This window comes from Hemibagrus wyckioides, linkage group LG19 (assembly GCF_019097595.1).
Source record: "Hemibagrus wyckioides isolate EC202008001 linkage group LG19, SWU_Hwy_1.0, whole genome shotgun sequence".
Lineage (NCBI taxonomy): Eukaryota > Metazoa > Chordata > Actinopteri > Siluriformes > Bagridae > Hemibagrus > Hemibagrus wyckioides.
Genome location: NC_080728.1, coordinates 9414437 through 9702794, shown reverse-complemented (window position 1 = coordinate 9702794; position 288358 = coordinate 9414437). Strand labels below are relative to the sequence as shown.

At 37.7% G+C, this 288358-nt stretch overlaps 1 protein-coding gene and 1 long non-coding RNA gene across 4 annotated transcripts; one reads left to right on the top strand and one right to left on the bottom strand.

Annotated features, from left to right (window-relative positions):
• Positions 1–12796: 12796 nt before the first annotated feature.
• On the top strand, positions 12797–32265 carry LOC131369716 (uncharacterized). Its single transcript, XR_009207323.1, has 3 exons — positions 12797–13017; positions 31357–31447; positions 31569–32265. It is a non-coding gene; the product is annotated as an uncharacterized LOC131369716 (long non-coding RNA).
• Positions 32266–81913: 49648 nt separating this feature from the next.
• Positions 81914–216999, bottom strand: tafa5a (TAFA chemokine like family member 5a). 3 transcript variants are annotated; one of them, XM_058417543.1, is made up of 5 exons: positions 216543–216999; positions 216293–216427; positions 136019–136168; positions 109037–109164; positions 81914–94925 (listed from the first exon to the last, which is right to left on the bottom strand). In XM_058417543.1, exons 2-5 carry the CDS (start codon positions 216402–216404, stop codon positions 94917–94919), a joined length of 399 nt encoding a protein of 132 aa, XP_058273526.1. In that variant the 5' UTR covers positions 216405–216427; positions 216543–216999; the 3' UTR covers positions 81914–94916. The 3 variants fall into 3 exon arrangements, with proteins under 3 accessions (XP_058273526.1, XP_058273525.1, XP_058273527.1); XM_058417542.1 differs by having other exon boundaries at positions 216293–216998; XM_058417544.1 differs by lacking the exons at positions 216293–216427; positions 216543–216999 and adding an exon at positions 167474–168364 and having other exon boundaries at positions 81916–94925.
• Positions 217000–288358: the final 71359 nt, after the last annotated feature.

Below are 288358 nucleotides of genomic sequence, written 5' to 3'. Positions count from 1 at the left end.
GGAATCTGCTTTTACAGCTTTCACATGGAAGTGTTTTCTCTTGCCTTAGTATGAGAACATATTTGGTTTAGTGTTGTCATTTAAGTAAATGGTGATATTTTTCTTCTATTGTTCAACTCACCACCATGAGATGTTTCTATGGAAGACAACAGGCAATAGACTTTTTTATAAAGTTAAATTTTCAAGTGCTAGAGAAACCATAATAATATTATAATAAAATAAATAAAAACAAAAAATATATATGGAAAATGTAGAAGAAAAAATAATATTGAGAAAATTGACAGAAAAGATAAAGAAATATTTATGCACTAGTCCATCTGTCCATAACCAAATCAAAAGCAAATCAATTTCACAGCAAAACAGGAAAAAAAAATTGTTAAAAAAGAGAAAACAGAAAAGCAGCGTGGAAAATTCTACAATGTAAAAGATATAGAGAAGCAAAAATTGCAAAGCACTGGATAAAGCAGAAGATCTGGCATAAATGTGTAGGTTGAAAAGCCATAACTATTGGAGTATTGATGTGTTCTTCAAGTAGGTGGAGATTATCAGGTTGATAAAGCTTAGCAAACTCTACTGGGGTTTTTTGTTTCATTCTCACCATTTTGCTAATATACCAAATATTATACAGCTGCCCAGTGGAGTTAAGACCTTTTGTTGATGTTTTTTTCATAATTGATTTCTTATTAAAAAACCAAGCAGCTAAGACAAATACACTGTACAACAAGATAGCCTGGTTATATGAACCAGTATCTTTTACTACCAGTTATGTATATTGAACTCAAGTTCATAGGTTTTAAAAAATGGAAATTAACCAGTTGTCTTGACTTTGAATGTATTGAAACAAAGCTGAGTTCCAAGTTGAGTTTACTCAAGTTTTTAAGGCAGCAGGTGAACTTTTGATTCTGGGTTTAAGCATATTGAAATGTTTTACAGTGTAATGTCCAAATATAGCTTTTTTAGTTTTGCACTGGGGCTAATTTAGGAAAAAAATAGTTAACAAGTTACGGAAGGTTATAATCAACAGTTCGCATCTCTGGAAAACTTTATGTATAAGTGATCATAGAGCTATATTATCTTCTTCATAAGACCTTTCAATAACAACTGACACGATTATACAACCAAAAATAATGACCACTTTTGTCACTGTGGATGTGGACATAAGAGTATTGATTTCTCTTGATATAAGCTTGTCATTCTATCTGACTACACAACTTCACAAACAAACTGACTGTTTAGTTTAGTGTCAGAGCACATATACAGGGTTTCCCATCAGTTATGTATCATAGGTGAATAATAAAAGAGTGGTGAAACAAAAGCATTTATTTATCAAGCTTGTTACACAATGTCTCTCAAAACACAAAGCAAATTTTGTAGAATTATTTGAATTTGTTCTTCCTTAGGTCAAATACACAATACTCTGTAAAAATTAACAACATAACTTAATCCTGTGGACTTGTGGGACACCCAATACACAGACTACATCAAATCATTTAAAGTGTCATGGCACGGTGATTGACATTCATAAAAATCTTATAAATATTAAAATCAATCTAGCTTTACTTAGTGTCCAGAAAATAAAATAAGAAATAAGAAAATACAATTTTAGAAAATAGAAGTTAGTCACTATGGTTTCATGACCTTCTCATAAGTATTCATTAAATGCTGATAAGCAGAAATGAGAAACTTCATTATACACTTAAGCGTTATAGTGTTAGTGTAATAATGGTCACTCTGTGGTTCTAAATGAGTTCTTTTAGAAAGAGACATGGAAACAGCATCAAACTTTTAGCTTACTAATGAACAATTACATCATTAGCACCTTTTGTCCATAGCTGAGTTTATGGCCCTGAGTTTATTGCTCTATTCTGCTCTCTAATGGAATAATTGAGACTAGCTCATTTTTTTTTTTCAATCTTTTAATTCAATTATGGTCAGCAAGATGATTTTAAGTTTGAATTCATAAACATGTTGTCCATACATCTGACATCCCTGGTTTAAAGCTTCACTGTCATCGAACAGGTTTCCATTAAGTCTTTGTAGACACCACAGACATTCTTACCTTTATTCAGTTTTCCCCAATAAGCCCTATTTGGCAAGTTATGTCGCATCATTAGGATTGATAAGAAACTCAGCTGTCATGACATGTCATAAAAAGGTCACTTCACACAATAAATAGACATAAAAATCGGCAAGAAGGAGTATTTTGTAAGGTGATGCCTATTTAAAGCTCTATAAATGTTAGTATAGATTCTGGCTCTACAAACTCTATATGTTCTCGCACTGTGTCATACAAACTGCATACTTAATCATTTCAAACCATGTTGTAAAATAATCTTGAGTAATATAGATTTATTGGGTAAGATATCTAAAAAAAAATGTCAGTGTCATCAATAGTGTAATGTTATGGATAAGATTTATGGTCTGAATCCTGTTTGTAACATTTCCAGAAATCGCTGGCTCACCCTAGGCAATTGAATTGTAATCAGATATTTTTGCTCAGACCATGTACTTTGAAATGCCACAGTGCTGAAGGTGCAAGTCTCAATTACCACATGTGAGGAATAAATAGCAAACATCAGACAAGATTAAGCCTTAAAAAAAGAGAAATGGATTTCTTAGAATCTGTTCTCTAAAGAATACAACTGCATTAAATCTCAATATTTGAACAGGGCTGGTAGGGAGGAAGACTGATTAAAATGAGAAGCATGGTGGTGTGTCTCAGGAAATATATAAAGAGGTGCACAGATGAACAGACAGACTTGTGTATATGGGGAAATCTTTAACAGCATATCTAGATATACATAACACAAAAACTCTACACACTGTGTTTTCATCTAACAGGCAGATACAACCGTATTTAACTTACCTACATATAACCTTATTAAACCATGTGAAATTGATAGTAACATGATATTTGCAGGATATGGACTCATTTGAAATGTGTAGTCTTTATTTCTATCTCTGATTTAGTCTGATATTTTTTTCCCCCTCAGAGTCTCTGTGCCTGTCTCTGATCGTTTTCTTTCACTCTAAATCTCTGCCACATTTTCCTCAGCTCGCTATGATAGCTCTCTGTCTCGATCGTAACTCATTTCTTCTGTCTTTTGTTGTCTTTCTTATTCTCTATCTCTGTCTCTTCTCTCTCCCTCTGTTTCGCTCTGCTTTGTTGGAACGCGCTCCCCTTCATGCCTAAGGGCCGGCTGTGTCCTCATCTAGCACAAGGACAATAACTTCCTCAGGCTGTGATTAATACTCACCAGCTGACTCTAATCACCACGTAATTAATAGTTGATATGGTGGCTTACAAAAACACCAGTGCCATTAACCTGAGCAGTATTGCTTGTGATTCCTTCCACATCTCACCAAATGTTTCTGGGGATGTGGCCAAAACGCTGGGAAATTAACACACCCTCCAGCATTGAGACTCTGTTTTGGTTTGGTTGGTAAGTTCTGACTGTAGGATTAAGGGTTTGTATTGGTGAAAAGTTCAGATCACTGATCCTATGTGTTAAGAAGAAGTACGAAGAGAAACAGTAAATAATACGGTGGTTTTTACTATTGAAATATGCCTGTGCTGAGGAAAATGCATGTAGTGAGAAATTAATACAGAATTATACACATTGGTATCTATGGGTTTAAATTTGCCAGAGGAGTTTCTGTTTCTTACCTTGAGCATAAACCTGATCTTCTTATGACATGTTAAATACAGTCATGTTAAATATATGTGAAAATACATCCCATTGAAATTCAAGTTCTGGGCTTTAAATACATTCAAATAATTATGGAATGCCACTTGAAGCCATTTAAAGTCATTTAATATATGCATATGACCCAATTAATGAATTAATCGTCTGTTTAAAGTTCAGAAAATGAGCTGTAATCATAACAGATTAATGTTTGCTCAGTTTATTCCCCAGATTGTGTGCATGTGAAGCAGTGATTACAAGACAGTTCCAGTTAGGACTATCCATGTAGCAATATATTGATATTACCTAAACTTTTATTATCTGGAATAAGGGCCAAAATTCCAAATGCCATGAAAATGTAAATATTTATTTCAATGCTTGCCATTTTCTCAAACAAATACAACCATATTTGGATTTGTAATGATTTTTTTTTTATTTTTTACCTGCATCCTCAGAACTCTTACCTGTTTCCTGCTTCCTCACATCATTTCCTTTCCCAAATTATTTCAGGTTTAAAAGTAAATGCCTGCGTTCAACAATGCTATAGACAAAAAAACCCATTTCAGACAGATCTAACTCAGGAACAATCTGGCAACCTCAGAATTACATGTAGATCGTTTGCATATTCTGATGCGGCACAGGGCCAGAAAATCAACTGCATACCCCGTCTCTGAATATAAGTAACTTTCCCATGGTAAACACTCGCATAACTTTTTGCCATCTCTGAATACAGCCTAAAGTGAAGTACTGAAGATCCAAAGCACCACTGGTGTAGAGTGTTACACCTCTGCACATTGAGACCAGACAGTATTTATGAAGAAGCAGTAAAAATAAAAGCATTGTTATTCCAGACACATGTGTACAGTAGGTGTCTGCCAGGGAGTTATGAATATTTCACATTATTTGAAAAAGCTCAATTTTCTTTTCCACATTGAGGTTATGGTTAACAGAGCATGAGATACAGAACCAAACAGAACTTAGGGAGTTTTTTTTCCTTCCTTCCTGTCAAAAACCCAAAAATGCTTGACCAAAAATGAAAAAAAAAAACAAAAACCCTTGAATTTGATGGAGTTGATTTGATATGCTTGGGCAGCATATATTGAAATAACATGTTTGCAGTCATGCTGCTCCAGACCCTATTTTGAGGAAAACAAAACATATTGATGTATTGTTTACAAAAAAGCTCATACAATACAGTATATATATATTATTGCTTTAGGTCACTTAAGAAGTTTTTTGTAATGCAAGTGGACATAAAAAATAGGATATAAAATATACATAGTTCTCTGCATATTATGGGATTCTGTATCATTTCCATTTTCTCATAGACCATATAGACGTTCATCTCTAAATTAAATGATGCATTGCTCACTGGCACGTTAACATTTAGTGTACAATAGCATCGATCAGTGAAATAAGCTCCATTTCTTAATCTGCTGTTTTGTTCTATCATTAATCATTTTCTCCCCATGCCTTCATCTTACCCCTTACATCTAAATTAGGTTGTGCAGAAAGAGGATTTTCTCTTGATGTTCTCATCACGACATATGGAAAAAAAAAAAAAAAAAGAACAACAGCGTGCCACAGTTAACTGAAGTGCACAGAATTAAGCCTGATACAAACACTGGAAAATTGAATCAATTTGTCTCCTCTAAATGGATCTGATATGTCACCCAAATGCTCAGATGAATGCTCCAGCCTCTTATCTCCAGCTTAATGATGTTTTCTGGAGTCTTTTTTTTACACTTAAAATAAGTTCCAGAAGAATAGGCAGGGAAGGCAATAAGCAAAGAAGACGTTGAATTAGGAGTGGAGATGAGATGGTTATACGTTCAGATGCTGGAATGAACTCGCAACAGGAGCAAAGAGCTGTGTTAAACTGATAAGTGGTCATGCACAGTGACGGCAATGCCCTCTGAAGTACGCCCCTCGTTCCCCTTCTTGCTCAAGCTCGTAGTTATAGGAAACAGGAGCTCCCATATTTCAAGACGTGTAATGCGATTGCGTGCGAGCAAGATCTCTGAAGTTTTGCAGCTTTGTAAGGAGCTTTAATCCATAATGCGTCTAAATTAGAGCCAGTCGACACTCTTCCACATACTGCTGGCTGTTAAATATATGAATCAAACTTTGAATTAATATCCACATGGCTTGTCCAGACTGGTTTGCAGTGCAATCCATCTTCTGTGGGCATGATTCGGTTATGTAAGCAAATTGACGCATAATCCATCGCTGTCGTCCTTGTCGTCACCTCTAAGGCCTTGTTTGATTGTCAGAGTGAGCAAATGGCCATGGTAAAGACTTGCACTGAAACAGAGACAAGGGAAAACAGCCTACTAAACGTATCAACTAGAATGATCTCCAATGTGCATGACAACCTGCTTAAGCCCGTGACTGCGTGTTAACTCATGTTTGCAATATTAGAAAAGGGGCGGAAAACCGAAATGAGATTTAGAACGTGGGTTAAGGGTCAAATAAAGTTATTAAAACAAGGCAGCATAAAAGCCTAGTGAATTCATAAAGTGAAACTGACTCGTAATTGATTGTCAATGGCACTCATACAGCTCATTTTTAGCTGTCCATGAGCACTTGACCTTTTGTGAAAGTATCTCTGCATGTTTTCTTCCTTCCTGCCTCTTTTTTTTCTTTTGACAGCTTGAACCCAGCATTACATCCAAGAGAAATCACATAAATTTTCTTACTCAGGAACTTGCACCCTTGCTGCCATGAGATGCTAAAATGAACACAATAGTTGTTTTGTAGATGTGTATGTATACTGTGTATATATATATATATATATATATATATATATATATATATATATATATATATATATATATATATATATATATATATATATATATATATATATATATATATATATATATATATTACACAGTATACATACACATCTACCAATTAATCTACTCGAAAAATGCTTTTTATGTATGTATACTGTGTATATATATATATATATATATATATATATATATATATATATATATATATATACACATACACACACACACACACACACACACACACCACAAATGCACACATTCATTTATTCATTCATTCACCTCTTTATCCTGCTAACAGATGTAGTGGAATCATGGAAACACTGGAGATTATAACATGAATGGAATTCCTATTCACAACAGGGCATCAACATAAAGTATAGAATATTTTAATATATCATTAAAGTAAAATTAAAATCTAGCACCACACACAGGTAGAACAGAGTTGTCATTTGAAGGAACCCTCTCACCTTGATGAGGTGTTGTGGATCCACTGATGGGGTTGTGCTCCTGTCATATGCTAAAGTGTGATGAATGAGCTATCTCCATATGTATACGAAACATGTCCTCCCCCCATGGCTCAGCCCTTGGCGTTGTCATGTTAACAGCTAGCTGTCAGTTTAGCATCGAGTTATGATTAAAGTGGAGCTGTAGAGAATGTTCGTCCGTGACTTCTTACAGTTAATAGATCAACCATCCAGATTGTAGATGTACACATTAATATTAATCTCCTGGTTTAATGCTGATGTGATCTGTACAGGTACGTATGATTTTAAAGCCCTAGGGATGTTTAAGCTTGGAGATACAAAACTAAATAAAGGTTAAATAAGGTATTAAACCCATCCATGTCAGGAATAAACAAATTTTAATTGTACTCAAACCTAAAAAACTATAAGAATCCAGGTTATGTTTATTCTACTTCATCCTATAATATTTGAACATCTTTCTAAATAAAATCGGAACACTTGTTCAAATTCAGGTGGGTTTCTCATGAGATCAAGCTGCAAGGTTACAGTATGTGGTGTATGGGGGTATGATGGACGTATCAGAACACAGCACAGGCGGCAAAAGGACTTGAATGAGTTGAATGAATACATTTTAAATATCTTTATATCACAGTGCTGTAGAATGTTCAATTCAGACTTGTCAGAATGTGTTGATTAATTTTCCTGTCAACTTACCACAGGCCTGCTCTGACCATAGTGCTGGCTGTAATTCAAATCACAGGCTTATATTAATGCTTTCATTCCAATACCTTATCATTTTTTATAGTAGCACGTTATACAGGGAGTTGTACAGTGGACATTCCACAGAAGACGTGTAATTCGTGATTCTGGGGACATGTTTATTTGGCATTTTTGGTTTCCAGCAACTGTGGCAGTCAGAGATGGCACTGTGTACTGATGGCTCAATAAAGTAACAATAAGTGAATTGTGATAATTAATGATTACTCATTGATACTATATCTTTGTAGTAAAAAAAAAGAAGTGCCATTTGTATTATTGTTGCCTTTGTGGGTGTTTACTCATGTGTGAGCCAAAGAGCTTATATCAACAAATTCTTCTTCTTCTTCTTCTTTATATTCTTAATAAGTGTGGAGAAATATTTCTAAAATATTTCTAAAAGCATTTATTGTTCTACTTTGTACTTATATGCAGAAGCGGAGTGACATAAATACTGAGTTTCTCCGAAACAGTTTGTAGGCATGTTAAATGAAGGCAAGAAAATTGTGTTTTGGTCTTACATCTGAGCTAACAACTGAATTAGTTTACACCAAACCAATTAGTTAAGCTTGTGCCTGTAGACATATACAGCCTTAATTCATTGGTGCTCTAGTCCTATAAGGACCAAGCCATGCTCTCTGCTGCACAAAATTAAAGAATTAAAGATAAGCATGGTGTGTGTTTAGTTTGGGGTGGCAGCATCTTCCTTATCTAGTATCTTTACATAACATATTAAGTTGTGAATCCACTAGCAAGAATTAGATTTTTTATTTTCTTAAATCATTTAACTCAAAGAAGACAAAACCGCAACTATTTTCTTTATTGCCTGAAAGCTGTAGGGACAATAATGCATAGCACATAATAAATACTAATTTAGAGTGGATTAGGTGCTGGAGATGAGCAGTGGCACCTGAGCTGCATTATTCAAGCCCCTTGTCTTCACTTTGCCTGCATCTTGCTCTATTTACTCTTGTTTCTCAATTATTCTCCCTGTCTTGTTATTACTCTCACTTTGTATGTGACTCTCACGCTACGTGTCTGTTTCTGTCTATGTCAGTTTACACAGTTCTGTCTCTTGTCCATTTGTACAAGCCTGTGCTTAGTACTAAATCATAATCATGCTTTCTTTCTTTCTTTCTTTCTTTCTTTCTTTCTCATCACCTTGCCTTTTCCTTCGCTCAACAATTTATCTTGCCTCATTATCTTAACTATCACGTGTCTCGCCTTTCATGCATCAAATATTCAATCACTAATTCAGGGACTATTAGTTACACTTAAGATTCCCGCTTAACTGATAGAAGATGGATGTTATTTTTTTTAAACACCGGTTTATTTCACTGCAAGTGATGAATACTTAAAGGTAACAGATGGGCTATTTTGTCTCAGGGAATCTGGAGAGGCTCCGCTTTAAGTTATTTCTATGTCTCTGGGGAAACATGAGCACTTTAAGGTGCAATCACTATTTTGCTGAATCCAGTTTATGTGGTAGCTGTTAGCTTTAGGGGTTTTAGTACAAGTAATGAATAGTTATGAAAATTTAAAGGAGCAGTTTGTAATTTAGAGCCCTCTGCTGTATGTGAAGAGAACTGTACTTGCAATGACAACACAGATGAGACTTTATTAGAATATCATATATAAATATACAGTATATTATGGATGTAATGTAATGCCACTATCAGTATCTGTGTCTGTATCTGAATATCACTATTTGTATCTCTATTCAAAGTTTAAAACTCAAAGTGAGTGTGGTTTATACAAAAAACTTTTTTTTTTTGTTAAAATTAAAGATGAACTGTACCACTGTGCCCCAAGAAACACTCGAAGACAATGGGTAGGTAGAAAGGCCTGCAATATTAAAATGGCCTCTAAATACCAGCTCAATTCATTCATTCATAACTGATCCCAAATAAAGGTGTTTTTAAAAATCCTGTTAAGACAGTTATTATTGATTGTACCATCATTTTCTAATGAGTTTCATTGGTTCTGTATCCCCAAATAAAAATACAACTAAAAAAAAAACCCATGCTAGTTGCCCTAATTTAAATCACCGTGACCCTGACCAGGCACTTACTAAGGATGAATAAATGAATACTGAATAAATCTAAATGTTTCGCTTAACTTTGTCCCATGAGCTTCATATTTGTCCTCTTTTTTTCCTGATTGCAAAAAAATGTCCTGAAGCACACATTTCTAGTGTCAACTAGATGCACTGCAAACCGCTCTGGCAAACAAACAAAAATGGATATTGCGCCACCTGTTTGTATTGATTCCAGATAATATATTCAATTATTTCCCTAATATACATAGAGTGTGCACTATATACACTGCGTTTAATGTTTGGAAAAAAAATCTCTCTAGATTATTTTATTCTTGCAACATGAATTTTGTTAATGTATGCACAATGTTCATACCTCAGTTTCCCAATTCCACAGAAAAACCAATGACCTTATAACCCTCTTGTGTTTGTTCTAGGTGTAGAGCTAGTTTGTGTAAAGACAAAAAGATTCCATGTGGAGTAATATTTTTCTAATATACAGTATAATTGAAAATCAGGTCTGGAAGCATTTAAACATTACAAATGCCACATTTATATTTGTACACAACTTCGACAGAGCCACAGCAGTGTGTTAGGATTGAGTAGTGACTCTCATGCAGTACTGCCACCTGTTACCTGTGTATGTTGCACTGATCTCTGACCCTCACCAGCCTGCCAGCGTGGCTGTAACGGCTCACTGTGCGTCTGATTAGTTAGTCTCCTCTTGTGTGTGGCTCACTCGGGGACGGGACATCTGCTTAATTCGGGCTATTGATGATGCCGGTGCTGCACGGCTGGGCCTTATTAATCACCCGTGGCTGAGCACTGACCTTTCGCTGTGAGCTCCTGGCTGTGGCCCCAAGGCCTCCTGGGATGCACACTGACATCCCTCGCCTTACGTTTGCTAATGCCAGCCTGTGCTGCAGCTCAGGATTCAGGACCCCAGCCTGGCCAACAGGGTAGAAAGCTCACACTGTGACATGACCATTGATCATCCGCTTGCCTATATGCGTGCGTGTGTGTGTGTCTTTCTGAAAGAGATTAGAGTCTTAGATCTTTTTGATTTGATTTTGTTAAGCCCTTCTTAGCTATATGTTTAGCTATAGTGTGTGGGGGTGAATATAAATGTGTGCACGGCTGCATGCGTGTATGCTATTAATTCCTTACACAGCTTTCTGACACTGCTTCTTTAGCAAAAAATGTGAACGCATTTGACTTTCAGAGCTTGGGGTCGATTAAATATTTTTCTGATTAACCCTGGTAACACTTTTTTTCATGAAATGTTATAAAATAGTATTCCAATACTAATCCAATACTTACTGTCCTGGTAAATAGGAATGTCTGTAGATCTTTGACTATTTTTGTTTCTTGGTTAACAAATTTTCTCTAAAAAAACAAAAACAACAACAAACAAAAAACAAGTACAAATGAAGACAGAGACATCAAAGTGTGTGCTGATTACTAAAGAGCTCAGAGCAGTACGGTGGCCCAGGCTTTATTTACATTTTTCAAGGATGAAAGAATAATAGGTTGTTAATCAGCTTTGGTATTTCCAGAGATTTTATTGTAGTTAGAGATCTTATAATAAACTATTGTTGTTGATCATAGTGTCATATAAAATAAATACTTTGCAACTGTAACTTGTTAAGATACAAGCATGAAATAGCTAATTACACTACACAACCTTAATTTTTATTTTTTAGTGTTTTTTTAAACCATAGTTTATTTGTCCGCTGGAGGAAAACCAATTGAGACATTTTTTAAGTATAAAAACAAAAGTTTGCTCTTTTTTGGTAAACCTTTCTTAAGTAAGAATTGTTAACATTACTTAACTGCAAAATGAGATCGTTAGTAAGCTCTGTTCAAGAAACACAGGCATCTCGATTCGATGTATTTCACTTGGCTCTGGTTGGGTAAAGTAGTGAATTGAACTGATTATGTGAAAAAGAAAAATGTAGTTGCGTTGTGTGACAAAATTTGTGAAAAAGTAGCTTTTAATTAGAAAAGCTACATTATTTTGAAAATACAGCTCCTATATAAGCTACTATATGTAGCTAAATAAGCTACTGCTACAATACTCAAAATTTAATTAAGCTAGATACAAGCAATACTTGTAGCTTGTAACTAATCCCCAACATTGCATATGACCTTCAACTAGGAATATGGTTGTGATATTAGTTGTAGTAATTTATTATTATTATTAGTAGTAGTAGTAGTAGTAATAGTAGTAGTAGTAGTAATAGTAGTAGTCGTAGTAGTAGTAGTAGTAGTAGTAGTAGTAGTAGTGAAGTAGTTGTATTATCATATTCATTAATTTACTGTTATTAGTAAAGGTTTGGATCATGGTTCAGTCTGGATCATGACACCCGTCTGAATATTTCTGACATTTTTGTCAGGCTGCACTCAATTTTTTATTCATTTATTTTCAATCAGCACTTAATCCTGCTCAGGGTCACTGTAGATCCAGAGCTTATCCCAGAAAAAAGTGTGCATAATAGAAGGGATACACCCTGGATGGAAGGCCAGTCCATCACACACTTATTCAAGTAATCGATCTGCCTACTTATGAGAGGAAACTGGAGAACCCAGAGGAAACCCATACTGACTCAAAGAGAATAGGTGAAGACACTAACCTGAGCTTAGGATCGAGTGAGGGGTTTGTGAAGCTGCACAGTTACCCACTACACAATAATATTCCTAATATGTTAACTGCACGTTCTCAGCTATTCCATAGCGAAAAAAATGTTTTTATCTTTAGAAATCCTAGCAACATTACTAACAAGTCTCTGGATAATTCTTTTCCTTGAAAGCTTTTATAACAAAGCAATGCTGAGGGAACTTCACATAGGTCAAATATTTCCCAAACCCGTGTGTAGCTTCTGGCTGCCATTTCCGGAACAGATTGCGTGGGGATTTTTGACAGGACACTGGCACGGAAGTGCGGGTTTGGCAATTAACCTTGATGTCACTGTAATTACTAAGTCACTTTAGTCAAATGAATTAATTTCCCAAAAGGATATCACAACAAAATTATCTCTTCTCCTTGTACAGCGAGCCAATATGGATGCCTGTAATTATCAAGACGGAAGAAAAAAGGAAGAGCAGCTTCCATATTCCTGTCCTTACTGAGAGGCTTTTCAGTAATCTGGCCCTGAGGGTGTTGAGCACAATGTGGAAATCTGCAGAGGATCAATGCGGAGGATTCTGGGTTTCCTCAGGTGTTCTATAAATCTCCTGTATTGTCACAATCCAGCTGACATTGCTCTTTTAAATGAGAGGTAAGACATTATTCTGCATTTTAGATGTCTTATTTGGAAACAGCATGCTGACTGTATAGTTACTTTGAGCCCTAAAACATTAACACGCTGAAGTCTCAGATCTGCTCTTACTCAGATATTACAGTGCGCTGCAATCCGTAGAACGAGGCTCATTCATGTTAGGGTGAGATATAAGAAATGAAACGTTCCCTGACAGCATGCAGGTTGAGTGCTGCAGTTAGTGCACAGGGAATAGGCACTACAGCTGTGGATTGGGATGCTGACGCTAGTTCCCTTCTCATGTTTTTATTTCTCAGCATCCCACTGAGGAGAGAGCTCTCAAGTCTCTTAATTACATGCTGCTTCAATTAGTATGCAAATTTCTAACTGTTATAATTATTATTTATTTTTTTTTTTACATTTCTCTTGTGGCATCACCATTAAGCAAAGTTATTCTATACTACATGCTAAACACAATAATGGATACATAAGGAGTCAAGGCTTGTGCAATATTAATTAAAATCAAGCCTTTTTCTCAACGTGTAAATCCCAGCCACCTCTAGCAGTCGTTAACAGCATACAGTGTCAAAAGTGAAAGGTGCAACACTAATGAGACACTGCAGGTTCTTCCGGGCGACTTAATACAAATCCGTACTTGCTGCAAAGTACAGACATGTGACCTCGCGCATCCTGGTAATGCTCTCTTTATTTCTGCCGAAATATGGCAGTCATGATCAACAAGCAAGATCACTTCATCAGAACATCAATTTATTCTGACGCACCCTAAATGGAATTAATGCACAGAGAGGGTAAAATATTATTATATTAGCTTTATTAAAAAAACTGACAGTGATGATGAAGAATAGCCTGCAATGCCATGTAGCATCAGTGACACTACCAAGATGCCAGGTCAGTGTGAAATTTGTTAATGCAGTGTAAAAAAGAATGCCATCATGGACACTAGGAATATCCACAGGCGTGTGCAGTGCACGAAATTTTTTAAATAAATAATAAAAGAAAATCATAATAATAATAATAATTAAAAGGAGTAATTACAACATTTAGTGTCTGTGCATGAACACCATTCATTCTTTTAAAAGAAGCACATGTCTCTGAATACATGACTCCGTATCCTTTAATGTCTATCCATTTAAAGCTGGGCTCACCAAATGGTGGCCTGCAGGCTGGATCTGATTTTTTTTTTCTCTCTCAACCCATTATCCAACACATTTTCCCAGTTACACTGAAATTATGTAGAAGACTCTTTAGAAGTCTGGAACTGATCTACCATCATAACTGAAATGAAACTTAATATTACACCATATGATCTTGTATGACAGAATTTGACCTAACTGATGAAGAGTTGATGCTTTTTATCTACTTTAATTAATAATTAGATTTTATCCTTTTTTACAATCTAGTGCTTGTTGAAAGATCAGACACTAGTATTAAAGCCCGGTTAGTTTTCGGGCATTTAAGAAATGCCCTAAATTCTCATGTAGAACGTATAAAATATGTACTGCAAGATTTCATAAGGGTTATTTAAATCTGGTGCAATGGCAGGGGCAATGCCGAGAAATGGCTGCAAGCTGTGAACTGCTTTACAGATGCAATACACACTGTAGCTATGCAGAAGTCACATTTGTTTTGCAAAAAGGCCTAGCTGAGGATGTTGTTTGTGTAGAGTGCTATCACACTAACTGCTAATTAGCTGATTAGCTAGCTGATTATATGCATGCTACTGAATGAAATGTTTTCCTCGGTCTTTCTTCTGATGCAATACATCTTTTCATTGTCCCAAATGACACATTCTTCAGTGTTATCAAATGAAAATTTTATCAGATGCTTGAGCTACAGTGTAGAGAGTTTGTCTGTTCATCCCACTCCACAGATTAACAGTGTCCTTAAACAGAAATAGCAACACAATGAAAGTGATAGAGATAGTTTAATGGCATCATGTGTGGCACACAATCCATATGTGACAGTGGCATTGCCTGCGGAGATACTGCACATCTCTCCATCAGTAATGCAGTGATAATCTCTTGGGATATTCGAGCATTAAGGTTCATCACATTGCTCAGAGTTGAGGAAGAGAGGAGTATGAGATGTGAGCTGGACTAAAAGTGTCAGACTTCATTACTGCTACAGTAGATGATATAATGGAAAGCATTGCATGGAAAATATCTAACAGATTCAGTGATGTGTTTCACATCGCAATGCCTCTAGTGGAACATTTAACCCTCAAATAATACATTAATTGAATGTGGTATGCATTTTCCTGGGAGTTTGACCTTTCCAGTTTGGTGTACACCAAACCAGAGGCTTAGGATGACTTAATTATCTTATCTTAAGATAATGCATATGTAGAGAACAGGATTTCATATGCCACATTGATTATTACAATTAAATTGGGAATTCCACCAACCTCAAGTGAGGTGTAACCATAGCAGATGTCCGCTTGGTAAACATATCCATTAAATCATGGGCGTGTTTTCTTTGGAGAATGCCAGTTATTAACATAAATATCTGTACCCAAAATTAATAAAAGAAATAAAAGAATAACTGTTTTCAAGGCTGGTTCAGTCACTTCTGTGTTTTCATTCATGCTACTATGTTGTATAATTGTAGCATGAATTGTATAACCATGTATGTATAAATTTCTAACACATTATAAAAACAAATCTGCTATATGAAGTGTTTTATAGTCTGTCAACTAATAAAATAGTTTGTGGTACACATACTTAAATTGAGAAATTCTCAGTAATTTGTGAAATACATGATCACTTTCTACATCCTGCTCTGTCTTAATATTTTTGGAATATTTTAGAGAAGTACTATACGATTTGAATAATTATTAGAATATTATTTGAATCATTGCCTGCACAATATATGTAAATTACTGTATATTTTTTGTAAAAAAAAAAAAAAAAAAAAAAATATATATATATATATATAATAATAATTTTATATAATTCATTTTCATGTTGCAAGTGACAGTAAGTCCATATATTCTATCCCCTAAATTTTTGGGGCTACTCTTTAAATGCAGAGGGCTAGATACAAGTAAAAAATAAAAAGTCAGTTTTGAATCTTCACATAAATACGTCATATAAAAGCTTAAAATCTTAAAAATTTAGTCTATGGAACCTTTAGTTCCTTCTCTGAATATGGCCCTGACTCAATAATCCAACAGATTTTGGTCTTATTGGCTAAAAGCAGTATGTCATTATCATGAAATTCATGTACTGTATATCCTCCTGTACTCACAAACACAGGAGAACATCATGGCTAATTTTGCATCACAAACATGCAGAATAATGTTGGTAAGGTTGAGTCAATTAAAGACAAATGCACGTGGATGTTTTGCAGAGGAAAAAAGGACAAGCAGTAACAGACACCAGCTACAGATAGCTGGATCATTAGGATGCTGTGCTGCTTGTTTTTGTAGTTGTTATTTTTTTCTCACCCCTTTTCTCTGAAGTGCATGACCCTCGCTCCATAGCGACACTAATTGCTGGTTAAATTGGCTAGAGATGAGCGAGATGTTCAGTTTGTTTATGCAGTTTGAAGCTGCTCTGCTGTTTCTCTTCCTGTTCAGTCTGATGGGCTGTGAAAGAGCCACGTCTGTTTGGGGTACAAACCATGGTGGTGTTTGTATGAAAGGTTCAGCTCTGTTTGAAGGGTTTTGGTGTTGACATTTTCACTCCTGGTTTTGATGTGTTGACTTTCCATCAATTATGATGGAACATTTGCACTTTCACACAATCAGTGCTTGCATTTGTGTCAGAAGACGGGTACAAACAACTCTCTGTATTTAAATCCCACCCCACAAATGGAGTTGAGTTTAACGCATGCACTGAGGATTTTCAGACCTGAGAACTGTGTGACTTATAGTGCTATGCAGACATGCAGACAGACCTGACTTACGCACCTGGGATCGAGTTACTATTTCCTTAGTTAAGTATGATTCCGACCTTGGACTAAATCGCATTTTACTGTACATGATATTGGCTTATTCTGAATATAACTTTCCTCACATAATTATTGAAGTAATGTTTCAGTAACCTGTGTCAACTGTGTGAGATTCAACACATACATCTATAACTCCTCCCACACTATAAATGTTTACATTTTGTATATGCATACTTAAACAATTGCTGCTACTGCTATTTTTGCACACTTCAGTCTGTCACCTACTGCTGCTTTATGTATATGTTTACAAACATATATGTTATAAGAAACCACTGGTTTACAGTTCCTCTAGTTTGCACATTTTTTTGTTTGCACATTTTTTTGCAGCTGTGTGTCCTGTACTGTTTTGTGTTGTTTTTGTATATTTTTGTCTTGTCTTGCACTGTTTGTACCTGGTTACACATGTTGCACCTTATGTAGCTAGGACAAACTTTCTGTCCTTAGCTCTGTTTTGTTGTATTTGTTTTGCAGCTATATGTTATGTTGTCTTCTGTATCATCAGGGTCCTGGAGAAACATTGTCTCTTTTCACTATGCACTGTGTTAGCTATATGTGGTTGAAATGACAATAAAAGCTTCTTGACTTGACTTTACTTGACTAATTTGCCAGCTCCACCTGTGCGAGTCAGTATGGTCTGTAGTTGTGTGTGTAATTTTGTGGGTCTGTATGTAGCATTCCTTTAGACAGGGCTACAATGGCCATGTTCAGACATGAGTCAACCCTTAAAAAATCCCAGCTGGTTTGTCCGTGTTAGAAAGCTTAAATGCTGGTTTGTATTTTCGTAATGAATCTCCATTCTCAGGGTTTTATGGGTAAGCGTAGTAGAGTCTTAATGTCAAACTAAAGTGCAGTTCTCCAAAATCTTGCAAATAAACAATGCTGTGCATCAAAAAAACCAGCAGAGCGCTGTTTGTTCGAGTTGCATACCCGCTTAAAACATTGTGTTAGTTTCCACTTTACTGCTATTTTATCTCATCATTCTACAGCAAGACTTACATTAGTTTCTTTTTATGCTATGTTCTTTTTATGTGCAAATATGAAGGCTAACCTCTCACACACAATGTCAATGCTAATGTGCAGACATGGACATATAAACCAGGCCTTAGGTTGCTCACTTGTTTGACTGTGTAAAGCTTTTCCTTGTGAGTAGGCTCTTGGTAGCTGTGTGTTTTATGTATTTCAGTTAGGTCCCTTTCAGTTTGGTTGTTTGGATGAGCTTCTCTCTTTTTTATAGTCAAAAACATTTTTGTCCTTACCTTCACAAGTTACATGATGCACTGCTTAATGCTCTGTAAGTACTACTTTGAGTCAGGAAGGAATTAGGACAATGGAGTTCCTTTTTTTCTGTTTTTGTAGCTTTGAGGTAGAATGTTTTTGGGACCATTCATAGTCCTTAAGGAACTGTTTTGTCCCAACCTCTTCATGTTAACAACCTGAACCATATTAGTCATATGTTTTGTGAACAGCTACATCCATACCATTATCAGTTTCTTAGAAGTCTACTCTTTCCCTTTGCTTGTTTGTAGGGGTGGGCTGTCAATTTCCTTTGGCCAGTAATTTTTATCCATTTTGGTAAGGAAGGATGAAAATTGGTGGAGTTTCCATTAGTAATACCAACTTAATGCCAACTCAGTTCCTCATTAAAATGTACAAGAGTAATCAACAAATTATACAGTTTCTACAGACTCTAATTATGGCAGTTAATTAGAGTAGTGATGGGATGTTGCTGACATTAATATTCAAACCAAGACGCTTTTTATTCATTTAGGTAGGATTAAAATATGTGGAGTTTTCACTAGCAGCTTGGTTTATGTAATTATTTATTTAGGGGGTTTGTTTATTGCTTTGGCTTAGGCTTGATCTGAAACCTACGCCCCTTAGTTCCAACGCCCCTCAACCCTCCCCACAACTCAATAACTGTGTTGTAAAAAATCCATGTACATCATGTGAACATCTCCACACTGGAAATAAAGTGTTGCTTTGGGCTACAAGATAAATATATGTTCTAGCCTTTATTAAATAAAGTTTATTGTTTTCTTGAAGCGAAGCAAATGCCCCAACACGTCTGAGTCAGTATGGGAAGTTGATGAGGGGGTGTTGAAAACAGTATTTAAATGCAGAATTGCTCTAGGATAAAAATATCTCTGTTTTCTAAGCCAGTGTTTCTTTTAGTTCAGCTGAGTGCAACAGTGTGGTGTAGAAGGTGTTGTTGGTTCCTCATGGCTTGTTGGTGCCAAAACGGTAGGTGTGCTAGCTACAATAAATTGCCCCTAGGTGTGAATGACTATACTGGAGTGCAATGGCTCCATGCATGTTAGATTTCTGCCCAGTGTTCCCTGAATAGGCTCTGAATCCTAGGCAAGCCTTACCACCAGGTCATGGCATAATAATAAGAAGAGTAAGAATAGAAGAAATATGGTTATTAATATTATTTTTAAATAGTCAAATGAAATGAATAAGCACAAATAATGTGCATTAAGCCACAATGATCATTCAGAGCATTCGGAATGAGCATGCAGTAAAATGTTTGGGCTTTTCAGCTCATCAGCATGCTGCAGATTTGTTGTTGGTGGCAGCTATTTTCTTTAGTTGCTTCTGAGGGTCATCAGCTGTCACTTCTCTTGATATAGGTGGATGGCAATTTACACACATGTGAGTTACAGATCCCATTCATCCTTAAGTCAAATGTTCTTAGAAAAGTTTATTCGAGGACAGGAACAGCCAGAATCAGTTAATCATTTCTTCAGATGCTATTCTTCTTCTTCTTCCTCCTCCTCTTCTTCTTCTTCTTCTTCTTCTTATTATTATTATTTAGTATGGATCGTAAATAATTCCTCATTTAAAATGTACCAGAGTAATTAAGAAATGATACCGTTTCTGCATATTTTAATTATGGCAGTTAATTAGAGTAGTGATGGGAGGTTGAATATATTTATATTGAAAAACATGCTTTTTTTTGTTTTGTTTTCTTATGCTAAAAAGGAAATGCTGACCAAGGAGCCAATGACACAAAGCAGTAAATATTTTTAAGGACTGGTTATTTTATCTGTCTTTATTAGGTAAAAAATATGTGAGCTTTGAATAAGTAGTAGAATAAATAAAATTATTTAGTGCATTTTTACATATAATTAGAATTAAATTATGAATACATCTGTTTACTCGTGTGCCTTTGAACATCAGAGTAGGACCTGCTATATTTCCAAATATTTTATAGTGCCACATAGTCTCTAGTCTGCCCTCTCTATTTTCTCACAGTTTAGTCAATGGCTATTTCAGTAGTCATTGTGAGAGATACCAAATTCCTTAACCAATGTCAGTCACTAATAACTGCACTGTTCTGTACATGAGCTCAAATATGGGAATAATTGGTTAGTGTCATCCTGATTAACAGAAAAGAGAGAAAGTCCATACATCCCAAAAAGAGAGTAAGGCCAGTTGCTCTGTCTTGGACTTAAATTCACAATCTTACAGTGATAGAGTGAATGCTTTATTTTGGACTACTCTGGAAACTCCTAGTCATGATTAACAGACATGCAGCCATGTTCAATAATAGTAAACCATACTGAGAGATTATCCTTATTTGTGACAAAAGGAATCAAACCAAACCAAAGACTTGTGCATTTAAAGTGTTAAGCAGCTGTCTTGGGAATTGAAATGTGCAATTCTTAGATTTAAAGGGCTGTGTTATAATATCTCTAACAATACCACCATAGGAAATCAATGCTACAAGTCTTCATAAACACACAAAAGAAAGGCTAATGAGACAGAATAAAATAGATTTTCAGCTGTACAACTGTTTTAAGTCTTTTGTTGCCCAAAATACAGCTAAAATCAGTTTTAAAATTGAATCACATAATTTTTGTAGTTCAGTAAGAAGCAGGTTTATTGTCATGTGCATAAAACAGCATTTTAAACATCTATATGCAAAGACACTCTTATGCAACAGTTACTCCTACCCAGACATGCAAAAAAGATGTAAACAATGTGTGAAGTCATGAAAGTGGCATAGTGTGAGATATTGCACCTGTTCAGTGCTATAAATTGTTAGCATAATATGGAAGGTAATGCACATACAGTACAAGGACACTCAGAGACAGAGTCTGATACCAGTATAGTACGTGATGATAAGTGATCATGATAAAGTACATTTCAAATCAAATTATATGAGGCGTGGTAAAATAAAAAAAAAATTAAAACAGCACCATCCTGAATACCACAGGAAAATCAAGAGTAAGAAAGCCAACTATACAAATTGTCTGATTAAAATGTCTAACTATATAGATTTTTTAAATTTATTTATTTATTTATTTATTTATTATACATATCCTGTTTTTGCTAATATAATTAAAGTTTTAAACTTTTTTTTTAATCTATTTTCATACATAACAAGGATTTTCCAGGCAGGGAACTGACCCAGCCACTAAGGGGTTAACTCTCAAACCCGGAGAGTCCCAAACCCGGATAAAATGAGAGGGTTGCATCAGCAAGGGTAAAAACCTGTGCCAAAAGCGAAATGTGTGGATTGGATGACCCGCTGTGGCAACCCTGAACAAGGAGCAGCCGAAGGACACCAACAACAACATATAAACAGGATTACAAATAATGGACATGGAAAATATAAGAAAAAAAGGATCAAATATTCCTTTATTATATCCATTTATTATATTCCTTTATAATATCCATTATTATAATAGTACAGCTATGTAGATATAAAGTAGCTATAATATATAGTGTATGAATCTATAAGTCTTTTTAATTGCTGTATAATCTGCCAATAGCATAAATATTTTCCCAGAATGACTACAGACTACAGTATAAAACTGCAAAACACATTTAAAATATCATTCTGATTTGAACATTACTTTTTATGATGGGCCAATACAGTATCTACTCTTCCAAGTCCTTCAGTGAATCTTGTAATCCTAGCTGTTCAGCAAAAATGCCTTCGCTGTAATGATGCAAAAATCTCTGCGCCTGCTTGTAGACTCGAGTTCCAGCCTGACACCTGTTTCATCCTGCAGCAAGTGTGCAGCTGGAGGAGAGAAGAGGACAAGAGGGAAAGCAGTTGACGTGTGATGGATATAATGCATGTTCACTACACAAGGGCAAAGTAACTTCTGCTTTACAGCTTCAGATGTCCTCTGTGCCATGTAAAATTGGACTCAGTGGGAGCTTCAGAACTGTCATGGCAGCAATGTCAACTGCAAATCCCAACAGCAAACTCCATTCTGCAAACTATAGCCATGTTGGTGAGGAGTACCCAGACCAGCAAAGGACCAGCCACAACAGTGGAGGGAATACAACCAGACATGTTTAAGCCGTTACATCACCAGTGTCACCAGACTCCACCCAAATACCAGCTCAGTAATGTAATGAAGTGCATGAAGTGCAGTAATGTAATGAAGTCTGTACAGTATATGAGAGAATGTCCAATGTACAGCTAACATCAGGACATACAGTACAGCTAATATTGGGACATACAGTACAGATATAGAGACACCAGCTGGTGTCTCTATATCTGTACTGTATGTCCCGATACTCCAGAACCATCTGGCAAAAGGTAGAACAATTCTGTCTGACTGCACTGGTGAGTAACTTGAGTAACTGCACAGTTCTTGACTGTAAGAATATCACAATTTCCCCAGCGCATCAGTGGAGGTGAGCTTCCCTCCCTCCAGTTTCTCAAACAACAACTTGTTCTACCTTTTGCCAGATGGTTCTGGGGTATCGGGACATACAGTACAGATATAGAGACACCAGCACTATCTGGCAAAAGGTAGAACATGTTGTTGTTTGAGAAACTGGAGGGAGGGAAGCTCACCTCCACTGATGCGCTGGGGAATTTGATATTCATACAGTCAAGAACTGTGCAGTTACTCAAGTTACTCAACAATGCAGTCTCAGGTTCAGACAGAATCTCCCAATGCTCTGAAGTTGTAGCAAAGGCATAGCTATTGGACACACAAAACAAGCAATTCCATAGATCCCTGACTACTGAGAAGCCCTGACACCTGACAATAAGTCCATTAACATGTCACATTTCAGACCGAGGCAGAACAGCCCCAAAACCTCCAATGGATAATGCACAATGCTTATACACCTGGAAGCCCCCTATAGAAGGCACCAACTTCCTAGCATGTGCAACTTGCACACGCTTATTATGAATGGGCTCACTGTAGGCTTCTACGTTCTTCATATTACTGCTCCTGCTTTTTGGTTCCTTCACTACATTCCCAGTGGGATTTATTTATTAAACTTTTAGTAAACTTAGTAAACTATTTATTTAGTAAACTATTTATTAAACTTTTAGTAAATGATTGTGTAAACCAAACAAAAAATTTCTGCTGGATTTGCAAATATTTCGTAAAGACTGACTTTCTTCACACTTCTTTAGGTTGCTCTGAATAAGGGTGTCTGCTACATGATAAAATGTAATATACATTTTTAAATACATGTAATAAAACGTAATAATAATAATAATAATAATAATAATAATAATAATAATAATAACCTCCGCAGTTTAATTTGTATAAAAAGGTGCAGTGATCAGTAAGTTGATCAAGCTGAGGTTCACATTAATAAGTAACACACACTCAATGGCTTTACAATCCATAGAATTTTACAGTCAAAGCTGAGTGTCAATGATGTTTGTCAAATAAAAGTGTATTTATTTGCAAAGTTCCTTCTAGCAAACTGAAGAAGGGCTAGTCTTGATAATTTTGTCTTTTAATATATCTCACCTCCAGCACTTTCCTCTCCAGGCCAAAGACATGTGTTGTAGGCTGACTGGCATCTGTGAATTGTCTGTAGTGTGTGAATGGTGTGTGAGATTGTACTATGTGATAGACTGGCATACTGTCCAGGGTGAACCCTGCCTTGTGCCCCAAGTCTGCTGGGATAAGGTCTGTGCAACCAAGTGTAGAGAATGAATAGATAGGTGGATGTCTTGTTGTTGTGCCTTGTATAATCACTAACTATGTAATTATTAAAACCATATTCATTACTTTAATTGCTACATCAATTGGAATTGAGTAACATCAATTCCAAAACCTTTAAAGCATCTTTCAGCAACAGAAAATAAAGTAATTTCTATAATTCTACTCCTATTGATAATTGTATTTTAAGTGATTATAAGTGATTTTTGTTATAAGACATGCTCTCTAAAATGTCATTTTGACAGTATATTTTCTATTACTTCTTATATACTCCTGCATTTTTATCATAGCAACACAATCACCTGTCCATGAGGAAGAGGAAACACTAACACTCTGCATTAACGTTAACACTACCATCTTCCTCAGGTGATGACATGGATACATCACACACTGCCTTTAGAAACACCATCACCACATTAAAATGTAGACACCACTCATAGCTGAATAACAAGGCAATGTGTGTCTCATCCAGCAGTCACAGTCTTAACCTTCTGTTCAAAAGTCCAAAGCTTCTGTGATGACCATCTCCCTCCATTTCCCTCAGCAGAGATTGTTCAGTGTTTTCAGTGCTGGACAGTACCAAAGCCATTCATTGTCAAATCTTCATCTGTGACAAGATGAGAGGCTATGATTGATAGCATGAAAGCAGTCCATTATCAACTGCCATAGATTGTGCCAGTACTGTCTGCCCTCCAAATGTGGAGAAGAAGGACTGAGAGATAATGTCTACAGAAACACACATACAGGAAGAGCTAATGACCTGGTGCATTGTGCTATATATTGTATGTATTGTAATTTGTTACAAGGTCTTGTATCAGATCAACCTTGTCAGCAAGATTCTCAAGCCTCAATGTAACTCAGTTTAATTTTATTGTATAGCAGTTTTAACAATGGACATTGTCTCAGAGCAGCTTTAGAGAAATATATAAATTCAGGAAAAAAATTTTCAACTGATCTCTAATGAGTAAGCCAGAGGCAAAGGAGGAAAAGGTCTCTGAAATTATATTAGGAAGAAATTTTGAGAGGACCCAGACTCAAAGAGGAAGAAATCCTCATGTAGGTGACACAGTGTGGTGTGACTATAAATAAACTCTCTTATATAACTGTGGACTATATGGGCAACATGTTTAATTGTGTAACCAGGAATTCATTCTTTTTTTTTAATATGACGTGATGAAGATTTCAATTGTTCACTGATGGAGACAACTGCAGTTATAATGCAAGTCCTAGCCTTGGTAATTCTGAGTCATTGGTAGCAAAACTGTTCATATCAATTGCAGTCCAAAGCCATCTTCATAGTTTCTAAGTGGTACTATCCATAACGATTCCATGTATCTTTAGGTTGTAATTGTGACAGCAACAAGAGATGAGAACTCCAAACAGAGGTAGGGCTAGGGGTAATATTTCACTTGAAACACTTTACATTCATCTCAAATTTTCTGTAATGGTTGTGGCCAAAAATGCTTGATTGGTTATGATGATGGCACATGACATGTCTTGGACCAACTCTGCAGAAAATCTGAGGCAGTTTTGAAAAATTGCAAGTTCATCCAAATACCAGAGTTTGTTTAATTTTGTGTTAATTTCTTTCATTTTAATTTCACTTTAGATAATGTGATCTCACTGAGAGCAAGTAGTCAAACTGATACCAAATAGATTGCACAAAATTTCCTTAAAAAAGAAGATAGAAGACATCCAGGCAGTACCTGTATGAGAATAACACGACATCAGAGAAGTCCTTTAGCAGCATTTATTGTGAGGGAGGTGTTTTTTGTTTTTTTTTTGTTTTTTTTTAATGTTTGCTGTAGTCCAAGAGCAGTTTATTTGTCTTGTCAATATTTAAGGAGAGGTCATTTTCTTTAAATTTTTCAATGTGTTACCTATATGCTATAGCAGTGCTTAGATATATTTATCACAAAGGGCAATCACTACAAAGATCAAAGTAACATCTTCAGTTTAATACAGAGCTTTCCTGCTGTGAAACGTCAAAAGATCTAGCTAGTCTAGCTTATTCAACTAGCTAATGGCTTACCTGTGCTCGTTTCCACAATATGGGTGTTGAGCTGCAAAATGTTATATTCACAGATTTTGCTTGCGTGAATTGCAGATCATTATCATGCTGTTTTCTTTGAAGCATTAAAAACTGAAGATACCTGGTAAATTAAGCCAGCAATGCTCATCTGTTTCCACTGTCACTAAGTATTTGGTGCCTGAAGAGTAGACTTGGCACATTGTTTTATTTTTTTTTTGGCTCAAAATTATATTTTGATGTAAAAAAACAAAAACAAAAAAATATTGAATTATAAGAAGTATATTAAAGAACTCTAAATAGATTGCATATAGTTTATTCATTTCCACTCTTGCAAGGTTTAATACATTGTGCAATATTTACATCTCTCTCTCTCTCTCTCTCTCTCTCTCTCTCTCTCTCTCTCTGTATATATATATATATATATATATATATATATATATATATATATATATATATTTATATATATATATATAAAACCTTTAACCATACTTCCCCATATCAGTCAAATCTTCTTGTTTATAATTTTATGGTCCCCAAGTCTCATGTTTTATCTAACTTCTGTTTTTGACCTTGCCTGTCTGTTGGGCTAAGCTTTGGATTTGCATATGTTCTAGCACTAATGATAGCAAATGCCTAAATAAAAAGACTTTGCAATTATGTCCAATCACCTCCAGCTCTCATGTGTCTTAAAGCCCATTAAAGTCCTTCCAGAAGAACAGTCTGAGCCCATTTGTTAGTCACATTTCCATTGTGTGATTGTTTTTCACTATGAAATATGGCAATGTGCCCAGGGCAGCATGTTCTCTTTGTAAAATATTCAAATTTGACTCCTGGATAAAATTAGGAGAAGGGTTTTATATATTTTCAGTTTTGGAATTATCAGTTTTTTTGCCGTCTGTTTAACGTTTCTGTTTACTGGAAACATGATTAGTGGATTAGGCCCAGCGCAATGAGTCTGTGCTGAGTCAAATGTTGCAAACTCCTTAGCATCCTCCTTATGCTAAAGGAAATAGCTTGGCACTGCTGTATAATCAGAAATTAATTTCACAAAGTGACTCACAGAAAGCCGCGAACCAATCTGCATATTTCACTAATGTACATTTCATTGATTCATCAATTCATTAATGATCAATTCTCTCTTGCTCTTGCCATATATATATATATATATATATATACAGCTCTGGAAAAAAGAGGAAGAGGAAGGAAGATGGATGGTCACAAACCATCAAGCAAAGCTGAGCTTTTTGCAAAAAGAGTGGTATAAAGTTCCCCAACAGCAATGTGAAAAACTGGTGGAAAGCATGGAGCCAAAACACATGCAAATCAGGGTTATTCCACCAAATACTGATTTCTTAATGCTATAAATAACAATAGTTATATTTTGAATTTAGGAGAAATATTGTCAGCAGTTCACAAAAAATGAAACAAAACTGTTCATCTCACCAGTACATGCAACTGTAAAAAAACAAACATAAGAAATCATGCAAATACAGGTCAAGAGTTTTATTTAATATTCACATCAAATATCAGAACAGTGGAAAAATCAGTGGCTTTGGCCATGGCAGGATTGCTGTTGCTAGATGGTCTGGTTTGAGTATTTCAAAATAACTCCTGAGACACAGCTGACTCTAGAGTGGGTCAGAGACTCTTGCTGTTACTAGAGACTCTAGAGTAGCTTTGACCATGACATGGTTGCTGTTACTACAGACTCTAGAGTGACACAGCTGACTCTACAGTGGGTCAGAGACTCTTGCTGTTACTAGAGACTCTAGAGTAGCTTTGACCATGACATGGTTGCTGTTACTACAGACTCTAGAGTGACACAGCTGACTCTAGAGTGGGTCAGAGACTCTTGCTGTTACTAGAGACTCTAGAGTAGCTTTGACCATGACATGGTTGCTGTTACTACAGACTCTAGAGTGACACAGCTGACTCTACAGTGGGTCAGAGACTCTTGCTGTTACTAGAGACTCTAGAGTAGCTTTGACCATGACATGGTTGCTGTTACTACAGACTCTAGAGTGACACAGCTGACTCTACAGTGGGTCAGAGACTCTTGCTGTTACTAGAGACTCTAGAGTAGCTTTGACCATGACATGGTTGCTGTTACTACAGACTCTAGAGTGACACAGCTGACTCTAGAGTGGGTCAGAGACTCTTGCTGTTACTAGAGACTCTAGAGTAGCTTTGACCATGACATGGTTGCTGTTACTACAGACTCTAGAGTGACACAGATGACTCTACAGTGGGTCAGAGATGCTTGCTGTTACTAGAGACTCTAGAGTAGCTTTGACCATGACATCGTTGCTGTTACTACAGACTCTAGAGTGACACAGCTGACTCTACAGTGGGTCAGAGACGCTTGCTGTTACTAGAGACTCTAAAGTAGCTTTGACCATGACAGGATTGCCGTTACTAGATGGTCTGGGTTGAGTATTTCAAAGTATCTCCCACGCCACAGCTGACTTACAGTGTAGAGAAAAATATCCAGTGAGGGGTAGTTCTGTGGGCTGAAATGCCTTGTTGTTGAGACAGATCAGGTGAGATTGGCCAAACAGGTTCAATCTGACAGGTGGTCTAAACTCAACTAACCACACACATCTCCAACATCTCTGTGATGCACAGAAAACCCAGACAGTTGAAGTTTGGAAAAACATTGCCAAGTCCAATGTTTAGCTGTCCAGTTTCTGTGACTTAAGGTCAAGTGCTTGTCTTTACAAAGAATGTAGTTCTACACCTGCCATTGTCTTTGTCATTAACAGGATAAAGTTTATTATTCCATCAGTTATCATATTATTAATGAAAATTCAGTGCAGTGACAAACAGTGTAAGGACCACCAACACACCAACACTGTGTTTATCTCTTCAGGTATGAAGCGAGTGAAATTACCAGGGTGAACACATTTGTCTGAGACAAATTGTTAATTAAGTGTAAACTCATTAGAGGGAATGGTTGTGCATGTGTGTGTGTGTGTGTGTGTGGAATAGTGAAGGTGTGTGGGGGGAAAAGGAAGGGTCATTTTCAGAAACACACCAGTTTGGAAGCTACTAATTATCTGTGCAGTGCCTTGTCCATTCCTGAGATTTCTGTCATGATTAAGGTGCTAGGCTAATCAAGCAAATAACTGTGATTATAGCCTTCAGGTCTCAGATTTCAGGGACATGCATGAAATATTAAGCACTGACTTTTTTTGTTTGTTTTCTTTTTTTTTTTTTTTAGAAAAGTTGTTGATTTATCTCATTTTTTTTTAGTTTGAAAGAATCCAAACCCTTTTTGTTTGTCATTATCCAAGAGCCATTTGGTCCAATTTGTTGCCATTTGTAGTGTTGAGATTTATTTGTTTGTTGATCAGGTAAATTATTTCCTATGCATAAGGATTACATGTAGAGCATTGTAAACTTAGTGATCTACTGATTATCTAACATTATGTATTCAAACAAGCACTAGTCAAACATCTATCCATCAGCTTTTATGGGATCTATTAATTATTGATGCACAGATATAAAAGATACACACAATAAATTACACACACAGTATAAATTTTCAAATTTACATAAAAAGTGCAAGAACATATGTCTTTAATTACGTACTGATTTTAGTTACTGATGGTAAATTAGTGTCCTTTTCACAAATGAACCAACAAACGCAGGAAAACATTAGTTGCATTTAAACCAACATCCTTTTCCCCTAATCTCTTAAACGTTAGTCAGCATGCTAATAAGGCAAATAATGCAAACTAGCTGAATGCTAATAGTGAGCTGTGACAGTAGAAACTGCCTTGATCAATATAAACTGTACATAACAACATGGAAGATTGGTATAGAATGTATAACATCATTGATGAACTATTTCATGCATCACCTCATGATGTTATAAATATATTATAGAGAAATGTAGTGTTTGAAAATGTACTGAGGAGCAAAATTAAGTTAGGTCAAAAGTTTTAGGTTAAAAAAAACAACTAAGACAGACAACTAAAACAAGTAAAGCTAAGTACTATTAATAAATGTCTCTGTTCGACACCAACTTTTTAATCGACCTCAAACACTCATCAAAGTTTAACTTAAATTTCTGCATTCAAATATTCTTCATTGCAAGTTCAACCTTTACTTAAAAAACACATGGGTTAGAAACTCCACATATGATTGAAGCAGTTGGATTTTCTCTTCATTAACACAGATTTGTGACCTAAAGAAAAGGTGAATGGTTTCTTAAACAGAGTGCAGGCTGTACGACTGAAAGTTGAACTTGATGCTGAGCTGTAAACTCTATTATATCACTGTATTTATTTGCACAGTGGCTTTATTTATTTGCACAGGTTACCACTGCAGTTAGTTATTTGCCCACTGGACCCTTTAGCCTTCCTTCAAGATTTCTGCATTTGTTGAATGTGGAACGCCAGAATGAAAAGAACGACGGAACACATTTATAGGATGATATCGCTGTCTTTAGTGTGATTTTAAACTAGAGATGAGTGAAAATCGTTCTTCTAAGAGTTGCTGTTATGTCACTTCCATATGGCCACTGCCGCCCACCACTCCATCACACCTCACACTCGGTCTGCTCGAGGCCAATTCACACTGAAACCGTTTCTTACAGGAGGGTCTCGTGTGTGTCTCGCAGAGCAGATACGTTTCTATTTTAATCAACATTTCAGTCCACAAGCTGGTCTGCTGAGCATGTTAGAAGGCATCTCTTACTGTATGTTGAACACCGAGAAGGATAATTAAAATCATAATCTACAACAGTGTCATAATTGTGCTGCTTGTAGCTGCAAAGTAAAGAGTTCGTACCATATTGCTTGTATATTTGCTTGTATAACACTGGAAAACAGAGTAAACACAAATATGCTGTTTGCTGTTGTAACATTCTCATGTAAGATGTTTAAATGAACGTAACTGAAATTACAGCTAGCCAAATTTGAACTTTCCCTAACTTTTGATTTTATTGACAATATTGTATTGAGCATAACTTCCTGATAAAAGCAGAGCATGCAGTGGCATGTAATGATTGCATTAGGAAGACATCTAGTGTCCTGTGTGACTTCTAGCTAAAACATCTGTGTCAGAATCAGTTAGGATGACAATCAATACTAATAGATATATTGATTCTCTACTTTGTATATAGGCTCAACATGTTTAACTGTGTCGAGTCACAGGTCAAAAGCATGTTCTGCAAGCCACATTGCAGAATAAGTACTCTGAAATATATGTTGATTTCTGTGTATCCTGTTTTCATCAATGAGATTCCAACTTTTTTTGTTGCAGGTCTATTGGTAGCAGGAGTGCATACCTGATTTTACCTGAAATTCAACCACCATCATTTCCTCCTATTAGTTACTACTATTAATTCACAATCTATGAAGACCATTAGACAAAACCAAGAGATTGATTTAGAGTTTGTTTCTGCCTTTGTGCTAGGTATCTAACTAATGAAGAGTATATTCAAGTTGTCACGGCACTGATTGTGAAATACCCTTTCCTGGGATATAAGGAAGGATAAGAATGCTATGTAAGTTGCATTGTTTTTAAACTATTGATTTATCTCTAGCTACTTTAATTGCACAAGATATTGTTACTTAATCTTTACTTGGTGGAAAATACCAAATAATCAAATGTGTGTTTTTTACTAGCACACCTGGAACATGTCCCTAAAGCAGCTGGAGTAAGTATAGTGGAAAGAAAACCTGAATGTTACAGGGAAATTGTGAAATTGATGACATCAATTGCTGTCACTAAAAAAAAAAAAATGGTAACACCTTACAATAAGGTTACATTGGGTAATGTTAGTTTTAACTAACATAAACAAACAATAAACAATACATTACAGTATTTATTCATCTTTGTTAATGTTACTTGCAGTGCAAACATTATTAACATCTTTAACATGTAAATTCTGGCAAATGACCATGGCATAAGCGGGATAATCCACGGCTAGCTGTGCATTAAACAATTTAAATGCGCTGCACATCGGGTGGTTCTTTCTCCATGTTGTGCATGCAAATCGTTTAATACACAGCTAGCTGTGTGTATAACATACAGCCCTCATACAGCTGTATGTATAACATACAGCCCTCTGTATGTATTTGCTTTCAACATTGCATATCCACCACACCTGAAAAACACACTGACTTTCCTTCAGAGGCGCATTGTTGACATCGTGAAAGAGGGAGACAAATGGATGGACTCTGGATGATTAACCTTTTATATTAGATCCTCATGCCTCAACTGTACCATTGCCCAAAGTGCAATTTTGATTTTATACATGTATATAAGAATTATATATGAAATTTGATTTTATAAAGAATATCCAGTATATTAGCTAAAATGAGTTGCTAATGTTCTGTATTTTATACTCCTAGAAGTGGTATTTGTTTTTATAAACACTTGTTAAACACTGCCTATGCGTTTTGCATTGTAAACTGACTAATTACTGTTATTGGGCATGATGCTCCTAGTTCAGAAGGAATTGAAACATTCTACATGTTAATTGAATTTCGTTGTTGAGTGCAGAATATCCAGTGTATGAGTTTTGAGAATTGAGAATGCGCTGTCATTTTATACTCAGAATTTCATGTTTATGATTAAATTGTGAAACATGCACTGACTCTGTGGTTTGTATTTAAAACTGGTTAATGAAATGCTAACAAAAACTAATGCTTCTAAAGGAATTAAATAGCACTATGCAAGTGCACTTTTTATTATGCTTTTTAGAAATCAGTTCAGCAGCGAAATCAGTGAAATGCTATGGAAATATATTAGGATGTATTTTTAAATTAACCAGGAAATAAAGGTACAATTTTTATCACTAGAGGTGCATAAATGTTCTTTCAGAGGTACAAACAAGAAGGTATGAAAATGTACCAGTGTTCAGAGGTACATTGGTGTACCCTGCTAGGGTACAGCTGGAGCGACAAAGCATTTGTACTCTTTAAGGTACAGTCCTGTACTTTGATTTTTCTGTGTGTACAGAGGAAAGTTTCTTGATTTGCGTTTCAAATAAAGCCTCAACCAGAAGGTAATTTTATTTCCTTTCAAAAATTTAACTAATTTAACAAATTATTAATTTAAGAACTCATATAAACCAGTAATTAAAAAAATCTATAGAATTTAAGTTCAATTCTCTTAAATACTTTAGATTCTTTAAAGTAATCCACCATCACTAGCCCTGCATCTTCCCATAGAGACATTGGCCCTTTTGGTTTGTGAGCAATAGATCATATCTGATTGGAACACAGAGTCAAGGGGCAGGTTTTTATCTTAGCTCAGCTTACTTGCTCTCTAAGGGAAAACATTGTGAGGAATTCCTTCAAAAATGAGGGGTGCCACTCCAGCAGTGATGCGGTGTGAAATCACACGGCAATGCTATCTCACCAACAACATGGCCATACAAAGAAAGTATGAAATGTTTATGAGCAATCAGTTAGGGAGAGATGGAGCAGCTGGGGTTATAGGAATTAGTGAAAAGTAGAAAGGTTTGGCTGGTCATTGTAATTTATTTATGGTTAAAATAAATTACATTTTCAAATTACACTGTAAAATATCATAAATGTTAAAATGCTGTACTTATATGAAATATAATTGGATTTCCTGGATTGAGTATTATTTTAGAAAAATTGATTCACATTATATCATATTATCATATTTATTGTGGTCAGAATCCAGAGACTTCATAGTGCAACATATTGGCAACATACCAGCTGCTTATTAGATGTTCATTTGTATAACAACCTTGGACAGATCTGCTTAAGAAACATCTGGTACCTTGGAGGCATGAAACCTGTACGCATAATTGCAATAATGACTTTTGAACAAGTTGTGCTTGTTCAAAAATGCTTGCAATGCCTTGTGTAAGTATTTACAAATACATCATCCATACATACATCTTAAATAAGATGTTTTCGAGCTGGCATATAAACCAGTTAGTAGCAGCCAATGAGTCTATAAGACAGCCATGCCCTGCAAACAAAGAATAGACTATTAATCTAAGAAACAAGTTTATTATTTAATTTCTTCTCTTACTAGCTAATTAAAAAATGACTATAAAAATGCATAATCTTTGTTATGCCTACGGCAACTTAAGAAAAACTCAAAAAACAAACACTCACAAATATTTATACTATTTTGGCTTTGGAAGTTGATGAATGAATCATTCTGAACAATAATTAATCAAACTGAACAGTATATAAACAAAATTGGAACCAAGCAGAACATATAATACTGTTTTTCCCAGCTGATTCGCTTAAACATTATATATATTTATATGTGACTGGCACCTAATATGGAGAACTTGATATGGATCATGCTTGCTGCATTACAGGCAGCAGGACAAATTCAATAAATATCCCCATTCTTCAATGTAGAACAAATTGTATAAGCATACACATTTTGTATTAGTGGCTGAGAAACAGAATATCACTACAATCTAAGATATGAGGCAACAGTGACACCATGGTGGAGATAGGGTTCTGATCTCTGCTAAGGAGCATAAAAGCTGTTGTGAATGTGATGAATGTGTGTTTTGCAATCTCTCCCATACAATATTTTGCAGAAGAGCTTGAGCAATGTGGCCAAGAAGAATGGGACTATCAGGATTCAGATGTGCTTAGCAGATAGAGACATATTCCGGAGGACCTGCAGCTGTAATTGCAGCCCCAATTGGTTCTACCAAGTATTAAAATGATATTCAAATGATATATTGGCATATTGCATATTGAAATTAAACAGAGAAAATCCCAATTAAGTCCATTTCAGTTGGAGGTTGTAACACACTGTAATATGGAAAATATTTTTACAATATGATTTATTCTCCTACAGCAATATATTCTTCAAGACACATGTAGACGTCTTTAAAATATGGTTATATTTTAGATTAAATATCTGTTATCACATAAAAGGACAGAAGTATCTATATATACAGATACACTCCATTGTAAACCTCAGCTATGGCTTGTGTAAGTCCGCATGTACACATCTTGACAGTTGGATCAGGATATTATCTCTCAGGTGTAACAGGGTGAGGGTAATTGTATTTGTATGAGCTGCTGGTTTTCCAATAAGGTTTACTTTTTGATCATGACACAAAATGTCAGTCAGAACAGGCATGCCAACACAAGTGCGGGTTTGGTTTTTATTGAAATAGTCCACAGTAAACAATAAAGGGGAGTAAGGAAAAAGTTACTTTTTATTTGAACATGACAAATAGACAGAATGATAGAAAATCATAAAACAGGCATGAACTGAGACAAGCAAAACTGGTCATTTAAAACTATGAGGGAAAATACTGGAATATAAAAAGCTTAGCAAAATTAAAAGCTGGAATGAGGCTTGTAATGAGTGTGTGAATTAGGCTTGTTAGGGTGTCAGAGTTTAGTCATTCTGTATGATCTGAAGGTTATTCCAGATTTGACTCCACTCCCCAAAGATTTCTCCCCCGCCTCTCGTTCCCTCTCTCTATTGAATCATACTCCAACTTCTTCTGCACTGAACATCCTTTGCCCATGTAATCCAGTACTGTTCTAAACACCTTACATCACTACCTATGCTGAAGCTGCTAGCATGTTGGTACTGTCTCATACACAACAGCTATCGAACATGGCACTGCTGAGGAGAACTAAATGAAAACAACTACCTGTTTTTTTTTTTGGCTGTGAAGTGCTGCACTCCTGCTGAAATTGACTGTTGTTTGTTTTGTGCAGAAACTCTCTCTTTCAGCTTCTAATGATGATGAAATAAATACTGACTACTGAATGAACTAAATATTGTGAAAAAAGTCATTCCCAAAAGTATGTTCCTAAGAACAACTAGAGAATTTCATACAAGGATATGCAAAGAGACTTTTGTAAAAATTTCATAATACATTTTTTATCCTTTCATTTTCCTCACAGGCTTGTATGCTTGTATGCTGTTATACCGTGATATTATTAGGCAAGTTTATCATATCATTTCATTTGTTATATCACTTCTTGTAGCACCCCTTCATGTGAAATCCCAAGTTATTTAAATGACTGGGTGTGTCTGTGTTCCAATGTGTTTAATTAGAAAGCCAGAGATTGGTCCTGTTTAAGTCGTGTGTTGTGGAAACTGAGCATGGTCATTAGAGTCTGTTGGAGTAATAAGCTCAGAAGTAACACTTATCTAATTAAATTTGTATGAAAAACTGTTTTTGTGAAAGCAATAACTAATGAGTGTACTATGGACTGTTCTAGTTACTCGCAAAATTAGGTGTGTATTAATTGTGTATTTGTGTACAACACAAATATGGTAAAGGAACATATGCTTTAAATGTACTTGTATTTACATAAGATACACTTCTGTACAAAAGCAATAACAGCGCAACATCCTCAGCAGTTATAGTTACATGTTTAGTTTATGTGTAATGATAATTATTAAAGAGATATTATAGAGGCCCAAACGTTTAACAAATGTGTTTACTTTTAACACATATATTTAAGCTGCTTCTATCCAAAGTGACTTAAACCTGGAGATAGGAAATAATTGAGTATTTGTGAGTTAAGAGGCTAGCTCAAGGACCCAGCAGTTGCTACACAGTGCAACCAAGACTTGAACTCTCAAAATTTCATTTACAAAGCCCCCACTGCCATCTTTTAAACAAAAATGCATACAAACACACGTGTGGCATCCTTTATGTTTCCGACTCCCATTGAGCACCAGAGCTGCGGGTGTTTATACACTATGATGAAGAGTAATTGTGCTGGCAAACACACCCAGTGGGTAATGTTGTGTTGATTGCTGGGAGATAACCAGTGGATTGTGAAGGGCATGAAGTGTCCAGGCACCAGCTGCTTGCTTTTCTTTAATGCTGAAGAGTTGGAATAATGAGGGCAGGCACAAGGAAAGAGTAATTTACTACACTAGAAAAATAAAATAAGCATTTCTTTAAGAACACTTGAATGGGTAGAAATTGACAGTGTTTGTGGCAATTCTTCTGTTCAGGTAAACTGCATAGCCAATTCTTTGTGTGTGTGTGTGTGTGTGTGTGTACTTGTTTTGTTTTGTGTACCCTAGATCTCCCAATCACATGACAGCTACAAACTGGTAATGAAGAATGTGCTTCCTCTGCCAAAAGTGATGGAGAACATGTTTCTTCTGCCAAAAGTGACTGTATGCTAAATGCCACATTAAACTGTAACTGAACACACACTCAGAGAAAAGCTCTAATGTCCCTCTTTAACATACATTGGCTCCAACATTTGATTGTGTTCTCTTGGATATTGTTGGGATTGGAACATTTTTTTCCATGACAGCAAGACCATTTTCTGTTGCAACACCCAAAAGAGCATCATACTTCTAAAGATACTTCTAAAAATGTCTGCTGAACATATTAAGTGCTGTTAAAATGATATATCACACACCAACACACATGTTCACAAGTTTCTTTTTGGTAATAATTGAATCAGAATACTTTCGCATCTAAGGAAGTTTTTTTTTTTTTTTTTGTCATTTCTATCATTGTTAGTATTAAGGTTTTGATATCAGTATTTTTTTTATATTATGTTGATTTATATAATGCCTTTTTAAATAATTATTGAATGAACAAAATACACTAGCCTTGACCAAAGTTTATTAAATGTTAGTATATATAAATGAACAAAAATATTATTAAAACACATTCCTAAATGTTGGTAACATACTCTGGCCTCCATATATAAAAATGGAGCTTGCTATAGCCTCAATTCATTTGATTCATCAAATTGTTGAGTCATATAGATTATCGTAAGCTCAATTTTACCTAAAAATGAGATAAACGTATTACTTAGCTTATTTCTTTAATTATTTAAAAAAAAATTATATTCTCCAGTGTTCTCCAAAAGGTTTCTAGAATAGAAGAAAAACACATTCACCAATACAGGAGAGCAGATAGTAATCTATTGGCAGCTCTGGAAGAACTTTAACTGTACTATTAACAGTAGTATTTGTAGTCATAAGCTGATAGCTCTTCATGGTGTACATGTGCTCCCACATGTGTATGATGTGCAAAGAAAGCCAGAGGTGGCTGTATGATGGTAGAATCTATTGCAAATAAAGTACGATACATCACTTTGAGACTATGTTGGAAGATATTATGCATGAACATGACCAGAAGTAGCTACTGAGGTGATTCTCACAGACTCTGACAGTTCGAAGGGTAAAATAGAATGTTTGATGATCTTTATGCCAATTCAGCACCCTGTTGCAGCGAAGAAAAGAAAGCGAAACTGATGAGCCGACAGGAAAGTGAGCAGTACATTAAATATGGATTCACTTTTCCTGTTTTCTGTGCAAAGAAACTGTCCATCCATGCCATGGTTCCCAGTAAACTTATACATCACCTCATGACAAAACGTTCCTTGTTCAAAAGAACTCAACCTATGTTATACACTTGAAACAAGCAGGCAAATCCGGGAAGAAAAAGTGCCAAGGTGTCTGAACAAGCTCACTGAACTAGCTATTGACCTGCTGTACACTGTGTTGAGATGCTGAATTAGAAATGACATGAGTCTCTCTTTTATTCAGTACAGTTGTTAGATATATCAATGATCTATCTTTACAAACTGAGTGTTATTCTGAGAAGAAAGCAAACTAGTGGCAGAGTTGTACTGCAGCTTAATAAAAATGTTTATGAAAAAGCATAGTAAATAGCATGCTTAGACTGAAAAAAATATGTGATATGATTAATGATTCTGGTGCTAATTTGTTGTATGATGCTGTACTTTTGTTATTTCTGTGACATTACTTGCTGTTACAATAGCATTTAACACAAGAAAACATTTCAACGATCAAATATAAGTAAACGTTATCAACTATAATGTATATAGGAAACAGCAAAAGTTTTTCACATTGGTTTTCTTCTTTTCTCTTGTTCAGGGTCATATTAATGAGAAATCTAGCAACAGAACAGCCTGGCTAGTTAGTGATCTATGTGATTAAGCACCATGCTACTGCTTTGCTCTGTTTAGGTAGATATAAATCAATGGTTAAATCTACTGCACCCCAATCAACAGGTTATCAAATGGCATTGTGGGTAATGTAGAAAACGGTTAAACAAAGTGACACGTCAAAGAAAGAATTAGAATGTAAACTTCTTGTAGTTTAAACTAAAACTTTCTGATACGCTGGAAAACGTTTTGTGCATTGTTAACTTTGTGAAGGAAAGACTGTTAGAGATGCCACGCTGAGTGAGGAGTGGGGATGCTGCATACAGGGATCTCAGATGGAAATCTTGTTGTGTCTTTATAAACTGAGGGAAGAAAGGAACAGTTTTCTAAATGTAGAGATATGGCAATGCAGAGCTGCTCACAGATGAGGAACATTTTCTTACTAGCACAGGCAAGCTGCAGATCCTAGTAATTGCTTTATAATGAGACAAAAAATAATAAAAAGGATAAACTAAATAAGTAAAAGACTGAATTTAGACTTAATTGATATTTGACAAGTTTCTTTTTATTTCATGTTTGCAGAGTAGTTCTGTGATTTGTCCAATTATCTATCATTGTTAAGCAATAAAATGTCATTGTTCCTGAGTTTTATGAGTAAATTAAGTCAAATAAATCATTAAGTCAAATTATGAGTCAAATAAACCATTGGAAGAGAATAACGTCTTGCATTTTAAAAGGATTGCTCATCTGCTTATATTGTTCACCCACATATCATTTATTTTAAAGGCTAGAAATTTTTTTAAAAAATGGCAAAACACAGATGTTGATCTATTTTGAGAAGGCACTGTAATTGCTTAATGGTTTATAAGAGAATGCTTCTTGATCTCATTTCGAGGCTTAATTAACCTTGAAGTTAGAGATTTCCCTCGGCTGGAAAGGGACAAGGCTACCTGAAATATAGGTTACCTTTTGACAATGCACACTTCCACTTTTCTCTCTCACACATGTCAAATGGACTGTCTGCCCTTTTTTTTTAATGCCCTTCTCCTTTTGGTCCATCCATTCAAAGCTTACCTCTCCTCCTCCTCTCTACCTCTCTGTTTTGGCCTCTTGCTTGGCTGCCATGGGAGTCATGGATGATTGATGACCCAGCCATCTAGCTTAAGTTAGCCAGCTGAACGATTGAGACAGTTTTGATAGAAGAGTCCAGCTGAGCTGGCAACCGAGACACTCTCTAATGACACTTGTTCTCTGAATGTGTGTATTTGTGTGTGTGTGTGTGTGTGTGTGGTTATGTGTCAGTACAGACTAAAGTATTTATAAATAGAAACACTGTAGCCAGAGTCCAAATTGAAGGGTAAGGACATCTGGATTACCTTGTGATCACTCTCTCTCTCTCACTCTAGCGCTCTCACTTATTCTCTCTCTCTCTCTCTCTCTCTCTTTCTCTGGAGAACTAGCGAACGTGTGAAGCCATTTTTGGCTGGTTCTTGGTCCCTGCTTCCTTCAGGGATCATGACATGAGGCAGACTCTCATCTCAGGCTGCCAGGCCAGGTGAGCATCTTCTCGCTCTCTCTCTCTCTCTCTCTCTCTCTCTCTCTCTCTCTCTCTCTCACTTGCTTTCCTTTTATAGCCTTCATTTCGCTCGCCAAAGCCATGCCATATGGACAGGCGTTTGTGCTGATCTCAACTCACAGACCCGTTTAAAATCAAAACCACAGGGTCACACCATGTGTGTAAGTTTGCGTGTGTGTGTGTATGACATAAGGGATAGAGGGAGAACGAAGACTCCGCTGAGCTCTAGTTTTGCAGGTGAGAAGGCTGTGTATGAGATGGCTGGAAAAGCAGAACAGGTCCTGTGGCTCTCAACCGCAAAGGATCTGCTGTCACATTCTGGGTTTGCTGTTAGATTGCTTCTAAAAAATAGGTTTGGGCTTTGTGCAAATGCACCCTGTCTCTTACCAATTCCTGCATTTGACTTGCACCCTCGGGCGCTGCAGGTTCTGCCGGTAAGTTGGTCACAGGTGAATAAAAAAATACATCATACTGGCAGAGTTGGGTTAAATAATGTCCAGAAGGAGAATTGTGCATATTAGGCAATATTTATAATGCAAGTTTGAATCAGGTTTGGGCCTTTTCATTTTATTTTTTATTTTTTTTTACAAATGCATAATTTTTTCCACATAATTATCAGATATCTTAAAAACAAAGATATAAGACTACGGCGGTATTTCTGACATGATGTAGTTATCCGTTTATTAGATTAATCACTCCTCCAGCTCACCATGCTGACTTTTCCTCATGAGTCTGAGATCTCCTGCTTCTCTGATGGAAGAGAATTCAGCCTAGAAGTATCGTAAAGACTGTAACCCTTGCCAAAGTGCTTGTTAATATTCCCATCTGGAGATCCTTTTAACGCATGATGAATGAATCTGAAACACGTGGCTGACGGTGTACATTAGCTAACATTCATCAGGGTCCCAAGCAGTCCTGCACTGGGGTAAAAAGATGAACTCCAAGGTAGTTAAACTCACCACACATACTAAATCCACTTTTTATTAACATATATACTTTATTCAAAAGAGGCTTTAAAAAAGACGTCAAATGACTCCAGAGTGTTTTCATTTGCGAAGCTTAAGACATTTTAACTTTGATTGATGGATATGAAGCCTGGTCATATTATTGCAGATTTATGAGAAGTCACACAAAAACTTTAAAGCTATGATCATTATGAGTGTATAATACAGTATGCATTTAACAGAATTAGCCTTTGGATGACTTCATTACTGTAATGGAATGAAATCCAATACAATTTGCTCTTACTCATTATATATAATAACACGTGCAATCAATGCCATTTTCATCTTAAACATATTGAAACATATTCAGAGCTCAGTTAGGCTGCTCTTACACTAGGCTTTTTCTTTATATACAGGAAACAAGCTGGCCTGAGAGCCTTCTGTGCAGACATGGAAAAAAAAAAGGCTCGCACGTACAGAGTGCCAATGCTTTTTCTGTCAAATAAAATGCCTATTGTGTAAGCATGCTACCACAGACAAGGCTCTGGCTGGAGTGCCTCCTGTGCTGATATGAAGCTGCTTTCACACCAAGCATTTTTTTCCTACAGAAATAGCACTGGTCAGACTGTATGTGGACATGAAAAAGTGGAAGAGTGTAACCATAACAACGCTAGTTCTAACTAGTATGAGCTCACTAGCCAGTATTAATTTTAAAAAGAAAAATAAAGATATGTATTATTATTATTATTTATTTATTTATTTATTTATTTATTTATTTATTTATTTATTTATTTATTTATTTACTTTATTTACTTTTTTATTTATCTGTTGATTGATTGGTTGGTGTTTGTTTGTTTATTATTTATTATTACATATTATTATTATTTTTGTTTGGTTATTATTTTTAAAATAGGGCGAAGGAAGCAGTTTACTGGAAAGCTTGTGCTTTATGCAGCTAAAGTGGGATTGTTCCATGAACCCTCCCAAAACTGGCAAATGTGTTACTTTTATTGCAACAATACAATAGATTTCTACTTTCCAAAGAATTGCATGCAGAATTATGCAGTTATAAATACAATTCAGAAGTTGATAAAATTATGTACTAGAATTAAAGACAGTTGAAAGTTGGGCATGAGCACCTGGTCAGTTTGTCCTTCAAACTATTGGCTTGTTTTTTTTTTGTTTATTTATCAACAACTCCAAATAGTAAATTAAAAGCTTGATAAAACAGCCTATGCATATTATGATATTATGAGCACAGTTAAGTGTCTCATGGCCAAATTATACTATGAGCACAATTATCTGTGTCAGTGAACAATACAAAACATTCATAAATACTCATTTTTCATGAGGTGTCTAGTCACTTGCTGCAACTGTAGCTGTAGCATTGTTTCCCCTGCTGAAGCTTCATGCTTTCTGCCACTTTACAACTAGTTCATCAGACAAAGAAATAATTAGTAATAGTAAAATAGTAATAAAATTATTTAACTCATGAATAATTCGCATCAGAATAAAATAATGGAGCACAATTTAGATATTTGGGATGAAGGTAAAGCAGAGATAGCTTACGGAACAGCTTCTTTTACTAAGTTCTACATCATAGCCAAACAATGAACACAATAAAGGTGGCCAGAGACTGGACAAAATATTTGTCACCATGGACAACACAGACACTTAACCATTTTCAGAAAAACATTTTAGCTTTGTGATAATGTTAAATTGTCTGTATTGTTAATATTATCCCTGTACTTGGCTGTCTTTTTCCTCATGTCCTTTTTCCTCTAAATTACATTTCCTCATTGTGTTGCATGTCTGGTTCTTGACAGAAGAAAGCCTCCTTTAGTGCACGCTTGGAGTGACTAGCTGATGAGCTAACAAGTCAAGAGAAGCCAGAGTTTTTAGAAATTGTTCTCTCTGCTTCACTGAAATGACTTAATCAGGGAAAGTCGTTTTGCTTGTTAACGTGCCAGCGTTTCAGGTGAGAACAGAGAAGCAAGAGTAAAAAGTCATTGCTGTCATGTTGTTTTGTGTGAGGAACAGCAGATTGCATGCAGGAAAAAAAAAATCACTGCACACTTCTAGTTTACCTGCACTGAAGTCCTTCTTACAGCTGCCTTTGGCATGAGCACAAAAGCACATTACTGTAATTAGTGCAGCAGCAGGTCTGTAAGATACAGTAAGACTTTAGCTACTTTACAAAGCAGTCACATGAACATGAATTAAGTTTGCCTGGCTAATAATAAAATCAGTGGCTGATAGACTAGGAATAAAATAGGAAAGAGCAAGGTAAGGTGAAAATATAATTCACTATTAGGACAATTAGCAGTCAATTTCTTGTTCATCTAGTGAATATTAATTCCAAGTATGTATGTAGTATGTACACTCAACTAGGAGTTGCACAACATGTCACTTTTGTCAGTAGTCTTTTTTTTGTAATTCAAGCTGATTCAAGCTAATTCATTCTGTTTTAATTAGTAGTCATGAAGCTGCACTTCTATAGACAGGATAGAAATTCCATTTCTAGCATCAATGCTAATAAAAGTAGTGCACAAAATGTACAAAAAATAAAATCAACATTTCCTGTATATCATGTTATAGTATTGGGGCATGGAGGCTTAGTGGTTAGCATACCTGTGGGGATGGAAGGTTGAAATGACATTTGATCCCACCTCCACCCTGCATGCATGAAGTTTTCATGTTCACCTCTAGGTATTTCATGTTCCTCCCTAGTCCAAAGACATTGGCATCTCTAAAAAGTTTGTTCTGTGCCCTGCTTTGCGCACAGAGTCCCCTGGGTTAAGCTCCAGACTCCCCACGATGGATTACAGTACTCATGTGGTTGACCTAGTGGATTTGGATCAGCTGAAATCAATGGTTTTGAAAGTGAGCACGCACAGCATGGAAACTCATGTCCACGAAAAGAGCTCACAATCCATGATTAGATAGAGGTTGTGATGTCTACAGCAGAATCATTGAGTTTTTTTTTTTTTTTTTAAGGTGACATTAAACTGCCATGTTCAGCTCAAGTCTGGATGTGAGCTGATATACACAACTGGTAGACTTTAGAGTGGCCTGAGTGCAAGTGGAGAGTGATGTTCAACTCAAGACATGCGCAGAAGTTGCTCTTTTGTGTAGCACATTGTACAAGGTTTCACTTTAATATTGTTTAGTTTTAAACACAGAAATATAGTCAAAGGTGTGTGTGTGTGTGTGTTTGGTTGGAATTCTATTGGGAATGAGATTTAAAAAAAATAAAAAATAAGGGAAAAAAACAGTCCAACGCACACTTCTTTACTTATTAATTATTAAAAAAAATAAATAAAAACACTAATTCCCAGGACAGTCTTACACAATGTGTAATTGACTATACAGTTGGCTTCATCTATTCTGAATTATTAGGAGACTAACAAAATAAATTTAGCCTGCTTTTTAACAGCACACCATCTGCCTGCATTTCTGTACTGGTTGCCTCTGTTTTATTTATTTTATTTATTTTTTCATCACCCCAATTAACTGACAACTCCCTACAACTAGTAAATGTATTAATGCAACCTCTACAATAAAATACAAGTTTTACTCAAGCAAAGAAAATAATTCTAACTGATTGCATGGCTGTTGCATAAGAGAGAGTTTTACAGCTTTGTTTACTATATTCTTTTAAATGGCTCAACGACTTAATGCTTTTATTATCTTTCCATTTAAGAGACCCTTCTGATTAATTATTTATAAGATAATTTAGCATTATGTGCTGTGCAGTCAGCATTTTCCACATAAACGTTTCAAACGTATCTTATTATGAAGTGCGGCTAGCTTTGTTCTCCTTCCATATTGCACTCTCTGGAGTTATAAACTTTCACTACCTTCATTCTCTGCCAGAAAAAAAAAAACACTTTGCAGCCTTCTTCTCATCCATGTAACGATCTTCAGATTGTACTTCATCATTAATGGCCTGGTGGATGTAAAGGATTGCCCTTATTTCTCCTCCAAAATACTGAACTACCAGAGCAACTCCGCAGCATTGTTTGGGCTGATGTAACTACAAAGCCACGCTGGTGGCTGTTAGATTAATCCTCTTTGTCAGGGCAGTGTCTCAGCGAGGGGCATAATGCCCTTCTAAGGCTGGGTTTTCTGTGTAGCTGCTGCTCTTCTTGCTGTGAGTGCCTGCCTGTGTTTATGCAGTGAAATGCCATCCGTCGACCATACAAGCCCACCGACTGCTCGCAGATGCCAAGCGATGATGTCTCAGAAAGAGCTGTACAAGCTAAGTCACTTATCTGCTTAATAATTGATCTAAAAAAAGCTTGTAACTCATGCAGAAATGACAGTAGCACCCAGCTTAGACTCAGTGAAAGTAGAAGCACTAAGTAATAGATCAGGGGTGGACTGGGCACATTTATATAGCAATTCTTTGAGTGAGAATTGATTGTGTTTATGTGTATTCAGGAAATGTCCTTGCAAAATTATATATATTTGGTATACCGCTTTCTCATATTTTTGCTCCACACGGTTGACATGTGCATTTTAGACAATTTCTTTCCACTTTTTTTCTTCTAATTCTTTTTCAATGTAAGTAGTATTCTTCTTGTACAGTATACATCAATTTAAGCACATGGAAATCTGTGCAGTTTTCTGCTTCAAATATATTCACATGGCTTCTGCATGCTCCTTCTGTTTGCAAGATTTTGAAAACGCATAGAGGTGACAGTGCAGTTCATAATCATACAGAATCATGGCAAGGGCAGCAAAAGGTGACATCACTGAGACAGAAAAGACATGAACTCTAAATCTTGCTCACATGATAATAAATTGCATCCAAATGCATGATGCTCTTCATCTGTAGAAATATGAGTGTACTATTCTAACCATAAAGCCTACCATACCATAGTAACCATGGTTACTATATATATAGTATAAAGAAAAAAATATCATAACAAAGGAAACAAACAAAAATGTCAAGGATATAACATCTTTAGAAGCTCTGCATCATCAATCAATTACAATGCATCTTCAAATGTGTAATTGCTTCATGCTTCTCTGCATGTGTGTAACGGACAGCCAGTGAAATCCAGGCGGTTAATCAAAAGCCAAATCTTTCTTTAATTACTTAATATTTTCCAAGTATATTACAGGGTAATGAATGTATGACAGCGTAGCATTGATTTTCCTGTTGTTATTTTAAATGTCATTTTTTTGTTTTGTTTTGTTTATTATTTATTTTTACTGGTGTTACAGTGTCACAATGTTGCAATACAATACAATATTATAGTTGTGTTTCTTTGCCGGTGCAGTATCACATGACTCCTCCAGGTTTGGGTGAAATTTTATAGCACCCACTGATGATATTAGTACACTATATGAAGTTGAAGAAGCAAATGAATGCATGATATTCTATGGGAAGTATATACCTGATATTTGAACTATAGTTGCAGAACTTAACCTTAAGCAAAAATGTGTTACAATTAATTGTACCATTTGTCCTTTATATTAGAAGTAAACATAAGAATACAAAGCAAATAGTGGACATTTAGACATGTTAGTATATCAATTGCAAGCCAAAGTTTGCTTGAGAATAAAATTGTCTCTTTAAATTTTTTTGTATATTTAAAAATATAAAAATTGTATGTTTAATTTATATATAACTAAAGCCTATTTATTAAACTAACTACATATATTAAACTAAAATATACTTGGTATTTACTGTACTTCTCTTCAAGAATATGTAGACATGCCAATATATAGAAAGTTAACATGAGCATACTTAATATCTTCTATTTCAGTATGCTTAGACATCCTAATACATTAAAAATCAATTTAAATATACTCAACATTTAGTATACTTCTCTTCAAGTATACTTAGACACGCTGGGGTATTTCAAGTACACTTTACACTTCCAAATGCTGATATATCGAAAGGAAATTTGAATATACTTGATAATGAACGACTCATAAAGTGTACTTGACAAGAAAATTGCGATAAGCTGCAGCGTGATGCACTTTGAGTGCAGTTAGTAAAAGCATTATTAAATAACTAAATATGATGAACTAATCCTTACTTCTTTAGTATATAGCAATTAAATGTTATATTATATATACACTACCAGTTAGTTTGGACACATCTTCTAATTCCATGGTCTTTCCTGATGTTTATTTCTTTCTACATTGTAAAACAATGCTGAAGGCGGCCGAAATACACAATAATGTCCTTTGAACAGTTGATATTGAGATATGTCTGCTACTGATGCTCTGTAAAGCCTTCATAACAGCTCTAATCTGAGGTGCTGTTAATTGGTGATTTCTGAGGCTGGTAACTCTAAATGAACTTCTCCTCTGCAGCAGAGGTAAGTTTTGGTCTTGCTTTACTGGGATGGTCTTCATGTGAGCCAGTTTCATCATGGTGCTTGATGGGTTTTGCAAATGCACTTGACAATATTGTTCTTGCAAGAACTATTCCAGAACACCTGACCTTCGTGTCTTAAAATAACAACTGACTGTTTTTTGTTGTCATTACATATGGATCACTTAAGTCCATGTGTGTTATTTCATAGTTTTGAAATCTCCAGTATTGTTCTAGAATGTAGAAAATGAATCCCTAAACAAAAAACATTGAATTAAAAGGTGTGTCCAAACTTTTGACTGGTAGTTTATATGTTTTAAATATAAGTTCTCAAGACAAATCATTAAATAATAAAGTTGTGAAATGATTGAGTTCCTAGCCCTCACACTGAAGCCAAAAACTCTCTCTACAGTGATCTAGATTAAAATAATTGTATAATCTATGCAGATTCATCTTGTTCTTTTCAAAGCTGTGTGACACACACTTTTAGTAGAGGTACTGTGAGGGTGGTTACATCAATACTCAAGTGTCCCAATGGTAGAAACATGCACAAAAAGAATTTCTATTGCATGGGTATGAAAAGTCTGGAGCCCTGGTACCGTCTTTCCTGAGGGACAAAACAGAAACAAAAAGAGTATTATCACCTTCCATTGGAAGCACAAAAATCCAAAGAATTATTTACCCTCACTGGCCAGGCCCCAGGATAGAAAGATTTGCAGTGCAATGCTGATTGTGTGTCCTGAAAGCCTTTGGGGAATCACATGGGTAATGGGAGAAGGGGAAATAAAATAAAGGAGGGCGGAAAATGAAATTGTAGGTAGGATGAGGTGCATACTCTTAGGTGCACACAAATGTGCTCTTGCTCGTTCCCTCTCACACACACATACACACTTTCAGGAAATCCCTTTGTATCATCAATCTCACCCTTCAGAGCAGGACCCCCATGAGTCTCTTCTGCTTCTGTTTCTGGCTCTCTTTTTCTCTCTGTACCTAGACAAGGTCTCCAGACACCTCCCTCCAACCAGGCCACTGAACCGGCCTGCATTAAAACAGCACACACTCCGATTATATATTGCCGCATAAAGCCTGTAATGCAGAACGCAAGGAGTTACAGAAGTAATTGAAATCACACTCTCTGATTCAGGATAAGCCAATAAAGTGAGGATGAGCAGAACATGTAGAACAGCCCCTGAGGAGTGCTAGGCTGCATTTTATCTCTGTTTCCTGTCGGAACGTTTTTGATGTTATGATGCAAGTTTACAATGGGACACGACGCTTCATGCTGAGTTCTTATTGATTACTGGTTTTATCTCCCTCAAAGCCACCTGACACAGAAACACTCATTCCACGGCCCGTTCTCAGCCCACATCAAAAAAGCTACTGCACCGCCTTTTGTCTGTTACATCAAAGACGAACAAATTACAACTGACTTTTATTGGAGAAAGATCCAAACATCTTGAGAGTTGGTCTCAAGCTTCTCAATGTGTGCTGGAAAATGCTAGCTGATGCTGGAGAACTCATTACAAAATCACTACATGTTAGTGGACCAATCACATAAAGCTGTATGAAACAATGTCATGGTCAGAGGGCTTGAGGAATATAAAATGAGATGCAAAGGTCCAACAACTAATATAACCTAATAAAGAATTTCATATGTTTTTTATTTATTTATTTATTGTTTTATTTTTATTCAAGAAGAGAACATTATTTACTGGCACTACAAATAAGAATTTCAAAATTATTATTATTTTTTTATTCGTTGCCATGCTATATGATGTCTATTTATTTATTTATTTATTTATTTTTAAACATAAAATATCAGTTATCTATTGGCAAAGCATTTACTTATACCTATTGTTAAAAAGTCTTTTAAATATGCATACATTTGCATTTAACAAAACGAAATATCTACTCCTTTTTATGGTGTTAGAATAAATATTAATTTTGCAGTGGAAGACATATAACCACAGGCTTTTATGTATACAGGAATAGAAAAGAATATGTAAAATTTTATCTAGCAAACATAGATTGTTGTCATATGTCACAGTTTTGAAAATACAAAGCGGTATCATGTCTTCATGTGTAACCAGGTTAATAACAGATAATAGGTTTATAATAGAAATTGACACTTATAACGATATCTACATTGAAAACCACTCTATATTGAAAACAAGCTTTTCACAGATATACTACATTACATGACTGTGAGAAATGGGTGGAGTTTAAAGCCTTTTTCACATTTTACTTCAATTTGCATTAGATTTAAAAAAGAAATGAAATTGTTTCAGCTATTGAGGGTTGGATGAAACCATTTAATTCAATTGACCAGTTAAACTGATTAATAAGGATGAGATCAATAAAACATCTTCAATATCAGTGATTAATATAATCTTGGTGGATTGTAATAAAAAATCAAAGCTTCATAATCCTGGACTAGCTTTAAAGGGGTCCTGAAAATCATTTTGGTCCATAATTAATTAAGCCTTATTTTTTGCACAATCAATTGAAGCATTTTCCAGCAAAAAATAACATTCTTTAAGAAAAGTTCTCTCTTGCAACATCAATTATGTTTAAAGATCCATCATTCAAAGGTCCAGAGGAAATAAGAACAAAATTACTGTTTAATGGCATTAGTTGAAAATCTTCAGTTTTTGTGTTTCCCTGCACCTGTTATTTTTAGGAATCTAGTGCACGTATTAATACTTTGCATTTGAGGGCTTTAAATAATCTTCTGACATGTTTACCATCGTCCCATTATGTTCTGCCCTCCTCTCTTCCACCGCAGAGAAAATGGAGTGATAAGCCAAACATTTCTCCATCGACAGAGCACTGCACCGTGTCAGCACAGTCAATATTTACACATGCAGAATTCTCCGCTTACATGTAGTGGGATGCTCAGTTATGCCTGACATTTTCAGCCTGCGAGCTTAGAGGAGATAGTGGCAGGTGTGTTTCCTGTTCCTCCCCTTCTCTGCTTTCCTCCCTATCCCCCTCCACTTCATTTCTTTCTTCTTTCTGCAGCAGAATCGTAAGTGTGTCCTGAGATCCGCAGGCCTGCCCAGAACGTTCTCTCGGTTTGGTATGATTTGTGAGACTCAGTGGGGAAGAGAACAGAACTCCTATAGGTTAAAATCTGCAAACAATGAGTCTTGTGAGCGTGATGGATGAGCTACATCCTCAGCCATTTGTCTGTGCTTTATCTTCCGTCGCTTTATCAATTGTTATCCCAGCTTTGCTTAACACGCATTCCCCGAATGTAGTTCGAGAGAGCGATATAAAGGGAGAGAGAACGCGAGCGAGAAAGAGGAAGATCAACGCAGGCTTGAAGTAGAAGTTGAAGTACGAGGACTCCTCAAAGACTTTCAGGTCCTAATTAAGAGCAGGACTGCTATCTCGTCCTGTGACATTTAACTGGACATTCTTGATAAATGTCACATCCATGGTTGTGCACAGAGCAAATGAATGCTCCACCAAGTACTTAATAACCTTTATAAATATTCTCACCAGGAATTCAGATTCTCTGGTATGTTCGCGCTCGAATATATAAAATGCACACCTCATCAAAGTGTGTGCATCTGTACATGTGTGTATATGTGTGTGTGCAAGCCTGGACCAAATAAAGATTGCTGATGTGGGGAAGATTTTTACACATCTATCGTACTAATAGAAACCATTGCTTCTTTGTGTGGGAAGTATTGCACGATCCATTATATTATGCACCTACATATTAAATGAATACTTAAGTATATTTTCCATTTTCAATGTCTCCTATGCAAAATAATGACGGTTGTCTTCTCATTTATCCCTTTCTTGCTTAGTGTCCACATTTATGAAAGCTGTTTTAGGAGTATATAAGATGTAAATCACCTCTAAATCACTTAAAATGTTTACAGTATTTTAACTGAAATCATTATCCTGATTTATGTTGCTCTTTATACTATTTGGTATTGTCAGTGATTCATGTATATAGCTTTATAAATCTTTTACACAAAATCCCAAATCTTTTTTTTTGTGCCAGACAACACTGAAAAAAAAAAGAATTAACATAGAATGAATGAAGATTTTTTACCTTGCAAATTTGAACTGTATAAATTTTACATTTTCATGTCAAGAATATTGCTGCATTATGTTCAAAATAATTTACTACTTTGTTGTATTCCTACACATACATGGACCTTTATTTTTAATATTAGAATATTAGAAAAAGTCCAAATTAATAAGAGATTATTTATTTATTTATTTTTTTCCCAGGAAGCTGGTTAGGCAATATACTGGAGGTAGGTGATGTCCAATAAGCCCATATGTGCATTGAAGTCAAATAAGAAATAGAGAACTGAGAAACAATGCTCAGAACTGCACACTTGGGACCCTGTGATGCAGCATGAGCAGCAGTTCATAAAGATTAGGTCGGCTGGCTTCATATATCTCTAAGGAAGCACATATTTGCCTTCACCGCCCCTTGTATGTGATAGGGGGAGGACTGGCAAGTGGGTGGGAGCTGGCAGTTGATTATATTGTGGAAAACCTTTGTGGAGAAAAAAAAATGGGAATAGAACAAAAATAAATAATAAGCGCACATTTAATGGGAAAACTTAAATAGATTTGAAATGAGGAAGTTGTTGTGTACAGTGCAGTCCAAACGTCTGAGAGTACTAGTAAAACAACAATTTTATTACAAATTATATTACCGTCAACAACATGAGTGAAAAGTAGAATTTTTTTTAAATATATAAATTTTGTAGTGTTTCATATGGACTCCACAGTTCTATGTAAAACCTTATGATCCATTTTATAACAAATCGTATCGTCTGAACACATGCTTCAGTAGAAGAAATGAGAAAATGCCTGAGAAAATTCTGACCATTTGCACAAAACACTTAGCACAGTCAATATCACAGTTGCTTACATTTAAATAGGAATGGAGAAGATCTTGAATAATAAATAAACGTATTTGCATTTTTGTTTTAAATATTTCTATTCTATTATGTTCTATTTTTTTTCCAATTTGAAATAAACAAAATTACACATTTTCATTGTGATCTTAGACTTATCGAGCCCACTATGATATGTATCTCAGTATTGTGTGGCGGTTTCTGGATCAGCAGTGAATCCAGACTTTAGAGCCGGTGTCAGATGTGACAATTAGCAGTATATGTACTCATTTCCCTATTACCACCATGACTTTAATCTCTTATCTACAGTACCTAACATTTTAAATACACATTTTATTTCTGCTAATATCTGTATTTGATTTTTTTTTTAAACCTCTGAGAGTAATAGGAAGTGTTTAGATACTGGACTATAATTAGATAGTCAGATATTTCACCATTCATCCAACTCATCTATGACTAGCGGTGTGAGGAAGGCGTGTGCTTAATTAGCCTGTACTTGCTGCAGTGATGTCGGTGTTATAGTAGGCAGATTAAAGTGAGGATATTAAAGCTCATTTCAAAACACATTTAAAATTCCTTCAACACTTACAACACAGCTGGAGATGTCATCCAGTGTCAGTGTGTGTAGCTTTTTACACAGGTAAATGCATTAAAGCTCAAAAGCAAATTATAATAGTACTTTTGTTTCCACTTGCTGTGGATTCCATCTCTTTAAAAACACACACACACATACGCTCACACACACACACACACACACACACACACTCTGGTTACATTTTAGATTTGTGGCTTAAAAACAAAAGCATATTCTTGATTTTCCTTTTTTTTTTTTTTCACCAGACACATTTAACTACAACTTTAGTATAATTATGTTGCTATATTTGTTAACTTTGTTGTTTAGATGTCTGCTCTTTATACATAGCCATTTCCTACTCTGTTGAGAAACAAGTGTGTTCTGTTTGTTTAGAAATGTGCCCTGCATTTTATTCATTATATACACTCTTTGAGGCATCATTTATTGGCTTCCCCAAAGCTGATTTTTTCAACACAAAAGACTCGTTAGGTGTGATTAGTTGTGACAACTTTAGCAGGTTCTGTGAAATCCGATCAGCTCTCTGCGTTTGTACACGGCCATAACCACTACTGACTCAAATGGAAGCAGCGTGACATATTTAGCACAAGACTAAAATGTGAGATGATACCAGCTAATAACAGATGTTGTGCGATGATAACTCATTTGAAACCTCGCACTTTTACAAGTACTACTACAAGTTACAAGTTTTCATGCACCGTTCTCTTCTGCCTCACCTCATATTATTATATTTATGTATATTGTCTTTAGCAGGAAAAGCCTTTGATATGCAGAGATCTGGGATATGCATTTTAGATTTATGCGGTTTTCTAACAAAGATGTTTATCTGATTAAACTAAGAATCTAAAAATACACTTGTGGGTTTTGAGGCTCTTTTATCTCACACTGTGCACTGCTCTCACTGGACCTGGCTCCTGAGTAATTACTCTGCATGCGTCTATGTGTGTTAGAGCATGTTTCAAGTCGCCTTGTCCTGTACTGCTGCACGGTGGCTAATTGCCTCTCCTGAGGAATAATTATGTGACAAAAGTGAATGTAATGGTGCTTTAGCTATGCACACGATCACCACAAGATGTGTATTTCATCTTACACTGGGTCTGCAATGAACTATTGTACTGAAATGGAAGTCTATCTGCATGTGTATATAGTGTGTATAATAGTATGTCTGAGAGCCAGGGAAAACTCTTCACATGGTAAATTGTTGATCATTCCTATTATATCGTACTGAAATGTGTCTCTTGTATGCATGTGTCTCAATCACAAGTACATATATAGCATTTTGACTTCTGGTAATCGGCAAAGCTTGAAAGGGACAAAACTGCATTTGAAGATTTCATTTAAATTCCTTCTAGACTTGATTGCTTTCATTTGCATTTAATTAAAAATGTATTGAATGTTGTTTAAATAGTTAATATTTAGTTAATAGCTACAATAAACTATGCTATTATTCTTATTATAATAATAGTCAATTATTAAATGTATAAGAATTTATAATATTTATTTTGAACATTTTATCAAAAAATAATAATGACAGGAAATATGTGTGATTATTTTGATCCATCTTTTTTTATTTCTATCACATAATTTAGTTTAGTGTTATAATAAAGTACCCTCAGTAAGAGTCTACCAGATTAGCACATTCTGATTGGCTGATTTTATTCCACTCTTCCCTACAAAAATGCTCCAGATCTATTGAATTGTGAAGGAATCTCCTGTGCGCAGTCCTTTCTGAGGCTTTCCACAGGTTTTCAATAGGATTTAGCTCTGGGTTCTGACCGGTCCAATCCTAAACATTGATCTTCCTCTTCTTAAAGCCATTTCTTTGTTGACTTGGATTTATGATTTGGATCTTTGTCATGCTGAAAGGTGAATTTTTTCTTCATTTTCAGCTGTCTAATAGAGACCTGCAGATTTTGTGCTAAAATAAATTGGTATTTGGAGCGATCCATGATTCCCTTTATCTATTTATAGTGCAGCTGAAGAGAAACAGCCCCATAGCATTATGCTGCCACCACCATGCTTCATCATCTTCATGGTGCTCTTTGGATTCAATATTCAAGAAGCTTTTATTGTCATTTCAACCACATATATCTGACGTAGTACACAGTGAAATGAAACAACGTTTCTCCTGGTGCTACATAAACATACAACATAAAGTTCAAACACAAAAACACAACACAGAGCTATGACATAAGTTTATCTTAGCCACATAAAGTGCAAAGTGTGCAACTAGGTGCAACCAGATAATAAGCTGATTTGTTTTTTAGCCAAACATATCTTTTAGAATTATGCCCACACAGTACTATTTACTATGTTCTTATCAGACCATAACACATTTTGCCACATGCTTTGGCAGATTTTAGGCAGGATTGGATGATTTTGGTGAGAAAGGGCTTCTGTCTAGTCACACTACCCCGTAGCCCAGAAATATGAAGAACACAGGAGATTATTGACACATGCAGAGGTGACCAGTACTTTCCAGATATTCTAACAGCGCCTTTAATGTAGCTGTTGGTCTCTTGGCAGCCTCCATGATAAATTTGATCTTGTCTTTTCATATCAATTTCAGAGGAGTGCCCTGTTCTTGGTAATGTCCCTGTGGTACAGCATTTTCTCCACTTGTTGAAGATGACCTTCACAGTGTTCTGTGGTACAGCTAACGTATTAGAAATTCTTTTGTTTCCCTATTGTGATTGATACCTTTTCATAATGAGATCCCATACCTTCTTTGTAAGCTCTTTGTGGACCATGTCTTTAATAGTCAGACGAAACCAAGAAGATTTATCATTATAATCCTACAGAAACAGCTGATCTTTGTTTGGGGTTAATCAGAATTGCTTCACTGATGAAAGCTGTTCATTTCCATTCATTTTTCTTTGCATTTTGTTCAGTTACTATATCACATTCATGGCGAAAAACTAACTGAGATGATTTCCCTGGCTGTTTTATACACCACAAAAAACCTGCAATTATGTACATAGCCTTTTTATATTCACTGTATATATTATACAACATACAAGAAAAAGGGTATGTGCAACTGACAAGATTCATTATGGCTAATTAAACATATTTGTATATTCAAAATGTTGCATATATAATTAATTCAGCCACCACTAAGATTATTAAAGGTCCTCTATCCAATTAATAAGCCTTTTTTGCAGCCTTGACATTGTTACTAAGGAAAAAAAGACACTGCCTCAGGTTCCTAATCCTCTCTACTAATGACATCACGGAGGAGCTACAACCACTGCAGGGTTGCACAAATGGTCAAGTGAATCCAAGTGAAAAATGAAGGCTTCAGCAAATCAAATATATTATTAGGACTGTCTTTTTTTTTTTTCCTGGAGGCTGTCACATGCATGGTGGCACAGACAGGCCCAGGATGAGTTTTGTCTCCCCATACTCACATTTGATAGCACTCATTTTCGCCCACATATGTGTAGAGGAATATGACACCCTCAAATCGAACGAGAATAGAAAAGACAAGACTACCTGCAGGATTTGGTATGAGGGTAAAATAGTGACTGGTCATGAAAGGCAGCCCTTCCAGTACATTGGAAATATGTGTTGGGAGCACATCGCACCCTCAATGACACTTGTAGATAGGTGTATATTTATAAGTTGAATCTTGTTTTAAAATCTCATTTTTTATCTTCTTCATCTGTAGCCTATTCCTACTATAGCAGTTTTCTTTTGTGTGGCAAGTTGGGATGGCAGTAAACAGAGGGATAGAATTTTCAAATGCACATGCAGCTGACCACTGTGTTGTGGGTGAATAAACAAAGCTGTAGAATTTTGAGCTGAAAGTGGAACACTAAGCCACAGAATTTAACAGTCTTTTTCTTGCAGCCAAGCTTAAATCTGATGGAGAGGCCCTAGTGACATTAGGATTATTCAGTCAATTTTGCAAAATGGACACAAAGTATTTTCACTGCATGGAATATTTATTGTTCACATGTGGTTTATTTATTTATTTTTTTGCCTCAGAATATGTAAATATGAAGAACATTTGTACAGTATTTCAACAGTGAAATTCATTCTCCAGTTTTTAATTTTATCTGTCACATAACACTCACCTTCTTCTTCTTCTTCTTCTTCTTCTTCTTCTTCTTCTTCTTCTTCTTCCCATTAGTATTACTTTAAAAAGTCTCTTGCGCCTGTGACAATTCCATCTCCATCTTAATCTGTGTTTAACTATACCTTGGTTTACATTTACTTATTTAGTCTTGTATAATTTATGCCTTTTTTGCTGATAGCCTGCCCTTTAAGCTACCTCATGTTTCAAATTTTGCCTAGTCTTTTTGTTTGTCTGCTACATTGGGTTTAACGAAACCAGAAATCCTGCACACTCATCCATTTGTCTGCTTCATGGCACACTAAATGTTAGAGGAACAGTCTGTCTTGTCAGTGCTATGACAGTGAGTGTGATGAATTATCATATGTGTAATGATGTTCTATGAAACAAATAGGTACACCCTGTACTTGCTCATAACGTAACACCAGTATTTTCTCTTGACTCCTTTTGTATTTATTTAAATATTTATTTATTGTGTTTATTTAAATCTATTTGATTTGTTTCTTGCTCACATTCAGTGCTTGCTTTTGCTCGCTTGATTCGAACACCAAGGAGGCCAAACACAAAAGCAGTTACACACCGCTTTCACATAGAACAAGAACGTCCTCGGCTCACCCGCAGCATCGAGCCACCGTCCCTAGGGGGGAGGATGTGCGGCCTTGGGATCTAGTGCTTCCCATTGCCCTCCATGATGGATGTGTAGTATGAGGAATGGGCCTGTCCCCGGGGCCCCTCTTACGTCTTTTTCTGGGTTAAACAGCATCCTACATCACACCCTTCTATACATTCCTGAGCAAGAGCGTGTTTACCAGGCTGTGAAAGCACTGCAATCCATTTCCTGTCAACATCTCAGGAGATGATGAAAGAAAACTTTAGACAGCACTTTGCAGGTAGCTTTAAAGAACATCACAACACTTCTATTGCATAGATTTGTGTTTGTGTGTTGGTTTGAATGGCAGTGATTTTAATTTATTTTATTTATGTTTTCACAGCCACAATGGCAACACTGCTTTTCAAAATTTGACAATGCCTCTTCTAGGACCAGTGTAATAAAGGAAGAACAATATGAAGGATTTCTCATGCTATGAAATCTAAGTCTTGACTACTACAACACAGAAGAAATTGCCTGGACTTAATACGACATGAAGCCTTGGATGGGTTGAGAATGCTCTGTAGGGAGGTGCCATATAGTCCTATAGTGTAGATGTATTCCAAAAACATTACAGGGACATTATTCAAAACAATGGTCAAAACACTGGCTGTCAAAACCAATACATATAGGACTCAGATGTACAGTAGGACTGTATTAACAAGAGAAAACAGGGATCTATATGTGTAGCAGTTCGGGAAAACCCATCAGATGTCACTCTGCTGTGGATAAAGTCATTACACATTTCTTATTGTTAAAAATAATTATTTGAAAAATTATCACAAACGTCATTTATTAAATAAAAAAAAAAATTCTATAGTGTGTGAGCTCAGGACAATATTAACTCTTTTACTAGAAGCCAAGAAATCAAATTTGCCCCTGTTTTCGGGGTGCTGGTGCTTAACAATGAATTTATTTATGATCTCACACTACACAGTAGAGATTGCTGGCAGTTTACTCTCACGTCTTTAACAATTTGTAGTTTTTTTTCTAAGTATTTATTTCCTTACCTAGCCTACTAGATTTAAACTCTTAAATGTATCTCTATACTGATGTTACTGTGAAAGGATGAGCATTATTTGCCCTCCCATTTCCAATCGCTCATGATACTCTATACACAGAAACCCAACTGTATCCTGAGTAATCTTATAACAGACTTATGGCCATAAAATAATTCATTTGTTTGTACTGATTGAAAATTTCCAATAAGTCAAACAGCAATATTGAACAGCGGTGTACTATGAGAAAAAGTTAAAACAGGTTCAAAAAATTATTTTGAATAATAAATAAATGTTGCTCATTTCCTATAATATTGGCTTTATTTAAATTTTACTTGATTTGTCCATAAAGACAAGGTTTACCAAGGCTGGTGTGAAGACGTTGTGTGGCCTGCACTGAGCTCTGACCTAAACCATTGACACTCACTATACACCAGAAATCTAGTGGAAAGCTTTCTCAGAACAGTGGAGGTTATTATAAGCAACTAAATCTGGAATGGGATGTTCAACAAGCACATATAGGTGCCAAATGTCCATACACCTTTGGCCATACATTGTATTTATAAAGATCTAAAATGAAACAAAATAACAGCATGTTGCTTTGATGCAAAGGATAATACTGTCTATTTTTTTTATTTTTTAAATATTATTACTTCATGAATTTGTATTGCTGTAAAATTAAATTTGTGTTTTAAAGCCAGGCTAAATAACATATGGGTTAAAGGGTATTCCCATTAGACCCCAATTATTAAAACCTACAAGAGCTAGTTTGAAACAACATTGTACATATCAGTTTAATGAACAATAGCCTAAAGCCAAATACTTCGAATAGCAACCAATAGATTTCCCTCTCAATTCAATCACTGCACAAAATAGGCATCCAGTGAGATTTTGCCCCTGGCACAATAGTATCCTGTTAGTATCCTGCACCTCACTACAGAATATACTTTATCTACACACTCTATCATATATATATATATATATATATATATATATATATACTGTATATATATATATATATATATATACTAACATCCTGCTCTTTCATATGTGCATTCACTGTTAAGTAGGCTGCTTGAGGCAGAGTTTCTATTTTCTTCTGGAGAAAATGTAATAAAAATCAGTCACTTGAACAGTTTCTAAACTGAGATTTTATTCCCATGCTGATAATACTCCAACCTTGGTTATAATACCCCAAATCTGCAAACCTGTCACATTCCTCAGAGCTCATTCGCAGCAGTGATGTATGCCTCCATAAGATTGTTCTTTCACACTGTTAAGATTAAATAGAAACTTGCAGGCGGTGACACCGGAATCACTCTCTGTGCCTCCATTTATGCATTACCACTCCTGTTGCTTAATTAGCTGCTATTAATTATGGAGATGGTGTGAGTCCAGATTATGCAGAATCAACATGACCGTTGACTGTGTCTAGATCATTCTGTAGTGCCGGCTGATAGGGGATACAGTGCTGGCATTTGTAGTGTTCATCATCTGTTTCTCGATGGCATAAAAGCTCCCACGAGTGCTGTTTCATATGAGGAGATATAATGTTCCCGTCTCAGCCCTCTACTTTGTACCATCCTGTTATCAAAGACAGACAGCGCTATCTGCACGTATGTTCTGGACAACTTTCACATCTGTGTTATTACACCTCTGCCAGATAGTACAAGAGAAAGAGCAGAAGGAATTTGAAACTTTGGATGACGATTTGGGCTGCGATGATAAGATTTATCAATTTACTTATTACATATAAATAGACAAAATGAACAGAAATTAAGTCAAAATGCCTGAGCTCAACATGACCAGTGAACAAAATGGAACTTTGCTGTTTGAGACTATACAAAATTTTTATTGTGCAGACCCCGGTTGAATCTAGGCCTGGGAAATTGCCCAAGGTATTCTTATCCTTCCCAGTAGGACATCTTGCTGTGCTTCACCCTCCCGCCCCCACCCAAAAAATAAAATTCTTATGGTGCATATTTAAATCTTCATTTTCTCCTAGCTCAACTGATTGAATCAAACATTCTTGCGGACTGATTAAACATTCATGACTGGCTCTTTTCCCCCTCGTCCCCGGTTGTCTTAGGGGAGAAAGGTTATGGTGCTGCCCCACATATTCGATGAGATTAAGAGAGAGGGGGAGTGAGAAAAAGAGGTGCAGCGAAGGTGTCACCCGAGCTGCAGGCAACATTAAGAGGCAATTAGGGGCTCGGTGTGGTCAGCAGCAGCCGTGTGCTCTGTCTAAATCATGGGAGGATGGGGGGTCCTAATGAAATGCTAATACAGGCCAGGCAGTGTCAGGAGTTTGTAATTGGAGCACAGCTGCTGCTGGGACTGTGGAGTGGCGAGGAGGCAGCAGGCAGGTCAGAGCCATCCGCTCCTGTTTGTCGCTTCTAGAGCCGAGCTCTATTAATGCAGGAACAACCCGTTCCGGGTTTACTTTTATAGACCAGGTAGAGCATGCTGCAACTTCACAGTAAACTAATGAACTGACATTGAAAGCACCATTTAAAGGCCAAATGACATTTGTTCATTTCTGTGAATCTTTTATAATAAACTACAAATGAATGGGTGTAAAGAATTACTTTATAATAACCTTTATAATTTTTTATAAAATCTAAGCTGAATCTAAGCATTTTATTAAAGGCTAGCATTGAATGAAACTAAATAACACCTGTAATAAACTTCCTGGAAAAATGTCTTAGTAACTTACATGCACCTTTTCTAAAGCCTTGTTTCAGTTTTGATGTCGAGATGACATAATATCTGAGTGAAATGACAGATTTTTGTTGATACGAGGTTGTCTTGCTCTGACACTAAATTGCATGGCACCTTTCAGAACAACTGTTATTTTCAAAGCCTTAAAAAATCATTTACCAAATCTAAAGCATTAATAAAACCATTGGAGATGTTTTAAAAGTAAATACGATCCACACGACTATGCTAACGGAAACACTAGAAAACACTGGGGGGAAATCCCCAGATAAGTCGTATGAACACTCGAGTTCATAATTTGTCTTAAATAAAACATGTATTATCTCTTTAATCCTGCATACACACACACACACACACTTATTTGTGTACTTGTCTGCAATGTTTTCTAATTCTATGTATTTCCCAAAATATAAAGAAACCAGTAGTCTTCTTTATGCAACCTGATCCTGATACTTTCACCTGAAAGTCAAAAACTCCAGCTTTTGTTATTTTTTCTTTTGTGCCCTAAAGGCTCTAAATCCCAGTGCACACAAACTGGATAATTCAGGATACACATCTGCATTATCTCTTCATCTGAAATAATAAGTATTTGTTTTCTATTACCCCTAAAAAAAAAGATATTTCTGTTATAAAGTTTATATAAATCACTGATATTATGACAGCTTGGCTATTAATAAATGAAGTCTTTATGGCTGATTATGTCTGTAGCAGTAAGAAATATATATTTGTCATTTAACCCTTTTATCCCTTGAGTAGTGCAATTTTGTTTTTGCATATTCTTGTCAGTGTTATAAAAATATTAAAATAATATTACGCAATATTAATGATACCGTGCAACTTGAATATATTGATCATTTTGTGTCATTAATATCATATACAGATCAAAACTTTAAACTTTACACATTAAACACACAATCATTAGAAACATTGCATTTTTTAGTACTTCTTTTCAACCTGCTGCTAACTTCGGTAGAAGAAAGTATCATTTATCAATTTCTAAAAAAAAAAAAAGAAAAAAAGAAAGAAAAGGTTGAAATATCCTCTCAAAATAGTCCACAGTACTACAGAAACAGTAATGAAAATGAATGCATAACAGGCACCTTGCCAAAATCACAGTGATGAACGTGTCCTCTTTTTCGCTGTCCATAAGGAACAATTGTTTGCAAAGAGCTTATTCAACACTCCTGAAGAGTTTCCTTGACTACATGAATAATTTGTACTTATATTACAGTTTGGATAAAAGCTAGTGAGTCTGTATTACATTCTCAGAAACATTCCTGGGGTGGATGCATTGTGGATTCAGATGTTGTTAGAGGAACATTCATTCCTAAGGCGTTTTCTGTGTCGGACCTCATCTGCATCTGTCCGTGCTGTTTTATTTATTCTGATAGTATTCATATGCAATATGACATGATATGACATGGCATCACTTCAAATTACCATATGCTCTGCTGAGAGGAAAACATATTTTAGCTCTTAATGTGGGACAGTGACACCAGCTTACATTAGGAGAACCTTCCTTGCCATCATGCTCCTTCAGGGAAATTGTGTGTGTGTGTGTGTGTAGGAGACTTACACTTCAGATATGCGCCCTAAAATAAGCTTGACCTCAAATTGCAGCTGTTTTTCTTTTTGTCCTTCTAAAGGAACAATCCTTTAGTGACCTACGGAGGAACATTTAAACAGCCGTCACAGGTCCAGACTCAAACACAGTGTGTTGGTTGTTCTGCTGAGGTTAAACTAGCCATTTTGCCGCATGTGAGTTAAGCTTAGAAATGATCCACGCCATAATGCTCCTTATATACACTATTTTGACTCTTCTAATTTCCTAATCCGAATCTTCTGAACATCACACATACCCTGTCTATATTTACAATTCTCCTGTTCTTTGTGGAAATATTTCACTTCCTCCTGATTAGAGTGATGTTGGTGTTTATGGAGTATTTTAAAAATCGCAACTCTGACAACCCTATTAACTCTCCTGTCCTCTGCTCCTGCTCCAGGCCTGGGGAAGTGTGATTCCTGCCCCACTGGATCTCTGTCTCTATTGGTGCTTGTTGTAGTGTACATTTTTGACCATTAGGTGTAATAGTAAATCCACTGCACATCATGAAACATAGAAAAGTGAGCAAATCACTAGAACATTTGTCAAACAGCACCATTTTTTAAAAATTGTTTTTCACAAAAAGGTAATTAGTATTACAATGCAATTTAAAATGTCTTGAGTTGTGAATGAGGACTTTATGAAGATTAACATTTGTTGAATGGCTGCTCTTAAGAACAAGCCAGCACTGGCTCAGGATATAATTAATTATACTAACCTCAGTACAATGAAACAGTTTTAATGGCTGCTCGAAAACACATGGTATACAAGATTGAACCATAGTAATGCTGTAACTTGTAGATATTTGCATCTGTATTGGGTAAATCATCTAGGAATTACAGGCACTTTCAAAAACATAGTCCTTCTACTTCAGTGGACCAAAAGAAATTGGATATATTAACCTAATTTGGCTCTGTTTTTTTCCTTTTCTTGTCTCCACTGAAAACTAATATTTGTACAAAAATACAAAAATATTACTCCATTTCAGAGCACTGAGTAGATGTAGCAGTGGGGTCATGCCGGTTCAGCTGACACCATGCTGCTTTATTCATTTTCTCAGTACACAGGACTTAATAGACTTTTGTTTTAATCCCCATACACAAAGTGCCATTTATCAACCAGGCATTTATTTACAACCCCTGCAGGTCTGGGTAATATTCTAGGACTTAAATTCAGTAGTTGATATGCTTTATGTTTTTTAGTCAATATTTTTCAGAGAAATGTGAACTGTTCTGTTTTAGTAAAACAGTCACAATGGAGTGCAATTTGTCCCGCTTTGCTGTCCGCTTAATGACAAGGCTCATTAGAGCAGGCCTAAAGCTTTCAACAGAACCAAAGCACATTTTCAGGTTTCTTTTATGAGTACAAGAAGGTGGAGAACATTGCTATTTTTTTCTTTTCTTTTTCTTTTTTTTTTTTAAAGGTGAGATGGCAGCATATTCTAATTTTCTGATATAGTGCAGTAAATGAGGGAAAGAAGAAAAGGAAAAGCCTCCTAGGTATAGAACATTTGCATATAGCCTCTGAGGTATAGGAATCGTGCACTTTTGGTGCTAGATACGACTTGATTTAGGGCCATTGCACAACAGGGCTGTAAGCTGGAACAATAGAACACCTTATTTATGAGGCAAAGAAAAAAAAGTTTTATTAAGTAAATTTCATACTAAAATGTTGAAGACATTAGGGTGCACTCCGTATGAACCCCGTCTGTGTGTGTGTTTCCTCCAAGTTTTTCCACTTCCCTAAAGCATGCTGGTAAGTCGATTCACTGGTCTAAATTGCCTCTTTGTCTTATGATGTTCTGCCATATCAGCTAGAGTGTTTCCTTGCCTCACACCCAGTGTACCCAGGATCTATCACTACCTTGACTAGGATGAAGTGCTTACTGAATCATTTCCATTTACTTCCATATACATGTCCTGGTGCAACATATCTAGAAATTAAGGCTGTTAATGTAAAGTAGCATGTAAAACCCAAAGGCTAAATGTGTTTTAAATGCAGTAAATAAAAGACAATAGATCTTGGTGATCCCAGAATTCAAAAACACGCAAATACACATCTGCAGTCGGCTTCTCACCATATACTCTCTTCCCTGTCTTATAAACAGACCGTAAAATAATAACCTTTCTATTTGCCTCTTGAGAACCTGCTCTGAGAAAGTTATTCTTCTATTCTCTCAGAAATAGGCCACCTCTGACCCTGACGCCACGTATTCTCTCACTCTTCTCCCGAAATGGAATCACTTCTCTTTAGATGTAGATCACCCCCCCTTTCTCTCTCTCTCTCTTTCTCTATCTTGATTTCTCCCTCTTTCTCTCTCCCAGTGAGCCCCGTGTGCTGCAGGCTGTCGCTTTGTTCAGGGAAATTGCTGTCGTTTTCCATTCGCACTCTGTTTGCGCTGGTTTGATGTCGCTACCTGCCAAGTGCGATGGCTTATTACACAGGCTTGTGTGTTGTATGGGCAGCACATTCTTATTCTCAGTCATAAAAATAAAGGATGCAGACAAATAATATGATGTTGTGTATGAAATTTAATCTGCAAAGACAGATGTACAATCCTCTTTCTATTCAAAATCAGCTTGCACAATTTGTATGCATTGTTATTGCCTTTGTACTGTTGATGCAAAAGTACCATTTTCTTTTTTAACACCATAGACTAAGACTGTGCTTACAGAATTATACAGTATTATTAGAATTTTATGAATGCTTTTTTTTTTTTTAGAAATTAAATGTACACATATTTTATTTTGAATTTGTACCAATTCAATGGCACTGACTTAAGCAATTTTAGATTTTAGTTTGCTCTTTAGCAAATTCAAATTTCTATTTTATTTATTTTTTTAAATGATAACAATTTCAGATGCTATTATACAAATTAATTCAAAATTATAACATCCAAATTCTTGCATTTAAGTTTGAAAAAAAAAAACTTCTTGTTGTGTTCATTTTTATTTCAGAGTGAAATTTACAAACAATTCAAATATACTCTATGTTCGAAAGAATTATTTTCCTTTTCTTGCTTTTCATCATTTCATTTCAACATATTCATTTTTGAGGCTAAAATCTTGACCAAATTTTGTATCAGCAATAACTGAGTACAAAGATGAATAGATAAAGGAATCCCATTAGTCTGATGTAATGTTAATGTCACTTATACTGTTTTATTTTATTTTATTTAATAACATGGAGGTAAATTTAAAGAATGATGACTGTTCCTGCAATATTTATTTTCTATTTGAATTCATGAGTATTGATTTCTAGACTTTGTGTTGAGAAAAAAAAAGTTGAAACAATTAAAATGTTGTCAGTCTTTTACTTTATCAAAATAATTATATGGAAAAATGTTGAAACAAAAAGTGAAAAAAAAAAAAAGTTGATTTCCCATTTCACAAAAAGATGAATGAACGCAACCTACACACACCCTAACTGCATATGTGGTGCCCATTTTTGTCATTTGAAAAACTTGTAGTCTGTGTAATGCTTTGACACGTCGCTTCTTGTCACCTATAGAAGCCTGGTCAGACCCATCAGAACCACTTTTGGCTCTCGGGTGTCATTAAACACCCTTTTCAAATGTCCAACACACTGACAGCTTAAGGAACTGAATCTTACAAGCATGGGTTAGAGGTGCATGACTGGTGCCTCTGGTGGATGCTGTCTTCCCTTTGTGCTTTGCAGAAAAATGCTGTGGTGCACATCAGTCATGCTTGGCTGAAGATAACAGACGAGGAGAGCTGTGAGAGGGTTCGAGCATGTAGTCAAGCTTCAGAAGAAAGTAGAAGCCTCTGAAGAGTAATTCCATCCATTGTGAGTTTATGGTAATGCTGACACAGGTTCAAGAGATGAACAAGATGAAACTGATGAAGGTTTTGGGCGTAGATGCATGCCAGGTTTATTCAGCAAGGCGAGGGAGGATTTATCAGACAGGTGGCAAAGGAGAGACCAGGACCTTTTATGATACAAACGTGAAAACAAACCAACCAACAAGCAGACACCATCAACTCAATCTCCAGCAATTTATAAGCAAAGTAACACAAATGTTTAGGGCAGAAAAGGGCTATGTACTGTACAGTATACCCACAGCTAGACAAAAAATACCCGAGATGACTAATGAAAAGGCAGATCAGAAGTCAGGGCACTGATCAGGGTGACAGCCATTTTAAGGGCTCTCTCACTCACAAAATCCTTCCAATGCATTTGAATGTTTACTCACTAAACTAATCCCTCAGAGCAGCAAACACAGCTAACTTTGCCTACAAATTTAAGTAGCTTGTTATTGTTGTTCTAACAACAGTCTGTTTATGATTCAAAAGAATCCACTGGCTAGAAATGTTGGATATGTACATTACAATTAAAGTATTTTTCAGGATGTAATTTAAACAACATAAAAAATAATGTGAGAAAGATATTGTTCCTGTGGTTACTGTGTACAATGCTGATAACCCCCGATACTGAGTCATTAATGTCTCAATGTGTAGTGAGCCACTGTCCTTACCAGTGCCCATATCTCATGTATATACGATATACTGATTCACAATCTAGGGAGCTAGGAAGCTGACTGAGAAGCACCCAAAGGCTGGAGATGGAGTGTGAACCAAAACAGAAAGTGACCTTGACAATTTTTGACCAACCATAATGGCTAGTTTTGCAGCTGTAATTGTTGTCTGCTGTTTGTGGATATTGATCGAAGCTGTGGGCTTGATTCTAAATGAATTTTGTGCTTTGAAGATCTTCAGGTGACTGATACAGTTAATGCAATACTACCAATCTGTTCTTTTCTGTTTTTACACTTTTGAGTGACATTGGAATAAAAAAAACCCTCCTAACTGAAGATTTATTGAGAACAAAAATCTGAGGCAGCACCGTACATGACATTGTACAGCACCGCATCCCATCTCATCTCATCTGTTGTACAGGTGGAGGGTCAAAATAGAAGACTTGAAGCATACTGGGGCTATATGTTGGGTTTATGCTGTCACTTGTTGGTTTCAGGCGGAACAAAATGGGGCAGGAAAATAGGGAGATGAAAATGGCCACCGGCTACATCATGCAGATGTTCTTTTGAAGCAATTGGGCCATGACCATAGAGAAGGAACAAGAGTAAATTAAAAAATAATCTAATAAACAATGCTTAAAAAGAACAACAATAGAAGTGGATACTCTACAGAGTAAAATTAAATGCACTAAAAGTCCGTCATGACATTCAGGGTTTTTTTTTCCTTTTAAATTTTTACAGCATCAGTGCCATTTTTTTTTTTTCTCTCTTACATTTCCTCTCACTGCACCTACATAAATACCCAGTGAAGCTTAAATCGATAACGCAAGGCTATATGTATGACATATATTTCAGATCTTTTTTACAACATTTTTTCCACAAATTTATCTTTTGTCAGTCTCCACCCACTAGCTAGCTCTCATCACATGCTAGCAAATGCTTCCTCTGAGACATGCGAAACCAGTCACCAGATCTTTCCGAACTGCTGCTCATGTTCCATCACAGTGCAGCTGAACGCTCTCAGAGGAAAGCTCTATGTGCCCTCCTCTGCATACAGAAGATCACAGATGCCTCTAATTGGTTAGAGTCACAGTAATTGACAGGGGAGAGAGTAATGCCATCCCTTCTATGCAGAGAGCACAGCCAATTTTACTCACTTGGACATTCCTGCCACGGATGGTTGTGGCATCTTTAGGAATTGAACTTTCACTTTCCTAATAATGGGAAGAACAGTTCACTGTTGCATTGTTTGGGAAACCCATTTCCCTTTTCCCTAATAAATCATACATGTTTGAGGTAGTGGGAATTATCTGTATAGATTTTGGGAAACAGTTTGACTTAATTTCATTTGAATTTTCCAGACTCCAGTGAAATAGCTTTCATTTCAGATGAGATTTTGACTTTAAATGAAAACTGCCAATAGTGATACAGTTAAAGTGTAATAATATGATGTTGGTATTCGCTAACATCAATATCAATTAGCTGTAATGTTCTAGTCATCGATATAGTGGCATAATATGTGTAAAAATGTAGAACAAGTCAAGGTGTGAATGTTACAGGCTTACAGCACATATATACAGTATTACTAGTAGTATTACTCATCAGGTTGAGACATACTGGCAATGATGAGATACTGAATTAACCTCATGGCAATAATAACATGTTTTTATTGGAATTTTATCGCTAGCACTTTCTTGAGGATTAGATAGCTAATGAAAGAAGACTTCATTCATTTATTCATTCATCTAAAGTAACTGCTTCACCTTGGTCAGGACTGCAAAGGATTCTGAGCATGTTTAGGTAACACTAGGTGTGAGGTGAGAATACACTCTGAATGGAATGCTAGTCCATTGCAAAGCGGCACAAATTACACATTCATTCACACCTCGGGGAAATTTAAAGTTACCATTCAACCTTCTGAAATTTTATGGGGGAGGTAGGAGGAATCTAAAGAATCCAGCAGAAACTAAAATGGACATATGAAGAACCTGCAGAACTCCATACAGACAGTTACTCAAACTCAGTATTGAAAACCCTGGAAGTGTGAGATTGCTGTATTACTTATTCTTGTGTTAAAATATCACACTATTGTTGTGAATCTTCTGTCCTTGTTCCGTTCTGGACTCTGTAAGACTCATTGCTCAGTGAGATACTCTGAGTCAAGCTGAGTCAAATAATTGAATAATATGCAATGTGATTAAAAAATAGATAAATAAATAAAAGGGGTTGAATGTCAGCAGAAATATGTGGAATGTTAATTTTCAATGTGCTAGTGCGATCACTCAACTTGAATTTAAATATATGTCAGATTTCTCAATTTCTTAGCTTTATAATTAATTTGCCCTGATGACTCGTATTGAATGCCACAGCATGTCTGTGTGCAAATGTGTGCAAATTTTTCTCCAAAATGCACACACCCCCTCCCCTCCACACATACACACACACACACTAGCATGTCAGCACTGCTGTGGTATATTACACTTATATGATTCTTTTTTTTTCTCACATTTTTATGCCAATAATGGTGAAGGTGAATGTTGGAAGTATGTGTGTGTGTTTGTGTGTGTAAGGGTGTGCAGTGAAAATTAAGAGTAAGCACTGTTGTCATGCCTGAAGAAAGTGTTTATGTTTTCACTTTGTCCTTTTGACCCTGAGCCCTTGGCAAGATGTTGTGTTGATTTTACTGCACAATCAATTCATTTTAATCACAATGCCCAGCAAGCAGGGGGAGGATGAGGAGGGACTTGGCTACTAATTGATTGGCAGGTATTTGCATATACAGTATGGGACAAAATGTCAGCCGGAGCCTTGGCACTGACCTGCAAGAGGCTGCTGGCAAAACAAACTGATGAGGGTAATTTATCATGCGGCAGTCTGTGGCATGGTCCGCTCACACTATTGTTAGCTGCGTCACTCACCTGTCATGCCACGGTGGATTTGGCCATGCAGCAGGAAGGGTTTGCCACAAACAAGGGAGCCTGTGGAAAATGTCAGCGTGGTGAGAGGTATTGCTGCCCACATCAACATCATGATCAATGGACGTCCAACCTCTGCGGTTTCAGCAGATTAAAAAGTCAAACAGGAGAATGGCGGCAGGATTTGCTGACGTGGTTAATGAAGTGTGGATGCCACAGTGAACTGCAAGCATTTAAAAATGTCAGCAAGGTGCTAGCCCACAAAGTACACAGCTAGATTCCTTGGCTGGGTTGTTTTCAAATTGTTTGTTAATGCTCAAAACCTCAAAATCAGAGATGTATCAATGAAAGCTGAGTCCAAATACTGAAACCAGAATGAGAATTCAACACTGGAAAAAAAGAAATATGTTGTCATTCAGAGTTAAGAAAAATATTATGTTTTTCAAAAATGTTGAGTGAGTGTGGTCAATTCACACAGTATTATAGGGCTGGGGAAGTTAACACGTTATTATCGCGTTAACTCATTAATTCATTAACGCCGACAATTATTCTATCGCGCATTAACGCAGTTTTTATAATTTTGTAAATAATTTAAAAAGTCTGCTGCTCACTGGCTCCGAATACACATACAGACAAACGACGGGTGACGGGAGGGGTGTGATCTCGTTTCGTATTGGCTTGGGATAAAAGTCATGACGTGTCTGAAGCAATGAGAGCATTTTGGATGAGCGTAAGTGTGCTGCGGCGCTCACAGGAACCGGCAAAGAAGTAGAACCGGCGGATAAACAAAGATGGAAAACAGGCAGGCAGGCAGGCAGAGAGAGAGAGAGAGAGAGAGAGTGTTAACTCGCGTTAACTCATGACAATCATGCGATTAATCGCGATTAAATATTTTAATCGACTGACAGCCCTACAGTATTAACATAAAAACAATGAAATCTTAGGAGGACATTTGCACTGATGGGATCTATAACTACAGTATTAAATTTAGGCATTAAATATAAGCATGGTAGTTTATTTCAGCAGCAACATATCAGTTACAAACACCAGCATTATGGATTCGAGTCTCAGCTCAAATATGAGCTCAGTTAATTAAGGAAATTCAGCGTGCTTTTTTTCATAGTACTTAGCAATAATCAAACTTAACACTCAACTTCTCAGTTGTGTAAAAAAAAATTACTTAAATGTAAGACACACTGGATAAGGGTGTCTGCCAAATGCCATAATGTAAAATGTAAATGTTTCATGGTTTACATAGTGGCCATAAAAAGCATAAAAACTGTTCATGCAGGAATGCTACTAGTTCTTTAATATGTAAGCGAGCAGAATGTAAGTTAAGTGTATTGGCTAGCTTCATGATTTACCTCGTATCGAATAGAGTTGTAGTGAAGGTGAACAGATTTGAATCCACTTCTGTTCAGCTAGAAATATTGTGTCCCTGTGTCCAATCAGGCATTGGCTAATTTCCTAGCAGAATTTTTAGAATTTGTTTTTTCAATTTCCTTTATATGATTAAAACTTTGCAATGTGCTGCTAATGTTGTTAGCCCTTTTGTTCTGTTTTTGTGTTGTAGGATGTGTCTCCTGTTATTTCTGTGTAACATGCCTATGCGAGTGGAGGGACTTAATAGTTAAATTAGAAGTAGTCGCTTTTAATTAAAAGCTTGCTGCTCTATTACTTTGGTATATGAGATTATAGAACCTCAGCCCATGATACTATGTTTTATTGTCTTCATTGCACTGGAATCTGTCATTGTCAGTGACTGATAGTAGATGAACATCAAGTCAAATATACTGATAAGAGAGGTTGTTTTCCCTGTTGGGTGTTTGTATAGGAGTATTTATGAGTATGAGTGTGAGCAAAACTGTATGAGAGAGTTCCTACAGGCGCTTGTTTCTGCTATGTGAAAATATGATGAAGATTTATCCCACAGTTGAAACTTGTTGTGTTGCAAGATAATATTAAATAATATCACATAATATAGTATCTTTATTGCACAATTGTGAGATGCAAGTTAACATCACACAATGACTGCTACTTTTTTCCTTGTGATTCTGAGTTAGTGCTTCTGTTTAATCAAACCTCAAAATCATATGCACTAAAGTAAGGAACATAATCTGAAGTTATCTAAAGTATTCTTTTCAGTAGGAACTGGCCACTCTGGGAGATAGTGGTGTCTGAAGTGTTAGTGTGGCTTGGTACAAGATAGGAGTTATGGAAACAAACTTAGTAAGTGTAAGCACAAACTCACAATTATGAGATAAATCTGTGTAATATTTTCTCGACATAGTAGAAAATATTACACAGATACCTGATACCATACCTAGTCTAAATAATGGCCTGCTGTAACACTGGACTATGGACTACTGGACTATAACACAGGACTATGTTTTACTACTGGTGAAAATGATAATGTACTGTAATATCTCTGAGTGATCAGTGAATCTTTTTTGTATTTTAAATTGATTACAAACAAAAGTTGTGCCAACCCACAACCACAAGATTCTTCTCTAAAATCATCCACACTCTTCAGTTCACACCAAAACGCATATAATTCTGAGGATAGATTTGTTATATTTTGAGCATTTAGCTGCCTGAAGAGTCCATGGCCCATGGAGGGTTTCCCGCTGGGGCTTTTTATTCTGGGCATGCTGCATTAGAAGACAGGGCTGTAGCTGAACCAAATGAGAGGAAAAGTCATCACAGCCATTAATGCCTTGATAATGTTGTTTTCCAAAGAGCAGTCTTAGCAGGAGCTTGGCAGTGACTCTCTGCACACTGTTTCTCTCTATCACCAACATGTTGTATAACATTGGTTATGATTTTTAGACATGTTGAATGTTTTTTATTTTTATAAATCAAAAAACAAAAACAACAAATGAATCATATGGCAAAGCTCTAATACATTTTTATGTTGAAAGCTTCTGGAAATGGAGTGACTGCTGCGGTCTACCTGGGCAGCTGTGTGAGTAAGTGGTTTGTGTTTACAGCACACTCAAATCGATTGTTAACCTGTGCCATGTGTGTGTGACCTCCTCACGTCTAGCTTTGCATTGGGTAAACAAGAGGAAATTAACTGCTGCTGGTGGTTTGTTTCTTTTCCTTGCACATGAACTTGAGAGATGAATGACTCAGGTTGACTCCTGATTGAACTCCTACAGACCCATGTAAGACAACTGCTGAGTCTCAACCGGAGATTATGGGTCTCTTTAATAAGGCTGAATTTAATTTTCTCAACTGGTATCTTGAAATCCAATAAATGTGCTCTACATAAACCTGTGCATTTAATGTATATGTGAGTGACTCATGCTTAGATCTTATTCTCAAAGCTTGCTGCAGATTGTATTATTCATAAAAAAAAAAAGATCACTCTAACAATCTCAAATAATTTTTTCTGTTGCTTTGTTACTGTCACGACACACCGGGAGGTCGAATATCAAAGGGAGTCCTCTCCAGTATTTTAAAACCCGTGCTTCCGAAAAAAATGAGGCACGGACGCTTCACTTGGTGCGAAGTGAACATACCAAGCCTTTGTCTACTATAGTGTCGGATTATATGTGTTTGACCTTGACTTTCTGCTTCCTCGTTTTGTAATTTTTGTCTAGTGATTTGGATTTGTCTGCTGGTTTCTTGATTTTCTGGTTTTGACCTTTCGCTACATTTGTTGAGTACATTTTTGCCTGCTGTGTCAATAAATCTGCTTAAATAAAATAAAATAAATCTACTCCTTACTATACTTTGCCCCCTACGAATCCAGTGGATTTATGAGCTATCATCATCAGCCAAGAAGCAATTATCCGCACTTACCAAGAGCAAGTCACAGCGCTTCAGACCGCCAACCAGCAGCTCCAAGCCACACCTCCCACAGCTCCCGCGCCGACACCACGCGGAGAATCTCTCCGTATAGCTCTGCCCAAAAAAATTTGATGGCTCTGCCGACCGCTGCCGTGGCTTCCTCCGGCAGTGTGATAATTTCTTCGCACATCAACCCGAACTCTACGGAACTGATCTTACAAGGTGTGCCTTTATGCTATCATTACATACCGGTAAAGCACTTGACCGGGCCTCAGCCGTATGGGATAGTGATCCTCAAGTTAAAACCTGAGCTAATTATTTTGCTAACTTAATTTGGGAGTTATTTGAATACCCAGAGGGAGGAAAGGATGTGTCGGTACAGCTATTAGAATTACGTCAAGGCTCTAAATCAGCTGCTGAATACGCCATTAAGTTTTGTACTCTAGCTGCACAGTCCGGGTGAAATGAAACATCTCTGCTAGCTGTGTTTCGGGAGGGCCTCCACCCTGCTCTTCTCTCCCAGTTCATTTCTACAGCCATCCATTTGGACAATATGAGACGCCAACATCAACCCAACCCACACTCTCACAGCCATTCACGTTGCCATCTCGACCTCCCTACGGAGAGTAACTTCGAGCCCATGCAGCTCAGCTGTACCTGCGTATCTGAGGAGGAACGCCAGAGGCTTACCCAATAGCGGCTCTGTTTCTACTGCGGACAACCCGGCCTGTCTATCGATGTCCTGAATGCCCAGTCACGTCACAGGTGAGCAAGAATACCCTCATTTATAAAGTTACTCTACCGGCTATGTTACACCATGTTCCTGATACTATCCCTGTCTTAGCATTGATAGATTCCGGGGCGGCTGTCAATCTCATAGACCATGTACTCGTGGAGAAATTACACCTCCCCACTACTCCTTGTACTAGACCTCTACAAGTTATGGCTGTTAACGATCAACCCATCAGAGAAGGGTATCTCACACATTAAACTCAGCCCATGGAATTACAAATCGGACTATTTCACTTTGAGAAGCTTACGTTTTACCTCATTTCGTCTCCTGCCAACCCCATCATCTTGGGCCTCCCATGGCTCCAAAGTCATGATCCCCACATATCCTGGAGGGAAGAGGAACTTAAACACTAGTCTCCTCATTGAAAAATAAAGGGAAAGCAGATGCTCTTTCCAGGTAGCAGGAATCCAAGAACCTAGTCACTCACCCTGAACCCATCCTTCCATCATCCGTTATTCTGGCTCCACAATGGAACCTGGTGGAAGAAATCCAACAAGCCCATGCTTAAGACCCTCCTCTGGCGATGTGTCCACCTTCTAAACTCTATGTCCCGGTAACATTGCGCCACCATGTTATGCAGTGGACCCACAAATCTCCCAGCTCTGGTCACCCTGGCATTCACCAAACAGGCCAGCTCGTAAGATAAAGATTCTGGTGGCCATCATTAATCAACGATATAAAGGAATGTGTGGAGTCATGTGGTACGTGCGCCCAATCGCGCACCAGTCGCCAATTACCCGATTACCAATGGACAGGTGGAGCGATTAAATCAGGAAATTGAAAGATTCCATCATTCCTACTGCAGCAGAGAGCAGCATTGCTGGAGTGAGTTCTTTCCCTGGGCAGAATATGCACAAAACTCCCTGACACACTCATCCACAGGCCTCACTCCTTTTCTGTGCATTCTTGGATATCAACCACCCCTCTTCCCCTGGTCAGATGAATCATTGGATATCCCAGCAGTTGATAAATGGTCTAGAAGAAGTCAGGAGACCTGGGAGCGAGCACATGTGTGCCTTCAATGGGCCATAAGGAAACAGAGTAGCCAAGCCAACTGACACAGACGTCAATACCCCACCTACCAGGTAGGACAACGAGTCTGGCTCTAAACCAAGAACCTGAAACTACGTCTTCCTTGCCATAAACTCAGTCCAAGGTTCATAGGTCCCTTCAAGATCATTTGTCAGGTCAACCCAGTTGCCTACCATCTCCAGCTCCCCACTACCTACCGCATTTCTCCCACATTTCATGTTTCTCTAGTCAAACCTTTTCATGAAACCCGGTCTGACACTTCTTCATCGAACAAATCTCCTCCCCCATTGGATATTGATGGAGTCCCAGCATACCAGGTACATACACTTCTGAATTCCTATAGAATCAGGAACCACCTGCAATACCTGGTGGACTGGGAGGGGTATGGTCCAGAGAAATGTTCCTGGGTGAACGCCTCAGATATTCTGGACCCGCTCTTGACCGAAGACTTCTCCCACTCCCATCCTGATAAACCTGCTTCCTGTCCTAGGGACCGGCCACGTTGTTGAACGCTGGGAGGTGTTCCTAGAGGGGAGGGCTCTGTCACATCACCCATGGAGGTCAAACATCAGAGAGAGCCCTCTCCCAAATTTTGAAACCCGCGCTTCCAGGTTTCCCCACGGACATAAAAGAGGCTTTTATTTTTTGCACTTTACTTGGTGCGAAGTATCGTTTCCGCTTTGTCTACTATAGTGTTGGATTATATGTGTTTGACCTTGACTTTCTGCTTCCTTGTTTTGTGATTTTTGTCTAGTGATTTTGATTTGTCTGCTGGTTTCTTGATTTTCAGGTTTTGACCTTTTGCTAAGTTTTTTGACTATGTTTTTGCCTGCTGTGTTCATGTCAATAAATCTGCATGTCGATTCTCCTCCTTCTGCCTCTGGCGAGTCAATACAGTTACTATATTCATTGGCATGGTGGCTTAGTGGTTAGTACATTTGACTTGCACCTCAAGGTAAAGAATTTGATTCCCACTTCACTCTGTGGTTTGGTGATTTCCTCCAGGGACTCTGGCTTCCTCCCCCAGTCCAAAGGCTGAATGGTCTGAATATCTAAATTGTCCAGTGTGTGTCTGGCACCACTGTCCAGGTTTTCACCAGTTTTGTGACCTGAGTCCCCTGGGATAGGCTCCAGGATCCCTGCTAGGATAAGCAGTTTAGAAAATGGATGGATGTTCATAGAGTCATTGACTTTAGACTTTTATTTTCTGACATTGCTGTGCTCTTTTAACTATTATCACAGATTCATCTAGTGTCATCTTTGAGACTTCACTATTCAGTTTTAATAATCCACAGAAGTAGGCTTTGATTTGTATCCATGCATAAATATTCCTGTTTTAGGAAATTAGTAAAAGATGGTCAAACTGTTAAAGAAATCTATATAAAAATCTATCTATATACAAAGGAAAAACTATAGGATCAAAGTATAGTGTCAAATAAATACAAATACATACAAATAAATACAAATTTAAACAGTGATATTATGTTACAAAAAAATTTAAATTTATATAACATTTACATTTATATAACAGTATGAAACAACTGCAAATTAATAACTCATCACATTCATACATTTTAGATTTAAAATATCATAGGTATTCTCATAGGTCAGAGGCGAGCAACTTAATGAACAAATAAGAGCCAACACTTCGGCCAAACTAAGATAATTATCATGTTTTACTGCAGCACAAGACTATTAACAGAGTTTAATATACCATTACTCCAGTGCAGTAGAGTTTAGTTTTGTAGTGTTTAGTGTTTACTGTGTAGTTTGTTTAATGTATTGTCTGTAATAAAGTTTATAGTTTATTGTATAGTCTGTTGTCTATTGTATTTAATGACTGTTTGTCACTATGTTACTTGTCCTTTTATCCTCTATAGAAATGGCATCTTATCAAAGTAAAAATATAATAATTAAAGTTAAACATGTCTAGTAATTCCTTAAATTGATTATAGCATTACAGTTAACCAAATATAAGATTATTCATAATATTTCTAGATTTTTTTTAAATTCAAAATTTTTTTCACTCTGTTAACAGATAATTTAGCTTCTTTTTGAAAACATCGTTGTTGTTGTTGTCCTTCAGCTGCTCCCTGTTTGAGGATGCCACAGTGGATCATTCGATCTGCATATTTGATTTTGGTACGAGTTTTACGCCGGATGCCCTTCCTGATGCAACCCTCCTGTTTTATCTGGGGGTTTTATCAAGCGCATGTGGTAGCTTAGTGTTTAAGGTGTTGGACTACTGATCGGAAGATTGTGAGTTTGAATCCCAGATACACCAAGCTGCCATTGCTGGGCCCCTGAGCAAAACCCTCAGTTGTACAAAAAAATGAGATTAATTGTAAGTTGCTCTGGATAAGGGCATCTGGCAAATTCTAGAAATGTAAATGTAATTTAAATCTGGTCATTGAACCTGGAAAGTAGGACTAGTGCTTCTAGTGCTAGTTCAAAATTTGCAACATTATCTGCTGTTTTCTATTAAATTAAGACTTGGAAGGCTTGAAACCGGAAATTATATTTTTCATAACATTATATTTTTTTGTGTTAAGAGAAAAATGCAAAATGAGAGGAAGCACAGCTCTGTCTTTTGCAAGTATATATTTAAACTTCATTTCATTATGTAATCATCAAGCAATAGCCACTCTGTGTGAATGGACTATAATTTACCAGATTTATAACAGAATATTTCTAAAAGGCTAATCATCACCTCTTTCTGGCAAATGCCAAATCGTCACTACATTGTTCTTGTTGCTTCAATAGCCATACTAAGATTACTAAATTGTGCTGAAGCTGAACTGAAAAATCAAAGTCCATGATTATGTTTATAACCGTTCTTCTGTACAATCAGCTACCTTCCTGTGCACACAGCTTTGACAGTGCATAATGACTGCATTATAATTAGAGCTTCCTCTGTGCTAGATACTCCTGAACCTGCTAGCATCATGGTGTTGCCAGCATATCACACCTCTGATCCCTCTAAGGAGCTGATAAAATCTGACTCACTCCCAGCTTAGCCAAACCCATTGTTTTGGGGGATTAGAGGGGATTAAACATGGATGCCTATGAGTGAAAATTTGAGCCCTACAACCTCTAGACAAATCATTATAAGATGGATGTTTCACTATGGAGCATGAGGATAGAATTCAATTTTGTCTTTTTTAGGTAGGTGTGTTTGCTGATGTATATGGGTCGTGTTATCCTTAGATAGCATTCGAAGCTTAGACCCTAAGATCTGACCAGCTAACTAGATGCAGTGTGCCATTCTTTTGATATCCACAAAATAACTGCACAAAAACATAATGATGACATTAATACGACTCCAAGCAGAGAAAAGCTTAGTGCTTCTGTCCCAAATGCATGCGAGCCGATCTCTCAGCTTCCTCACTGCCTCATTGTTTTTGTAATTAATTCATTATGTAGGGATATCTCCCTCGTCGATAACACGGCAGATTAGAGAAGATGGAAAGAGATTAAACATGACTGCTGCTTAGCTCATTGTCCTGCCATGTCACAGGGGGCCTACCTCACTCAAAGGTTAGCTGGGCTTTGAGCCTAATGATCGGATTGTGTGTTAGTCAGTGGGGAAGAAGAGGAAGTTTGAACTAAGCTGCCGCTGTCTTGTCATTTTGCGTCCCTGGTGTCTCTGCAATATTTCTTAAAGTAATTGGAATCTGTCGTTTATATATATATATATATATATATATATATATATATATATATATATATATATATATATATAATATATATTATATATATATATACTGTATATATATAAATTATTTTTGTTTATGATAAGTGTAATGAAGTTAGACGTTAGTATTAGTAATATTAGATTCTATTTCTCAAAATATAACAAACCAAACTAGAAAGGTAGTATAAGCCACATTGACCCTGACCCTGATCAGTAGCCTCTGGTTAAAGATTGTTGAGTACAGAGTATGAGAGTAACCTGCTATCTATAACATTAGCATAAACACACAGATCAGAGAAGAAGACAGGTCTACATGTGTGCAAGCTTTGCAATGCTGCTAAACTGATTCCAATTATATAGCTAACATCCATGTTACAATTATTTGCCTTTTATTACTGTCATTGCAAAGTGAGTGCACTGATTCTGCAAAGTGTTTTGACTGTTTCTGGCATCTACATCTCATTTTTACTTGTTTACTAGCTGTAATGATTTGTATTTATAAATTTTCCTGTGTTTTTGCACTAGAAATTAAAAAAGGAAATGAACACATCTTAAAACTAGCATCAGCACTTCAGTAAAACGTTTAGACTTTAAGAGTAACTTCTTTTTGTGAAGGACATTTCTTCTTATAGGTCAGAGAACAATTCTTACCATGTCATGGTGATGTGTGGTGTGAATTGAGCCTGCTGGTCTCAGAGCCATGTTTTCACTGTGGTGGACACATTCTACCTCAGCCCGGTGAGAATTTCCCTGCATGCGATAACCTGTTAGTGTGATAATCACTTCAGCTCTCCTCTATTAACAAAGTGCAAGGAGCCTTGGGAATACCAGGATTGCTTCTCAACTGCTTCAGACTGCTTTAAAGAAGTCTGAAAAGATCTTGTGATCCCTGTGGATAACGCCCTCATCTATGTCAGACCAGCACCCTGTGGTGTAGCACTGGATTCCTTTTACTTCCTCTGGAATTTATCTTGCTAAGATGCAGTCTTTATATTATATCTTCCAGCATTATGTGTGGACTGTTTTTTTTATCTATTTTGAGATGAAATTAAGGTTCAGTCAAACAGTTGGCAAAAGCTGCAGAAGGACTCTTAAGGGGCAGTACAGCACCTAGTTCTCTATGCAGTATCTCTGAGGAATCCCGGAAATAGAGGCCTTTAAGGTTGGAACTGTGAAGCCCGGTGTCCTGCACTAGCTTGTGGGATGTGCCAGGCGACACTGTGGTCCTCACCAGAGGACCAGGACATGATTAATGACTGAACCAGGTGCTCTACCTGAAGGGCAGGTTACATAAACCCCATTCCAGCCCAGGAATCTGCTCCTCTGCATGGTAATGGAGACCCCACTCTTCTCACAGTGCCTTAATCAGAAATACCCTGAACGGCATACACGAATACAAAGCAAAAAAAAAAAAAAAAACGCTTTTGAGGATATAGCTTGTGTGGGTAATAGGAATAACCGGGGTGTATTAATAGAGTAATTGCCCCTTAAGGGGAAGTGCTGAAAAGAGTCTGTTTTAGTGAGGACCGTGCTATACAGCGAAATGAGAGATGACTCCCTTGACATGCTGAAAGCTCTTCTAGTCCTTGGTAAAATAGCATTGTGGGTGAGTGGGAGAACTGAAATTTATTCACCCTGTTCAGCTTGAGGCAGGACAGAGAAACACTGTCATTGTTATACTCATCTCAAATCTCAGGTCACATTAAAACAATCCACCAAAGTCTTTATAAAGAACATTCGTTTCTTGAGGCTTATTCTTTTCAACAATATCTCACAGAAAGTCTCAGAAGAAATGATAAAGTGTTATGCTTTGATTGCTGAACTTTCTATTTCTGAATTGTTTTAAAAAATGAACAAAAAACTAGAAAAAAATCACACGATAATATTCAGTATCAGGAAACTCCCACTAAAATCATCGCATAATAAGGGAAGTAATACAAAAGACATTTAATGTGTTAAATTAAAATTGCATATTAGTTGTGTTAAGCATGTTAAACAACACTCACTAGCCACATTAATAGGGACACTTTTACACATGCCTATTTATGCAATTATTCAGTCAGTGTCAGCAGCACAATTCATAAAATCATTCTGTCCTTTATTAGGATTCAGGTAAGTGGTTTAATTGCACGAATGGACCATGCGATGTTCATCTTGAGTGCAGTGTACATCTTGAGTGCACACTTCATTTCTTATTAGTAGTTTTTACATTTTCCACATGCTCTTTTCCACAGGCTCTGTCATATCTCACTGAAAGCTTCAGTCTATGAATCGTGGACCTTACACCCGTTTTCCATTGGTATTTTTCTAGAGCATTCAACATCTATATAAAAGTAAAATGTTTTCCTGCTTGGCTGAACATACTATTAAACAAAAATGTAGATAGTGCTGTCAGGAAGTGGCATTTTCACATAAGCTTAAAGCATTCTGCTTTTGAGATATATCCTCTATCTTAGTTTCACACTTCATATGTCAAACTTTTGAAAACGAGCTCCATTTGGTATATTTACTTCTGTATTTTTTTTTTTTTTTCATTTTTCTATTGTGCACGTGTCAAGGATAAACATGCTGTAAGACAGTTCAAACTGCTGCAGAGAGGTTGTTTTGAATAAATGAGCAAAGACAGTATGTATCTTATCAGAGCATTTAAATGTATGGAGAAGGTGCCACTCCCGGAGGAGTTGTGACTTCATCAAAAAGCTTCTCTCCCTCAGGGGATGCTAGACTATCCCACCCCACTGTGCCATGCGCATTGTTAGACTAATGAACAGACGTAACTTGATTAAAACGTTTGCAACATCATTTGGTCCCCGACGTGGCACAAAGAACCTCCCCTGCCGTGTGAACTTAACATGGTGGAGTCTCCAAGGTGAGCCTACAAATCACGGTAATGCCCCAAACACGTAACTCTCACAGGGAGGCTGCCCGATCACGATCACACTTATTAAAAATTCATTAGGCAATGTTTGTGTCACCTCCCGACAGATGTCACCCTGACACCTGAACAGAGAGGCACTGTAAAGTTCTCTATTGCCTCAGGCAGATCACCACAACTCATACAGATTGCACAGAGTTATACAAATAGAGTGTGTGTAGTACATAAGTACTAACAGAAGCAATTAGCTGTAATAGCAGTGAACGTATTTGCTGCAGAAGCTTTGCATGACTCTTTGCAGTTGTGGGCCAACCATTACTACCAGCCCTGTCAGTTTTAAACCTGAGGGCTGTTTACATCCCCAACAGCAGCCCTTAATTACTTACTCATAATTACTGTAGGAAAAGCAGCAGTTTACAATCAAAACATAGGTATTTAATTTAGATCTCTCATTAGCTTATTATTTGCAAGCATTTTTATCCACTCGGCATTGTACAGCAGCGAGGCAATTGTACGTCAGAGGAAACAGACATGGTAATTGGGCTTTACAAATCATGGCCCTGGAATTAAGGTGTAATGATTGTGTGGCTTTTAGACTCCCTGCAAGAACGTGTTATTTAAATAATGAATCACCTCATACTCTGCTAGTAACCATAACAGTAATGAAACATGTGGTTTAAACCATGTGATAATGGCTCACTGACAGGGGTTTTCTGTTGAGAATAGAGCTCTAGAGCCACTAACCTCTGGGAGTGCATTTTATCATAAATATTTTAGATTGTTACGATTTCATGAGAAGCAGCTTGAAAGTACTCATGTGGATTGAATTTTTCTTTCAATTTGCCCTTAATTTATTTGGCAACTGGCATTTAAAAAGAGTTTAAGTGGATTTACTGTGCACCATTCCCTCACGGTCTATCTCTGTATGTTTCACCTGCTTTACGTACTCTGTCCTAACTTTTCTTTATCACTCCTCATGATTATGCAAAAATCTTTCAGAGAATTTTTTCCAAGCTCAGCGTTTAGCACCTCTAATCCTGCTCTGACGCTCTTAGGGCTAGATAATTATATAAAAGTTTAAAAATGGGATTTTGGGCATTCCTGATTATCACCAACTGGCAATGAGGAAAAAAGCAACTGAGCAGAAGGAGGAAATAATGGAGGAGTGAAACGAGAATGAACCGGAGGGGAAAAAGAAAGTCTGATGCAAGGAGGCGGTCAGTTTGCAGGGTCGAGTTAAACAGAGGCCTGCATTCCGACCCGATTCTGTCCACTCTCATCGTCCGGCAGCATAATGAAACCTGACAGGATGTAAATGAGTTTTTAAGGGAGCTGGCACAGGCCAGCCATTTCTCTCATTTAGAGCTCAAATGGGCTGGCCATGATTCCAGCTGCCATGCTTTGTGTGGATTAGAGCAGCCTAAACTCAACACATCATGCCTTGATTACGAGCGTGAGTGGAGCCTCTTTTCTTTTCATTTCTCAGAGAAAAAGATATTGTGAAAGGGTGAGAACAGTGATGCTGAGGGAGGTGGACAAGCATAGCTTTAGAGATCTTCTCATTATGATTAAAAGCTCCTGGCAGTGTCATGCAGAAGATGTGTACACACTGTCTCCAGCTTGGCAGCAGATTAGATGCACTCCCAGTCATTGGCTGATGCACTGGCTGTACCACATGCTTAACAACAGATCATTAGAACCCCACATTTAGAGTTATGCCTTAATAATAGGTGATTTGTGGATCTATATTAGTCACATAGCAGATGATTCTGGACCAAACATGGCTCATTTTACAAACAAAATATTTTTTTATGCTGCAGCAATCAGCAGTATATGTTTATGGCCCACAGGAAAGCAGCCATATTTGATGTTTTTATAGCATTTAGATTCTAGGACAAAAATAACCCAAATGCCGCCTACCATGTCTAATGCTTGTGTGGCATTTCAATTTTGGGCCACTGAAAGTTTGTTGGTCCAATAAATGTTGAGTTGTTGTTGTATATGGTGGCCAAATACAGATGAGTTCATCACTGTCATTCCACGGCACTATGTGGGCCATATGAGGGAAGCAACTGTGGGTCAGCACTAAGCCATCAGTCACTGGATTCTTCTTTAAGTGCATTTGCAAGGCAAAGGCAAAATTTTCACCTCATACCCATTTTTCAAGATGCTTTTTCTGTGTTGTTTAGGCTGTATGTTTCTACATATATTACTCCGAGAATTTTCTGTATTTGAGAAGTTTTTATAGATCAGTGTCCTTTAGCTACAGTGAGACCTTGCTGCAGTTATTTAGATGCTTCCTGCTCAAATTCCCAAAAGAGTGAGTGAGAGCATAAATATGCAAACCGATATCAAGGAATTACAGATACTGTAATCCATGTTTAGAATCAAATGTAGGATCTACCCACTGAGCCACTGTTCATATACATGAATAGCTTCAAAACAATCAAATGTATAACACCCCAAAAATACAATTTTCTGTTATCTTTCATATGTTTTTCTCCTGATCTAACAGCTTCACAGGCAGTGTTTAGATTCTTTCTGTCTTAACCTTGACAGATTATTGGATGTGCTGAGTGAGAATAAGGAGACCCCAACAGTTTTATGGGTTGAAATTATTGGCAATAGTAGACATCCTCTGTGGGAAGCAGCTGCAAGAGCCATATTGCTTATTGATCTGTTGCTCACATTGTGATGGGTGCACTTAATTAGATTTATATTGTAAACAAAGACTTACAATATGAAATTTGGATTAGTAGGTAACTGTGATCCATCAAAATAAATGATATTTTGTGCTGGAAGTGGCAGTGTTGAGATTGCGGGGAATTTATCTCGGTTGTAAAATGGGATGATGGTGGGATGGGTTTATATGAGTATTACTGCTGACTTGAAGTCATAAACAGAAAGGTTTTGGCATCTCTCTCTCTCTCTCTCTCTCTCTCTCTCTGTCTCTCTCTCTCTGTCTCTCTCTCTATTTTACTCTACCTGTTTCCTCTTTCTTTCTCATTTTCTCTGCCACTGCTAGTCATCTCAAAGTCAACAAAACAGAAGTTCAGATTGATCAGCCAGCCAAAACTTGATCACACAAGAAGATTAAGTGGATTTAACATTAATCAGTTTGCTAGTGAACTTGGATACTTAATTTAATTAACACCTTCTGACCAATCAAACCTGAGTATTCTACAGTGCTGTGGTGTAATTTATACTGATATACTGATAAACCCTCTATGTTTTTATTTAAAGCATAATGTAAGTTTTGTGTAAGATATTTTGTGTAAATTACATTTGTATACATTTGCTTCTTCTCTCTCTCTCTCTCTCTCTCTCTCTCTCTCTTTCTCAATTTCTGTCTCTCTCGCAGGCTGTCTCTATCAGTTTTTAAAATCCAATATCATATTTTATCATATCACATTTTAAAGGCACTTAAAACACCCTAAATGTAAATTTAATGTCTTTAATCTGACGACTTAAAGATCCTAAGGACATCAAAAATTGGCAAATGTGCAAATGTTCTAGTTCTACAAATTGTTTAGAACAGGTGCTATACATATTTCCACATATGGACCTCCATAAGGACATATGGATTTCCACATCTAACCCTGATCAGAGCCTATGAAACCCCCAATCTCACCAAAAGGTGAACTAAAGGTTCTTATTTTGTCACAAAAGTGTTTCAGATCATTCAGTGTTAGTACACACGTCACGGTAATTCGCCTGACCTAGCATCTTGACAGAGTGTCTATCATCTGTAGGAGGCCATTAAAGTGAATGAAGCAAAATCGACACGTCCATCTGTTAAAGGCTGTCTGCCAGTTTACCTCAAAGACTTCATTATTTAAAAAACAAAAAACAAAAAAAAAAACAAAGAAAAACCTTTATTATCTTATTTGGCATGTAGCTTAGTCCTTACTTTTTTTATGGTCAAGAATGGATGAAGATAGATTTGACTGATATACATGTCACCATTGAGTTTCTAATATTAGATGTGCATGTGCAAGATCAAAGTTGAAGCTGCTTCCAGTGTCTGGCAAGCTGAACATGGATGACCCATTCTCCATGCCACCATGTCCCTGTCAGTAACAATAAGACTTCACAATCATGAGTCCAGACCTGCAAAATCTGTCACAGATGTACTGGCAGCAATTAGACATGTCTGGAACAAATGCGTGGTGCTGATGCTTTCCGATGTACAGCCCTGGTCCCAAGGTTACTGGATGACAGACTTGTTCCATTCAGAGGAATACAGTATAGTTTCCGCTACCCTTAAATAAAAAATATTTGACATTACATAGCATATTTACTGTTGATTTCAAATATGTGTTGGAAAAGAAAAACAGTTGTGAGTTGCCACAGACAGCAATTGTGAGGGAGTATATGGTGTCTTGTTCATATTATAAAGGATTACACTGTGAACAGTATAGAAGGGTAAAAATTTCATGCTTTCCTAAATAGCGCTTTCATTGACATCCTGTAATAGTCTTATCACAGAAAGCCTGTGTGCTAAATAAAAAATAGCTATTGCTTTTGTTACACTGGGACTCATGTATCAATATTTTCTGTAAAGTTGCATGTACACTGTGTGCTGTATAGCCTATCCAAACTAAAAATACCAGATTCTGAAAACCTACAGTTCTTCATATTCATATATGTATGTTAATAAATGTCAATCAACTGTAAATTACCAAGCCACAACCAATTTACATTAAGTGACAGCTGCAAAGCTCCATAAAAGGCAATAAAAAAAAAAACTCTCAGAGAGCTAATCATAACAAATGCTGACATGTGAAACTTGAAATTTAAATTACCCCCTAAACATGGGTGTATTAAATCTTCCAGTAATGCAGCTCAGCCACTGCAGTGCATGACATGTACACTACCAGTCAAAAGTTTGGACACACCTTCTAATTCAGTGTTTTTTTTTTTACAATACTGGAGATTTCAAAACTATGAAATAACACACATGGACTTAAGTAATATGTAAAAAAACACCAGGCAGTTGTTATTTTAAGACACGAAGGTCAGGTGTTCTGGAATAGTTCTTGCAAGAACAGTATTGTCAAGTGCATTTGCAAAACCCATCAAGCACCATGATGAAACTGGCTCACATGAAGACCAAAAAAAAGCAAGACCAAAACTTGTTGCAGAGGAGAAGTTCATTTAGAGCCTCAGAAATCACCAGTTAACAGCACCTCAGATTAGAGCCGTTATAAAGGGTTTACAGAGCATCAGTAGCAGACATATCTCAATATCAACTGTTCAAAGGACATTATTGTGTATTTCAGCCGCCTTCAGCATTGTTTTACAATGTAGAAAGAAATAAGCATCAGGAAAGACCATGGAATTAGAAGATGTGTCCAAACTTTTGACTGGTGGTGTACACACACTAACTCTTCCTTTATAATATATTTCAGCATTTCTTAATTATAGTAATTAGACATTGATACCAGAATGTCAGTGGGTCAAATATTTACATACAATAAGTTGACTGTCTCTTCAAACAGTCAAAATCATAATTATGAGGTAATTGTGAGTGCATCTGTTGCTATTTACAGCCTTTCATGCCATGGAAATTTCCATGCATCTCAGCCAAGCCAGAAATAGTGAGGAACTCCAAAATTTTGGAGCAATTTTTAAACAACTGAAGGTACCACAAGCATCTGTACAAACAATTGTATGCAAATGTACAAATCTTGGGAGCACAACGACATTGCATCATTCAGGTAAGAGGCATAAATTAACTCCCAGTGATGAATGAACTTTTGTCTAAAAGTTTCAGCTGAACCCCAAGATAACTACAAAGGAACTGATAGTATCAAGGGCAAAACTGCACTGGCTGTAATGGTAGGCCTATGTGCAGCTATATACACCGATCAGGCGTAACATTATGAGCAGCGACAGGTAAAGTGAATAACACTGATGATCTCCTCATCATGGCACCTGTTAGTGGGTGGGATATATTAGGCAGCAAGTGAACATATCATCCTCAAAGTTGATGTGTTAGAAGCAGGAAAAATGGTCAAGCGTAAGGATTTGAGCGAGTTTGACAAGGGACAAATTGTGAAGTCTAGACGACTGGATCAGAGCATCTCCAAAACTGCAGCTCTTGTGGGGTGTTCCCGGTCTGCAGTGGTCAGTATCTATCAAAAGTGGTCCAAGGAAGGAACAGTGGTGACCCAGTGACAGGGTCATGGGCGGTCAAGGCTCACTGCTGCACGTGGGGAGCGAAGACAAGCTACTGTTGCTCAAATTGCTGAAGAAGTTAATGCTGGTTCTGATAGAAAGGTATCAGAATACACAGAGCATGACGGGTCAGGGCTGTTTTGGCAGCAAAAGGAGGACCAACACAATATTAGGCAGGTGGTCATAATGTTATGCCTGGTCTGTGTATGTGCTCTCAGTTAACTCCTAATTATGACAAGCTTCTAAAAGCCATTAGATCAATTTTGTAATCTTGCAGACTTTTTAAAGAGACAGTCAAAGTGATGAATGTAAACTTCTGACCTATTGGAATTCTAATATAATGAATTAATCCTAAAATAAATCTGTCTCTCATTGATTATTTTAAAGTTGCCATTAAAAGCAAAAGTAGATAGCTTAATTGACCTGACAAAAGAAATGTACAGTCACAGGAAATGTGTGAAGCTGTAAAACTGAGAAAACCTTTCAGCCTTCCTTGTTGCACAAGCAAGAACACCCAGCTCAGGGCTGAGCCAGACATAATTATTTAGGTGACCATCAGCCTTTTGGACAAATAAAGAACTCCTTGGGCATAATGATCAGCATTAAGCATGAAAGTAAAAAAGGTGAAGCTTATAAACCAGAAAACAATCCCACCTGTGAAGCTTGGGGGGTGGCACCACCAGTGATGTGGGTGTGTTTTGCTGGAAAAGAATTCAAATTATCATTGGCATCATGAGGAGGAAGATTATCTAAAAATTCTGAAGTAATGCTTCAAGACATCAGACATAACGTTACAACTTGGTCATATCTGGATCTTACAACAGGACAATGATGCTAAGTGTACCTTCAAAGTTTGAACAAAATGGAAACAAAGTGAAAATATTGAAAAGGCAATCACAAAGCCCTGACCTGAATCCCATAGGCAATGTGTAAACTGAAAACACTTGTCTGAACAAGGAGGACAACAAACCAGACCGCCTGCAAAGCATTATGTGAATTCTTGAAAAGCTTGTGTAAAGAACAGCTTATGGAAGGATTCCCTATGCATTTTTTTCGAGGTCAGGCAATCGAAAGGAAATGCCACAGAATACTGTCTGATAGAATTAAGCTACAAATAAGAGCTGAAATACGTCTGTTCTTTAGCTATTTAGAATTGCAGAACTAAATTCATGGAAATAAAACAGATACAAATGAAATGCATGGTAGTGTGTGGAAATGTGTGGAGCTGTGAAAAATTTAATTTGAATGTAAAAATTAAATAGGTGTATGTAAACTTTTGGCTTCAACTATAATTAAAGTTAACCCAAGACTACATTTAGATACCAAAGCTAATTTTGGTAAAGGATTATACTGGCAAGTAAAGGTTCAGTCAGTAATTCTGTTGGAACTTAGTTGAACCTAGCTTTTTTGGGGGGAAAAAACAGCAATAAACAACAACAACAATTAATTAAAAAAGCTTCTCCCTTTAGTATTCTCTGAAATACATCTCCAAAGTATATCATGACATGTGGATGCACAACTGAATTTTTTCAATGCTGGCAGTCCAAATCTTTTGTCTTTTCTCCCTTTTTTTAATATATTTTATTGACATCTATTAGAGTTTGAAGGGAAATTAGTATTTCTTATGTTTAATTTATTTATTATTAATTATTACATATTTATACTGTATATTGCATATTGTATTTTGTTTATTGTATCTGTATTGTACATGTAAATATTAATCTATTCAGATTTTTCTGTTCATATGTTTGACACACTGCGTCATGACATGAATGATTAAAAAATGATCAATCCCCGGTGTAAAACCAGTACAGTGGTGATATTGTATGCTTGATTTTTGGGCTCATGGGCTGATTCAAATTTTCCTTAAATGTTGGATGCCTGCCACTGTTTTAGCCATTTTTTCTCTGCCCATTTTTTTTGTTGTCTTTCTCTATCTACTTCTCTCTCTCCTTCTGCCTCTCTATTTGCTCATTCTGTCTCTTTCCTTCTATCCCCCCTCTCTCAAGAGCACATCAAACACACGAAGCAGATCCTTCAGCACTGTTAGAAATGTCAAGCACTGAAGGAAATGAAGACAGCTGCTGTGTTCACAAATACAGGACCGCTACCCAAAATGCCCTGAGAGACAGCAAATGTGGGTGAAAAATAGACACACGCACACACACCCGCATACAATGTATCCTCGCTTGCCTGACTAGTACGCGCACAAAATATTACCCACACAAAATCATTAACATATGACCTACTTAGTTTTCCTGTTTTGTGCACACGTATGTGGTCCGCCTTGTATTTTTGGATACTTTGTCTCGTAAGAGACAACCAGACTGTATTGTGGTGTACACTGTACTGCTAATCAAATTAAAACAATGACGCTTGCCATTTAGTAAACCAGCAGCCCAAAGAGAAAGGGCAGATTGCTGGGATCCAATCAATCCACAATTTAATATTCAGGCCCTCTAGACAATGAGATTTGCCCAGAGTAACATCGCTTTCCTCTGAAGAGTTCATTTGCATCATCTCTGGAAACTCCACAATCAACAAAGCGTCATTAATTTCCAGTTGGTGTTGGCAAGAATATGAGAATTTGGTGGCCAAGTCGAAGCACAGCTTCATAAACAGGATAGACAGAGCTGGAGACAGGTCCAAGTAACACACACACACACACACACACACACACCAGAGGTGAAGATACCCCAACTGAACTAGAACGACAGTTACAAATTCTTATTTGTGGAAGGTGAACTTAACATAATATCATGTTTAATGCAGTTATTGCTCTACACTGATGTTTATAAACGGTCACTCAAGTTATCATTATGATTCCTTCATATTTCACTGCTCCACACATCACATAAATGCATCCCTCATTTAGTTTCATCAGATTTAATTGTCTAGCAGATGCTATGGTGAGAGAAACAAGATTAACCAACTGGAATCCTGCGTTTGTCCCATTTTAGTTCAAAACTGCAAACTTGCCTAGCTACACCCTGAGCAGCGAGATATTTTGAAGTGGTAGCCTGTGTAGTACTTGAGATTTATTCAGGAGGTGAGAAGAAAGGTGTATTTGGTTCTCTAAGATGTAATGTCATTTTCTTACAAGACTAGCATGCCAAAGCATTTTCAGTAGGACTGTAATAAAGTAATCATTTTTTCCCCCCTAAGCATACTATATTCACATTATTAATATAGCAAGACTGTTGATGGAATACTGTCATATAATTAAAATAATTGAAATAATTGAAATGACAGATTCTGAACACACTTCTACTACTGTCTTGCTGTCATCCAAATCACATATTCATTAGTTTAAATGTACAGACCATTATATTTTATTTTATTTAGGGTACTTCATCATCTCCACTGAAATTAATGTTATCCTGCCTTTAACCCCCCACCCCATCCTACCAACACTCACAGACCTTTGTCTTACTGTCCTTGCGAGAACCTTCTACTGACATGACCTTTACTGCAGCCAATTAATACTACGGCTACACCTAAATCTAAACCAAAACCTTAACCTCAATATCCAAAACGAAACCCTTTGCCTATTTTTAAAAATAAATAAATACAATAATTACCACCCCTGTTTTTCTACTGGGGACATGTCAAATGCCACCAAAATGTCCAATATCTAATTTCTAATTTGGACATATGGACTCACATTTTTAGAAGGTACACTTATATATAAAAACACACTTATAAATAAAAGCATGCTCCCACAGACAGACAGACACACAAATACACAAAGGAACACCCAGGAGACACTGCATTTCTCAGGTTCACTGCCATTCTCAGGTGTGTGTGTGTGTGCTCTGGGTCCACTCTGGCTGGAGGCATTAATCGCGGTCAGAGATTTTCAGCAGAATAGCATGTGTATCCCTCAGGCTTCATTCTTTGTCTGATTGTGTGAAGTGACCCCCAGAGTTATATAATGTAACATCATGTCCTGGTTCTATAGCTGCTGGTGATTAATCAGGGCAAAAAGTTACTGAGCTTCTCACTGTGTCTAACTTCTAACAGTGTAAATGTACTGAGCCGTGACTATGTGTGTATTCATGTGTTTGTGCAGCGATGTGTCTATAAATTAGGGCTGCCAGAGCAAATTTCACAGTTTTCATGTTCTATCCTTAGTTGCATAATGTGTAAGTGTATGAAAATGTGTTATTTTTGAATATATTAAAGCTGTCACTTGATGCAGGAAAATAGATGCCATTATGCATCACTTCTAAAAAAAATAAATAAATATAACATCATCCTATAAGGGCTCTTATGTTTAAAGAGTTTATGATTTTCAACATTTTCTTGTTGGGTATTTGGAGTACTGTGTGTAATTATTCCACGGTGATTCTGAAATCTATTAGTGAATGCTTGACCACAAGCTATGTTCATGAATTTTATGCTAGGTTCATAGACACCATTGCATATCAGCTCTTCATCCAAATGTGGACACCACTTTTTTTGTTGGTTTGTTTGTTTCAGGACAATAAACAAAATGTCAGCAGCCTCAAACATAACCTTTGCATATTCAAATTCTATTTTAGCAACTCGTTTCTTCTTTCACATATTTAATTTATTCTTAAAATATTTCAGAATAAAAAAGTATTTTCATGTAAATGATTCTAAGACTCTCTTAACTCTCTCTGTATGTGTCAGCACTCTGATGGTGGCACTGTGCAAACAAACACAAGCACAAAAATAAATTAGATAAAATCCATAGAGAAATGACTCAGGTTTTTTTTTTTTCTACACCTTTACAATACGATAGCAAATAGCGATTTTCATGACCCCGCATACTAAAGTGGGATATAAAGTTCAGTTCTCTGTGATCGATCATTTCTTTTTTTCCCCCTCTGTGTGCTGTCCTTTTTCCATTCATCTGTTTAGTATAGAAGAAGTGGTCATGTGTGTGAAATGGGTGTAAAAGGAGAGCTGCTACTGCTGCAGGTGAAAGAGCAGGCTGCTGCAGGTCGGCATGAAACACAGCTTATTATCCACATTCTATCACTGCCATTCCCACCACGTTATTCATGTTAAATAAGGTTCTCTACAAAGATACAACATAGAAAACTGTTAAATATATAACTGTAGGCCTTTCAAAATGACTTCTGGCTCCTCTTCTGGCAATTTGAAATGGTGGTATTTTTTTCATATTCACTTTTTTTTGTCCAATAATGATCAGCGCTTGTACTCTTTAACTGTGACCAACCATGCTTATTGCAAATTGTCCCAAAGTTTGCTACTGAAAAAATGCAAATCTCAATTTCTTTATACACATAATGTATGTATACAGTGCCTATATTTCCAGTTTCAAAATACAGTGGGTTCAGTTCAAGAAAAAAAATGTATGCAAAGTATTAAAGGTACTACTGGAATTTAGTTCATTTTGATCAGTTCATTTGCACAGATCAATTCTTCAATGCCAGTGCTTTAATTTAGTGGACATTGGTGTGATAACAGGGCTCAGTGTATTCATTTCTCCTCGCTCAGCCCTTCCTTTCTGAACTCCGTTTGTTAAGGTATTGTTTGTTAAGCTGTCTGTTTGTTACTTTTCCTCTTTGGTCAGTAAAAGTTGTTTGAGTGCCAAAGGTGGACTCCAGCAGAAGGCCTATTCACAGAGCGCACGGGTCAGAACCTCAGATCTGGCCTCGGAAAAGGGTATAGACATCCAGGGAGCCTTAAAGAACACAAGGCTCCTCACAAGCAGCAGTCTTGCAGGCTCTCGAGTGCTCTGTGTGAGGTGTTGTGTGGACGTATGTCCTCCGTGGCACTAGGGGGCGTTGCCCATTTACAAAGCGGAGCTACAGACAGGCAGTTGGAGGCGAATGTTGAGCCGATGACAGACAGCGAGTTATCTACAGCAGGCGGGCGGGAGCAAAGAGCTCGTCGGGCTTCTATACAGTCCATGTGAAGCTCTCCACACCGTTAGAACTTCGGCCAGTGTTAGGAGACCTGTAGACACACAAACACATGGAACACATTTGATGAATGCATCCAGGTATATCTACTTGGTAATGGATGTTCTGTGGAAAACGGTTTTATATTAATTTAAAAACTGTAACTGTAATCTTTTCAAAATGAAAAACCCTCCGTTCCTGGCAATCTGCAGTTAGGGCATATATTTACTGACATTTATATTTTCTGATTAGGATCAATTACAACCAAGTCCAACCAAACATGACTATGGTCCATGACAAAGTTGGATTTCTCCTATATGTACTATATTAGAAATATATATGCACAGTAGGTAGCATTGCCACCGCACAGCTCCAGGATTTTATAGCTTTTGTGTAATCCCACCACATGGTCTATGTGACATAACCGTCCTCAACAGGATGTGCAAAAGGTTGTGCAGGAAGATAAACGAACAATGGAATTCAAAATTGCTTGGGTATCTTATTGTTGACAACTATGTGCTATTAGATGGTACTGTAAATAACAGACAGGTTAACTTGAAAAACAACTAAAATCACTTTTGTTTCTGTGACCTCTTGCAGGCCACACTATGCTTTACCATGTGCCATGTTACCATGTGTATATCTATATATACTTCCAAAGTCAAGTCAATGCTTTAGATGTAAACTGACCAAAGCACACTTAAAACTAAGACTATTGTATGATTTTGTGTCAAGAATGAGGCTGATAAAATGTATTCATGTACATCTACATCAGTCTGAGCAGCTTAGCAAGTGAGGGTGGGTAAAACAGAATTTGAATACATTGTTTAATAGATTATTGCTGAGCAATACTGATTCTGCCTACCTGTGCCCTTGTGTATATAACTCAGTGACATAGCTAGCTGGGAATCATGCTCATTAGAATATTAAACCACACCCACAGATCTCAGATCAGTCTGATCAGCCATCCTGTTTATCTAACTGGCCCCTTTTCACTTTTACCGAACATTTTCAGGTGCAACTGCCTTGTAGTAAGATCAGTGTTGCAATAGATGCCAGAGGTCAAATGAAGCTCATGCCTTGCGTCAACTGTCGCTTACTACTTCAATGAACTGTCAAGTGATTTTGCTACCAGAGGGAATACTGAGAAATCTCTATACCATCTGGATGGTGCCTGGTCCTCTGCCAACAAGATAAGGCCACCAAATGCTTGCAAGATTGCACATGTCTTTAATAACAATGAACTCTTGACAACTGCATAGGGACCAAACTGGTATTGGGAAAGGCAGGTGTTAGTTTAAAAATGAACATGTCTAACTATAAAGCAGCAGGGATAAAGCAATCAAGATTCAGAATGAAGCCCAATTTAATAGGCAAATGACTCATGCTCAGGGAGAATGTAATTGAATGATTTCGGAGGACTGGAGCTAAAGACAAGGCCGCATTTCTAATACACCACTGTAAGTTTTAGGTAATTAAATCCACCATAAAAGCACTGTCACTACACAGGTGTACATTAATTCTATCCATGTGAATCCTGCTCATCCTTTGGTGATTTAAGATGAGTCATTTCCATATCTGTAAATTTTCATTAGCACAGAAGAGGAAGCTGATTTTTGAGGGCTTATGTGAATTAATGCTTCCTTAAAATTTTTAATTACAGCTGTTCTGTAATTGAATGAGGTTTTTTTTTTTTTTTTGCTTGAGTCCCATACTTGTGCAGCCCAAAATAATCTTCTTGAAGGCTGGAACATACATGGAGTTACAAATCAGAAGCTATTTCTAGGCTGCCCATTAAACAATGGAGTGTGGCAGTAAACAGCAAGCAGTAATAGATGGAAGTTTGTGTATGGTTGGTGTCTATTCCAACAAAGCTGGCCAGGAGCAGACATGCCAGTGGCACATCTGACCTTTATTTTTTTCAGCATGTATTTGGGTTTTGTTTCCTGCCTCTGAATTGATTTGTAGGGTGTTCTCCAAAAGGGGTGCTCTCATTGTACTGAAACCTGGCTGTGCTTAGAGAACAACGTAAAGTACGCTTACTCAGGACCTCCCATCACTAGGCAGGAACTTGAATACCAGGCACTTTTTGTCCTACAGAAACAGCAGCAAGAAACAAACACTAGAATAGGACAAGCAGAGGTGCTTATGAAAAGCCTTATAACCCATTCCTCTTCTCCAAATGAGCCCCTCACCCTGGCCAGGATGACTACCTGCCACAGGACACTGAGGCATACCTAAACATGTTTAAACTGAAGGCCTTAGGCACGTATCTGGCCCAGGGTCTAGTAGGCTTCCTTATTCAGGCTTTCATCACTGGTGATTCTAAGAGATTTCATTGGCATAAGTTCTTTATATTTGCCCAGTGGCATTTGACCTCTTAGGGTAGTGATGTTCCCCAGCAACATTCCAGTATGCATTTGAAAGATCAAGACCAAAGGTACCTTTGCCTTCTCAACCCAGACCATGCCCATGTCTCAGTCTGTGATACTACATGGACTGGCACACTTACTTCTGGGATGATGGATCACTGAGCAGGAACCAGTAGGTGGGCTGCCTGAGGGAGCAGTGATGGGACATGGCATACCACATCTCCGTCTGGTACGATATGTTATGTCCTTCTGATCACATTCCCCTGCAGTAGGTCCATAGCAGGATGGCAATGTGAAGACCACATTTACCATCACCTCATGCTGCTGAGCTTCACATCAGGCAGTGAGGGAATATAGCAAGTTGGATGTGTAGTTGAACATGGGTTTATATTGTCAGGGAAGGGTTTAAGGCAAACCAGCAGGGTAATGACTGATATGACACATCTGAAATTGATTTCCTGCATGTATTTATATTTCTTTCCTGTCTCCCTCTGTCTGACAGCAGAGCTGTGTGTTTGTGAGCGTGTGACAGAGGAGCAGAGCAGAGCAGCTGGAAAGCCGCTAGTTTGTTTTCATTTGTTTGTTTGTATTTGTTTGTCTGGTGTGCTGCTCCAGAAGCCAAGGGCCGAGTTGAGTGGGGTGCTTGTTAAGGGGCACTCTTTGACAGAGATGAGTTCTGTTTTCAGCAGGAGGAAGTGCCCTCTTAGACAGTAAATATAACACACTTGGTCATCTTTTACTACTTCTATATTGCACTCCATAAGAAAATTCTCTTAATTTAAATGCTCTAACTAACTGACAAGACATACCTAACTTATGATCTATATTTTGTAGCTTAGTTTAGGAAAATAAAATGGTTTAGCATTTTTAACATATTCCTTTCTACTTGTTTGGTAAAATGCTACCATCATAAGCTTTGACCTAGTAGGTACTGGAGATAAATGAATAGATTTCCCATTTGAAGATATGTCTAACAGTGAGTCTTGGACAAACTCCTCAAACACATTCATCTTGTCATAGCAGCAATGCTGAGGTTCCTGGGAACCCATACTCCCCCTTTATAAGTCTTACTACTGTGAATGAGGGTTGCGGCTTTGGACATTTTCATTTTGTAGATGGTCTGTCTGCAAACCATCTTTCTGACCTTCTGAAGACTTCAAAAGCCTGTTTGGAAAGGGGCATAAACTTTTACTCTCACTTCATGGAGAGATGAATGTATGAATATAAAATAGTTTTCAGTTCAGCTGCTGCATATACGGCTAGGAAATATTTTTCAGTTCACTAAGGCATACAGTAAATACCCACGGAACAATGTGTACAAGCATTTCTGAAAGTAAACCAGACTAAATACACACAGTCAGTATGTTAAAGTTCTATGTAACACTCAGATAGAGAATGTTTGTCCTTTTGTTTGCTTAAACGGTTAGACACTGGTAAGGCTTTAACAGCTTTGAAAAGCAAGCTAGACGAAAGAATAAGTGGTTTCCTGAAAGCACAATATCATGACAAGACGCAAATTCAGTTTATCCTAAATGCCACAGATGGTCCCACTGCTGGGGTGTTTTTGTGCACTAGGATCAATTGATCTTTTCTAAAGCGCATCCTCCCATGAGCCAAGAAAACATCCCACAGAAAAGAAGAGCTGCTAAATTTTGCATGGTGCACATGGGACATTCTGGAAGCAGACAACAGATTTGTGGGTGAAATGTGTGAGAAAGCAAAGATACATTTGCAACTGAAGCCAAAATGAGGAAGAGACTGTTATTCTCACCACATATGGGGGATTTTTTACCTGGGTGTTCCATACAGTAAACAAGCCCAGTGGAGCATATGGCCTCGAGCTGACATTTTACACTCTTATGACTTCACATCCTCAAATGTCAAAGCACTGTCTAAGCACACTAACCACTCGTTTGTTTTGAGTATCTTGTTAAAGGAATGAATTTTTCATTTTTTTCCTAACTGTGTCTGTTCCTGTATTTTGTATTTGCTATGTTACTTTAAGATACTAAAAATACAGGAAGAGACACAGTTAAAGAAGAGATGACATAAATGGTAAATAAAATCCAGCAGCTGGAAAGGATGATACAGTTGTTTAAATGAGTTTTAATCCTTGCGTTTGGATATGATCATCTTCACATGAGGAAATCTTTGGGTAACATGGACCGTGTTTCTTTAATCAATCTTTCCATGTTGCTATTTAAGGTTATGTTTCATGTTTATCCAATAAATATAAAAAGCAGTAACACACAGCATTAGAAAAACTGCTGATCCATAAATACATTTACGCATGATTTTGATTGGAAAATCTGTTCCTTGCCTCATCATCATTGCCCAGATTTGCCATGTCTTGCCATATTTTTCAGCTCTTCCACCATGATAAAATTCCAACTTACTGTTTTTCTAGAAGCTTTCTTCAGTCTCTCGTATACTTGTGTGTTGAGTGGTCTTGCTTTCAGGCTGCTTCATGCTGTATTCAGAAATTTTTGTGTGCGTATCCAAACATGAAATGACAGATGCTTTGAAAGGACGTCTCAAGAATGCAGCTAGTATGGGTCATTATCATTTCTGTCTCCACACTGTCTTCATTTTGAGTCCATTAGTAGGAAAAGGAAACAATTCATCTATAGAATGTAATGAAGCTGATGAAATGGGTATTTCATCCCATTATAGAAATCAAATAGATCTTACATTTCAGGTTCTTCAAAGTAGACATGATTACTACCTTGAAAACTGAGCTGCTTCTGATGTTTTTCCAACAGACATGATATATTCCAACATGCATTATATCATCAAAAGTATGTGGACATACAAGGTATGTGGACCTCACAGCCATGCATGATTTTTGAGCATCCCATTCCTGATTTTTTTTTTTTTTTGCTGTTATAATAACCTGCACTCTACAGGAAAGGCTTTCTACTAGATTTTGAAGACTGGCTATGGGAATTTGCCTATTCATACAAAAGGGCAATAGTGATGTTGGGTGCTGATGTCAGGAAAGAAGGTCTGGGTTGCAGTCAGTTTTCCAAATTCTCAGTGAGAACTACTCTAAATTATATATGTATGTTTCAAGAGTTAGGAATAAATGTCTTGACCCACTGGCAGGGCCTGGGAATTTAAAGGGATAAAATTATTGTACATATACACACATATATATGTACTCCAACATGTTATTAATCCCAGTTAGAAAGCTGGGGTCACAGCAACCACGCATGGTTCAATCATGCTGCTGCTTGCACTTGCACTCCCAGGGGGTAAAGACTTTTCTCAAGGGAAGGGCCCAACAAGAAAATTTTGGCAGAGCTGGTATTTAAACTTTTAACTCTCTGATCAATAGTCACATTCCCACTAAACTGCCCACTAAACCTTCAAGTATGTTTAGTAAGAAACATAGGATTTGTATTGGATGAAAAAATGTTAGCTTGTGAAAATATAGCTGTGTTTAATTATTTATCTATTTTTATTTCCTACATTTGGGTGAAGCTTAGTGAAGAGTATTTGCCAAAAGTATTTTTAATTCAGACTTTATAGAGAGAAAACAGAGTAAAAATTCTATTATTATTATTATTATTGTTGTTGTTCATTTCTAACACAAATTTATATATACTAAAGCTAAGAAATCTTGCATTCCATTATGGTTCCTAACAATGGAAATGTAGGACAGACAGTTTTATTTCCAGCACCTGTGTTACTAGGCCAGTTAGTGACAATATCACAAAGCTAAGTGTGTATCAAGCATCTTTATTGTTGTCACATTGTCAGCAATAATGATTCTGATGATACACTTTATGTTGCTCTAACATTCATGCTTGACCTTTTAGAACATTCAGGACATATTAGGAGAGGACACATGAGCATACCGCACATTACAGGTTCCAAAATCAATGGGCTGCCCTAATGCAGTTCACATGGATCTATTTTTTCCACTTTCTCCTGAAGTATACACCTGGGGCTCTAGCTCTAAGGACAAATAGGACATCTTTTATCATCACACAATCCATTATGGTACCACCTCACATTCTTAAATAGATCAGTTTGTCTTGGTACATTTGTCTTAATTAGAGCTTTAGAGCTGAAGAGGTGTGTACCTTGCTACGCTCACAAGACTGTATGCTTTGCCATGTTTTCTGAGAAATGAGCAAGAAAATTCCCACTGCATCATAGTTTCTCATATGACAATCATCAATGCTGACTGTCCCTGGAGCTCAGGAGCTCTTCGTGGTAAAGAGCTCTTCTGAAGCACAGATTGTTGTTTACCTGGGAAAGCATCACCTGATTTACTGTTGTTGTGGCAGTTCCAAAAACGGATAAATAAAATGCATCTCTTTCAACTCTGCTTCCTTTTATTGTTTTTCTTGGATGAAGCTCACTTGGTGGCAAAGAATGAGAGATGAGAAGCTGGCTGAGCAATCATGTACACCGCTTTCTCAAGCTAACACTGCACGGTGGTCAGGAATAAATGTGCAACAAAGAAAAGTGTGAAATTCAAAGAATCCATTTAGAAATACTCAACAAGCATCGTTTTATTGGTTTTTTTTTTCTAGAAATCTTTCTCAAAGTTGTACTGCCTTGATAATCATATCCGTTCGACTTTATTAAGCATGACCCAAAATGTCCTAAATATAACTTGGAGGAAGCCTTGCCTGAAATTAACTCTCCAGTGTATTCCCTATTTTCCAGCGAGACTCAAAATGGAGGCAGTGGGCCTGGACTGCTGACTTGGCGGATAAAAGCTGGCAGAGCAAGCTAATGGTCTGCAGCGGCCGAGAGAGCATTTGCATGGAAAAGCAGCTGTCGTCTCAACGGCTGTTCTGTTCAACCCAAGGTTTGGGATGTGTCCTGAGGTGCCATGCAGGCCCAATGGGATCAATTATGCAGGCCCCAGCATGCACCTCAGCTCTGCCGGGGCAGCTATCTTCTGCACTCCGATCTTCACTGGACTTCCAGCAGGCCTTTTTCTTGAATAATAAAAAAACCCACCCATTTTTAACACATACTAATAAACCGGTTGTATGAACACATCGACCAGCCCCTATTATTCATCAAATGCGTCTGGTAGATGTTAGATGAGGCTTAAAGAACAGCTTGTTTAGTCGCACACCAAAGAATAAAGACCATAGAACACCAGGCACAAGCAGCCTCATTCCAGTGTCAGCTGTAGGAAAATCGCTGATCACTATAATCATTAGCCCTCACTTTATGTTACATGCTTACAATTTATTTTCTGTGCTTAATCACAGACTTAAAGAAAGCCAAAAAACACAGAGAGCAACTTACATGCAATATGTTCATGTATACTGATCTGACGAGTTACTCTTTAAACGCATCTTTTCAGTTTTGTTAATGGGATTATTGAATATTAATAGTTATTGGTCAAAGATGAAAAAGTTTTGACTGACACAATATCTTTGAAAACCCTACTGGAGACAAGAATACACCTGGAAGGAATGCCAGTCAGGGGACCATGAACATAACTCTAACTGTTGGAACATCTTCAAAGTTGAAAGTACAGAATTGTCTAGAATGTCTTGGCATGCTGTAACTTTAACAGTTTTCCTTCATTGCAACTAATAGGCCCAAACCTGTTCCATCATGACAATGCCCCTGTGCACAAAGCAAGCTCCATGAAGACATGATCTGCCAAATTTGGAGTGGAAGAACTGACATCAACCCCACTGAACACCTTTAATGCCAACTGTGCACCCAGCCTCCTCACCCAACATCAGTGCTTGACATGTGGTAGCTTAGTGTTAAAGGCGTTGGACTACTGAGCAGAGGGTTGTGAGTTTAAATCCCAGGTCCACCAAGCTGCCACTGCTGGGCCCTTGAGCAACTCTCAATTGCTCAGTTGTATAAAATGTTATAAAAATATGTCGCTCTGGATAAGGGCATCTGCCAAATGCTGTAAATGTAAATAATTAATGCTCTGGGGCTAAACAAGAAGTCCTTAAAAACATCCTCCAAAAATCTATAAGCCTTCCCAGAAGAATGGAGCAAAGGAGGACCAACTTTAGAATGGAATGTTCAACAAACACATATGGGCATGACAGGATATGGTGTCCACATACTTTTGACCATATAGTGAAATATACCAAATTCTGACTGCATTCTTATGGTATTTTTAAACCATTTCCATCCAAAAGTATGAAGCCATAGTGAAAATCTACAATCTTTTTTTATTTATTCAAGATTCTGCATTGTTTCTAGGTTATTATTTAAAATGAAGCAATTCTGTAATATTGGCTCTGTTGATCAAAAGGTCAGATTTTCTCTGCGTGTTATCCCTTCCACTGAAACATTCACATTCTCACAAAATTCTTGTGTTTATTGCTAAAATATGTTTCATGTTGTTGCTGATAATATCATTTGTCATTAAAACAATATTTTAAATAAGAAACAAGTGCAAAATTGAAGCATTTGTACTAGTGGCCACAGACTTTTTGACTCACTGTATATTATTTATTTACAATCATTTCTCATTTTTGTAAGAAAATCTGTGGTGTTGTCAACCATCTAAGCTGTAACTGTGTCTGAAGTGTGTCTGAGATGATCCATTCTCAGCCTCAGCTCAAACCACGTGTTCTCTACACTTCCAGGTATTTGTTGCCCCTGCATGCTAACTCAAAGGACAGAAGAGTTGGGCTAAAGAAAATCCCACAGTGACCTTTTAAATGATATTAAACAATTTTTTAGGAATATTGGATCAAATGCTTTCTGAAGATGAAAAAGTGTCCCTAAACAATGAGAACTTGTATTTCATCTGCAAATGAAACTTTAGTTAATTACATATTTGCTCATACAGCTGTGATATGTCATAAAATCCAGACAAACTAAAGTATTGTAAACAAAAGAATAATAAAAAAGATTCTTACAAGACAGTGACATCCTGAACTTTGAGTGATGTGTGTGGTGTAATTATTCTTATCTGGTAAAATATATAATTTCCCATTAATTCATGCCTTAACCTCAGAGTTACACTTACAAAGATAATTATAATGCTATTCTCGCCTCAACTTTTTGAAAATTAAAATAATCCATTTAAACTATGCCAAAACCTCCAACCATGCCATTGTACGTCTCCATGAGCATGAGCTCTCTCAGTCATACCTTTTGCTGGCAGGCTGTCAAATGTGATAAAATTACCATTTCCAAAGATAACGCTGTGGAAAAATCAGAGCCTCTCACCATCATCTCTTCTCTGAAGCAGCATGGAGGAGAACAGGCGTTCCTGAAGTGCTCTGATTTGGAAATGACTTGAATAAGTTAAATGGACCTCATGCTAATAGAGGGTAATGCTCTCTCTCTCTCTCTCTCTCTCTCGCTCTCTCTCTCTCTCGCTCTCTCTCACATATACACACACACACAAACATACTCTTTATCATTCCACTCTTTATCTCTCCAATCTGTCAGTTTATTCATAAACCCTTTTCTGTCTCTAGCTCATGCTCCAGTTCGTTTGAATTGTTCTACACACTAAGCTGTACGTGGATGTTTTGAGACTTTGCTACGATCTAGTTACATAAGATCCTTCGATTACATACCAGATAAGTGACTAACTGAATGCCTGAATAGTGACAATAGTTACAGTTTCATGTTTAACCATTAGTTTATTATTATTTTATGACTATTAATAAGACAGTTCAAGGTGGTTATGTATTGTTACACAGTGGGACACCACTTTATCACTTTTTAATGTATTCTGTATTTGTTTTTGTCAAAACAAGCCACAACGTCAGATCACTAATTAGAACAGAGAGGGTAAATCTAATGAAAAGTCTATGATTGTTTGTTAAAACTTTTATCGCATCTCCCCCTGTTGCCACTCTCTGATCTGATGAACTTCAGCTAAATAATTTGAATAATTGCATAAGACTGGATAAACCACAATAGAAAATCTTTAACAGAAGCCAAGCTGGTTTCTGTTTAGATAATTTGAGATGCTGAACTACAGCCACTGTTTTTATTTATTTATTTTTTCTTTGATTGGCTTTGCTGTGGTATTTTTATCAGTGCTTGGTTCAGCCGGGAATGAAATGCTTTGCAGGGTCTGCATCTAGACCACAATCCACCAGTTTGATGATCCTTGCTGTAGGAGAAGGAGCCTTTAAAATGAAGGTAGCTGCAATCAGATTTTAGTTAATTTATTCTCCACAGAGAAGCAAATCACAAATAAGACAATTTTAATGAGTGTTTATTCTTATCTAGTATGGAGTTACACCGGGGTTTTTACTGAGTGATAATTTAGCTGAAAATAGCATCCACCCCATTCTCTCTCTCTCTCTCTCTCTCTCTCTCTCTCTCTCTCCCTGTATAGCAGAGATGATGTCTAGCAAAGTCTCCTAAAAACTTTTTCTCAGTAGCAGTCGCTTGAAATCTGAGCTATTAATCACACTCGTCTCTCTGGTCTGTGCATAATAACACCACTGAGTTCTTTGCTTTAGATCTGCTACATTATAAAACACTGTGTAATATCATGTAATTGAGCTCATTTTGAGAGAGTCCACTTGTTACTGCAGTATCCCTGAGTCTGTCCTACTCCAACCTGTCTATTAAAACTTGGCATGGATCAGGCAGTAATGTTCCTATCTGGCAGCTGCTTCCACTTTATCCCAAGCAATGGAAACAAGGGAATCTAGGATGGATCTGTGCCAAGAAACAGACACTGTGACAAACTATACATACACTTACACACTCTCTCTTTCTCTTTCGCTTACTCAGACACAAGCAGGCCAAGACTAGCGAATGAAAGCGTTAATTGCCTTATTCTCTACACATGAGCTCACAGATGCCCATGATTGCACACTGATATAATTTAATAATGGAGACAAAAATGTCAGTGTTTACATTTAATTAAATTCTCTTCGACTTCTATTCCTGGAGGGTTGTGACTAGGGTTTTATGGAAATGACCTGCTCTAAATACTTCTAAAATCTTAACGAAAGACTGTAGTACTACTCAGGATATAATATTGATTAGAATGATGGCATTAAATGCTTTAAAATATGGCCCCTTCAGGGACTGTCATCTTCATGATGAAGGAGCATGTGCATCATAGGGAATCATATACACCACATGTTTTAGAAGGTTTTAGAGTGTGCTGTGTGTGGGCAAAACAATATGAAAAATGAAATCCTAATATGGTTTTTGGCATGAGACTTCGCATCTCAGCATGCACAACACATCAAACCTTGAGGTGAATCAGCTACATCAGCAGAAGACCATATTAGGTTCCACTCCTGTCAGCCAAGAACATGAATCTGAGGCTATCACGGACACAGACTCACCCTAACTGAAGAGCTGAATTTTAGAAAAAGACTATTTCCAACTGTCCAGCTTGGGCAAGTCTGTGCACATTATAGCCTTAGATTCCTCTTCTAGGCATTTAGACTATCTAAAAGTTCAATGTGTTGTTTATGCTGAGATGCTTTTCTTCCTACATCTGTTGTAAAGAGTGATTGTCTGAGTTACTATATCCTTCCTGGATGCTGAAACCAATCTGGCCATTTTCCTTTGACCTCTCTTGTTTTTTTTTCTTTCCTTTCCCTCAACATTTTGTGTAAACTCTAGTAACTGTTGTGTGTGAAATTCCCAGGAGGCCAGCACCTAATAAAACACTTAAACCAGCTCTTCTTTTACTTGAATCCTAAAAGGTGTACTCTGTTCACCAAAATTAGAGAATCTTTGTATGAAAAAGCCATTAATATATTTTATTATTGGATATGACAGATTGTGACAGTTGAATGAATCTAATGATATATGTTAGCCCAGTTAAGATATTTGCATATTAGTATAGTGTATTATTAGCGGCAATATCTAGATCTGCAGTCCTTAGCCAGCTATACCACTATAGTGGTTTCTGTGGCAGCTCCCTCATTAACCAATCAGATGCGTTTATGTAAATTCTTTAGCTAAAGGCAGCTTATCAGACCAGAGGCTTGCTACAAGGCTAGAGACAAATAATTGATAGATTTTTCTGCACAGTGAATTGATAACATGGGTATGTAAGAAAGCAAAGTGTAAAGTCAATATCAAAAATAGAATGTTTGATCACAAACAGAGAATACACAGTTTATATAGTTGCTAGTTATTTTCCTTACGTCAAATTTAAAACAGACGTCTCTGATCTGTTCTTTTTTTGTGTTAGTCAAAAATGCCAATGTAAAGCAGACTATCTATGCAAGGAATTTTGTGTAACATACATGTTTATAATGTTTCGACAAAATACCCAAGTACAATGCTGGAAATTTTGCAGTATTTTAATATACTGTACCAAAATTATATAAATAAACCACCCAACAGTTCCTAATATGTCAAAACAACATCGAAATAAATTTCTATTTCCAGAGACAGACTGGACCTTTTTAATAATCTCACCATATTACTATTGCATTAGGTTTTTATATAAATACTTCATACTTCCTTATCATGATATACAGTCATGCTTTTATTCTGTCAGAACGTAATATCATATTAAATTTGCGTCCTTGTTTACATTTGCCTGTCCGCCTCTATCTCTACCTGCCTCCCTGTCCACCTCTTCTTTTCCTGTGCTATGAAAAGCTAATGGTAAACAAGTAGCCAACAGATGAATAAAAATGTGATGCCTATGCTCCTGAAGCCCTTAGTTTGGTAAAGTTCACTGCCTGACATTAAAAGACCGGCAAGATGCAAATGAGCAGTGCAGAACGAATGAGCACAAATTAAACTTTTTTAATTGCAGATGACAGTACAGACAGGAGCTGTAGTGCTTCACCTCTCTCTCTTCGCACACATACCAGCCGTGATCATCCATCTGCTCCCGTCATTAATGTTGAGTGATCTTATGCAATTACAACTAATTAGAAGAAAGTCCAAGCTCAGTGTTACTAAGCAAAGAAATTCTGTAAGTTCTGTACTTGATGAGAAGGAAAGGCCTATATTTCAATGTTAAAAATGTATCCAGAAACCATTCCAGGGGAGACAAAAAGGGATACTATTTGGGATAAGAACATTAATTTCCCTTTATTATTCTGTTTGGATTCATGTTGTTATATCACTTAATATCATTTTATTAATATTACTTATTACTTATTCAGCTCAGTTGACTATCCTTATAAAAGAAACCAATGTTTAATCTGTCATAAATGCTCTGTCTGAAATAACACTTTATAAAATTTTAGGCTTCATTTTTAATGTTAGTATTAAAGCAAAAACAAAACAAAACAAAACAAGAAGCATGATAATTGTGCTGCAGTTGTGTTTATAATCTTGCAAAATGTGCAATTAAAAACCTTCAACTGTGTTCTGAAAATATAATAATCTAGTGTCTTGATCTTATGTTCATATTTATGACGTTATCACGGTCCTTAAAAAAGAAAGAAGGAAAATAATTGATGATAAAAGTGTTTATCCTGTAAAAGATTTCAGAGACATAATTGTACACTTGAGTTTATAATCTTTAATAATATTTAATAATGTTAATATTAAATTATGTTAACAGTGTCCTTAAAAATGCTAGAGAGAAAAAAAAACAGATGTGCTAATTAGTGTTTAACATGTGACAGATGCCATAAAACTATAAATAGTATAAAAAAATGTTTATAATCTTGGAAAATTCTTTTAAATTATGTTATATTAATTCCTTTATATTGATTTGGATATTGCATTAGTCAATTAGCTGGTAGGAATTTTCCCACAGCAATTTAATGATGTTTTGGAAAAACATTATTTGCAAACTAGCTAGGCTTTTTATTATTGTTCCTCCAGTAAAAAAAAACTAACTACAGAGAGAAGCGGTGTGATGGAGGAGACTCACCGTGGTAGTTTTGACCCGGCCGCCGGGCTGTGTGCAAGTCCAGCCTGATCTATTTACCAAAAGGTCACAGCCTTCATCGTCCAGACATGGCACCATGTCACACCACTGCTTGGTCTTCACGATACGGGCTGTGGAGCAAGACAAGAGGGAGGTTATCAGCCATATAGACACACAAATCCACACACACACAGTGTAGTGAACCAGTCAAACTCATTTTGTCTGAAAGGAAGACTGCTCACACTAAACAGTCTGCAGTATGCTGAGTATGGCAGCAGGAACACACAGTATCGGCTGTTAACATTGATCACGTCTAGTGAACTGTAGTGTATCCACGTGACGAGGCTTGGCTGTGAGCCGTCTAATGCACCCCTGAATGTCACGTAGAAAGCACAATGACAACGAAGAAGACATTCCCAGTGAGCACAAAGACTTTTAAAGGACATGAAGAACATACTCATGTGATGTCGAGCTTTTACCCAGATTGAATGTTTTTTTTTCTTTTCTTTTTTTCTGAGGACACGGTAAAGACAATTGGTCTCAATTACAATGTCTTTTTATGGGCCAAGCCAAGCCACTACAACAATGGATATCCGTAAATGTCTTAATTTGGTGTGTGTTCACTGGGTTCACTTCATGCAATAAAACACACATTCATTTGATCTCATTTACACTTACACACTGCAATTTCACCAAACTAGTCAAAAATTCTCCAATCCCATCTCATTAAAGTGCCAATCAGGTGAGTTTACACAGTGTGACTCTCATCATATACAAATGGCAACATCTAAAATAAATAAATTGAATTAATATTAATATTAATGCATGGAACTCTTATTTCTTATTTCATGCTGTATGTTTTTTTAAGTATATAAGTAAATGTTGTTCGTTTTAATTCTGGTAAAATTGAGCATATTGTGCAGATATAATAGTTAACATGCATGCATCAGAGAACACTAATTTCTCCAGTCCTCAAGTACCCAGGCAACAGGCTGTACATTGGTGATTTCACTAATTAAAAATAAATAAGCAGTGCTTGAACTCGAAAACATTTTCTGGTAGCAGGCATTTGCCCTCCACTGATATTCTGCAAAAGCAATGTTCCCCTTTAGTAACATTTTACTTCGTTTGACTCTTTCTTCCCTTTTATTATAGGCAATAATATATTTAACCCCCTGGCGGTGCTGTTTTAAAGCTCCAGTAGGTGGATTAACTAAAGTAAATTGCCCCTAGGTGTAAATGTGTGTGCATGCTGGCCTGAACAGGGTTAGCAAAGCGGTTACAAAAGTTAAATAAATGAAAATGAAGAAAGGAAAGATTTTCAATACCCACTGTAGGCTATGGCGTAATATTATATTATATTATCTGTAGAATCAGGTCACTTTATTAGGAACACCTCTCGTCTGGTCATTCAGCAAATGATGTGCAGCATATTGCATAAAATCCTACAAATTCAGGCCAGGAGCTTTAGTTAATGTTGTCATTAAACATCAGAATGGGAAAAATATCTCTAGAGGTTACACATAATGTTCTTCAGAGGAGAACACCGCGCTGATGTGAGAGGTCAGGACAGGATAAAGTATCTCAAATAAGCACTATGTACATCCATAGTGAACAGAAGAGCATCCCATATGGAATTAGTTTAAAACTGAATGAACTGTGCAGATATAATCATTATCATGCATGTCCCAGAGAACACTAATTTTGCAAGTGCTGCATTACCCAGGCAACATGCATTGATGATTTCACTAATTAAAAATAAATGAGCAGCTCTTGAAGGCTACAGAACATTTACCGTACAGAATATTTCGCTTCCCATGCCTATTTTCCCCACTGATATTCTCCAAAACCAGCCTTTTTCTTTCTGTAATACTTTAGTTCTCTTTAATCTTTTTCTTTACCTGTTATAAAAGATAATATATTTAACAAAATTATTTCTCAGACACGGACAACTCTTGAAATACGAAGCAATTTTAATGCATTTTTTAAATCATCAGAGCTACCAGCTTAATCTCCTGACTCTTAAATCCAATATCTGTCAGCAGTTCTATAGCAAGGAAGTAAGAAGCCATTTTATTTTGAAATTCTTATTAGCCTCAATCAGTGAGTGCTTTAAAAGCTTCTCGGCAGAAAGCTGCAATTTGTGTCTATAAAAGGTGGTCATATTTTAAATGAGTGATGATTGCAATTTCATATCAGTTGATATTCATTCCATCTTTATTAATTTGCATTTTCTTAAGTCAAGGTTTTTAGGTGAAATCCACAGGACACAGTAAGATACTGTACATCACTGCTGATGAAGATTATCTGGTAAATTTCTGCTGACTCAAGATGACAAGCGGGCTTTTTGGGAAAGTAAGGTGTAACAATTGTGTCTGATATGAGTATTTTCAATAATCATCAGCAATCACAGTAATGCGCCTGGCATTGTAACAGCCTCACCTCTCTGCTCCTCCATTTACAAAATGACCACACAACAGAAACTGGGTCGGGGATGTAAACGCGAAAATATTATAGGATAATTTGCTCAGTGAGAATGCTGGGGATAAAAGAAGTCAAGTTTTCAAGAAATCTACAAACCTTGATTTCTTTCCTTTTTTTGCGTAAGGAGTTATTTTTTCTACAGTATATTGTGTTTGTTATTCAGAGTTAGCCTGTGTTGCAGTACTAAAGCTAACATTTTTAAACAGAATTTGTAAATTTCTTTATACGCAATTGTCCTTGAAATGTAGCCTCACGCCTCATCACCCTGCATATTTTTCTCAGATATAACTGCCCATGTGTCAGTGCCACTATTTATCAGATGGAATTAGAGGCTTTATCAGAGGACATGGAGTGTACTGGATTGTACTGTACCCTATTGTATCTGAAGAAAGCGCAGTCTGATCTGTTAATAGCTGGCTGGAATAGATGACTGTATGCAAAATCAAATTACAGATAAGAATTATAGCACACTGATTGCTGAAAATCATTAGTCTAGTTTGTAACTGATTACTGGATGTGCGGTTTCTCTGGATTTTTTTTTTTCACCAATGATAAGATTTCTAATATTGCAGGGTTTTCCATACTGAAATGTTTGCCAAGGAAGCACACTCTCAGGGTGGATGGAATGGCATACCCTCTCTCCCCTGTCAATCACGTTGAAGTTAACTGATCATGGACATCTGTAAGCTCCTGTGTTTCTTCTGACTGTGTTGTGCTGCTCTGGGATGCAGCAGGTCAAAATAAAAAAATTAAAAAAAACCCAATTAGCTGGCTTGTTTTTGGAGGTAATATGTGTTTTGTGTTTAAATGTCTCTTGGTCATATTATAGGATAGAGCAGGCTGGTGGGTGGGAATTGGTAAATGAACAAAATAGAGAGCAAAATAAAATTCTGCTTACGGATAACTTGTTTGCTGGTAAGTGAAACTTTTTGTGTCAAGATAAAACACTGAAATCATGCATAAATCTTGTATCATGTGGCGTCATTTAATCTTAAGCCTCCGTTACAACAAGCTAAAAAAACACCAGCAGGAAATGCACCATTATTAAAATGCCATATATATCATTCCCTGCAAAGATGCACTCTCTACAAATGTCTGTTTCCAACAGGAAATATGTACTCTTTGATTATTATAAAAAAAAATTATATGGGTAGAAGGAGTTTGCAATAATGTATTATTCTTAAAAATTATTATTTGTAGGCTTAACAGTTCAATATACACAATGCAATACAATTCAAATGCCTCAAGTTAAAATATAAGGTCTTGTAAGTTCATACAAGTTTGTGATATTTCAACAATTTATTTGGGGTATGTTATCATCAGTGGGATCCTTTATATTAGAAACAGCAAGTATGACGTAAACAAAGCAATATTTAATGACATTAGCATAGAAAATAGAAAATAAGTGTAGCAAATGGGAATTTCTCTTAGTGTAATTAGACAAATAATATGATATATTTGATGGGAAGCAACAGCACATTAAATGTAATTTCATGCTGAAGCTCATCTTGCAGATGCAGTTGATTGTATAGATAATAATCTTTTCACTGTAGATTTGTAGTCTCTATAGCTTATTCTGTCTGTTCTATTTTTATCACCTACTGTACATAATGTGGAAGGAAAAAGGAATGTGTGGCTGATGCAGGAAATGAAGCATATTGAAGCAATAGTGTAGCGTCTCAGTTTACAATATTTTAACACTAACTATTTTATAATGAACATCAAGTCAGAGGAAACGCAGCTAGTAATTCACAGCACACACACACACTGGGCTTGCATTGAAATCTTTCTCAATTCTGAACAAATTTCCACAAAGCTGAAAAATCAACGAATCAGTTACTGTAATGCAAAAATCCTGAAGATGAGCAGCTGTACAGTTTCAAGAGACTGCCAACAACAGAAGAAGTATGGATAGATATGACATTCGATATTTATTCCATCATTCGTTCATTTATTTTCAGATATCACTTTATCCCAGTCATGCTCATTGTAAGTTTAGTTAATTAAATCAAAAAATACGTTTCTCTACACAAAAGCAATCTTAGTGTTTCGTACGACCATGTTTATATTTTAGTGTACACTATATGTCCAAAAGTTACTGGACAACTGACCATCACACTTTGTGAACATTCCAGATTTATTCCCCTTTGTTATTATAATAACTTCTCTCTAGGGAGGCTTTCCACTAAATGGAGGCGTGTGTCTGTGGGGATTTGTGTTCATTCAGTCAAAAGAGCATTAGTGAGATCAGGCACTGATATTGGGTGAGGAGATGTGGGGTGCAGTCAGTGTTCCAGTTCATTCTATAGGTGTTCAGGGGGGTTGACGTCAGGGCTTTGTGCAGGACACTCCAGTTCTTCTACTCCAACCTCAACAAACCATGTCTTCATGGAGTTCACTTTGTGCACAGGGGCACTGCCATGCTGGAACTTTGCGTCCCTTAGGTCCAGTGAAGGGGAAGTGTTAAGCTACAGCACACAAATACATTCTATATTATTACATGGCACCAGTTTGGAGAAGAACCACATAAGATGGATAAGATTATGGTCAGGTTTTCACATTCATTTGGCCATTTAGTGTTTCCAGTGCTGAAAGACATGTGTTATGTCCCCTAGGTCTTCATTTATTTTTTAAAAAACCCTCTTTTTGCTACTCATGAGTAGCAAGACTGACTTTTATACAATATTTAAGCATTTTTTCCAGTTTCTATCTTTTCTATTCAAGCTTTTTTGTATTCACATTTTAAAAATTCCAATAAAAGAATAGAGGGAAACCCCCACGCAGTCTCTCTCTCATCTTCTGACACATCAAGTCCTCAAATAGTAGGACTGTGAATTGGCAATTGTGGATACAAATAGACATTCAATTTTGGCCTGCATGGGAGGACATTTGCTGCACCAACACCGCCAATTTTCTTCTGCTTCTGAAGCCTCCACTTCTCTCTCTGTCTCTCTCTTTCTTTGTCTCTCTCCATTCCTGATACATCTTGGAGATATTTAAGAAATTACAGAACTCATCAGTATCACCATACTCCCCTTTTTTAAATTACATATGCATGTTTAAAAAATAAAAAAGAGTAGGATAATAATTAGACTTTCTGTGTTGACCTGATGTACTCTCTAACCCTGTATCAACTCAGTGGTGTTTTTTTCCTTATAAATATTTGCCTTTCTTTTTCATCCTAGTGAGTTACGGCTAAACAAACTACATAACAAGCTCCACAACCTATGCACAACAACTGATCTTACAATGAATCAGATTGTTTTAATTTCTGGTAAATGTTTTGGTCATTTTAACTCCAAATCAATCACATATAAAAATAAAAATGAGCAATAATTGCATTAGAAATGCCTCCATGCATGTGTTCTAGCACCTACTGCTGTTAGAATGAGCTGCAAATAATGTTTACTCTTCATAACTGCCTTCTATTTTTGGCAAAAAAAAAAATAAAAATAAAAAAACACATTTGGGTATATTAAACACAGCAGCATAACAAGAATCAGGCTAGACTAGGAGCTGTGAGTAGGAATGAATATCTTGGACCAAAACATGTGAATAATGTTTCATAATAGGGCACAAAAACTGTGCCACCATCCCTCACTCCACTCCAATTTGCATAAAATTAAACTTTTATGTTGCTGACTTAACAACAAGGATGAAACATGGATGCAACCAGAGGATACAGCTTTATACAAAAAAAAGTCAGACAAAGCATTATTGTGAAACAGTGTTTACAGCATCAGAAAACGAGTAAGTGACTTTGTATAATTCTCAACCAGCAAATAATACAAAAATGTCCAAAATCTGTGAAATTCCCCTTAATTTTTCTCCTCACATTGAGAGATTCTTCCTTCCAAATTTGCACACACAAACAAACACACACACACACGTGCATACATACATATCCTTAATCACAAACCACAGCCAGATAAATCAATTTTACACAATTCCATGAATCCCAGGATAAACATTTTACATGACAGGACATAAAATCACGGTCACAATAAAATCAGGATAAAAAAAATAAAAATAAAAATAAAATAATAATAATAATAATAATAATAATAATAATAATAATAATAATAATAATAATAATAAATAAAAATCACATCATCCTGAAAATGTATTAGAAGTTGCTGCATTTTAATAATAGATGTGTTGTGTATGTACTCAAGCCAGGCTAAAACATCTACCACTTTTCATTCACTGTTTTCTGTTGATGAAGCCATCACTTCCTCATTTGTATGACTGCTGAATTACCACACAAAGAGGAGTGATAAAGAAACAAGGAGTGGTCCGTTTAATTAGATAATACGTCCTCCCCGAGTGTTTCTGTGTGTGAATTGGATTTTGATAGCCTGTTAGCCCCAATTATTAATCCAATTGACCATAAAACAAGTGCAGGGCACTTACATACTAGAAACTGAATTTTTTTCTGATGTATTATATCAACTGCATGCTAGTCTTGCCAGCTAATTTGATCCTTTGTGACATTTTAACCAATATTGTCATGATGAAGCTTATGAATGCAGCTGTTTAAGTATCCAGTCACGTCCAGGCTGCATGAGCTGTAAGGTCTGAAGCCACTGTGAAATAAAAACAAGCTGGGCATAATTCGTAGCTGGACAGGACTTGAGCACACAGTTCATCTGGCCATGATAAGACAAGGAATAACGTCATTACACTCTCTACGGGACACTATCTCATCGAAATGCTATATCTTGCTCATGTCAACAGCCTGTAAGGGTGAGTAATAAACCCTACCTAATGCAGTAGAAAGCACAAGGCCTGTCAGGATGCAGAGTGCATGAGCTCAGCTCTATAGGCCATATCTGATCACAGCTGTTTATCTAATAACGCATCTGATCTGTTAAACGGCTGCATTGGCATTCTGTTCGCATTTAAAATATTCCATCTCTGCTCTGGAGGTTCATTCGCTGGCACCACTCAGCAAAAAGCAAACACACTTTGTAAGGATGTTTTTTCTTTGGTATGTTTATTATCAGGATCATTTTATTAACGTCGAGTGCCACTCTAGCAACATGTTGTCGGAAAACGGAAGCTTTTAAAATGTCACCTTGCACTATTTCATAATTAAATTCTCATAAACGCATGAAATGTCTTATCTTCATATCCACATTTAGGAGGCGTTCCTTCCTTAAAGTCGAGTTGTAACAGGAGCATGCAGTGCCCAGTGTGTGGAAGCCACAGTAACCCCCGTCCCACTTTCACGCCATTAACATTCTCAGCGGCGCCTCCACCACCTAATGACAGCTCAAAGAGCCTTTTAAGAAAATTCTGTGTGTCTTAATTTCACACAGATCTTTTCCAACACGACCAGGCATTATCAGTGCCCTTCTGCCCCCAAACTACATTTTTTCTTTTTCACTTCCTTTTTGGCTGCCTTTTTTGTCCCGGTCCTTACGACTGCAACATAAAACACCCCTACACATATGCACACCTAACAAAAAGAAATAATCTGCTAAGGCTTTCACCACAGGCCCACAAAAAAAAAAAAAAAGGCAACCCTGTCGAACATCAGTCTCTTTCATGTTTCTGAAAGGACAGAATGCAGCCCAATTAGCTGTGTTCCTGAGATGGAGGGCAACATGTGAGTGAGACTCTCACCTGGTGAGACAATGAAGCCTCATGGGAACTAAAATAAATATCCTCTCCACCTCAGACTGCATAATTAGTCAGTCACCAGCATCCCAGGTCTTTACACTCCACTGCATGATTCTCATCTGATTATTCTGCTCATCTGGCCCATTGACAAAGATACGCTCCAAATCCTGTCTGCAACCTTTTCAAAGATTTGACTTCACAAAAAAAGCAAATTTCTTGTGACATAATCTAGCATTCCAAAGATGTTCCATGCAAAATAACACTTTGGTATTTACTATGCTGTTGCTCAGTGATTTCATCTGTTGTTTTGTCTCTCGTGTATGATACAACATTATTTGTGTAAAAACCAAACTAACCTTTACACTAATAAATCTACCCTAATTGCTGTCAATCACACCAAGTTTAATCATGGAAACCCCCTCCTGCTCTGAGGGATGGAGCATTTATCCTCGCAGCCTTTTGGTAAATGCCAGGCCGAGCCCTAATTGGCAGCAGCATTTGGCATGCCGGTGTTTGTTTGCGGAGACTCCGTCTGGCTGTGATGCTCTCGGTGGGGCCGTGAGTTCCCAGCAGGCCTTGTTGTGCTCGGCCCCAGCTCTGAGTGATATCGTGGACTCGCAGATGTGCACTGACATTTCTTACCTCTGCAGCCGGGAGACGCTGTAAACCAGTGGTGGAAATGTCAACTAGAACAGGAGCCACACTGACGGAGATCATTTAATAACCGGCGTCTGTGGGGGCAATAGAGCTGCACAGCTACCCTTGGACTTCTACTGGCAAACTGCTTACACTGCACACAGTGTATATGATAGGCTTATAGAACATTCTGGATCAATTACATACAGTATTACAACAGGCAGCATCCAGTATAAGGTATTAGAGCTTACTGAGTGTAAGGTAATAGGATACATATGTAAGGCACTGAAATGATAAAATCAGCTGTTTCTTCTTCTATTTATTATTCTGCTTACTTATTCTATTATTATTATTATTATTATTATTATTATTATTATTATTATTATTATTATTAGGGCTGTCAAACAATTAAAATACGTCCCACTCATTTACATTATTTAGTGTAGTGGTCCTGATTTGATGTTGTGCTCAGGTTTATTGTCATGTTCTATCTCTGTGGGTTTTTTTCCTAGCATCCCATCCAGGGTGTATTCCTACTTCATATGCACCCGATGCACCATGTCCAGGATAAGGCACTTACTGAAGAATGAATAAATTAATTTTGAGTAGTTCATTGTGACTAATCATTTTTAATCATAATAGCAGATCTTATCTTATAAGGAACCTCTGGAAGGCTTCCGGGTTAAGGATCTTCCTCTGCTACTCGTGCTGGCTATCTAAGATTGAAGCAAAGCAATTATATACTGTATATTACATAGTTCTAATGTAAGCTGTTGCCAGATGTTCCATATGGTATTGTTTTTCCTGGGTGAACATGGTGCGTAGGCAAACTCTTTCGTCTCTGCACACACATTTGCATGCTTAGGCCCTTGAGACATGACACACAGGTCTCATAACTTCTTCAGAAACAGCTGTGAATCAGCCAGTTTATTCCTTTATTAACTCCTGCTTTGTGATTCATCCTCAAACACTGTATGCAGAACATGGACATTATAAATAGTTTTTCTTGTTGAAATTCTTTGTTTAAAATCAGACAGTAAGCACCACATCCGTACCAAATTTCTGTGTAATGAAATGGAACCCAAGTGCAAATTAAACACACCTTGTAATCCATTGTACTTTGTAATAATAATGTTATTACTCATCTTAGCAAAGTAGAAAAGATTCTAATTATAATTTGATCAAGAGTATTGTGCAGAAAACTACTGTAGAGCTTTTTCTGTATTATTAAATATTTTCTCTTGGTTAAATTAACACTTTTAGATTAAATGACTTTTCTAGATTAAGTTCTGTCCAGTTTTTTTTTTTTTAATTCTGTTCAAGCATACTTCAATTGATGCATGTGATTATTCATTTATCTTTAGTTTCTGCTTTATCCTGGTCAGGATCATGGGGATCTGAAATCTTTGCCAAGAACACTGAGCACGAGGCAGGAATACATCCAGGATGGGATGCCAGTACACACATTCACACACTCATTGACCCCTAGGGGCAGTTTAGAGTAGCTAATCCACTACTGGCATGTTTTAAGAGTTAGCAAGGGACTGGAAAACCCATTGGGGACCCTGGCCTTGTGAGGTTGAAATGTTACCCATTACTGTATGTAATTATCTTTTTTGAACAAAACATGAACCATAATAACATTCTTTCCCTTGTATAAATTATTTTTATTTATTTGTACTGTTCACCTTCAAACTTAAACAAGTTCTGATGCATGCTAGAGATTCTCCTGCACTTTTCTCTCAGGTGTTAAACGATAGCACATAGCCAGCTGTGGCTGATGCTCTGAAGACAGAGAACAGGCAGAAGCGATCTTGCGGGCCCCTGCGGTCTTGACCCAGTTAAGACGTACTGTGACTGATGACCGTCGCAGAGACCTGCAGACAGGCTTTATTGAGACAATAAATGAACAGTGCACATGCCTGTGGCAGAAGAAGAGCGAGAAGGAGAGAGAGCATTATTTATGTATTTAGAGTAGAGCTTTGCTAAGCTCTTGTGCACTTTCAAACTCTCCTTCTCTGACACGTTCTGATTTTCAGTGCGATACGCCAGTGCTTCTGTTCACAATGCAGTCCAGAGAATGTGCTGATACCTAAGATCTAATCACTCTGACCTTATGTCTCCTTTTAGTAGGCCTTTTGTATTCAGCTGAGGAAAGCATTAATGCACAAGAGAAGAAAGAAACAGTAAATGTAAATTATGGAATAAAATAAACAGTCATGGCTCTTTGTAATACTAAAAATGATAACAGACAGGAGCATCAGCATGACGCATTAGAACACCTTGATTAATACATCTCAACCAAGGTAGGGTCACGGTGCACCATCAAATGCTAATAACATTAATTGGATAGGCCTGGCACACAATAATGACATTTCATAATTATCTGTGGCACCAAGGAATCTGCAGGGCTTAGTGTTAAGCAAGCCGGCTAATGTCTACTGATAACCATGTGACCTGGAGTTTGAACCTGACATTTAAGGGAATCAGCTTAAATCAATAGTAAAGGTTACCGCAACAGTGCCCTGAGCATGGCTGGCTGATACTGAGCCCTGAAAGCAGTCCGACTTGCTCTTTACCCTGCTGGCTTGCTGATCTGAAGGGCCCAGATTACGATCGATTAAAAATGGTGCCAGCAGGTCACATGGTAATAGTGCTCTCTCTGATGACGATCTCAATAATCAGACTGGGACAGATTAACACTGATCCAACCAAAAGAGCAACTCTTACCCATGGATTTATAGGTCTCTTCTACATACTCGGTTGATTTTCCTCTTCCTGCCATTTCAGAGTGCAGGGGTCAGGCACACTGCGCTTTCCACCCTAATTGTACAGCCACAGACCTTGATATTTAACCCTAACACACCACAGAGCACCTGTGGGACACACCATTATGAGCTCTATCATGCACTGTCAGGGCATTGTGCCCTCAGATTGTAAACAACTAATCGATAGCTCATCTGTCACTAGAGTCTGAGGAAACAAGTTTTCGGGGATCCACTTTTCCAGCCAAAATGAACCAATCAATTGCCGCTCCACCGAGGCCGTTCCTGGAGAGATGGAGGTGATGGACAATTTTTCTTTCTCCCGCTCTCTGCTTCCCAGGTTCTCTAGAGGCTGGATGTTGGAATGCATGCAAGAGAGTGGAATAAGGCTAGATGTTCTGCTCCAATGGCACTCTGTGTTTAAGTAGAGAGCAGTGTTCCTGTCAGAGGCAAATGGCAGGTGGATTATGGCCTCTCGCCACACTGTCCCTTGACAAATTCAAAGGCAACTCAACCGCTTGCTGTGCAACGGCTCCACGGGTCACCTGCATGCCTGTTTGTAATTTTTCTTTATTCTCCCTCTCTCTTTCTCTTCTCTTTATCCTTCCCTCTCTTTCTACCTTATTTGGCCTCCTCACTTTCTCCAACTTTCTCTCCAACTTTCTTTCTATCTATGTCACAAAAATAAATTCAGCTGCAGCACCTCACAGCCCTGATGCAGCTTGTCAAATTCTCAGCAGCTCAAAGTCAAAAGGCCAAAGTGCTCTCTCCATTGAAAAAAGAAAACTAAAATAGTCGTGTGCATGCCGTCTTACTTCTCTCCAACATGCGGGGTCTTGAGTTTCTTTCTCTACCACTATGCAACATGAGAGAGCCCAGGACTGATGCCAAGTCCTTCCTGCTTCAGATTCAAGCATAGAAACAAACACTGACTCATTGACTCAATGGAATCTTCTGCTTTGGCCTTAACATTGTTCTGTAAGAACCTAGTGAAAAAGGGGCCATCACATGGGTGACGCCCACAAGAAGAGCCTTGTGGAGAAATCTCAAGTGATTACGGGGCCTTTGCCCTGGCGCCCAATCGTGCATGCTTGCTCCTCAGTTGCCCTGACAACAGATTCACACCAACACATGGCATGAAAACCACAAAACACTATTAGAAATATAACTAGCATGTAATCGTCAAGACAGTGTTTAACGCTGTACTTCAGGAATTATTTTAACTGTGAGATACTCAGTGCTTGCTCACTTAGATATCAGACCAAATTCCATGACTATTAGCTGTAAACCAAGTCAAGCTATGCTCCTGCCATGTGAATTCCTGCAACATCCTGGTCTGTGCTTCCCAAAGGACAGAACGCCTTTTATTAAGCTGTGACAACAGGGCAATGCTTCAGCTTAACTGGGGATGTGTGGCTAATGCAATCAATATATAGATTTGTTTTAATCAGATATCCATACACTCTGCATCACCTCCTATTTTCTCTTCTTTGTCATTTACATTTACAGTAATTAGCAGGTCTTACTGGCCATCTCATAAAAGTGTTCCAATATTGCAGATGGCACTATCTAGGAGGACTAGGACTAAGTCTTCTACCTTGACATAACCTGGTGAAGATCCCTCCACTACTGGATGACAGTACAGAGAAGCTATGGTTGGTCAAGTTGGGCCTGAAGGCAACATAAGGTAGAGCAGGGTTTGATAACTACTGTGAGGTATGTCTGGGGTTGGACAGGGCTGGCCCTTTTTAGGCTTTGTAGGCAAGCACATCGAAATCTTGTTCTAAACTAGAAAGATCAGTGAATTATTGCTTTATCCCCCTCCCATATAATCCTATGACAGAGACAGAGCTGTGACAGGCTTGTGCCAGATGCAAAACACACCCCTCTTCTGCTTCATAGCTTAGATTGACTCTCACGCTTGTGCCTCCATCACCCATCCCTAACGCACTTCTGCCATGCAAACATACTCATTAATATTAATGAGGGATATAATTCCTCCACATGAACGGGAATGTTTATTGGTTTGCAGCTGGAGCCCTTAAGCAAGGCATCTCTCCACACATGGATGTGCTTGTCTCTCTCAGTGGCAGAGGCTCATCTCAGCTGTTTATTTTTAGGTGTGGGGCATATTTAGGATAGAGAGAGTGGCATGGCTACTGAACCAGGTCTAATTGCTCAGTGAACATGTGCAATTTTCTAAGAAGGGGCAGTGTGATGAATGAATCATAAAACAAGGAAATCAAAGCCATTTCCTGTTAAGCAGAATATTAGGCTATGACTCAACACCTGAGTGAGGCCTTTCCAGTTCCACTGACATGACATTTGACTCACATCTGAGTTCGCCCAAGGTCATAAGAAAGCATCATTTGTTCCATGAAATGTATATTTATAGCGACCAGATCCTGAGTGATGGATGAAGGTTAAGTGTTCTGGATAAGGGCTCCCATGGAGGGCAGGGGCTGGCATTTAAGAGAACAGGAGTGCTCTAAAGTCATTCGTCCTCTCCTCCAACCCCCTGCATCATCACCTCCATCCTTCACTCAGCATTACAGAAGGTCCTCCTGATCTGTCCCACCCAGCTGACACTGACTGAGTGTATGATTAACTTAGCAAGGGGAGCACTGAGTTTGTTATTATAATGGTTCTCACTTCAAGCCTCTCTAACTTAATGAGAGGAGCAGGAGCCTGTCTCCAATATTAATCCATACCTGATTTATGGCTCTCCCACCCTTCCTGAGCCATCATTTGTATTCATTTGCTTATGCTTTTTATCTGCATGCAGTCCTTTTTGTCACCACAGTGTTGTTATTACTTTTTGCCAGGGGATGCAATATGAAGCAACACCTTGATAGTGAGACTAGCCTGTATGATAAGAGGAAAGGCTGTTGCATTAAAATTGCATTTGGAGTTAAATTTCTTAAAATATTTAGTTTGTGAAAGCATTTTAATATGAATGACCCTATAAAAGTCATATTATATTCACACACATTAATGTTTTTGTTTTGAAATCTCTTAGGCTTACCTGGAAGGCACAAAGCCATAATTCAAATCTCTATCACAATTCTTTTAATCCAGAACCCCAGAGAACCACTTTTTACGTGAGGGTAGTCAGATCGACTAATCCCCTGTTACCTGGGATGCATGTAAAATGTCATCTTGTCATCTTCCTGTAAGAAATTTTTATAGCACTACCAACACATATGTAGGATGAATCCCTAACGGCTTTCCTTCCAACAATGCTCACTATACATGGAAAACTCCCCAGTGATGAATTTACCCTTTAAATATTATGTGTTCAGACAAAAACACTGTAAAGATCTAGTGCTGGTATTTAGTGTGCTATGTGCTTAGCAGTATGTTATTGTGGATTCAACCTCAGAAAAATAGCGAATCAAATAATCATTGTTTCAATTTGTTCTTAAATCGAATAGAATAATAAGTTTGACATTTTGTTAGCTTTAAAAAAAATCGATAAATAATTCAAAACAAGGTTTAACAAATGTATATTTTGAGCTTTGTGTATGGAAATTTCGGTATCTAATTTATTCTGCAAGTTTGCAAGTATGATGTGGCCTACAGTTAGTGTGTCATAGCAATGTCTGCTGTAACCTCACTGTAACTGAGAAGCATTTATTTATTTATTTATTTATTTATTAACTTCTATGCCATCATTGACATTCGGGGATTTTTACATTTATGTGTTTTTTTTACTTTCTCCTTTACCTCTCTCTCTCTCTCTCTCTCTCTCTCTCTCTCTTTCACATTCTCATGATTTCTCACTACTTTTGTGCCAGGCTCTCTCTCCTCTTCCTCCTCCACCCCACCTTCTGTTAAGTCCCACATGTACTTCTCAAAATGGAGAATCAATGGGGCAGTAGTTACAGTATCCTCTCCGCATTGCTCAAGCTTCCAATGCTGTATATTCAGTCCGCTGCACAGATCTGTGCTGAACAACTGCAGCAATTACAGATGTGGGGGGAAAAGTAGTGCATGAAATTTTAAATTGTCCATGTCCACCTCATTTTACATTTTATTATATATATATATATATATATATATATATATATATATATATATATATATATATATATATATATAGTAACTTGTGAGGCATGGGCAGGCAATTGAAAGCCAACACTGACTACCTAATTATGTGTTTTATCATTGCGGTCACAATAAAATGCCCAAGCAGTAGCCTAGGCACATGTACATGCATCTGTTCCCTTGTTCTTTTAATAAGGGACATAAAAGAATCAGCATGGCCCTGTTATTTTTATATCCGACAAAAGCCAATTAAGATTCACAAAACAACTTTGCATTGTAAGAGCAGATGGTAACAGTGTCCCTTTCTGGGGCCTTAGATCTGCTTTAAATGCATTAAAAGAGGAAAGCATGGAGGCTGACGTTTCTTATCACATTCACACACATGTCTAAGCAGGCTGGCAAAAAAAAAAGTACATAACCAGTTAAAGCCTTTCTTTTGCACTAGTTTGCACTACATGTATTCTGAACACAAGCATTAGTTTAACACCATGCTGCCAGTCCATCACGTGGACTGCACTTAAAGGGTCTTGTCCTACTCCTCCTTCTCACAGTACAGCGTACACGGCAATCAAAAGTGACTGGAAAAATAACCATGTACATCAGTACTTCAGAGCCAGAGCTGTGCAAAAGACAGTTCTTTTAATGGCAGATAGAAAACCAAGCTCAACCCAGGTGTCTAAATGTATAGTTATCTGGAAAGCAGGTTGAAAGGACCTCAGGTCGATTGGACCCGAGATGATTGCATCTTTGGCTAGAGTTACAATCACAGAAGTCCCTTGCAGTAAATAACACCGGGAGCCCAGGCTTGGAACAGCACTTTATATCATCAAGATGATCAGAGATGGTAGTCTGGGAACAGAATGCTTCCCACAAAGGGCTTTAATTTAACATCTGTCCAACCACCAAATGCAGGTAAAACCTGGCACTGACTGTATTAATTTATTAGCCAAAAGATCAACATGCTGCCATAAATTAATGCTTGAAAATGAAACCTTGACAAATATCAGAAGGTTTTTGTTGTTTGCTTGTTTTTACAATGTAAAAGGAATTCATAGGTAGATTTGTCAATAGCAGAACAATGGGCACTTTTGGCAAATCTATTGACACCCCCCCAACCACCACCACCACTAATATTTGGTGTAATCTCCTGTGAAGTGGAAACAAACAGCACTTGGACACCGGACTCTGTTCCACCAAATGTTTGTGTAGTTGTGTTTGTGTCAATGTCAAAAAGTACAGTGTTAAATGCCATAATAGCATTGCTTATGGATCAAATCATTTATCATTTTAAAAATCTGTTGTAAAAATGTGAAAATTATTTCTTGGGGGTGTCAGTGAATTTCCCATATATGTCTTGAAAGAAAACTATAAAAAAAAACACCTACTATTAGCAAAAAAAAAAAAAAAAAAAAAAAAAAAAAAAAATATATATATATATATATATATATATATATATATATATATATATATATAAATAAATCAGTAACTAGTGTCTCCAGGTGTTAAATTAAAATTAATTACAAATATATATATTAAATAATTATTTAATAAACTAATTTAATTTAATATTATACACAGTTTTTTGATGATGCCAATAATTCTGCAGTTAAATTTATATGTATGACGTGCTGTTCCCCTGCACATTTTTGTTATTGGTAACTATACATTCTGTAACACTTTGAGGGGCATTTGGGGAGAGCATCAGGCACTTAGGTGGAAAAAAAAATTGGAGCAAAGCATCCTAATTTCTACATAAAGTCTAGTTAAAGCTCAGACAACAAGATTTTGTTGGCTAAAACTGAGTGATGGGCAATTTTGTTTTTCAGCATGATCCCAGTGAGTAGCTATTTAGCCAGAAAAGAGCATCAATGTATCTGACTCACTCTCGTTAAAAAAGTAGACAACAAACTGTTGCTTAGAGACAACAAAAGGAAGCCTTTACGATGTTACTAGCTGCTCATTACATCCTCCTTTATCTTTGTAGAGATTTGCAAGATTCTTCTGTCAGTGTTGACCTTTTCAGGCAGCTTGTTCTTATGAGTGTTATGCTCCTTACATCAGACCAAGCTGGTGTCCATGTAAAAGTTACTGAATATGTATATGCTCATATGCATGTATGATGAAAGAAGTACAGAATATAATAAACACTAACACGTTATACACTGCCAACTGCATGTTTCCCCAATAAGAAAGTGTTGTGTGTGAAACACAGTGTCATTTCAACTCTTTCTCAAAGCCATTGTTCCATTAGATTTATGATCCATACTTCAGGTGTGAAAACACACCATTTTTCATCTTTATCTTTCTGCAATCTAAGCACGTCAGCGTAACAGAATTAAATTTTATTGGCGCTCCTTCATGTTGCCAAGACTGTACACTTATTATGCTTTTCTCTAAGCCCCTTAAAGTTCAAATGATCTCACCACTACTTCTGTTATACACCGTGAAGTATCATTTCAAATATTTCTCTGCCGCGATAAGAGTAAGGGAGAATATAAATAACTGGTAACTGATAAAGCAGTTCTTTAATAAACCAAGAATCATACAATCACTAATTACAAGGGCTACAAGAGGGCCAGTTACAAAATGCTGACAACTGAGACTCTTTCAGTAAAAGGTGTTAAACATCTCCTTTACTATATCAATGATAGGTCAGTGTACAGTGTGTTTATGTGAGGGAGTTATCATTCACATCTATAATGTGTTAGAATGCATTAATATAAACCTATGATTTGCCTCGTAGCTAAGCTACGAGCTGTGCTATACAACTGATCTCCTGACCAAACACCTTCAAGAATTCAACATGTGGTATGAATCAGGCATGTGGCTTAAACTGGATTGCATATATCTATAGGAGTGTGTGTGTGTGTGTGTGTGTGTGCGTGTGTGTATGCAATTCTATAGCCTATAATTCTGTATGTGAAAATGACTTCGCTTCTATCCTTTGAATAATAATAGGTTTTAGAAGTAACCTCTTTTGTCAATTCCTACTCATCTTAACCCAATGAAAATGACCCTCTAATCTCTAAATGAATGAGAAACTGATGTTAGTGACCCTCTGTCTATTATTTACACTCCTGCCTGTCATCAGGAGCATATTCAAGCATGAGAAGAGGTTTAGCGGCTCTATTTCCATCAGTCTTATTTATGGTGATCGTCAAGAAGATAAAAATAAAATATGGGATTACTCATTAAATGTTAAAGTTATATTGCTCTGAAGTTTAAAGAGATCAGCAGGGTCACTGTGATAAACAAAAATAAAATAAAAATTGCTAAGTAGTAAACAGAACACATACCTAATTGAGAATCAACGCTTTCATTTATGACTTTTTGCCATAAGCCATCCATCACAAGCATGGCCCCTTTGCCACACGTCTTGAATTTTAAACAGAAAATTTCAGGCTTTAATAATAATGGAACAATTTGCATGACTTTTACACAAACAGAAAAACAGGCACGGGGGGGAAAATTGTAGTGGTAGCAACCTCTCCCGAATGTGGTTAATTCTATTTATGATTAATTACAAGAAAAACAGAATGAGAATGGTCCTAATAGGACATCAATAATAATTGATGTAATCAACAGCATGGAACGTTCCCCACACCTGCGAGTGCTTCATCAAGGGGATGGCCTGGTTTGCTGGGACATAAGCAAGCGACTTTGGCTGCATACCTGCTGCGGAGGTGCCGCTATTTATTAGAGCAGGAACCATTAGGCTAGCATGTCCGTGCATCTGCACCTCCTTCCTCCATCACACACACATTAGCTAACGCTCGCTGCTTCAGCTTTTCTGGATGCTCCACTAATTGTGTTATAGTGTGGAACTTTTCCCTTTCTCAAGTACAAAGTCACAGCTTTAAAAAAAAAAAAAAACAGTGCTTTTTTGTGCTAAGTGCCCCCAATCTAAGTGCTTTTTAAGAACCTCCATCATGTATTATTCAGTTATAGAATTAGGATAATTAGCATGCCTTAACCACAGACCGCTTTAAAGGTGTAAGGAAAGGGAATGTGTGACAAATGATATAGATCTAAGATCAGTCGCTAAACCCTCTCAGTGTGAAACATTTTGCCTATTCAATAAACTCCTTCTCCTTCTTTTCCTCTTTTGGGCCTCTCTTCTTCCCTCAGAAAAGGAGCAATTACTTAACATTTGGACCCTATTCTCAACAAGGCCTTCATTGTTGAAACTGCATACACTCATACTAATAAGAAAGGACTATTGAAAAGAAGAGGAAAAGTGAATGTTAATAGATGGCAAAGGTTCCTTAAAATGAGCTCTGCTAGGCACGGCTTTTTTATTTCTATGCTAATGTTCATGTGCCATGTCTGCTTGTGGCCCTGCGGGAGATTTGCCTTTTTTTTTTTTTTAATATTACATTTCTTTTCACTATAAAAAAAAGCGCCACACATAATTTAATCCAAAATGATGCTTTGATATGGAATCCCTAAAGAAATATCAGCATTCGGTTCAGAGGCTTGTCCGTAACCTGTTCAGACACTGCAGGTGGGTGTGTTGGTGTTTGCTGCTTCTTCTGCATTTTCTGACACTGTTTGAGCTTTCCCAATGGGCAGTGTCTCCAAGCGGCATGTGTTCAGAGTAAACAGTTCCACTTCGAGCTGAGGGCTTTCAATGTTCAGAGCCTTGCTGTTGACGGTGTATCAAGACTTATCAAGTGACGCGTAATTCATCAGTATCTTTTCCGCTATGCAGCTCTTATGGGAAGCAGGATTTCTGTCTCCTATAGTGTTTGTGCTCAGAAGGACATGCTATCGCCACTGAATGAGAAACTCTTCCTCAGGAGAATCTACTTATTCCCATTGCTCTTGTCCAAACTCAAAGCTGTTAACATGGCCTGTAAGGTTCACTCAGTGATTCTGTATTCAAAGTCTACACCATTTTCGAGTTCGGTTCCTATGTGCATAACTGTGTTACATTTGAGGCTTGATTCTCTTGCAGGTGCAAAGATTATTTATCGGTATAGCAAGCTATTTTTTCCATTTATGCTATTTTGGTGCCTAGAAATTGCACACCTGGGCAGATGTGGTTTGATTGGCACAACAGGGGGTGTGGTTTTCAAATTCTGCTGATGTAGTGGTTTTTTATATATATATATTTATATATTTTCTTACAAATCCACTATTTAACACTGCCACCAGGCCAAAATTAGTTTAAACAAAAAGTCCTTAAAAATCCTAAATATGTCACAGGACTTCAAGATAAATAGGCTACTTCACACAGTTACAAACTACATACAGCTGAGTGAATTATTTTATTTGTAACAAATAAGAGTAAAGAAGTCAGTTGCAGGCTGCTAAATATGATGAATCATGGGTCATCGACTGAAATGAGTTCAATTCATTCCATTATTTGTAAAGAACTTTAACAATACATATAAATCCAAAGCAATGTTACAAAAAGGTGGAGGTAGATTTCGATTCCAAATGAACAAGCCAAAGAAAACCTCTCCGCAATAACAAGAAACTTTGAGAGGAACTGAACTAAAAAAGAAAAACCCGTCGTCTTTTGGGTGACAGCAGATACTGGGATTATGAATCATAACTCCATACAGGTGCAGAAAAGCAGAAAGGAAACTGCATTATGTGTGTTGAAAGGATGTGCAGAATATGCAGGTTGTGAATACGAGTTCTGGGGTGAGGACAAGACAGTCTTTATGAGTCTTTATGATTACAGCAGGTACAAGTCTGCAGTATACAAGCGAGATTATCCACTGAAGAATAGTTAAGCGTAACTGGGAATTACATGCTAGCGCAAGAGACTCTTCCTTTTTCTCTCTGACTACTCTCTCTTGTGATTGCTTGCCTTGTGTAATTCATTTTGAAGGAGAAAATGTATTAGTGTAGGGTGAAATGTGGTGTGTCATTTGCTCTGAAACACATTTCAGGGTTTTCCTTCTTTAAGACGCCCACTTCTATGCAGGAAGTGCTGCTAATCAGGATTGGGAACCTTTACTTTGGGCTCCTACATACTTTTGAAGCTTGGGCTGTGTGTCTGTACATAGCTTCTGTACTGTTATTTCACTAGAAATACTCTTGGCATACAGTCTGCAAAGGAATCAAAAGAAATGGTCAAGAGAATGCCCAGGATCTGAAGGAAGTCTTAGCCCTGCTGAGAAAGAAATATATATATATATATATATATATATATATATATATATATATATATATATATATAAAGTATATAAAAATATACCAAATGTGGCATTCCTCTGTACTCATATTGTCCTGTTATTGCACTGTCTTACATTCATTGCGCACTATGTCATTATATGCGCATAGCCTAAACACTCAAGTGTATCCTGTCTCATTCGACAGCCATATGAACTGTAAATGTCTTGCATGTTGCATCATGGTTTCATTCCAGAGGATATGTTTGTGTCTATGGGGAGGCAATAAAAGTTATTTGATTTGATGTTTCCATACTGTGCGAGAAACACAGGCACTCATTGCAGACTTGAAAGGACCTTTCTGTTTCGTGACTTTGTCTTAATCGCTATTATTTGCAGTGCCAACTGAATAACCTCACGGCAAAACTCATTTAACTCCACACTGCCTTGCTTACTGTTAATAAACCCATCTGTGGCCACTTGAAGCTTGTCTTTCTCAAGCAGCATTGCATCATGTAAACTAAAAGACTTAACACTAATTAACCAAAGTAATAATCAACAACATCCTTATCATTCCTCCGCTTAGAACATTAACTAGTGGTGCTATTACTGTTTTAAAGATCAAATTAATTAACGGTTTCCTGTAAGTAAAAACGATCACACATAAAGAATTACAGTTTTACAGATTTGACCTTTAGATTCAGGTTTGTGTGGGATCAATACAAAAGCACCAGCCTACACACTGTCTATGGAACAAATGATTACTGGAATGATTCATTCTCATCAACTTGACTCCATAGTCCTGTTCTGTTACACTGTGTAGATCAGCGCTGATGCTATTGTAGTGCTGTCGGATCTGTAGCCTAAAGAATGACTCATTCTGTAGACTGGAACAAGGCACGGGTACACATTATACAGTCTGTGTGTTGTTTGGGGCTTGGTTATTTTAAGCATGTGGCCACATCTGAATAATAATGTGTCATGAAATGGGTTTTATCTGACAAGAGGATATATGTTAAGATAAATGTAATTGCATACCTGGATACAGATCCATACTGAAGGAGTAAAAACTTTATCTAATACCTAAAATATTTATCGTTAAAGATCATAATTTGAAAATTAACTTGTTGAATTGTTTTACTGACCAAACAACAGAGTTAAAACTGTTTTTTTTATTATTTTCGTTTATCTGTTTATCTGTCAATTTAAAATACAGTTTAAACATCAAACAATGTTCTGTTTATCTCTTTTACCTGTCTTGACTCTTTACAATACACTCCTACACTAAAGCAACACTGCTTATGCCTTTCCAGACAAGCATTCCTATAAAGCAAGTTAAAAGGGTGAAAAATGATGTGGAGAAAAATAAAATAAAAAACCCCGGCATGTCAGCATGACGAGCCAATTAACCAGCTACCGATACAACCTTAGCTGCATCTCCATCTCTCTTTATTACTTCCTGTAACTCTTTGTCTTTTCTCATTAACACCTAGAAATAAGGCAACACTTGTCTATGCTTGCTGACGGAAAAAATAGCTGTATAGCGACTTTCAATAATTACCATTTCTTTAACACAGCAAATAAGCATCTGTTTAAATACCCATGAAGTATTAAAGGAAGAATAGTATACAATAGTCACATTAATTACAGTAATTATAGACATCATTACTGATGTTTTCAGTACATCAGGTTATTTGTGTAACACTGTATTCTCAAAGAGGAGGACGGCATATAATATAAATCACTAATTAATACAATAATTATTCACGTTTAGTAAATGACTCCATTACCCACATTGAGAAATTTAGAGTCTATAAATATGATTTGGAAACTCATCCAGAATCTACATGCACTTGTTACACGGGTTGCTTTTACATACTGGCTCATCTACTGTATTTTGGATGAAATAATACTTTGTCACACACTCAATGCTTACCCAAATATTCCAAACACATATTCAGCTCACTCTGTTTCTTTAAAGAAAAACTCTACCTGCAGTTTTTACATGTTGGTCAATCTGCATACTAATTTTATTTTTAATGGAAGAATTTAATCATCAAATTAAAGCTTAGAGTCTTTTAAAAAGTAAGGCACATACCCATAAATATCCATAATGGTAAAGCCTAAAAGAATCTTTGTAGCTTTTTAAGATTTCCTGACAGGTATTCCACATTTTATAATGATGATGACTTTTAATTCCTATGCAAATGAACTATTTATAATGCCACGGTCCCATTTCCATTATGAATCAATTTGCTCTCCAGGAAAATGTTTATCATTTGATATGTGATCTGAAAGGATTACATCATCCAAAGTTATACCCATTTATTTCTGGATTTCTTGCCTTTTCAAATAAAGAGATGCTGTCTACATATCCTGCTAATGTCTCCATACATATACCAGCAGCATGGGAAGAAAATATTAATGAAGGCTATTTATAATACGGATTTTTCACATTCAGAGTAAACAGTGAATCCAAAAATAACTCTGCACAGAAGCAAAGTGTATTATGACTCCACTCTTCAGGTTTCTCTGCATTGTCCACACCCTTTCATCTTGTCTGGGACGTCCTAATAGGTCTCATGGCTCACTGGGGGAAAGCAGCCATCTCTCTCTTCACTTGGCTTTTAATAGAAATCAATATCCGCAACCTGACACATTGTTACAGATGAAGGATGAGCAGAGAGCATGAAATTACTGATAACGTGTGAGTGTATTTATGCAACTTAAGAAGCAACAATGCCCACTATGTCCCTCTAGTGGATTAAACCAATGAATTGACCGGAATAGTTCAGCATGCCAGTGAAAATGGTGGAAGTGTGCTGCTGCTTTATTTATTTTTGTGCCCTGGTGATGGTGGGATACAGAGAGGCAAGCTTTGTGAGCTTTAGCTCCTCATGTTTTTAAATGGGTGTCTGAGATCTGATCTGTGAGACACTTGCCGAGAATACACAAGCTTCCCTATATTGTTTTCTTTGTATCCATCCTCTTGACCTTTCTATATATAGATCCAATCTTCGCACACACCCACACACGTATACGCACAAGACGAGCATTACGGTAGCAATGCTTCATGGCTCTGTGGATTATCTTACTTAAGGAGTGACCTGTGTGTAGAATATGAGAAGCAGGGTGTTTCGTACTGAGCGTGCTAGAGATAACACCACCGTGATGAGACCTTGGAGAAGATTAAAATGATTGAAATCTCATTTGTTGTCCTCTCTTTTTCTCACTACTTTCGTTTTTTGTTCCTGCCCCTGTGGTTTCATTTCTAGACCAGATCAGCTATGGTTACTGACACACAGAGAGAGAGAGAGAGAGAGAGAGACAGATAGAACGACAGAGTGAGAGACAGAGGGGGTTGGTTTACAGAGAAAGAGCGTGTTTGTCCAGACATGCTGTGACACTAATACTAAAACTTGAGGATGGTAGCGTGCACAAGGGAAGAATAAAGAGCCTTTGTTGTTCCAATAGCGCTGTTTCTTTAATACATCACTAGCCCTGCCCGCTTCTTCAGCAAACAAACACACACTTCCTCGAGCACTTTAAAGCTGAAAACAAATGCAGAGATTCTCAAGACGTTGGAAGCAGAACCGGCTGCTGCTCTTGGTCATAGATTTTGGTGGAACAGAACGACATTAATAATGACGTAGCTCTAGGCTACTATCTAGTGACCCCATAACAGGCAGTTGAGAGTCAACAACACACATTCAGCCAGCATACAGCCTTGCAGCTGGTTTTAAGAGGTTTTTTATACGGACCATTTTTTCAGCTGTGTTCAATATAGAATGTATGTTTGCCACCATAGTTTATGAGGCACACACAGAAAAGGAAACATCATTAACCGAAGGGTGCCAGCACAATTAAACATCTGGACACTGGTAATGGGAGACACATTTCTGATATACAGACATTCCCTTTCCTAACATTTGCAATATATCTTAAATAGGAATGCCTCTGTACATCATCAGCCCAGTGGCTTTGCTTACACATTACCTATTAATAAATTGATTATTTCTATTTTTTTTTGCTATAAAACATGATATTAATAGCATCATGGTATTTTTAACCACTCCGATTTGGTGTAAAAATGCAACCTTGGCAACCAGGTAATTAACTCTCCTGTCCTGTCCTGTCTATTGCTCCTGGTCCAAGGAAGTGGCAGACTGATTCCTACCCCGACATCTACCCTAGCCTTTATTATCACTTTAGATTTTTGACCACTAAGTGAAATAATAACTTGATGAAGCTCAGTGAATACTGAGGCAACCAAGTCAATGGAACATTAGTATATATCTGTGAAATAACAATCTTTCAAAATGCATAATTACAATTTCAGTGGAATTTAAAATGTGTAGTCTATGCAAATGAAGATTTCTAAAGATTAATAAATGTCGAACTCTACCTTATCTCCTCCAATGGACACACCCCTTCACTTATTATTCAGCACAGTATACTCAGCTCCTAACCAAATCAAGTTGCACAAGTGGAACAACAACATCTGAGATATTGCCTGAGGTTACTTTGGATGGGTAATGGTTCAGATGTTCTGTGACATGAAAACGATCTGTTCTATATAATACCTATATCCACACATACTGTATAGCCGGACAAACCAAAGAACACTTTTTCTTAAAGCTGTCAGAAAAACTTCAAATGTTAGAAAATAATCCATATGTTCCCTGTTTAGGCCTTTAATTCTATGAAACCACACATCTGCTTAACTTTTTGTCAACGAAAAAAAAATCCCTGTTCATTTACGTGCTAAAATGCATGACATATTTTAATTAAATCTATCAAATGAAATATAAAAAAACAGTTAAGTAATATTAAGTAGTAAGTAGTTCCTGCATGTATAGAAGCTGCTGTCTTTGTGGATGATTTTCAAATGAACATATAGTCCACTGTATGATCCACAAAGCTATTATGTAAAACATTGTATAGTGAGAATACACAGTGCCTGGTGACATGGTAAATAGCTGAACGTTTTTTTTTTTTTTTTTATCTCTGATTTGATTAAATAGAGAGAGGCATGAATATATATATACTGTAAATTGTGTTATAACCTTGTTTCATGTCTATATCATGTCTTATCTGCTGCAACACTAAATCCAAATCTGCAATCTACATTTGTAGAAATTTCTTTTAGGTCTAAGCATTGACACATATGGAAGTCCACCAGACATTCTACTGAGGTTGTGTCTCCTTCTTCTCTATCCTTTAACTATACCAGTGAGTAGTGATTTTTGCACAAGCTGACATCTGTCTTTTCTCGGAGGACTCTGACACAAAACTCCTCTTACCGTCCACACAGGCAGGGCTGGCTCTAGTTGTACCGGCAATTTGGCCTTTCTTGCAGGCACAGCGGGCTGTCTGCCGAGCTATGGTCCTCCGTGGCTGACTGCTGTCTCTGTCCAATGTCACAATCTCACACGTCCCGGCCGCCAACTGACCTATAGGGCACAGAGACACAATCCAAAGAGATGAGACTTCAGTCACAATGCAGGGATCATTACATCTCTTTGAGGGTTAAAATACAATTACAAGAGGTCTGATTTGGGTTTGCAATTTAGTCAGGAGTTTTTGTGTGATAAATTATAAAAGCCTATTATATTCCGATATGCAAATACAGGCAATATAACTGTCGTTCTTTATTTATTTCTATTTGTTCTTCTCCTTATTATTATTATTATTATTATTATTATTTTTTTTTTTTTTTTTTTTTATATATATATATATATATATATAAATATTATGTTTCTTGATTATATTCCTTTTGGTCAATGTTATATGAAGCATTTCCTGTAATAAGTCAAGAAACATTACAAAAATAATATTTATATAGAAAAATAATATTTTATATAATAAATAAATAAATATTTTTATATACTGATTATTATATATAGGCAACTGGTATATGAAGCAATTTATTATTCAAAATAGGAGAAAAAAAATGATATTGGTCAGTATTACTAGCAGGTCATAGTTAGTTTTCATATTTTAAAGTGATGTATCTTTTTTAATGGATTAAGTCCAAAACCTGATATTACATGTAATGTAAGTAGTTAATATCTTCCAACTGGAAATCTGAATTTTGATTGGTTGGCACTACACATATTCTACGATATTACATTATGCCTTGTAGTGAGCATAAACTGTGTATAGCTATATCTGGAAATAAAATGATAGAATATCAGGGTCAAATATATTTACATACACATTACTAACTAAATAAAATATGCATATCATTCAAATTTGTTATATAAATGCAAAAAATGAGACATTTACAGTTGAATGTAAAGTAAACAGAGAGGAGTAAAATGTAAGGGTAAATGAAAAATGCATCTCTTTTGTGTTGCATTCAGTCCTTTGGACCATGATGCATTTCAGCTGTTGGACAAAAGGTTTCCAAAAAATACAGCCTAATCCAAGAGCATGTCTCAGACCACTCCAAACCAACACAAAAAAGCATACAGTCCCCTCTGGATGTTTGCCTAGAGCAATTTACTTTCATCTGGAAGAGCTACCTTCTGTCCTTTTCTATACTGACTCAAGGCTGTGTTCACCGCTCATAAATGAACTACAGTACATCCATACTAATGCATGGACTTTCACTTAGTGCTAAGTGACATCTCTGCTCCAGTGCAGTGAATGTGATGTGTAGGTGAGACTGACTCTTGACTCTTCTTGCTGTCAGGCATGCAAATTTTGATTGACAGCAGGGTCAGAGGTTGGCTCTTATCTGACCCTGAGGCTTAGCTTCCAAACCAGAGTTAATAACAGCCACATGGAGCTTCATCCTGGCCTAATAGAAGCACCTTACTATGGGGTCACAGGAGTGTGTGAGGAACCATATATACTGTTTATTTGTTCACGTAATAAGAATCAGATCCTTTCAGTTTGTGTGTGCGCAATATGTGATGAACCATAGAGTCCTTTAGTACTATGACAATAAAACCAAGCAGACAAAACATATGCCTTATTTTGATCTTTGAACCCCTCACATGACCTGGAATCAGGTCCAGACTTTCAATTCTCACTCATAGTTATATACACAATAATCCAGTTTAGTTCTTGTATAATATGTGTTGACATGAAAAACCGAAAAGCAATTCCAGAGGTTAAAGGTTAAAAGCCCAATAGTAGACTCCTTTAATTACACTGGCAATGCTACAATGCAAAATTCTACAATATTTTTGTTTGCAAATGTTTTGTTTATGGCCATAAAATTTATATATTGATTGTAGAATTTGTTGAGTATATAATAATATATAATAATAATATATAATATAAACATTCAATATAGGGTCTGTCACATTTTACCCGGGGTTAACAATTAATCCTGGAGATTCATAATCTGGCGTTTCACTCTGTATAATCCTAAGCCCTGCCTTAACCTTATTGTTTGCATTTTGCGGTATCAACAGCCATTGCTGGATAAATACAGCGCGACCGCTTTAAATAACGGCTTGTCCTGTGTTTTCACATCAGTGAGGAAAAACATAGACATGTCTACCGTTCTGTGCCTGAACAGGTATTGTCATCTTTCACAGCTTTCTAATCTTTTTAAGTTTGTCGTGTAGTTAACCAGCCGTTCACTGAAATCCAACTTCCGCTAATTTTTCAGTGTCAAGTATTTCCCCCTCGCTGCGCCACGCACTTCTGTGATGTTCAGTGTTTTTCCGCCTGATGCTACAGAGCCATTTTTGTGCTGCAATGTCCTGGTTTTCACGTGATATGAGGCACGCACTGTTCAGTTTCTGATTGGATGTCTGTTGCTAAGCATCTAACCATAACACTCTAACATCATATTGTTTCACACAGTACACATTTGGTACCACATTGCGGAGTTACCACTGCAAAAGTGCTCTTTCAGAGCAAGATTTCATAACCCCAGGTAAAAAGCAGTGCTAACCCTGCTTCTAAATTACCGGTGTGAAACATTCCTCTACCTGGAGTTAAATGCGTGGTTCAGAATGATGAAAACCTGGGGTTAAGCACAGTGTGAAAAGCCCTTATGAATGTTCACATGAAGAAATATTCCACTGTATTCTGTAATGCCTCCCAATCACGCTTGTAAAGTAAATTCTTTTTGCTCACACAATTTTTTTGTTGCATCCTGTGGGATCCCAGTCCTTATGCACACCTCTCTGTCTCAAGCAGATGCTCTGTGAAACATTCTGGCAAGCTTTGTTGTAAAAATATGAACAAATAAATGTCTTCATGTTCCTATTCCTCCTTTGTATCTGTTTCAAGCACGTCATCATTTTATTCCAATTTCATATTCTGTTACATCTCTAGTTCTTAGCTGTTCCTTGTAATTAATCTTAATGTCTTCTTACTCTAAATTTAAACTCCCGTAGTTGAACCCGATTCGTCTCTCCAATCACATGCACAAACAAACGTAGTACACTATAAAGACCTGTATGATGTATAACATACATTGCAAGAGACTAGTGAGACTTTTTGCACTGTCCTTTCCCATCATGCACCCAGAAATGGAAGGACAGAGCCAGAAAATTACTCTAGTATTTGTGAAAAAGATCACATGAGTGATGTTGCTGTCTGTCTCTGTAATCTTTAATTCAAACTCCCATAGTCAGTGAAGGATTAAGTTAGCAGTGAAGGCAATCAGCTGCTACTCTTTATATCACACACATTTCCAGCTTCATTTCCATTCAATAAAAGAATGACTAGCGTTTGAATTTAACAAACCTCTTATTTTTGAACTTATTTATGTACTCAATTTAGCGGCTGTCTGTGTAAAGGCTGTTATTCGAAGTGTTATTTATCTAACTCTTTGCTATTTTCTAATTTCCACTGTCCATTTCTACAGTTTATTGTTTTGCCTACGAATATGGATTACTCTGCATTGACTCGTGTGTGTGTGTGTGTGAGTGTGTGTTCAATCGTCTATAATTACGATTTGTCAAAATATTAATGACTGGGATAACCAGCTGGTGTTTTTTAAATGTGACAGCCATGGACTTGCTTTCAACCCTGTATGTGAAAAATCACATACAGAATATTTCAAACGTAATTAGTTATTTATATTTGATTATGTGATCTCACGTGAAAAGGAATTATTCATGTGAGAAAATTACATACAAAAAACGTGTATTTGCACTACATGTGAGACACAAGAATGTGTGAGAGATGTAATCACAGGAAGTTTGTGACTTTTCTGTAGGGGAATATTATTATGCATGCCATTCCTACTACAGGCATTTATAGCTTTCGGGCTCTGGCACTGTCATTGAAATACGAGTTGTAGGGCATGCATGATCACACTGGCACACACTGGATTCCTCTTTCTGCCCAGAGAGAGGAGCCTGGAACACAGAGTGCCTTATGACGCAGAGTGCAAATGAATTTCATTCTCCAGATGGGCACCTTTTCTTTCTTTCTTTTTTTTCTTTCTTTCTTTTTTTTTGGAACAATTTGTTCTTCAATCTCCCCAATGACAAATATCTCTACATATAAATAATTGATATACACACTTACAATACCTTCAATATGTTTCTGTTCTTTCAGTTCTCTCTCCCTCTCTCTCTCTCTCTCTCTCTCCATTGCTTTTAGGAATGATAAACCACTTATCATCCTTATCAGTACTGGAACTGTTGCACTTAAATGGATGCAAATCTGCAGTGATGGCTGGCTGCTGTTGTTTCTTATGTTGTCGTCCACTGTATGCATCGATGAAATGCTTTTAATTCCATGTCATTCTCAGGAGCTGCAGATAACAGTTCTTTTTCTCTCCTTCTTCCTTTTCCCTTCTCTCTCTCTCTCTCTCTCTCTGTCCTTTGCTCTTCATCATCTTTCTTTTAATTTAACTTTTACCTCCTCCCGGTTCATCTGGATGATGCCGGATAATGACTTGTCATGTGTGCACTGCAGCAGGGAAATCTCTCTCTCTCTCTTTCTCTCTCTCACTTTCTCTCATTTTGTTAGCACTTTGTTCGGTAGACAGTGTTTAGCCTGTCATCTCCTCCTTTTAACATTCTCATATTTTCAAAAGATTATGGTTCCATCGCCTTGTTTGGATAATTTTGCAGCCGAATGTGCCACAGGGGTGCAAAGTGCAGCACAACCTCATCTTAAAGTTTGAAGGTTAGTTCACTAGATACTTTTCAATGATATCTATCATTGGGATTTTTTTTAAAGCACCAAGGTATTGTGGATCTCTGTTCATAGAGGTAAGTTCACCACAGACATTTCAAAGCAGCCATCAATTTCCGGCTCCCTGGTACTGTCCTGCTCCGAGTTCACTCAGACCATGTGATCTGGGCTGCAGTCTATTGTAAAATGATCATGACTAAGCCTGACTTCCTCTGAAGTCAAAGCACAGTGGTCATGATTACACGCAAAGATTCTGACTAATCGGAATAAATTCATTCTGACAGCAAATTCTCAATGAACTGTTTGTATGTTTCCTAAACTGGGCCGTTTATAGACCATCCCAATTTTTTAGCCATATATAAAGTATATTTCTGTCTCAGAAAAAATATAATGCAATTGTGAGAAAAAGAGTTTTATGACTGCGGTAACAGTGCTCAGATTTTTTTTATTAGGTACACACTGCTCATCTATATCATATCTATACTTATCTTTCGAATATTACCAATAAAGTTCATTGTCTGGTGTCGACTGTCTTTACAAGAAGTAAAAGTTTTATTATAAAAAGTTTGAACCCTTTTTTATTCCAAATTTTGCATCCACATTGAATGTCTGGAAAATATTAACAATTAAGTTGATATCAGAGATCCTGCATCTGCCTCAAAAAGTGACGCCACCACCCATCCGACCTCACGTTTACTTTAGGCAGTTTGTATATGTGATGAACAAACACAATCTCTCGACTGTTTTCTTACAAGTGCCATCGGATGGATTATGAAGAGATTATTAGTCTGCATGTAAGTGCAGTGGGAACTCTGCAGACTCTCTTTCTCTAGAGGTCCGAAGCAATGACCATTTGAATTCCCTTCAAAGGAAACTGTCGCACAACCACTGACAATGATTATCTCAATTTAATCCTGGAGAATTAAACTAAGCAACAATATCCTTCCCACCATTTTCATTTAGCAGTTGCAGTTCAGTTGTCTCAGTTTGGAAATTTATATTTATTGGATGTTAACAGGCTGTGAAAAACACTTGTATCTGAGATGTTACATGCTGTAGAACTACTCTTACTCTACTCTTTAATTCATTTTACTTACTTAAACTGCTTTTTCTAATCATGCAATGGTAAAATGTTTCTTGCTTGAACTTGACCTACAGTATACAGTATGAACTGCTGTCGTTTTTCCATTTAATGTACAAACAGCACAGAGAATCTCAGAATCTCAGAAGCAAAGTGTCCATCAAGGCTTAAAGGCTTTTCACTGCTTCAGTTTGGAATAAGTTTATAAAAAAAAAAAAAATTCCCTTCAACCCTTTTTATTAGATCCGTGTTTGTCATCATTTGCAGTTACGACTCGTTTTCTTTCTTTTTAATTTATTATTATTTATTGCATACGATTTATCTTTGTCTATCATTGCATTCTTGTGTGCTCATATGATATCAATGTCAATCGTAATACACCAAGAATAAGTGCTCTTAATTGCACTCTTATATCTCTGTCAAAATCTCAAAAAAGTGTTGTCAAGGACTTCTAATTGAAAGACCAATTCCATTTCTTGAAACATGGTTTCAAAAACTCAACTAGTTGCTAGATGAGGCGATGTGGTGGCTCATGAACTGTGAGTTCTTTTAACTAAATGGCTGATCATAATCATTACTGGCTGATGAAATTGGTAATATGTTTGTAATACATCTAATATAAGCAATAATTGATATGCTATAACTATTCAGATTATTTAATCAAATTTGCCACTTTAAGGTACCTCTGCATGTCATGAAGCTGAAAATGATAATTAAAAACCCTTACAGTGACGTTCTCTATTTTTGTACTCTTAAAAGTTTAATCTTACATCATACAGTATCCTGGTGGAAACATGCTTCACTGGAATGCACCCCAATTAGCACATGCAGATTAGGTGCTGTCTTCCAACACTGATTAATTCATTAAATCACATTATTTTACAGAATGGATGAAAATATCAGAGGCTTGGCATCTATGATGCAAGGTCGATCCTGAGCATAGTTTACTGTCTGTGCAGAGTTTCAGCGAAACTTCTCCCTGTGTCTGTTTGGATTTTCTCTCGATTCTCTGGTTTCCTCCCACATCTAAACAATACACTGGGAGGTGCATTGGCTACTGTAAATTGGTATTAGATGTGGATTATTCTATAAATGTTTGTGTAAACATTGTGCTTTTTATTCTGTATTCTAGTGTAGTCTTTTGCCTAATGGTGTTCCTGAGGTTAAAGCTATTGCTTCCTTGACCAGGAAAAACTTATGTCTAATGAATATGAATAAATGACTCTTACAAAATTTGAAGTAACAAGTAAATGCCAGGTGAGGTGTACACACACACACACACACACACACACACCATTCCATGCCCTCGTCTCATCATTTTCTCTTTTAGTTTGGTTTTCCATCAAAACGGATTGCCATTTGACATTTTTCCATCAAGTGTACCTGTCACCTGAATGATATGGCTGATTTAAATGTATGTGTGCTGTCCATGCAGACATGTATCTACCGATAAGATGAATGACCATGCCCACATTCATATCAGAGCAACTTAATAAATGCTATGATTATTGATATACTGCATTTGCTTGTCTTTGTTTCTCCTTCTTGTCAGGCATATGAGAATTGCTTTCTCCATCTATTAGGGCTGTTTGATTAATGTTCAGTCCCAGTATGAGTGGTGTTAAGGATACATGATTGATTTCATATTTGTGTGAACCCTTGGGGCCCACCGAGATGAGGGATCATACGGGTTGGTGAGTGTCAATTCTCTAATGTTATAAAAGTGTGTTAAAAATGATTTTAAACCAGAATATTTCATCCATTTGACAAGGTTGGAAATACTTATTTTGCAACAGTATTCATGTCTGGATCTGAACTTTTTTTATTTTTCTGCTTACACAAATGTCTTTTATATCCTTTATTTAAAAAAAAAAAAAAAACTTACTTTCTATTTTTAGAGGTTGGAAATAACTACACTTATTTTGCAGCTGTACTTACATCTAGATTTTAAAGTATCTGGACCATTTTTATTTCTTTCACCTAACACTATTGCTTCTCTGTTCTATATTTAAAACAAATCTTTACTTTATCTTCACTACTCATGTGGCAGCAATAATACGACTCCACAAACTTTGCTTTGTTACAAGATAGCCTTAGCTATTTTTCCATTTCTCCATGTTGTCTTGAGAAAAAAAGGCATTCATTTACCAATAATAGCTTAAAATCTGTGTTGTGAGTAGAAGCAGACATTTTTCTACATTTACTTTTTAGACTTGTTCTACTTTAAAACGAGTGAAGAATCTGTACTTCAAACTTTAACCAGCATATTTATTAAGATGAGTTCTTACCACCTCTGTCTATTTTAGAAGAAAAAACAAAGATAGAAGTCAAAGGTATGATTGTATAAAAAAACAAACAAACAAAAAAAAAAACCTTCAGCCTGGTAGATGTGTGTATAAATGGTTATTTGCTATGGATCTCTTTTTCAGAAGTTCGAATGAGCAGCATGTGAGGGGGAAGCATTCCTCTGGTGCCTGAATTTCTCTTGTTAATAAAAGGGCAAGAAAAACAAAGTGTGCAAGTTGCAGCCCTGAGCACTGAAATAATGTGTTTTAGAATAGACCAGAGCATGCAAATGATCATCTTATAATATTAGTGTAGCTGAATAATGATAAAGTTACAGCTTTTAATTCCAGAAATTCCTTCCAGAGCCAAAGCAGTTATGACCAAGATGTGACTTTCTCTACATCAAGCCTAAACATGACTGGACAAAATGGTAATAATGGCTACCAAGAAAGCGAGACTGCTGGATGTTAAGATAGTTTTGCATTAAACTAATAAAATCAAAACTAATCAAATATGTCTGTTTGATGCTTCATGATTAGTATCTAGGTGTCAATGATTTACTGTGTCAGTAGTATATATTATGTAATTAAAATATATGGGGGATAAATCGAGGCTAATCTGGAATGGGATGATCACATATGGTTGTGATAATGAGGTGTGCACATTATCTGCACTTTTGGCCATATAGTATTTAACAACATTGTTGTATGATATATATACACTATATTGCCAAAAGTATTCGCTCACCCATCCAAATAATCAGAATCAGGTGTTCCAATCACTTCCATGGCCACAGGTGTATAAAATCAAGCACCTAGGCATGCAGACTGTTTTTACAAACATTTGTGAAAGAATGGGTCGCTCTCAGGAGCTCAGTGAATTCCAGCGTGGAACTGTGATAGGATGCCACCTGTGCAACAAATCCAGTCGTGAAATTTCCTCGCTCCTAAATATTCCACAGTCAACTGTCAGCTGTATAAGAACGTGGAAGTGTTTGGGAACGACAGCAACTCAGCCACGAAGTGGTAGGCCACGTAAACTGACGGAGCGGGGTCAGCGGATGCTGAGGTGCATAGTGCAAAGAGGTCGCCAACTTTCTGCAGAGTCAATCGCTACAGACCTCCAAACTTCATGTGGCCTTCAGATTAGCTCAAGAACAGTGCGCAGAGAGCTTCATGGAATGGGTTTCCATGGCCGAGCAGCTGCATCCAAGCCGTACATCACCAAGTGCAATGCAAAGCGTCAGATGCAGTGGTGTAAAGCACGCCGCCACTGGACTCTAGAGCAGTGGAGACGCGTTCTCTGGAGTGACGAATCGCGATTCTCCATCTGACAATCTGATGGACGAGTCTGGGTTTGGCGGTTGCCAGGAGAACGGTACTTGTCTGACTGCATTGTGCCAAGTGTAAAGTTTGGTGGAGGGGGGATTATGGTGTGGGGTTGTTTTTCAGGAGCTGGGCTTGGCCCCTTAGTTCCAGTGAAAGGAACTCTGAATGCTTCAGCATACCAAGACATTTTGGACAATTCCATGCTCCCAACGTTGTGGGAACAGTTTGGAGCTGGCCCCTTCCTCTTCCAACATGACTGTGCACCAGTGCACAAAGCAAGGTCCATAAAGACATGGATGACAGAGTCTGGTGTGGATGAACTTGACTGGCCTGCACAGAGTCCTGACCTCAACCTGATAGAACACCTTTGGGATGAATTAGAGCGGAGACTGAGAGCCAGGCCTTCTCGTCCAACATCAGTGTGTGACCTCACAAATGCGCTTCTGGAAGAATGGTCAAAAATTCCCATAAACACACTCCTAAACCTTGTGGACAGCCTTCCCAGAAGAGTTGAAGCTGTTATAGCTGCAAAGGGTGGACCGACGTCATATTGAACCCTATGGATTAGGAATGGGATGTCACTTAAGTTCATATGCGAGTCAAGGCAGGTGAGCGAATACTTTTGGCAATATAGTGTATATGCCTGTTAAGAATGGATGGATTTACTTCTTAATACGTAATAGTTCTTTAACCTGGGCCTATAGTGCTTCAGGTCTGTAAAATTGCAAAATTACAGACTTCTGTTATTGCAGGTTTCACAACTGTAACACACCTCTATGCCTTTCTTCAGACTGAATTACAGTACAGATGTTCTAAAAGTGAGGCCAAATCACAAGCTGTTTGTCCAAACAGTAATTTGGATCCAGACACTGAAATAGTGGAAGCTAGATAGCCTTTGCTTTGCTCTAACCTAGCAGGGTAGCTTTAAATGAAGGCTTTAACAAGCTCAATCAAGAAGAGAGTGACAGAAGCCTCAGCATCTCAGCACAGCACATCTCCTTGTTTCTCTTCAATTTCACTGTGATGGCCTTGGCTTATAGGAAACCAACCCTCTACCGCACTGAACGTGCATAACAGCAGTGAGTGATCTAGTACCAATGCTTTCACAGGTACTACTGAGGGATGAAGTAAAAGCAAGAGCAATCTAGTGCCTGTCTGGCATCAGAAAGCTCTGCATGCTCCCGAGCAGTGAAATAGTGTTTGTTCAAGGTAAAGAAAGCATAATTGGCCCTAATGTCTAGGTTAGATGGATAGTATTACTCTCCCAATTAGTCCAATTACTGCTTTCCTCTAATTGTGTTCCGCTGCCCTACGATGGTACATTCATTCATTCACTCATTTATTCATGGCTCCAAAGCCTATCCTGGGAAAAACGGGAATGAGGAGAGAATACACCCTGGATGGGATGACAATATATCACATAGTGCCATGCACATAAACACACACACACACACACACACCTAGGGCCAATTTACTGCTGCCAGTACACCTACTGGAATGCTTTAGGAAACTGGAGAACCTGAAGGAACCCCATATATGGTAACCCAAGCTCAGGATCAAACTAGGGACACTTGCTCATTGAAGAAGCAACACTACTCGCTGTACCATCTTTCAAGCAACAGCTCAAAATGATGCTATGTCTTTGGGCGCCTCGGTGGAAATATGTACGAGCCTTCAGCCAAAATGCTGATGGGTATAACTAGCTATTAGGTGCAAAGGGGCAAAGTCTAAATTGGGATAAGATGTGGTAAAAAATGAGAACTCTTCCATTTAATGGAACAAACATTCTCCCTAACAGCAAATCAGTGGCATGCAGGGTTCACAAGATGTGTCCGTCTGTGTTTATCACGTCGCACATGCATCGTCGCTCTGTCATGGTTTCGGGAATGGAGACGATCTTCTGGAAATATTGCTCATTAAAACGTGGGCCTAGTCTCAAAATGTCAAGATGCTGTCTTTTCTAAGGTATTTTTGGGGCCGGGTTTCACTCGACTGAGTGCTCTGGTGGTTTCATGGGGTGCATCCAGAGAGCTGATTTGATTTTTTTTTTTTTTATCTCACCTTTCTCTCAAACTCACTCTCTTTATACTGCGTGCAACTTGTCTGTGTGTGTGTGTCTGTGTGTGTGTGTGTGTGTGTACAGAAGACATATGCAAACACTGTAAAATCCAGTAAACATGCTGGCAGGCCTGTTGTGTGCTTACAAAACCAGTGTTAAGGAAACCTGGTCCCTAAAGGGAATTTTGACCTATTTTCCTATATGACCTTGTTTCTTCCTCTTAATTAATTTACGTAGACAAACGATACTGTCCTTCAGAAACGGATCCACTTTTTAGTGTTCATCCCCTTAATAAGAGAAGCTATTTATACCAGACGGTTGACATGAAACAAGCTATGAATGATCATCTCTTGCAACAGAAGAGACGAGAAAGGAGGAGGTGGAAGGGAGGGAAAAATAAACGTCCGCCCCTTTATGCTCTCCGTAACCCCTCCACACTCCCCATGATGTTACTTCCTCGTAATTAAATGTGCTTCCTCTCCCAGAGGATCACGACTCAGGCCCATGCTGCCGGTCTTTAAATGGTTAGCGTTTTCACAGGTTAAAACCCCTTTCTCTCGAGAAAGCGAGCCCCATTTTTCTCCTCTCAGAGAAGGCCAGGCGCCCCAAGCTTTGGCGATTTATCTGGGAGCAGAGAAGCCGTAATCACCCTTAGGCTGGTTTGAGGTCCATAAAGCCATTCAGCAGGCTTCATCAGCATGCAGTGAACACCATGGCCCGCTTTCAGACACTGAATGCCACCTCGAAACGGTCTGTCTTTAATCTCACTCTCATTCAGCTGGCCGAGGCCATTCGGGCTTCAGCTGGGTGATAAAGACAGCTCACATCCTCTCTCGCCTTCCCTCACTCCTCTCTGTCTGACTGCGGTTTTCTAATAACCTCGTCGGTCTTACACCACCGCCATTATTAGAATAGACCTTGATCAAATAGCAACAAACCTGCATGGACTGGATCAGTGTAGAGAAATCGAATTGAGCTGAATAAAGCACAGCTCATGGCTCCTGAACCCCAAACCATGAAGCAGCAATTCCTTAGAGACACACTGCATAGAAAAGCAGAGCTCAACATCAGCAGTCTGCTCTGCAGTTCAAATTCTAATAATAATAATAATAATTATAATAATGCATTTGTTATAAATAGCCTATCTAATTACACCTTGTGAAAGCGCACATTATTCGATCGACACTCAGGTTTATGACAGTCACTATGGCAGAAAATTACACAAAGTGTGTGTGTATGTGTGTGTGTGTGGGTGGGTGTGTGTGTATGTGTGTATTGCATTATCATTCTTCTTCATGCAATGAATTCTTGAGCTGGTTCATCAAACGCTCCTCTAATCTGTATGTCTTTCTCACTCGGCTGAATCCGGCGCCACAAAGCAGCCTTCTCCATCCTATTGATGACTTTGACAAGTGCATTAACAATGAACAGCACACTGCCAGCAAGACACGCCGTCTCACGTTCACCAGATTGTTTCCACTTTCATAACGTGACTGCAAAACCACTAATTTCAGTCTCCACCCTTCCTTTTTACTTGGAGGTCCACTGTTTTATCATTTTCTTACAGTAGATGAAAATACAAATCATTATTATTAAACTTAAGATGTTTTAAATCAATAACAATTAGAACTTGACACCAGTGGTGCAGATGACTCCAACCACCAAGAAATCTAGTCCATTTTGCCTGAAATACCATTAGATATGCATCAAACAGGAAGTAAGCTATTATTGCAGGCATCTGACCTTGTTTTGACCTTGAGTCTGGTTGGATCAATTCCAAAATCTAATCAGTTCATCTGCTGGTGAAAAGGATCATGTCTTATAAAGCCTACAAAGATTAAACCACTTGCTCTGGAGATATAATGAGTATCATGGACAGATGCATAGATAACCTAGTGGAAGAGTCATATAAATGGGTTCTGATAGATAGATAGATAGATAGATAGATAGATAGATAGATAGATAGATAGATAGATAGATAGATAGATAGATAGATAGATAGATAGATAGATAGATAGATAGATAGATGCCAACAAATAGGTTATATGCATTTAAATAATATCCCTATTTTAATGGTTTGTTTGTTAAAAAAACATACTGAGAGGGGCTATTACTTTTATTTAAAGTACTACTGTAAAGGTTCTCAGTGGTAGGTGGAGGTTAAGAAATGGGAGGAGCCAGGGAAATGTTTTAGCCTCAAAGTGATGATTAGCTCTGAAGTTTTCTTGTCTCTGCTTGGGCTAGTGAAAGACTGAGATGAAGGCTTGCTTGAAGTCTGAAATCAGCTGGTGCCACTACGTCTGTCAGTCAAACCTCCACCATACTGCCTGCTCACAGCAGATTCTAGGAGGTGCCAGACTCTGAATCACTTCAACTCCCCATGCCGCTGCAGCAATAAAAAAAAAAAAAAAGATACTGGTTATATTTCACTAATATGGTTCAGCCAGCATTTGGTCAGGCATTTGCTCATGAATACTTAGCAGGCACATGAATATGCATGTGCGCTCTAGAGCGGAAGTGTTGATGCTGAGCTTTATGACTCTGCATGAGACTTAATTACAATACAAGACACAAGGTGTCCACTTGTGGCAAAACAAATATGCACAAAATATTCATCAGCCGAGGCACGTGATCTTCTACATGGTGCTGTGATTACTATGTTTCATTGTGTTAGGTAGTATCCGTGACAGTGATTCTATACAAGTGATGAACATAATCTTGCAGAAGAGTGGGAGATATTTTAAAAATCGCCAGTTGGAAGAAAAGGGTCAACTCCTGGCTAAAGTTTTAAATATTTTAGTTTGCTATTTCTACGTTTATTACTATTAGGCTCATTTAGCTGTAACAAAATGATCTTTATTGCTTATCTTCCTTTGATTCAAGATAGTTGCTGCTCTGATAGGTCTATAAGGAAAGTAGGTACAAGTGATAGCTATTTCAACCTGCTATAATCTTGATTGCTATAGCAGTAAAAGAGACAATGCTAATGTAATGTCAAGGTCACACTAGGGAAGGCTGATATTCTGATGAAAAGGGTATGAAGTCCATTAATTTAAACATACTACAGATTACCACTAGGACTAATATTGTAGTCTAAATGTCACTGATCTTATTTTGAATTATTATTGTATTATTATTTTTTTGTAACACAAATTAAACCAGCAAATTTGTGTTTTATTTATTACCTGTTTTATGAACCTTGCCATCTTAAAGCCAGACCAACTATTCTTGTTTATGTAGCATTTTCAGGTCTAATGGAACAGAACAGACCCGTATTGGCTCGGTGAGACACGCAAGCACACGTTTAATGATGCAGACATTTCTTAAGTGAAGTGTAAAGTGAAGTCTAAAAGTCTGAGATGAACAGAGAAAATGCTTCTGTTTCACATTCTTTTCTAATTTAATCATTATAAATTACGAGGTCATGGTCAAAAATTAGTTTCAATTTTTTGTCAAGGAACCGGTAGAGGTGAATGTAGAAATTTGTCCGTTGTTGTTGCTGAACTCTTACGCTAATCAAGTGTGTCAGGACAGAAAGAAAATAAAATACAGTGGAACCTCGGCATACGAATTCAATTTGTTCTGGAGGCGAAAATTTGTATTGCGATACAAATTGTCCCATAAAAAATAATGCAAATGCAAATAATCTGTTCCAGCCACCCAAATATATTACCAATATTACCAATTTCCAACACCACAATCTTATTGTTGCATATAAAAACAATCAAAACATTTATAAAAGAAGAATTTTGAACAGGATTTACAAGCAACTTAGCCGGCGTTCAGTTCGGGTTGTTCATTTGCCAAAAATGCTTCGTATGCAGATGCTAATTTCTTGCAAAATTTCAATTATTAAGGCTAAAATTCATAAGGGAAGGCATTCATATGCCTGTAGCACTGTATGCACTGTAGCAACTGATTTGGCTTGTTTGAAAGTGACTATTAGCACACAAAATGCCGACTTTGCAGTTTGAGCAATATTCATAATATAATATATTCATAAAAAAGGACATGATTCTTCTTTCTTTGTTTCTTTCTTTCTTTTTTTCTTTCTTTCTTTTATTTTTAAATCCAGGGTTGTGACCACTTGTTTGAAGAAAATCGTGGTGTACAGTATGTGGTGACTAACTATAACAGAACTGATAACTCAAGTGTTGTAGCCTTTCACCCAGTGTTCCCATTATGAACTCAGGATCCACTGAATAACAATTTTTACAAAAAAAAAGTGTTTCCCCAATCATTTAGTTATAATGTAGAACTTCAGACATTCAGTTGGTAGTTTTGCTTATTGGGGAATGTTTGAAGATTGTAAAATATATGATAGCTTTTATTAGTTTAACCCATTGTGGAAAATTGTAATAATGAAGGAAACAAAATCTATCCATCCTTTTTCGATCCCACTTTATTCCTAATTAGGGTCACAGGGATCTGCTGGAGCCTATCCCAGCACACATTGGGTGAAACACAGGGGTACACCCTGGACAGGTCACCAGTCCATCACAGGGCCAGATATAGACAAACAACCACACACACACTCTCACTCCTGTGGGCTATTTAGAATTACTAATCAACCTAATGTACATGTTTTTGGACTGTTGGAGGACACCGGAGTAAACCCACACAGGCACGGGTAGGACAGGCAGGACAGGCAGGACAGACAAACTCAACACAGAAAGGCCCCTGCCTGTTCAAATTGAGGATTTGAACCCAGGACCTTCTTGCTGTGAGGCAACAGTGCTAACCACTAAGCCACTGTGCTGCCCTAGGGAACAAAATGTCCAAAAATTTGAAGGTCTCTGTGTTAGAGAGCTCTTGAAAAATACTGTGTAAAGAAATGCAAAAAAATCTTTACAGGGATCCTATTTAATATAAAAAAAAAATCTGCCTGAAAACAGCAACAGTTGTTTAATACTGCACTGCGTTTAAATATTATTCATTCAAATTAAAAACGTAAATAAAATTTACAAAGGAAATGTCACAACCCTAGATTCCATGCACATCGCTATCTATAACATATCATAGCACCCGAGATCAGTTCCCTGCAGGGAAATTACAGTAACTTTTTTTTATTTTTTTTATTTTTATGTCTGATTGTTCAAGTTATTTTTAGTGTATTAAAGCAGCGTGGCTCTGTTTTCTAAATAAATGAATCTGCCGTTTGCTTATCTAACACAGAATTCAGATTATACCTCATTCTGTGTCACAGGTTCCTAAATTGACCATATAAGGGCATTTTTAGGAAATGAATTCCTAAGAATCTCTGTGTTTGATTATCAGCTCATGCTTTGTTTGGCCTGCACTGTTCAGCTCTTGCTAGGGGTTAGAGAATGACCACCTCTGGGCATATGCCCCTGTGCATGGCCTGTTTGTGTGTGCTGCTTGATAACGGACGGTTTCCAGCTCCCGCTATTCAGTCCCTTGTAGCACATGCGGTGTGTCCTGATAAAGCTGAAGGAATCTGCTACACACACCAGCACACTGTGCAGGTACACACACACATACACACATGCACAGGAAAAGCAAGGCAGGATTTTATTTTTGCCTATTCCCTTTCACACTGGAAAAATGATTATGACAGCAGTTATGTGGCTTCCGTGTGTGTGAGCTAGGGGCACATGCTAGAGAATAAGTGCAGGAGTAAATTTGGCCTCAAGCAGCTTAGCGCACTGGTGTTACGTTTCCCCTGGCGAAGGTGCCTTGGCTTGGATAAACACACTGTTTATCAGCTCTCGGTATTACATGTGTGTGTTCTGTTACAGGGTACTTGCTTTTTAATTATTATTACTATTATAAACAACAAAATATAAAGGCATTTCTGTAAAATAGCAATATAGAGGTTCTATAGTAAAGCAGCTGGCTTGTTAGTCTACACCGAAAATCTGGGCCACTTGTCAGAAATCCGAAAGAAGCCCTGTAAATGTTAAGCACTGAGTAAGATGCCATGTTTGAATTTGCGTAATGAAGCCGAGATGAAGATGGCCTACTAAACCGGCGCCGTGCATTAGCCTCAACCTGTCACTCAGTGCCACTGTCTATGCCAGGTGCATCCTTAAATAATCCTGCCGCCCTCTGATGAGCAAGTGTTCAAAAAAGAAAAGAGTAATAAACTAATGTTTTGAACCTGTCAGGCTGAAGGTGAAAAGACCCATTATTTGTCATTTCAATGCAACTTGATGCAATGTGTCTTTTATTCTGTGCTTTTGTTAGTCAAGGCTTGTCATATAGCCAAGAAAACACACAAGATTGAATGTCACTTTTTTTTCCCCTAGTATAATATTAAAGCTTTGACTTCCTCATGCTAGGCTTTTTCCTGACTGTTTTATTTTCCCTCAAAGGATTCACAAACCTTTCGAATACAAAACCTACTCAGTGTATCCTCTCCCTAGCAAATGGGTGCAGATGGATTTACACATGCTGCACTGTTAAACACAGCCCAACAATAATAAATTATTTATCTCCTTCACCAGCATCAGCTAAAGTGATTAGGCCATGATGGTCAGCCCTCGCTGCTCTAACACCCAAACTTCAATCTCCATATTAAATGTGAGCTGGCACGGCAGCACTTTCTGTTCCGTGGACCCTCGTTAGGTCCGCTAAATAGCATTAGCAAATTATCAGGGAGTACATGAACAGGTTTTAAACAAGCTTCAGAGTTCACATTACACACTTCAAGCTTGGAGTAAAAACAGCATTTCAGGACAGTTTGTATTCGCCGCACGTCGTTCCACGTGGCCGCTGCTACAAGATCGTGCGTAAACATGCTACTCTGTATTCACTGAAACTCTAAGTATATATTCACATTACTAAGCTGAAATGACACAAATCCAATTTTCTGCCTTAATATTACACAGATATGATTTCTGGACTATATGGACAAAAAATGTGATCTTTCCAAATCCTGAAGTGCCCATGTGACATGAATGAGTCAAATCGGAAATGAGTCAAATGTATGAGTCAAACCAGAACGAGTGAGGTTTTTTCCTCAATGCACTATGAACATATGGCTTTGTTTAATTTTTTTTTAATTTTATTTAGTATCAGTAGTGTGGCAAAACGTCGGAAAGCACCAAACAGCAGTAATGGATGATGGATGGTTGGAGGATGGGGAAATTAGTGAATTACTTTATATTTGGGGGATTGATTCAACAAAACAATTAGAAAGAACCGGAATTGTGTTAAGAACCTGTGTGAACATAGACTAAATGTTAGCAAAGACCTCTCCCCTTGTCTTTTCACTGTCTTTACTTTTCTTACTCTGACCTCATCTGTCCCTCCTCATCTCTTTATTTTTTCCTCCTGTCACCCTTGCAGTGCAGGTTATTAGGGGTTCCTATATCCTCATCTCAATTTGAATCTTTCAGTGCTACTAGTGCACCTTGTCCCTTACATTCTCACACCTTCTACTCCAATTCAGCTCTATAATAAGAAGAGCGGTTCTGCTGTTGCACAGTCACAGAATGTCCACTTGGTTTTATCCAGACTTCATGTGCAAAAAGTGGAGCAGTTCATTATTTCAGAGCCACATCCACTGTGAAGTCTGTACTGACACTGTGGTCAGTAATTAATGGTCATCTTTGCTACTCTGTACGACTATTCTGTCTCTAGTGCACTATCTAGTGCATGTCTGAAAATTGACTGGATTAAGTATGAAATCCTTAAAAGAACAGTAAGAGTACAGTCACAAGACAAGTGATTTACTCTTGGGGATATATGGCTGTATGACCTGAGTCTGATGTTGGGACATTTTCTTTATTGACTTGAACTTGTCTCTGACTTTTAGGCATTTTTAAATGGACTTGTCTTAGTCTTAGACATTTTTCTCAATAAATATAGTCCTGGTTTTGAGCAAGGGTTTGTAAAAAATAATGTAATTTCATTTCACATGCACAGGGTTTGACAAGAAATCATTCATTCTTTCAGGAAACAGTCTGAAAGATGAATGAAAATAAAGGCTAGGTCTGGAAAGGAGTTTCATGATTTTTGGACTCATTTTTTATCTGGACTTGACCTCTTTAAGATCTCAACTAGTCCTGGACTTGAACTTGATAATGACGGTTTTGACTAGAGACCTACTTGAAGGTATAGAATACCCCTAATGCTACACTCTCTGAAAACAACAACATGCTACACTCTCTGAAAACAACAACAACAACAAAAATGTCTACTAAACTGTATCATTTCTACCTTTTTCCAAGAAAATGATATCATATATGATAGTGTACCTAAATTACTCTAAAAGGCAGGGCATTGGTGGCTCAGTGGCAGGGTTCTCACCTCCCATGCGGAAGGTATGGGTTTGATTCCCAGCCAGTGCCCGAACCCCAGCCGCTGTGGCAGTGCCGGTCCCAAGCCCAGATAATAATGGGAGGGGGTTGCGTCAGGAAGGGCCTCCTGTGTAAAACTTGTGCCAAGTTGTCGTGCAGGCCAGTTGGTCCGCTGTGGGGACCCCTCACACACGTAGCGAGTGGCCGAAAGAACAACAACCTAAAGTACTCTAAAAGATAATAACCATCCAATTATACATTTTTTTTACAGGTACAATATTACAACGTTTCCAGGTGAAAAATACATATTTAGTACAAAAAAAGATAAAGATACGTACCACCCTTGTGACAAGGAAAGGTATGGTTTAGTATCCTTTCAGTATTTCTTACTGTATCTTTTAAATAGGGCTTTATTGATATGAATGTATGCAGTGCAAAGAGGAACACATCAGGAGTGATGCATAGTAAAGCATAGTAAAGATGACTAAAACGTTACAATAAGCATCTATCATCACCTCTCTGGTATCGTGTCCCCCCTTTACACATATATTCCATCTATTACCTTTTGCTACGGCTAGATTTCCATGGCAACTGCCCAAAAAGAAATTTGGTTCGGCAAAGCAGCAGTAGTAACAGCGTCTGACAGTAATCACCCAGCGTGCCCTTCTGGCTTGCTCACTCTACCTGCAGTCGGTACAAGGCAGCGTCAGGAAACGTGGATAGTTAATTTGCCTGTACAGCTGGTGGATGAGTCCATCACTCCATTGAGCCTGTGCTTATTGGTGCTGATGACCAAGTAGAGCTTTACAATACTACCCAGTGCTGCCAATTACTCCAATCCAGCCCACTCCCAGGACGTCACTATAAGTTAGTAGCATAACGGGCCAGAAAAATGTGCAAGGCGAGGTGTTGTTATTCATCCCATCTGTATAAGCCCACATTCAAGAAGGTGTTCATTTCACCATAGCAACCATAGGAAAACTGTGGAATTAGAAGAGAACAGCAGGCAACACATTTTTTTTTTATAAAGGTATATCGGCAATACTCTATTTTAAGGAACACAAATGAGGTTTACTGGAGATCTGTTAGGTGACTAATAATTAAATTTGTAGTTATGATAATGTGAAATAAACACTTACACAAACTACTGAGCATCAAATAATAAAGTAATTCACATCCTGTTCCTCTTAATTATACATGTTTGACCTTTAGGATTCCAGTAGTGTCAGGAATTAAAACAAAATAATTTAATTAGTATTCATTTTTACATAATACATAAATACTCAGTTTCATAATTACTCACTTGTATATGAATAAAATGGATTGTAGAAAAAAAATACCCTTGTCTGCTTTTGACATTTACTAAACAAATAGCAAGACTTCAAATAGTGTTCCCGTCAAAAGGCGTTATTAAAATTATTTGAGAAAATGCACTGTACTTTTTCTACCACTGTCAGTGATTTATTATGAATGGTGAATATCATGCATTATAATTATATATTATGTAATGCATCATATCGCAACTGAGAACTTTTTTAAAACTCATTAGAAAAGCCATAGCTTATTTTACTGCTACTGCATGATTGCAAGCATCAAGGAACAGAAAGTGGCGAAATGTATAAACTTGTCATTATTAAAGTTATTATTAGTGGTGTAACATTTATTAGAACTTAAAAGTTGTATTATAAATAAAGATTTAATTTAATCTTTAATTTAGTTTTAGACCTACAGCACTTACAATAATACCTTTTTTTACAACTGTATCAAGCAAATAAACATTCCATTATATTGCAGTTATTAATAGACATATATAATTTATCAGCAATAATAAACTGTTCAAACTGCCTCTAGGTTACAATTAGCATTATAATGGTATAATCATTACTATATTAGGCATTGCTATAAACTGTAATGCATGTTCATAAATAGCAAAGCATATAATGCCTTAGGAATGCATTAGAACATGTTATGAATGTGTTAAACACAATATATGTCCTTCATACATCCCACTCACATAACTTTTATGCTGAAAGCTCCTCTCCGCTTGTTGTTCCTGGTCGGTTACTCTGCTATATTCCCCTTTAATTTATTTCTTGCCTTAGTGCTCAGCAGTGTATGTCTGTCATGCTACAGCAGTGAAAGTTGCCCATCACAGCTTATTAGAAAACACTCAGACATCTCACTATAGCTTTCTGCTTTCTGTCTGTTTCACAGTCAATCACCAGTTCACTGTGTGCGTGCATGTCAGGAGAGAGAAGACAGACATGGGGAATGAGCAGCAGCTGTTTGTTACATTTTCATTTTGTCCGTCTGTCCGTCTGTCTTCTAATAGGCTGTCCGTGAAAGCAGTGTAGCGTACACCGAAACCCGACGGTGAAGTAGAGTTGATTGTGTTTCATCAGCTCATCAGCAATGGGTCGATGTGAAAAAGCTAGCCTTACTGTGTTTCTAAACTCAGTCCTCAGTCAGACAGTCCGAAGTTCAGTTTTTGTTCTGTCTCAGCTTCCAGCACACTGAAACCAAGCGATCAGGAATACTGAAGACCTGGCTCAGGTGTGTGAGGAGACAGAACATGTGCACCCAGGCTCCCTGAGGAGTGAATTGGGAAAAACTGAGCTAAGGAGGACTTACAAAATGAGGCCAAGTCTGGAAAGTGAAGACACACAAGTGTGCATATTTGAGCATGTTGTTTTGTTCAAGCAGAGCTGTTTCTTTCAGCTCTTTCATCCACAGCAGGAAGGCATTCATCATTCATTCATTCATTTAATTACCTTCAGAAACAACTTCACCCTAGTCAGGGTCATGGTGGATCCAAAGCCTCATCCTTGGCATGAGGTAAGAAATCGCGTGGGCACCATGCACACACACACATATCACCTATTCACCAGACCACCTGTTGACATGTTTTAAGGAAACAGGAGAAAACCAGAGATCCTAGATGAAACCCACATACACTACAAGAACAAGCAAAACTCCACACAGATAGTATCCCACACTTCCAGGACTGAACTGGGAATGCTGTGTGGTTGCTCAAAATCCATCCATGAACAAGAAGACACAAGCATGTGCTCAAAGCAATGCATGCTTCCCCTCTTGCTTTAATCCCATCATGTTCTAGACGGATTATCCCTCATGCTGCCGGACTACTTTGTCTTATGTGTGCATGTGTATTTGCTATATTTCTTGAAATAAATAAGTAATGCAGACAAGCAGAAACACACAGGCTCATGTACAGGTGTGTATTTGCTGCATGACCTCATTGCCCAGCCTGAGGCTTGTGCTTGCACTATGATATGCTTCTTCACTGACAGGACCTCCAACCAGCTCTTCCCCTTCTTGCATCTGCTTTAAATAAGAGCATTTTTGCTCCTGCATCCAAGTCCTATTTCTTTCATCTCATTGGTTACGATATTATCCTTGGGCTTGTGGCACTACACATAGTATAATTTATTGTCTGTTCAGCAGCCCAAATGTGCAAACCGTATTTCATTTGTTCCATAAATATCTGTATTAAAATATGATTTTTTTTGCTCTATTTTGCCTATTGTGTGTGGCACAGATAGCTTTCGTTTATATTTCAGGTGTGTGTGTGTGTGTAAGAGAGAGAAAGAGAGAGAGAGGATAGGAATATCTGAGAGGTTACAAATAGTTTTGACATTGTTGAGACATTTGGACACATGGTACCCAAATTATTTTTTTTATATTTAAAATGGAGATTTTATTTATTTATTTAACACTAAAAATGTTGTTATAAAACTAAAAGAATCAAAGATTCCTTATGGTTACTAATGTTAAGGTTATCCTCAGGTGACATTAATTAGCCGCATTAATAAACGCCAGTGCAAGGTCCTCACAAGGATAGTAAGACAACCGTGTGTGTGTGTGTGTGTGTATATGTGTGTCTTTACATAGAAAGGCAAAATTCCCTACATAATTAATGAAGCATATATTATGATGACATATTTAATGTTAATGACATTGTAAAATACCCCTCACATGACCTAATGTATCCTGAATGAAAATAAATGTGTTAATCAGGATTCATACACACTGTAACCTTACTATAACCTTCCTGCAATCAAAATATGCATTGCGGCTGCAGCTCATGTTCTGCACGTTTGTGGAAACGGAGTGGAAGTTTAGTGCTCGCCTCTGTGGTACTTCAAAGTACTCCATATCCAAAAAAAAAAATCCCTCTGCTGTCATCTATATTGCCACAGTGTGTGATATGGAGCAGAGAGCCATTACTACGAGGACATAATTAGAACTAAACAGAGATCATGTGGAAAAATCCATTGCAAAATAGACCACGGGTGGCAAGTGGTGCAGGGGGGTAGTGTAGCTGCTTCACAGACACTCCAGGTTCCAGGATATTTGTAGTGTGATTTGGAATTGGTTTCTTCCAGGACCTCAAGTTTTATGTTGCCTCCCAAAAAAACATCTCAGCAGGTAGGTTGGCTACTATAAATTGCTCCTGGGTGTGACAGTGTGTGTGTGTGTGTGTGTAGCACTGTCACAGACTGGCAACCCAACCTGGATGTATTCCGACCTCATGTCCAGCATTCATGGAATAGGATCCAGAATAAAGAACTAACTGAACATGAATAAATGAATGAATGAATGAATGAATGAATGAATGAATGAATGAATGAATGAATGAATGAATGAATGAAAGAAAATAATCCATTTTCAACAAAAGATTATTGTACACCATTGTATCACAAATCAGCAACACATTCTGTTTTAAAAGTCAAAATGTTCTCAGCTCCGTCCCTTTCCAGCCTGGAAGAATAAACCTGAGCGTTTCACTTTCACTCCATCATTGACATGGTCATAAACACAAACATAAAAGGGCATGTAACTGTGATTGTAAAGGCTGCAGTAAAGTGTCAATCTCCAAACGAGACTGGCAGTGAAGAGGGATTAATTGGGCTTGATGCCAGACAAGTGGTGTGAAGTTGAACCACCATTTCCAAGATAAAAGGAGACAACATCACACCATCAAATTAATGCATGCTAGTGGCCTTGGGCTTTTATGCTTGATTTGATTAGTACAGCTTTTAGGAAATGGGACAGTTTAACGTTTCGTATCAACAAAGTACTCTAGTTAAAGTTTCAAATATTTTTAGAGCCTATTACCTTCAACAAGTAAGAAATGTGAGATTCCCTACATGTACTCAACTACTGTGTATCTATTTACCTTACATCAGCTCCCAAATCTGCTAATGTTTAGGCTCCAAAGTAAATGGCAAGGATTTTAGTTAAGTTAGTTAATATAATTTGCCTTTATTTGTCACATTTACATTACTGCATAGTGAAATTCTATCTTCGCATATCCCATCCTTGGAGGGTTGTGGTCAGAACGCAGGGTCAGCCATGATGTAGTGCTCCTGCAGCAGTGGGGATGGGGGCCTTGCTCAAGGGCTCGGCTTGGTGGTGCTAGGGCTTGAACCCCAATCTTCCAACTCAGAGCCGACCAACTAAATTTTTAAGAGATCTCTGCATACATTTTAAAGGAATTTAAAACATTCGGTCACTTGTAACATGTCTCATGTATTCAAGTAAGAATAAAAGAAACCAGGTTGTGCTGTGTAGGAAAAGAATCAACAGATGGGTACCATGACGTGTACAGCACCTTAAGTGTTATATTCTTCCTACACCATAGTCATTTGCATTGCATTTCTTTATTAAATAAAGTATCATCCATTTCATTTATTTACAGTTCTGTGGAACATCCAAGAAACAAGTTATTGCTTCTATTACAGCAGCTGTAAAGAGACCAACTTCAATTTTCCTCTCTCTTAAAGTTAATAAGTTAATAAAACCAGCAAAGCCTATAGTATTTCCTTCCCATAGGACTGCCTTACTTCCTCTGTTACGAAGCACAAACACGTAAAAAAAAGGTCTCCTCACAGCAAATGTCACCATATCGATGATTATGCACCTTGTTCAAAAAAATGTGGAGTATCTGCCATATCATTCTTCCTTTATGTGGCTACTATAACAATAGTAATGTATTAGAATAAGTGCATTAATATAAACCCTGCAGCTGGAACTACTCTCTGAATCATGATGTTACAGAAACTCAATCAACATCTACTGGCCAATCAGATTCCAGAATTTCTGTGGTATAGTAAGAATCCAATCCAAGCATGTACACATGTGCAATCTTGGGATGGAAACTCAGCAACGTTTTAATCAACAGCTCAAAAGATTTACACACTGCTTATTCCAATATGATCTTATACGCTGGGGGTGAATCTGTCTAAACTAATACACACCATGTCTTGTTGTTACAAGCTGATACATTTCCCAATTGGTAATTGCTTTTGTAATGATTATTCTAAAAGTAACAGATTTTGTTGTACCCCTATTGTGTCTCTCCCTTAATGCTAGACATGGATATACAAATTTTCTATCAGAGATGCGCTGAATGCTTGTTTGGTTATTTTAGCACCAGCTCGGCTTTCAAATGAGCAAATGACACAAGACCTTATTATCTAATGCATCAGCGAAACGGTGCTGGAATCTCATTTCATTTTACTCTTATTTGTGGGAAAGGGGCTGATTAGAGTTTGTATGAGTCTTAGATCAAGGTTCTCTGCTCCCATTCATGGCTAACATCTGTGGCATGATGTTTTCTCTGACCATCATTATGTGCAATGAAATTAGAAAGCGAATGAATATGTACTTCAGACAAAGTCTTATTGCTTTTCTCTATTCTGTTTTTGTTGTGTGTGTGTGTGTGTGTTTTTTTTCCAGTTCTGCACAGAAAACCTATTTTGCCACCGCATTGCTTCAGGATGAAATTGTTGCGTGCATGCAATTTATTCAAGGGTGTGAGACTAAGGGAATGTGACATTCACTGTTATAAGACATTCATTAAATGCCATTTCCTTTAATTCCCTTTCAATTGAATATAAGAATAACAATCACTTCAAGAAAGCACACCATGGTTGGATTTTGTTTAGCTCTGTGTCAGCCACAGGAAGCAATGATCCAGCTGAAATTACTTTAGACACAATTTGGTGACCATGACAAAGGCTAAGCCAATCCTAGTTATGATCAATAATGCCTCTATCACTCAGAAGGTTAAATGATCCAGTGGTGGAGTGGCCAGTGTGGTGAAAGAGTGTGGTTTTGCTAATAGTGGCACTGAATTTCAGACAAGGAAGTATCAGGAATCTGTGGTAAGTCAGGTGCATTTATATTATATTTTATATTAATGATCATTCTGTTTCATAGATGTAATTATATCTATCTTTGTATTAACTTATAAGTTAGTAGTCTATTAACTATTAACCTAAAGCAGGGATCATCATCTAGTGGACCGTAGTCTTTCTGCAAACCAAAATGATTACTCTCAAACATATTATAGCTAAGCTGTTCAGTATTTTGGGAAAAACAGGCTGTAGTTCAGCAGCCATGAACCAGCACGGCTTCAGCAGCAGGTTTTCTGTGGCAGTTTATTCAATCATATGCATTTATGTAAATCAGTTAGCTGAAGTTTGCTCATTCAACCAGAGTCTAGCTACAGGGAGAGATACATTAGCTCATAAGGGGGACAGTTTTTTCACAGATTTTATTTACCCTCTCTGGTGTGATTAGTAAACTGACAGCACGGCTTATTTATAGAAAAGTCAACAACAAAAACAGATTGTGTACAGACAAATAGATTAGACGAGACACATAGATGCATCCATTTATTCTCGTGAAAAATTCAAAATAGGTGTCTAATCTGTTCAAAAAAGTGGCAACATGAAGCACTGCAATGAACGATAAAAGAACTCTAAATAATTTTCAGTATATCCCTCTGGGTGAACTCTTAAAGGTGTAACCCTACAACAGATTGTTTACTTATCACACAAGGAAGCTAAGGCAGAGGAAGCAAACTCTTTTTCTAACAATTGTGAGGATTTTTTTTTAGGATCAAGCATCTTCACACCAACCCATTAGTGTAGAACAAACAATAATGTTGAACTTCAAGTAGCAGTTTGTGTACTTTATTATTATTCATTCATCTTAAGTAACTGCTTTTGGTCAGTGACACATTTGGCCCTTGGGGCTCAGCAGCAGCAGCAGCTTGACAGACCTAGGATTTGAACTCACAACCTTCCAATCAGTAGTCCAACAGCTTAACCACTGAGCTAACACAGAATAAACAAAAATCTTTTTGGTAACGCTTATTACATAATGCTGTTCACTAACTTGGAAGTATGAACATGAATTTATGGAAAGTTTGAACATGCAGCAATAAACTGTCCTGACTGTGCTATATTTTTGTTTAAATACTGTAATGATGTCACAATGTGATAAAAATTTTAATCTAATACCATGAGACACAGAAAGCACTATGACCCAGAGGTTTTCCAGACAAATGTGCTAATCCTCTAAAATCCTCTGAACACAGACCTCTGTATTAGCTCTGTTTCCCAAGGCACATATTGCAGCATCTGCGTAAACATCACCACAGCTCCCTGGCCGAATAAAAAAATAAAAAAAAAAAACAATATTTTTTGCATCAACATCTTGCACTTACACCTTCCTGTCATGTAATCGCACTCAAAAACAACCCCCCAGGTGCCGATGCCAAAATCACCCAGGTTGCTGAGCTAATTCGCTGAAACTCATCACTTTGTCTTACCTCTATGGTGCATTGCTACAATGTCAGGACACAAAGCTCCAGCGGTCCTTAGAAAGAAGACTACTGCCTCAGCTTGTTTGTAGTTTGTCAAAAAAAGTGGATCTTCTAGAATGCTGGATCAAGGCAAGCCGATTTTCATGCACTTTCTTAATGGTAATAGCAGCGTACCAAACGGCAAGTGTTATCTTTATGTCACTTCAGACCAGGAAAGCACTCAAGGGGAAAAAGAACTGGCACATAGCTCAATTCTGCCCGATTTAAGCAGGTCCCAAGGAGTTGGGCTGATGAATAAGCCTACCGTGCGCAAAAGGATACAGACGTTGCTTAGTAATTATGCCACAGTTCACCAGCATTTTAACCAGCACAATTATGCAATCAGTGCCTCCCCGATGTTAATGCCAGCCTCGAAAAAAAATTAAAAAAGAGCTCTTAAAAAGGACTTCAAAATTAGAATTTACTGCAGGCTGTGTGAGATGGATTTGTTTTGTGAAAACAGCTTGACAATAAACTGAATTTTTTGATATTTTTATTCCCTGAATGAAGACATGAAGGAAATTAATTTGTCTGTGCAATGAAGATTTTAAGCAACGGCTCAGCTAAGTGAACTCTGAGATCCTTCTCATCATTTCCTATACCTATAAATATCAATACACCTCCCCAGGAAAGAAATAAACAGACTATGACTAATATAAAAAAATTTGATCTCTTTCTGTCTCGCTTAGTTATTAAGGAAAATGTTACATGTGCTTCTGTACGACTGCGGAGTTATTGCTGGAAGAAAAGAAAAGTGATTTTCTTCCTCAGATGCCTTCCTCATGCATGCCAATGAAACCTTGGAGTCTTCAATTCCTCCAGCAAAAATAAAAATCATTGTATTGCAAAACTATTGATTTCCATGCAACAATATTCAAAAGTCATTTAAAATGCCACTCTCAAAGTAATGAACTGAATTCCTGTGCGCTCTAATAGAATAGTGGCGCAGGTACAAAATAGCTGAAAGTATTGGAGTCAAGCACATTGTCTTCCTAAAGCCATATTTCATTTAGCTTTTTGAGCGTGTGCAATGTATCTCAGCACACTCCATATCATGGGCAATGACCTTGGCCAGCCAGACAAAGCGAGTGTGCTCTCACCTTCTTGCCTCATTTGCCTCAGTATAGATTTCCATGAACACATTACTTTTAAACTAGAAAAAAATCCTCCCACAGCCAGCAGCCAATAGAAGCATTAGAAGAAAGGGACATTCAAATACTTACAGACTGTGAGACATGGTAATAAATCTGAAATCAAGCCTAAAGCAGCCAGATTTTGCTTGCTTGCACAAGAATTGAGAAGTAGAACTGAAATTCGGAAAGCTGAACACTCCTTTAAAAATTCAATGCTCTATAATCCAAATAAGCACTGATAGTGTGAGGCCTAAATAGACAACTATATTTCAGTGACTGATTATGTTTAGTTCAGACCCATAAAAGAGATCTTAGAAGAAAAATATCATATATTATAATGTTTATATGGAGAGACATTCTACTACTGTTTATCTAAGCATTATACCCATCTAAAAACCTGAAATAGATTAGTCAAAAAGTTTTCTAAAAAAATCAATGATGTCCTTTTTTTTAAGCGACACAATATTCTCAGCCAGTGAGAATACCTTACTGGTGCCAGAGTGTACTCGCTCCAGATCAGCGATGCATGCAGCCATGGTTTTCCAGGATATCTGCACTGGGCCTACCTTCCCCTGTCTGCTAAAATGGTAAAACAATATGATATATTATGGCCTATCCTTCACCACTCTTTAACCTGAAAATTCATATCAGGAATGAAATGAAAACTAGAAGACAAGGCTTGATGACCAGCACAGAGCAAAATTAACAGTCGACATTATGGCTCATCCATAATCAAGTCTCTATGGTTTTGTCTGAGTCATACACACAAAATCCAACAGAAATGATTAAAGGACATTGCACATGTATTATGCTGCTGGGAAAAGCTGAGGCATTCAGATAGCTTACTGGCTAGTGTGGATAAGCCTTGCTTCCAATTATTATCTACCCCCCTGCATATCCTGGGATGTCTAAAATGAATGAAATGCATCGGAAAATGTAGAGGCTTGCTTCAACTATATGTGTAGGGAACACATAGGATTTTTACTGTTAACTATATTCAACTAAATTACTTTAATTTATTTTCTGAATGTACTGTATATACATACTGCATCGTAATTGTATATTATCAACTAAATACAATCACAATAAAAATGTTAAAGGTACATTGAGTTAAACCTAAAGAGAAAACAAAATCATTTTAAAAAAGGAGAATAGTTCTATTAATATTCGGTCTCTCCTCTTGCTCAAACAGTTCAGTTTAAGCCTCAGGTCGTGATTATGAAAAGTTCAGTGTTATGTATCAAGGGCAAATGAAACGGCCCATGAACTACTGTGGATTTTTCTGTGATAAATTTGAGTTGCACGTCAAACGAAAACGAATTAAGACCTAATGAGAAGAAATAATGGCAGTTTGACCTCGGCGTTACCCTTAAACTAGACTCTAGTGCCATCTATTGAAGAAAGCAACCTATAAATCACTTTATCTGCAAGCGTGAACTCTTCATCTCCTCCCAAACTGACGCAGGCAATTCTTGGAAATTATTTACCAATTCGCCGCGGTGCGTAAAAGTCCGTCATGCATATCTATCAAATACAGTGCGTTTGCAATTGCTTTTATCATGACATCATATATGTGAGTAGCAATAAAACATCACTGTTAGCGCCAGGAATATCTGAAAACATGACATGTTCCCACAGATAATGACGCGAATACACATTTCCTCCGAAATGGAGATCTGTACATAATGATCGCATAACACAGCCCGAGGACAGAGGAGAAACTGACATGGCAGTTGACAGGGTAAGAAAAGGAAAAGGGGGGGGCATTACTGCATGCATATGAAGGAAAAATAAAGTACTAGCAGGTTTACCTTCTTTGAGGAAGCGCGAGTGGAGAAAGAGCACGAGGGAACAGCAGAGCGCCGCTCCCGCCAAAGCCCACGCGACCCGCACGAGCTGCATGGCGGCGGCGCAATTCTCACACACCCGGAGAGGCTTCACACAGCCAACCGCGCTCCCATCCTTCTCCCATAGAAGCGAAAAAAACAATATTAACAGTAGTAACAGTAATGGAAACCAACGTGAGATCCCTTCCGCGCGCTTCGGATAGAATGAAGGAAGAGAATCCCGTTGCTCCTCAGTTGCTGAAAAGCGGTGATGTGTTATTCAAACCCGGAGGGCGTAAAATTTCCCACGGTGGGCTATTTCCCCTCCAGCTGCAGTCTGAGCTCTCTCTCTCTCTTTCTCTCTCTCTCTCTCTCTCTCTCTCTCTCTATCGTGCCTTAAGCACTGTGATGCACCATCATGTCGCTTTGCTGCATCCTCTCTCTCTCTCTCTCTCTCTCTCTCTCTCTCTCTCTCGCTCTCTCTCTCTCTCTCCCCAAACTCTCCACGCACTGTTTTACGCACGACGCTGCTCTTTCCCCAACAGCGCTATTTTTTCTGTCATTAATCACGAGTTTGTCAAATGACTTCGGCAACAAAGAACAGACGTCGTTCCTGAGTTCTTTCTCATATTTGCGCCGAATTCGGTGCCGCTCGAGCTGAATCAAAGTGAAGTGAACAGCGCGTGCCTCCGCGCCTGTTCGCGTCCGTGTCCGGGTTTGCTCCTCGCTTCTCAACAAGCGCGCGCACAGACGCGACTTTTTCTCTTCTCGCCCCTGCTGACGTCATCACGCCCCCCCATCACCGTGAGTGTGGAGGCGGCGGATGCGAGAAGGAGGAACACAGCGCAGAGACATCTCCCAGCTAAACACGCCGGCGTTGGATTAACTCTCAGTGTTAACATGCACACTGGCTAAATTCACATCTACAGTGTGGAACAGAGCGCATTAACACATACAGTGCCGAATTAACACCTTCAACTCTTCCAGGGTTGAGTGAACTCTAATAGTGCTGAATTAACACACAGCTAATTACATCTGATCGTTTGAAATTTACAGCAACGGCTTTAAATGGACTCACATTTGGAGACTGAGTAACTGTTGAATTAATTCCAAGAGTGAAGCTTAGAAGAGGTTATTTTTATTCTCCTACAAATGCCATCTTACATCTTCTTAAGTACTGGAAAACATTTGGTGATCTTTTTGGTTGTTTGTGAACAACGAATAAAATGTCATGTTTATATTTATATTTTTAGAAATGTAATTTAAATATTCTATTTTCATGATTTCTAATCATCAACAAAGTTTATCACCAGTTGCTCTATCAGTTATAAGAGCCTGTACCACAAAACATCCACAATAACATATTAGCTAGATGAAAACTTATGCAACAAGTCATTTTAACTTATTATAAAATAATTATTTTAGTGTAAAAATATATATTTTATTTACTTTCATTGGTCATTTATATCAAAGGATATATTCATTCATTCATTCATTCATCGTTAGTAACTGCTGTATCCTGGTCACGTTTGTGATCATTCCAAAGCTTATCACAAGAACAACTGCAGTATGTCCAGTGCATCACAAAGCACCACAAACACACACACACACACACACACACATTCACATCTATAGTCAATTTAGTGTAGCCGGTCAACCTGCTGGAAAATGGGAAAACACTAAAAAACCCAGAAGAAATCCACGTTGGATCAGTGCAATGCTACCTGCTAAACCTTCATACCACCCTCTTTGTACATATAAAGAAATGTCCTCAACAGTTTGTATTTGCTATGTTCCATATTGCTGTGATTGATTGTTCCTGATATGAATGTGCTTAACTATAGCCATTGCCAAAGTTCCTTTGTCACTGTTCTTACATAGTTCTGCCTTCTATTGCATAATTCAAATCAGTTTGTTCAAGGAGTTTACCCTTATGCCTAGTGTACAATACCCCCTCTAAGAAACACTCTTATAATCAATGATAGTTTCTTATTTCCTAAATAGTATTGGCCATTTTAACGTACAAAATATAACTTCAGTCAGTGTATAGCATAACCAACCACAATGAAAGTTATCCACAACTTTAATTCAGGAGAAAATAAAATAACTCCTCGACGTGACTTTTGAGAGGTCACCTTATATCAAGGGTAATTTGTATCAATCACAGTCCCAGCGGTACACTAAGTCCCACCGGCATACTGAACAGAATGGCATACTGAGCCAATCAGCAGCAAAAAAAAATGCTTAACTAGGGGGCAATAATATGCAAGCCTAGTGCAATAGACACAGTATTGTCAGTATAGTGGTTTAGGCATCTCATTTGGTAGCAATTACCATTGTTTACAATGAGGCAATCCATGCTTAATTCCTCTACAATGGCTGGAAACACCATACTCAATCCACCTCTCGAGCGCTGTGATCCATCACTGTGCCAGACAGCAATTAACGGAGACCTGTCCAGGAAGTGATGACATGGGTTGGCGAAAGCATGTTCGTTACATTAAATGTGGTGAATATATTCAGGATGCCAGTGAGCACCCTTCCTTCTTCCTTAATATGACTCATAGTGACACCTACACAAGCCTGCAGCTTCAGCAGTGAGGAACCTTTACAGTGTCCTAAGCTGAAGGAGCTACATCTACTCATTTATTCATCTGGATTATAATTATATATCCATATAATTTTTCAGTTGGAGGTAATCGTTTCACTTGGTTTGGTTTTTGTTTGATGAAAAAGACAGAAAGAAGAAGCAAACTAGACATGGGCTGTCAGTGTTACCTTGCGTACAAGTTCAATTTGATTTTAGATCTCTTGCCCAGCGACATCATATGTCTTGGTTCTTCCTTGCCAAGTGTATTAGATGGCAAACATGCAATGGACAGTACCCCCAATTTTTCACTTTACGTTTCTTTTTCCACAGACCACTGTTCATGTTAAATAGCAAGCTTGGCAGCTGTTCTAGATTCCTCCAATGAAAGTCTCTGGGAAGGTGAATGCCATGCATGGAAGCACTGTACCACAGTTACACAATAGTGTCTCAACTCTACAGTTCCCAAGCACAATACCTTTATCATTGAAATAATGAAAGAAACAACACTGCCTGAAATGAAAAGAGCATGTTGCCTTCTACGTTGTTGTGTACTGCAATACCGCTTTACTAATTCCTATTCACAGATACTGTATGCTTAAGATTTTTTTTGTGTTTCAGAAAAACCTTTATGTCTTTGTTTAGCTATTGTGAAGATAATGTTAGGTATACAGAAATAAAAATAAAAATGTAATGATAGCAACTCTAATAATCACAATTGTAGAAGAAGTTGGAATTGTGTAGAAGCTAAATGGGTGACTGCATTATTTAGGAAGCTTACAAACAGTTGATATTAATCTTAGAGCCAAAGTTGGTGGCTGCCCCAATTCAGTCAGAGAAACACACTCTTAGACTCTCAGTGCATACAAAAGACATTTACAGAGAGAGGAAATGCCTCCGAGTGTTAAAATTAAACTTTTCAAATAGTTAAAAAATGTTTCAATCATTCAGTTACTTTTAGTATGTAGTTTATAAGCAGGTCATAGTGATAAAAATAGAGATTATTGCCTTTTTAAATTTGTACTGTAAATCCTGCATGCCACTTTAAACAGCCAAAGCTCTATTTCGTTACAAGTAGGCAAGACTCACTGTTTAATTCCGGTAAACTGTAAAAGTAATATATATAGTAATAGCGTATATATCTGAAGACAAAAAACAAAAACGATAACGCTTGACAGTGTATGAATAACCGTGCAAAAATACCTGAATTCATATGTATTTAAATATGGCCTAATGATGAGGTTAAGGCATGTACTAACCACAAACTATGGTCTTATGAATTCATCTGTGAATAACATCTTAAGGACATATTTTGAATTTCCCTTTGGGATGAATAAAGTATCTATCTATCTATCTATCTATCTATCTATCTATCTATCTATCTATCTATCTATCTATCTATCTATCTATCTATCAATCAAACTAATTCATAAGACTGGATAAGTCTTATCTCATTTATCTATAAGATAAGTCTTAGCTCAAGTAGCTTAAGTATTCTTAGCATATTTAGTTCATATTTAAGCACGTTTTAATTCAGGTACCAGTGCATGATTATTCATATACTGTTATTGTCAAAGTGCTACTGTTTTTGTTTCTTTGTCTTCAGATACACGGTATATGTTTCATATATAGGTATTGTAATGTGTTACCAAAAACATTCTTTCACTTTTATTTTTCAAACCTTGTGATAAAAGTAAGGCTGAAGCACAAAGTGTGCCTGAAAGTATTTAATTCAATTCAATTGAGTTTGTCACAAAGCAGCTTTAGAGGAATCCAGACGCTAATTTGATCCCTACTGAGCAAGCCAAAAGCAACAGAAGTACAGAAAACCTTCCTGAGATGACATGAAGAAGAAAGCTTAAAAGGAACCAGATGCAAAGGTCTTCTTCTGGGTAATAGTGAATGGGGGATTATATTCATCGCAGTTGTAAAGCATAAACGCAAACAATACTAGCTATGTCAATAAAATCCTCATTATGAGCATATATTAAATAAAAGTTCTAGATTCTGAGAAAAGCAGCGGTTCAGAGGTACAATATCCATGTGAGTTTATTCACTGTAGCAATGGGGAAACTTGAGCATTATCTGCTTTTGGAAGTATAGTCTTTAGGGTATGCATGTGAGACTATTCACACCATGATTGCATAAATCTGATACAACTAGCAGGGAGACTACTATATGTAGTGCCTTTTGAAGCTTTTCAGCCCTTAGCTTTCCACAGAGCACTCTCCGTTTAACATAGCTCGTTCCTTTTTACAGAGCCTGAGCATAATAGATAGATGTGGTCAAGGAGAAATCTTACCATCTCCTAAATTGGGCCCAAAATCTTTAATGCGGAAGAGTGATGGAGTTTTATGCCTACCAGTAGTCCTGAGCAGACCAGGGATAGTAATGAGGAATGAGGAGTGGCATGAACAGGGTCCAAGAAATGAAATAGCTGAAGGAGATACTATTATACATTTTTTAATTGAGATTAGCAGATATTAGTTATGCGAAAATATACTGTGTAAGAGTGATTTACAACCCATAACAAAAAGTCTGTTATTTTGTCAAGGCAAAATATTAAAAAGCACAGTAATGTTCGAAGCAGATAATAGAATGTAGGAAGATTTTTACAGAATGAACATATTTGTATACCACTGAGCTACAAGGTTCTTTCCCATTGAGGTGGCATATTATGTGCAATATAAATGTCCAAATAATTAAAGCCTCTAAGGAATAGATGAAAGAAAACTGAACAGATTGCGCAAAATAATAAGCTAACTGTGGAATATTACTGTTTTGTTAGTTATAGCCAGAAAAAAAGAAATATTTAAAAAAGCATATGAGGGGTATATTATAAGCAACGAAATGTAAAACATCTGAAGCTCAGAACAACAAGACATCTTTGAATTTCAATGGGAAAAGGCTAAGCTGTTTTAAGCACTGTAGCATGAAGAGAAAATCATTTTTGAGTTAGTTAGTATACATCCCATGTAGTTCATACACAGATACATGCATATATTCAACAATCCAGATATTTCTAAATAGGATACAAGGGTATACAAATTTAAGAGGGTACCAGGGTCATAATATCTGAGGAATATCTCATGGATAAAAATATCTGTCTATCAATAGCTGAAAAATTACTGTTGAGCATTTTTATTATTTTAATGGCATAAAGAATGATGTGGGGCAAACTGTTACATATACAAAATGAAAAGGCAAAGAGGCAGCTGCATTTGTTTTCCAAATTTGTGTAAGTGTTTGAAATCTGTAATATCTTACTAGTTTCATGCCATGTTTACTCTGAATAAGAAACAATTTAAGCAAAAAAACTGTCTTTTGTTCAAACCCCAAACAATGAACTTACAGTTGTTGTATATCCTTTTGTACAATGAAACTTGTGAAACAAAGTTGTTTAGTATACCCAATTTTAGTTATCCTTTAAAAAGAACTTTGGAAAAATGATAGAGTAAATCAAAAATGCTAACATAATTAACACACCTTGTTTACTTTAATTATACCAACAACTCTTTCAAAGATTTCTTGCATGCCTTCTCAGTCACTGCTGATGGTAGTGTGAATACATCAGCAAGGTAATATTACTCACGTTGTATGTATAATCAAAACAGGCAGCTGGAATCTATAATCTGGGCTAGAAAGAAATCAGCCTCAGCACCTCACTTTTTCATACCATTCTGTGCATTTTTTGCACAATCACTGTGTACTTCAAATAATCTGTAAATAAAAGCTTATGCTGATGTTTCTTTGTCTTTAAAAGACAGTTGGGCTTAGCCCTGTCTGTGCATTTATACCAGTCGACTTAAGAGCATTCAGATAGAATAGCATGGAGCAGTAGTTTTCAAGGGGAATGCACCGACCATTCAAACCTTCCACATCTGTATTAAAGCATGAAATAGGGCACGAAGATCTAAATTTAGGTTTATACTTCTCTGGCTTTTAAATCAGGCAGGTAGCGAATTGAATCAAAGTAGAACTCCCGACTGTATTGAGTTCTCAAACACATCAAAAAGTCGAGTTGCAAGTCGGTTAGAGAAACTTCTTAAAGAACTCAGCTGGGAGGCTACTCGGCCCTGGAGCCTTCCCGGTTAGCATTGATTTAATTACTTCTAAGATTTCATCAAGTCAGAAGCTTCCAGATCCGTCACTCAATAGCTGATATTTTAGGTTTAAGAAGGCTCTTTCATATTTTTGTCGTCTTTGCTCCTCTAGCAGTTTCCTCTAAGTGCCATCTTTGCTATCCGCTTGCTCCTCTAAGTTGAAAAGTGTTGCTTATTTCTAAAGTGCAGCAGTGTTCATAATAAACTGGCCAGCGTGAGAACGCATGAGAGGGCGTGACGGAGAGAGACTCTGTGTGTGTGTTTGTGTGTGTTTGCATGCTCTATGTATAGCATTATGTCTGTGTCACTCATTATGTTTTTCCATTTCACCTGGCAGTATCATGCTCTGACTGTGACTTTTTTTTCCCCCTCTCTCCTCTGGTCCGTCTGGCAATGTGGTACATATCATGTATGAGTTTTACAGCCTCTGAGCCCCTGATCATCTTAATCCGTTCTGTAATAAATCTGTAATTTTATCTGACTTTAGGCAAAGGCACACAGGAATAATGTTTGTCTATTTTATGTCATTTATAATATACGTATATTTTTGCAACTGACTGCCAATTTGCATTTAAAACACAGTAGATGATTCAGCCTCTGATTACACATATCAGAGTGTCTCATAAATGTATGAGAATCTATTGCCTCTGATACATCGGCACAGGATCTCAGAGGCACAGAGAGTTTCGCTTTTGCAAAGAATGAAAAGTGAGCCTGGAAATCTGACAGAAAACTAGTTTTAAACCTACAACAGACGTGGCTAGAAATCACAACAGGAGACAGTTGCTTTCAGAGTGGGGTGAAATAATTTCACTACAAAAAAAAGAACAAATCTGTGGAGCATGAAAAGAGAAGATTTCCATTTGTCAGGATATTCACATTTAGTGATGAGAGACAAAGTGTGAAAGATTTTGTTAGGAGCTCAACAAGCCTTGCTGTAATTACACCTTTAATCAACTTAATATAGAAAAAAAAAATTATACACTGCTTTAAATCTGAGACATAAACATGACGCAGACCAGTATTAGTGACTCTACTCCTTTTTATTAGTGACAATTTATCAGAAAATGGTTATAAAATACAATGCCTATCTTTGTAATAAAACAGCTGCTCTTTCATTGATTTTTTTTTTTTTAATAAAAAAAAGAAAAAAATCTAAATGGAAATCTTGGTTGTTCTATACATTTTGCAAGTTACACTGATCACATACAGATGGATGAGAAATTAAAAGAAAAACGTGAATAAATGAGCAGAAAAACATCGAGTGCAGATGCTTCACGACAGGTGTGCAGCATGACAGAATTAAGCAATTAGCATCCTACCCGGCTCTGTGGTATGTTTAAAATCTTGAACAGAGTTAGTTGACCTCTATTTTAGTTCAAGAGAAAAACGATCTTTGAATAAGGGTTCATTATTGGGGTGTGGATAGCAGAAGCTCGGGTGTGTAAAAATAGGCACAGTGACTAACGTTTGCAATTAGATCTATCGGAAAAGGCTTAGGAAATAAAGTTGTGAATGGTGGTCGAAAGCATAGATCTTAGAAGCAGATATTCAATAATTGCGATGCTCGTATTTTGTATAATTAGTATGATAAGTAAGAAAAAAACAAAAAAACACAGAACGTTGATGCACAATGTTTCGGTGAGATTAGCCAATCCACTATATTGGGAGAGATATTATAACAGGATTGCAGGGTTGATCGCTGATCAGCTTCATCTTACATTTATATTTCTAGTATTTGGCAGACACCCTTATCCAGAGTGGCTTACATTTTATGTCATTTCTACAGCTGAGCAATTGAGGGTTAAGGGCTTTACTCAAGGGCCCAGCAGTGGCAGTTTGGTGGACCTGGGGTTTGAACTCACAACCTTACATTCAGTAATCCAACACCTTAACCACTAAGATACAACATCCATCATTACCATTGCCATCATGATGGTCTCTTCTAGCATGACTCCGCCCCCATTCACAGGATACCAGAGCTCACTGAATGCTTTCATGAGTTGGAAAATGATCATAAAAATCATCATCTGTGTACGAGAAGCTTTGTGCATACGTTTCTACGCAGTGAATTTGATTTATCAAGATATTGTTGCGTGTGATGATGTGTGCTGTGCTCTAATTTACTCAGAAGTGGGAAGGTGAACCTTTTGGAATTGTTTCATTTTTGACAGGAATGCACTTGAGCCGCAAAGATAGCAAAACTCTCAGTAGCTACTGCTATAGATTTAACAATAACAATAAATGAAGACTGGTGTTAACGGCATAACTGATTTGAACGTAAATAACTGCTAGTTTGTTGACTGGTGATGCTAGGAGCAGTCATGATGTGGATGTCACATGCATAACCTGAGTGAGAATTCCTAGAATGTTTCCTGGAATAGACTCACTGACCATGCATATACAGAAACGCCTAATCATAGATAAGTTTAATGATGTCTAAACTCATTATGAGGAACTCCCATCCTACTTACTGTCAATCATGTCAGCATAATAGACAGTTATTGCTGACTGCTCTGTTCATGACAGGTGACACAGATGAATTGTACAGTAAAATCTATGAAAGGCTCATCTAAAGAATGACTGGGATGGTGTAGACGATGGCTTATCTTACGCAGCTTTGCTAAAAAAGAAACATGTTTTTAAGGACTTCTTTACTGAAAAGCATCAGTCGATTTCATTTGCCCAGTGCGATTTTAGCTGGTCTCTGGCAGCAACTCGACCCACTTTTGGAGAGGCAACAAAAGGTATGCATTCATTACAAATCCAAATATGGCAGCAGAAACCACAACAATAATGAGGGATTTTCACACCATCACAGTTTTTTCTAGAATGTAACTAGGGCAGCTATACACACGTAACCATAAAGTCTCAAGAAATTCATAAAAGTGAAATGAAAAGGCTAGTCCGTTACTGTACTCATAACTTGAGATACAGCTGAGCTTCACCAAGTGGCCCAGAGGAACAGACTTGTTTTTGCAGATCAGACTTTAATTCAGCACAGTGATATTAAATATGACTAGTTTATTTTATTTCTTAATTATAACAAACTATTTGTAAAAATCTGGCAAAAGAAAACATTTAAATTTTGCTCTACATTATTATATTTAACAATTGGGAAGCATGGTGGCTTAATGGTTGGCATGTTTACCTCACACATCCAGGGTTGGGGGTTCGATTAAACCACAGTGTGTGTAGTCTGAATGTTCTCCTTTGCTTTGGGGGTTTCCTCTGAGTGTCCCAGTCCAAAGACATGCACTGTAAGCTGACTGGCATCTCTAAATTGTCTAGAGTGTGTGAATGGGTGTGTGTGTGTGATTGTGCCCTGTGATTGGTTGGCACCCTGTCCAGGGTGCCCCACCCCCACCTCATACCCTGGGATAGACTCCAGACTCGCTGCAACCCTGTGTAAAATAAGCAGTACAGAAAATATAGATGTTAAAGCTATAAAAGTATCTTTACGTCTTTTGTTGGTGAAGTTTGTTTTTTTCTCTACAACAAGCAATACTACAAGGACCTTTTAAAGTGAAGCTGTTTACCATGTATAGAGATTTGGGGTGTTTATGTAAATAAGTGTGACTGTGCACGACCAGAACAATTTAGGATGTGTCCAGTGCATACAGCTGTAAATAATAAATCTCCATTTTTTAGTCCATGCTGCTGATTCGAATTCAAAGAATAAGAAATTGTTCTTCAGAAGAAAGAATAAGAAATTGTTCTTGCTTTTTTTAATCAAAGGGAACCCATCCACGTATTCAATCCACATATTCACCTATAGGAGACTGTAGAGTGAGTTCTTAGACAGTATCTCCACCACCACAGACAAATGTTTGATAGATTTGTGCTCATGACTTCAGTACAGTTCCAAAGACATCTAGAGTCTATAACAAGGCACACTGAAGCTGACTCATGTTAGCCAAGCACCTTAGAAAGACATTTCTTTTTTCCTATAATTTGTCTTCCATCTTGTAAGTATAGATGGTTCCTATAGGAGAGATTGTTTTCCTTCATTTTCTTTAGCTGCCTGATCTTTAATGAGAAAAGATTCTAGCTCATTTGATCAATACGTTCATGCCAACAGCATTCTACGTTATCATCGGAAATCTCTGTCTAATCTAATGGGTAATCTAGTCAGTGCTGTTTTGCTCGAAGTAAAAGTATTGAAAGAAAACTTAACTCACCATTTAAACAGGGGCAGAAACAAACCCTAATAAAAAAGCACATAAACATAAGTATTCTAGCATAAGTATTTTCTACCAGTCAAGAGAGCTGCACAATATATAATCACAAAGACCATTCTGACGTGTCTCAAGTCAGACGATATTTCAGCTAAGCTATAACAGCATGTGAAACAACGACACTCATTTTTCATTCAGCATATTACAAATACTTATATTTTTGCTTTACATTAGCCACTATTCAACTGTCCCTGAATTCTGAAAGCCATTTTGTCAAACCCTGTGTGCATGACAAACCTCTTCATGTTGTTAGGCTTAACAAGTAGATGGCAGGTCTGGAAAAGAGGTTTGATAAAGTAAACTGTACAGTGAAATACGCACAGAGGCTGTTTCACATCCATCATTTCTGTTTCAATGGCAAGACAAAGATCTGGCCTGTTCCGATCCCATTTGTCAGAAATTTTCAAGTGTCATGCTAGACTGAATTACTGCCTATGTAGCTACGGCTCCTGCACCACTGCACAAATAAGTTTTTAAACAATGGTCAACTTGTCTGGGTTAGAAAACAAAGGATTAGCAGATGTATGTATGTATTCTGTAGATTCTGTTGAAAGACAGGGCTATTTATGGCCTGCTTTGCATGGGGTTACTCCACATCACCCTGTTGTTTGCTATTTTCCAATAAAATCATGCTGGGAAGTGTTTTATTATTTTAATGTAACACCAACAATTACAATAGTTTATTAACGAACTCTTGTTTTTCCAGAGGCCAAAAAAGTAAAATTTCCGCCTGTTTTGATGGTGCCCATGGTTAATGGCTCATATGAAATTAGGGCTTTAAGAATTTGCAGTTGTTCATAAGTATTTCTATTTTTACAGAGCCTACTAGGGGAAAAATTTTAAGAGAAAAATTCCAAAATAAATAAATAAATAAATAAATTCACACAAATGTTAATAATTTCAAACTAATTTCTGCTCTCTCAGATGCCCGACATGATTGCTCATAAGGATCTAAAAAAATTGAAGGTGTTACACTATATGCCAAAAGTTTTGGGACACCCCTCTAAATCATTGAATTCAGGTGTTGTTTTTCAGGGGTTAGGTTCGGCCCCTTAGTTCCAGTGAAAGGAACTCTTAATGCTTCAGCATACCAAGACATTTTGGACAATTTCATGCATTCAACTTTGTGGGAACAGTCTGAGGATGACCCCTTCCTGTTCCAACATGACTGCACACCAGTGTACAAAGCAAGGTCCATAAAGACATGGATGAATGAGTTTGGTGTGAAGGGACTTGACTGGCCTGCACAGAGTCCTGACCTCAACCTGATAGAACACCTTTGGGATGAATTAGAGCGGAGACTGTGAGCCAGACCTTCTCATGCAACATCAGTGTCTGACCTCACAAATGCACTTCTAGAGGAATGGTCAAAAATTCCCATAAACACACTCATAAACCTTGTGGAAAGCCTTCCCAGAAGAGTTGAAGCTGTTATAGTTACAAAGGGCGGGCCGACTCCATATTACATTCATGTGCATGTGAAGGCAGACGTCCCAAAACGTTTGGCAATATAGTATAATATAATAATCTTTAACCACTAAAATTCTGTGTCAGGTTATCCCAACAGAGGTAGAAACTGACTCAAACTGGAAGCCCAAAGTGTCCTAACATATTTTCTGTTAAAATAAAATAATTCATTTGTTTATACTGACTGAAAATGCCCAATAAGTTGATTTCCATTTTGCCAGCAGATAGCAAGAGGGTTAACAAACAACACTGAATAAATTATTAGTTATGCACAATCCATAAAACATTTTATTTAGCCCTGTCATTTCCATTATCCTCTAACACAAGGTTCCCTCATCAAGTAATGTTTTAAGTTAATAAGACATCTTGCCATGTTACTGAAATAACGCATTAGCCCTTCATTTTGAAAATTATAAACTTAAAGTTACCTTGTACCTTTGACTGTTACAAGACAGAAATTATAGATTAAATAAATTATATACTTTCTGTATAGATTAAATAAATTATATACTTTCTGTTATAGACAGAAAGCACAAAAATGCAAAATAATCATCTCCTCATAAAAAACCCTCTACAATATGAATGATTAGACACATTTTAAACCAAACCATTAGATACAGCATATCAATATAAACATGTAATCTGACACTATTGCCAGAGCTGCTGTTAGAGAAAATGATTCAACCTGAGAAATCTGACCAATCAGAATCGAGCATTTCCAAGTACTGTGGTATATGAATATTGTATTTTGCTACTCAAACAGACCAGACCAACAGTTTTCAGGAATCTGATGGGTAAATATGGATGATATGAGATTAAGCGTACTCATTCAAGCTCCTAGCCCCACATGGCACTTAACTAGAAAATAGTACTTCTGTGTTTCATCTTTTCTAAGAGTGGTTTGAATAAAATCAAAATAGCTTACAATACAAAAATTTATACTACATTAAGTAGCTCCAAATTGCGCTGAGGCTTGAGCAGTAAACAGTGGAACTATTTGTGATTTTCTTTAAATTAGCTTAAAAAACCCAGACAGAAATTAGGGACAACAGAAGGCTGCTGTATTAAGCCAGCAAAAGCTAAATGTGCTAAATGTCTGTGGAGGAATTTCTTAAGCATGTTTATTAACTGTTGCTGCCATCATTAGTGAAAGGAATAATAGCACCTCCATGGTGTTTTAATGATAGTCTAAAATTCTAACAATACGATTACGCTAACCATTCACACATGGTCTAAAAGGTTAAACACAGACAAGATGAGAGAAATCATAGCTTTCTAATAGATACCAAGATGGGAAATCAGCCCCAAAGAGGGTGTCAGTGTCTGATCCTCCTCCAGACCTTTACAAATGTAACTCATTTGCATTTCATTCATCTGCACATATATATCAGGACAAAAAAAGGGGTCTTAAAAAGCTTTAATGCATAGTCTCATTAATCAACCTCAACTCTACACAATATGCTGGCGTGTATCCCATAGGAAATTAATTCTACTCCTCTCAAATACGCCTATGTATAAGCATAAGCTTTAAACTTTTGTGCTCCTTTCATCTCACTGTTTATTCAGCTCTTTAACTGTGGTGTTTAATCATCCTCAGAGTTGTAGGCCATGATTTATTATTCAATGTGCATCCTAATATTCAGCCTCACAGCTTATTAGGGCAAAGCTTCTTGGACTAATATCTTTGCAGATTTTGTAAATATGTGCATGGTGTTATGATGTCTTGACATATATTAGAGCAGCGGTGCACATGCTAAGCTCATCAGCTGTAATCAACAGTGCAATCTGTGATTATGATCCCATGCTTATTTAAAAAAAATAATAAAACAAAACAAAAAAATATTACGGGTGGTTGAGGGTTTGGTTACAGCGGGCCAAGCTAAGAGCTGATTTAAGCATTCACAGTAAGGATTTAATACAGAAATTAAGTATTGTCCTGAGGAATGCGCGCACACACACACACACACACAGAGTGGATTTTCCTAAAACAGAGGCATGTCTCAGATAAGGAGGACTCTGGGCCATTTTTCATGTTGCTATATTGGCTAGAGAAAGGAGCAGTGTTCCAAGGGCCACAGTTTAAAGTTTGCGCTCAAAACCAATGGAATGCAACTAGAAGCCAGTATTAAACACATTAATTATATCATCCACAAAAAATCCATGATTTTTGTTTACTGTCAAGGACATATTATTGTGGATACAGTTATGAAATAAAGCGATCAGCTTACCCTTCAGATTGTCAGCATGCTTTATTTACAATAGAGTGCTTCAAATGAACGAAACCCATGACATTTTATTAATTTAACAAACCAAAAAAAAAATGAATTCAAAACATAATATAATAAAATAGCTCATACCACTTTTACACATTATTGAGGATTTCACAATGGTTACACACAGTAAAGTTAAGTGAGTACAATTAACTGTCGGAGCACATAAATAAATAAAATGCAAAATGATTAGCTGTGCAGGATCAAGTGCTTTTTAATTATAAGCTTCATAATAATGAGGGTGTAAGCCATTTATATCATCGTATTAGTCTTTTTTCATTTGTAAAATGGTCTCTTGCTTTTATGCTAATTTGGGTTACATTTGACACCAAAGGAAAGGGGAAAAAAATAAAACGAAACACTATTTACTTCTTCGGTCCAAAAACACCTCTCAGATCTCCTCAGGAAATATCTGGCAACCTCGGAGTCGTGAATCGCATGCTGGCAATTTGCATAATATGAATAGCACACTCAGAAAAATGACTTAATCAGCTTTATAACCCATGTCTAAATAAGAGTAACTTTCAGACATATATTACATTAAAAATAAAAAATAAAATAAGAATAAAATATCATCTCTTTGTAAAAATTGTATGGAATAAGTCAACATACACAATATGAAAAATGCATGACTATGTTCATAGATACTTAGAAAGTTTTCTACTTTTGTTAAGAATTTATTCTTATAAATATTTCAATGAATATTTTAAAAAATATGAAAGGTAACATCCAAAAAGGAAAATCAAGCTATATCTGAATGGAGTAAATGCCCTCTCTGTATTTTAATAAATGTGTTCCTATGTATATGTGTAATACTTAATACTTAAACATGCCAATAATAAGACCTTGTGCTATTCAACTCCAATGTTTTCATAATAATGACAGAGTTACTGAAAGGTAATCATATTTTTTAGCTGTCCTATTTAAAACTGTGACTAGTCACTGCATGTAACCTAATCAATAAACACAGTCATTATTGTCATAACGCATAACCTTCAAATTAATGACAAGTCATTATATACTATAACTATCTACTAATCCCACAGATATAACTAATTCATAAAACTGTCAGGTCACTTTGTACACTTTCTATAAATGTTAGTAGTTAAGCCTGATGTTATTTGCATGTCTAATGATGTCTGCATATAGTCATTGTCCACAAGTCAGGCCAATATATAGACCTTCCATAGAAAAGCACTGAGGCAAGGGATTAAAAAGGCAAAAATCCATATTCTCTCCCTCCTGATAACCTTGCTTCTCCTGCTTGCATGCAAAGCAGTTCATCGAGAGGAACACAAAGAGAGGGAGAGAAGTTTAACAGGGGGAAAAAAATAGACAAAAAGGGGAAACATTGGGGATTCAACTGATACTTATGATAAGATGGCTCTCTGCTTCCTGCATGCTGAGGACACGGTCTGCATAAATGTAAACCTTTAAATAGCTTACCTTGGGAGTGGTGGGCATACAGCACCATGTGGCATTACAATCTGAGGAAAGATAAGGTTTGGGCCCAAAAACCTAATCTCTATCCACCGTATACTATGCACAGCGCTGCAGGCTAAGTCATTGGCCAAAAAAAATCCCACGTCCCCTTGTCTATCAACAAAGTGTATGGCGATAGAGGGGAAAATAAGATCATGCAAATGTAGCAGTGGCAGGCTAACAAGGGATAGGAAATGTGAAGCACCCGTGTCTCTTCCATTAGCATACCCTGCAGTCACATCATGTCTCTGGGTACAATAAAAAAAATGTTGGTATTGAAACAGTCTGGTTATTAGATTCTGCGGCCTTATATTCTCATGCGTAGCTGAGCAAATGCCAACTGTTTGTGAGGAGACAGTTGTGGCCCAGGCTGGTTATACACTTTGGATAACATGCTGTTGATTTGTAATTTCACAGTGACATTGGACAGGCCACGGCGCTGTCACTGACTCCATCACCGGCCCGGCTGATTGACAGCCACGTTGAATTCATACCCGCACTGCTCAGTTTCAATTATTCAATAAACACATTGCTTTCGGTTTAAGTTGTCAGGCTTTTGCTGGAATGCCACTGATAAGCCATCTTCTCCCTGATGCTAAACTCTGATGGGACTCACTGAATAGACCTGTGAAAAAAAAACCACATTCAAAATGGTTCTGGTGCCCTGAAAGCGTAACGGAATGGAAAACAGTCCAGGTGTTAGGCTGTATAATGTGAATCGGTGACTGAAAATAATGATAATAATAATAGTAAGAGAACCAAACTGCTGTAAGTCAAGGTAAAAGTCATCCAATATATGCAAGTAGAGTCCTGAGAGGTCCTGACTGCAAGCAGGCACTCTTTTTTGTTTATTCAACTGTTATATATCCCTGGATTGACAATCCATTATTGTTTCTGGATCATCTCATGACAGCCATGTGTATGTGTTGCCATGGACATCAAATCTTTTATGGTGAGAGAAGATGAACATATGAGAAATCTGTATGCAAGTTTTAATATTTGTCTATTGTTTGTAAGAAGAGAACTTTATTGATCCCGAAGGATTTATTTTTGCCAGCTTGGGCAACACGATTCGGTTTGATTCAGTTATGGTTGCACTGTATAGCCATTTTAAGAGTGGAAATAGTCACAAAACAGCTTACAAAAATCCAGATATACAATTTTAATTAAAAATGTATCCCTAATCAGCAAGCCGGAAGCATACTGGCAATACATATGACAATGAGTACATGTGGTTAAATAAATAAATAGATAAATGGACACTAAGTGGACTTCTGACCGATCACACACATATGTGACTGTTAAACATCCCATTCTAAAACTATAGGCATTAATATGGAGTCAGCTTCCATTGCTCTGGTAAGACTTTCCACTAAATTTTGGAGCATGCATGAGGGAATTTGAGTCCATTTAGCCACAAGTGCATTAGTGAGATCAGGCACTAATGTGCAGTCTAGTTCATCCCAAAGGTGTTCAGTAGGGTTGAGGTCAGGGCTCTGTGCAGGACATTCGAGTTCTTCTACACCACTCTTGGTAAACCACGTCTGCATGGAGCACAGAGGCATTGTGGAGAGGGAACAGGTTTGGACCTCAGTTTCAGTGAAGGGAAATCATAAGCCTACAGCATGCAAAGACATCCTATACAATTTGTGTGCTTCCAACTTTGTGGCCAAATTTTTGTGGCCAAAAATAAATTAATATATGAAAAGAAACACTGATCAGCCATAACATTATGAGCAGTGCGAGGTGAAGTGAATAAGACTGATGATCTCCTCATCATGGCACCTGTTAGTGGGTGGCATATATTAGGCAGCAAGTGAACATTTTGTCCTCAAAGTTGATGTGTTAGAAGCAGGAAAAATGAACAAGCGTAAGGATTTGAGCGAGTTTGACAAGGCCCAAATTGTCATGGCTAGGTGACTGGTTCAGAGCATCTCCAAAACTGCAGCTCTTGTGTGGTGTTCCCGGTTTGCAGTGGTCAGTATCTATCAAAAGTGGTCCAAGGAAGGAACAGTGGTGGGGCCACAGGGTCATGGGGTCTGAGGTCCGATCCAACAGACGAGCTACTGTTGCTCAAATTGCTGAAGAAGTTAATGCTGGTTCTGATAGAAAGGTGTCAGAATACACAGTGCATGACGGGTCAGGGCTGTTTTGGCAACAAAAGACGGACTAAAACAATATTAGACAGGTGGACATAATATTATGCCTGGTCAGTGTATTTGGCTAACACTGAATGGTAGCTACCTGAAAAAATCAAGTTTGGTATTTTTGAGTAGAGGAGGTATTATTTTTTGGAGGTAATTATAGCTTTGCATATAGAAATTGGTAGCATGTAATTATAGGAAAATAACCAACATTAGGTTATTAACTGGTTCATTACAGACCCAAAGGGTTTTATTCCTCCTATACTACAGCGATTTGCTAATGAGTACAAATTTTTAATTATTAATAAACATATTGTTCTTTGTTTAGCTTCACATCTGACAACACAAGTTAGTTCCTGCTATCACTTTTATTATAGCAGCAATAAACAGCTGTTCTGTCAGCAACCCTTTTTGTGTCTTTCTCTGTTGCTCACTCTTTCTCATCTTTTGCTAATTAGACAAAAAAAAAAAAAAAGCAAGAGAATCACAAAAGAACAAACACCCTTTATCCTAAGATTTTCCCGAAATGTAAATTTTTTGACTGTTGCAAAGCGCGGACACTTAGAGATGTCCATAAATTTTAAATAAATGTCTCCTAGCGGTAAAAAATTAAACATTTTTCTTTGTTAAATAACAAGACAGTTTTGAATCCATTTTTTATTAGCCTTGAATTATGAATATCTGCCATACAAGTCCCTGTGAATAAGCTGTGACTATAGAAAAGACATTAGAACAAGTGCATTACTACTGTATATAAATGAAAAAATTTATATAATAATATAAATGAAAAGGATCTACTGTCAGAGTCACGCTGAAATAATGAAACATTAATCCCCAGCTTTAGATATGAGATTTAAGAAGTGATGTGGTATATATTAATGTTCATTTATACTCATTGATTGATGTTATGTAAACAGATGCTGATTTCCGAGGCAGTGTGATAGAGAGAACATGCCTGCAGTCAGGCTCTAATAAGATACACAGTACAGGGGAACAGGGTCATGTCATAGACATTCAGATGAGTAGGAAGGCAGGTTTTATGCTTTGTATCTGTTCGTCACTCAAGACTTGTAAGAGTCTCTAGAAAGCTGTCTGAATCCACACAGAGACACTTTATTACTTAACTCATAGCTCTTTTTTCTTCCCATGTGTTTATACTGCTTCCTCTGATATCCATGCACTGTAAATCATGATAGCCTGGGCTAAGTTATGTGAACTTATTTCTTCTCTCCTACTTATTTCAGCTCCAATAGTAATGACAAGTTTTGCATATCGAACTCAAGTTTTAAAAAATTAAACTCGAAGGAAATCTATTGTCTTGACTCTTTGTGAGTTGAAACAAAAGTTAAGTTTATGAAGTCTTTAAGGCTGCATATTTGCACCTTAAATTTGTTTTAAGGTTTAACCATAAAAGTGTAGGTTAAAGAGAAATGGACTGATCAGGAATGGCTTGTGAAATTATAAGGTTTGTGAAATTATAAGATACAATCATGTTTAACAGATATCATCTAAGTTAGTGCTGTTTTTATTGTCCACAGTGCAATCTGATCCAACCCAAGCTATGCTTGCATGCAAGGATAGTCACCAGACTGTACGAATTCATTTCAATTGCAGACTCTAAATAAATTGTTTATCCTAAAATGGACAGTCTGTAGACAATCCTCCATTTAATTCAATTCAAATATTATGTGCACCCAGAGAATGAGGTTTAGAGTCAATATCATCATACCAATGAGAGTCCAGTCAGCATGTTCAGCTTTTTAATAACACTGCTAGTGTTTTTAATGAGTCTTAAATAATTTCCATCTCAGCATAACATCATCAAAGTGTGATTATTGAATGGACAGCGAGAAGTGGAGTTTATGACTGCAATAAAGTTACTCAGCATTTCATATTTGCCCGAGATTCAGCAGTAAGGATTCTCTGCTTGTTGAAAATAATATAAAACGTAACACATTATCCATCAGAAGAAGACCTTTATTCATCTTTTAGTGTTTTCAGTATAAAGAGCCTTTGTCTGGGAAGAACTGCACAAGAAATAATGGTTTTAAAGGTTTTTTTTTTTCTTATTGAGCAAATTCTGCATCCTCGCTGAATGTCAATATCAAAAAACTGAGCCAACTTCACTGAGGTCAAAATGTTAGCTTGATACCAATCCAACATTTTACCAATCATATTAAACAGAATCGAATCTGTAACATGAACTCTGTTATCTTAAAGGGCTGCTTTAAATGACTGCCCCAAAACACACACATGCACAGAATACAAGCCCAGAGTTCTTATGAGGAAAATAATAAGACACAAAAGGTTTACATGGCTATTATTCTTCTATTTAACAGATTATTGAAAAGATTTCTCATTTGTGGGGATATAAATTTCATTCATACTGACCTCAGTCAATATAATGTAACTCTATAATGAATGAGGTGTGGATATGAATGCTGTCTATTCTGATTACGTTATCAGTTGTATTATTGATGGATTATTAGGCTGCTGGTAAATGTGAGAGGTGGGATTGTGAATATTCAAAATCACACGAATGACCATGACCATCTAACCATCTTGTTATAGCATATAAGCTAGCTAAGTGAACACATTGATATCCACCAACCAAATAGCACCAGTACTCTACTGAGATGTTTAATGTGCATACCATGTGATCCCAATCGATATGTCCCAGCTGATTTGTTGCAGCCTGCTCCCTCACTCTATTCCCCTGAGGCTGGAGTGACATTTTTCTTTTCATAACAATTCTATAATGTTTTTTTTTAGAAACATGGCATGAGATCTTATAAATAAATCACAACCTCCTCCCCAATCACTGTCAGAGTTCCATCACGTTCCTATTTCCGCTTTAATCCCTCCTTATGTCCGTTGCTTCAGTGGCCCAAGAACACAAATAAGAGCTCCTATATTCTGAGAAGTGCAGAGGAGTTAACATGTGCATCATGTTCACATCATGTGCACTCCACACCTACTCCCTTTATTGCTGGCAGTGGGTATTCAATGGGATGTTGGCTTTGGCATGTAATAATATTGCTTTCTAGCTACATCATCATCAAAAGCCCAGATATGTTATGTTTTCATCTAAAGTTGACAGAAGGCCATTCCAGTGCATAAATACTTCTGTTTTTATAAAGTTATGCATCAATTTACATATTCATCACAATTTTTTTCATATATCAGGGATAAATATAAATTTAAACTTTATCATTTTATTCTAAATTTTTATATAGTTTTGCGACAATGTCTAAAGCATTATACAACCACAATTGAATGAAACTGAATATATACACATAGTCCCTCATGTACTTGTGTCTGTTTATTGATTAATTTATTTCTTTATGAGCAGGAACTCATAAACCCCTCTATTTATGATCTGTTCCTTTTTCAAAGACATTTCCATGCAGATTTGTCCTGGGTGCTCTTGTGAAGGCCGTCAGGGACACAGCGGTGGTGAAAAGAATCATCTCCATCTGTGCTGGGGATGCAGAATGCCTGGTGGGCGTCACACCAGCATCACCTCTGTCTTCGAGAGCGTAGAGGAAGAAAGAGCAATGATCCACTTCTGATCAATGATTCATGCACAAAGCTGTTCTAAAAAAAATGGGTGACAAATAACAGTAGTAACAGATATGGGGTAACAGATGTGGGGTGACTGTAGCATGTCAGGCTATACAGATCTCTGAAAGATAATAATATAATTGACTTGAATTCTGCTTTGACATCCATTGTCTCAGGAATTCGTAAACAAGCGATCTGTTGACTGAAGTGTGTGCTGATGCTACAGCCAACAGTGTTGCTGGAGGAACCAAGCTTGGGCTGTTTGTTTATAAATACTATTAAATGTACTGCAGGAACACAAACACATGTTACCTTCCCTCCAGCTCCTTTTCTTGCCTGATCCACAGTTTATTTTTCCCGTAGTCATAGGTGATGCAGTGCTGTGAATGCATAAACCCATCAGCATCTGTCAGCAGGTTTAAAGAGGGTGGTAATCTTTTTACATTTCTGGGTAATCTTCAGGTACAGCCAGCACCTGGGCATAATTATGCTTGTAAACTAGTCTGCAAACACATTTGAGATAAATTGGAAATCATGAAGGCAGTTGTAAAAGAGCCTTGAACGATGTCTCATCAGCAAGCAGCCACTCCCTCCCTGCACTCAGCCCTCCTCTGTCATCTTCATCCTCATCGGTCTGCATGAGGGCACCTCAGCTGTGTGCGGGGGATGAAAGCCGGTTCTGACAGGTGAGTTAATTGATGAGAGGTAACTCCTGCAATATCCCTCCTGCAAGAGAAAGTCAAGATCATGAAGCAGTTTGCATTCGAGTGGGCCCGGCGAATAACTTTGATGAAGCTCCCCCGACATGTCAGGATGGACTTGAAGGATTCGATAAAAGTCCAGCCCGTTCTCAGCTCTCAGCAGGACTCAAACAGGCGTGTAATCAATCCTCCTGGTCTAATTTTGGAGGAGCTAGGAGGGGGTCAGCTCAAGCCCATCCTTTGAGGATTGACGGGACACATCAAGGATGCGTCCTGGTATGCCAGACTGCTTGCATTCACTCACTGTCATCCACCTCTTCGCTAGTGCTTCTTCTGCAGCATGCTGGGACTTCCCAACTGCTCCTTTATCAACACAAGGCCAGGTGCATCCTGGGAGATTCACACTGAGTGTTTATCAAAGGCCATGGCAGTGGCATAGAGGGCTGAAGGATCAGAGGCACCCCAGAGAAGGGAATCAGTTTGACCATCTGTGGGGCCACTCCACCCTGCCACATCAAAGACCAAGGTACCAGGCAGCAAGCATGAAATCTTGTCAAGAGGAAAACTCTAATAGCCTAGCACAGCATGGCTTTGGGTGGCTGTTGGGTCCTTTTAGTAAATTCCGTGCTGTTATAATGACACTGTGGATATCAGCAAGGGAGGACATTCATTAGTGCGCAACAGGGAAATAACTTGAAATGTGATGTTGGTGAGCAAAGAGATTTTTGCTACAGGGGAAGACAATGATTAACTAAGAGCTAGTACATCTTATCTTGTGCTGTCTGACCTAATCTGAGAGAGCTACACGGCTGCATTAGGATTCAACAAGACGAACTGTGTCATAGCAGTAAATGTATTAAAACAAAACATACCGTTTCTTGATGGTCTCTTAGAATCACAATTCTAGTGCACAAGGTTTGAAAGAAGATTATTATCCTGCAATAAATCAGGCTGAACTTTTCCACTTGACTATCGGGCATCAATATTCAAACCACATCTGGCTATTCTCGAGTCAAGTCATAAGCTCTGGACGTCATTGAGCAGTATCAGTGCAGGATTGAGACAGACATGCAGAAAAAAAAATCACAAATGAAGCTATATTTGCTGTTTTGCCAATTAAATTTCTCCAGGATGTCTTCTAACAATGTCTGTGATAACAATTACCACTGGTGTTAAAGCTGCACTAATGGGTACTTCCTGGACCGTTTTTTGACACAGCTTTTCGGAATGTGGTGCTTTTAAGTATCGTGTCTTTTATCGATGTCTATGAAAACAAAAGGAAACTCAAAAGGCAAAAAGGATTAGTGTGTGGCTTTGCATTTCACCGAAGGGAACTTGCTGCCTGAGGGGAATTATTCTCCTCATAGAATCCCAGAGTTAATACTTCTGACTACAACGAACTGTGCTAAAATTAGACAGTGCTGACCGATGCACTTTTTAGGGAAGCTCACATAATTCCAGTTAAGGCTTTACCTGTAAACAGCACCACAGCAGAGTCTAGCGGTTTAGCACTGCCATTTTGTTATGGCTAGAAAACAGCATTGTGCTCAACAGACCACAGATGTTTTTATTATCACTATTGTAGCCATGAAGTAATTTTAAGGGGGATAAGGAAGAATGCTATATAAAAAATCGCTGTCAGTTTTCTGACATACTCAGGTATACTGGGTGGATGTCTGAAAGTATCAGAAATGGATATGACATTACAAAAACATTACAAACAAATCCTCCCGCTGTTGTTGATCTCCTGTACTTCATCTGCCGGCATCTTTCACCTCAGTCTCTGTGCTCAGAGTGTCATTAGCTGACTATTACTTTTTATACAGAGACAAGAAAGTTCCTTAGTCATGATTGGTTACATGAAATAGCAGCCAGTAACCAATAAAATGTGATTAACAAAACATTGTTTTACTGTTTCCATACATGTTAAAATAGGCTTTTAGTATGCTGTGGTATTTTGCTAGATTTCATGTAACATATTTGCACATATTAAACCCCAGTGATGACATCCATCACAATAGCTAGGTTTTTTCTAAACGTAAATAAATGATCAAAAGATTGGTAAAACTTGAATTGCTTTATTCTCTTACGTTTAAGGGATAGTAAACTGACTAACCCTGTTTTTTTTTAAATATTATTTTATTGTTGTTTACTGCCATTTTATTATTAATTGCTTGTTTGAACTTGTATGGGAACCTTGAGTACCTAGAAAGGCACCTATAAATAAAATATATTATTATTATTTTTTTATTTTGTCATGAGTATTACATCACACTAAACATTTGACAGCTTTGACGGGAAGGAATCGATGTCAAAACTATAATGAATTCAGAAATTATGCTGATGCTTACAGTTATAAGTTGCTAAAAAGCACCTCGTTACACAATTGCACTTTTTTTCCCAATTATTTATAATAATGCTCTCTGGTGTCACCAAGATGAGGATGGGTTCCCTTTTGAATCTGGTTCCTCTCAAGGTTTCTTCCTCGTACCGCCTCAGGGAGTGTGTCCTTGCCACTGTTGCCTCTGGCTTGCTCATTAGAGATAAATAGAACTGATTTGAAATATAATATAAACATTTTAATGTAGTGGGAATATAAATTTGAAACTTTTAACTTATTTAGAATGTGTATATTTCTGTAAAGCTGCTTTGTGACAATGTTCATTATTAAAAGGACCATGTAAATAAAATTGAATTGATTTAAATAAGATTAATATCACAGAACCACAAACTTATCTAGGGCTACATTGAGACTGGTGCTACTGGTATCGGCTATCAATCTTAAACCATGTTCATTTACTTCATGTGCTTGTGCTCCCAAATAATATAATGTGATACTATGAGATGTAAACATTATGTAGGTTGCTGCACTAAAGACTGACAGTGTTAATTGACCTTAATCTGGATGCATTTCATTATTATTGATGACAATCTAAACATCCATTTTCTGTCATGCTGATTCTACACAGGGTGAAGGGGGAACCTGGAGCATGTCCCAAAGCGAGTGGAATGCCCTGGATGGGGTGCCAACCCAATGAAGTGCATGTTATTGTGCAGGCACTACAGACAATTCAGAGATGCCAATCAGCCTACAATGCATGTCTTTGGATGGGGGGAGGAAGTCAGAGTACCTGGAGAAGACCCCGAAGCACAGAGAGAACATACAACTAAAAGGCAGGAATTGAACCACAAAATGCCAGAGATGCAAGGCAAAGACTGCCCCAAGACTGCAAACTGTGCTCTGTGAAAATATCAAAAGAAGATACTACAGCATCTAAAATACAAATAACCTGATAAAACATCTTACAATGTTTAACAAACAGTATCTTTAAAAGCAAGAATGCAAGGTCAGCCAAGCCAAGAACGCAGGACATTATCATTAAAAAAAGAATGCAGGTCCCGTGTGAATTGCACACAAAGGTATTCGCAAGTGTGGAGCAGTGAAGCAAGAGTGCAAGAGAAACTGTCACACATGAGAGCACTTCAGATCAGCGAGAACTGAGCACTGAAAAGGGTCTGCACAGTGAAATGATACTGATCTGTGTGCTCCAGTTGAGCTCTCTATTAAAGATTAGGAATGATACTGTTTAAATGCTTCACATGAGGAGTTCACTTCAAGCAGCACACAGCAGCAGCCAGCATTAAGAGAGTTTAGGAAAATGCGCCAACTAAGTAGGTTACTCATATTGGTGCGCCAGTATTGGTATTGAGTACCAAAAAAAATACTCGTAGTGTAAAAAAAAAGGTATCGATGCATTCCTAATCTTAACCTTTATGATTATGTAATGGGGGATTTTGGAGAGCAATTCAGCCTCTAGCAGTTACACAATATATATCAATACACCAAAAGAGCAACTGCAAGAAAGATCCGCTTTCGACCGGCTGAAAATGTACACTCTAACTTGATTATGGCAGGCAAAGTGAGTGGGATAGAACAGGATGACAACGCAATGGGCTTGCTGCTTCACAAGGATCCCATGGCTCCAGGAAGAAATAAAATCAGTGGCAGAAACGTCTCCTGCTACAAATCCCCAGCAAATTGAAACCACAGGGCTCGTTCTTCAGCTGAAGGGTTTACAGGTTTCTAGTCGTGTTTACTTTAAAAGGTATAAAGCACACACTATTGCACCGGCATAAGCAAACATGCATGGCACAGGACACTCGTTTTAAAGGTATATTTTTTTTTGGTGAGCTGCTTTGGCCTTGAGCTGATGTAAGGTATTTTCAGTAATATCCTCTGCACTTCTCCCCAGTTTCCACTTTACAAGAACCAATGCCATTAAATAAAAAGCTATGGTGGCCCACAGGACTAGAATGTTAAAAGAGTGTGAGGATTTGATTCAGCTGGAATTATCCCACTGAGGGTGGTTACACCGAAAAATGGACGAGGAGCAATTCAAGTCCGAGTGGCTCGCTCTTTTCAACAAGGAGCGACTGGCGAGAAGAAGAGTGACCAGGGAAAGAGGTAGCGATTTCAACTTCAGGAAAAGTCTTGTCACATGTCACTATCTAATCTCATTTAATTGGACCAGAGAGTTTGCTCTGTCTCAGAATGTCCTTAAAATGCAGTACACTCCAGTCAGCCCCAGAGGTGACCTGCCTCCCAGTCAGTCAATTAACAGCCCTACAGTCTAAGCCTTCCTTCACACTAGCCAGTGCATGGAAAAAAAATAATCCAGGTCTGAAGCAATCGTTTCAGGGCAGGAACACGCAGAGCCCATTTTTCCAAGGTGATGCACATTGAGTTCATATCCTGTGTAGGATGCACGAGGCAGAAAAATTGCAGCATAAATCTGGCCCAGCATTCCCCATCTCCAAAAATGTGTTATGGAGTTGTGATGAATTAAGAGGGAAAAAGAGGGGTGGCACTCTTGCTCAGCTCTTTGCATGCAGTTTGGTTAAGTGGACTGTGCAAGAGAACCAGTGATGTATAACCAGGACCTTGCATTTAATTAAGCAGGCCTCCTCCACTTTTTTTCCCCCTGCAAGCGTGCATAATCATTTCATACACTGCGATATCATCTGCTTAATGCGCTATTTTACCATACTGTTAAACATGGGTAATAAATCTCATCTAGCTTTCTTTTAATAGATGCATACTGAATAATGTATGCATTAGATCAGTGGCTGAACCCAGAATTTTTTTTTGTACCACATAGAGAGAAAAAGCTTTAGTGTGAGCAGGTCATTGGCTCCCACAGGATAACATCTTTATGTCCCCCAGTGCTCCTGAGTGAATTTTTGTTTCAGTTCATTTTGCATCAGATGATGCATGTGATTCAATTCATACATCTCTGCATGTGCAGCATTAACTCACCCCAGCATATAAATATGAATAAATGAAAACTAGGGGATCTTGCTATCTGTTAGCTTAAAGAATTTGTTCATTATCAAACCTTTGTTCAAGTTCGACTTCTGATGAGGGCCAGCAGCCCAATGAGTCTTGTGCTCTGGATGGAAGGGGTGGCGTTACTCTGTCCCCTGTCAATCACAGTGACACTAGCCAATTGTGGGAATCTGTGAGCCTATATATGCGGAACGGGACTGATAGCACTATTACACTTCCCTGTATTATAGCATGAGCAGTAATTTGGAAAGAAGCAGAGATTGGCTTCAGGCGTTTGGCAGAGAGGAACTTATTTGAATTCACTCATATGATGAGGAGAGCTGTCAGGTGAAAGCAGACATTGTCAGGGAGGTATGCTGCTTTACAAGCTCAAAGTTGCTTCTTTATATTAAAGCGTTTTATTCCTGTTATACCACAGCAATTCGCCAATGATTACAATGTTGGAGAACTTAAGCGAACTAAATTAATTATCACTTAGCAGCTATAAAATGGAGTAACTTTACCAGCCTTTATTTTTCCACTTTAGGTTGGAAGTTAATGAGACCAATAAGAAGCCCAAAAACATTTTTCTTACAGAAAACACTACATCAATGATTTGAGTATTTTCTATGCTAAATAATAATAGGCTTTTTAAATCCATTAAATATTTGGCTACAGTTATAAGGAGCATCTGCTATAAGTCCCTGTGTATAAGTTGTTACTATAAAAACACTAATGTATCTGAATGGGTGCACTAATATAATTACATGGCTTACCTTGCAGCTGGAGTTACAGTACCATCACAGCTGTATGAAGGCCTACCTTCTGAGACAGATCAAAAGCGTTGGCAAAAGTCACTAAATACTCAAATTTCAATTCTACTTTATTACTTTTAAACACATATGTCTTAATGCTGCCATTGAATACACACTATTCTTCTCAGTTTCGCTTTACAAATATGCAGGGAAACACCCTTCACCTTGTTATGGAAATCACAGGTTAGATACAAAAGCCTGTCAGTGGCAGCAATCAGGCCCAGAAATTCTATTTTCGTTCTCTCTCCCAAGGTCTCTGTTCATTATTTGGCTGTTCTGCTTCTTCTCTTTTTTTTCCCATTGCCTGGCATGACTTTACATATTAAGCAGGGCCATGGATGCAATGGCCCCAATCCTTCAACGAGAATCTTTAAAATATTCCGCAAAAGTGCCGAAGGATTTGTTAATTACCGCTCTGACATCTGTCCTCAGCGTAGGAAGGATTTATCAGAGAACAACAGCCATATTCTCCTCTCCACCTGACTAGTACTGATGACAGCAGATGTCAAAACAGCCTCCATTAATATTAATGATCTTGAGGTTAAAACGGAAGCATCGCATGTTCTTTTGCGCCGCAATCTCAGATCCAGATTTACTTAAAAATGTATTTGGCCGCTTGCCATTTGAAATATGCTGATTATGTTGAATCGTCTGCAAAATGTTCTGCAAAATCGCTAATGAAATGTTTTGGATTAATTGAGTGAATTATTAGATGAGACATGCATAGATAGTAAGGCTAGTAATTAATGTAAAAAAATAAATAAATAAATAAACGAGGGGACTACTTTACATTGCATATAAACAAGCAGCTTTATGAGAAACATGGTGCATGATTCCTGCCTAAAAGACTATCCTGGCATTGACAAATGAAGTCATTATATTTCTACTTTTCTGTAGGTTTTACGCTACACAATGCTAGCTGCAGGAATAGCTAACGGCTCTCAAGCTTGCCTTTATAATATCAATAACAGGTGAAATACTAAACGACAAACATAATGGACTGATTATTGGAATTCTACCCAAACATTATATATGTTTCCTCCAGGAACATGGTATAATAATAAACCTTTAGTCACATGGTATGCTTGAAAGACATATGAAAACTTTCTGAAAGGTTTCTTTCACTGCTTTACATGTGGAAGAATTAACCTGCAGGACAAAGACACTCCAGCCAATGCAGGGCGATTCTATTAAGCCGTGCTTGGTGTATTAATTTTCCAGGCGGCGTCATAAAACACGCTTTAACAAGATCCCTGTTGTTGTAGTTTAATGAATATTTCAACCCCAATGTGCTCCTCTTATAATTCACATGTTACTGTCATTGGAGGGCTTTATCACTTAAAGAGAAAGAAGGGAAGATAGACAGAGAAGTGAGGAAAAAGGAAGTGATAAAAGAAAGGATAGAAATATTTAAGGAGGGAGAGAGAGAGAGAGAGAGAGAGAGAGAGAGGGAGGAAAAAAGAAGGAAGGAAGGAAGGAAGGAAGGAAGGAAGGAAGGAAGGAAGGAAGGAAGGAGAAATAGAGTCAAAAGTAGAAAGAGAAGGAAGGAGGAATAGATGGAGGAAAAGCTAGAAAGAGAAGGAAAGAGGAATAGTGGGTAGGGGGTAAAAGGAAGAAAAAACAGGGAAAATAATGTTACATAGAAGAGGCTTTATCACATATAGAAAGAAGGGAAAAAAGGCAATGGAGAGAAAGGAAATAGGTGGGAGAAGATGTGGCAGCAAGAAGGAAAGAGAAATAAAGAAATGAGAAACAGGCTAAAAGAGAAAGGGAAAGAGACATGGATGAGGAAGAAAGTAAAGACATTTTAAGGATGAAAAGAAAGAGTATGAGAGAAGAGAGGGAGTGAGAAAGAAAACTGTGAGTGGGATGAGAGAGAAAGAAATAGTGGAAATAGTGGAAATAGTGCTGAAATATGCGTCCCTAGAGGGAGGAGTGGAAAAGATAGACACAGAAGGCAAAGAAAGCAGGGAAGAAACGTGAGGAATTGAGAAGTGAAGAAAGGAGAGAAAGAGGAAAGGTGAGAGAAGGAGGAGGCAAAGAGATGGGAGAAAAGGAGAAAGAGAGAAGATAGGAAGGAAGTGAAATCAAACTGGAGAATAATCAAGGGAGAGATGCAAATGGAGAGAAAGGAAATAAGATGAGGGCATGAGGGAAAAGAGAAGGAAGAGGAAAGTCAAATTAAAGCCAAAGGAATGAAAAACACAGGAAAAGAATGAATGAAGTGAGGTGCGAGGGAAGAGTGGGAGGAGAGGAGGGGGTAGAGTGAAGAAAGAAGGGAGAGCCAGAGACATGTTGGAGAAAAAAAAGATGGAAATGCAGGAATGTGGAAACAAACAGGTAAAAAGGGGATAAATTTAAAATAAGTAAAAAAGAAAAAAAAAAACAGGAGAGAGGGGGGAAAGAAAAGAGAAGAAAGGATAAATAGATGGAGAAAAAAAAAGAAAAGAAAGGTTAAATAGAGAGAGGAAAATATGAAGGAAGGAGGAATAAAGGGAGGAAAAGAAGCAAGAGAAGGAAGAAGGAATAGTAACAGGAAAAAGAAGAAAGAGAAGGAAGCAGGAATAGACAGAAAACGATACAGAAAAGAGTAGAAAGGTTCAGTTGTACACACAGCTGCCAGTCAGTCTTAACAAAGCCATGTTTCATGTGTAGAAATGTATCAGGTGGAATTACACTGCAGCTGAATAAATACCTACAGGATTCATTTCGAGCAGCTTCTCTTCTCTCACAACCCAACTCCTATGATTTATGCTTTACATCTCTCATCCGCTCTTCTCTTGCTCTCCTCACACTGACGCTCTCTCCTCTGTCCACTCTTCTCCGATCCATTCAGCTGTGTGTGTGTGCGCATGTGTGTGTTTGTGTGTGTCTAAGACAGAGAGAGTCGCCGATGAACTGGAATGCTCTGTGTTACACATCCATCACATCATGTGTCCAAAGCTGAGCTCAGCTTCCATGCATCACTGTGACACACACTTCAATCACTCACACACTGACGCAGAGTGGACAAAGCCACCCAATCTACCGTCTGTTTGTGTGTGTGTCTGTGAATGTGTGTGTGTGTGTGTGTACATGAATGTACAGTAGCCCACAAAGCTAGTTACTAGAAGATTCCACCATTTTTCACTAACTAAAGCAGCAGGTGCAGTAACACACAGGTCCATATTAAAAGATTAAGATTAATAGATCACATCAGGTGTACTTGCAGTCTTTTCTTTTATGCTTCGTGTCATTTGGTGACTTATTGCTAGAGAATTGTCTGACAGCAATACAACAAAGATTTCCTCCTTCTCATCCAAGCCTGAAGAGTCTTTTATTGTCTATCGCTTAATTTGGTTTTTGCAGTAAGTAGTAAGTATTAGGTAAATGGAGAAGACCCTGGACCACCCTGTGATGTGTCTGCTCAGAATGGGACTCCGACAACATTAAGAAGCAACAATTAACTTAACCACAGAAGTGTGCAGATACTATGGGTATAAAAAGTCTACACATCTCTGTTTCAATGCTAGGTGTTTGTCATGTTAAAAAGAATCATGTCAGGTTTTCTGTACCTTTAATGTGATATATCAACCGACACAATTCAAAGAAAATAAATAGAAACATGTAGGTGCGAAAAATAAATAAAAATAGTCTTCAGATTTATCCACTATTGAAGACATGGTCCACAAAGAGCTTACAAAGAAGGTATGGGATCTCATTATGAAAAGGTATCAGTCAGAGTAGTGAAACAAAAGAATTTACCACGGAACACTGTGAAGGTCATCATCAACAAGTGGAGAAAAAGCTGTACCACAGGGATATTAACAAGAACAGGGCGTCCCTCTAAAATTGATGAAAGGACAAAACAAATCTTTATCAAGGAGGTTGCCAAGAGACCAACAGCTACATTAAAGGAGCTGTTAGAATATCAGTAGAGTACTGGTAATGCTCGGCATGTGATCTTCACATGTCTGGGCTACGGGGTAGTGTGACTGGACATAGTCATAGTTACAAAAAAATAAAAATATAATATCAAAGTCCACCAAATGCATATGTCAAAATGATTATGAAGGTAGAACTATAATTCTAAAAGATATGTTTGGCACAAAAAAAATCAGCTTATTACCCAAAGAACACCATGAACATGATGAAGCATGGTGGTGGCAGCATAATGCTATGGGGCTGTTTCTCTTGAGCTGCACTATAAATAGATAAAGGGAATCATGGATCGCTCCAAATACCAATTTATTATAGCACAAAATCTGCAGGTCTCTATTAGACAGCTGAAAATGAAGAAAAAATTCACCTTTCAGCACCTTTCAGCATGACAGTCAGCAAAGAAATGGCTTTAAGAAGAGGAAGATCAATGTTTAGGATTGGACCGGTCAGAACCCAGAGCTAAATCCTATTGAAAACCTGTGGAAAGCCTCAGAAAGGACTGCGCACAGGAGATTCCTTCACAATTCAATAGATCTGGAGCATTTTTGCAAGGAAGAGCGGAATAAATCAGCCAAAAAGAATGTGCTAATCTGGTAGACTCTTACCCAATAGTGTTGTATTACAAGCAAATGGTGCTTAAACAAAGTAGTTAGTTTAGGGATGTGCACACATCACCAGGTTATTATCATTTTTTTTCTATTTTCCCCAAAAGAATTTCAGTTTTTTTTAACTGTGCAATTATATTGAAGTGTAGACTATTTACACTGATCAGGCATAACATTATGAGCACTGACAAGTGAAGTGAATAACACAGACTGTCTCTTTATCATGGCACCTGTTAGTGGGTGGGATATATTAAAATAGTTGATGTGTTAGAAGCAGGAAAAATGGGCAAGCATTTGAGCAAAAAAAAACTGCAGGGGTGTTCCCTGTCTGCAGTGGTCAGAATCTATCCAAAGTGGTCCAAGGAAGGAACAGTGGTGACAGGGTCATGGGCGGCCAAGGATCATTGATGCACATGGGGAGTGAAGGCTGGCCCGTGTGATCCGATCCAACAGAAGAGCTACTGTTGCTCAAATTGCTGAAAAAGTTAATGCTGGTTCTGATAGAAAGGTGTCAATACACAGAGCATGACGGGTCAGGGCTGTTTGGGCAGCAAAAGGGGGACCAACACAACATTAACCAGGTGGTCATAATGTTATGCCTGGTTGATGTACACCCAATGTATATTTAATTTTTTATTTAAAAAGTTAGTGTCTGTTTTACTGACATACTCCCACATTTATACTGCTGACATAACATTATAAATAAATTCAGTTTCCTTTACCACCTGAGCAGACCAAACCTGACATTCTTTCACACTAGAACCTGTTGCTATTCTAGATTTGTCTCTTTGCAGCCCTGATACGCTGTATCTGTGAATGAAAAAAATGACCACACTACAATAACACAATATTGCATATACAGTAATATTACAGATTAGTTATTATTATTATTATTATTATTATTATTATTATTATTATTATTATTTTCAGGTTTTAGTGATTTGTTTTCTTTTGAATTGTGTCTCATCTCTTCACCAGACTTATAATTGTGTCGTATTGTGTCATGATCATTCTCACCTGTTTTCAGTTCATTCCTTATTAGCGTATGTATTTATGCCCTGGTGTTTTATTGTTTTGATGCAAAGTCTTCTTATGTTTCTGTGTCCTTATGTCCAAGCTTTGCTTCCAGCATAGTTCCTTATTTGATAGATCTTTGTTTCTAATCAGATTTCTCAATTCTTTAATCTCTTTTTGATTATGTGATTTATTATTATGGATTTGCCCTTTTGGATGCTGCCTGCCTGTGTTTTGACCCCTGATACAGACTCTAATGATGATTTGTGGATCACACCGGGTTTACACACTTGTATCCTGCCTCGAATTAATGTTATATACAGCACAACAATCCTTTTCTTTTTAATTAAAGAATGACAAATGACAGCTTTTATCAGTTTATAGTTACAGTTAGTATTGTAATGCTCCGATCTCTTTTCAAAAAATTTGCAAAAATTCATTTTATCATGTTACCAAGAAACCAGAAAGAAACCAGAAAGTGCTTTTTCCCTGTCCTGAAGATTCACCCAAGTCGTGAAAATCTATTGAATGTTACAAAGCACTGATGTATGAGCCTCTATTCATAAATGTTATATAAAAGTCTACTTACAGAAATATTATCTTTCTTTGTTTAATAACAGCATAGGGTTTTTTTTTCCATATAGTATTATGTTTAGATTATGCACAAAATCTGCCACACAGGCCCTTCTAAATGAGCTGTTCCTATAAAACCTATAACATATTAGAATAAAGGTGTTAATATAAACTAATGAATTAATAAACTTAGTCTCAGAACCTTCATCAATACCTTCTCGGCAAACACATTACAGAAATCAACAGTGCTGGGGTATAAAACAATTACATTTAAATGTTAAAAATATTTTTAAAAATGGACTATATTAAAAAATATATACGATCGTATAGAACTAGAACTAATGAAAAGCTACAAACCCGCGTTTTGTGCTTAATCAGAATTGAGGGTGTGTCAAAACACTAACACTACCGCTATAAGGGTGAGCAGGAATGACAGAGAGATTGGATTTCACACAAATCACAGTAAAAAAAATATTTGGTGTTTTGTTGACAGAGATGAAGATATGGCAAGACGTTTGCAGTTTGTTTGACCTTGAATGCTACTTCCTCTCTTCCAGCTTATTTTATCATGTCTGGTTTAAAATATGTCAAAATTAATTTTACTGTCCTCAGTTGACTATCACACACTGCTAACCAGCTTATTAACCCTTCATGGTCATGTGCTTTGCTGAACTTTTCAGATTAAGAACATTAAAACAGCTTTTTATATTTACAGTATGATGTTGTATGATGAGTTGTGTATTTTATACTATCAGACTCCAAAGGTGAGATCCTGAACCTGTGTATTAACTGAGTGTTCTATAGTGGAAATGACAAGCTCAGATCTCAGCTCTGGAGTGTGATTACAATGAAACTAAGTGCACTTCTGTGTTAGTCTTGACCACCCTAATGCACAGTCTAATGCACACCCTAATGTAAAGATCTGAACACAAGGCTAACCCCCTACCATTTTGTGGGTTAAAAATGCGACATTTTCAGATCTTCATCAAATTTGAAAAATGTCTTAGGACGGTCAAGACTAACACAGGAAGGCACTTACTGTATTTTCATCCTGAAGTCATTCAGGCTAGAAACTGTCTTGGTTTTTCACTGAGCCCGTTATGAATATTAAACATTACTAAAGTCATAAAGTCAATATTAAAGTCAGGTTATTTAAATAAGAATATAGCTTGCCTATCATTGAATATGCCATTATTATCTGAATTGAATTCCATTCATTCAACTATCCTTATACATTTTATGCTGAAAATCCTTAAGGGAAAAGTTCCCATTACTACCCATATACGATGGCACTACAACAGTCTATATACAGTCCACATGATAAATACAGAAACCTAGATGCAGTTTTGTTCAGGAGTGGAAACGACGTTACTATAATGTGGTTGGTGTGAAGGACAGGGTGATAGAAGCAATGGCTAATTTTGGTTACTACTTTGGTAAGTCAAGTTAAATAATGTATATTTAATGTATATATGTATATTTACATTACGTTGACGAAAGTTAGATGTATAGGTATAGGTAGCTACTTCCAGTTTCAGTATTAGCTTTTAAGAGAAAACAAAATAAAATAAAATAAAATTAAATTAAATTAAATTAAATTAAATTAAATTAAATTAAATTAAATTAAATTAAATTAAATTAAATTAAATTAAATTAAATTAAATTAAATAAAATTAAATTAAATTAAATTACCTGACAACTCTTTTACTAAACAAAATCCTAACTCATGCTGGCCAGAATAAAACGCCAAAAAACAAGACATTCTTTACTGAAACTCTCTTTAAAAAATCTCTTAAGAATCTTTAAAATAAATAAATAAATAGAAACTTAATATACTAACAAAACTACACAATTTTAAAATGAATATTAAATTCATGTTTTAAAAGCTGCTATATACTAACATGTCTAGGATCTAGAATTTAAACTCTAGGCTGCGCTCTATAAAATCTCTATAAGCCACAACCTCATCCAGTTTGATGTCCAGACTGACTGGGCCAGGCCAAATCAAAAGAAGCTCCACATTTACATTTCATATGTTGATATTATTCACCTCATGCATTTTTCCATCTCTAAACTCCGATCTGCTCATTAAAACTTTGTCCAGATTTGCACAATATCGTGTCTGGCATCTCAATTCGCGTTTGCTTTGTTGCCCAATTGAGTCCAATTAAAATAACAAACAGTTTTACTTTTAAAACAACAAAATACGAGTGAGGGATATGCAACTGCACAGGAGCAGCCCACAAAATGCATGCAGGAGAGAGATATGAATAAAATACACATGGTAATTACTACAAATTTTGGAATCCTACAAACTCGGAGCTGTGAGTTCAAAGAGCAATTCATTCTCAGAGAAAAAGTGGGCCAGCTTATTACCATACTAAAATTACCCAGCATGCAAAAGTAGACCTGACATTCTGTTTAGCCAAAACTCTTCTTAAATTATTTATTTAAAATCATTTCTATTTGTTCATCCTGAAATTATTCTTCTTTTTATCCTTGTTTAACTCCTTATTCTTCTTCCAGGCTTATTATTAATGTATTTCCCAAACTTCAAATGAACAAGAGCAACAAATATGAAAACTCAGTAGCAGCTCCAACATAAAAACAACCTTTAGCTAACTTCAAAATCTAAGCTCTATGCCAGAAAGGAAGGTTCGAGAACAGAGACCATTAGCAATAACAATTCCTTTTCAATGTTTCTTCTAGCACTGCCATTTTTCACCCAGTGTTAAATCGTTGGCCTCTCACCTCGGCATTGCAGGGTGTGTAAAGCTGACAGCGTGCTTCATCTGTTATTGTCAACCTTCTATGCTCATGCTGGATGGCACTCTGATATAAAAAAAATGGACACATTTGTATTTTAATATTTAAAGGTCCATCACATTTGTATTCTATAATATAAATTTTGAGAATCTGACTCTAGAGAAAAACAAATAAATAGACACCCTGAACACTTAATAATGTTTTTAAAATGGGTGTTTATACGGTAGTATTTTCTGTATATTGAAAAGGTGAGTGAGAAAGAGAGAGAGAGAGAGAGAGAGAGACCCCACTTACCACCATAAACACTGACCCACTTTAACTCCACCTACCACCATAAACTCTCGCCTACTCTAACCCCACCTACCACCACAAACACCCACCCACTCTAACCCCACTTACCACCATAAACACTCGCCCACTCTAACCCCGCCTACCACCATAAACACTTACCACCATACACTTTAAACCCCACTTACCACCACAAACACCCACCCACTGTAACCCCATTTACCACCTTAAACACTGACCCACTCTAATCCCTGCCAAACCACCACAAACACCCACCCACTCTAATCCCACCTACCACCATAAACACCGACCAATTCTAACCCCTGCCTACCAACACAAATACCCACCCACTCTAAACCACACCTTCCACCACAAACACCAACCCACTCTAACCCCACCTACCACCATAAATACCGACCCACTCTAACCCCTACCCACCACCATAAACACCGACCCACTCTAACCCCTACCCACCACCATAAACACCGACCCACTCTAACCCCTACCCACCACCATAAACACCGACCCACTCTAACCCCTACCCACCACCATAAACACCGACCCACTCTAACCCCTACCCACCACCATAAACACCGACCCATTCTAACCCCTACCCACCACCATAAACACCGACCCACTCTAACCCCTACCCACCACCATAAACACCGACCCACTCTAACCCCTACCCACCACCATAAACACCGACCCATTCTAACCCCTACCCACCACCATAAACACCGACCCACTCTAACCCCTACCCACCACCATAAACACCGACCCATTCTAACCCCTACCCACCACCATAAACACCGACCCATTCTAACCCCTACCCACCACCATAAACACCGACCCACTCTAACCCCTACCCACCACCATAAACACCGACCCACTCTAACCCCTACCCACCACCATAAACACCGACCCATTCTAACCCCTACCCACCACCATAAACACCGACCCACTCTAACCCCTACCCACCACCATAAACACCGACCCATTCTAACCCCTACCCACCACCATAAACACCGACCCACTCTAACCCCACCTCAAAACCATATTCCTGTGTTACCATTAATGTATTTAATGTTGCATCTAGTTACTATTAGTTAGTGTTGTAGCTAAATATGTATTCAGCAGTTGTGTTGTTTGTTTTACTCCTTTTCACTTTATGTTTTGTTTAATTCCTACTTCTCTTGTTCTGTTGTTGTATGTTGATTTGGTAATATTAAATTGCTTTGTCATGCCAATTAGACACAGACTGAATTGAAACACACACACACAGAGAGAGAGAGAGAGAGAGAGCGAGAGAGAGAAAGAGAGAGAGAGAGAGAGCGAGAGAGAGAGAAAGAGAGAGACTGAGACAGAGACAGAGTAAGAGTACACTAATTCAAGAGGTGTTAGTCATTAAAAGGACATTAAGTACTTTAATGGTTCCTAAGGATCTCTACAATTATACGCTAACAACAATTTTATAAAGTACATGGTAAACAAATGAAAAACGAACTCTTAAATGCAAACCTTGATTTTCCACTGAGCTATAAACGACTTCCACTTCTAATATATTCATTGTTTCCAGCTCCATTTGTGGTTCCATATCATTACACATGAGTATATTTTATTCTGCATGTTATGCAACACAGCATATTTGATTTGAAAGCAAAACCAGGAAAAAATATAGCTGCTTTTAATTAAATCCTATTTGTAAAGCCTGCAAGTTATAACAATATCAGTATCATATTATTATTCTGACCTGTTCTGTATATCAAGCACAAGAAACAAACAAATAAATAATCTGGCTTGGCTAAGAGATTGAAAGCACAATATTAAATAATTAATTATGCATAATGTTCTGTAATGTGCGGCTCCATGTGTTTCCATGTGCTTCTTGGAAAGAAAGAAAGAAAGAAAGAAAGAAAGAAAGAAAACAACAGGAAGGAAGGGTAGAAGGAAGGAAGGAAGGAAGGAAGGAAGGGACAGAAACAGGAAGGAAGGAAGGAAGGAAGGGACAGAAACAGTAAGGAAGGAAGGAAGGGAGGCAGGGAGGGAGGAAGGAAGGAAAGAAGGAAGGAAGGAAGGCTGCATGCATTTAACAGTTATGAAATAAATTCCTAAATAATAAAATAATAATTAATAAAATAATAATGATAGTATAAATAATTATAGGATAGGTTTTAAAGTACCGAGACCACCACACTTACAGTAAACCATTATTCTGTCCATATAATACCCTAATCTTTGTCTGTTATGTTACTTAGCAACCAGAGATTACCTGCTAACAGAATCACAGACATGCTGGTGGTCAGTAAAACTGCTCTCTTGCTCCTGTGATATTGCTTAACTATTGCATGGCGGAAGAACTGCTTTTGAAATATATTGCAAAAGCTAATAATGTCCCCTGGTGGTCCAGTGTCAGGATCCTGTGCTCTCGCCACCATAAACAGGATTCGATTCCTGAGCAGGGAACCGACCCAGCATCTGAGGGGTTAACTCTCAGTGCCGGTCCTGAGCCTGGATAAAATGGGAGGGATGTGTCAGGAAGGGCATCTGGTGTACAACCTGTGCTGAACTCAAATATATGCAGATAGGATGATCTGCTGTGGCGACCTCGAACAAGGAGCAGCCGAAGGACAGCAACAATAACAACAACAACTGTGTTTCTTGAGCATTAGATTTGATCATATTGTTTGTGTGTTACAGTGATTTCATTATTTGTAATTTGTTGCTGTATTTTCCACATCATGTTAAAACTCACTGTTGGCAGATTCCATTCCAATCATGGACCAAAACTAACAGCATGCACTTTCCAGGTAACTCCATCCTTGTTCTGGTCGATTTTACCCACTGACTCGAAGATGAATGTTTCTGTCTCTTTTAATGCAATATTTATTTCTTCCTCTGAAGCTCTACTCTGAAGGTTTCTCTTCCCCTGTTTCACTGTGATTTGGCTCCTACATCGCATTAGCTCACTTTATTCTCCTGACAGCCAATCAATGGACTGCACAATTCTGTCCATCTGCTTTTCTCTTTGTCTTTTTTTTTTTTTTTTTTTGCATATTTTCATTTCATTTACGCTCCAGACGGTTTCTGTTCAGCCCTGTGAGCAGGTTTGCGTTTAAGTGCCTGCAGAAGTTTTCAATGCAAATGTCTGGGTTTTTTTTAACCACATTTTTTTTCATTAATAATCTTTCAAATTGCTCTTTGTCAAAGTGATCAAAGACTGCCTATCAATCAGGCTTGACCAACCACACACACACACACACAATGAGAGAGAGAGAGAGAGAGAGAGAATAGTAGCTATGTATACCACTTGCACATGACCTTAAATTAACTGCATTGTGTCCAGAATTTAACGAGCAATTACAGACCACATTAATGAAGCTTCTGATAATAGTATAAACCCCAGCCCTAAAGTTTAGTTGACTCTTTATAAGCCATCAGTAAAAGCCTATTTCTTCTGCAATGGCCCAAGCTCACCATCAATATAAAAAATCACAGTAATTCACCGTTCCAAATTACCTGAGCCTCCGCAATTTAGTGAAAGACGAGTAAGCCGTTGCCGTCTCCTCCTAATCCAGTGAAACCGCACTTAATCGACCCCAATGAAGCTTTAAAAACTTTAACAGAGTGCAAATGAGCAGCACCCACGGGAACTCTGGCAGCGGCGGCTTAGAATGCCCAAGTAGCACTCTCACTAAATGAACAAGAGCCTCGGGAGCTGCTTTTGCCTACTGTTGCATTTCCTAAAAGATGCGAGTTTCCCTATATTTCTGCGCTATTTACAGTCAATTTAAGCCTAATATAACATGAAATACAACTATAATTAGCAGAGCTTTGATAGCTTTCTTATTCTTCAGGCTAGTGTGCTGATTAGATATTCAGCATGGCCTCTTAAGCCTTAAATATGTGACACTAAGTACAGCTTCACTGAAGACTAGAGACCATATTTCTCCCTATGCTAAATAATCGTCTGCTCTTCTTAATAGCTGTTTATGACCGAGCCATGATGAGGCGATTTCTGCTTTTCGGAGCATGTTAAACTGGAGTGTGGCAGGTGACATATCGGATCAAATTTCAGGTAATTTATAGACATCGGACATCTTTCGTGTTTCTTCCATCAGGCTGGAGACGCACCGTTGGTTGCTTGCTTTTACTAGATGTCTCCTATGTGTGAATGATTCCAGCTGACACACAGAGAAACAAGCATGAGACAGCAAAAAGGAAGAGGCTTTGTCCATGACAATCGAATTCTACTTGTGCTTATTGAATTGTACCTCAGGAAAGACTTGTGGCTGTTTGGATGTTTGCTGCTCTCAAAGGCAGTGGATTTTATGACATATAATCCAGAGTTTCGCAGTCATTTCGTCTCTGGCTGCGTCAGCCCTATTCACATTCATCATCTCCGCAAGATCAGCAGTAATTGATTGTGTGTTTTGGTGTTGCTGTGAATTCGGATAACCTCAAAGAGACTAAGCTTCACTCCTATTCCACATTATGCTGACGCACATACCCATGCATGCTAAAAAGTATCTCTCTATTATTTAATAATTTATTAGTTTCAACATCCATAATCATGCACCGATAGTCTTTGGCCCATCTGCGAGATGCGCAGAACCAGGCTTGGCAGGGAACATTTCCGACGCTTATATAAAGTGTTGTGTGGCGTACGTTCCTCGGAAGCCGTTAAAATATTCATTCGCAGAACTACTTCTGTCGAAAGTAAACACCTCATCACATGCTCGCTGACCAAATTCATGTTCCAGACCCCTCTGATGAAGACAATCATGCTGTGGCCTCTCCTGAGTTGAGCACCCTCGAGCCAGTCTGAACATGCTACAGATATTTTAATACGTGTCTGCTCACCTACTGGTGTGCTCATGTTCCCAAGGTTTAGGTCAGAACTCCAAAAAAAAACGAGAAGCAGAGAAGCAGGAAAGTGTGTATCAGGCTTTGAATACCAAATAACTCTGGCCCGGACGCTCCTCCATGCTGCCCCTGAGCTAGACTTTCTTCTCTGTTTCAAGCCTTTGTTGATTCTGGGAGTGCACCGACCTGTGCGAGGAGAGCTGTTTTTGGGTGTGTATGTTTGTAGAGCACAGCACATCAGGAATGGTGTTCTTTTAGCAGGGAGAAGGCTATGGATTCTGTTTGTGCAGAAATAAAATGACACATAGCATTGTGATTTAATCAAAAGAGCACAGAGAGTCGTATAGGTGTGTGTTTGTAGTCAGGTGATGTATGCATGGCTTTGAGTGACTGTTACATCTGATTCATCTGGACCTCTTATCGACCCTGTGTGTGTGTGTGTGTGTGAAAGAGAGAGAGTTCACATTAGGAGGTGTCCTCCTTCAATATCCATCTCATGTCTTGTTTTTTCCTCATTTCATCCCTCTGTTTTGCTTCACAACCTGCTCTAAAGAAAGCAATTGCTGATCTAAGGTTGTTGGATCATTTTTCTGGCTTATTGCATATTATGTTAACCCAACTTTTTTGTTAGCGCAACATAATGGCTGGGTTACCATTAGGCCAGCAGCACTTGATTTAGTTTGTCTGCTGGTGGAACATGATAAAAACAACCACACATTTGGATCAGTTTTACTGCCACAGGATACAACAACTGAGCATTCTCAACTGATAACAAGAAGAAGCAACACAAACAGAGAGAATATCTGTAAGTACCCTAAATTAAAAAAATACCTTGTTGATGAGAGGAAGTCTAGAGTAACCACTCTTTACAACCATGGTGAGCAGAAAAGCATCTCACAGCACACAACATGTCGAACCTTGAGGCAGATGGGCTTTAAGACAAAATCAGGTTAACTTGTATCAGCCCCAGTGGGCAGAGATAAAACTGGACAGTCGAAGATTTTTATATGGGTAGCATGTGAAATTGCCTGAAATTATCAGCTAAAAACCTTAACCTGTTTGTTTCTAATAAGATTAGGTTTTCTATTCACTAATAGCAATGAGTATTGAGAGTATTTACGGCTACGAACTTTACTTACATATGCCTGAGTTCGATAGCTAGCACTGTACTTTAACCTCTAACACCACTACCACAGTCTGCTATCATCAACTAAATACAACAGCAGAACTAGCTTAAGCAGTTAAAAGAGCATAATTAAAAATGTATGCTCATTAAACAGACAAGCTTACTGATTAGTCTACCGAGGGGTTTCAGAAGACAAATGAAGCTACAAAAGTTAGCTATCACATGCCTCCTCAGGTTCAGATTCAGCTGTGTAACTAGAGCTAAAGGACAAGGGACACTGGTTTGAGAGCAATGTACACAAGGGGTCAAACTGTAAAAATCTCTAAACAGTGCAGAGGATCTACAGCAGCACCTGGTTTCAGTTCAGTTCACGCTAACTCTGGACCTTAGTCTCATGTCATGATAGTTTAGGTGTGTGTTCTTTGCTCAGTAATTTATGTTAATGTGACGGAAATCCATTTTTAATGGACTAGAAGAGTCATTATAAACTAAGTGTATTGTTATATATCAAATATATTTTTATTTTAAATACTGTATATTTTAGAAGAGATAACAAAATAAACCTTTTTAACAGTTCACTGGCACTCTATTTCACGCTTAGAATACAAATCGACTTATCGGACATTTTCGTTCAGTATAAACAAATGAGTTATTTTATCATCGCAAGTCTGATATGAAATGAGTCAGGACAGTGTTGGCTTTCATTGCAAGATATTTTCACCTCAACTGGGATAAACTTACACAGAAGTCTAAGTGGTTGAAGATAACGGCTTCAATTTTTAGATACTTATGGATTATGGACAAGCTCTGGGGGCAGCTCAGCAGCCTCCTGGTGGTCCAGCGGCGGATCTTGTGCTCTCATTGCTGCTGCCTGGGTGTGATTGAAGTTAACTCTCAGTGCCGTTCTCAAACCCAGATTAAATGGGAGGGTTGTGTCAGGAAGGGCATCCGGTGTAAAACCTGTGCCAAATCGAAACAGGTGGACCAAATGATCCACTGTAGCAACCCTGAACAGGGAGCAGCTGAAAGAACAACAACAACTTGGGGCATCTCAGGGAGCTGAAATAGGTTTGATATCACTGTTTACCTTGAAGATAGAAACATATGTGTGGAAAAAATAACCTTTTTTTTTACTTTTCTGTGAAATATTACACCTAGTTGGCTAGCTAAAAACAGAAATACTTAAGTCATATGAGCCATTAACCACCACAAAGAAATTCAATGCTGAACATAGACACAATAAAACAGGCACAAATTCAATTTTTAGCCTCGAGTAAAAATGACCATTTTAAATAACCCAGTATTGTCCTGATGGAAATGAATGAGCATTATTGTTACATGTATCTCATGCCAGTTCTCCAAATCACACGGATTGGACTTAATGACTGTAGATTAATCTGTTGTCTTGAGTTAATGTGAACATTCACGCCAATTTATCTCACGATGTAATCTGTAATCCATTCTCCAGCTGGAATTCAGTTCAAAGCATTGGCAGCAAATGTTGATTCCCAATGGGTAGAATTTGCGAACTGACTTGTTTTGCGATCCAATCCCAGCCCTACCCAACTTCTGAGACAAATTTATCTTTCCGATACATAAACCGATTCGTCTCTTGCCTGTTTTTAAATGACATTTTTCTGTAGTCAGCATAAACTGTCAAACACTCACTTATACGATTGTGTTAAAAAGTTAAAAAGTTGTTTGCTGAGTGACTCTGATTTCCTCAGCTAAGGCATTTAAGCAGATATATTTCCATTGTACGCATTTATACATACAGGTGTTGATACCTTAAGTTCATTATCTGTCCTTGTGAGACTTCACGTTAAAACTGAAGACAATATTTCAACATAATATGCATCTAAATTAAGAATGGATGATGTGGTTGCTCCTCTGCCAAACTACTTTTGGTGTACTTTGCTGCCTACTTGCAACTTGTCATACTGAAATGTAATCACTAAAGGTTTTTGTTCTTCGTTCCTCGAGAAGGTCACAGGGTTCAGTATTTGGATTCAGAACAACTGCACATCGGTTAGGATCCAGAGGAGGGAGCCAGTGCACACAATACACCTTTCCTTATTAACACCTCCCATCCAAATATCCAAATAATGCTGAAATTCATCACTGAGCCGGTACCTGAGATAAACAAGATGCGTGATGTAACTTTGGCTACATTCCTCTAGCACACAATTGAGCTCGAGTCTGAGTCATCAATCATCTCACTCTCTCTTCCTTTCTCCCTGTCTCCTGCATAGAATGTTTGCTGATGCTAGGCTGATGGCATATTTATGCAGCAAAATGTTAAAGTCAAGCAGCAGCTACCATACTAGTCACAGCTGGAAATGCTGACCTCATTTATATATTTGTTCTTCTGTAGGCTGCTAATGTATGCATGCGAGCATATGTGTGCTTTAGACTCGCATCATGAGTGATACGGATGTAACGAAAGCTTCTTCTGTTTTTGCTGAATGTGAACATATCCATGGCTGACACACAGCTCTGGAGGTGAGAACTCTCCTCCCGGTGACTCGGTGACAACTGATGGTGATGGCCAGAGTGCCCAGATCACAAATATTACTATCATTGAAGCAGAGGGGCTCACAGCGGCGATCTGAAAGCTGTTTTTCCCAATGCAACACACAGCAGGCTCCAAATATAAAACTGAGAGGAAAGAAAGAGAATGCCAAACCAGCACAGAGCGGGTGTGTATTCTTCAGACTGCTGACCAGAGCAAACAGCCAGGCCATTGATTGGACACAAGTGGAGGATCAATCACCCACTGAGAGGCAAAAAGTGCAGAAATACAAAGCGCTAAACAATCAGAGAGAGAGATAGAGAGAGAGCATAGATTATACACAATCTGAGACACAATGCCACACAATCAGGACGGAATTAGTAAAAATTAGCCAGCACTCTCCTTTTTATTCTTTGTCGTAGCTGCACAAGGTGTGTGTGTGTGTGTGTTAATAAGAATTGGCTTAATTAATGCAAAACAAATTACTTTCATCACTTCTTTCATTGCTGGACCTGTCAATAAACATAATTGTGGAAAAATTGCTTTCAACCATTTGTTATCATGTACATGGAGACCTTCTGTGTCGAAAATTTTTCACAAAAACTCCCTGTGTGCTGCATTTATTACTCTGTCTACTAACTGACTGAGTAGATGTTTACTGATAGTAACAAGCAGCTGGTGTTAAATTTAATGTTAAATTAAATGTTTGGCACAAACTATACTTTTTGACAAATGTTTTTAATATTGGCAATATTTTAATAATTTTGCTCTTAAAATGACCTTAAATCTCTTAAGCTCAACATGAATGACTATCAATTTGTCATTTATAAAATTATGTATATATGTGTTAAACTGTACATAAGACTTGTGAAGATATAATTCAGTTCTGAACTGATCCTATAAGGTTCAGTTCAGTTAAATTGAGCATGCATTGATCAACAATATCAAATATTTCATTAGTCTTTATGTTTTTAATTCTCTGTACTGTACTAATTCTGTGTACTATCCTCTTTCCAAATCTATTTTTCCTGTGGTGCTGTGACTTTTCACTAAAATCTTGTGTTACTGGAAGCCACAGTAGCCAACACGTGTCAAAATACAACATTTTCTACAATGCCACAGATGTGTAAAGCGCTCTGCTATAACTGCTAAAGCTAGCATTACTTGTTGCCTCTTTAGCTGCAGGTAAACTTTACCCAATGTCACCTTCATAGGTGTGTAGCAAAGTTTTGTGGTGCTGTTGTACTTATAGGTAGTGCTGCATATACATTTTGCATATATAGAAGTATCTAAGTGCTTTTGTTGGGATTTCCCACTGAGCTTTTTTTTGAATCGAAAGTATTTTCATCCTTCCGATATAAGCACTCCAGGGAATGTCCATCAGTTGTCATGTGCATCAGTATTCAACAGCAATATCGGTTTTATCCGTTCACATTTAGCCTTGTATACCGATTCAGCCATATCAGAGACTCCTGGACTATTTTCCAATTCAAATCATTTTGTCTTTACACTTCTACCGTACATGCATGTCTGTGTGGGTGTGAGAAAGACAGAATTAGCAGGGTTCACACTCAATTTCTACAGTACATGCCAGGACATTTTCCCTGGCTTTACATTAAGGCTGTTGTTTATGGATGTGTGTCTGACTGAGGATGCCGTTTACCATTGTCTTTATCATGCAAGTCATTAAAATAATCCCTAATGGCCTAACAACAGCCTTACTTTTTGAATGACACACACTCACTTCAAGCTATTCCTCCTCAAGGTTTTACTGGACTATTATAAATAAAGGTAACATATTAGCTGCTGATTAAAGCTAAATTAAGTTTAATTCCCCAATCAAAGACCAGGAATGTGATTATCCCAATAACATAAATGTATATCTAATACATTTAAGCATGTTCTTCTGGGTAACAGGAATTATAGAGTATAATATGTATATGTGATGTCCATTTATAAGAAAATCTGATCGTAAATATCTCTAGCTTAGCAGCACAACATTACTCTATCTGTGACCTCACTAGCAGTCCCAAGACCTTTTATCCTGTTTCTAGATGTTTCCAGAACTACAAATTTTCAAGGGTTTTCTAGGACAAGTGGAAGCCTTGATTAGTATCAATAGTATTAACAGAATCTCAGAGAAAGGGTACTGTCCTTGTGACTGGAGTGGTACTCTCAGGGGTGCTCTGCTTGTACACTTTATTGCAGTGTAACTTTTAATGAAGCTCCATTCATTTATTTTAAATGGTTATGAAAGGTATATCATATTCATATTTCCAGGTGAAATTAAAAGCACAAAGGCGACTAGGAAAGGCAATAAAACAGAGTGAGAGAGAGAGAGAGAGAGAGAGAGAGAGAGAGAGAGAGAGAGAGAGAGAGGACGGTAAACAGAAAGTCCAGCATCGATCACCACCCGCGCGCGCGCACCCGTGACCTTACCGCAGTAGGCGATCAGAAGGCTCGCGAGCAGCAGCGCAGCCCAGAAGCTCGCGCTCATTCTCGGCCACGCGACCGCGTCCTCGCGCTCAGTCCGTCTGCGCGCCGCAGCCATCCGCCAGAAGCTGACTTTCTTCACTAAAACACGAGAAGGTAGAATGAATGTTTCAGCAGCCTTTCCCCCTCTCTGCGGGGACACGTCTCTGTCCGCAGGTAATTCCTAAGAAACACATGGCGGAAATGGACTTGTCACCTCAGTTCACGAGGCAAATCAAGAGACCTCTGTTCGGTTTCCTCAGGTGAAGGGGGACAAAAAGTCTCTGAAGTGTGTCAGTGTTCAAATGTAAGAGTGTAATCCAAAAACAGGTCAGTTTAAAGCATTTTTAAAGAACAGTTTAGACCCAAAAACCTGCATGCGAAGATGAAACCAGATGCCGCAACGTCGTTACCTAAAGCCGGCGGAAATACACCTGAGGGCTGGAAGGGCGGTCTCGGATTTTTCACTCCGTTTCTTCCTTAAAGATGTTGAATTTCTTTTTAAAAAATCCCGAAATCAAATCATTAACCGAGTCCAAACTGAGAATAAAACACGCCGGGATGCGTCAAGGCGATGCTCAAGCTCCTGAAGGAGAGTGAAAGTACGCGTGTGTGTGTGCGTGTGCGTGCGTGTGTGTGTGCGTGCGTGTGTGTGTGCGTGCGTGCGTGTGTGTGTGTGTGTTTGCCCAAAACGCAGGAATGTAGCGCGCGCAGCAGTGGTTCATGCGCACACTGACAGAAAAGCGCGCGAACCGAGGGAGAGTTTATTAAAACTTCACTTCCGCCGCTACGTTTCCGGCTCCCACTGGTGTAAAGAAAATGATACAGGAGTTTGACGCAGTTTCCTCCTACGTTGTTCCAACGAATTATTTCGTCGACGTGCGCTGTGTGTTTGTGTGCGTGCGTGCGTGTGTGTGTGTTTGTGTGTGTGTGTGTGTGTGAGTGAGTGTGTTCAGCAAAAAAAAAGGCGCCTGGACCCCACCCATTCCTAAAATCAAGTCATATAAGAGAGACATATGAGTGTGCATTTTGTGCATCTTTCGAAAAAGTATTTTAGGATTTTATGACAAATGGGCATGGCCAAAGTCACAAGGCTATAGTCAATAGCAGTGGCCATCAACTGGTGGACCGTGGTCCTGATGTGGACCCAGCAAAATATTCACTGGTCCTAACAGGAACTTGAAAATATTCTGTAGAAGAGCTAATCAATATATGACAAAAGCACAGAACAAACAAACAAAAACAGAAAAAAATAACATAACCACAGATCAGTTGGATTAGGTTTATAACAATCACATATTGTTTCCGCTAAGGGTCACTACAGTGGATCATCTGATTGATTTGGTACATTGTTTATGCCAGATGCTCTTCCTGACATGGGTGGGTTGGTTCCCAGGCCCTAGCAGTGAGAGAGTGGGATCCTGGCCACTAGACCACCAGGAAATGTTCATGCAATTAAGTGTATTTATGTATAATCATTGGACCCGTCCAATGCAGTCCATGAAGTCAAGTTAAGCACCATGACAAAACTGTTGTTGCCATTCACTCATGTCATCTGCTTACACAGATACCTTTTGTTAGCAAGGAATATTATTTTTTCTGTATTTTAGTTAAGGAAACATAGTACGCCCACAGTTAGAGTAACCTTAGTGTTATAACATATAACTGCGTACAATAAAATGAAAACCCAAAGTCAATATTATTACAGATGACATTAAATGTTTTCTGCTACATATTCAGTAAAAATCCATATCCTGCCCATTATATTGGTGTTTTCACTATGTAATATATAATCATTTCCCTAACTGCATAAAGAAAAACAGTATCTTGAATGCTGCAAGACTTCAAGGCTTCTAGAAAGTGGCTGAACGTGATGCTGCATTTCAGCACCACAGCAGCTGGACAGCGCCAAAGACCATTCCCACTGTAAAGTTTGTGCATTTTTACTCAACTACTGTTGAAAACATTTTCAGTTTTTGCTGACTTTTCAAATATACGTTATTGCACACACAATATAATCACCCTTATGTTCTTAGTCATTTTGTTACATAATAGTCGAAACGATGGCAGAAAGTTTTTTTTTAAAGATTAACGATACAAGCCTGTTTTAAAATAGAAAATATTACACTGTGAGTTAGAGAGCTCGGCTGTGTGCCAGGCACATTACTGGCACCTTGCACTAACACCACACACTCACTGCATTAATCCTGTCCAGGAGCCCTTCATATGTTTGCATTGCATCAATATCAAATCCCCAACACTGGGCATGAGAGTCTCATATCCAATATTGTGTGTGTGTGTGTGTGTGTGTGTTTGCGGTTATGGAAATTTGCCATTGACAAACCTCTGACTTGGCAGACCTGGCAACCATTACTGTGTTGCTGTAGAATTGACTTAAATATAATTTCTTCCACAACAAGTGCCTGATCATTTTATGTGAAATAATATAATGTGCCTCCCCAAACATAACTAGACTTTTATTCATGATGATGGATTGTTGCTGGAATTCTTTTTTGCATGCAAGTTTTATTGAGGCATTGGTATTAATAGATTTTGGTATTTTCATATGACAACTATTTTTTTCTTTTTCTTTTTTTCTTTTTTTTTTTGCTGAGTACAGTGACAGCACAAATGTTTTGGTCCTGCTGTATAATAGAGTCCCGAGGGAGATGTGACTCTTATAATGCTCAGCATAGCATGCCAGTGAAGTGGGTCTTCTTTTGTATACATAAGAGAGAATATGAATATCAGTTACACATCAGGATTCCAGGCTGTGATTTAAGGTTCTCAACTTGGGATAGTTCTTAGTTTAAATCCAAGCAATGATGAATCCTTGAACAAGGTGGTTAATGCTGGTAGACCTTAGGATAAAAGCATTGTCTAAAGAATAAATGTAAATATCTAGAGACTCCACACCAATGAGCTCTGTCCAATTTGCTGGAATTCATAACTGGCTAGCGTTCAGGCATTATAAATAATGTCCCAAATATTAGACAGTTTACTGTTACTTTGAAACTTTTATTTATTGCAAATGGATGGCTCAGAAACTATGTCTCTTCCCATAATGCACTACAACCCTACATCGCATTTAACACAGAGATTGAGCTCTGAGCGGCTAGATTGTAACAAATGTACCAAGCTGATGTATGTGTAATGCAATAAAGACTAAAGTTAATTTCAGTGGCTGGAGGTTATGTTTGTTTATCACCCATGTGCTCTCTGTGAGGTTTAGATAAATGTTTTGATTTATATAGACTGCTAATTATCTCAGTACACTGTAATTCCTGGTATTATGTCATCCAGTTACTAAATGTGTAATTGGCAGTAAAATATTCTAACTTTAGCATACAGTATCATATACATTATCCATTAGGGATATTTTATTCAAAATATCACAGTAAAATACAGAATGTTTTTAATACAGTTAATGACTGAATTTTTGAATGAAGAATTTTTGACTAATGCTAACAAACCTGTTCAAAAAACCTAGGACCGGGAACCTACAGAACCAAATGCACACAGAATTCATGCTCAAATAATCTTTTGTATACCGTCTGTAAACTGTATAACACTGTAGCTAGCTAGTTGTTAAAAGTTAGAATTGCTTGTTAACTATCGATCCTTGCCACAGTCACGCTGCACTTTTTATAATAAACGTTCTTTTAAAAAAACAGGCAAAAAATAAAAAAATAAACCCTGAACCCGGTTTAAATACTGCCAGCGCCTTAGCCATTATTAAGTTGCATTCTGATTGTTGTGAGCTAAAAACATTCTAAAGGCACTGCTGCTTAAGTTGTGAGAACTTATGGCTGTGTTTTTGATGATAATATGAACATACACGGGTCAGGCATAGCATTATGAGCACTGACAGGTGAAGTGAATAATACTGATTATCTCCTCATCATGGCACCTGTTAGTGGGTGGAATATACTGTATTAGGCAGCAAGTGAACATTTTGTCCTCAAAGTTGATGTTAGAAGCAGGAAAAATAAGGATAAGGATTTGAGCGAGTTTGACAAGGGCCAAATTGTGCTGGCTAGATGACTGGATCAGAGCATCTCCAAAACTGCAGATCTTGTGGGGTGTTCCCGGTCTGCAGTGGTCAGTTTCTATCAAACGTGGTCCAAGGAAGGAACAGTGGTGAACCGGCGACAGGGTCATGGGCGGTCAAGGCTCATTGATGCACGTGGGGAGTGAAGGCTGACCCGTGTGATCCGATCCAACAGACGAGCTACTGTTGCTCAAATTGCTGAAGAAGTTAATGCTGGTTCTGATAGAGAGGTCAGAATACACAGAGCATGACGGGTCAGGGCTGTTTTGGCAGCAAAAGGGGGACCAAGACAATATTAGACAGGTGGTCATAATGTTATGGCTGATCGGTGTATATGAGTAGCAATAAACCAACAAACAATCTTCTTTATTTATTTATTTATTTATTTATTTATTTATTTATTTATTTATTTATTTATTTATTTATTTATTTGTGACAATATATGACAAATGACAATATTGTTGGATATTGTTACCTTTTCATATGAAACTGATCTGAATCTTTATGCAGCTTTTATACATTATTATTATTATTATTATTATTATTATTATTATTATTATTATTATTATTATTATGACCACTGATCATTTGTACAACTGGACCTCTACATGATAAGCAAAGTCTACCACTAAATGCATTAGTATAGAATAGCAGTATACCATATAGTACATTACATAATAACAGCTCAAATACAGTCTACATCTCTAGTGACAGACCACAAGGATTAATGAAAGTGTACAATGTACACATATACTGTAGTAACATACCAGAAGGGTTAATTACAGTAATTAATAAATGGTTAGTGCCAGATTGCTGGAGTAGTTAGAGTAACTTACTGTATTTTACTTTAAAAAAAAAAAAAACTGTACAGTAAATTATTGCAGTATCTGTGCATGTTGTTTCAATATTACTTGCTAGAATGGATCCTACTCAGTCACCAGGATTTAGGATAACCCCCTGCATAGATTGGATCACTTCATTCTCTCTTTGGCACTTTCTGCTCATTTATTACACACACCTGTGTTTTGTTAATGCTCTAAGCAGTCCCTGTATAAACCTTGTTTCACTTCTGTTAGAACTGTTAGGATTGTTAATACATTCACCACAGACTTGTCTATGCATTACAAGCTCTCTAGTAATGTATCACAGTGGAGTCAAATATAGATGTCCTTTTAATCAGGCTTATTCATTTATCATTGTAGCAATGTGTCTGAAATTACACACTTACTCAATTGTTCATTATTTACTATAAGGTTTGTTGTACTGTACATAGAGCATTAAAGGAGGTGCACTAGATGAGACCTGAATACAGAAAAAACACTGAGCAGTGAGAGCTCTGGGTATAAATCATCATGACCTGCCATTATAATTTGAATGTTGCAAGTTACCAAGTATCATTAACTGCAACAAGCAGGAGTATTAAGCATAATTTTCAGTATGAAATATAGAAGAGAACTAATTTCTATTACTGGCATTACTATTAGTAATAATACAGAATTGTTGAATTCTCAATTCTGATTGGTCAGAAGGTTTAAATTAATTTCTCAAATTCTAATGAATGATTGTTTCCAGTAACAATTTACACAGTGACATACACCGACCAGGCATAACATTATGACCACCTGCTTAATATTGTGTCTGCCATAACAGCCCTGACCCGTCATGCACTGTGTATTCTGACACCTTTCTATCAGAACCAGCATTAACTTCTTCAGCAGTTTAAGCAACAGTAGCTTTTCCGTTGGATCGGATCACACGGGCCAGCCTTCACTCCCTATGTGCATCAATGAGCCTTGACCGTCCATGACCCTGTCATCAGTTCACCACTGTTCATTCCTTGGATCACTTTTGATAGATACTGACCACTGCAGACCAGGAACATCCCACAAGAGCTGCAGTTTTGGAGATGCTCTGATCCAGTCGTCTAGCCATCACAGTTTGTCCCTTGTCAAACTCGCTCAAATCCTTATCCTTATTTTTCCTGCTTCTAACACATCAACTTTGAGGACAAAATGTTCACTTGCTGCCTAATATATCCCACCCACTAACAGGTGCCATGATGAGGAGATCATCAGTGTTACTCACTTCACCTGTCAGTGATCATAATGTTATCGGCCCGATCGGTGTATATTGCATATATTATATATAGTATATATTGTTTTATGTAGATTAATTCTAATAATGAACAGATTTTTAATGTTTTTAATTTAAAAAATTACTATTGTTGATATGGTGAAGCTTTGCATAAGTGTTTTTTTTATATATATTATTACTCATTGTTCCTCTTAAACCAATAGCTGTTGTATAAGAAGAATAAAATATATCCAGACATCTGCTATTAAAAATAAGCAACATTGATATAGTAGCAATAACTCTGCTTTCCTATAACATCACACACATTGTGTTTTATCCCTTGCAACATCTTTTATTAATATTTAAATATGAATATGGCCTCTATCCATCCTGCCAAGTAAATTTCAAGCTGAAAGGAATTGCTATCCATTACAATACAGTACTTAAGTGTTAAGGAGAGTGCATCAATTGTACAATGGATTAACAGAATATTATGGGTAATAATAGAGTCCACTGTCCATGGAGTTAAAAGTGTCCAGTGAGATTTTAGACAACACAACAAAATGTTTCACAAGAAATGGAAAAGGCGTATAATTAAGGTTAAACGCACTGACATTAATGAGAATGAGATTCATAAAAAGGGAGAATGTGAAAATAACCATTAGAGGGTGTGGTCAAGGCAGAAGTAGCTGAGACATGAGGAGGAGTATTTATAATTGTCATACAGGATGTCTCCCAAACCTCTGATGAGGATTCATTCTATTTAATCAGCAAGAAAAAAATATAAGAAGTTATGCTTAGAGAAAAATAAATATCAGTGAACATACTGCCAAAGCTTGACAGAGATATAAAATATTGTATATATATATGACATCTACATTTACAAGTATAGCAATGTATACAGTAAGAATCATACGCTTTATTTCATTACACAATAATTATACCTTATTGTATAAGCCAGTTGTAGGAAGTAGGCTCTCAGCAGCTCAAATAGTTTCTAACAATTTTACCTTTTTTTTAAACCAGACTTGTACAGTTGTAAGCATGTGTGTGTAATGGTGATGGTAATGAATCTCTCCCTTTGCAATGACAGTGATGGTGCATAACTGGTGCATAGACCCAGTATAAGCACATTAGCAATTCTTAACTGTTCCTACTAACCTTTCTATCAAATGTAGACTGATATAAATCGAAGTGAAATCGAAAGTCCTTGTTGCTCAATCCAGCTTATCTGTTATTTCCATAGCCACTGTATTTTATTTATTAATGTGAACTTGTGGTGTAGAATTTAGTTGCTGCTCTGTGTGTGTGTGTGTGCATATGTGTTTGTGTGTGTGTATGAAGAGGTGTGTATGTAGCACTCTGATGCTCAGTGGTAGTGCTAGGTAATGCTATACTTAGTGGGGAGCCTCTCTTGATGTGGCGCTTTGTGATCATCTCAGCATTGACCTTTCTCTTCACTCTGCCTTTAATCTTTTCTGTGCCGACTCCCTCCACTTGATTGGTGTTGGGGTTTGACTTTGAACTTCTCCAGTGCCACTTTTTTTTTTGTCTCTGCTCACCATGTCTTTCCTTCTCTTTGTGTTTCTGCTGCATCATTTTTTTTTTTTTTTTGTTCGTGCACAAATTGAGGCTACTCAGATCATGTGGAGCAGAGGCTGGCTGCATGTTGTGCTTTCATACAGCTTTTCACAACAGTGTAATCATCAGCAATATACAGAATTTTTCAATTACGCTGAAGAGATACAAGTAAAAGTGTTGAGAGATGTGGGTATTATGCAGTGCTTCAACAAGAAAATGATTTCAAACAATAACAAAGCAATTGTAGGTACTGGTGTATATAACTCCAGAGATATAACTAAGGTAGGGCTTTAGCTGAGTGGGAAGACACTTGGTGAATGCTTAAATCTATTTCTAAGTAAAGCAGAATCCAATTCAAAGGTCAAAAGATGAGGGTCAAGTCTTTTTTTGGGTCCCAAATTGTCTGGAATTTAAAGCCTTTACCATAGAAGAACGTAAGATATTACAGTGGAATTCCTCAACATGTTGACATTTGCTGAATTTATGTTACCTTTTCTTAAATAATTTTATATATATATATATATATATATATATATATATATATATATATATATATTGATATTAATGCATGAAATTTAATGCATATTTAATTCAAATAAACAAGTTTAAAAACTTCAAACTTCAAATTCATACAATCTACAAAAAAATACCCTATTTAACTATATTACATATAACTTCACCATTCTACTGCTGCTGTAATAAAAGGATAAGAAATGAACTCTATATGATCCTTACAGCCATACGCATATGTTATGCATATGTTCTTCCCTAGACTTTTACCATAAAGTTGGAAGCACACAATTGTATAAGATGTATGCTTTGTATGCTTTAGCTTTAAGATTTCCCTTCCCTGGAACTAAGTGGTGTAGCCCTGACACATTTTCAGGAGCAACTTGAACAGGTCGTATGCTGTTGCCTTCATTTTGTGTGTACCATTTTGCTGATCATGTCTAGATTGAATGTCAAATGTTGCCTCAAGGAGCCTCAATCTTATGGCCTTGGATCTTTTCCTTTAACAATGCAAGAAGAGGACATCTCTGTCCATCAAACTAACAAATAAGCCCACATTTAGGTTCTCCTTGGGCAAAAAATATATAAAAAAAAATAAAATCTTTGCAAAGCCAGACACTGTTAGATAGAGTTTGGGAGCGTGGGCCAAAAAAAACAAATGCAAGTAAATAACATGATGGTGTCTTTTCTTGTACAAGCTGATATGGATTTACTTCAATAGCCAGAGAGCTGTTCCTGCAGGTCTGATAGATATGCTGTGATATAATATAATAGTGTTATTTCCAGGTCTAATGGAGAAACATTATTGACATGAAAGCATGGTCCCTGATATGGGCTGAAATGTTCTCTTATTATCAAAAAAAAAAAAAAAAAAACAGAGAGAGAGAGAGAGAGAGAGAGAGAGAGAACTCTGGTCTGTTATACATATTAGCATTGCTCTTCTGCTCATGTTGCTGGGTGATGTAAAAAAAACAACAACAACAAAACAACACAACCAAAATATTTAAATATCACTGTATATCATCTAGAACATGAAATCGATCCATTTCACTTCATTTTAATTTCCATTGACTCAAGCTTACATCAAGAAAATGGCCATCAAGACAATTCGGAAGATAAGTAACATACTGTAGCATTCACTAAAAGCACTGCTGTTTGGAATGAGTATATATTATTGTTTGGTTTTAATAAGAAAAATTATTAAAAGCTAGCTACTTCACTTTGCTTTTACTGAAGCTTAGAATTCAGTAAATATCACCCTTTTCTTGTTACAATTAAAGTAGTACTTGTAAAGAGCTCAGGAGGAGTTGCAAGTGAAGAAGACATTTTAAGTATTGCATACATGAGGATCTATATTAAATGTTCGCTTTGTTTGTAATTTGGACTTATCAGTGTCTAAAGTAATTATCATTCTAAAATGTGTAACCATGGGTAAACTTGCCATTGGGAATTTTAGGAAATTTTCTAGTGAGCAATGGGTCCTGAGTCTCTGATTCTGTCTGTGGAAGATGGTTCTTTTATACTACAGATAACATTAAGCATAGGCTATGTTTGTAATACCTCACCTTCATTGGTTTCAGTTTACAGATGCTACACAGACAAACACTATATATTGTTCCTTCAAACACTATTTGTTCATGATTTGGAATGTTTGCATGTTTAGGAGTATTCTGAATTGGGAGCACTAAGGCTAAGTGCTGAAATAGAATTTTGAGCCCTTGACTGATTGCGTACCCATCAATCAAGTCAATGCTTTCTCAGAAAGAAATGATCAGAGTACACAAAAATGTTTGTTTCATCTTTAGTATATTGTAGCATATTTGTTGTTTTTGTGAAAGCAGGTGAAATAAAAATGGTGAAGAATAGTGGAAGGTTTTGAAAAGTCCTGCTGAGAAAAGAAACTGTGCAGTAATGAGTCATAATAATAGTTCATGCATTTTCCAGTTTGAATAAATGTCTTGGGGCCACTTGAAAGCAAATTTGCTGGCCGATTTTGCTTCCGAGTTTGTCCCTGAAAAAAATGCTACCTTTGAATTCAAGGGTTCTTTGTGGGTCCACTGGAAAATTAAAGGATTATAGCCTCCACAAAAGCTACGGTTTGGACCCCCTTGATATGAAAACACTCTATAGTTGGGTTGTACATAGAACCTTAAAGAGTGGAACAACCAAAGCTTTTAAAGATGGTGGATTTAGCAAACTCAGTTATGTTAAATGAGGTGAGTTTAACCCGACTAGACTAATTGTTAGCCGAGACAGCAGTTCACTAAGGCTAAGCTTAGCAAATATGGCAAGGCATTCACCAGACTTGAAGAATGATTACTGCATTTCAAATGATTACTGTTTGAATCTGGCCATAGACCTGATTTAGTTTAGACTGGCTATGACACAGATTTTTTTACTTTGCACATTGAGCATTCTCCTTGATTACTTCTGGGTAGTGCTGACAGTAATTGTGAAAACAGCTTTGCTCTGAAAGCAAATAACAATGTACATCCTGCCAAAAAACAAGGTAGGATTTAACTAAGAAGGAATAGGGAGCATGCCAGTGTAATCAAACATGCAACCCAAAATGGTTTTTTAACATTATTCAATGAATATTATATATCTTTTCCATAACACCTTTAATTTTAGGTGTCTGTGTTCACTTTCAGCCAGTGTTCATGTGTTTTATGAAGTTTGCTCCGGGGATGATACATGATCAAGCCTAACAGAAATCCTAGTGAAAATCATTACCTTGCTTTGTGTTTTGAATATCACTCTATTCACACCGGGTGGAAGGTGGTTTATTATCCCACAGTATGATGGAAAGGCTTTGCTCCTAAGCCTGTTTTTTTTTATTACAAAAACTTTTAATGGGATCCAGACAATGCCAATTATCTGCAGGCAATTCACTTTTTTTGAATGAGGTCCCATTAATTGCATTTACACACATTCAAATGAAGTATGTCAAATGCTTTTAGTCACCGATTCCCAAACTAATTTGCATGGTAATGAATAAATTTCTTTGGGATCTGAAAAGGTCCCCAAATGCACTTGGGCTCTGGATGGAATATTATGATCATGGCATTCTTAGACATTCAATAAAGTTTCATTCTTTCCATATTAATGTGTTACACCATGTTGTAAAGTTGTGCTTTAAACAGACTATACAATGACCTGTGTCATGGGAACTCAATGAAATCATAACTGAAAGCACGACAGTAAAAGAAAAGTATCCGGAAATGTGCTAGAGAGAGCATCTGTAGCTCAGTTCATAATTTTTCTCTAATGCAAACATAAAGAAGCAAACAAACAGACAATTAATTACATGCTACATTCAACACTAAAAGAATCTCAATGAGCGCTCAGTTTGCATTTACAAAATAGTCTGTCTGTAAGCTTTGTTACTTGGCTTTGGGCTAAAATGCATTATTTTGTAGATATCATGCCACCTTCTTAAGTCAAAAAGAAGCTTAAAGATACAGGCCCACTCCTCAGGGTAGCTTTAAAAATTTCATACCAGTCATGTCATGTGTGATGAACCATAAGAGGAAACTAAATAGAAATCGCTTTAAGGGATTCAAGAATGCATTTGTAGTGTGAGCTAAATAAAGCAGGGAGTGATGGGAGAAAAAAAAACAAACATTTCCAAGCTTCAGGCACAAACAGTCTAGGCTTAGCTGGGACAACTGGGAAATAAATACCTCAGGACTTCCCAAAGAAATGGCAAGTCATAGTAGCATGTGGGTTATCTGTGATGGACCAGAGAGAGAGAGAGAGAGAGAGAGAGAGAGAGAGAACGAGAGACAGAGCGAGAGAGAGAGGCATATGGAGGGAGGCATCAGTTCCTAATCTCTTCTCATCACTGTTACTGTGTCAGCAGCAGAAAAAAGCATCCTTTTCTCATTTTTCTCTTCGCTCCTCCATACTGGTCATGATTTTTGCCTAAGCAGAAGTTCCACTGGGAATAAAAGATATAACCCCTCCCTGCTGTGGAGCTCCTCTCTGAGGTACTAAATGCATAACCACGGATAAACATCCTGCATCAAGAAGCTCTAATTACAGCATGCTGGCATTCCTCTCACCTCTAAACGGATATATCAGAATGCGATGCTTTACCTTATGACCTGCTGTCACTTTGTCTTCATAAATTAGCCTGTCAGGAGTTTCTTTCAGCCACGCTGCCACCCGGGGGAGGCCTCAAAGAGCAAATTGAGCAGTCGACCTTCAAATCTAGAAGCCGATCTTAATTTTCCCCTCTGATCAATGGTTGCGATGAAGTGGGAGGATGGGAGTGAAAGTCTAAGGAGAAGAAATCTTTATAGGTTTACCTCTGATTAAAAGATCCATGGGCAGTGAAGACAGATTGGGAAAAAAAATATCTGGGTGATCGCAATATTTTGTGTTATGTTAAACAACCAATAAGATTTAAATAAAAAAAATTAACCAGTGAATCACTAGATTGATGTTCCTTTGACTGAACCTGCCTGTCTACCTTGCCAGTCAAAAGAACTAAACATAATGGTGCCAGTGATGAATTATCAATCAATCAATCAATCAATCAACCTCTTCCTTTGTTCCATGGATAATCTCACCAGGCTACTAGGACATAAAGACTGCTGCTGTAATCATAAAAACTGTGATGTTCATACTGAACACATTTAGTACTTTCACTTTATTAGAGAATGTAGAGAATGCTTTTCCTTTCTTCCTTATGTCAACTCAAGGAGTTTTTCCCTTAACTCTGTTGCTCTGGCTTGATCATTAGACATCTAAATCCGAATCTACATCTGGATTGCTGTTTAATTGTTAAAGCCTTATAAATATTAAATTGAATGGAATTAAATTCAGATTCAGGATAGTTTTCAGAAGGTTCCAGTAGGTTAAGTGTTAGACTAGTGTCATGTAGCCAGACTTTCAGACTGACAGCAGAAGGTTTGAACTCCATAGCAGCTTTTATTGGCCAAGAAGCACCCAAGAGGGCATCTAACTGACATGTAAAGCATACAATCACAGTTGATTAGGTGCGTAAAAATTTGTAGTCGATATCCCTAAAAAACATGTTAGATCGTTTAGGAACATCACGCAAATTAATGAGCCTATACTGTGAACTTTACATCATTTGGAAAATCCAGCATTTAGCTGATCCTCATAAGCGCTCATCGTGACAGTAAACACAACAGCTTCCTTCTTCCAAGAGAAGCATCACGACGGTTTTGCTTCCAGTGTTAGCAGACCAACTCCAGTAAGAATGTAAACTTTTGATGAAAGCTATGCTGTCAAGACAAGCACTATCAGCCTTGGATTAAGTTTGATTACTCAGGCTTTACCCATGATTAGAACTGTTCCATTTACATCTCAATGGAAGAAAGTCCATGTATACAATCCTATGTAAGTCATCGTTTATTCATACTTTGTACTGCATATTATGTGCCCAGGAGACCAACATTAATCTAATTAGAAAGCAATCAAGGGTTTAGGTTCCATGGGATTATTCAAGTGCTCAGATATGGGAATGAAGGCAGTTTCCACCATGTGTGAAATTGCTTGCCTTTACTTGACAAAAAAAAAGAAACGTTACAAGTTCAAATCCTACCACTGCCAAGGTACCAGTATGAGACCAGTGAGAGGCTTTAATTATGTCGTTACTAAAATAATTTTTCAAATGAATGAATAAAAATGGCTTTTTCTGGTGTACTGTCATATTGCTAAGTAAAGCTTGCTGTATGTTGTAAACTAAACTCTAAGCTTTATATGTAACCAAAATCTTTTTTTTCCCACGTCTTTCCCACGTTCTACAGATAAGCAGTGTACGTCATCTGTAATACTCTTTGCCAGATCTCGGGAGAGGTTGTGTTCAGCACAGCCATTGCACCATAGACAACACAAAGCCCTAAAGTTATTTTATTCCCCTTAACAGTGTCTTTACAGCCTGCATGGGCTGAAGTCTGCTTTTAAACATTTTTAGTGCTTTGCATGCCTTGCTGGAAGCTATTCAGGCGTTGGACTGTGCACAGGATCACTTGCACTACCAAGTAAAGCCTATTATTTCTGTGCAGTTCCAGAAGAGTCTTCTCATTCTCTCTCTCTCTCTCTCTCTCTCTCTCACTCTCGCTCTCTCTCGCTCTGTGTGTGTCCCTGTGTTGCCCCTCTATGTGTCAATCAGTCAAGCTAAGGAGTACAATACAACAATAGAGCTTGTCATTAACTCATCAGCATTGTGTGTGTGGGAGAAAGAGAGAGACTGAGAGAGAAGCTTCCATTTCCCAATCACACTGTTTACATCTTCAGGTTAATTGTTGTTCCTGGCCACTGTTTGACAGTAGATGTGTGCGAGAGAACAGGATGATGGTAATGCGTCTCAGCATCCTGTGCTGATTCCTTTGTTCTACGCTGTCAATAAGCAGGAGAAGGATGTGCACACTCTCATCACGAGTGCCAACATTCATTTGCAAACGTAACATTTACCATCGCTCCCCATGACTTGTCTCTTAAGAATAGATTATGCTTAATTAAATAGCTGATTATGAAAAAGAGGAACGTGAGGATACTTCCGCATGTTTTGCTCAGATGAAAATGATTTCTTATTGATCCACATGACATTCGTGTATTTGTTCCTTTTTATTTATCTCTGATCTCTTCCTTTGAGCAGTGATACATGGGATTAGAATTTTAATAAAGTACAAAATCAATGCTTTGGATTAAGAAAGGCTTAGTGAGATTTCTTTATTTTTTTTCTTTTTTAACTTCATTAAGATATTTAAACAGGAACAGAGCAAACCTATTGAGACCAGTTTCAATTTTATTAAACAAAGTTGCCTCTCAAATTCTCTTATAACAGCATGACTCTGTGCTTTTTTGTTCTTTTATACCACAGCACTTTGAGTACTATTGCAATTTTTAACCCATTAATGAACAACACCTCATAATTATCAAGTATTTATAGTTACATACAGTACAATGTTGTGTGAGATCTGTTATCGCTTATTTAAGAGCAGTTATACAGTGTAAAACTCATCCACTCACCAGGCCTTATATTTCTCTCCCTTGAAGCAAACAAGACAAAAACAATGTAGCTCATATGAAAACAGATCCTTCCATGGCAGAAAAGCATTAAGTGCTGACACCCATGACTTGTAAATAAATGCTAAATAGACCTTACCAAAGCTTACACCAGTTTCTGTAAACAGTTGTAGTTTTTAGGAAACTGGGAGGGATAATTGGTCCAAAGAGCTCAGTTTTATCTAGTGACACGTACGTGCTAGGTAATTATCTAACATACTTCATTTATATTGCTTTAACAAATTGAATGCTAGATAGCTAAGTCACATTCTTACTGAGGAGTTGTCTATAAAGGACACCTTTAGCTTAGAAATGGATTGATGCTCAGCTGATTGACTGGGCTTTCAGTGCCACGATGTCCTCAGTATTTTAATGGTAAAGCTTTATGTCTTGAATGTGCTCACATTCAATAAAATTGTAAACACGACCTTCAGTTTCATGCCTTCAGTTTCTGTCTATGGAGTTAGACCATTTGAAATTGCTTAGACAAATCAAACTGTCTGTTCGTTAGTGCTAATCTATAATAATATAATAATAATATAATAATGTGTGAATAACATTTTGTCAGTCTGATTTCTAAATAAAATCAAACATTTCTAATATTTTTCAATAATTCTCTCTCTCTCTCTCTCTCTCTCTCTCTCTCTCTGTCGAGCTATACATGCCACTCCCAAGCTCTCAGTGTTCTGAGTTTGAACTGTGACAGCTTCTTCTTTCTGGACCTGCCTGATTCATCTTGACACCCTATCTCTTGTTGAATGCTGGTGCTCACTGCTGCTGGGGATAGATCTCTGTGGACACCCAGTGACCCAAGGGACTGCTGTGGACATAACCACTTGGAGACTATTGCACCATCTTTGAACTGCTGGTGCAGTGGTCAGCTTTGTGCTCACCAGTAAACATTTAAAGATTTCTGCAAGAAGGAATTAGTGTTAAGTCTATAATGAACTCAGAAACTACACTGACCTATTAGTTGCCCAGGAGCTCTTAGTTGCACAATTCCAGTTGGCTATAAACAGTTGTACATTATTTACATTTACATTATTTACTGTCCAGTGTCATCCAAATGAAGATGGGTTTCCTTCTGAGCCTGGTTCCTATCAAGCTTTCTTCCTCATATCATCTCAGGGAGATTTTCCTTGGCACTGTTGCCACACTGTTGGATCATTTTTAGGGATAAATATTAATTAAATTGTAAACTTAAAATTATTTTTATTCTCTTTTTCCATATTTGTGTAAAGCTGCTTTGAGACATTGCCAATGTTAAAAGTGCTATACATCAAATTCACTTAGTATTTTTACAACCTTTTTTTGTTTACAAACACTAAAGGGGACTATTAATGCGAATAATTATTCCTAAGAGGCAATATTATTATATAAGGATCTGCTGTAAATTGGTAGATAATTGGCACTGATTATTTACACTGACACAAACCTGTTTCTGTGCTACATTCACATACTGTATCTTAGTTAAAGGTTTCCAAGTGACAGACAAGTCCTTGCTCTGACTTCAGTGCTCTCTATCCAGACAGAGTGCAAATGCCTGTCTGTCTGAGTCTGTGTTTATTTGAATGTGAATCTGTGAATGCAAATTCAAAGTGGCTGTCACTCATTCGGTCTGTAGGGAGAGTGCAGTCAGCAGTGCTAAGAAGTAGTTTAGCAGCACTTACAGTCAGGAAAGCGGCCTCTGTCAGCTCATCCTGCCAATAAGGCAATCTCAGTAGATTTCAAAAAGCTTGAAAGAGTGTATGTGTGTGCATGTGTATTTAAAGTTTAAACTCCGAAGGGACCGGGTTGTATGCACTCAGTATCTCATGTGTCTGATAGCACTGTATTTCTCTCCCTGTGGCTTTGCTTCACTCCCTTTGTGGACGGTGACTGTGATAGATTGAGCTATTACTGTGCACTCTAAGTTCTAAGTTGTTTTTCCATGTCTTAAGTGCACAATCAGTCCATTTGGGATGGAAGCTGTCTGATTTCCCTAGTCGCCTGTACATCCCGGTATCTAAGTATCTGTATTTGAATGCATATGCTCAGTAGGCAGCTTCCATTTTACAATAAAGCATTTCGAGAATAAAACAGGACAAATAAAATAGCTGCAAATTCACAAATAAAGACTAGATACTGTATATAAACCTGATACTTAACCAATGTCTTTGTGATCACCAAGCCTAATCTGACACTGATGATATTAGAGAAATATAATCCTTAGTTGAAGTACATTGATTCTAATTATAAAACTATTCAAACTAATTTACAACAAAATTCTCAGACCATCATTTAGTACTTTTGTCCCAACATACAACGTTGAGTCTTCTCCTAAAAAGTAATCGTTTAACAGATGCAGCCAGACTTTGTATTAAGTTCTCTCGGTAAGTCATGGAGAGCGTGATGCTAGAAGGTTCCTTTGAAAGAAAACAGCCCCAAAAAATCTACCTAGAATAATGTGGATTGTTTTTTTTGTGTGTGTGTGTTTTGTTTTTCTTGTACAACTATGCTTCTTGTTAAAACAACCCCACTTTGAATTACTAGAAAGTTCTGTTTTTGCTGCATCTGACCACTGCAGTGTCTAGTCCAACTCCAGGCACTTATGCTTGTGTTTATGAAAATGTTTTCTCGTAGCCAAATTGTTTTGAAAATGAATGTCTAATTGCACATTTGGAGATTTGGTGACCCCAAAATCATCATCTCCACATCTCTAACTGCTATCTTGTAGAGAAATTTTGCTTTTCCAATTCAGCTATATCTGTTCCAGTTAACTGTTTTTCTCTTGATGACAACTAGTAACTTCCAGTATGATCCAGTGTGTCATATTAAATTAGTGTGAGTGACATTCACATATGACATTAGCAAAGATGGCTGAGGAGGAGCAATGAAAAGACCTGCTTGAAGGGAATATGCATTTAAAACAGGCTGAAAAGCTACATGCGGGTATGAAATGCCCCCTGTTCCGGAGTCATGCGGAGCCGAAGAAAGAAAAAGAGTGAGGTAGAGAGCTGAAGGAAGGCTCTGATCAAAGCTTTGCTAATAAATGAAATTAGAGCAGCTCTAATAAACAGGGATGAGGAATCCCACCGAGAAATTAGTCTTGCGCCTGTTGGATGGAATGAAGGCTCTCTGCTGAGCTTAGCCTACAGACATGATTAAAATAGAAGAATGGTTTCCAAATACAGTGCTGCTGCATAGTGTGGCTTCAGTGCCTATAATTGTTTATAATCACTGTAAGTACATCCACACACGTTCACGTTTCACCTTATAAGTATTCATGTTCAAAGCAATCCTATATTATCATAAACAGCTCAGATATTAATGCCATATTAATAAAGCTGTCCTCTTTCTCACAAAATAGAAAGCCTAAGCCCTTAAGGGAAGAGACACTGATATGGCATTACAGTGCAGTAGACTGGGTTTATCCTCTTGGAAAGTGTTCTCTCTGACTGTCTGATTGAATGATTGTCTGATCAAAGTGTGAGGCGCACAACTTGGGTCCAGAGTGGGCTAAGATAATGACGTTGTATTAGGCTTGAGAAATGTCACTGCTGCTGCATGCCCTTTTTCTCTCCCAGCTCTTCTATCCAGCCATCTGTATAGTTAATTTTTTCCAGTGCTAGACAGAGTGCCCCTTTTCACACGAGAAGATCCTACTTTTGACTTAAAGTTTCCTTGGTTTCATTCACAAGCATGCCTTTATTAAGACACACATTCAGGACGACTTTGGATAACATTTTGACTATTGATGTAAAATTGTCTCTGTAATCCAATATGTTATTATTACCACTTCCTCCTTTTGGGAACTCTGTTGTCAGCTTGAGGGCCTTTATATACTTTATCAGCTCATATGAACTCCATTAGATGAGCCTTTGGATGCTTGAGGGATTGAGTCAGCATAACTACAGACTTCAGCCTCAGCACCTACCCTGAAGGCGTTGTGCTTTGTTGTATAATTGGCTTCACAAAACAGTGCGAAAAAAATGTCAAATGAAGCTGTTTATATGTTTAAGCAGGAGCAATAAATAACAAAATATTTCAACATATTTATGATTTGTTTTATGATTTATGTAGCCAGCCACTCTGTCTGAATGTATAACATCTGACGTACATTCATTTACTCTACTAGCTATTTAGTGCTGTGACACTTTACTTAGCTTGAAGAAAACTGACCACACAAATCACCAACGAAATCACTTTAGCTATATTGTTCTTGATGTATCACCCCACGTTATGTCAATATCTTTTCTTTTTTTTTCTTTTTTTTTACAAACAAACCCGTGTAGTGCATATCGGCTTGGCAATAATATAGTCTTGAAAATAAAGCCAGCACTGTCCGTATGTCGACTGCTGCATCTGGTTCAGGTACATTCAATCAGCAAATTTGCTCTGTCATGTCAAAACAGCAGGTGTTTCGTTTTCCCCTCCTCTGAAAGGCAATTGAATGTGCTTTGGATTTCAATTGCACAGAGAGCAGCAGGACTTTGCTTCACTGGCAATAAAGGGAAGCTGGGGGGCAGGGTATTATTATTGTATTAAAGATGGCTGCCCTTCTTTGCCACTTTCCTGTTGTGCTACAAATAACTGTATCATCATGGTGGCTTCTAGTTTCCCCTTTATCTCCCAGGTCCATTGTGCTCAGTGGCAGACCTTGCCTGGTGGCTTCAGTTATCCTAATCTTTAAACCAGAGAGAGAAGACTGGCCACTGGCTGTCACAAGTGATTGGTGCAAGGGAAACGACAGCTAATCTCTGTGCTTTCCTGAACTGCTGTTTTCATTATTTGTTCCCTCTCACAAATAGTGTTGGGTTGTGGTCAAATTGCCTGTGAGAAAGCCTAGTCACTTGGAAAAACGGACCAGAGCCGAATTTCTAGAGCAGGGTACTAATATAACCCACCTTGCTTATTACACATGCAGGTGCATATAAAATATGTGTGTTGATTGAGAAAAGGCATTTTTTGGTTATCCACTTTCATATGAACCACTGGAACCACCAGTTTCACAGAAAAAAGCCTCTATAGCGAGTCCCGGCAATCCACAAAATACATTATATGGCCTCATCACACCCACCTGTGCTTGGTGAACATCCCATTCCCCCATACCCCATCCCATGCACCCTAGGTGCATTATTATGGAACATGGGGGTTCTACCCTTTGTATTTGCAACAGCTTCTGCTCCTCTGGGAAGGCTTTCCACTAGATTTTGGAATGTGGATGTGTCAAAAGCAGGTGCCTTCATGGGAACAAAAATCTGACAGGGATTTTATTAGCAAAATAACAAATCAAACAGATATGGGAAAACACTAGGAAATAAACGAGAAACAGAAAATACAGAAATACAAAACCGGATCCAGGGAAACAGAAAACGGAAAACCCAAAAAAACAGAGAAAAGAAAAGAAAAACAGGGAAGAGAAACCAGGAAACAAGAAGCAAGAACAACAGCAGGTATATGTGAGGAAGGTAATTAGGAACAGGACACATAAGGAACAGTGTGCAGAGGTGGGTATTGGATTATGATCAGGTGGAACAAACACAAGTGAGACCACAGAACATAAACAAAAGCACATGGCACAGGACATAATAACAAACAATCCCGCTGGAACGGCCTCTGGTGTTCCGTCAGGGAACTGTCCAAGTCGTCCATGACAGAATGTGGGGATTTGTACTCATTCATCCAAAAAAACCTTAGCTCTTATCAGCTTATTTTATTGAGGGCCAAAGCTTTATGGCTCAATATCTAAAACTTTCACAATTGTCATACAGAATTCTATAATGTCTTGATGTACAAACTCTAAGCCTGCCACATGATGACAGATCAAGTATAAACTATGAATGTGAGAGACTTTTTTTTGCAATACATTAGTATCCATTGTTTGTGTCATGGATTAGCATCACATTTTGTAATAATAGATTTTACGTATTGCATGTATAGGTGGATTTCACTGACGTATCTTTTTTTTTTTAAATCCTATTACTGTAGGAAATCATATCAAGTAAGGGGATTTGTCTTTATGAATGAATGTTTTAAAACACTTGCTTTATTCATCTTAAGGCATATGAGGGATATAAGAAATGAAGGGTAAGACCTCCTCAGGGACTGAACGGTCATCTAACCTCAAATTTCTATAAGACTACATTTGCACATTCATAAACACTTAATGCCCCGGGACTGCAAGTCTCTCCAAGCTCACTTATGGTTCCCCAAGATGAGGCATCATTTAATCTTTACTGTCATCCTTCTCTTTATTGTTTTTAGTATTTTTCATACAATTTGGGCATTTTTACAATTCCCTGCCACTCGCCAAGTTCCAGTCTCTAACTGGTAATACCTATAACATTCACTTATCAGCTGGGAATAACAAAGGCTAGCAAATTTTCTCTAAGACATGTGAAACCAGCTGTAGCGTCTTTTCAAACTGCTGCTCATGAAAATTCTCTCTTTATCACCCAGAGCCATCACAGAGCATCTAAACGCACTCAGAGGAAATTACTAACTCCAATCTTCTGCATACATGAGCTCACAGTCTCCCCATGAATAATGGCCTTCTGACATCATATCAATGCTATTCTGCTGTGCCACTCAGGAGCTCCTTCATTTAATCCACACAATCATACGTGCTCAGGCATTTGAGCTGCACAACTTAAACAATAATAATCACATTTGGACCTTTCAGTGTAATTAAATTGTACGCTTCCCACAGGTAGTTCTCTGAAAAATGAATCATCATGAGTTTTCCTTCATCTTGCAATTATTTATGTATGAGAGGGAATTAAATAAAGCTTAACATTAAACTATTTATGATTCCACATCCCTTCCCACTGCATAGCATGGAGTAATGACCAAAGGTGGCTCGCTGGCATTAATTGGAATGTGTGTATTTTTAATTATGTATTAGCTCACCTTGTTACAGCTCTATAACATCGGATGGTTTGAAAAGGATGTAAAGATTTTTAAGAGATAAGACGTAGACCAAAAAAGCTTGACTAAATATCTCTCAGAGTTTAGAAGGGCCTTTTAGACTTTTTATATAATATGAGTATGATTTTATTCAACCAAATTGAAAGTTTAAACCCAATACATACACATTTTTGCAAAAGTGATCTAAAGGTAAAATATTTTAAAATGTCAACATCTCTTTAGAATGTTTGTGTGATTAGAAGAGTTTTCAAGTTGACATACAGTGCGAGAGATTTTGTCAAGGTAATCTCTACTTTCATTGTCTGTCCAAAAACTTCATTTTTATTTTTCATGCCTGTAAATGAGGAATAATCATGCATGCTCATGCTCGGACATTAAACACAACAACAGCAACAAGAGCAAAAATAATATCCAAACCACACACTGTGTAACAGACTAGGAAGCATGTGGTTTTATCCCTGAGGATTCTTTTCACAAATGGTTTACAGCATTGGTTCCACCCCACTGCTGCCTGTACACATTAAGATAATAAAATGCCCTGCCGTTTGCACTTAGGGAGGACATGAACTGTCAAGATAGGGCAGGGCACTGCAGTATTTGTGCAGCTGGAGCTGGAAGACAGTGAGCCAGGATAGAAAGGGAAGTCCACTGAACTTCACTCATTTATTCCCCCTCTTTCTCACCCTGCGGCTGCAGATAGCAGAGCTGCTTTTCAACACTGCATCACTGATCTTAAGAGAAATGGTTTTAATGGCACCAAAAAAAAGCCTTTGGGAGAAAATCCAGGTGAAGGCAAAGCAAAGATAAGCATATATCCATTTTCACGGAGAGCCTGGAGCTCATGCCAAGAGATTCAGGGCATAAGGTGGAAGACACCCGGAACAGAGTGCCAACCCATCACACAATCGCACACGCATACAATCGCAAACACACACAGACACACACACACACACACACACTCAGAAACTAAATTGTGCACACACACACATAAATATATATATGAAAAGTGTATGGATATATGTACAAGGAATAATTTGTGGTGCCATATAAAATATTGCTGCAGTAAAGTCACTTCAGCTGTACACAGAAAGAACTCGTTTAAATAAAAACTGTTTTAGAGTAGTGTTTGTGTTTGCATTAGGCCCACACAAATGCTTTTCCACAATCTTATAACAGGCTCAGCTGTGGTGTTTGAAAACCAAGTCATTACTGTGAATAATGAAGTGCAACAGGTGCTCTCCATTCCAGAAAAAGAAGAGGATGTGAACAAGAAAGAGACACGGAGAGTGGGGGGGATAGAGAGAGTGGAGAGGGGACATACTCAACAAAGAAAAGATCCAATTACAACCCATGCCAAAAGGCCTGGCACGTCAGACCTGCGCAAAGACTTTGAAACACCACACTGCCAGGCTTATGAGGTCAAAAGTCATCAGTGGTCAAAGGCACTTCAGAAACACCATCTCTTTAAAAGATGAAAAGTGTCACAGCAACCAGAGATACATTTTTAATCTTGTTAGCAGCTGTGTGAGGTGACCTTTAGTGTGGCTAGACTTTTTGCAGCTTGGGTCTTTTATCCTTTTTTTTCCTATGCGAAGAATGGGGCGGCTTCTGAATGCTTCTGAAACACATAAACCATGAGACAACTATATTAAATCCCTGCAGGCTGGATACTGAGCTTTACAGGGAAAGAGGTTTCAAGGGACACTTTCTCTGCATTCCAATACACTTTCTAATGTGCTCTTATCAAGCTGTCCTTGCCATTTCCCCTTGGGGGGATCCCCACACAGTTTTAAGGGCTGTTCCAATACTTTATTAACTTTAGTGAAGTTCATTAGATGAGCCTTAAGAGGCCTGAGGGATCGAGTCAATATAACTGTAGACCTCAGAAGCAGAACTTGCTTGGAATGCATTGCTCTCAGATCCAATTTCCTTTTCAAGCGCTGCAAAAGTGTCAGATACAGCTGTTTACAAGTGTAAACAAGACCAATAATCTATTTAAAGGTGCAATTTCTACACTCACTTCGAAGGCTTGTTAAACATTTTCATTGCAGTTGGGATTCACCTCACAAGCAGCCAAGGACTATACACATGACAAATTGCTCATTTAAGATCTAGAAAACTTATGTCTGATTTGTTGTATTCAAATCCATAACAAGCTACATACATCATAGATAACATACCAATTTTTATTTTTTAACAGCACAGAGTGGATGTGGAAATCTATCCTCCTTACATATAATACGTATTCCTTGTATATAAGGGAAAAAAAAACATATCATGTGGTATGCTGTTTTATAGAAAATAATCAATGATAGGGTTGTATGATGCCAATTTATTTTTCATGCCATGAAAAGTTTTATTCCTCTTACACCACAGCAATTTCCCAATGCCAACAAGATGTATTATTAAAGAACATGTCATAATTTTCAATCTATGAAACTAGTTTGTTCCTGTTAGTACCCATGTTATAGCATTTATAAACAATCATTCCCTAACCAGCCTTTCTGTTTTTCTTTCTCTTGAAGTTAAGTAGAAAAAAACATCTTCCCATGATATTACAAAGTACAAAAAATTCTCTGTCCTGAAGACTTTGCTGGGTCAGGAAAACTTTAACAGCTTTACCCCTGACTGATACAAATAGCTGACACTGGAGAACAATCTGATTCCACTATGCAAGCCCCTGTGTAACACAATATAAACCAGCACATTAACCGGTGACTTGCCTGCTATCAGTTGGTGCTGTTAGAGAAAATGAATCATCACCTTCTGTTTGAACAGATTTGAGAGGGTAATCCAAGCCCCTATTTTCTCAAAGGCTGTCTAGCACAATGATTATCATAATATGGTATGAGTATTATTCGGAAAATTCTTTGTACCATATAGCGAGACTCAGGATCCTGCGCTCTCATTGCCATGGCCTGCGTTTGAATCCCGGGCAGGGAGCTAACCCAGCCACTAAAGAGTTAACTCTCAGTGCTGATCCCAAGCCTGAAAACCTGTGTCAATTCAAAACATGTGGACCAAATGACCCGCTGTGATGACCACAAACAGGAAACAGCCAAAAGAACAACAACTCTGTGCCATACATTAATAATATTAAACCCTTTTAACCAGTGCACTAGCGATACATTCCAATGGCAGAAAGGAACTTGACTTATTGGACATTTTCAATCATTATCAACAAATAAATTATTTTATTACAGCAAGTCTGATAGAAAATTAGTCAGGACAGTCTTGGCTTTCAGTGTGAGATGTTTTATATCTGTTCTGATAACCTCATAAAGAGTGTTGGTTTTCAATTATCCAAAAAAAATTCAATGCTAAACATGGACAAAACAAAACAGGTAGACGTTTCATTTTTTCATGATAAAAAGAATTAACTTTGGGGGGAAATTAACTGAGTTTTTACTACATAATTGATGTATAAGCCACTTAAAGTACACTTTGCAAAAGTTTACTGAAATGAATAATTTATTTTAAATGAACCTTATAGGAAAACTGATTATAACCAAACGGATAATCAGAAAACCTGTAAATGATATCACCAGTGTTGAAAGTAAGAAGACTATAAATGCAATAAACACCCTAGAAGCCCAGGTGGATAACCAACAAGTTTTATAAAGCTTTTTAAATCTCATCTTCTACTGCCGAGCTTTTATTTGGCCCCTCTGCTCTACTTGATTAGAGGTTGTACAATCAGAAAACCCCATTCCTCTATCACTTGTTCACACATGCATGCACAATTCTCAAGAGTGCTATTTGTGAACTCTCTGGGGTGTAGTTGGCTGTCCTTCTCAGAGCCAAAGCTTTCCCTGGTGTGACGGTGCTCTATATTACACTCAGACTGAGACTCTGCTTCAACCTGTTCTTTCATTCATCTTCACTATCAGTTTTATACTAGTCAGGGTTGTGGTGGTTTTGGTTTTTGGGAACACTGGGTGTTAAGTGAGAGTTCAGCCTTGATGGGATGCCAGTCTATGCTGGGCATGAAGCACATACACATTCATACATGGGTGCAATTTAGCATAGCCAGTTCACCTACCAGCCTGTTTTTGGGAGGTGGGAAGAAACTGGAGAACCTAAAGAAGACTACAAGGACACAGGAACTTGACAGAGGAACTTGTCTGTGAGGTGGCAGAGACATGAGAGACTAGATTTATTCGTAATGATTGGACATCATTTTCTTCAATGTCTTATATTTGTTTTCAAGATGAGAGAGAAACAGCTGTTTTCATATCAGACTTAAATAAAAATAATATAATAATTATCCCAACTATGATATTTTATTCATCCTATCAATTCCCACTTGTTGTTTAGAGAAGTAAAAAAAGAAGAGTGGGAGGCAGATGGCTGGAGAACATCTTAAAATGAGAATTAAACATTTCCAAATACCATTTTTTTCTCTCTGCCTGTCTCCCTGATGATGAATGAGGGAATGGAATGATCTTGACGACCATACAAATATTATGAAAGTCGATGCTTCTTCTTTCTCTACATTGGCTGGGTTAACAGGCTGTGACTGAAATGTTTGATGGGATGAGTGCACAGTAAACAGAGAGAAACGTCTGTGCCAGAGTGGAGAAGGACTGAGGGAACGATTGCTGATGTTATGATTGTTTTAAAATTTCTTTTCCTTATAGTCTTTGCTTAAGCAGTTGAATGCGTAACATAAATGCATAGTTTCCTATAGTTTCCACTGTCTTACACTACCTCCAATATTGTTTGCCTTTGTATGTATATGTGTGTGTTTTTGTTTGTGTACTTGTTTGTGTCAGCTTGATATTCTCAATTAGAGATTCTCATCCTCCCATTACTCTTGCTCTAGAAAATTAAAAGCCAGAAGCTTGTTCATTTCCTGTGCTCTCGAAACAACCAGGCAGCTTAAAAGCCGTGCTGCGGACTCATTGCGGATGGATGAAAATTGAGCTCGGAATGCTCGCAGTTCTGGTGTATTTAAGGTTTCTGACACCAAACAAGATTTGTGCCCATTACCGCTGCTGCTGGAAATTGCTTCCCTGGTGGCACAGAGCCGCACTCCAAATAAATGATGGTCAGGCTTGGCTGAACTTGAAATAAAGGCTTGTTGGGTTCTGCTGGGTCTGTGTAGCTTTTGCTATGTCCATTCATATGGGTCCTCAATCATCACTCGACTTCCCATCCATTCTCTTTTTTGTCCCCTTGGTGAGGTACTTATTCTCACAGCAGATTACATGATTGCTTTTCTCTATGCACAGAGTGGATACACTGTATTAGCCACATTTTTTTTGTTGCCATAGATAATGAGTGCCCAACTCTGGGGTTGCCAACTGAGATAGTGTTGGTTATTTGTTGAATAGTAGACATGTAACTGAATATGAATGCATATTTGGTAAGAATAGAAAGTTTACAAAATACAGATATGAATACCCGATACTGGGCATTCTTCCTAGGAAGTTTAGCAGAAAGGATCACTGTGCATCTGTTTAAGACTAGATGTGCTGCATTGGGAGTCGGATCCCGCCAGAGGCAACAAGAAATCGTGTGACTGGGAGTTAATTACTTTCATGCAGACCTCAAGCTACTGATTGGTTTGTATGTTGGTAAATAAAACTGAATGTGTTAGATGAAAATATATGAACAATAATAATAACTGAGCAAAGGAGGCAATATTCACAGACCATGCTGACAATGCTGGCATATTCTAGCATACTCTGGTGTTTATGTAGATACAGCGGTAGTGTTTGTATTTAATTCAGTCATTTAATCAGTGAGTAAATGAGTAAGAAAGGAAGGCAGAAGGAATGCAGGCTTTTGGTTTAGGTCACTCCCACTTCTGATTTAAATCTGAATACAAATACAGATAATTACAGCCCGACACCGATAGAGATCAAGCTCTATTTCACTCTCTAAAACTCACAGAAGACTACAAATCAGAGAAGTGAAAAAGGCAATACTCCATGTATTTACTCAGCATAACAAGACAATGAAAGACAATAAGGAATTTGGTTTGTTTCTGATGACGAGGCCATTAAGACAGCACTTTTCCTTCTGGCTTCATCAGATTGATGATCGTTGCTTACATGGGATGTGTTTGATTAATAGGCTGATTAGAGCGACGAGATGCCAAACGCCTCCGCTCTGGCAGTAATAAATCTGCTGCAAGGCTTCCGCATCTCTGCAGAAGACAAAATGAGCTTGCTAAAACTCCTCTAATACACTCATCTGCTTCCACACCCCGGCAGTGCTGCTTGTTACTGAATTGTCTTTCAGAGACAATGAGGAATTACTGATGGTCATTATTGTAAAGTTCGTGGACCATGGAGGGGGAGGTCACGGGCATAAAGCGTGATTTGAGGCAGCTGATTATGTTTCTGGTCAAATGACTAGGTGCAAGAGAAATATCTTAGCCATTTCGTAAGTTGGACCTGTGGGAGTTGTGAAGCGATAGGAATCAGAGCTGCTGCAGTCTGAGTAATACACAGAGTGTCTAGACATGAAGGTGTGGTGTCTTAGCACTGCTACACACACACACACACACACACTACAGGCAATCTCCGTTTATTAGATGCTGCTGCTGGTTAATGCATTGTTAATGTTGCCTCAGGGTACTCCATATAAGAGTGCACTTTGAGAACAGTGTACAATAACATTCAACAAAGACTCTTATATATCAGATAAAGTGTTTTAAGTCAAGATCAGACCAGAAATCAGAGCACTTCTTCTCCACATGTATTCCCTTTAAGAGTCATAATTGATAAAACAAGTTCTTGAATTCAAAGCAGTAATCTCACCATCTAACCATGTTCTTGGTATGCTTCTAACATACTTTTCATCAGCAGCATTTTGTATCAAAAGGATATCTTTGTAGACCATGCATTTGGGACATCTATCAGTGTCAGCGTAACTTTAAACGTGTTGAGTATGTGACATTTGTTTGTTGTTCACTACCACACTCTATTCTTTTGGCCTACCTTTAATGAACATCAGACAAGCAGCAATTATTTTCCTACTGATGAACGCTACAGATTACTGAATAGCTGTCAATCTATCTCAATAACATAAACTATTCACACATGTAACTAATTAACTTAATCTACTAACATGCATAGCTAGGTAACAAAATATTAAATATATCTCCAGCTTCCGTAACTAACACAAGCTCCTACCCATTTAGGTACAGTACTAATATAAACCATTTATACTTATAGCTAGGTAATTAACAGCAGCTATTTACGTACAATCCAAGCTAACTACGCTATTTACATGCATGGCTAGCTAACTAACATAATACATCTATACTTATAACTAGTTAATTAACAGCAGTTATTTACATAAAAATAACCTATCCAATTTTAATGAAACTAATTAGATTTAAACACAATGTTGGTAACCACAGACTATTTTTTTTGTAAACAAGCCCCCAAAAAAACATTGTGAATTCAGAATCCTGTCTTAGTGAACAGATTTAAGGGATTTCTTACTATAGAGTGCATCTGCCTTTCAAATTAAACAGTCTTTATTTTTTAATCACATAAATTCAGCCTAAAATACTGTCTCCTTCTGTACAGTTCAAAATCCAGTACAGTCTATATGACTGTATCAAGTGCAGTACGGACAAAGCAGTGAGCAGTACAGTTTAAAGAATTTCCCTGAACATATTCATAATAAGAGATAAAATATAACATAATTAACCATAAAAAACAAATAATAAAATTTTTTGTAAGAAAATAGCTAATTACTCTAGTTTTATTGGCCATTTTCAGTGATGTTTACGTACTTAGGTGATAAGTGACAAGCGCGATAATGTGAACCATTCCCAATCAACAAAGTGCAAGTGCACTATAAACCTCCATTTTCCTCATCTTCTTGTCAGCAAACAAATAAGCAGATCTGGAGTATTTTGCACTCTTGAATGTTTGTGTGTGCTTGCTATTAATTTGGCAGGATTAACTGATGTCAGCTTGCATCTGTACAATGCTGGAAAATCCATAAGCGTTTTGGATTTGTTCTAATAAATCACAGTAATGTGAATTGACAGATAAATAATTGCTCACAAAATTGAATCTTCTTGAATCTTATTTAACAAAATATATACTGGGTACTTTTTTAATTGTTTGGTGTATTTTTTTTTAAACATCTTATTTTTAACCATGCTGAAAATATCACCAGCTTTGAATATTACATGCATAAAATAATAATTACTACTAGTCTTGATAAATCAGAATAGATGGTTTATTATATCGAGCTCTAGCAAGTGAATTGTTCTGAGAAACCCAAGTTGATGCAATGAGGTGATCAAAAGTGTCACATTTTTATTACTGAAAAATGTTATTAGATAAGCTAGCCCAGAGTCAGTAATAGACTGAATAGGACCAAAACCAATGAAAACAATATTAACAACATAGTAATCATTCCTTCCAATACTGCTCTTTCAGTCAAGTGCTGCTTTGGTGTCCTGTTTAGTTAGCATGCGCTGGCCTGGTGTACGGAATGTTTTCTCCTTTGTATTTGAAATTGTAATGAATTCCTTGTAATGGAGTGTAATGTGGATCCAAGAGTGATGAGCACAGCATTTATGTTGTATTTTAAATTTATGGCATGTTTTTGGTCCTGTCTTCGTCCCTGTCGTGTCATTGGTCTGTCCTTTAATGTGTGTACCTGTTCTCAATTCAGCCCTTAAGTAGATTGTCTATTTATACCTTCCTTCACTTTGCAGAGAATCACCAATTGTTCATGTACATTTTAAAGCCTCACTTTCCCATATGACCTTTTCATGGTTTCTAGTGCTTGTGTGTTTAGATCCATGGCTGTGTTCTCATGTAAGTTTACAGATCATTCCCACTAGATGCCATCTGTTTGTGTTTTGAACTTGGCCTTGGATTTTCAGATTTAACTAAATAAACCAAGCTCCAGTTTTAGACTTTTGTATCCTGCATTCTCTAAAACTTAGAGTTTTAACTGCATTTCTGTATTTGTTGCTGAACATTTGCACTCATTTCACATGGTACAATTCCTCCCTTTAAGTGTTGGGACATTTTCTTTTTTCATGTGCAATTTCACCTAATTACAATCCTTGTGTGCAATATTACAGCTCTACACTAGTATTTGTACAGTATTTGTGTAGTATTTGTACAGAATTTGTATTTATTTATTCATTTTTACAGTTTATAAAATAGTGTATATATTTCTTTCTTTTTCTCTTATATTTTTTCATATTGTTATATTTCTTTCTTTTTCTCTTATATTTTTATTTTCATTAGAGCAACTGTAACATGGCAAAGGAATTTCCCCCTGGGATTAATAAAGTTCTTTGAATCTTGAATCTTGAATATTGTGTGTTGCACCATGGTCCATTGGAGATTTTGTTCCAGTATGTAGTGGGGACCAAAAAGTTTGAGAAAGTTTGGAAATAAACAGGTTTTAGAATTTTTATGGATTAAAAAGTAATCATACATAAATAATAATACATAAACATAGGTAATTATACATAAAAAATAATACATAAACTTAAATAATAAAAAAAAATAATATCTTGAATATATATATAATGTTGTAGACTCTGCAGTATTTCCAGATCCTTATTTAAATGTAAGCAAATTTGTACAAATTCCTCATACATAAGCTCATCTATTGAAGTACGTGTTGGATCCTAAAGTTTTGCACAAACTTGTGGAGTCCATGCCAGCTCGAGTTCACACTGTCATTAAAGCTAAAAAGGCGACATATCAAATACTGAGAAACTCTGAAATTCATGTTAAGGCATTGCTTCTCTTTAGACAAGGAGACCTTTAATTATCACTTTGTTATTAAAAAAAATAACAGTGTTCTCTGCATGTTTTTCATATTATATTCCCTCCCTTATAGAGTTTTTAGACTGATAGTACTCTAAGCTCTGTGGCCTAGTGAACGAGCATCGGGATGTGTTTATAAAGACGCCATAGCGATTCTCTAAGTCACTTTGGATAAGGGCATCTGCCTAATGACATAAATGTAAACAAGCAGAAATTTCTCTGTGTACTTGGTCAGTATCGGTCTTTGCTTAATCTCTGACAACCAGGCTCTGCTCTTCCAATTAATATTCTCTTTTAAGGGCTTGATAGCTCTATAATGCACTGCTGGCATTAAACCCTGATATGTGTCTAGTTACTTTATGTAATAACAATGTACATTGTCTCTTCTAGTCTCTCAATTCAATTATAGAATATAGTAGATAGTAATATATTGTATAATATAGCAATGAAATACTATAATAAGTAATAGTAGTATAGTAATATACAAATATAGAATAGAATATAAAAATGTGATTACCAAAATGTAATAACAATGAATACTTTATTAAAAAGCTAACAACAAACACTGAATATAGTTGGTAATTGGGCAGAGTCATTTCAAAAGCCTCTCTCAATCTGTTTCTCTCAAACAGGAGAGGAAGTGAAGTGTGCTTTATTCAGTTTACGAAAAGGTGTACAGTGGTTTCATCTCTTATTAGGGCAAAGCAGTAAGGAGCATTTTGGTGATTGTATTGATCCCATAAGAGTGTGAAATGAGCTGCTAACAGGGCAATTAAAGTTGAATATGCGTGCTGTTAAACCACATGTTGTGATTTTATGAGTTTCTAAAGAGTAAATGAAGTGTTAAGAAATTAGCACATACTTTTATTAGCTCCATGTTGGACTATTGCAAATTCATTGGTGTCTGGAAGCTCTAATGGCATTTAAGTAAGTTCTACAAAACACCAGCAGGAGCTCTTTTCCAGAGCTAAGGAGACTAGCCCCATATGACCTGTGTTCTTACTGGCTCTTGATTGCATTTTATAATGACAACTAAGTCATACTGATAACATATAAAGTATGTTTAATGTACTATTGTATAAGGGGCCGAAAAGAAATTATCCTAAATCCTGCTCATTTCTCAGTGTTTCAGGATGCAGGTCTGCTGGTGAGGAAATGAGACAGAAATCTATACAGCAGGGGGAAATCTTTTATATTCTGATTCCTAAAGCTGGGAAATGATCCTCCAATGGATGAAATTCAGATATTGTAACAATCTTAAAATGCAGTCTAGCTTTTAAATAGCATTTAAATAATACAACTTTAGAAATTTACTAGTTTTTTTTATTTGTTTCCTTATCATCATTAGGTTTTTATTCATTTTATTCAGTCTATTTTTCTAAGATGTATCATTTGATTTTAGCTATCACATATTTTGTAATTCTTTTATGGTTTACTGTCTTATATTGTCAAAGATGTTTTGTGATACTTTAAAATACAGGAAGTGCCACAGTATAATAAGTGAGAGCTTTTCTCTCTCTCTCTCTCTCTCTCTCTCTCTCCAATATCCACAAACACACCCATGCATCATTCCTTATAGTGTTTTGCTGTTCATTTTCCTCTCGATGAAGGCAATAATTTTCTTTTCAGAGAGTCATACTCATTCTGAGTAATTGCTCCAGTGTAAAATGGTGTTTGGCGAATAAGTGTAAAAATCATGCTGCTTTGATATCAGCCTCCATTTTTCAGACGAGAGACATTTACCCAGCGCATCGCAAACCCTTTTGAAATCTACAGCGCTTCAGCTAATTTGAAGTGCGCCCTGCATTTATTAGTTTCCCGCTGTCAATAGAACAGCACTCCACCTTCTATTACTGCGTAATTAACCACAATTCAACAAACATGCAAAGTATGCAGAAGTAGCCGATCCCTACTGGTTTTGCACACAACATTCTCCTGACACTTAAGCCAATTAGTCTGAAGGGTTTGTAAAGACAAGTTCGAAGAAACATGAATTATACATTTTTTTTTTTATAATTCTGAACTCTAAAGCTTGTTATCCAGTAAATATGTGATGAGCAAAGCAAAAAAAAAAAAGTAATTAACTATAAGTTTTAACTAATAATTCATTATGGTAAAGATTAGGAGACAAAGTAGAACAGTAGACATTGCTACTACTCTAGCTCCAGGATTCCCATTTTCATCCACAGCAAGAGGAATTTCTTTGCTATTTCTGCTTTTCCCTGAAGTCCATGTGGGTTTGTTTCCTCCAGGCTTCTTCCTATTGTCCAAAAGCATGTCAGTAGGTAGATTAAATTGGCCCCTGGTTTTAAAATGTGTGTGCATGCTGTCCTTTGATATACTGTGCCCATTTAGTGTGTATTCCTGCCTTATGCCCAGTGTTACTGTAATAAGCTCCAGAGCCACTGCAATCCTGACAGGGAGGGAGGAAAGGAAGGAAGAACATAATGCTTACATATAATACAAATTTAATAAAAATTACACATTTTTTTCTTTGTAATTTATTAAAAATTACAAATTTAATAAATTACATAAGAAATTCCTCTTGCATTTTATCATTCCTTCCTTTTAAATTAAACAAATAGAAATCCTTTCCTCTCAAAGCCCTACTACTATACACAGTAAATGCATCACACAGCACCATACAAAAGTTGCACTAATATTGCAGGTATGCCACATGCATCACAGGCATGGATTGTGGCTAGAAGCACTACAAAATAAAATATTTATGATACCTTCTGCAGTGTATACTTATAATGTAAAGCACATGAACTGGATTTCAGCCTTGTAAACTTACCATCACAGCGCATGCTCTGGCTTCTGGTAAACTGTGGGAAAGATGTAACCTGTACAGTAGTGATGTGTTTTATATTTATTAACCCTGAGCAAAGATGCACACCAAAAAATGCTCTAAAGTTGTGTAACATCTTTAGCTTGCCAAACATTTGTGAGTGAGTGAGTGAGTGAATATGGGACTGAGTGAGTGAGTGAATATGGGAGTGAGTGAGTGAGTGAGTGAGTGAGTGAGTGAGTGAGTGAGTGAGTGAGTGAGTGAATATGGGAGTGAGTGAGTGAGTGAGTGAATATGGGAGTGAGTGAGTGAATATGGGAGTGAGTGAGTGAATATGGGAGTGAGTGAGTGAGTGAGTGAATATGGGAGTGAGTGAGTGAGTGAGTGAGTGAGTGAGTGAATATGGGAGTGAGTGAGTGAGTGAATATGGGAGTGAGTGAGTGAATATGGGAGTGAGTGAGTGAGTGAATATGGGAGTGAGTGAGTGAATATGGGAGTGAGTGAGTGAGTGAGTGAATATGGGAGTGAGTGAGTGAGTGAGTGAGTGAGTGAATATGGGAGTGAGTGAGTGAGTGAGTGAGTGAGTGAGTGAATATGGGAGTGAGTGAGTGTGTGTGTGAATATGGGAGTGAGTCAGTGAGTGTGTGTGTGAGTGAGTGAGTGAGTGAGTGAATATGGGAGTGAGTGAGTGAGTGAATATGGGAGTGAGTGAGTGAGTGAGTGAGTGAGTGAATATGGGAGTGAGTGAGTGAGTGAGTGAATATGGGAGTGAGTGAGTGAATATGGGAGTGAGTCAGTGAGTGTGTGTGTGAGTGAGTGAGTGAATATGGGAGTGAGTGAGTGAGTGAATATGGGAGTGAGTGAGTGAGTGAGTGAGTGAGTGAGTGAATATGGGAGTGAGTGAGTGAGTGAGTGAGTGAATATGGGAGTGAGTGAATATGGGAGTGAGTGAGTGAATATGGGAGTGAGTGAGTGAGTGAGTGAGTGAGTGAATATGGGAGTGAGTGAGTGAGTGAATATGGGAGTGAGTGAGTGAGTGAGTGAGTGAGTGAGTGAGTGAGTGAATATGGGAGTGAGTGAGTGAGTGAATATGGGAGTGAGTGAGTGAGTGAATATGGGAGTGAGTGAGTGAGTGAGTGAGTGAGTGAATATGGGAGTGAGTGAGTGAGTGAGTGAATATGGGAGTGAGTGAGTGAGTGAGTGAATATGGGAGTGAGTCAGTGAGTGAGTGAGTGAGTGAATATGGGAGTGAGTGAGTGAGTGAGTGAGTGAGTGAGTGAATATGGGAGTGAGTGAGTGTGTGTGTGAATATGGGAGTGAGTCAGTGAGTGTGTGTGTGAGTGAGTGAGTGAGTGAATATGGGAGTGAGTGAGTGAGTGAATATGGGAGTGAGTGAGTGAGTGAGTGAATATGGGAGTGAGTGAGTGAATATGGGAGTGAGTCAGTGAGTGTGTGTGTGAGTGAGTGAGTGAATATGGGAGTGAGTGAGTGAGTGAATATGGGAGTGAGTGAGTGAGTGAGTGAGTGAATATGGGAGTGAGTGAGTGAATATGGGAGTGAGTGAATATGGGAGTGAGTGAGTGAATATGGGAGTGAGTGAGTGAGTGAGTGAGTGAATATGGGAGTGAGTGAGTGAGTGAATATGGGAGTGAGTGAGTGAGTGAGTGAGTGAATATGGGAGTGAGTGAGTGAGTGAATATGGGAGTGAGTGAGTGAGTGAATATGGGAGTGAGTGAGTGAGTGAGTGAGTGAGTGAGTGAGTGAGTGAGTGAATATGGGAGTGAGTGAGTGAATATGGGAGTGAGTGAGTGAATATGGGAGTGAGTGAGTGAGTGAGTGAGTGAATATGGGAGTGAGTGAGTGAGTGAGTGAGTGAGTGAGTGAGTGAATATGGGAGTGAGTGAGTGAGTGAATATGGGAGTGAGTGAGTGAATATGGGAGTGAGTGAGTGAGTGAATATGGGAGTGAGTGAGTGAGTGAATATGGGAGTGAGTGAGTGAGTGAGTGAATATGGGAGTGAGTGAGTGAGTGAGTGAGTGAGTGAATATGGGAGTGAGTGAGTGAGTGAGTGAGTGAGTGAATATGGGAGTGAGTGAGTGAGTGAGTGTGTGTGTGAATATGGGAGTGAGTCAGTGAGTGTGTGTGTGAGTGAGTGAGTGAGTGAATATGGGAGTGAGTGAGTGAGTGAATATGGGAGTGAGTGAGTGAGTGAGTGAATATGGGAGTGAGTGAGTGAGTGAGTGAATATGGGAGTGAGTCAGTGAGTTTGTGTGTGAGTGAGTGAGTGAGTGAATATGGGAGTGAGTGAGTGAGTGAATATGGGAGTGAGTGAGTGAGTGAATATGGGAGTGAGTGAGTGAGTGAGTGTGTGTGTGAATATGGGAGTGAGTCAGTGAGTTTGTGTGTGAGTGAGTGAGTGAGTGAATATGGGAGTGAGTGAGTGAGTGAGTGAGTGAATATGGGAGTGAGTGAGTGAATATGGGAGTGAGTGAGTGAGTGAGTGAATATGGGAGTGAGTGAGTGAGTGAATATGGGAGTGAGTGAGTGAGTGAGTGAGTGAGTGTGTGTGTGAATATGGGAGTGAGTCAGTGAGTGTGTGTGTGAGTGAGTGAGTGAGTGAATATGGGAGTGAGTGAGTGAGTGAATATGGGAGTGAGTGAGTGAGTGAATATGGGAGTGAGTGAGTGAGTGAGTGAATATGGGAGTGAGTCAGTGAGTGAGTGAGTGAGTGAATATGGGAGTGAGTGAGTGAGTGAGTGAGTGAATATGGGAGTGAGTGAGTGTGTGTGTGAATATGGGAGTGAGTCAGTGAGTGTGTGTGTGAGTGAGTGAGTGAGTGAATATGGGAGTGAGTGAGTGAGTGAATATGGGAGTGAGTGAGTGAGTGAGTGAATATGGGAGTGAGTGAGTGAATATGGGAGTGAGTCAGTGAGTGTGTGTGTGAGTGAGTGAGTGAATATGGGAGTGAGTGAGTGAGTGAATATGGGAGTGAGTGAGTGAGTGAGTGAGTGAGTGAGTGAGTGAATATGGGAGTGAGTGAGTGAGTGAGTGAGTGAATATGGGAGTGAGTGAATATGGGAGTGAGTGAGTGAATATGGGAGTGAGTGAGTGAGTGAGTGAGTGAGTGAATATGGGAGTGAGTGAGTGAGTGAATATGGGAGTGAGTGAGTGAGTGAGTGAGTGAGTGAATATGGGAGTGAGTGAGTGAGTGAATATGGGAGTGAGTGAGTGAGTGAATATGGGAGTGAGTGAGTGAGTGAGTGAGTGAATATGGGAGTGAGTGAGTGAATATGGGAGTGAGTGAATATGGGAGTGAGTGAGTGAATATGGGAGTGAGTGAGTGATTGAGTGAATATGGGAGTGAGTGAGTGAGTGAGTGAGTGAATATGGGAGTGAGTGAGTGAGTGAGTGAATATGGGAGTGAGTGAGTGAGTGAGTGAGTGAGTGAGTGAATATGGGAGTGAGTGAGTGAGTGAATATGGGAGTGAGTGAGTGATTGAGTGAATATGGGAGTGAGTGAGTGAGTGAGTGAGTGAATATGGGAGTGAGTGAGTGAGTGAGTGAGTGAATATGGGAGTGAGTGAGTGAGTGAGTGAATATGGGAGTGATTGAGTGAATATGGGAGTGAGTGAGTGATTGAGTGAATATGGGAGTGAGTGAGTGAGTGAGTGAGTGAATATGGGAGTGAGTGAGTGAGTGAGTGAGTGAATATGGGAGTGAGTGAGTGAGTGAGTGAGTGAGTGAATATGGGAGTGAGTGAGTGAGTGAGTGAGTGAGTGAATATGGGAGTGAGTGAGTGAGTGAGTGAATATGGGAGTGAGTGAGTGAGTGAATATGGGAGTGAGTGAGTGAGTGAGTGAATATGGGAGTGAGTGAGTGAGTGAGTGAATATGGGAGTGAGTGAGTGAGTGAGTGAATATGGGAGTGAGTGAGTGAGTGAATATGGGAATGAGTGAGTGAGTGAGTGAATATGGGAGTGAGTGAGTGAGTGAGTGAGTGAATATGGGAGTGAGTGAGTGAGTGAGTGAATATGGGAGTGAGTGAGTGAGTGAGTGAGTGAGTGAGTGAGTGAGTGAATATGGGAGTGAGTGAGTGAGTGAGTGAGTGAATATGGGAGTGAGTGAGTGAGTGAGTGAATATGGGAGTGAGTGAGTGAGTGAGTGAATATGGGAGTGAGTGAGTGAGTGAGTGAGTGAGTGAGTGAGTGAATATGGGAGTGAGTGAGTGAGTGAGTGAGTGAGTGAATATGGGAGTGAGTGAATATGGGAGTGAGTGAGTGAGTGAGTGAGTGAGTGAGTGAGTGAGTGAATATGGGAGTGAGTGAATATGGGAGTGAGTGAGTGAGTGAGTGAATATGGGAGTGAGTGAGTGAGTGAGTGAATATGGGAGTGAGTGAGTGAGTGAGTGAATATGGGAGTGAGTGAGTGAGTGAATATGGGAGTGAGTGAGTGAGTGAGTGAGTGAATATGGGAGTGAGTGAGTGAGTGAGTGAGTGAATATGGGAGTGAGTGAATATGGGAGTGAGTGAGTGAGTGAGTGAATATGGGAGTGAGTGAGTGAGTGAGTGAGTGAATATGGGAGTGAGTGAATATGGGAGTGAGTGAGTGAGTGAGTGAATATGGGAGTGAGTGAATATGGGAGTGAGTGAGTGAGTGAGTGAATATGGGAGTGAGTGAGTGAGTGACTGTCAACAAACTATTAAGAACTCCAACCTTAGTGTGTAGTCTTAAACATTAATAATGATTCATTTGAAGAAGAAAGTAAAAGGCTTAACTTTGAGATAATTTTTTTGGTAAAAATAGAGAGGTACATGTGCCTTTTTTATATCTCACATGCATAATTATTACTTTTGTTTTACATGCCCGAAACATTTTCTAACAAATGTAGTTGGTTTTGTTTTCAAAATAGAAAGAATCTAGTAATCTAATTTAAACCAGGCAGTAATTAAAGATAAATGAATGTTGTAAATGCTTATATTAATAAATGTGCTCTTTCTTTGGCTTACAAACATTGTATTTGTCTGTTCACCAACAAGCTTCATATCTGAGTGTTCACCAACAGCCTTCATATCTAACTCTTTACCAACAACCATCATATATAATTCTTCATCATCAAGCTTCATATATGACTGTTGGCTTACAAGCTTCATATATGACTCTTCATAAACAACTTTCATATCAGACTGTTTACCAACATGCTTCTTCATCAGCAACCTTCATATCTGAGAGTCAGCTTACGAGCTTCATATCTGACCACCCAAATTAATGTAGAAACCTCCTACTCATATAACCCCCTGCACATCTCTAGTCTCAACCAGTTGTTATGTGAACCTTTTCAGGCAAGTGTTCCACGAATAAAAAATAAATAAATAAGTTCTCCACATCTTTTGATCTTTATTTGCATCTTTATTTCTCTTGTACAACTTTATACAATATTATACTCAATACTTACCAATTACAATATGACTAGATTTAAGTTTGAGCATCACACCAAAGATGTCTTATGAGGTAGTGCAGTTACTACGCTATGCGCTATGTACTCTACCATCTGGTGTAAGAATTTTAGAAGGGTAGTATCATCTCAGATTGAACACTAAAGTTGTTTTTTTTTTTTTGTTTTTTTTAACTAACCAGAAGTGTAAGCTGTTTTGCAGTTAATGACAAATGATATCAAACACGCATAATATGACACAGGTAGCTTTAGCAGAATTAGTGTTAAAAAAAATAAATAAATCAGACAATCTGAGCTAAGTAAAAAGACTTTTGTAGGATGTCTTGTCCACAGGAGTGTCTTTGGCTAAAAAGGGTCTCATCTAGCATCAGTGCCTGGTAGCCCCACCCCTCCCACTTCCACTATGTTAGCAAAGCTGCAAGCATCAAGTACATGAAGTGTCCAACATTCCACGCTTTATTTTATTGGTAGATTAAGTGCATTAAGTGGGTAATTGAAGTGCACTTCTAAAAATTCGTGTTGTAATTTTTTAGAGTGATTACACTACTCACACTACTCATACTACACAATGGTACACATAATACATAATACACATAATACACATAATACACATACTATATATATATATAGATATAGATATAGATATATATATATAGATATATAGGACGTTCGCCTCATACCTCCAGCGCCCTGGGTTAGATTCTCGCTCCCGCTCACTGTGTGTGTGGAGTTTGCATGTTCTCCCTCTGCTTGGGTTTCCTCCGGGTGCTCCGGTTTCCTCCCACAGTACAAAGACATGTTACTAGGCTGATTGGAGTCTCTAAATTGCCCGTAGTGTGTGAAAGAGTGTGTTTGTGCCCTGCAATGGGTTGGCACTCTGTCCAGGGTGTATCCTGCCTTGATGTCCAATGACACCTGTGATAGGCACAGGCTCCCCGTGACCCGAGTATAGATCAGATAAGCGGTATAGACAATAAAATGAAAAATATATTTTTTATAATTGATATTTTTGGCTACTTTATTCCTCTAGACTCTGTTGAGACTCTGTCAGTCATCAGACAGAGGGAGTTTCTCATGAATGGCAGTCTAGACCTGACTTTCAACAGCATGTGTGGTAATTTTTATCAAAAACGAAAACACATAGCCGGTGCAGTCATGCTTTGAAATAAGTAAAAAAATATCCAGTATTTTTTTATCTTCCCTTTTGTCTCAATTAGACAAACAGGGCCTGCTTGGGAAAGAGACAGAGTGGGTGAAGAGTGGATAGAGAGATGACCCAATGGAGAGAGGTTTAGTGTTTTCTGGGATGATTTTAAAAGACTGAGTGAGAGACGAAAGAATCTGACACATTTACAGCCAGATTCCCAGTGGTCTTGTCAACATCAGGATTAGACCCTCACTCCAGCTCCAGCTGCCAAATGTTTCATAAAACTTTGTGGAGAGGGGGGGGGGGTGAGCCAATGAGAAGGGGGGGGGGGGGTAGAGAGAGAAGGTGAGAGAGAGAGACAGAGAGAGAGAGACAGAGAGAGAGAGATGGGGGGGTGATGGGTCAGACAAGGATATGTGGACAAATAGAGGTGAAGAGAGTGACAAAGGGGCATGGATGTGGAGACAGACAGAGACAATGATGGGGAAGAGGGAATAAATGGTGAGAAGCAGACAGATACAGGAAGAGGGAGAAGGTGGATAGAGAGCAGAGAGAATAGATAGACAGAAAGACAGATAGAGGGTATTGAATGAAGGAAGACACAGAGACAAAGAAGGGGATAGAGAAAGGAAGAATGAGGGAACGAAATTGAGAGGGAAATAGAGATAACATTAAGGGGACTGTATAGATAGGCAGGGACAGAATAAGAGAAGTAGATGGAGAGACAGACTGACAGAATGAATTACGTGGTTGGAGAGAGAAAGAGAATAAGGGAATGGATGGAGAGAGAGAGAAGTAATGAAGGGAGTGGATGGAGAGAGAGGAAAAGAATAAACTGAGTGGACGGAGAGAGAAAGAAAATGAATGAAGTGGATGGAGAGAGAACTAAAGGAATGAACGGAATGGATGGAGAGAGAAAAAAGGGAAATGAAGGGAGTAAATGGACAAACAAAAACAATGAAAGGAGTGGATGGAGTGACAGAAATACAGAATGAGGGGAGTGAAGACAGAGAGAGAGAGAGAGAGAGAGAGAGAGAGAGAAAGTGAGAGAGAGAGAAAGAGATAAGATTGTGGATGGAGAGACAGAAAGACAGAATGAATGAAGTGGACGGTGATACAGGAAGAGAATAAAGGGGTGAGACAGAGAGACAGAGGAAAGGAGGAGGATGGAAAGACAGGAGAGAATAAAGAGAGTGGATTGGGAGACAGAGCAAATGGAGAGAGAGATGGCTTACTGTCATAAGGGTTTGCCCTTTTGACCCATGACTCTCTGTGGCTGGCTGTGTGTGTGTGTGTGTGTGTGTGTGTGTGTGTGTGTGTGTGTGTAAGCAGCAGTGCTGCACAGAGGCCGCACTCCCAATCTGACCCTGTCGTCTGTAATTGGCTGTCATCCACTCCTTCCCCAATGGCCCATTTACTCTCTGTTTTTCTTTCTATCTCTTTCTTCTTCATTCTTTTCTTTCTTTGTCTCAATGTTTGGTCTTCCTTCACCTCTCCTGCGGCTGGGGCAGAGTGCACACCATTTTCTACCCAATTTGAGTGGGATCCATCAGGCTGAAGAAGTCAATGTCATTGCTTTTTGCTAAAGCAAGAAGAAAAAATGGCTTGGCACTTGAAAGTGAAGGTCAGGGCACTGCTCGAGTTGGGCCCTTTCAGTATGTGCAGCTATGCGGACAATGGGGGGGTGAGTAGTGGAGCAGCTACGTTTTCTACCACGTATAAGGTTGCTTGTCTGTGATGGATGACAAAGCAACGAAGCGTCCTACACAACCCTTGGGAGACAGTGCTTCAGAGATTGCTATACCATAAATGCTTATTTGTGTATCACTGCCTGTAACCTGGAAAACACAGAGGAATGAGAAATATTGTGCATGTCATGAGATGTGAGGGGGGAAAAAAGGACTTGTTATTTTAATATTGATTGAATTAATTGTGAAAAAATACTATTATCAATCATATAATTGTTTCATTTGTAATTTGTGCTTAATGGATGCTTACGTTATTGACTTGCTTCTCCAAAAGCATTTTTAAAAGTGAATTATGGCCAGTGTAATTGTTATATAGCATGTTCATGCTGATTATCCCCGCTATCATATTTCACATTTTAATGACATGTTATGAATGAATGTGCAATTGAAGCAGGCTTAAATAATTTGGCTCCAGTGGACACCGATTCATATTTCACTTTGTGTAATCACATTTATTAACAGGAAACATGACATTGTGGGTGGCAAATGTTGAACCCTTTGTTTTGTTTTATTTTTTATTTTTCATTTCTTTTGTCTTTTGTTTTATTTTAATAATTATTGTTCCCTGGTCTAATTATACCAGATGGTCCTAAAAATGTACCACGTAAGAACCGTGAACCAAAGAGAAAAAAAAAAAAAAACTACACTGGGACTGTGGTAGGTAGGTACGTTGTTGAAAACTTTTGACTATGTCAGATTCATGTGTTCAAGTCCCAGGACTGAAAGCTTTCACAAAAGTGAGCCTGTCTTGCCATAACTGAGCCTCTAAAGACATACCACTCTCTAAAAATACACCTCTTGAGAATGTACCTATTAGTTTTTCTTATAGTGACTCAGCAATTTCATGGAAAAAGTCTAGAAAGTTTTTCTTTCCAGAAAGAAAGTGAGTGAGCCTCCTGACTAAACTTTTTTTTTGAAGCAGATAGGATCCAATTCGGTTTCAACTCTTCAATGCTAGCTATCTAATGATGAAGAAGGCCAGTTTATGACACTTCTTATTGCAATTCAAATTATTGGAGAGGATAGCTTACTCAGAAACACTGAAACATGACTGACTTTTTCTATACAGAGAACACAGACACACAGCACTAACAAGAGACTGAAAAGAAAGCAAAAATTCAAACCAGCATACACGGTTACAAGGGCAAAAGCTAGCTAAATCGTGGTGTACTTGTATCGTGTTATGCTATGTGTTGAAGGGGTTGCTAGAATCTAAATCTTCAGTCAAATGCACATTTTACAAAGACTTTTTTTTATTTATTTCTTTTGCTTTAAAGAGCAGAGGTGTGCATGAGACTGCACAAGATGCTAAATAAAAATTAAATGCAATCTTTGCTCTGTGGCATGGTGAATTCTATCAGGATTAGCACTGTGTGCATGTCAATACCAGTCCCTCTAAGCTAGTTTAGAGCATGCTAGCTGACAGAGAGCCACCTAGACTGGCTTTTTGAAGCTACTGAGCATGCCGGTTCAATTTCCATGTCATTACAAGCTTAGAAAAACCTCCCAGATGCTGCTGTAGACATAACCTCTTCAATCCAAGGAAGGCTGGTCGCTAAGCTATAAGGAAGGCTCTGCTGATAGGCATTAACTTCTACTCTCAGTTCCACAATATACTTATTCATCTGAGTGGGGTTCTCTCCCATATTGATGTTTTTTTTTATTTATTTATCTGTGTATTCCTCTTCATCAATATAATAACCTACACTGGTAATGTCAGAAATTTTCACTTTATTTATTACTTTTAATTGGGTGCTAATTTTGGAACAGACGTCTAGTTGACTACTTATTTTTTACTCATTATTGTGATGACTAGTAAAAAAAAATAATAATAATAGTCCTGCATTCTGCAGTGCCTAGTGTGTGCCAAAGATGAGTTGACCAGATCACACATTTTTCCACAGAACAACATCCAGAACTTTGAGCTACACTTGGGCAGCAAAAAAAAAAAAAAGGAAACTCATTAAAAAAAAAAAACACCTTGAGTTTTCACCTTCACCATGCAGTGTTGAAAAGAATTACACCTTTAATAAAAATTTAAAAAAAAAGCTACCTTGTTCCACAGCCAATGCAATTAGTGCAACACCACTAAAGCTAGCAAGGCCTGATGCATTTATTAGACAATAAATCAATAGCTAATAGTCAGGGCTGGTGATCGCAGTAAGGATTCCTAATAGTTGTACAAATCATTTGCCTAATGCATGCTGGGTGTTACTGCAAGGATGCTGCTAGGGGAAAACAGTACAAAATATACTACTGCATTCTACTGAAACAGTCATTTAAGCCTCGACTGCTTTAGAAGCTAATCCTGGACTTCTTTTCATGTGTGAGAAATAAGAGGCAATGGAAGATGAAAAGTTCTACATAGCAACGTGGCAATAAAGTTTCTTTTCTATCATATAGAACAGTATACTCATATCCATATCATGTTTAAAGATATTATGTGTATTTATATTATTTACTTTTCTCAGTACTCCTATGTACTTAGCGGTGTGAGTTCATTCAGAATTTCCCCTCAGTGGCAGTGTGCATACGGCTCAGCTGAGACAAGTGAGAGAACATCTGCCCGTCCTCACCCATAAAGCACTAATTGCAATTTTAAGCCGTATGTTGTTTCTCTTAACACCCATAATCAATAGTTGCCTCTCTTTTTCTAGCAGATGGTGATGTTCGTCTTGAAGTCATTCTTCGGTGTTTCAGCTGAAGCAGTCATGCTTTGCTAAGGGGGATGATGGATATCCATCTGAGAGGGAAGTCGACTGAGGATAAAGCACTGTTTGTTTTTTTTTGCTTGAGCATCTATATCTCTGATATACGTACATGATTAATGTAGGGCTTGCCAAAAACAAGTCTGGAGTCTGGAGTATTGCTTGAACACAAGTTCAGATCTCAAGCTACACCCACCTGTGGTTCAACTCCACAGTTCTGGATTTGCAAATGCACTGAAACCATTGAGACCAAATGCATTGGAACCATTATGTGTAGTGCAAGTGTAAGGCAAAGAGATGGAGGAATTATAGGCGAAGAGACAGAGAGACTGAATGTATGGTTCAGTTTGTATGCATATGTCATGTCATTGATTGGGGGTATGTGGATGTGTGTATGTGGGGGAGACAAGAATATGTTAAATAATACCAAATTTGTGTGTGTGTGTGTGTATTATTCACTCTCTTAGCTACTGTTTTCTTGTGTGAATCATTTTAACTGACTCATATCAAAGACTACGGGGTTTTTTATTTTTTCAAAATCCCATGACTAACACAATGTGGTCTACATTTCCATGGCACCCATGCTGATAAAACAGCTAAATCACCTCAAGCAAAGAATCATGAATTCCAAAGGCTGAGGAAAAAGTTTAAACGGTCAAAAGGGCAAAGATACAAAGCTCAAAACATCTTGTGTTAGAATACACCACAGGCCAAAAGCATGGAACATATGGATCTATCATTGAACCAAGCCAAGCACTGTTGCAGAACTAACAAAGACTTGATAAAAATATAACCGATAAACAAATACTTTTTTAAATATAAATCAGTATATTTTTAAACATAACCATTTGAGCTTCTGTAGCAGATCCTCTGTTGCAGTCGATAAAATGCATTTATGTTAATTATGTACCTGAAGGCTCATTAAGAAAGGAAATTTTGCATTAAAATCTCCCACAGATCATAACAAATTGAGATCGATCCATCCCTCCATTCATCTATTCATCGAGACAGACTGAATGTTTAAGGTTGGGATTTCCTCTCCTCCACCTCTTTATATATCAGTCCACAAGTAGAGCACATTTGGAGGTCTTTCACAGTGAAGAGGAGCATACACCACAGGGGCATTAAACCACACAATAACATGATATTAGTTCTAGTTCTTCAACAGCACCTCATATTTTACATGAATACAGAAGTACCTTTTGTACACTACAAAAGCTGGGCATCACAAGGGCTCCCAGGGTTTGGAGGTAAGCATAAGACACTGGTGTCACTATAAAAACATAACAGTGTGAAAAATCTCTATAATATAACAAAGAAGCATGACACAAAAATTTTGGAAAAGTGGGCTTTCGGATGAAACAGTTCACGTGATCATGTGTCCATACATTCATCTATCCATCTAACTATACTGATTGACAGACAAGCAGAATAAGATCCATCCATCCATCCATCCATCCATTTGACAGATAGTTGGCAGTGAATTGTGGAGTGCATTTCACAAAATAAATCAGAAGCAAAACAAGAGCATTAACTAATAATTTTTTAAGTCCTTACATTTTGCTGGAACTCTGACAGACTGATGCCCACAGGTGCTGAGTAACTGCCTCACCATCCTTCATGTGGAGATGATGTTCAGCTGATGAACAATTTGATGTAATTTCAGAGCAAATGGATGTCATGCAGAGGTTTCACTCATCATATTGTGCACCTGGCATCTGGGTGTTCAAACATGCTACATAACCAGGCCTGGGATTGGTCATTACAAACAAGGTATGTCCAAGCTTATTTATTAATATCATGTCATAGGTATCACTAGCATGCTAAACTCACCATTCTCAACCCCTGATTTATTGAACAGTCTCATGTATCATCTTTGTCTTAGCTCATCTTCTTCTGATGTTCTGTTCTAACAAATTCTAACAACTCTGGCACTGACAAAATGTATGCTATCAGTACTTTGTGGCACCTGTAGTCATGAAAATGAATGAAATTTTAGCATTCAGTTCTGGAGCACTATGTGAGCTCTAAAGCAAAGGTGGTTTTGTCTTCACACAACCACCTCAGACGTCATGCTGAGGCCTTAAAGCATCCCAGAGATTGAAGGACTTCTGGAACTTGTGTTCTTAGGTTGAGACTGTTGTTGTCAGACCCAAATGAAAGCTTTTCTCTGGGATTTAACAGATCGCATTCCTTAGAGCAAGCATGTCTTTAAAGTCCAGAAAGCCTAGGCTTAAGGATACGTAACTGTTCTGCTGTTTGAATTCTTTCTCCAGACAATAGCATGTATCACATTGGATATTCTGACTAATGGATAGTTGAAATTCTTCTTCATGAACGTTCAAAACTTTCAAGGAAACAACTAGATTTTGGGATGATTTCCTCCAACCACCTGTAACATGGCATTTTAATCATTAGCCAAAATAAGCAATGAATAATGAGACATGAGGTATAGCATTTTGGAGTTGCTGCCAGGTCAAAAATGCAAGGCTCATCTGTAAATATACACAACGGGGGAGGCATTGGTCGGGCAGGGTGAGAGGGAATCGATGACCACTGGCTAAATCCAAAGCCACTAATGGTCTCGGTTGGATTGTCAGCACAACTGATGAACTCAGATGGCCAGTTTGTGAAGAGTATTGACTGGCAGCAGGATGTTTTAATGGTGTCTATGGCTAATGAAAAGCACAGCTAGTGTGTGGGTTTGTTTTGCAGGTTGCTTGCAGTAACCCAGAAGCTTAGGCCGATTTCTTGGAATGGCTTCTGTTTGTCCTTCAAATCATATGGGTGAGTTTCAGTAAATTAATGGATTAGTGTTATATTTATGTAACACAACACAGAGGAAAATAACACATTTCCTTATGAGTGCTTGAACTTTCCTGCTTTTTCTATCACAATTCCTGTGTAGGTTGTTGTCAGGTATATACTACTGAGGATCACGGTTTGCACATTTGCTCAGATGAGGGATGATGAAGCCTATGCCAGGTGAATAAATCCAGTCTGGCATTTTGAACAGGGCCAGACCATGGGCACATCTGGAACCAGCCAGACACAGAAGCATGTGTGTGTGTGTGTGTGTTTATATGAGACTGTATTTGCATATGCCTTCTGGATATTGGAAACAGACAGGGGGTGTTATTGTAATCTCCATTTTGCACCTTACTGTATTACCATTACCCAATATCTTTTTTTTTTTGTATTTTTTTTTTGCCAGTGATAATTTTAGTGTAGGCAAATTTTAACTGGAGGGTATTTTCTAAAAAAAAAAAAAAAAAAAAACCTCTCTGCCCTTTTTTCTGAATCAGTCCTTGCTGGTGACCAGCTGGTCCTTTGGGCTTAGCTACAGTTGTGCCAACCAGTTGTCATTGCTTTCTCCATGGAAAAATTACTTTGAGGAAGGATCTTTTCAGAGCTAGGCATACAGATAACTATTCTTTCTTACACTACCAGGGATTGTTTACTGTCTAGTCAATTCTGCATTGCTTTTGAACCGGCCTAAAACTGGGAATTCTTATATGATAAATATAGGATATATATACCTAAATTGGGATTTAACATATTTGTATAGTATATATGGTATGTGGTCCAATTCTGGACAAACCTAAAATTATAATTTTTATATTTTAAATAAATGCAAAAATATTCTTTGTCAGACTGTGAGTCTGAGACAGACAAAACTTAAATATCAGGACATTGAACAATCAAAAGGCTTGGTAATAACAGGCTGAACGTATATTGTGTGGTGAACTGTGAATAAAAATCTCTTTTAAAGTGTGTGTGTGCGTGTGTGTGTGTGTGCGTGTGTGTGTGTGTGTGTGTGTGGGAAATGGAGTCCATGGCAGTTATGTATGCCATGGTGCTTGCTGGGAGATAGAGTCTCTAAATTGTCTGACAGTCATGGATAAACAAAATGAAACTATACAGGAAGTCTGGGTCAGGATTTGTCTTTGTGGACTGTCAGTGGATGCTTGAAATAAAAGCACAGAGACTGCATATGTTTAGTCTCAGCATGTTCTTTAGTGCATATGCTTTTTTAACACATATCCATATTCAAATAATTCTGCCATAATAACTGCATCTCTGTGTGGGTTGTATATGCTTTACATATAACTTTGTCTCACCATTCTGTGAGACTGGGCTGTAACTTTACTACTTATTTGCACTACTTCAACCGCCGTTATAATGTTTCAACCGCTGCTATAATGTTTACTTCTTATTTGCACTACTTCAACCGCTGCTACTGCATTTTTGCACAATCCACATTGTCATGCTGCTCTATATATATTACAAACATATATGTTATTAGATACCTGGTTTTTACAGTTTCCCAAGTTTGCACATCATCGTTTGGCGATATGTGTCCTGTCTTGCGTTGTTTTTTGTACTTCCTGTTTTTGCACTGTCTTGTCTTTACACTGTTTGCACCTGGATGCACATGTTGCACTTTATGTAGCTAAGACAAACCTATCTAGCTCTGTGTTGTTGTTCTGTTTGTAATTATATGTCGTATGTTGTTTATGTAGCACCTGGGTCCTGGAGAAACGTTGTTTCATTTCACTATGTACTGCATCAGTTATATGTGGTTAAAATGACAATAAAAGCTTCTTGACTTGACTTAAATTGCTGTTACAAAACAACGTAATTGCTGTTTTGTAACAGCAATTACAAAATCACTTTAATTGAGGGCTACAAGGTTTACCAGTCCAATATAATATATTTATCTATAATGTATATGCTATACATTTTTTTAATATTTCATGATGGAAAATTGTTAATTTAAAATATTGTGCATAGGCCATATAACATGCTTTTAAATTCTTAATTCAGATAAATATATTTCTATACTAACAACTTGTACAGGGACTTGTATGGCAGACGGTGGAATATAAACACATTTTTAAATGTGTGTAATGATTGAAATGGTGATGATCTCTGCTAGAAGATGTTTAACATTTTTGGTTTTCAGTGTCAGCATTTTGTAATAGTCAGAAACAAAGCTGGTAACTTTACCGAAACAGGAAAGCTTTCTGGATAGAGGGCTTTGTGGCTCCTCGGTAATATGACAAGAGAGATTTTGGTCCTATTAACTTTTAAAGAGAGAAAAAAAGATAGAGTGGTGAGAAAACAACTGTTCGGAGCCGTTATCATGCAACTGATAAGAGGAAGTAACCTGTTTTGATGTTCCACAACATTAAACATAATTAAAAACTGATCAAAAGTATGACATTTTGTCAAAACTTTGGGATGTGCAGTCATGTGTTTTATTCCTTGCTTAACCTCTGGTGCGTGAAATGTTGTGTGCTCTAGATTCAGTAAGTAATTGATTCATGCTAGTGGTTGTAAAGGTAGTGTGACAAAAGGCAAAAAATCGAGATGATTATCAGATTGAATTCGCAACAGACCAGCACTGTGACCCCTGTTCTATAACCGTGTCTACTTTGAGCCATCGATAAAATTGTTCCATATAAAAGAAAAGATAAAAGTGTTTGATGCTTGCTGCCAACTTCATTTCAGATTGACTTCAGAGATCATTTAGTTGTTTCAAGAATTATGTGTGAATTGCAAAGCAATTCGTTTTAATTTAACCATTGCAATTCTAGTACTGAATGATGAAACTGGCGAACAACAAAAGCAATTGAGCCTTAGGACATTCCTGATTAAAGCAAAACGATATTGCAGATATTCTTACAAATGAAAGCTTTGTCACAGTTGGTTACTGGGTGTGAGTCTATAATATGGATGAGCAACTTGGCTTGGCTCTGGAGAAACTTTGATTTAAACTTTCGGGGGAAAAAAAAATTGCGCTGGCTGATATTTCACAGAACCACACTGCACATGCCATGTTTATCAATTGTATTGATTTTTGGCTTCTCATGCAGATAATACATCATGTCCGGCCTATACACATGCCTTCACAGATTCCATTCTGTGCGGACTGATTTTGCTGAGGAGAGGCCGTGGTGTTGCTGAGTGTGTGATGAATGTCCAATTGACTTGATAAATGGGTGTGATGCTGGAAATCCATCAAAAAGTCTGCTGATTAAACGCACCGGCTTATTGATTAAACTGCAGGAACACCTCATTAGAATACAAACCAAAATGTGCAGTGTTAATACTTATCAACACATACCAGGAATCACTTCACTTATGCACTTATGAACAATGAACTATAGTCTGCTGTATAATGACTACAAGTCTGACACATCTCTGTACCTTCCCCAAGAAGGATGTGGTGAAAGAAGAGATGGGAGGAAAACAGAGAATGAGAAAGACAGAGAAATCCAGTATGTGGTTAAGGGACTATAGCTGTCATCAATCATGGTTAACCTGAGTGAAATGATTCCTTCACTCACTTTTTCCGGCTATAGATGCCTCATGTCATGCTGTCTGCTTTTAGTGATGGATACAAAACACCACAGCTGTGAAATACTTGAACTACTCTTGCTGCATCGTTATTTGTACTGCTTTGTAATCAGGCCTTAAAGAAAATTTCATATTCGCTATTTTGCTATTTGCTACTTTGCGCACAGTATATCTGTACATGTTTATTAAATATGTCAAGCATGTGGTTTTAGTTTTTGCATTTTTAAAACAAATTATTTATGTGATCATATTGGGACATATGTAATATAACATAAATAATAAACCAATCAGCTGTAAATTGCCAGATGTGTACATGGCAGAAGAAAGCCCAAATTTGACCTTCTCATAGTCTAGGCAATATATGAAATATTGCATCTTAAGACATATTAGATCATTTAGTTAGTGTCGGCGCTCATAAAATGTTGCACAGTGTTAAACAAAGATGCTATGGATTTCTACACCACCTGAGCATGTCCTCCTCTTATACACCAGCATTCACGATTGAATGACTGATCTTATTTGTTTTAATTTATAGATTCATTTTTCATATTGAATATATTTCTTTACTTAATGCCATTCATATGAAATGACCGGGTATTACAAAAGTTTTATTAAATTTGTTTGTGTAACTAAAAATATATACGTGAATTAAATGTAACAGTGTAATCCATGCATCAGTGCATCACTATTTATATGGTTTGAAGCCAAACACTTGAGTAGGATGTGACAGTTTTTCCAGAAGTACAGGATTCCTATCGATACCAAATTCATTTTTAACAATTTATGAATAAATCTGTTCATATCCAGCTTGATAAATGAGATCCCCTGTTCACATGTTGATGTGCTTTCTTAACCCACTGACTTAACTGCTGGATTGTAATTGCATTCTCTAACAAATTGACCAAAAAACCGAAATGCACCGAAATGAATGGCAAATTTTAAAAAGTGTACAGATGCATACAGTGGAATTTCAGTAAGTCTATCCAATGTAGCAATAGATTTTATCGGCTCACTGTGGTACAGCAATAACACTATAATCACAACCCACAATGCTGGTTTTTTTTCTTAATTGTACCATTCGTTCTTTTTCAAGCTGTTCCCACCTCAACAGAAACAAATGCTCCCATGGAAACATCACCATATGTGACTGCTTTGTAATCATGAGTGCACTCATGCTCACTGATTTGCAGCATTGAAACATGTACAAATGTCACGTTAAACCATGTTTTTTTTAACAGCCAGGATAGTACACTTTAGGTTCAGAGTTTTTCTTTGATTGAGTCTGAGTGTTTTCTGTTTGACACTGTACAAATCAAGCCTCACTTTACTGCCCCCTGTGGACCTGCAGGGCTGAGAGGTCTGTCATCAAAAACACGCCCCTCGACCTCCCTGGTGTCTCACACATCAACTTGTTTTGGATCTTGCTTCATTGACAGCCACAAAGTGCAACCTCTTCATTTCCCCTGAGTCTGACCTTTAACCCCAGAAATGTCCTTCTTTGTCATATCACAGGATAAGATCACTGCCTGTGCAGGTTCACCAGAGCCAGCACAGGGTGAGATTATAACAGTAGGTATGATCCTATTCAAATGATTAACAAAAAATATTCTAAAATAAATTTTTACTAAGGAGACAGGAAGTACTTAAAATATCTAGAGTTTGTGAAGGAAAAAAATTCTTTACTCAAGCAAAAGTGCAAAAATTTCCAGAAATAAATATTCAATAATTAATAAAAAAAAAAAATATATATATATATATATAAAATGTATAAAATAAATAAAAACATATATAAAGTGAGAAATTAAACCTTCAAAAAATATATGCAAAAAAAACAAATGTCAATGATTTTAGCGAGTACTGAAAAATTAGCACCTCTTTCACCAAGAATCAAGTAATTAGCTAAGTCTAATCAACAGCATGTTTCAAGTACATGCTAAAATACAATAAAATGTTAATTACTGATGGGGGGACAAGGTGTGTTGAATTACATTTATCACATATAATAACATGAAATAAATGATTGTATATTTAAATATGAATATGCAATTTTTTAAACTTTCTTCCTTTTCTATTCCCAAAAAGTTTAGATTTTAACTTAAACACAGGGTATAAAGATTGCATAAATTAGCCAGTCAAGACAAGTAACAAAAGCAATCTAAACAACAATACAAGAGAGCATTGTGGATTGTAAGAGCTAAAGCATCTGGCCATGTGAAAAGATGTGATTTAATAGACTGCTGCAAGTTTTATGGCTCACAGTATGTGCAGTGCTGATTGAGTGTGTAGTGTCAGCGACAGGTCATGGTCATCATTGCACATCCTCCACAAACCATAATAAGACCAGTGTAGGATTCTAACTCCTCAAATTCCTCAGCTTATTTTCCAGATGCCAGCTTAAACCACATTATACAGTACGTACGAATCAAATATTTGCACCACACTTTATGCACTGTGGCACATAAATATGTATGCTGCTGTTAAATATTCATCAGAGATTCTCTGTGCAGTAGAAAAAAAGCAGACAAAACAAAGCAAATGTACAAAGTTTCAACGTGGAGACGCTACAACTTTAAAAGAGAGAAGCGACTATTTAACTTTATTTAACATAGTTTTTTAAGATGACCACTATCCATAGGCGGTTTGAGAGTGGAGTCACAGATCTTCTGAACAGCAGCTCTTCTCAGTATGCAGTAGCTGTGCTTCTCACAATAAAACCAAGTCCCATTTAGATGCTGCCTGTGTCCTGGAGTGGCACTTAAGTTTAAATGTTTAAATAAAAATCTATTGAGTAGTGCCTCACAACTCCCAGGTTGCCGGTTCGATCCTGAGCTCAGGTTACTGTCTGTGTGGAGTTCTGTACGATCTTCTTATGTCTGTGGTTCACCACACCTCTCAAAAGAGCTATGCTGATTGGCTAGTCCAAACAGCACAGAATCAGTGTGTGTGTCCTGTGATAAATCCCACCTAGAGTATATTCCTGACTCACTCTCAGTGTTCCCAGGGTTATCTCTGGATCCGCACACATTCCTGACAAGAATAAACCAGTCACTGGAGATAAGTGAATACATTTATGGTTTCTCTTTGGGGTTTTTGGCGTCCAAAATGGAAGTGGAAGAACATCTTTCGAAAGCATATTCTGGGGAAATGCTTTTCTTCTAATTGTATTTTGAAAGCTTGCAGTTACTTCACATCCTTCAAAAAGCTCCAGAGCAGATATTACCCACATAATCATTTCCCTAACTTTTTAACTTCTGTCACAAGCTCTGAATGCTGCCCTATGGGCATGGCTCTCAAAATGAGAGGATTTGATTTATCGATTTCGGTGCAGCATTTAACACTGTCATTCCCGCCAAGTTGTTAAACAAGCTCACACATCTTGGCGTCAGTTCCACCCTCTGCATTTGGGTAAAGTCTATTCTTACAGACAGACCACAGTCTGCTGAAGCTTGCCAACCTCCTTCACTCTCACTCTGAGTGTACAACCATGACTTTCAGATGGTTGGCCTGATCAACAATGATGACGAAATGACAATGACCTACAAGCATGTGGTCCAGCACCTGGTAAAGTGGTGTGCCAGTAACACTCTACTCCTCAATACCCACAAAACCAAGGAACTCATTGGTGACTTCCAACATACAAACAGAAATCATGCAAACACATCTATTCACATATATGGAGAAGTGGTGGAATTCTTAACTAGATTCAATTCTTGGGAGTTCACATCACTCATGATCTGACCTTTCCACTGCTGTTAGTCATGGAGGCACAATATGATTTTTTTATTCCTGAGGAAGGCTGACCTATCTATACAGATACTGGTCACGTACCATTGAGAGCATTCTAACTGCTCACATCTGCTCAGTCGCTGACAAGAGGGCACTACAAGAAGTGCTGAACAATTACAGAAATCTACAATAAACACTGACAATGGAGGGTGAGAGGCATCATCAAGGACATCTCTTATCCCAGTCATGGACTGTTTACCTTCCACCATTTGGGGAGGGGATGTGGTAGCTTAGTGGTGAATCCCAGGTCCACCAAGCTGCTGGGCTCAATAGCTCAGTTGTATAAAATGAGGTAAAAACGTAAGTCGCTTTAGATAAGGGCATCTGCCAAATCCCAAAAAGGTAAATGTAAATGAGGTGTGAAAGGAGCCTGTATTGTTGTACTAGCCCACTTAGAAATAGCTTCTTTCCTTCGGTTGACACCCTTCCAACCTAAAACCCCCTCAAAGATTCTTCACACACGCTCTTCCATACTTATAATGCACAATTTAACAATTTGTCACTACTGTAAATACTTTTACACTACTTGTAAAGTAAATTTGTACTTTTGAAAGAGGCTAATACCTGTAATTCTATTGTTTCTGTACAATGACAAAGTTGAATCTGTATCTGAAATATTAGTTTAAATTGGAAACACATTGATTACTGCTGCTTTAGAAATTCCATGCAGGTTGAAGAAATATTTTACTATGTAGATTTATCAGCATCACTAACTTGAAAATATAATGTTTTTGAGCATAATTCCAGGAGCTGATAAGGGTAAAAAAGGATAAATCTGAAGTGTAAATCTAATGAATTCCTTTTTTTGTGTAAATGCATAATTTGCAAGCAGCTTCTTTTGTACAGAAACTTGATAAATGAGGCTCCCGGACTGTACTTGTCGGAAAATACCATCTGAGGGCCTAGGCCTGGCAGAGCATACAGATGACACAACTTCAAAGCAGAGACAGCAACTGCAAATAAGCACCACGATTATCATTGCACCATATTTAGCTTTATGGCAAGGCTTGAGAAAAGCTTGCTCTTGCTACAGTAAGTCAATAAGTCAACGCATGTCATGGAACGCTTAGCTGTGGAATAATCTGCACCCTCGAATGTTGAATTATGCATTTGTACTGAGAGCTCAATACACAAGATCAGCATGGAGACACTGATATTTGCATCACAGACTGTAGATCCAAGAGATGGATCTGTCTCTCTGGGCTCAGTGCCAGTTCCCCCCAGACAGTCTACAGTGACAATCGCATCTTTCTGTTATGTGAAACAGTATGCTTTTACTCTTTACTACGGCTAGCTTTCCATGGAAACACTTAGGCAATAATGAACAACACAGTTTACAAACAGATTGGGAGAAATGGCATGGCAGTGAACCAGGGAAGAAAAGTGAAAAGCTTTTAACAGCCTGAGCTATTTAACAACAATAACATATGATGATGATGATGATGATGATTATTATTATTATTATTATTATTATTATTATTATTATTATTATTATTATTATTATTATATAATTCTCATAACGTATTAAAATTGTTATTACTAATGATGTTTTTGTTGATGTTTCTGTTGTTACTATTAATGGGGTTATTGTTATTGTTCTTGGTGAGGCTATTGTTGTTGGTGGTTGTGTTGTACTTATTATTGTTGCTAATGGTGTGGGTTTTCTTGGTTGTATTATTTCTGTTGTTGTTTTATGTCCTATAACCAGTCCAATGAATAAAACCAATAAGTGATGGTCCAGTTATCATTCATCCAGCAAATATTTTCCTGTGGAAGGATGCTGACAAGCTCATACGAATCCTGCTGCTAGAAAGCACTCAAAACCCCACCATGATTACTTTATATCTCAGCTACAATATAGAGTAAAAACCCATTTTAGGGCCACTTATGGTTATAAATGAAAAGTGAAAATGCTTCACGAGCTTGAGATACGGTTGATTGCAATTGGGCCATGAATTTCCAAGTGCCATTAAAACAGCAATGCAGGCACTTATATTTGAGCTACTTTTGACCCACAATACAATTTTACAGCAATAACCGACCCTTGTGCGCTTCAGATAAAGACAATACATTTCAAATAAATTTAAAGTTTAAAATATGTACATGCTTTATGTACGATATATTAAAGCACAAAGTGGCTTTTATGATAAAGCCGAACATCAATAAACTAACCATAAATCACTATGGATGATGATAAAAGTTATGGTTAAAGCTATAAAAGAGTTCCAAAGATGTTTAATCTGGAGTTTAAATCACCCATTGAGCTGGTGTTCATAATGTTCTCTGAAATACTATTCTAGAGTTTACAGCAATAATAAGAAAAAGATCTTCCACCAGCTGAGCTGTGAGTGATCATATTTAGAGAATATGCAGTTCATTAGCAGCTCTGTCTCCTCTCCAGCCAACATGCAGCTGTTATGCAAATCATCAGCACAGGGATGAATTACAAAAAGCCTTCAAATTCACCTGTTGGTTCCAGTCTATTACTTCTAGCGCTTATGCTTCCAGGAAATATTTTTCATTTCTTGCCATTCCCATTTGTCCCTCAAGGGAAAAATATTTCAGCACAAGAAATGTTCCTCAATGTTTTCTTCAGTCCATCTGTGGATTTTTCCTGTGGTGTGGCTACATTACTGGATCTGTCCGCAGGTTGTTTGCTAGTTGAAGAAATGACGTATGATTTCAAATGGCAGCAGATGATTGCAGGCAAGTGCTGAAGTCATTAACAATCTAGAAAGTCAATACCTAATGCCATTTAAAGCAGTCTGTGGTATCGGTTGTCCTCAGCTCTCCCATCTCTCATCTCTCATCTATTTTTCTCTTTTTTACCCGCCCTCTTTTCCTCTTTTCTTTCGGTCTCGGATTCTTTTCTGACTTTCTCCCCTGTGCTCTTGCGGTGTGGCTCTCCCAAAGTCATCCTAATTAGTGTTTAATGCAGGACTCCCATCAGCAAGGTCACCGGTGCCTCTGTGACTCTGTGTTGTCAGGATGATGCCAAAAATAATGAAAGAACCGATCTGCTCCCATCAGCAGCAGGAGAAGCAGAGCGGAGGAACACACACCCCCACACTCCAACATTATTAACAGCACTCGCTCAATTACAGCCTGTGACAATGCAGCACAAGTGCTGGAACTTTTAGCAACAACCGCTGTTTTAGACGATGGTGGTAAACAAACAAACCCAAAAAAGTGAAAAAAAAACGTAAATAGTAAAAGAAAAAAAAAAATCCTTTTTCATATGCTTAGCTTTTTCTCGCATCCTCTATTACTCTTGCAGTTATTTGTTTATCTGTGTTTTCCATTTGTGTAACCATAGAAGACACATAAAATAGTAAAATAATAATAATCTTCTTCTTCTTTCAGCTTTTCCCTTCAGGGGTCGCCACAGCGAATCATCTCTCTCCACCTATCCCTATCTTCTGCATCCTCAACACTTACACCCACTAGCTTCATATCCTCATTTATTACATCCATATACCTCCTCTTCAGCCTTCCTCTTTGCCTCCTGCCTGGCAGCTCCATGTCCAACATTCTCCTACCAATATACTCACTCTCCCTCCTCTGAACATGTCCAAACCATCTCCCTAACTTTGTCCCCCAAACATCCAACATGAGCTGTCCCTCTGAAGTACTCGTTCCTAATTCTGTCCAATCATGTCACTCCCAAAGAGAACCTCAACATCTTCAGCTCTGCTACTTCCAGCTCTGACTCCTGTCTCTTCCTCAGTGACACTGCCTCTAAACCATACACCATGGCCGGTCTATCCACTGTCTTGTACTGTACACCTTCCCCTTGATTCTCACTGATACCTGACACCTTTCTCCATGCATTCCAACCTGCCTGCACTCGCTTCTTTACCTATTTCCCACACTCTCCATTACTCTGGACAGTTGACCCCAAGTACTCCTGTACCTTCTTCACCTCTTCACCCTGTAATCTTAAGTAAAATAATAATAATAATAATAATAATAATAATAATAATAATAATAATAATAATAATAATAATAATAAACTAAAAACCTTAAATCGTTCTGCTTGGAGGCAGTAAGGTAAGGCAGACATCAGAGATTCAGCATGCCACATGCACAGCAGAGGTGGGTAAAAAATATAGTCCTGCCCTATGGTGCACATGGAAGCACCATGTGCTATACCTTATACCAACAGAAGCTCAACCAAAGCTTCTTGAAGAAATTAGCAAAGAGAGAGGAATAAATGAGTTAACCTGGCTAAGTTCTATCTCTTTTTAAAGAAAAACACATAAGATAAGGCTATTTTTTTCCACCCATATTGTTTTATTTGCTGTTTTTACTTTCATGAAAGTCAGAACATCTCAGCACCACTAATGCCTTTAAGATAAAGTACACAAAATGCTATAAAGTAGGAGCTGATTTCTGGCCCTGCAGATCCCTATAGAATGTAGTGTCATGCAGCTTATCATTGACAGCCATACTATTCCCCTTAGAACAGCCCAGATAACGAGCAGATTCAAAGCATACATAAAAATGCACTAGATAAAGACAGTTAGGTGTTGGCCTGTGACACCTACAGTTCTCTATTTACTTCAATGTAAATATCACTTCAGTATTGTTGCAATTTTATGCTGTATGTCTGCAAAAATTGCGTAAGCTTAATATTACAACCAGCAAGAGACAAGTCATAATAATTTTTCCCACTTTTCTGAGCAAATTAAAAAAGAAGGATCTATATTCCTCACCTCATGTGCCCTGTTACCCTTTAACAGTTTCATTTTTACTTGAAAGGATCGATCAGCAATTTCAAAATAAGTCAGTAGCAGCCACCGAAGCATATTTTCTAAAAAAAAAAATAAATAAAGAAGATATAGGGGGTATGTCCTACTGCTCCAAACTGAATAAAACAAAACTGAATTTTTTAAAAAAGCCTTTCTGTAATAAAATGATCTCAGTTGTCTTTATTTCTTAACATTTTAAGCTTCCTTTCATTCTTACATTTTTGTTTTTGTTTTGCATTTACCACATCTATCATCTACTTACCATCTACCAGATATCTCCACTGGGTCACTATTTATATATTTCATAAAGTATAATGTTATAACTATAAAGCCTGGCTGTATAAACATAAACCTGGGCACACTTGAAAAGGTTTAGCCAGACTGGCATCACAAATTCAAGCAGAAATCATACCTGTGGAATGCAAGTCTTTAAGGTGATCAAGAGTCATGTCAAGTGTCAAGAGTCAAGAAGCTTTTATTGTCATTTCAACTACATATCGCTGACGCAGTACACAGTGAAATAAAACAAGGTTTCCTCAGGACCCTAATGCTACATAAAACAACATAGTGCTTCATAAAAAACAAGTCAGAGCTAAGGACTAAAAGTAAGTTGTCCTAGCCACGTAAAGTGCAACCTAGTGCAAAAGACAAAAGGCAGTGTGTGTGTGTGTGTGTGTGTGTGAGAGAGAGAGAGAGAGAGAGAGAGAGAGAGAGAGAGAGAGAATTCAGTTTGTGGTGTTGAGGAGACTGCAATCATCAGCAATCATGAGACTGATATAGACATGTCATAATACTTTCATGGTAGGTGTCATAAGCAATCATGAGCTGTCATAACACTTATGCACCATTTCATATGTCATGTTGCAATAATTGTTGTCATTGTAATGGCTGCCATAATGTTTGATATTTACATCAACATGTTGTATGATAAATGTTATGACACATACTACAGTCATAGCACTTCAAGAAATATGTATTACATCATAAGTATTATAAGTATTACACTGAGCTCTGAACTCTGACTGATATCCTTTAGCAAATTTACTAACGGTGCATTAATTTGTTATACATGATAGCAGGATTTCCATAAAATAACCTTTGTTTAACACCAACTTGTTTGTGTGCAGCTTATTTTTACTCAGCAAATGTCACTTCCACAATGCATAACCACACTGTCTAATAATGGCATTTTCAAGGAATTGTGTTAAAGCCTCTTCTAGCTTGTATAAATCAACTCAATACATCAAATACGTGAAATACTGGATTTGAATTGGACTAGACCTCCCAGCACTTGTGCCGTTTGTCCTTGGCTTGCATGCATTTGATTCTAGTCCCTGCTTATTTCTGAAGTAATTGCTCTGTGCCACCTCACAGCCATAGTGCAGGTGCAGGGGCATGATAATGAAGTACTGCGCAGTGTGGGTGGTAGTTGAGGACTGGTCCAGAGAGAGCCACTGTAGCCTCAAATACCACACACACAATCATGATTGACTCAGCACTTTAGAGCAGGTTGTCTTTCACCCGAGGGGTGGGAGTCACTCGTTCAGCACCCTTATAAGTGGCCCCCACACACCCATTACAGGTGTGAGCTATACTCAATTAGAGAGTCTCCCCTCATTAATAAAAGTGAATGACTCTTCAGGGCTTTGAGCAGAACAGCCCAGGTGTTAATTTAGCCATGCAGAGTAAACAGCCCTTTGTAGCTCGGTGGCTCCTATGAATATGGATATATTTGCTAAAAAATCTAATGCTTTATATAATACACAGTGCATGAGGCTTACATACAGTATATTTACAAACCTGTGCATAATGGCCATGCAGTGTGATGAATAATAAACATTCAACCAGGGGTCTAACACCATTACCTGTATCTGTGTAGAGCTCTAAATATCCAGATTTCAGATTTAAACCTGAAGTGGCAATGCCATTAACTCTCTCTGCTCCAGGTTGCTAAATCATGGGTGACCCTGTGCTCTGACACCAACATCCTAACAAGCTGAGATTTGTGAAGAAAAGAATTTCACTGTGCTGTAATGCATGTATTTGTAGTGTGACAAATAAAAGCTTCTACTTCTTCTTAAGAAGCTTACCACCGGTTAGAAAAGTCAGCACTTGAGCTTGGTCTGTGAATTCTGGATCTGACAGTTCTTCAACTTCAGCTACATCACTTCACTTTATAATCAGCTTCAACTAGAGGACTATATAAATCCCGCTCTCACAGACATATTTAGTTTGGACCTGGTCTAACAATGTGGACCTTTTTTCCAAAATGTAAACAAACTAGTAGCCTAATTAATCCAGAAAGACTGACCCAGGCAATAACTAAGAATAAGTGAATACTATAAGATTTCTAGCAGACGCCCTTATCCAGAGCGACTTACATTTTATACAATTGAGGGTTAAGGGCCTTGCTCATGGGCCCAGCAGTGGCAGCCTGGTGGACCTGGGATTCAAACTCACAAGCTTCTGATCAGTTGTCCCAACCATTAACCACTAAGCTACCACATCCCCCTAGAAATATATAAATGTGGTGTTTTTTGTGCTGCTACAATATATGACAGGTTGCTTGTAGCCAAGTAAAAAACACAAAATCAACAATAGTATGTCTCACATTTGTATCTCTATTTGTCTCAATTTAGAACATATTATGAGTTAATTCTAAAAACATACACTATATTTCCAAAAGTATTCACTCACCTGCCTTGACTCGCATATGAACTTAAGTGACATCCCATTCCTAATCCATAGGGTTCAATATGACGTCGGTCCACCCTTTGCAGCTATAACAGCTTCAACTCTTCTGGGAAGGCTGTCCACAAGGTTTAGGAGTGTGTTTATGGGAATTTTTGACCATTCTTCCAGAAGCGCATTTGTGAGGTCACACACTGATGTTGGACGAGAAGGCCTGGCTCTCAGTCTCCGCTCTAATTCATCCCAAAGGTGTTCTATCGGGTTGAGGTCAGGACTCTGTGCAGGCCAGTCAAGTTCATCCACACCAGACTCTGTCATCCATGTCTTTATGGACCTTGCTTTGTGCACTGGTGCACAGTCATGTTGGAAGAGGAAGGGGTCAGCTCCAAACTGTTCCCACAAAGTTGGGAGCATGGAATTGTCCAAAATGTCTTGGTATGCTGAAGCATTCAGAGTTCCTTTCACTGGAACTAAGGGGCCAAGCCCAGCTCCTGAAAAACAACCCCACACCATAATCCCCCCTCCACCAAACTTTACACTTGGCACAATGCAGTCAGACAAGTACCGTTCTCCTGGCAACCACCAAACCCAGACTCGTCCATCAGATTGCCAGATGGAGAAGCGCGATTCGTCACTCCAGAGAACACGTCTCCACTGCTCTAGAGTCCAGTGGCGGCGTGCTTTACACCACTGCATCCGACGCTTTGCATTGCACTTGGTGATGTATGGCTTGGATGCAGCTGCTCGGCCATGGAAACCCATTCCATGAAGCTCTCTGCGCACTGTTCTTGAGCTAATCTGAAGGCCACATGAAGTTTGGAGGTCTGTAGCGATTGACTCTGCAGAAAGTTGGCGACCTCTTCGCACTATGCGCCTCAGCATCCGCTGACCCCGCTCCGTCAGTTTACGTGGCCTACCACTTCGTGGCTGAGTTGCTGTCGTTCCCAAACACTTCCACGTTCTTATAATACAGCTGACAGTTGACTGTGGAATATTTAGGAGCGAGGAAATTTCACGACTGGATTTGTTGCACAGGTGGCATCCTATCACAGTTCCACGCTGGAATTCACTGAGCTCCTGAGAGCGACCCATTCTTTCACAAATGTTTGTAAAAACAGTCTGCATGCCTAGGTGCTTGATTTTATACACCTGTGGCCATGGAAGTGATTGGAACACTTGATTCTGATTATTTGGATGGGTGAGCAAATACTTTTGGCAATATAGTGTATGTATAGTTAGAGACACCTAACAAAATAGATGCACTTTGCAGGTTTGACTGTATGACATTCTGTTGCTATCCACAATTTATCAGCCCCCCTATCCCACCTATCCTTGAAAAGGGACCACCACTGGTCAGATATTACACCATTATTTGGATTATGGATCACTCTCACAGCACAACAGATATAATGAAATGGTACAGATGTGGTTGTGTTTATGGTGGTGTTCATAACAATTTCGAAGAACCTCTGCCAAAGAATGATGTCATGTGTATTTAATCCATTCTGCAGCACTTGTCATTTCACTAATACACTCTTAGATAAAAGGATTTATTAGATATTTAGCTTCTTTAACAGATTCTCATCAGAAACCTTTCCATAACACATCTTTAAGGAGTTCAAGCAGAACTGCTGTATAAAGCTGAGAACCTTCAGCTATCTAACTATCCAAAGAACCCTTGAGGAACCAGCTTCCTAAAAAGAGAGACCTATTTAAGGGTTTTTCGAGATAGACAAATGAGCAACCCTTGAAAGTTTGCTCAAAGACTGTACATTTATATTTATTTTGGCTTACATTGTTGTAAAAATAAATCTGAGTAATGATTCCTCATGGGTTTTTTTCTCTTGTAACCTTGTTTGAAAGGGAACAACCCATTTTGAGCAAGACAAATGGAAGAAACCTTTAGATTGCTAGATAGAGCTGACTGACTGTTTTACTGTATACTGCAGTACTTCCGGAGCTGAAAAGTGTTTTACCGAAGCTGTAGCACTAAATATAGTTTACTCTCCTATCACTATTTAGAGTAATGACATCTGTCAGCAATGTAAATTCCTGCCAAAGTGAACACTCAGTATGGAGCCATCTTGCTAACTTCTTAGCCATCGGGGATTTGTCAGCAGGTGTATTAAGATCTAACAAGACACCAAAGACAGATTAGTGCTGTAAAAAGCAATCTATCTTCACACAGCCAATTTAAAAGTTTCAAATCTGACAAACCTGAAATCATACTGCTGAGCTGATCAGACTTGTTTTCATTTTTAACTAATAAACAACACGTGCCCGGCTCTTTAGCTCTTCTCCTGTTCCTCTCGGGCTCAAGCTGTCATGTGCATCAAAGCTCTGTCATTAGTCTTCTGTGTTTTCTGGGTGTGTTCTGTAGCATGTGCTGCCTAATCAAGCACTGTGTCAGTGATGTCTATGTGTCCTAAAACCACTTTCTGCTGATCTCTGCTCCCACTCTCTGAAAAGTGGGCTGGTGTAATTGCCTTTCAAGGGCTGGAAATAGTCTGTATGTGTTCTGACAATCACCAACTCGAGCAAGCCCCAATGACTGAGAAAAAGGTTGCTGGAAATTACACACTGCTAATGTCCCCAGAGTTAATGTTAGTTCTTCTTTGATAGCTTTGGTAACCAAGATGCCTGGTGCTGAAGGTGATGAACTTTGTACTAGGCTTTGGTATTGTAGAGGCCATCAAAGTTGTAAAAAAATCTCCTGACTGTGATCAAACCAGCCTTGGCAAAAAAAAAAAAAAAAAAAAAAAAAATATATATATATATATATATATATATATATATATATATATTTATGAATATTTAATGAGCTCCCTGGCTTGGGGTTGTGCATTGTAAGTGAAGGACTGCTCAAGCCATCTGCTACACTCTGGATAGTTTTGCTATTTGCAGGGTATTTCCATGTGCTCCTTGTTTTTGGGTGATTATAGTGGTGCTTTATAAAAGGTCAGGGTTAAACAATAAGAAGTAATTGGAGGGAAATTGTGAAGCATTCTCAATTGGACTCTAACCTCTACTGATGACATTGCATTAGTTTAACTGCATTGAGATGAGTGAGTAGAGCCACTTCTGGGCACTTTTGCTGGCAGAAATGCTGAGACAATGGCTTACTAGAACCACTGGGTTGCTCTTTCTCCTGTCTCTGGACCTTTAGTAAATCACACAGTTCAGCAGACAGCACACTGGCTTTCACATTGTTGGAACTTTTTGACTTAATATTTAAGTGAAATGTTCAAGCTGGAGGAAAAACTAATGTAGGTTATATAGCAGGGAAGTTCATATATTCAGTTTTGTGTTCACACACATACACACCAGGGGTCTAGACAGCCAACTAGAACCTTTCCCCCTAAAATAAAATAATAATCACAGACATTCTTATGAAATTCAGGCTTTGATTTTATCCTACTAGTACATTATTAACAGCAGCAATGAGGTGGGCCTGCTTTATGCCCTAACCTTGAATATCTTTTTAAAGAATATCTCAAATTAAACCTGAATAAGACTATATAGTAGATGTATTGCTACTTTACATAGTGACACTTCAATGATATGTCAGAGAATATTATTCCCCCTTTTTTATTCATTAAATAACAATATATAATACATTTTATCAATATACGGTGAGGTTTAATGATCTAACTGTATCCTGCTATCACTTGTTATTAACAGCTATAAACAATCACAGCCTCAACAACCTAATTCTTTCTGTCTTTATGGTAATAAAGCAAAAAAGAAATGATGGTTTGTCAGGGCCACGTTGTTATAGTAAACCAATCATAATCGGGACTTCATGCATTTAACAGTTTTAAAGAATAACATGCTTCTATTATATTACTACATGGCAGAAAAACAAATTAAAAATAAATAAGTTCCCATGACTGCCACCAAGGGAAAACTCAGGTATGCCTCATATTACCTCTCATAACGTCTGTTTCTATCACCTTATCCGGTTTGTCATCAGACTGTTTAGCATGTACGACCATAATCCACCCTTTATCAGAACAAGTGGTTTTAGTGAAAGCAGCATGTATTTGTGTTCTAGACACAGCAGGTGGGCATGGGAGTCTGTGCCAGCTCCACTCTGTAAGGCATGTGACCCGTGAATCAACTGCCCACATGGCAATAAGCTGGAAGCCGAAACACTGTCAATCAAAGGACTCTTCTGGGACTCTTCAGCCTCTACCCCCCTTCCATGATTTTCCTCCATGAATGGCTAACTGCTTTGACCCATATCTGTCGCTTCTGGATGCATCCCAACTCCCCTTCTATCAGCCTTATTATGCCTGTGAATTACAGTTGTTTGTAGTGGTGGGAAAGGAGCTGGTGTCTCTGAGTAATGAGCACTGATTGCTAGGTAGAGAAAATCAGAGAGAGAGAGAGAGAGAGAGAGAGAGAGAGAGTTTAAATATGTTGAATATATAGTAACTGAGTAAGTGCAGTGCACGTCACTGATAATAATAGATACAGTAACTATATTTGTCTTGTTCCCAGAGAAACAGGACATTTTGAACAAAAGTCCTTCATCAGCTGTACAAGGAAGAAGCAGAAAGCTTAGAAGCCTTTTCCAGCCAACACGCAAGTGAACAATTATCGCCAAAGAACTGAATTAATTAATTACTGAATTAATGATAAATTTAGCACACACAGTCTCATGTTAGTTCAGTAATTTGCAAATAATACTTGTATATTATACATAGAATATATTATACACAATGTATATAATAAATCATGGCCTGTATGTTCTATAAACAACTGAATCAATTTTAAATAGAGGCCGTCATTTAAGATTATTTTACATCATCATGCTAAATAACATAAGCTTCTCAGGATTATGTTTCACTTCATTCATTTATTTTAATAACCTGTATATAGCAACACTTATTACATTAGCTATTATAGATTGTTTGAATTATGTAGCACATGTAGCACATAGGTGAATCTCTAGATGTAAAATATGACATATGGTTAGATATTATTATTATTATTATTATTATTATTATTATTATTATTATTATTATTATTTAGTAGTAGTACTAGTACTAGTAGCAACCTTTTTTCTTGATCCTCTTAAATTCTAGATCAACCGCCTATGAATATATCTGAATTAATCAAGAATGGATGAATTCAGCATAAATCATTTCAACCCCAAGCCAATGCCATTCCCATGCATGCAGTAATGAGATAATAATCTCTTAAACAATTAATAACCTTGCTATCGGCTGACGTGTCCCATCTCCCTCTGCTCTCTTCCACAGAATGTTATTTTAAGCTGTGAATGCGGGATGAGTGAAGGGTCACAATGAGGGTGTAAATGGGATTTATTAGCCAGGAGAGGGTTGAGGAGGAGAATCAGACAGGAGTGCAGGGATAGAATGGAGTTTTGGGCACGTGGCACTATTCATGCATTCGCCTCACTTTCGAGGCATCAATCCTTTTTATCTTCTCTGGATTTGTTATCTCCCTGTTTTGGCTTCTGTAATAACCCACTGTCATTGCTACTACAATGATGGATTTGAAAAAAGTCTGCTTCTTTACAGCAACCTTCAAGGGCCTGTGTCATTGCTTCAGTGCCGGTTACATTGGATAACAGTAAAGAAAGGAATTATGACATCTGTGTACACCTTGTTTCCTGGAATGTGTTTGCTTTCAGGTCTCTGAACATCTGCATGAAGAGGAAAAAATAAGGTGCCAAAATTTGATGCCAGAATTGATCCAGAAACCTTCAAATTTAGGAATAATTATTCACACAACAGATTTTCAGAGAAACCTGCCTCCTGCAGTGAAGCCTGTGTCCTCTTGTCTTAGAATAGAGGTTATACCACATGTGCTAGTGTTTCCTGAGACTTTTTTCTTCAACACACACCTGCAAGCTTTGAGAAGTAACCTGAGCAACCCCAGGTTCAGACAATAACTATACTATGTTCTACTCTCTAAACATTTCCTCACAAGGTGCCCTATCACAGCATGGCCTGCACCTCAAAAAATCCTCATACAGGCTCCTTTTAAATGATTAATCCAAAGTGTTTTATTTTTTTCTAAAGCCAGATTATTTGGAAGAGTCATACAATGGCAGTAGATCAAAGAAAGAGTGAGGCTGTTTGAAGGCCTGTGTAAATATTCACAAAGCTCTTCTGGAAATCCAGCGAGGGCAGATGATGAGAAAGCCGGGTGGTTCTGCAAACTCTAGTAGAATGGTAAAGCTCGTAGGTCTGTTCAAACTGCAAAGACAGTTGAGGGTTTTATATATTAGGCTAGGCATAAGTATTAGTCATCCTTTTAAAAACTACTAGGTGTGTGAAAGGTACAATTAGTGATAGTAGGAGGAGGAGGAGGAGGAGGAGGTGTAGTAGCAGAATTAGTGGTAATAGAAGTAATATTATTATGAGTATTAGTGGGGTGGTGGTGGTAGTATGTTATGTAGTTGTAAAAGTAATAGTTGTGATAGTAATAGTGGATTAATTGTAGTAGTAGAAGTGGTGGTGGTATTATTGCTGGTGGTGAGGGGTTAATAATAATAATAATTGTGGTAGTAATTGTTGTAGTAGTAGTAGAAGTGATGGTATTGGTGGTGGTGGTGGTGGTGGTGGTGGTGGTTTTGTTGGTGATAGTAGTAGTAAGAGGAGGAGGAGGATAGTGCTAATATTTAAAATTGTATCAATTGTAGTAGTTGTAGCACTAGTACTGGTATAATGATTGCATAACTAGCTTTGCTATGTTAATTGTCAATTATAAATTATATTGTCAATTTTATATACAATTTTCAATTTTCATATGTACATTTTCAGATAAAATATTTTATTATGGCTTTTTTTAATTTATTTGTAATAACCATCTAGTAACATGGAATTACAAACAAACACAACAAAAAACAATGCTACAGTAATCCCCCTCTATATCACGGTTCACATATCGCGGTCCCGGTATATCAGATTTTTATTTGGAACAAAATCCCATTTTTTTTGTGGATTTTCCGGGTATATCGCAGTATCCGCAAACCTTATATTGAATTGTTTTTATGTTGAAATAAGGTAATTTATTAATAAAAAATATAATTATTAATTACAAAATATAAACATTAATTAAAATAAAGTAAAATGTTAATAATATATCAAATATTGTATAGCGTATTTACTCAAGAGACAAAGAATACGTAGCGTTGTTTAGGAAAGTGCGGTGTGGAGAAGCTGAAAATCAAAATACAGTACGGCTGGAGGAACGAGTCTGGCCAATCAGAATGCACCATTCATTTAATCACGGTTGTGATTGGCTGCTGGCTATGCGTGCAGTTGATGAAAGCGAAGCAGAATTCTCCAGCATCCCAGTTTTTCGCGTATCACTGTCCCAAGTGTTTGGTGTTGTTCTGTGTACGCTGTATTTTTACGGTTTTTCTCCAAGCCCTATCATGTCACCCAAACGCTCTGCACCTTCTAAGGCTTCTGGCAAGGAACATACATACATACAGTACTCACTATAAATGTGATATTTCTATGAATTTACCTATAATTCATCTTATATGCTTGCAAATGTTTTCTGTGTGTGTTTAAAGAGTGTGGGAGGGTCATTTACGGCTTAAACAATAAAAAAAAAGCCTTTGGGGGTGGTGTCCGTGTATCGCGGATTTTCATTTATCGTGGGTGGCTTTGGAACGTAACCCCCACGATAAATGGGGGATTACTGTAGTAGTTTGCAGAGGTCAAGGCAGTATTTGTGTAATATTGGTGATTCCTAGCATGTTATCGATATAAAATATCAGACAGTAAATTCAGTAACTCCAGTAAACTGTTAACTTTACACAATCAATTGTATAGATCTCTAACATTATTTCTTCCACACTCACTTCCTACCTACCACTTATTTTTCTCATTTTCCTATTATACCAGACAGCGAACATGTTGTCAGTGGCTTGTCCTCCTTAAGGCGCAAGACAGCTGCCAATGTTTTGACACAGGTGGCTGTCTTCTGCTGAGACACGGCTGTGTATAGAAGTGGCTTCAAAGGCTTGTCATGATGTTTGACTTGAGACTTTGAGTGAAGCTACAGTCACAACAGCAGGATATGTTGCTATTAACCTCTAAAAAGACACAGTGTGCCAGCTGGCAAGGTTTCACACCACAGATGCATGTTGATCATAATATTATTTGATACTTTTGATGAGCTATGTTGCCAGGATGGGTCAGTCTGCATGCTAATGGCACAATAATTTCAGAGCAGCTGATAGAAAACGTAAAAAGACATCAGCAGTAAGTTTTGTATTTGGTTGAGGGTACGATTCCCTCATCTGTTATGTGTGTTTATTTTGCATGTTCTCCCAGTGTGTCAGGGGTTTTCTTCAGGTAATCCAGTTTCCTCCCCCAATCAAAAGACGTGCGTTGCAGGCTGATTGGCATCTCTAAATTCTCTGTACTGTGGGAACAGTGTGTGTAATTTTTGCCCGGAGGTTGGTTGTGCACCTGGTCCAGGTGCCCCAACTATCCTAGGATAGCCTCCAGGTTCCCCAGAAACTTGTGTAGGATAAGCGACACAGTCAATGGAAGGGTTGATGGATGGATGGATGGATGGATGGATGGATGGGTTGGTGGGTGGGTTGGTGGATGGATGCACGGATGGACAGATGGTATGAAGAAGCAAGGCATTCTAGCCCAGATTGTAA

Coding starts and splice junctions, on each gene's coding strand:
- tafa5a (XM_058417543.1), bottom strand. CDS start 216,404: ATGGCTGCGGCGCGCAGACGGACTGAGCGCGAGGACGCGGTCGCGTGG. Junction 136,169..216,292: donor CCTTCTGATCGCCTACTGCG/GTAAGGTCACGG, acceptor TGTGCCCTATAG/GTCAGTTGGCGGCCGGGACG. Junction 109,165..136,018: donor CAGCCCTGCCTGTGTGGACG/GTAAGAGGAGTT, acceptor CTTGCTCCACAG/CCCGTATCGTGAAGACCAAG.